The 282808-nt window shown below is 49.6% G+C and overlaps 3 protein-coding genes across 4 annotated transcripts; 1 reads left to right on the forward strand and 2 right to left on the reverse strand.

Annotated features, from left to right (window-relative positions):
* The first annotated feature begins 6073 nt into the window (after positions 1-6073).
* Positions 6074-149585, forward strand: SLC4A4 (solute carrier family 4 member 4). 2 transcript variants are annotated; one of them, XM_086611328.1, is made up of 25 exons: positions 6074-6251; positions 23826-24005; positions 74917-75052; positions 82181-82341; positions 84964-85143; positions 89687-89782; positions 94568-94644; positions 103500-103657; positions 111972-112059; positions 113433-113587; positions 114034-114147; positions 115811-115985; positions 119570-119703; positions 122356-122627; positions 125801-125871; positions 127715-127903; positions 130641-130754; positions 131099-131260; positions 133800-133978; positions 134830-134902; positions 138153-138221; positions 139131-139304; positions 141412-141573; positions 148263-148342; positions 149480-149585. In XM_086611328.1, the coding sequence occupies exons 1-25, from the start codon at positions 6074-6076 to the stop codon at positions 149583-149585; spliced, it is 3483 nt and encodes a 1160-aa protein (XP_086467454.1). The 2 variants fall into 2 exon arrangements, with proteins under 2 accessions (XP_086467454.1, XP_086467455.1); XM_086611329.1 differs by lacking the exon at positions 89687-89782 and having other exon boundaries at positions 6179-6251.
* A 6823-nt stretch (positions 149586-156408) lies between these two features.
* GC (GC vitamin D binding protein) lies at positions 156409-160576 on the reverse strand. The gene is made up of 12 exons (XM_086612187.1): positions 160519-160576; positions 159611-159680; positions 159020-159152; positions 158728-158939; positions 158239-158371; positions 158031-158125; positions 157801-157930; positions 157504-157706; positions 157154-157286; positions 156938-157035; positions 156546-156678; positions 156409-156462 (listed from the first exon to the last, which is right to left on the reverse strand). Exons 1-12 carry the CDS (start codon positions 160574-160576, stop codon positions 156409-156411), a joined length of 1452 nt encoding a protein of 483 aa, XP_086468313.1.
* A 70408-nt stretch (positions 160577-230984) lies between these two features.
* Positions 230985-233348, reverse strand: LOC147528668 (neuropeptide FF receptor 2-like). The gene is made up of 3 exons (XM_086612110.1): positions 233033-233348; positions 232391-232490; positions 230985-231825 (listed from the first exon to the last, which is right to left on the reverse strand). The coding sequence occupies exons 1-3, from the start codon at positions 233346-233348 to the stop codon at positions 230985-230987; spliced, it is 1257 nt and encodes a 418-aa protein (XP_086468236.1).
* Positions 233349-282808: the final 49460 nt, after the last annotated feature.

Here is a 282808-nt window from a genome sequence, read left to right on the forward strand (position 1 = left end):
AGGTTGCAGAGAAAAGAAGTAACATTGCTTTGTTATCTCAGCAGCCTGTTGACAGCAGCAGTGTGTCCAGCTTATTGACCCCCAATCTTTGGGATACTTGTACACTCAGCATCTGACTTGGGTGAGGTGGTCAAGATGCAGGTTGTCACTGCCAGGGAAGTCTTTGGTGGCTTTTCTCTCTCCGCAGGTCCAGGCCCTGTGCATCCCGTTTGCCAGAGCCTCCGTGTCCAGCAAACAGTCGCGTTGTTCCACTGTTGGTGATGGTTGAACGATGTTGCTAGTCACAAGTAGTTTTGGTGGTGGAGAAGGTGTCTCAGTCTGGTGAAGGACTTGGAATGCCAGCTCGGGTGTCAGGAATAGACCTCGTGGGGAGCAGCGTGGAGGGGAGCTGTGGTCGTACCCGCGGCTCTCCCTCACAAGGCACGTCATGTTTCTTCTTGCCAGCTCTGCTCGCCATGACCAGCGGCCAAAACACAACGTGGGTCACTCCGCGTTGTTCCTAGCAGCGCGGGGCGGAATCGCAGAGGTACAGGAGTCCTTTGCGTAGCGCGTTGGAGCATCCGTATGGATCAAGCTGTCAAAGGGAGTTGTCCGTTCGCTGGGAGCTGTTGAGCCTCCTCGGCTGAAAACCCCGATGATGCCAGGCTCCGAGAAGCAACCTTGAGATGGGACTTTCACACGGGCTGTGCGTTAACGCTGATTCAGTTACAGAGCTGGCTCGTGGGGAGTTGTGGGTTTGTTTTTTTTTTTCCCCTTTGTTCAGTCCAGAGTTTGCTGGAGTTGCTTCCTGATTGCAAAAGATGTTTGAAACGGGCAGAATCGTAAAAGCTTATCGGCGATTCCCAACTCTGCTTTCCCGCTCCCCAGTGACGTCGTGCGTCGGTTCGCCCGAGCGAGCCGTATCTCCGTGCGATGCCTCGTGAAGCCACAGCAGCTTCATCGGCGCCCAACGCCACCTTCCCCTCTTCTCCCATCATCAATGATGGAGTTGTAAGAAGTGCTGGGGAGGGGGCAAAGCTTGGGGGGACTCCGAGCTGCCGTCGAGACGTGTCGCTGGTGTTGGGTGCTGTGACAATGACCAACCTCAGGACTTTGTAACGTGAGGAGCAAAACAGGGACCACCACAGCAGCGTAGGCAAGGGCAAGGAGACAAAGTTTTTGAGTAATTGGTTGGGTTTTGTTGGTTTCTTTGTTGGAGTTTTTTGTTGTGTTGTTTGGTTTTGTTTTGGGGTTTGTGTGTGGTTTTTTTAGTTTTTTAATATTTTTTTTTTTAGGCTATCACAAATAATTTGATTTTGAGCCACAGCGCTTTCCTTTAGAACTCTGATGAGGTTTGCCATGAAGGCTCAGAAACACTCTTCCTTCCAAAGTCACCGGGAGCAGAGAGGCATTGCTCGTTTCTCAGTGCCCTGCTTGCTGGAGAACTTTTCTTCTTGATTCAATTTCCTTCACTTTTGCCTGTTGTATTCTGAATTTCCTCTCCGTTATGAAGTCCGAGTTAGTATGAAGTTGGTCTTGCTCTTTAGGAGTCATCTGGTAGGATATTTGTGTGAGCTGGGCCTGCGAGGGGTCTGCAAGTGTTGGTTGGAGTTGGGGACTGTGTTGGGTGGGCCATGTGTGACTCTTGTTAAAATCCTATCGACACGTAACGTTGCTTCTAAAAGCGTTTGGTACCGATCCAGTGATCCACCCAGAGAAGCCAATCACTCAAGCAGCTCGTATTTTTTCACTCGAGTATATCCTGTCAGAGTACACAACTTGCTCACATCTAGACCTTGAAAATAGAAAACTGAAGTTTTGATTAGATCTAAGGAAGAAATTTTTTACAATGAGGGTGGTGAGGCACTGGAACAGGTTGCCCAGAGAAGCTGTGGCTGCCCCATCCCTGGAAGTGTTCAAGGCCAGCTTGGATGAGGCTTTGAGCAACTTGGTGTAGTGGAGGGTGTCCCTGCCCATGGCAGGGGGGTTGGAACGAGATGATCTTTGAGGTCCCTTCTAACCCAAACCATTCTATGATTCTATTTTTTAAATGAATTTTTTAGGTTTGTTTCCAAAACCTTGCAGTAGCTGTAATGAGAATGGGGACCTAGACAAAAAATGTCTGAATGTCCCATGCTTTTTATGCTACTACATGGAGCTGGTAAACCAGGCTTAAACTAAGGCACGTTTCTGTTGAGAAGCCCTACCAAAATTTCTGCCCCTTCTCAACTTGGATCCAGTGTGTGTGGCTCATCCAGTGTGTGGGATGCTGAAAATACCTTTTCTTTCTGCAGTGCTTCACTGACAGGACTCTGCCATCCCCTGAAGACCCAAGTGAAGATTTTTCTTGTTGTTTCACATGATTATTTTTTTTTTTTCCCCAATTTTGGCAACTCTCGTTTCATGTTATTTGAAGAATTCCAGGGGCTGAAATATTTCCCCCCATGCAAATTGATAAAGGATGTTTTCTTGCTAAGATTTTTGGCCTGAAGAAATCCTGCAGTAATCTGAGAAGGGCAGAAAAGACCAAGTCAAGGGAGGTGGTGCTTGGGAGTCTAATCACTAAACTCCTGCGGATTAGAGCCGGGGCGCCGTGCCAAGGCGACCCAAGCTCTATTCCTGGCCCGTTAAACCCCCCCCAGCTCCTTCGGATCTGCTCTGCGCTCGTTTCAGGGAAAGCATCGATGTGTCGTAAGCAGTTTTCCAACCCTCTGCAGCTAGAAAGCGCAGCTGTTCAACGCGATAAAGCCATCCGAGGGAGGAAAGGTGCTGTTACTGGGAGCACAGGGGGAAGCTGGGGGGTCCGTTCCTGTTGCCTGCAGGGAGGGGCTGCCCTGGATGCTCAGCGGTGGTGCTGGAAGGACGTGGTGCTGTGGGTGGGGTGTGTTCAGCTCTGGGACCCCCAACATCACAAGGACATGGAGCTGTTGGAGCAGGTCCAGAGGAGGCCAAAGATGATGATGCAAGGATTGGAGCATCTCAGCTATGGAGACAGGCTGAGAGAGTTGGGATTGTTCATCCTGGAGAAGAGAAGGCTCCGGCGAGACCTTCTGGCAGCCTTCCAGTAACTAAAGGGGCTACAAGAAAGCTGGAGAGGAGCTTTGGACAAGGGTGTGTAGTGACAGGACAAGGGGCAATGGCTTTAAACTGAAAGAGGGGAGATTTCAATGGGATCTAAGGAAGAAATTCTTCCCTCTGAGGGTGGTGAGGCACTGGAACAGGTTGCCCAGAGAAGCCGTGGCTGCCCCATCCCTGGCAGTGTTCAAAGCCAGGTTGGATGAGGCTTTGAGCAACCTGGTGTAGTGGAGGGTGTCTCTGCCTATGGCAGGGGGGTTGGAACTGGATGATCTTTGAGGTCCCTTCCAACCCAAACCATTCTGTGGTGCTGTGATTCGTGGAATTTGGGCAGATGTTTTAATAGCTGGATGGCACCCAGTGAATTTTCAGCACTGTGTGCCTTGCGGGCAGTGGGAATTGCTCCTGTCCTTCCTTCTCTTTCCTCCCTCTCCCCTCCTTGCCATGAGACTGTTGCTTCTCACTTGCCGCACACCGGAACTGATGCCCCTTAAGATGATGCGGAGAAACCAGCCTTGGGAAAGAGTGTAGGAGCAGGGGCTGTGGGATGCAGAGGTGTGGGCGCACACGTACACACACACTTGGGAACGGAGGGAAATGCCGGGGCACGTTGGGTGTGGAACTGCAAGAACAGCCTTTACGGAGTCATAAAGCGCGTGCGGTTTGTCTTTGGTCTGGAAATCCAGTTCCATCTGCTCCAGATGTTTTCAGTTGTGTTTATAGCAAGTAGCTACTGTGCTGCTTTGAGCGCAAGTAAATTAAAATAAAAATAAAATAAAAATTGGGGTGTGCCTTCACAACTGTTACAAACTGGCAAGAGCAGCCATGAAATATGTTCCCTTTTGTTGCCTTAGAAAGGATGCATAATTAGTCTTTATAAATAATTTAACGAAGAACAGGAGCTTTCGGGCAAGGCTTCTGCGTGCGTGCCCGAGTGCCACCGTGGTGGGTTCTGCTGGTGAGAAGCACGTCGTCCCCCTTTGCAGGATGGGTCCTTTCTTAAGTCAGAGAAACTTGTTCTTCACCTCCCCTGGCTTCTGGGTCTCTGGCAGAAGCAGCTGGTGCAAAGTGGAGACGAGCCTTGCCCCAGATATCTGAGCTGGACCTAAACTCAGGAGCTGATGCCCGTGTTCGTTTCTGGGCATGGTGCTGTGTTATTCGCTGCCGTCCAATAATCCAGATGAAAAAATGTGTGTTTCCGTGTGCTTAGTTAGTGGGCTTCAATCTGACCTGGTTTGCTTTGCTGTCTTTTATCCGTGACGTATCTGAGACTCGGTCATGGGAGCTGAGCTGCAGACTGAGAGCCAAGGATGAGGCCGACGGTGTGTTAGTAGAGATGCTGGAGGTGGAGGAGAACTTGGCAAAGCTGGGAGAACGGCTGCTGTGCTGCTGCTTTCAGAAAAATGAGGGCTCTGGTACTTTAGTAGCTGAACTTCTTTATTTTTTTTTTCAGGTAGGTGTTGACATGCAAGGTAGACATCCCAAGATACTCTGATTTCTTGATATTCGTTAATAGGATTTTTATGCTCTCTTGAATTCCAACGTGTCCTTAGAAAGCTCTACAAAGTGTTTGCAGCGACTGCCCTTGGAGTATCTTGCAGGATCACAAGTGGAAGTGATGTCCAGGTGAAGTTTGGAAGGCTTTGTCTCCTCCTGTACCAAGTTTCTTCCTATTCCATCTAGGGAACACAAGGAAAAGGTGTTGGGTTTTGATTGTTACCCACACATGTCTGTTTCTTGACGTTGATAGGAGAACAGGTTGCCAGCTCGATCTCCACTTGTGTTATTGCAGCCTTCCAGTACTTAAAGGGGGCCTACAGGAAAGCTGGAGAGGGGCTTTTTACAAGGGCATGTAGTGACAGGACAAGGGGCAATGGCTTTAAACTGAAAGAGGGGAGATGTGGATTGGATATAAGGAAGAAATTTTTCACTCTGAGGGTGGTGAGTCACTGGACCGGGTTGCCCAGAGAAGCTGTGGCTGTCCCATCCCTGGAAGTGTTTCAGGCCAGGTTGGATGATGCTTTGGGCAACCTGGTGTAGTGGAGGGTGTCCCTGCCCATGGCAGGGGGGTTGGAACGAGATGATCTTTGAGGTCCCTTCCAACCCAAACCATTCCATGATTCTATAAGAAAGAAGCTTCCACAGCGAGCAGCAAATGTGTGCTTAGGCTCTAAGCGATATGAAAGGAGATTATTTAATACAGCTAGATTTTTTTTTCCTTTGTTATTTTAGCATTTTTGTATTTGCTTGTCAACAGTAAATTTGCAGATGAACCTTCGGAAAACGTGGAGGGTCTTACTTTGTGGGTGAAACCCAGCAGCGCCGCTTCTGGGCAGCGACAATTTTCCGGGAGAGGTGTAGAATTAGGTATGTCTTCTGTCCACAGAAGTGGCTAAGAGGAGGAGAAAGAAGGCGAGTGCTCCCACCCGTCCCCAGATGGATGAATGAAGGGGTGACACACATAAATGACTGCTGTGATGGTCTGACTTAGTGCAGGCTCTGGCTAATCCTCGGATGGCAGATTTCCGTAAGGCCAACATGTGACAGGCGGCTTGCCTCTCGCCAGACAAGTGTGCTTTACTGGTATTAAGGGGCTGGCTGCGGGCTGCTCTCCCGCTGGGCACTGGGAAGCGTGCGCCTGTCTGCGCCTAGCGTGCCCGCTTGCTCCGTGGCGGAGGTCTTCCCAAAGAGCTTACAGGGAAACGGGAATTCCACCAACTCTTGGCTGTTGCTTAGAGTCCCACCTTGCCTGTGCTTGTGTACTGCCTGTTTAGAACAAAGGAAAAAGGAGGGGAGGGGGCAAAAAAAAGGAAAACAAGATACAGGGGGAAAAAAAACAAACAAAGAAAAAACAAAGACTTGTAGCTGGGATTACTTTTCTCCCACCTGGCACCACTGATGTCATCTCAAGGTTAGAATTGGAGCTGTGCGAGGCCGGCTTTGCACCCAACGCCGTTGGAAAGGAGCTCTATGAAGGAACAGCAGGCACTGGAAGGAGAAGAGCGGTGCCCACGGGAACATGAACAGCAGCTTGCAAGTGAACCTGCCCAGGACCTGGGCCGGTTCAAATAGCTCGCTCCAGGAGAAGTCTGAGCATTCCTTTTTTCTTTTCTATTACTATAGGATGGAGGACGAGGCAGTGCTGGATAGAGGGGCTTCCTTCCTTAAGCATGTATGTGATGAAGAAGAAGTGGAAGGTAAGAGACCTCGGGCTGCCGGGGAGGAAGAGTGCCTTCGCAATCTGTGTTTGTGTTTAACGTCGGCGCGGTCGGATAGCGGAGGAAAAGGGCGCCTTTGTTTCGCCGAGTAATTAATCCTAAAATTGACTGAAAGGCCGGTAAGCTTGATGGGGGTGAAACTGGCTTTTTAAAGAAATCCTCTTTTTCAGTCTGGGAGGCAACGTGATGTTACATGCTGCCGGCAAAGGTTTCCGCTCCCCACCGAGTCGTGTTTGCTCTGTCTTGGAGAGTGGCTCTGAAATCTGTCGGAGCTATTAGTTCTTCTTCGCTCTGTGAATATAGTTTTGGCAACGCTGGCGTGTCGCCCCCGCGCTCGGAAGGGCCGGAATACGGTGGCAGGTGTCGCAGACGGAGAAGGGAACTGGAAAAAACAGCAGAATTGGTGCCCGAGTGTCATAAGGCAGCAGGTGGACGTTTTCCTGGGTTGTCGTTTCAGCTGAGACGGCGTAAGGAGAAGGTTTTGCCCTTGGAGAGGAACTTTTTAACAGAGCAAAGAGCTTCCTCGATCTTTAGGAAAGGAGTAGACTCCTTTGAAAGTGGTTTTATTTTCTAACTAGAAACGTTGTGAAATCCCAAAGGTAGGAGGAATTTAAAGGAGTTGAGTCGAAGGTTGTTTGGGGACATTGAAGCTGATAGGAATGAATTATTTGCAGCAAGTTCTCTTCTTTTTGGTTTATGAGGGTCTCTTGACCGTGGTGAGGGAGAAGGAAGAAGGGACGATAGGGTACGTATCCTACCTAGAAGGGGAAGGGGGCCAGCGTTTCACCTCACGGTGCTCTCCTTCCCCTCTCGACTTAGGTATGTTATTTTATTCAAATCCCTTTATTTGCAAACAAATGCCTGTGGCTTTTGGGTTTAAAACGTTTTGAAAGCTGTAGGGTCGCAGCTGTGTCGTTGTCACCGATAACGGGCGGTCAAGGATCAAGCAGTGTGAAAGAAAATAATCTCTGAAAAGATGAATTAGAACACTTCCAGCAAATCAAACCAGGAAAAAGCCTGTGGTTTCTTCCTCTGTCGGATCAAGTCATCTGTGCTCAGTAGCTATAAATCATCATGTTGGGTTTAATTAGGCCGTTTGCTGTCTGCCAGGCTGGCATGGCAGGGGTTTTGCCTTAGCCTTTTGCTTGTGGAATAACTGATGCATTGGCTTAACAGGAACGTTGGAGATGGGAGAGAGGAAGAGTATTTATTTTATTTTGCCGTCTTAAACGTTACGGGATGCCCTTGTGGTGTATTGCCCGCGTGTGACACTCCAGAAATATAATAAAAATTTTTGTTTGTGACGAGCAGTGTGGGACTGTCCTTTTAACTGTCTGCAGGTCAAAAAGGTTGTGCTTAACGCTTTAAATAGTGTGGGTAGATGTGGGGTAGTTATCTTCTCGTTTCAGTGTAGATCTCCTCATTTGATGTAGTCGGGCTAATGGACTGGTCACCGCTCATCTCGCCGGGGTAAGGAGAAGGGGAGATGAAACCAGTATTTCTAATTGCACGCGACAGGTCCCCGGGAACTGGAGCTGCTTGTCTGAGCCTCTGGAGAGACTCCGAGCCATGTAACCAGCTAATTCCCTCGTTCGTGCTAAAGGCAGCGCCTTGATTCCCACCAGGCTTCCACCACGGACCTAGCTAAGTGACAAAAGGAGCTGCCGTTGGTGGCGGGGCCACCGCGGGGGCTGTAGCATCCGTCGGTGTCACCGTGGCACGTGTGGTGCCGGTATGGTTTGGGTGGTGAGTTGCTGCACAGCCACTCCGCTCTTCTGGAGCGGGATGGTCTCGAATTCGTAGCCTTCTTGGTAAATTTGGGGCATTACCACGGTGTAAGTAATCATAGAATCACAGAATGGTTTGGGTTGGAAGGGACCTTCAAGACCATCTCGTTTCAACCCCCCTGCCATGGGCAGGGACACCCTCCGCTACACCAGGTTGCACAAAGCCTCATCCAGTGTGGCCTTGAACACTTCCAGGGATGGAGCATCCACAGCTGCTCTGGGCAACCTGATCCAGTGCCTCACCACCCTCAGAGTGGAGAATTTCTTTCTTAGATCCAATCCAAATCTCCCCTCTTTCAGTTTAAGATTCAGTGGACAGGCTAGAGTGTCAGATTGAGGACCTTTGGCTTACGCTCGGTGCAGATGCTTTTAAGTCCCTCTGCTGGGTTTCTGCACTGCCAGTGAAGTGGTTGCGAGGAGAAGAGCATTTGTCTCGAGACCTAAAGGTGTTACCTCTGAAGTGCTGTCCTTCACTTCTCTAGCTTTCATGGTATGGTTATAACTTGCTTTTCTGAAAGGCTTAGAGTCGCTGCATCCTCTGTAGAAGAAGGTAATAGTGAGTGGAATTGTTCCTTCCAGGTGTAGTTTATTTTTCAGATAGTTTTTAGATTTAGCCTACTTTCAAGAGGAAACAACATACGTATCATCACGTTGCTTGCCTCTCTTGCCTCTTCGTCCCGTTCCTCTCCCAATCCTTTTTTGCAGCCAGCAGTCAATATTGATCACATTTCTCACTTTATTTAAAACTGTTCTTAGTTTCACTAAACTTGTAGGATAAAAAAACCAACACACCACTGAGCAGAGAGCAGAGTCCGTTTTCTTTTCCCACTGCTAGGGAAAGGGGAATTGTAGCCTTCATCAGAAGAGAGGTGACAGTGTAGTGTTGGGGCAGTGGGACGTGGGGAGTCTCTGGCTGCAGGAGTTTGTAAGGAGAGAACAGGGAAAACCTTACTGTGAAACATAACGTGCTTAGAAAGCAGCCTGCTTGTGAATCATTTTGATTTCCAACAGAAAGTTTTCATTTTGAGCATCCCTCTTTTGATTTTCTGCAAGAAGAGAGGACCAGCTTGGTGACATCGTGTTGGTAACTGATGACCTCGTGTTACGTCTATGAGATGGAGATAACAACTCTGAATTAATTAACACTAATTTGATTTTGTAGTGGTGTAGGGGAGAGGGGAGGACTTGGCTTTTTAAGGAGGGGGGAAAAACGGGTGTTTCTGGTCAGTAGAACGTTGAGATACTTTCAGCTTGGGGCAACTGTCGGTCAAGCCCTTGCTGAGTAAATGTAATGTTGATAGCAACCATACCTACCTGATGAAAATACATCTCTTTGGCCTGGTTCTAGAGATTGATAAAGTCACAGAATGGTTTGGATTGGGAGAGACCGCAAAGATCATCTTGTTCCAATCCCCCTGCCATGGGCAGGGACACCCTCCACTACACCAGGTTGCTCAAAGCCTCATCCAACCTGGCCTTGAACACTGCCAGGGATGGGGCAGCCACAGCTTCTCTGGGCAACCTGTTCCAGTGCCTCACCACCCTTGGTGTAAAAAATTTCTTCCTTAGATCTAAGGAAGATTGTTCAGTCTGGTCCTACGCTGGAATGTGTTGCTGTTTTATTAGTGGTATCAGCTGTGGACGTTCAAAAATGATTCCATTCCAGCTCACCCCCTACTGCCCTTATCAGTGGGAGGGTTCCATTGATTCATTTGGTGCACGTTGGTTACGAAGAGCTGCTTTGCTGCCCATCGCTGACGTCGTGCCTAAGTGCCCCACGATGCGACTTAGCGAGATGAGGAGTCCGCCTGGGTCCGGTTCGGAGCATGGAAGGAGAGCAAGTGCCAAAATGTAGGCTTTCTTGGGGGAAATCAGGAAGAGCCACTGCCCTAAGCTCAACCTCCTGTGCGAGAAAAACGGTTCCCATTCATTTCAGGGCACTGCACGTTCCTTTCCTTGAAGGTAATGACATATTGCTGTAATGCCACTGTTAGGAGTGCTGGTATGTGTGACACAAACAGATTACTTAAGAGCCAATTTTGCAAGAGGGGAAAAGTCAAGCTCCACCTTATCCTTTGAGATAAGGTATTCTTGGCTCGTAGAGCGTAACTTCCCCCGGGCTCTCTGCCGCCCTGCCTGCGCGCCGGGGAGGAGGATGCTGGATTTCTCGTCCGATCGCTCTGTTGCTGGAAAGCCCAACGGGTGCTCCGGCTGCCAGTCTTAGGAGGGAGGGGACCAGCACTCCTGTCGGGTGTTTTGTCCTGTATTTCCAACGATTTGAGGAGTGAAGGTCTCGAGAGTATCTCTTAGATACCGCTATTGTAGGAGAGAATTCAGGAAAAAGTGGTGTTGCAGTGGCAACTTTTTCATGGATCCTGCTGTTGTTACGGGGTTTACTCTACAGAGAGCCTAAACCAGTGGTTTTGTAACAACTTTCCGTAACTACTTTTTCCGTTGTAGTTGACTGCTCCCCGCACTTTCCTCCTCCTCACTTTCTATTCTCGACCCTGTTGTGTCATTGCACCACGCTGGTAGAAAGCTGTGTGATGCCATAAGCCTAAGATCATTACTTGATGGCTGGATCAATGAGGAGAGAGGTTGTAAGGGTCAAGATAACTGTGAAAATCTTTACCTTTCTTAGCAGCGGGCAGAAGGTAGGAGAAATGAGCTGTATTTACTCATTTGCTGTGTTTTCTTCTTTCATCTTCACCTTCTCTGTAGGCAGACCTCCTCCGTTTTCAGAAATAACCAGAAGCCCTGTTTCATATCAGTTAGAGTTTTTAATTGCTTCTGGAATAAATGTGCTTAAAAAAAACGAATCGGATAAAAATCTCAGCACAGAATATACTTCATTAATATTCTTTGGTGTCTTTAATTTGTGTGCACAGAATAGAGCAGGCTGTATTTTGCTTCGGTAAAACTGACTCTGGCTTTGCTCGTGTGAAAGCAGAACAAAGAGGACTCAGGCATTGCCTTTTTGGTTCCCTTCTGTGCAGCAGCTGGCACGACTCGGGAGGGGCAGGCACAGACGGGCACTTTGGATCTGCTCAACTTTGAAGCGTCTGGATGGAAGATATCAGATGAGCTTCTGTCCAGCGTTAATTCTCTGTGACGCTTTGCAGGATACTGAATCATAGAATCATAGAATCATAGAATGGTTAGGGCTGGAAGGGACCTTCAAAGGTCATCTAGTCCAACCCCCCTGCAAGGAACAGGGATATCTCCAACTAGATCAGGTAGCTCAGGGCCTCATCTAACCTGGCCTTGAATGTCTCCAGGGATGGAGCATCCACCACCTCTCTGGGCAACCTGTTCCAGTGTTCCACAACTCTCATGGTAAAAAATTTTTTCCTAATATCCAATCTGAATCTACCTCCTTCTATTTTAAAACCATTACCCCTTGTCCTATCACAACAGGCCAATTTCAACATACTGAAATGTGCCGTTGACTGGTTTGTGGTGAATGAGAAGATCTAGTCTTCAGTGTAGATTTTGGATAGGATAGTAAATCCCTATGGAAAAGTTGGGAGCAGTTTGTGTGTGCGTGGATTAATTAAGTCAATAGTACGAAGATTGGGAGTTCTGTGAAAGATGAATCACTCCAAGTGGTTTGTTCACAAATGTTTGTCATGAAGGTAGTGTCACTTGTCAGTCATCTGTTACCTTGATACTAGTAAATCTATGAGTGTGTTTACTAGTGGTAGTTTCCAGCAAGTGTCTGTGTTAGCCGTCAGTGCGTGGGGTATCGTTCTGGTCGTCGCAGATGTCTTTCATCTCTTGTCAGGAATCAGCACGAGCTGTCGAGTCGCTGGGCTTGTTTGAGGAGGTGTTGGCGTCACCTACTCCGGGCTCAGTGAGGAAAACTCCGGTCCGGGTTCAGATGATGATAAACTGACTTTACATAAGGCGGTGATAAGTTGGCTGTGCGCTCAGGAGGGATCGACCAAGCGTTGTAACAACAGCTGAGTCAATACATGAGATGTGGTTTGCCTGTTGGGAAGGAAAGGTGGTGTTTTCTTTTAAGCCGTGATAAGTTATGCACTGACACATGCTTATGAACGTAAGGTACGTGGCTTATTTCCATACCATTCTGACAGTGACTGGCTTTTCTCCATCTCTGATAGGTTTAGAAACAGTCATAGAATCAAGAATGGTTTGGGTTGGAAGGGACCTTCCAGACCATAGAGTTCCATCCCCCCTGCCATGGGCAGGGACACCTTCCACTACACCAGGTTGCTCAGAGCCTCATCCAGCCTGGCCTTGAACACTTCCAGGGATGGGGCAGCCACAGCTTCTCTGACGATGGTCAGCTCTCTAACCTGGCAGTGAAACTAATTTTGCTGAAGGCCGTACTAATTAGGAAGGTGGCCCTCACATGGCACGTTACAGCCTTCGATGGGAGCAACTTCTCTGGGTGGATGTTTTCGGTTAGTGGGGCCATGCTGTGAAGCTCTCTTGGTCACTAGCAAGAGAGAGCAGGTGCTTGGACAGTGCACAATAGTCCAGTCCAGGGCCATGGGCCTCTCTTGTCTCAGTTGTGCTCATGATAACCACTCTGAAAAGGTCACTTTTTGAGCTTTTATGCTTCTGTCTCCGTAGATGGAGCCCAGCGTCAGTGTCCATGCAGGCTGGTGTTGTAGTTGTGCATCTGCTGGTTACATGATAGTTTGGTCTTCTCCTGGGTCGTTTCCGTTGGGATTCAAGTCTAGGCTTGTTTGATTGTCTTCTCCCCATTGCATATAGCTTCCTCTGCCCAACAGCTCTTTTTAGAGGTACAGGAGTTCTGGATATGACAGTTCAGGGTAGACACTGAAGGATCGATACAGCTTTTGCTCAGTCTTCAGATGTGAGCCCCGGATGTGCCGATTACCCTTCCTGAATTTTTCTGGGACGCGTCAAATCAATAGATAACACAAAACCTATTGGGGAGGCCCAGTCGCAGTCGTAAAATGTGTGACGTAATGCCGGTGTTTGCTCTGTTTGACTGTGTTTAGCAAACTCTGTCGTGGTTTTTGCTGAACTGACAGGTTTTCAAGAGGCGTGCTCCGTGCCGTAAGTCAAGGCACAGAGGAGTAGTGAAGGTAAATGACAGAACCCGCTTGGCAAACGGAAAGATATTGAGGCAGAAAGTGGAAGATACCAAACCCTGTGTCAGGGTTGGGTTCCTTCAAGCTTGGCCACATCAAACAGTCAGAGCCTTGGCCTTGCTCGGGACCATGGGAGTGTCCTTCCGTCTCTCATCTGCCCATCCAGAACTAGTGGAGCTGGGGTTGATCTGGAAACTGATGCTAGGGCCGTTTGTGTCGCTCGCTAGGGTAAGTGCAACCCGCACGCTATTTCGGTCATCGTCTCAGCCTTCGTGAAGGTCTGTCCCTTTGGGCAATGTTCCTAATCCGATTGCGTAACGCTGTGTGGGCTTTCCTTAGTGGTGAGAAGGGACGTAGGCAACTGCGGTGCTTCCTTCCCCGACTTTGGATGATGCTCTACTCCACACAGTCATTGGTGGCGATGAGGAGTTGAGGCTCTAAAAGGACCGCGGTGTTAGCTTCGGAGTTGGGAGCGCAGGTTTCGGTGGCGTGCCTTCCTCTTGCTCATGGGCAAGCGGTACAGCAGCGGCCAACCTCTGGTACCCAGAAAGGGGTTTTGAGGTTCTTTGTGAAAATGGGGGCAGCGCCTGGATGCCTTAGTGTACACCACAGCTCTTACTTCTGTCAGAGGCTGGTCTACAACCTGCCTCCGTCTATGAACTGGATGCTGCTACATACAACTTGGCAGTCATTTGGTCAACCTTGGTAATTAGGGAGATGGAAATACGGAAAACGAGGCCAAGACTTTCAGCCAAGATGGGCTATTTTCGGTGGTTGGTTGGGGCGTTTTGGAAGGGGCCATAATTTTAAAGGAACTGTGGTCAGTACTCGAGGCAGATGCCAGAAAATTCAAAGTTCCCGTGCTTCTGAACAGCTTGGCCTGAAACTTAAACCAAACAGTCCGACACGGCTCCCTCCTCTGCCCTGTTCCCCAGAGCTGTGCATTTTTCACGTTTTCCTTGTCTTTCCGTGGAATCCAAGCAGTATTGGCCAGATGAGATCAGATCACAGCAAGACAGGTTCGGTGGCTTCTGTAACCTCTCACGGCTCCAAAGAAGAGAGAAAGAAAAGCAGCTTACGGGGTTGTGGCTAAGAGTCTCGCAATGGCTTACGTAAAGCTCAGTGAGAATACCCCAAACGCATGTTTATTGTTCTGTCTAAACATTGTCCACCCGTTAATTCGTTGCCAACTTCCTTCTGTTTTCCTGTCACATAGCAGTACCTTATAGCTGTCATCAACCTGTGTCTTCTGGGCTTCATACTCTGATCCTTTCCTAGCGAGTCGTCGCGTAGTTTTCGGTGATGGTCTTGATCTGCTCCTTTTGAACAAACAAGGTTTGTAGGATCTTCAAGAAGTTAAATGAAGGCTTCACTTCAGTTTTTCATTTTCTTTCCCTGTTTAGATATTCTCAACTTGACTTTCTGTGAGCTCTGCCTTTTGGAGCCATCTGCTTCTCCAGGGCACAGTGTTAATTCATCTTTTAAACGTGCTTCGCTGGGTCAGCTTCTGAATCTCGTTAAGAATCCGGCAGTTCAAACCTGGGTCATCGATGGGGAGCGAGCGCGTGTACGTTTGAGAAGTGCAAGCTTTAGACACGAGACTAGGAAGACTTTCTGGCCAACTACAGTGTTGTTACGTGGGAACCTTTTAAAGACTGCGGAGGTCACTTTACATAAAGATTAAACTGACCTTTTGAAGGTATCAAAGTTCTAGAAGCCTGATATTACCAAAGAAGAAAAAAAAAATGGGCGATTTACGTGCTGTCTTCCCCTAAAGCGCTCACATCCCTGCCCCTCGTAGTGATTCCGATAAAGGGCTGGCTATGAAGATGTGAAGCGCAATAATACGACTACGTAAAATGATCTTTGGATGAGTTCCCTGCTCAATTAAGTAACTGCATCTTCGTTAGCGATGCTGGGTCCTCTCTTGAATACTTTCACCTTAGCCATGAATTCTTTTTGTCAGAGCTGGCAGAAGTGAAGATAGCCCTGTTGTTTCTAACCTTGTCCCTTCCTGTTTCATCTCTTGGTTGGATGGTAGCTTGGATTTTGTCTCCCTTGGAGCCTCTCTTTTCTTTTTTGCCCTTGACTGCATCTCTCTCATGGCAGGCTGTTCTCCTGAGGGCGTTTATTAGGTTGTGAACCCACCGCTCAACCTTAAGGTTGTCCTTTTGCAAGTATTTGGTCCCATCACCTGGTGGACTTGCACTGACTCTTTTCTTTGGCCAACTGCCACATACCATCGAAGAGTTAGTTTATTGCATATTACTGTTGTTTTCAAGGCCTGTATGCCTCAGGGCCTTCCTGATCTCGTGGTTTTTTCAGCTACCTGGTTACAGACTTGCGCTACTTTATTCCAGTCTTTTCCATACAGACATGGTTTCTTCTTCTCCCAGCCAGGCTCTTACCCAGCATCCTTTGTCCAACTCTAGGCATCCACCTGCTGTCACCAGTCCTGTGGCAGTCTGTACTGAGTCCCTCAAAAGACCTTGGCTTCCCTTCTTGGGAACGTCTTGCAGAGGGGTTGTTTTGTCCCCACGTGTCACCACTGTAAGACGTACGTGCGTGTTTCTGCGCTGATAAAATCATAATTGTGACACAAAGAGCTGAACCTTCTCCGTTTGGGTGGGCTGCCTTCGCTTTGGAGGGAGACGCGTCTTTTCTGGGATTCTGCTGCTTGATGGGACCATTTAGCTGTGGGGAACAGGAGGGATTAGCATCTGATTGATCTCCAACTGGTACGTTAGCTTGTTTAGATTTCACCCAGATTTCCCCAAACCAAATGCTCAGTGAATCCTTCCGCTCTTTACCTGATAGATAAGTTTTTACTCACCTGGAACATCAGTTTTTAGGTGAAATACGACGCCTGGATAGGAGGGATGGGGAGAATTCTTTCGGTTTGGCCAGTGAGAACGGTTCTCTGCAGCGAGGTGCCAATTGGGTCCTGCATCCCGTCCCCGTCCCCTGACTTGAGCAGCGGGGTGGGCAGAGCAGCGGCCGTGCCCCGGGTGGTGGAGGGACCCACGCCTGCTCCTCTGCCAGCACCAGCACCTCCAACTCCTTCCAAATCAGGTAGAGTTAAGGGCACTCGGCACGTGACGGCGTGGCCTTTTGTTCTTATTTCTTGAGCTGATTTGAAACTAAGCAGGGCTTAGTTTGGGACTTGCTTAGTGCTACTTTTAGTATCTCCCCTTTAAAATGGATCATCCCCATGATTTATTTGTCCTTCTGAGCCATCAGCTTTTTATGTCATTTGTTTGCTTTGATTTTCACCCAAAACGACAAGCGTACCCTTCTGCCGCCGCCTCCGGGTTGGAAAAGCGGCCGGTGAAAGCCACGCTAGCCCCCCTGTAATCCCAGCGGCGTGTCGGCTGGTGCCACGTCTCACCCTGTGCTTGGCTGGACGCCGACACCTTCTTCTTGGCCACCAAGGTGTGCCATGCCGTCTTCTGCTGACGAAGCCTGCGGCGGGCTGCGTCCCTCACCCGTCTCGTGTGATTTCGGAGCTGTGGTAGGTGCAGATCCCAAAACGTTAGACACGGCGGCGGAGCGAGTTTCCATCAAGTTAGCAACTCGTTAGTGGTGAGAGTGAAAGCCGTGCGCTTCTGGGATTTCTCAGAAGCCACATCAAGAAGGAAGGCTTCCCCACCCTGGGGGTATGCTGTGTTTTCATTCCACCCAGGGATGAGACGGATGGCTAGGCTATGGCAACGGGCACGTCTTTACCTGCCTCTCTCTTCTCATGGGTCAGCCGTGCCCCAGAGTTGAACGCCTTGGTTTGGGCAGTCCGAAATACCGGTCCCAGTCCTCTCTGAGAGCCTGGCTCCACAGGGCTGCCCGGCGCAGGAGGCACGAGCTTTTGGAGAAGAGGTCAGCTGTGTAGACATGTCGGTGGTAACCGCATGAGCCTGTCCGAGCCTGATGGGATTTAACGTGAGTCTCCACGTTCTTTGGAAAGGAGCCTTGAAAGTGAAAGCGAGGGCCAGGCGAAAACTGCTAATACTCAGCTCGTTTTCGTTGCTTTATGCGTTTCTAATGTTGGGTTTTGATCTTGTTTCCTTCTAAGGTTCCAGTTGAAGGTTCTTTGGGGGCTAGTCTGACCAGGCTCCAAGTCTCAACAACCCCAGTCATGTGGAAAGGATTCCTTCTTAGATATTGCTCACTAGGCAGACTTGATCCTTTGATTTTGATCCTTTCGGCTCCTTTCTCCAAACGGCCAAGTTTAGGTTTTGCTAAGCAAAAGCCATTGCACCATCACCATTTTCTTAAAAGAGTTAGTGCTCAAAAATGGCAAGGTTAATAAGCGAAGCCATCTCTTTCTGCTTGTTTGGCTGTAGGTATTTGGAATGAAAAAAAGAATTTCAGTCTCGCTCAGTGTCAGGCTTCAAGTCAGCCCTTGGTCATGCACTGAGATTGCAGAAAGCCATAGACTCAGCTCAGTGTCCAGATGAATGAGGAGACCTCAGGCACAGAAGGTATCACCACACTTAGATAATCGAATCATATCTGCTCACTTACCTTTTCTTTTTCCTTTTTCTTCTTTTTCCCCTCATGCTGAGGCGATGGTTTCAGTCTGCGTTTCTTGTAACACAGGTTTTCTGGTAGTAGCCCATATTTGGATTCCTACCATGGCCACTGCTGGTGTTTTACATGCACATGGTGAAATACGCAGTACAAAAGGCTTGGGGGACAGACTGTTTCTGCAGGACGAAGGTCTCCAGAACCACCTAAGTTTAGACTTCATAAGAAACTCGAGCTCCACAGCTCGCCATAGGTGCCTCACACTTCAGCTCTATGCTGTATGATTCTTCTGGGAGGAACTGGTTTCTTGCTGAGGATGTGATAGGAAGCGATAACAGGTTGCCCAGAGAAGCTGTGGCTGCCCCATCCCTGGAAGTGTTCAAGGCCAGGTTGGATGAGGCTTTGGGCAACCTGGTGTAGTGGAAGGTGTCCCTGCCCATGGCAGGGGGATTGGAACTGGATGATCTTTGAGGTCCCTTCCAACCCAAACCATTCTGTGATTCCATGATAATGCTCTTTTAAGGCAAATGTGTTTCCAGAGCCAGCTTGAGAAGTGCCTGAACTATGGATTTCTCTTGACATCTGTTTTTTGTCGTTTGCCGCCTGTATTGTAGCGTAAATAAATCCACTTGTTTCAAATAATATAGATGGCTTGTGCTTCACAGGCCTTGGGACGTCCAGTTTGGGACTGACGTGATTGCGTAGGGACTGAGTAATGTCCCTGCCCCAGCACTCGTCTGATGCAGGCAGCTCCCGAGGTCTCCTCGTCACGGACGTGTAGCCAGATGCTCAGCTGGAGATGCAGCGGACAGGGCAGCCGCTCGGCGCCTGCGTTGCGGGAACACCGCGCCGCTCAGTCCCGAAACAGCTGTTGTCCTGTGTCTTCCTTGGACAGAAGGGGATCCACGCTGACATTTCAGGTTGGATTCCAGCTTTGTGCCACAGTGACTGCAGAATTAGAATTAGAATTACGGGTATAGAGGTATAGGAACATGGTGGGTTCGATGCAGGTCTTGGCTTTTCCTACCGAGAAACCCTTGTGAAGGTTTCTGCACGCCTCAGCCAGCACCTGAAAAGAGACTGGGATTGGGCAGGGAGTAGACTTGTGACTTGAGATTGGGTCAGGTTTGTTCCCAGGATGTCAGCAGGAACAGGCTTGGCCAGGATGGAGGCAAGAGATGGACAGATATTCTCGCAGGCAAGGAGGGAGCGCTGCGTTGTGCAGAACTTCAAGTTGGTATCACACGAGTGGGTTTTCACCAGTAAAACTGACTCAGGGAGTGTCCCGTGCCCAAACTCTAAATCTGGGCTCTGAATCACGAGCTGGTATTCTTTAGTAGTTCTTAATAAAGCAAAAGATGTGGTTTCAACCAAAATTTTTCCGGGGGAAAAATACCTCTCTGATGATGACTACTTCTTGCTCTATTAGAAACATTTTTTCTCTGAATTTGGTGCACAGTAAAGTTGCTCCTCAGGCACCAGGCACTTCAAAAGTTTTAGCTAGAGCAGGTGTCAGTCGAAGGAAGCCACGACCCACTGCTGTCCTCCAGAACAGAGGAGGTGCTGCTTTGACCTGCCGGTCTTGCCAACGAGATCGTAGCGTTGAGAAACACCCACCTCTGGTCAACCAAAACTGCTCTAAAAATTAACGAGGTGCACACAGAGGCTAATCATTTTCCTGGGGGGACGATGGAGAACAGCCCCAGAAAAGGTTGTGAATGCAGTAGGGGCCACCAGAGGAGACCAGCCATGAGCCTCTGTTGGGTGTACAAGAGAACGTTACGGCTGAGCGGGACACGGATTACTGGGAGAACTTCCCATCCTCCACCGAGCCGCAGGGTAACGGCGTGGTGCGTGTGTGTCGGGTTCCAATTTATCGGGCACGACCGTTGGTGGTCAATGGTTCTCATGGGAAAGGCTCCGTTACCCCGGCGAGCGGGAAACGCCTCAGAAACCCGGTGCGTCGAGAGGACGTGTCAATTGTTTCCTTCCAGGCTCTTTGGGAAGGGAGCCCAGAAGTTTATCTCAGCCTTTGCGACCATATAAACAGATGCCAAGCCCTTGGAGTACGCAGCGAAGGAAAACGCCTCGCTCGGCCTCCCCGAGCAGACTGGGAGGCGGCGGGGGGAAGGCCGAAAGCGGCGTTGAGCAAGTCTCTCCCTTGCAGAGTAGGGAAAAGCAGCGAAGCCATGCAGATGTTTGCTTGCGTGTGTACAACTTAGTTTCATATTACCAAAATCTGTGCTGTGCACACATGGTCAAAAGATTAAAGAGATGGTCCAGTTCTGTTGGCAGCATATTCAAGTATTAAAGATGATGAAGGGAGTGGAGCATCTCCCTTAGGAGGAAAGGCTGAGGGAGCTGGGTCTCTTTAGCTTGGAGAAGAGGAGACTGAGGGGGGTCCTCATTAATGTTTATAAATATGGAAAGGGTGACTGGCATGAGGATGGAGCCAGGCTCTTCTCAGTGGCATCCAACGATAGGACAAGGGGAAATGGATATAAGCTGGAACAGAGGAGGTTCCGCTTAAGCGTGAGGAAGAACTTCTTCCCAGTAAGGGTACCAGAACACTGGAACAGGCTGCCCAGAGAGGCTGTGGAGTCTCCTTCTCTGGAGATGTTCCAAACCCGCCTGGACGCGTTCTTGTGTGATCTGATCTAGGTGGTCCTGCTCCGGCAGGGGGACTGGACTAGATGATCCTTTGAGGTCCCTTCCAACCCCTGACGTTCTGTGATTAAGACGACAGGCTTGCTATGATGTGGCTCTGTTATCGAGCTGAGCGCAGAATTAAAGTGATTCCAAGGAGCATGTTTTAATACAGGTACCGGGATCTGGGCCTTGGGATCGGCCACCACTGCCCTGTCTGTCCCGGGGCCACCCTTCCCCTGCCACTCCTGCCTGCGTTGAGGGGAGATTGCCCCTTCTCTCTCCCTACGCAGCATTCGTGCCATCTGCCCCAGTAAAGCTGATGTTTCCAGTTGCTGGAACAGCTTTCCCTCACCACGCTACACCTAAATCGTGTCTTCAGGTGTTGATCCATGCAAGGTCTCGCTGAAGACGTCTCCAGCTTTGGCGTCGTAGCTCTTCCTGCTCCCTCTGCGGTGGGAGCCGGTCTCTCGAGGGTCGCGGTGCTGGCATGTGGTGCTGGTGCACCAGGCTGGAGGCAGAAGACGCAGGTCCTTTTTCTTCTCTCGCTCTTGTGCTGCCTGGTTTTGGACTTTGCTCGACCCCAGATTGCTTTGGTTTTAATTGTCCTGCTCCCTGAGATGGCAAGTTATTAGTGTCTGGTACCAGACCGGGCAGCCTTTGGCACCCGGTGGCAGCAGGAGGCATCTGTGTAGAGGTGAACTTTTAATATCTCAGCCTAGAAAGTACCTGCGCCTTCACTCGGAGAGGCTTTCACTGCCCCTTTGGAGGTGTTAGTTTATATCTTGGTGTCACAGACACCATATATCTTGGTATCTGTGTTATCTGTTTTATTTATTTAGTAGGGTCTTGTGCGCAGTTACCACCGGTACGTAACCTGGAGCTCGCTGCAGCACCCTTGCCACCAGAACGACGACGTGATCCCTTACAGGTGCTGTGGCACCATGGTGTCTGTGAGCAAGGAGGACATTTCTTTATAAGCCTCTGCTCTTTTTTGCAATTTCCACGTAACAACCTACTTGAGAGCCAAAACGTATAACACGTAGTGCCAGTCTGGGGATGGGCGTATTTTTTCAAGTCGTCGTATCAGAGAACAATTGTGGTTTTTCTTTTCATTTTGTTGATCTTTGAGATCTTCGTTCTTGGAGAATGAAGAATGCAGTGTTTAAGAAGCCTTTTTCAGATGCTTTTTTAATACTTCAGTAGCTCCACAACAGCGTGCATTTACAATTCTTAGTTTGTCCTCTGTGTTTGCTTTTCAAAGGGGGTCTGTATGCCTCGACAGTCTCGCTGGGCTATAGAACGTGGATATAGATGGGTATGATGGATGTAGATGGTGTAACATGCACAGGGCATGACCTATTTTCGTCAGCATCTGGCCCCATCCTCATGTCCAGCTCGTCATTCCGTTATCTGCAAAGCCCTTGGGGCATTCAGTTAGCTATTTTAAAGTTGTTGTCAAGGAGGGCCACCTTGCTCAAGCAGCTTTTTAAGACACCTCGGATGCTTTCGGTATGAAAATTCACATGTGGGAAAAGTGAAGGACTCTCCAGGCTTCCCAGCTGGCCTCAAGAGCGTGTGGAATTTGAAATGGCGAATGCAGGGTTGTTTTTCATTGCAGAGTCAGTTTGATGTGGAAATTGGGTATTTTGCACCTAAATTTTCAGTTGCTCAGTCTCAAGGATGGGATTTATCACAGTGAGGAATTGGAGACGCATGTTGAGCCGTGAAGTCAACTGGTGGCTGCAGACTGACTTTACTCTTGGGCTGGTGTTTCCAGAGCAGCTGCCCGTGTTTTGCAAATAGGTGGTTTGTCCAGAATCTTGTAACGCTGCCGAAAAGCGAACAGTAATAGTAGGTGCAGCTTGCAGGTGAAAGGAAAATGCAATGCTTCCTCTGCAGTGAGGGAAGTCGGTGGAGGTGGGTCAGTGCACGGGCCAGTTCTCTCTCTAACTCTCTCCAGTGTGTGACTTTGGGCCGGTTTTCTCTCCACCCTCTGAAGTGAAGTCCGCAACACAAGAAGGACACGGAGCTGTTGGAGTGAGTCCAGAGGAGGCCACAAAGATGATGCGAGGGCTGGAGCACCTCTGCTGTGGAGACAGGCTGAGAGAGTTGGGGCTGTTCAGCCTGGAGAAGGCTCCAAGGAGACCTTTGAGCAGCCTTCCAGTACCTAAGGGGGCTACAAGAAAGCTGGAGAGGGACTTTTGACAAGGGCATGGAGTGACAGCACAAGGGGCAATGGCTTAAACTGAAAGAGGGCAGATTTCGATTAGATTTAAGGAAGAAATTTTTTACATTGAGGTTGATGAGGCACTGGAACAGGTGGCCCAGAGAAGCTGTGGCTGCCCCATCCCTGCAAGTGTTCAAGGCCAGGTTAGATGAGGCTTTGAGCAACCTGGTGTAGTGGAGGGTGTCCCTGCCCATGACAGGGGGGTTGGAACTAGATGGTCTTTGAGGTCCCTTCCAACCCAAACCATTCCATGATTCTATGGTTCATCCAGATAAACGTGTGTCCATCAGTAACAGGGCATGTGTGTTTTTCTGAACCTCCCTGCTTGACTGCCCTGAGACACGAGTGGGGAAACCAAATTTGTTCGAAAGCATAGAACACAACTGTCATTCCTCAGGAGTTCAGTCTGAAGGAGCTGGTTTTAAAGTTTGCAGCAAGAGGTCTGAATTGTCTGGGCGTAGGAAAAAAAAATGTAAATACTTTCTATAAGCACAAGAGAAGATATTTATCCCAAGCTGGTAGCAGTGCAGAAAGCCCTGAAAATCAAACATTTCTATCAAACTCATAAAAACCCAACATTTGCCAATTGTTATGTCTAAGTGCTTTAGTTTGGAATGAAAGGCTATAGGAAAGGGAAAAGACTTACTTTGTCTTTACAGTCAGCACGTGACATTTGGCACTTATTCTTTTCTTACTTAATTTTTATTTTGGCAAGTGTCAAGTCCTTAGAAGTTTACAGCAGCTTATGTTAGCAGTCCTTCCTCATCTGCTGCGTTATAATAATACCTTAATAGTACTTTGACACTCGTTATACAACGGACTACACGGTCGAGTGATGTAACTTTTGTTGCTCTAAGCTCTTCAATTAAGCTGGATCAGTTTGCACAAGGTAGGTGTTAAGTCCAGCCGACGTATTTGGGAAAATGAATGTAGGATGTTTTTGAGGAGCAGTGTATTCAGTATTGCAAAACGAGCGTGATGGCCTTCTGTGGTTTTTATTTTTATTTTTAAATGAGTCACAAGGACAGCCTAATTGTCAGAGAGTCTGCACTGGCCTGCACTCTCAGAAATGAGTGTACGAAAAACGCCGTTCCAAATGGGAGCGAAAGAGCTCGCAGCTCGTGTTTGGAGACCAGGAATGTGGTACTGGTGAATGTCAGGCCAGCAGAGAAAGGTGCTTCACTTCCCTCTTTGCATGGAGTGCAGCACGAGCTGTACTGGCCAGCGATGCACAAACTTACACTCGATCCCAGTTAATATTTGCTGTGCTTGTGTTCCCCAGGTCATCACACTATTTACATTGGGGTCCACGTGCCGAAGAGCTACAGGAGAAGGAGGCGTCATAGAAGAAGACCTGGGCACAAAGAAAAGAAAGAAAAGGAGAAAATCTCTGAGAACTACTCTGACAAATCAGACGTGGAAAACGCTGACGAGACAAGCAGCAGCATCCTTAAACCTCTCAGTAAGTCCTGGTTTCGTTTGTCGCTCGCTACAAAGGTCTGTTGTCCAGCAACCTGCTCCTGATCTGATCACGGAGGAGGAAACTGGATCCACGAAAACAGTCATCTCATGTTGCAGGGTCGGAGGAGTCTTAATCAGTTGCTGTCGAAGGGTTGCCGTGGCTTGGCAAAGGCAGAGGGTGGTGTAGACATTTCATCCCTGTGTGTCACCTGAGTTTGCTCCTGAGCTAAAAAGCAATTTTTAAAAGCCATTTGACACTGTATGTAAAGAGATAGCGAGGAAACACGAAGACCGAGTAGATGCCTGGAGGGATCTCTTGAAGCTTCTGCCCTGGCCCTCGGGATGTGCACCCTCTCTAGGGTTCAAGCACCCCGTGGTTTCAGCTGTAAAGAACCTCGTAGGAGCAGGCTAATGAGAAGCACCAAGACCACTGCCCCACTTGGGCTTTGGCTTCGTCGTGTCGGTAACTTGTGGTGCTGATAAGTTTTTTTCCTTTCAGTAATTAACCAGTTTTAAGTTTTCCAAACAAAAAGAAGAATTAAATGTAGCGTTACTGTGTGTTTGGGTATCTGTAGGACTTGAATATCTGCATCTTGATGGGCAGATGAGGTCTGTTTGGATGCCCTATAACTCTATCCGGTCTGAAATTGTGAACCAGAGCAGAAAGATCTTTATCTTGTGTCATTGCTGGGCAGCTCTTGGGTAACCCATTCCTCTTGCAGCCTTCCCTGTTGGCCACAAACTTTTACTGAAATCTGGGGCATGGCTGCTTAAATAGAAGTGGGAGAGACATGGTGACAGCCTGCTAAATTGGGACCGTGCTGACAAGGTTTGATCATAAGAGAACAGCCCAGGATAGGATAGAGCTCCATAATCTGAGGCTAATTCCAAATGGTTGGAGTTACAAACCAGTTCTTTAATGAAAGTGGAAAAATGCTTCTTGGGCAAGAGAAAAAGGAGCAGGCAAGGGTTGTACGACTCGATCTTCGATTGAAGGAATGTGTGAATTTTGAATTTTGAAGTTATATCGCTGGGTAGTTGCTGCATATATGGACAGTAACTTGGGATCGGAACGGTCGTGTCCTTAGCCCAAGGCTTGTTACTCTTGGTGGTGCAGATACTTCAGAGAGCAGCAACTGGAAAGGAGGGCGAGTCACAAAGTCCATTTGCTCTTTGTAGCTGTAGCTGTCTTGTTGTCCCAGGAAGTTTTCTTGTCAATGCTGAGAGACCAGGAGTTGGTTCTATACCAAAAGACATAATTTTACCTGTCTTCAAGAACACAAGATATTTTAATTTTTGTATTTACATCTGTTCTTCTTTGGTGTGCAGGTGAGCAGGTCTGTAGAAATTCCATTTTGGCTTCTGGATTTATCAATATCCATGGGGAATCGTTTCCACGGGCTAATTGTGCCCATGGTTAAAAACCTCTTTCTTCCATCAGATTTTGATTTTCTGCCTTTCATTTTGTTCATCATTTCCGTTTTGTGTCATTGGAGAGCGGGTTAATGGTATTTTTTCCTCTGTTGTTTCTACAGGTTAGTGTGTTCTTGTCTACTTTTTATCTGCATGGAAAAATGCATGGGGCTTTCATCTCTCCCTCTCTGAGAATTTTCCCATAGTCTTTTCCACCCTGACCTCTTTGCACTAGATATTTTTGGAGTGGGATCACTTCAATACCACGCAGTATTCCAGGTGTCCCGTGCAATAGCATTAATACTACATCATTTCTAACTTTTTCTCTATTGTTCACCATCTCCTGTATCCTGATACTTTACCAGGTTCTTGCAGGGACTTGCTGTTTGGCGCTGGTGGCCAGATCTTTTTACGAGCTGGCACGGTTAATTTAGAACACCGTAAAGGATAGGAGTAGTTCAGATGACTCTCTCGAATTTCCAAACTTTGAATTACATGTTGCCTCATATCCCCAGGTTTTTTTTCTCTTCTGAAACTCTTGTCTTCGTAGCCGACCTGAATTATTTATTTCCTACGCTTTTTTTGCTTGCTAAGGAGTTTTCTTCTCTAGTTCTGCGTCTGTGGTAACGCCAGCCTTCCTCCAGAAATTTCTGCTTTTCCATTTTTGACGTTCTCCATCATTTATAAATGTCTCTTTATTTCCATTTCGTTTTCTGTCTCTTAGGTGGTTGCCCATCTGAGACAGTTGTTGGATAGTGGGGCTGTTCCAGCTTTAGATGTCTCTTACTGGAACTTTGAAGGCTTTTTAAGGGTCGGGATGGCTTATGTGCACCATGTATCCAGCAGCTGTGTTCACTCTCGATCACGGCAAGCATGTCCAAGGGAAGACCAGTTCTCTTCGGACAGTGCTTACCAGCTTAGTGTGATAGTTGTTACTGGCAATCGTGGCAAGAAATCTCAGTTATAACCTTGTGGTTTTTTAATCTTCATCTGTTAATAGTAAATTAATTGATAGGTTATTTCATCTTCAGATACCAGGACAAGCGTATAAAGTTTGATTGGCCAAATCTTTAATGCTGTCGTTGTTAAAATAGTTCCTAGAAGTTTAGGAAACTACTTGGTTGCCTCCATACACCAAGAGCTTGTTTTTTACTGAGTAGAAAGCTTAAGCCAGCTTTGATTTGGTACTTCACTTCTATTTCTTGACCTATCCCAAAGGACTGTGAAGCCTAAACCTCAGGATCTTACCCCAATATGATTTCTCAGCTGCTTTGGTGAAAACTCTGCAATCAGATTTCGACCGAATCTGGATTTGACTCACCAGGTCAAGCTACTTGTCCCACAACAAACCAACCTGATGGAACACGTCTGTGGATACAGGCGAGAGAGTAAACAGGTCCAGAAATGCAAAACTTGCCTATAAATGTTTCGTTCCAGTTCAAAACCAGTCTGGATTTGGGAATCAGTTCCATCTGGAAATGTCAATTCTTCTTTTTTTTTTTTTTCTTATTTAAATCTGTGTCCAGTTCAGTCCAACAAGCCAAACTCTGGTAGTTTGTAAACAACCTTCAGCTGTCCCATCTGGAGAAAGTTAGAGAAGCTGAACATGTACGGATACGTTTTATCCGAAGTAAATTATTGCTCCTTCAAAAATCCAGACGGGGATGTTCTCTGAGAGCCTGAGGAGGAGGCTCAAAGGTGACGTTCCCTCTGTGGAGCCCTTTCAGTGTATTCCAGGCCTTCGGGGCTGTCTCTACGCTCGGGGAGAACATCACCTGTTCCCAGGCAGGACTGCTGACGTGGGAGCTGGCGAAAACGTGCCAGCCCTGAGCCGCGCATCCCTTTGCCAAGTCAAGAGTAACAGCACCTCATTTCTAAAAGCATCTCCTGTAGCCAGCCTGGCCCTGGTTTCCACTTAGAACCAGTAAGAAGGAAACACTTTTTAGCAGTGGTTGTCCAGGAAGCTGCCGTACAACAGTTTTTGAGGTTAAAAAAGAAAATTAAAATATATTACTGCATTACTAGTAAGTGGGCTTGAAATCAGCTCCTCTTCTCCACCTAAAACACACGGAAAAGTTGGAAAACAGATGAAGGTTGATGGTGTCACAACACTGCGGAAGGGGAACAATAGTAAATTGAGAGATGATGGGTGAAACGGGGTTTTCAGAGGGAAGGTTTAGTGATTTTTTGCAGCGCTAATTGCTGCAGTATCGACCCGCTGGTGTTTTGGGCGTATTCAGTTGGTCTTTGATGACCTGTGGTTAATGCATTTAGTGGGGTGAAGGAAAGACTCAGCTGGACAGAGGAGAGAGTTGGTGGTGGAAAGCCGCGGGAGGCTTGTCAGCTGACGTGGGCGGAGGTGTCAAGCCTGGGTCTGCCAGCTTTGGTCAAGATATTTTGGTAATTTTATATATATGAAATAGGAAGCAGATGGTATAGTTTGCTGTTACTTGCAAGGGAGGAAGGAGGAAGGCAGATCCAAGTTTCTTCTTCTGGACAGGCTGCGATCTGAATCCATTTCCCTCTTCCCTGTTCTTTACTACAGAGGTGCGGAGGTTGTCCCACGAGGAAACTCATCTCTGCTTGATCTAGGAAGGGATTTCTTCTCGTGGTCCGGTTGCCTTCCAGGTTAATTTGGCTCATCTCCCTGGCTCAGACCCAGCCAAATCATGCCTCTCCGTTGCAGCAGGTAGACACCGCGGTTACGTACGCAGCAATAAGAGTTGCTCCGCGGAGATGCCCGTGCTTGTACGGAACTTGCTTGGGTTGTCCTTGACTTGGCCCAGCTCCGTGCCCCTTAGACACGCAGCACGTGCAGAAGGTACATGTTAATAAAAAATACGGATCTCTCTATTTCTGAACTCTGGAACATTTAGAACAGAAACACTTGGAATATGAGGTGCAGACTTGGGCTGATGCGAGCGATTTCCACGTCAGAAAGAGCAGAATTAGAAAAACGTGGGGTTAGGGTTAGGTCACCTGGACACATATTTGTACTTTTAAAGACCAAGAGGGAGTCTTCAGGAGTTCCCTTTGCTGAAGGGCTGTAGGATTAGACTTTTCCTTTAATGGTATGTTATTCCTGTTGGTCAAGTCTAAAGGTTTTCTGTCCGGAGCCGTTGGGTGTAGAGCCTTGCTGCGATACTCTCTGGTTTACTGACTGGTTTTGTTAAAACCACTCGTGGGTCTGAAAATTCCTTGTTGCCGAAGGGAAAGATTTATCTAAACTCAGCGTAGTGCTTAAGAAAACGGAGTGGGAGGAAAGGAGACTGGGTGTTCCTGGTTTACTGGAAAAGAGCATTCAGGGCTCTCACGCGGTGCTGGGCTTCAGAAAGGATGTGATGTTGAGCTTTGGCAGTGGATTCGGCCAGGTGCTGGGACCCAAAAGCAACAAGCAATAACGAGACACCCATGAAACTAATAAACGGCACGTCATAGTAGAGTTTTCTCAGCGCTTGCATCCGTGAAGAGAGTAAAACCCGAGTTTTGGCAGCAGTCAAAATGTCACCAGGTGGATAAACGTCAATAAATTTTGGAAAACCTTAAAGGAGAGATGAGTGGTTGTGAGCTGAGGCCATCTTTCATTTTCCACTGTTAGTTGCAGCTCTTCTGCATGTGGTCACGCGTGGGCCATGCTTACCGAAGGTGGTCTTGACTGGTTGAAGGGTGTAACTATGGTCCTGTTTACGGGACGCAAAACCAGAAACGGGGAAAAGAGGTTGGAAATCTGGATCTGGCTGTTGGAGTGGTTTCTAGAGGACCCATATAGCGAGAGAGAGGGAAGGGATGGTATGTCATCACATCGAAGGTTTGTCAAGGTTTCCAGTTTGCTTAGAGAAATCCCTCGTCTGCCCACCAGCAGTAGTTCCTGAAGGTTTTAGTAAAAAAAGCACAAACAAACAAACTCTCTTGAGCCCTCAGATGTGGATTACGGGGAGCGTTTTGCTGAAAGAGAAAATGTTTGCAGCGGAGTCATTCCATTGAGGTACTGTTTGAGGCTTCTGCTGTCCTTCTGGATGGAGCGCGTCTCTCCCGGGGAGGATGAGGTTTGGCTTGGGTGGATCAGATGGATCCCAACCACCGAGTGTCATCCCTCAGTATGGGTTAATACGCACCTTTGAACAATTCTAATGTAAATTCTCCAAGTTGGGTGTAACCTGGGGCTAGGAAAGCTGCAACTCTAGACCCTCCTGCTTACTTGAAGCTTGCTGTCAATTCTGGGGGTGTGTGCTAAGACCTTGCTGCTCAATACCTGCCTTTGAGTAGTGCTCAGGAGGATGTCTGACACGGACAGAGAACTGCAATTATCTCTGATCGATTGTCTGAACCTGACAGATCCTGCAACACCAGTTGGCACTGTTTATTTTTTTTAAAAAAACCCTGATAATCAATGTTTGGTTTCTCGAGATGCCTAGCGATAGCAAAGACGATGCGGTGAGCAACCTTGGAGCGTGTGGATTCGCTGTGCTGACTTGTTTAAGTGGAGGCTTTTTCTTTTTTAGTCCAAATAGAACAGTTTCTCTGTTGCTTCTGGTTGAGGTGAGACGCCCTGAAGGTAGATGGCATCAGTATTCTTAGTTTCCTTCATGTTACGGTTTCCTTCCTGCAATAACCAATATGTTTTTGGCTCCTCCTGGGTTCTTCAGGTCTTCTAAGTGAGTCTAAGTGCCTAGATAAGAGAGTGGTGCTCTGTGTGTATATAAATAGTTTCCTAACATCTGCCTGTCAAGTGCAGTACCTCTGAATGGTGCTAGCTGGGTGTCCCTAGAGGCCCAGCTGCTTGGCTTCGTTGCTCTGTTCTCTCACTCATTGAGATGATCTCTATCAGAGAAGAAAGCCCTCCTATGGGGCTGAAATCACAGAATCATAGAGTGGTTTGGGTTGGAAGGGACCTTCAAGATGATGTCTTTCCCCCCGCCCCTTGCCATGGGCAGGGACACCCTCCACCACAACAGGTTGCTCAAAACCTCATCGAACCTGGCCTTGAACACTTCCAGGGATGGGGCAGCCACAGCTTCTCTGGGCAACCTGTTCCAGTGCCTCACCACCCTCAGCGTAAAAAATTTCTTCCTTATATCCAATCTAAATCTGCCCTCTTTCAGTTTAAATCCATTGCCCCTTGTCTTGTCACCCTTATAAGGTGAAGTCCCTCTCCAGCTTTCCTGTAGGTCCCCTTTAGGTACTGGAAGGCTGCTAGAACGCCTCCCCAGAGCCTTCTCTTCTCCAGGCTGAACAGCCCCAACTTTCTCAGCTTGTCTTCACAGGAGAGGTGCTCCATCCCTCGGATCATCTTCGTGGCCTCCTCTGGACCTGCTCCAACAGCTCCGTGTCCTTCTGGTGTTGGGGACCCCAGAGCTGAAGCCAGTACTGCAGGGAGGTCTCAGGAAAGCAGAGTAGAAGGGGAGAATCCCCTCTCTCGACCTGCTGCCCATACTGCTTTGGATGCAGCCCAGGACACGGTTGACTTTCTGGGCTGCCAGCGCACGGTGCTGGCTCACGTTGAGCTTCTCATCAACCAACACCCCCAAGTCCTCCTCCTCAGGGCTGCTCTCGTTCAGTTCTCTACTCAGCCTGTACTTGTCTCCATTGATTCCATTGTGCTCTTGATTCTCCAAGTGCTTCATGACATCCATAATTGGTGCTGAAATCTGTAAGACCTGAGGATGCATGCAGGTGTTCCTAACTGTCCCACCAGTGGCTGAGTTAAGATCTGTTCACCTCATGCTTCACGTTTCTTGAGAACCATCCTGTTTTGGTGAGGTCTGGCCCTTTGCTCAATATCCCATCTTGGGAAGGGTTTGCTTACCTAAAATACCCCGGTGCGGAGGGCCATGCTGCGAGACACACGTGGGGCTGGAGCGAGCCGTCCCAGCTCGGGGTGCCTCCTGGGTTACAGAGAAGATCCCAGTTGCTTTCCAGTGAGGAGTGGAAGTCGCCTGTCAAACTGTGGAACAGTCCATCCATAATAAGATCGAGTTAATTCAACGGGGATATTTAAACATCCATTTAGGAAGGCTCAGGCTTGGTGGCTACCCTGAAAGTTCATTAAGCTGCAGCTATAAATAGCGAGAGACAGTTACAGGACCGAAATAAATGTACCTACTTAGCAGAGCAGATGCAGCACAGGCAGGGCTGTGCCAAGAGTCCTCTTCCTATTAGTGTTGTTGGGTTTTTCAGCAATCCAATTTCTTTCCTGGCTTGTCAAGGCTCGGGGTGGGGTTTTCCAAAAGCTTTTAGCTTCAGCTCGCCGCGCTAAGAGCAATGGCAGACCAGTGTTGAGAGCCTTGGAAAAATACCAGGCAAGGATGGCCAAACAGCTTAATTTTTTCATCTTGATATTTTACGTAGGGAAGACGGTCAGAGAGACTTTCCTGTAACCATAAGGGAATCTTTGGTGTTTTGGTCTTCAAGAGCTGCTCAGCAGGCCCGTGGCTTGGTCCCGGGTGGTGGAGTCAGTCAAAACATGCTTGTTTCTGCACCTCTGGTCTCTAACGCTGCGAGTAACGTGTTGAGGTCCCACGTAGAGCAACTGCAGAGGTGAACGCAGAAACGATGACTGCTTCCATTGCAACTGTGCCCTCTGTGTAGCCCGGGGCCTGTCATGGAGGCTCTTGGGGTGCAGCTGGATGAGCCGACGGGGAGAGGGCATGGGAAGGTGCTCCGGGGCAGACAGGCTGTGGGAAGGGTGCAGATGAGGAGGTCAGCTGTGCCCGCTGAGCCAGCGGCTGGGCACGGCACTGCCTGCTGACGCAGCCCTCGCCTCTGCGCTCACCTTGCCAAGGAGAGCTTGCCTAATGCTGGGAGAGACCGCTGGTTACCTGGGCTGGACCTCTGACTGCCTTAGGGTAAAGGCGACTGTGTCCTGGCCCTGAACGTTTGGTTGGGGACCACCTTCTGGTGGGTCAAGTTCCTCTAAGGTGGGACCCTTTTCATCCTTGGCAGGTTGCCTCGTTTGGTGGGATCGGGAAGCTCTCTTGCTGTTCACTGCCAGGGATGCAAACTTGGAGATGAGTTAGGTTTCATGATGGATGTTTCTGGGTTTATGGGTGGGGTCAGGGACCTCAAAAAATCCAGAGGAGAGGAGGTGTAAGGAGAGGTTACTTGAAGACACAGTTGGCTGGCAGATAGGAGGACTTCTCGTAGGTGCGAGAGTGACAGAGCAGACACATGTAGGAGGGAGATACTTCAAGCAGTAGCTCAACCCAGTTCTCTTTAACCCATTAATTCCACCAGCTCTCGTCGGTGGGAGATGGCCTGGGTGGCATTTCTTTTCTTCCTGTGGCTGCGTTCCAGCTGCCTGCTGAGGCTCTTGGAGAGGGTGAAGGCCCATGGTGCTGTGACTTGGGCCTGGATGTGAATTGTCGCCTGAGGCAAAGGCTTTATTGTTCTTCTTGGCAAGGGTGCAGAGTTCTTCTCAGACAGCTAATTCTAACAAGTTGCTTTCTTCGCGACACCTCTTGACTGAAGTGTCGTGTTGTTTTCTAACTCGACTTGTGCATGTGCTGATGACACGAGAGCTTCTTAGGAACACTTGGGTTTGCTTAAAACACTTTACACTTCCCTTACAAGTAACATCCACACAATTTAGGGAACTGCAGGGCCAAAATTAGGCTTACAGCACCGAACGGTGCTGAGCTGCATGGTGTTCTTGGCTTGCCGGCACTGTGCAGCCCAAGGCTGGTGGTCTTGAGAGTTTGGCCACGCAAGTGCCCGGCAACTTGCTCTCAGGAGGCTGGGGTTTTTTGTTCCCTGGTTCTGGGTAAGCAAACAGTGCAGCACTTAATGGTGTTCCCCCCTGCGCTTGCCTAAATTATTTTCTAAAATAATTATCGAAGCGTGTTTTTAATATCTCGTTCTGACATGGAGCAAAACTCTCGTCTCTTTGCCAAGCTTTCATTCCTGGCTTATGAAAGCTGGGAAAGCAGCTTAGTTTGGTGGTGGATTTCTTTTATTTTTTTTTTTTTTCCATTCCTTTGCAAAGCCCAGATTTTGGATAGTTGTGATAAAAGGTAGGGCTGAACCGTTCCACCCTTGGTAGGTGTGTACGGAGACTCCCACGCGCAGCAACAGAATGGGATCTTTCCTGGCAGGGCTGGTCGTTAAGGCAAACGCCAAGTCCCTCTGGTGCAGAGGATAACTTCTTTTCCTGCCCAGATTTGTTTTTTTTTTCCCACTTTAGGTCATTTCCAAAGTTGTTTTTGAGATGAAGGTTTGAGGAAAAGCAGCAGTTGTACCTGAATAAGTAACGTGCAGGTTAGGCGTGATCAAGTGTAGGCATCGGTCGAGTACCCGTAGGTAGGACACGTGTGCGTACCTGTTGGGACGTGATACATGGCTTCCGAGCTTCGCCCGGGCATCAGCCATCCCGTCTGCCTTGGGCAAGTCCAGAAGGTCCAGTGTTGGAAGTCTTCAAAGGGACGGTCATGTTAGGGATCTCGCGTGAGTGAAAATAAATCTCATCCTGACGTAAGCGCGCTTCCCGCGTTATCCTCACCGGTTGGCACTCCTTCATGAGCATGGGTTTACATCTCGGGCAAGTCCATTGCTTTGAGAAATCCCCCCAGCCTAAGGAACACTCGAAACGCCGCTCCTTGGATTTTTCCTTCTCTCTTCCTCTGCTGTGACATCCGAAGCTGTCCCCACCAGGCTTCCGCTTGATGCCAGGGTCCAAGGACTAAGGGCTGAGAAGCGAGGGGATAAAAGTGGGCATCCTCTTGACTCGAATGCCTCAAGCAGTCGAGATGCTGACAGCACGAGTGTCTGTGCACCAGGTTCTTGCCCTGGCAGAACATCTGAGAAGCTGACAGCACTAGTGTCTGTGCACCAGGTTCTTGCCCTGGCAGAACATCTCAGCTTGCTTCCTACATCTTTATCTTTTTCCCCAATATCACTAATTTTTCTCCTTTCCAGCCACTTTTCTTGATGTTTTTTCCCATACGTTCCCCAGCCTCTGAAGTGCCACAAAAGTGTCCTTAGGAGATGGATGACCGTGGAGCCAACACCAACAAAACCAGCCCCATCTTTGCGATCGTGCGTGGTTCCTCAAAAAGAAATAATTGGCATAGACTGAAATTCCGTACTTGAGCTTTACTTATTTCTCACGTGCGTGTTGTTTTTGAGATAGTGGTCATGTCATTCGGGGTTGGTCGTAGTCACCCGTGCCTACGTCGAGGCTGGTAGGTTCTTCAGCAGAGCTGGCTGGTTTACAAAGGTTTGTCGAAGTGACTTTGGGGTTTGTTGTGTAGGGTTCAGAGAGCAGCTTGTATTTCTAGGATTTCAGGATTTTTTGGTTGCGTCGCAGTCAGGCTGGTGCTGAGAAGCGATTCTGGTTTGAGAAAGAGTTTTTAAAAACATGAGCATAGTAACGTGCCCGTGTGAAGCCGTGGCAAACGCCTGGGCCTGGAGTGTCGTCAATATACAGGAGAGAATTTTCCCACCCGTGCAGAGGTCAGGATAAAATTGCTTGGATCTGAATTCTGCTTTCAGAGATTTCTGGATGTGTGTCAAAGGAGGAGCTGCTGCAGTGGAGGAACAATGTGATGGTTTCCTTCTCAAGAGAAAGGGTCATGTGCATTTGATGACCATTATTTATTGGGACAGAGCATTGAAAGGCACAGGGTCTTTTAAAGGGTCTTCAGGTGTCTTTTAAAACCTTCCTCCACTGTTTTCATTGTTAAACCACAAAAATTGCCATGGTAATAACACCAATATAGATGGTTGAGCAGTTCCACTTAGGTTATTGTCCACTTGAAGCGATCCAGATCCAAGACTCTGAAATAACAAAATTAATTTGATGTGCAGATAGAAAAGCTGACCTTCTGGTTTCCACACTCTAAAGCCCTCGCACTCCTGCCACACCTGTAAGTTTTCTCTACAATTTGAAGAACTGCTACAAATATTTTCGGGTTAAGTGAAAGTTAAGATTCTTCTACAGCTTTGACTTCCCCTTGGAAGAGGCGTTAAAACGGTGAATGCCAGCTGGTTAATGTTGAATTAATTGTTGCAAAGTTTGAGATGAAATAATAAGAATTGAGCATTGTCTGTTTGATAAAGGGATTCTGGGCAAAAAGGAGAAAAGGACCTGCGAAGTATCGTGATGGATCATTCTCAAAATACCTTTGTTTTGTGGTAGGTGTGAGTGGTACGAAGCGTTTTCATTTACTGGTCACTTCTGCTTTGATTAGCTGCACGTTTGCTTGCAGCTTGACTAGTAAGCCATTCTTGATTAGGAATGGTCTTTGCTGCTTTTTTCTTCAACCAGGCAGTTTTTATTAGAAATCTCCCTCAGCCAAAGGTGACGCAATTAGTCAGGTCAGATTTAGAGGAAAATAATTCCGCACCGACTTTACGTTGGCTTTGAAGCCACAGGGTGCAAAGCTGCCGACGTTGTGGGTTTCAAGTGGTTCTTCAACCTCGTCTTGCAACTTCTTCGGTTTTTAAGTGCCAGAAAAAGTGCCCCTGGGAAGTTTTGACGCGGCACATGACTGTTCATGGTTTCGATGGACAAGGCAAAAAAGAGGCCGGTTCCTTTCGCCGTGCAGGGGAAGCCCTGCTTGGACTGGAAGCTCGCTGGGCTTATCTTCTGTCTTGAACTGATAGCATGTGCCGCTATAATTACCTAAGCCACCTTAATTCTTTGCCTAATTCTGTTCTCTGCGTTCACGTGAAACTGCTAAGGGACAGAAAAGTCTAAGGAATTTACCATGTAAGGGGGGAAAAAAAAAAATCTCATTTAGAAGCATTTTGATTTTAGGCCAAAGATATTTCTATAGCTGAGAGGGGCTCAGTAGGTGACGGTTGGTACCGTAAAGCTGCCCTTTTTGGATTAAACTCTGCAAATCCGCCGGACAGCGTGGGAACAAGCCATCCCAGAGCTCTGGGTGTCTCTCTGCGTGTGTGTAAATAAGAGTTGGACGTGCTTCCAAGCGTATACACCGGACCTGTCCGCTGAGCCTCGTAGCTATTTCGCCGTTCCCCTTATGCTTCGTACGCGATGTTTTGTACGGTGGGTTTTCTGGCTCGTGTTTTACCAGAAAGCACGGCTTTGTTCACATGAAGCTCCCTCTTTCTGGGGAACAGGCAAACTGGTCAGCAGCGGCGTCACATCGCTGCTGTGTATTGATTTTGTAGGTGTGTGTAGCGTGGGTGTATTGATTTTGTAGGTGTACGTAGCATGGGTGCTGTCTGGAGTTGCACGCTGTTGGGTGACGAGGACTGTGCTAACAATGATCTCTGTCGTTGAGATCCTTCCTAACTTGGTGCAAATGTTGTATATCAGATGTTCTCTGCTGTCACTGTTCAGTCGTTATCGCCCCAGACAGAGAAGTGACCGGCTGGAGTCCAAGTTGATCAGGCAGGTTACAAGTTCTCCACTTAGCTTGGTTTCCAGACGAAAGAAGAGGGTTCCGATGGCTGTAGGTACTGACGTCGAGATGGAAGGAGGCACAAGGCAGGCTCGGCATCTGTCGCTACGAGGCACGTGGGAAGTAGAGCTGTGAGCTGGAAAGATCTTGTTCCCTGTGACAACTGGAAACCATGGCTTCGTTCTTAAGAAGTCTTGATGTAGGCTCTGTGCAAAATCCTCTGATGTTCATGTAACCAACATTTGGATTTTCTTCTCTAAACCCTACTCCGTGTTTTCCGTTGGCTCTCGCGAATCTCATTGAACCGTTCCTGTTGGGACCATTCAAAATGTTGATCCTCAGTCTAGTTATTCTTTAAGCTGGTGCCCCTTCTGTTTGTTTATTTTCCTGTCCACGCTCTGAAATCTGCTTATCCATCAGCAGTGCCGTTGTAGGTTTGCCTGTCGCTTCTGGCTTCTGCCATAGGAAGAGGGCAGGTTACCCCCTTCTAGAGGGACCGAAATGCCAGGCGCAGCTGCGGCCAACTGGCGGGGCAAGCGTTAGAGGGTAGGGATGGGTCCAAGAGGGCTCTCCGAGGGCTTCCCGCGGCACGGAGCCGAGCCTCCTCTCATCTCGGGAAATGCAGAGAATTATGCCCGTGACCTACTAACCTCCTCCAGTTGGGATTGAGGGTTTGGGAAACGAGCGCGCAGATGGCGGCTCTCTGGTCGGCGGCAGATGCTGCTGATCTCAGGAGGAGGATCAGCAGACGTTTTAGCGCAACAGTGGCGAGTGGTGGAGGGACATGGGTAGAACCGCAGCGCTGCTCCCTTCTCCCTAATGCTGGTCCTTTCTGGGCCTTTTGCCTTCTTCTCTTGGCAACCCCTCCCCGTTTTATCTTCTCCTCCGGACAGGGCTGGCACAAAGATAACGCGGATAATTTTGATTGCACAGGGAAGCTGTTAGGGGATTAGATGATTAAGAAATGCGTGGAGGGCCAAGCTGAGATGTCGAGGCCAAAAGCCTCAGATGCCAGTAGGTTGGTATGACAAACTGGGAGTGTTAGTAAAAGAAAAAGTTAAATGGATGGTGTACAGAACACCCTGCTGATAGCAGAGCTCTTTCTGCCTCCCTACAGAACGTCGCTCCAGTGCGTGCTTTGCCGGAGCTCTGGCTTGCGTAAGCGTGAGCCCTGAAATAAATACCTTTCTGTCATCGTTTGTGAAAAACAAGCTTCATTCCGCTCTTACAAATGCTTTTGAGGAAAGACTTGTGCTCAGGCTGAGCCCTCTGCAGCTGTGGGTCTTGCCCAAGGACCCGCTCCGGGCTTTCTCCTTCTGCCAGGGTTATTTGAGGGATGGTGGACTTGCTTTGAAGTTTCTGTTGCGTTGGGAGCAGGTGGTGTGTTGTGAACACGTTCATGCCTCGGGGAAACAAAAACTTATCGGGAGGCGAGAACTGCCTTTCTTTTATCTCTTCTGACTCTTTTATCTCTTTGACTTTCGGGTAAGCCAAAATGAACTATTTCACCTGTGACCCGAAGGACTTGAAGCCAAAGAGCCACCACCAAAGGAAATGGAAATTGAACGACGCCAAAATTTCCGTGTCATGAACCTGAAGAATAAACAAGATAGGGTGGAGAAGGCCTCGGCCCTGGTACGTTAATCACTGCAAACATTTCCTTTCTTCTTTGTTAGCATCAGCCATTTCCCAGAAAAATGGTATAATCATTAAAATAAATCTGCGTGATATCTGCAGCGAAAGCCTTGAGAGCTGTGAGCTGTTCTGCTCAGCTTCGAATCCTGACCCAACATCTGTTCGAGCAGGAGGAGACTCTTTGTTCACATTTATTTGCTGATCTCTCCCTCACTGAGCAAACTTTAAAATAATGGTGTTAAGTAGGTGAAAATTACGCGTAGGGAAGAGCTTGGTCATCTGAAAGCTGAAGAGGAAAGCAGGTGTTGACTGAAACATCAGCGGTTCTTCGTAGATGTGTTTGTACTTGTGTTGCCAGATTGATGTCACTGGAAGAGTCGGGTAGACCTCAGCAGTGAAATGGAAATACAAGAATGCATAAATCAGCACAGCCTTTCCTTCTGTTTGTTAAGAAACCTATGAATGGACTAGTCTCAACCTGAACGTGGTGTTGGCCTGGGCTTCGAGTCTTGCTTCCAACCGGAGACCTTGATATTTAAATATAGTAGTGGGAGCCGAGTTCATCCCGCTGAGGAGGGGAGCTGGATTTAGCTCTGAGCTACGGCTATATAATACCCTGGGAATCGCACGGCTATGCATCAAAGGAGAGGTATTTTGAGCATCCTGATCTGTGGAGACCTCCAGCAGTTCCTCTCTGTTGCGCTGGTGCTCCGAGAGCCATTTCGTAACGACGTGACGGATGAGGTTTGGATTTCAGGCTCTGATTAATAACTTGGCTCCGCTGCGGTGAAGCTCCATGTGAGGTGTTTTTTTTGTTTTTTTTCTGGGTGAAGCCCGTGTCCTTATTTTGTACTCGCCCTTCTGCTCGGGGAGCCGGGGATCGGCAGCAGAGGGCTGTGGCTGTTCCAACTCTGCCTTTGCTTCCTTGGAACCCAGCAATTTCCTTGATTTCGAAGCAGTGGCGAGTGGAAGGGTGCTGGAAGGTCGAAACCAAGCGGGAAGCGTAGGTGTCGAAGCCTCTTCGTGCGTAGAAGGGGGAGAGCCAGGCTCCGCCGTGACTCAGCTGTACGTTCCACCTCGGAGAGCCTCCCGTCATGGTCCAAGTATGTCTCGGAGTGCCTGGCCCTGCGGGAGCTGGGCAAATATGGTCTGACAGGGGGGAGAGATGATACAGATGATGGATTGACTTTATGGACACGACGCAGGGAAGAATTACAAAAGTTTATGGTGCTGCGGCCACTGTTTGGTTCTTGGCGGTAGAGCACTGATAGCATTGTGGGTTTGGGGGGATGTTTTTGGTTTTGTTTTTAAAATGGATAAGTAGCTCTTACGGTGTGAATCATCAGGCAGAGAAAAAAAGAAGGACACGTATTAAATGACAGCACTGACAGGGAAGAGCTGTTGGGAAGAGCTCGCTGTAGGACGTGAAACTTGGCGTGCTTGGCTTTTTGTGCAGAGAGCTCGGAAAGGCCCTAGTGAAAACGGAAGATTTCCATCTCAAGACACTTAGCAAGTGTCCTGCACCACATCTGGGCAGAGACAGGTGTCACACAGACTGAGGGACGCTACATGAAGGTTTTGCTGCGGCCAGCAGTCCGGATGAGCGAGTCTGTCTCCATGGACCGTATGGGAGTGGAGGGTGATGAGCTTCTGTGAATTCCAAAGATGGGCTTGAAGAGCCCTGGATGGGCAGCACTGTAGCACGTGTCCTTGCAGTGACTTTGCACCTTAATTCACCCTAAAAGGGCTAAACGAGGTTTGCAAGGTGGCTGGTAGCCTCTCGGTAAGAGCGTGGTGACCATGTCCTGTGGGAACAGGGTCACACGCTTTGTGGTTGCTGTGGTCTGTGGGTGATGGTGGGACTGGCTGGTCACCACTGCGTGGAAAGAATAAACTTGGGAGATGGCAAAAGAGAGATCCACGAAGTTTTAGGAGCTGTTTAGGGGATAGTTAGGTGGATGGAGGTAGATCCACTCTCAATGAGGAGATGTGCTTATACAAGTTGAGCGAGTTTCAAGCCCATGAAGATGAAGGAGACTTGGAGGCTAGGAAGGAGTTCCGTGCATGTGGGAGGTTCTCAATGTGTCACTTAGGCCATTTGGTCCTCGAAAAGCTTTCTGGGACATCTTGCAAATCCATTGGGCTCCAGACACTGAAGAGAAGAGGACGTCTCCTTCTGTCTCCTTGCTTGCAGGCAGGGTGCTGACTTGAATATTCAGCTGGGCGCTGACTCTTCATTGCGCTTCGGGTATTCCTAGAGAACGTGTCTGACCCCGTTTTGGTTGGACTGGCTCTTATTTGGGTTTCCCTTTATCTGTCTGAGACTTGTTCCGCCTACTTTCTATCTCATGGTTTTCTTGTTCCAGCCTGTTTGGATGTAAATCACCCAGGATGGGAAACTTCAGAAGGATGAATCTACAGCAAAAAAAAAAAGAAATGGAGTCAAGTGACTTCATTCCGGCCTGCGTTTCATCGTGGGAATAAGAGCTCACTCTGCAGAAGGAAAATGCTCACCACCACCAAACAGTTGAAACTTATTTAATGGCAACAATGGTTCCTTTGGCCAAGTCTAGCTCAAGCTCTCTAGAGGGATTAGTCTAGGCTTTGCATTAAAGTCGGGCTGAAACATCCTCCGCGTTCCTAGTAGCAGCAAAGGAGTGTCATCCAGAGCGCTTGGTTCATGGCTGCTGCAAGAAACCAGGATTATTTGGGGATGGACCGATTCGGAGAAATGGCTGTTACGCCTTGCAGAATCACATTTGCTAATGGGAGGCGAAAGAAACAGGATGTAACCGCAGAACACGCCGATTTAAATTATTCACGTGGTTTTTTCAGAGCTAAGTTTTGTCAGCTGTCTAGTTCAGGTATCAAGCTCACCCTCCGAACTCCTAATTTTGAGGAATTATGGGACATTTCAGGGATTTTTCCTTTGGCCTGGCCACAAGGGTTTGGCAGCTCCCACAAGCGATGCGTGTCCTGCGCAGACTGTTCTATAGCGAGGGCGCTGCCAAAGACGGAGGGGATGAAGGGCACGCCTCGGGATGCCAACAAATACATGGTGCCACTGTCTTTTGGCTAATCTGAATCTGGTTTTCATCCCAGCTGTGGCAGTGTGACTTCTGCTCAGTGGTGACAAGGGCAGGTTTCTGATTCGTTTACCTGGTCTGCTTAAAGTATCTACGGGTATCTATGTAAAACAGGCAGCATTTTTTCCTTAATTTTTTGCCTTTGAAGTGAGATGGCTCTGTCTTGTGGGTTCTTTCAACGCTTCGGCAATAAATAAGAAGCTTTCAGCTGCAGACAAAGCCACGTTTGGTCTTAAATGAGCATTTTGCCACAGTCAGACCTTTGGCTCTGGAAGGAGGGTCAACATCCCAGCGTTGCCTTCTCCTGGGGCTTGGTCTTGCTTTGCCGTACCCATCAGAGGGGCCGCGGTGGGACAGGGACAGGCTGCTGGGACATCTCCTATCAGCACATAGAAGAAGGGTGCTGGCAGAAGAAGAGCCGTGGTTCAGGACAGCACCAAGGAACATATTTAACCTAAAGCATATATTTAGCCTGGCTGTTTTCAAGCAGATTTAAATGCATATTTAAAGCCGAGCATCTGTCGAAGCGCCGTGCCGATATAAATAGTTTGCCCAAGTGGAGCTGCTCTGTCTACGTGGGGAAACCGAGGAGCAGGCTGGATTTCGGGGAGCACCTTGGGCTGCCCTGCGGCGCCGGGATGGTGTAAGCAGGGCGGCTCTGCCAGCTGCTTATTCCTGGTCCGCATTCTCACCGTCCTTTCGCCGTTTTGGTTTGGTTTTTCAGCTCGCTTTCTGATGACTTCCCTTTGTCGCAAGCGGGGAGAAACGGAGCACGGATGGGAGCGGAGTTGGACGGTCCCTTCCCTGCCCACCCACCACCCTGGTGACCCTGGGTGTGTTGGGGGTTTCCAGAAGCGGAGCTCTGCTCAGGGCTTTTCCCCCCTCCTCGCCGCAGTTTACTGTAAACTGATCCGGGGAGGATGAGCTGGGCTCTCTCTTGCTGGAAAGTCGCCAGCGTGCTCTATATAGCTCGCCCTGATCTCCCTTTGTAAGTAGAGTAATGTATAAGGGCTGTCTTCTCCCAGCTTCGCTCCCGAGGAGCGTTCTGATTTTCCCTGTTCTTTTTTACTTGCCGTAATGCCGGGGAAGCTGTCACGAAATGGAACACTAGGTGTTTGCAGAGTTTCTCCCTGTCGTTGTGATAAAAGGGCCTGTAAAAAAGGGAGACCAAGTGGCCACGTCCCTGTGGGCTGGGATCTTGGTCGAGTCGGACGGAGTTAGGGCGATGAGCAGCTCGGAGCTCCCCTTGGCAGTGCTGATCATAGAATCATGGAATGGTTTGGGTTGGAAGGGACCTTAAAGATGATCTAGTTCCAGCCCCCCTGCCATGGGCAGGGACACCCTACACTACACCAGGTTGCTCACAGCCCCATCCAACCTGGCCTTGAGCACTTCCAGGGATGTGGCAGCCACAGCTTCTCTGGGTAACCTGTGCCAGTGCCTCACCACCCTTAATGTAAAAAATTTCTTCCTTAGATCTAATTGAAATCTGTCCTCTTTCAGTTTAAAGCCATTGCCCCTTGTCCTATCACTACACGCCCTTGTCCAAAGTCCCTCTCCAGCTTTCTTGTAGCCCCTTTAGGTACTGGAAGGCTGCTGGAAGGTCTCCCCAGAGCCTTCTCTTCTCCAGGCTGAACAGCCCCAACTCTCTCAGCCCGTCTTCATAGCAGAGGTGCTCCAGCCCTCGGATCATCTTCGTGGCCTCCTCTGGACCCGCTCCAACAGCTCCATGTCCTTCTTACATCAGAGGCCCCAGAGCTGAAGGCAGTACTGCAGAGGGGGAGGTCTCGGAAGAGCAGAGTAGAGGGGAGAATCCCCTCCCTGGTTCTGCTGGCTGCAGTGCTTTGGATGCAGCCCAGGATGCGGTTGGCAAGTTCCTCTTGCAAGTGCAGATGCCGTTGCTGACCTTCTCCCCGCGTCACACACCAGCCAGGCTTCTGCCCACCTGTTTTGGAAGATTGTGCACGGACTCCATCTTACGTAGAAAACGCCCGGCAAGAGCTGGTGGTGGTTGCTGTGCCCTGCTGGCCCCTTGGGCCAAAGCTTCCGCAGGCGCCTGCACTCACGCTGCTCCAGCAGACGTTTCCTTTGCCTTTCGTTTTCATTTCCAATCTCAAAATATGATCTTTTTTTTCCTACACGGAAGCGGTACCACATGCGGGTTTCCATCCGAAACCTGTGCCTGCAGAACATAAACCATTTTTCACGCTTCTGGAGTGAAAGATGCCTCTTAATGACTGGAGGGTGAGATATTAAGAAGCTGATCAAGACAGCAACTGGGTAAGATTTGCTAACGACGAAGGTCGTGTTACCCAAATTTTGCGTAACGTCGTTCTTCAGTCGCTACAGCAGATTAGATTTTAGTCAACTGTATCCTCGTTAATTCCTGTCCCAGAAGCCAAGTCCTGCCGCGAACTGGAGCCCAGTTAAGGGTCCGCAGCTGGTACCGTCGGTGCAAAGTGTTGACTTTCAGGACATCCCATATTTTGCAACAGCTGGGGCTGTAGCCTCTGAACTGGAACTTGGCAGTGCTTGGGAAGCTTTGGATGTGGTTTTTTTCCCTTCTTTTTCTGAAAGTGGCTCTAATAGCTGTTAACAAACTAAGGGGATTTTCTCTGCCCTTCGGGAGAAGAGAATATAGATTGTTTGCAGTAAAAAATAGTCTGGGGGATCCATTTCTTAGATTTTCCAAAACTGACATTCTGCACCAGGAGCAGACCTTCCCTTAGGTGACTTAATTCCCTCTCCATGGCTGGTTCTGAATGCTTTGGAAGACCGTAGATATCCCTGGAGTGCATTCGAATGTTATTTTGGGGTCGGGGAAATGATTAGTTGGACTTCTTTACATCGGCAGCTAATCCAAGGTTTGTGACTTGAGTCTTTTCAATACTGGCCTGTGACTAATCTCATAGTTTTGTTGTTTGTTAACGTAGTTGTGTAATTTTTCAGAAATGGAAAAATACTAGGGCATTTGCTTCATCGTTGCGCAGCGGTTATTGTATACTTTTCATGGCGAAACACCTATTGATCAAAGTTCCCATGTTTAGAGCTGTTTTTGCCAAGGAATTTGGCAGAGAAGTGAGCAGGGCAGTGGAATGGGAGGTGTAAGGCTTTGGGGAAGAACCGGTTCATTCCTGTTGTCAAAAGGGAATGCGGCTGCTTTAATCAAGTCGAAGGGTTTTCAAGATAGAACTATCAGAAGATGAAGTCATATCAGAATCCACGTGCATAGAATCACAGAATGGTTTGGGTTGGAAGGCACCTTAAAGATCATCCAGTTCCAACCCCCCTGCCATGGGCAGGGGCACTTTCCACTACACCAGGTTGCTCAAAGCCTCATCCAACCTGGCCTTGGACACTTCCAGGGATGGGGCAGCCACAGCTTCTCTGGGCAACCTGTTCCAGTGCCTCACTACCCGTGTAATGAGTTACGGACGAGGTCGCTTTCCAGGAGAGGAGAGGGATTGGGTGTTTATAGATTGTAGGAATGCTTTGTAGGTGTGTGAATGCTTTGTAGGTGTGTGAATGCTCCGTTGATACACGCTTGTATTGGATCTCTCTTTTTGAACCCTTGCTAACAATTATTTTACGACAACTTTTGGGTCGTGAGACTGAGACTGACCAGAAAAGGTGGTGTTTGTATTTCTTTTCACCCGTTTTCTCTAAATGGAGAAGTACACTGTTTACTCTTGGGTTACTTCGAAGTTTGGAGACTTGGGAAGTTGATTTCCTTTGCGGCTGAAGCCTGCAGGACCTCGGCACGTTTTGGAAAGAAGGATTTTGATGCCTGTCGTCATTGCTTTCTCTTTTGGTTGGACCGCCGCCACAAAAATCAGGACTTCTTTGCGCTAGTGACCAGATGTTGCGTTTTAATGCCCTAAGTTTTCCTACTTGTCAAATATTTATTAGCAAATGCAGCTTTATGGAGGTGTTGAAGCTCCTTCTGGTTTTCACGACAAGCAATATTTATTTTTTTAAGTCCTTTTCGGTGAGAATTTAAAACACACGTTTAAAAACTGCAGCTTTCGAAGCCTGAGATCACCGCGTGTGTCGCCACCGGCCTCGCCTCTGATTATCTTCTGTGATTTTTTTTACGTCTTTTGGGACTGTAGGTCTGTGTGGGTCAGGCTCGTGGTATTTATCGCTGCCTGTGCTTATCCGGAGTGTTGGGAAGCGGTGGCGATGCTGCGCTTTTTCGCAAGCGTTGTAACCCGGCACGTGTAAGAAATGGAAAGATGGAAGGTTTTCTTCAGTCAGCGTTGGCTTGGACGTGGCGTGCGTAGGAGCCACTGCTGTCAGCGACTCGTTTCTGGTGGGTTTTGATCATTTGGACACTGCTGCCACCATAACTTCAGATTGTTACGAGGAGAAGGCTGAGGTACAAGTTTGAAGAGAGCCTGAGACCTTTGTACGTGGATAGGACAACGTTAGATGGTATCTGGTGCACTGAAAATGCTCTCGATGTAAAGGTGGTGGTATCTGGGATAGAACATCCTCCAGAGAGGTTTGTGCAAGAAGGGGTACCGGCAGCTCCTGCCTTTATTTCCATCATAAGTGTGGATCCTGCAGGTGATCCTTGAAATATACTGGGACAGCTTGCCCAGAGAAGCTATGTCTGCCCCATCCCTGGAAGTTTTCAAGGCCAGGTTGGATGAGGAAGATGGGCAGGGTGGTTGGAACGAGATGATCTTGAAGATCCCTTCCAACCCAAACCATTCCATGATTCTATAATTCTATGATCCATCTGCTGTGGATGTCAGCACGTGCCTTCAGGGGAAAAAACGGAGAAGTAGCGCTCCTACTGAGGGTCTCCGGAGGGACTTGTGGTCTCCCTTGGGTTAGCCTGTAGGACGAACAAAAAAGACACAGCCATGCTGTGGGGGCGTCCAAAGCCCTGCCTGCTGGCAAGGGAGATGCAAGCAACACTTTGTTTGGCAAATTAATCTCTTGGAGACAAAATCCTAACGCTAGTATTGCAGAACTCGGGGAACATCCCAGCAGTAAGCCGACGCGCACCCGTATTCCTGTGCTTACCTGAGAGGGTTATCTGCCTGCATCAGGTTTTGCGCTGAGAAGCGTGTTATTTCTTAGAAAACATCTAAACCCAGGAGGTACCTACGCCATGAAAAGTGAGGAAACTGGAAGGACAAGTCCAGTTGGAGAGGGTCCAGAGGAGGGCCACGAAGATGATAAGAGGGCTGGAGCACCTTTCCTATGAGGACAGGCTGAAAGAGTTGGGGCTGTTCAGCCTGGAGAAGAGGAGGCTCCGGGGTGACCTTATAGCGGTCTTCCAGTACCTCAAGGGGGCCTACAAGAAAGATGGGGAGAGGCTGTTCAGGAGGGCCAGCTGTGATAGGACAAGGGGTAATGGTTTTAAAATAGAGGGAGGTAGATTCAGGTTGGATATTAGGAAAAAATTTTTTACCATGAGAGTTGTAGAACACTGGAACAGGTTGACCAGAGAGGTGGTGGATGCTCCATCCCTGGAGACGTTCAAGGCCCGGTTGGATGAGGCCCTGAGCAACCTGATCTAGTTGGAGATATCCCTGTTCCTTGCAGGGGGGTTGGACTAGATGACCTTTGAAGGTCCCTTCCAGCCCTAACCATTCTATGATTCTATGATTCTAAGTCCTCTTTAGTACCGTCTCTGCAGACCAGCGCACGTGCGTGATGACCTGTGCAGGACAGGGGAGCGGTGCCCCGTTTCACCTGGCACACGGAGTCGGAGCCATCCCAGCTTTTTCAAGACCTGCCTGTGGATTTAGCTGTGGGCCCCCAGGAATTAATCGGCGTTACGTAGCCAGGCAGCATGCTTCCCATTTGTTTCCACAAACTTTTTTCTTTTTTTTCTTTTTTCTTCCTTTTTTCCTTTGTTGTGGTGGTGGTGGTTTGTGGTTGTTTTTTTTTAATATCTCTCCAATCCCTTCTGGTGGGGAAAAGTATTCATTGCAGGAAAAAAAGGGAGAGGTATTTCCTAGAGCGTACCGACTGTTCTTATGCACGGACTGGAGGGGAGACCAGTTTACTGGCTCGTACTGGAGCAGCTTCATGCGAGTCTCTTGTGTTGGGCTATTGAAGCCTTTACCTCTAAGTTCATTTCGAGCCGAACTTGATGTTGCTGTTGGTGTCTTGCTCTTGCAGTCAATGACAGCTTCATTCTGAAGCTGGCCGAGATGAGCTAGGACAGTTCCAGGGGTATCTGGTGGCCTCCTCGAGGTCCTAGGGCCGTGGCTGACATGGTGAGCCAGAGGATCTCTTGCACATCTGGCTCGTGATTCGGGTCTGTCCTCTTCTGATATGTGTAGAGCTCGGTGGAGCGTGTCCAAGTCAAACTGCAGTGATGTCTCTCTTTGTCCTGAGACTGGAAACGGAATGCTTGTTAAAAGCCCCTATGGCCAAGACAGCACTTAGCATAGAATCACAGAATGGTTTGGGTTAAAAGGGACCTCAAAGATCATCTAGTTCCAACCCCCCTGCCATGGGCAGGGACACCTTCCACTATACCAGGTTGCTCAAAGCTTCGTCCAACCTGGCCTTGAACACTTCCGGTGATGGGGCAGCCACAGCTTCTCTGGGCAACCTGGTCCAGTGCCTCACCACCCTCAGATCACCACCTTCTTCCTTAGATCAATCTAAATTTCCCCTCTTCCAGTTTAAAGCCATTGCCCCTTGTCCTGACACTACACACCCTTGTCCAAAGCCCCTCTCCAGCTTTCCTGTAGCCCCTTTAGGTACTGGAAGGCTGCTGGAAGGTCTCCCTGGAGCCTTCTCTTCTCCAGGCTGAACATCTTATTTGGTGCAGAAGAGAAGATGCTCTCTTTTTGGAAGCCCGCAGCTTCAGAAACTTAAGGTCAGTGCTTAACTTGTTGTAAAAACGTTCTCCTCCGGTTAAATCCGGTGTGACATTTTTTCGAGTAACGCTGGTTTGGTGTCCTTCGTTTAGGAAGAACAGACCGATTTTCACGAAGCAAGAGGAAGAGTAAGTGTTTTGCCAGAAATGTTTTGCCTTCTATCAAGGTCACGTATTTTCTTTCAGTTATGCAAAGCATGTGCTTAAAATGGGAATCTCTAGTTGAGGACAGCTTTCAAATGCAGTAATCTTAGAAAAGAAATCCTTGAGGTTTATTGCTCACAATTTCCTGTCTCTTTGGGGGATAAAAAACAAACGTGTTTTGAAGAAAAGCTTTTTTTTATCTAGACCAGCTCCTCCTTTGTCTGTGAATCTGCGGTGAATTGAACCGTTCCCATCTTTGATGTGATGCTGTTGGCAGACGTTCGACTTCATCTCAAAATCGAGCAGAAGAAGCTGGGTTGTGGTTGAGGGAACAGGTATCTGAAAGAGCTGTCTGCTTCTCTGTGGCTTCTCGACTGCCACCAACTTGAGAAACACCTGGAAAACAGCTTCTGACTTTTTTATTTTTGCTGCATGTTCTTTTCTTTAATGCATTTGATGGATACTCTTGGCAAGTAGTCCCTGCCTGTTTCTGCTGAGGTCGCTTTTCCATGCGATGGCGTTGTCCGTATATTTGGTGAGGTTGGGATATGGAGAAGCACCTGGCATGCATACTGCACCCCATGGGTGAAGAGTGCTGCAGTAGTCCAAAAACAACAGTTAATGCACAGCAGATTGCTGGCACGTTTATTTAATTATCTTTTTTTTTTTCCCTTCCCCACCCCACCCCCTGCCCCGAGTTTGCTGCTGCATGAAATCCATTTGCTAAAAACTCCGGGGAAGAAACCAGATTGATGTTGATGTTTGAGCACATGTGCTGTCCTCAGCTTGACTTCCCAGACGCTACTGCATCGGTCAAGGTTTCAAGATTCTTGGAACTATTCTCCTAAAAACAGCAGGCAATAAAGACTTGGTGACATTTCTTCTGTCCAGATGAGCGCTGCCCTTGTCAGGAGATAATTTTTGAAGTTAATAGCCTGGGCTTCTTTTTCACTTATAGCTGTAGGAAGGGTCTGTGATATGGTAGTGCCACCAAACAGCTGTTCTTCCTCTTATGTCCTTTGGTTGCTCTGAAATACGTGAAGCCCCCAAACAATATCGTGTTCCTTCTTCGCAACGTCTTCAGCGTAAGTGCCGTAGGGAGAGGCGATGGCTCCTGGAAAAGGGATTTCAGTGGCACGTGTTGATGTTGCTCTTGGCTGTCTCCTCGGCAAGGTTCACCCAGCACTTTGTTGTAGGGGTTTGGGGAAACGTGGGAACTCCTCTGTCCAGCAGCAGCTTGGGTTTACATAGAGCTTTAAGCAGATACTCACAGCTGGGGGACAGGGAAAAGAGGGGAATTTTATTTCCCCCAAAAATCAACTGTGTTTCTTTAAGTAATTTTTCTGTCTCTTTTTAGAAGTTCAGTAGGCTTTAAGCTAAGCTTTTTTTTTAAAAAAAAAAAAAAAAACAAGTTAATTAATCTCATCTCTGTGTATCTGTCTGCAAACACAAGTAAAACTGTTACAGTTCTGCCATCCGACATGGCTGAGATAAATCCCTGTGGGTCTTGGCACGGGGATTACGCATTCTTGAGGAATTCCTTTCCAGTCCGCGGCCTCGCCGCTGCCTCTCGCTTCCCGACGGCTCCTGCCCTTGGTGACTGGGGCTTCGGTTCTTTTTTCCTGGAGCCGGGAAAACGTGCATCTCGCTCTGGAGAATTCAACTCAGTAGCCAAAGTAACATATGAGATAGTTGATCAGGGAGCCTGGTTTCCCTGGAAAAAAAAAAAAAAATTCAAAAAAAATCTTGGTGTCATCAGCCATTTGAATCGGTGAGTAGGAAACTTCCATTTAAATGATGGATTTTAATCCGGTTATGTGCTTTTTGTGACTTCCTAAAGGGAAATTGATTCTCAGTGATTGATTTGACGTTCGTATTTCTTTCATACTGGATCTATCATTCCAGTTGGGCAGCCAAGTCACACTTAGAAATGTTTGTTCAAATCCGATCACGTAATCTGCAGCTATTTGGCATCTTAATTTTTGTGCAGTACAAAGTAGTAGCTAATGAATTATTTGGGTTTTTTTTAATTTACTAGAGGCAGAACACAAGCACCTAAACGTAGGCACCTCTGGGTGGGTCTCAGCGAGCAGTACGGGCTGTCACGTCTCCGGAGGTGCAGTTAACCTGCACGGTCAAGTCCAAGGAGTGATTCAGCAGACCCTGGAGCAGATGCCTTCTGGCTGCTCAGCCAACTTGCTCCTCAGTTTTGTTTCTTAACCCAGCTTTGGCTTTCGCAGGAGCTCGCGCGCTCCACTTGCGTGCAAACGCTACCCGTAGATGTCCAAGTTGAGGTGTTTGTGCCGGTATCTGGTTGGAGATGGACAAGCTTTTTGTATAATCATCAAATTCAATGCGGATGGAAATGGAAATTCTGTTAAAAATATACAGGGGGAAGGCTGCTCTTATTGTATTGGTGTGACTACTTGAGGGTTTTGGCCTTTGTTTTCTTCTCCCAGTTGAATTCCCTTGAGGAATCAAGGGAAGTGTTATCTGAGCTAAGGAGCTAGTGGAGTTCCCTGTTCTTCTAAGATCTCATCTTCCTACTCCTTCTTTTTAGCTCAGAATTCAGAAGAAATAAGCAACCTCTCCTGTCTTGTCGTCTCCCATTTGATGTCTTTAATGGGTTGAACAATTTAATAAAGTAATCTGAGAGTAATATTCTTTGTGCACTGTAGATACTGCTGTCAAAAACTGGTTTAGCACATTTGCATAGTCTGGGCTGAGTTGATTAGTTAGTGGTTCTCGCTTGGATTAAGTGGTTTGACTTGCCCAGTCTTTGGAATCAAACATGTACTTTCTGCTCTTTATTCAGCGCTGTCTTACAAGTTTTCCTGTTCCTGGTAGATTATGGTACAGTTTGGATCTTAATTTCACTTGTTATTTTTTAAATCGGTTTATTAAGAACATATTTAAAAGCAAATGATTGGACAAAAATATGAAATAATTTTGTATCGCTGTCTTGAAGAAGTAATGATTTGGTGCTCTAGTCCGACGGTGTTGCAATTGACTTTCCGAGGTAGCGGAAGGATACGCAGTCATTGGGAAGTCAGTGGAGAAATGCCTGGCCTCTGAAGGGAAGGCAGGGATGGTCTGTGGCTGCAGAGGTCCTCCCCTTTATTTGGGTTTGACAGGAGACCCCAGAGCTGGGATGTGGATGTCCAATCACACAGCCTTGTCTTGTTAGGAATGGGACACCCATTGCTATCCTATGAAGTGAATCTTCACTTTGTGATGTCTCTTTGGCATCCACGTGAGACGGAGATAATGCTCTGACTTGCTGGAGTTGGATTCATGTCGTGTGAGGGTCCACTGCTTTCATCGCTTCTGAGGTGCAATTCTTGCCTGCCGTGTTGCCAAATGGATTGGGAAAAGGAATAACCTGACTTGCACGTCTTCGGAAGAGGAGCTCCTGTATGAAGGCTGTTGTCGTTCCCCAGGGGTTTCCTACAGTTCTTGGGAAAAAAAGGAAAGGGCAGGAGTCCAGAAGGTTTTCAGTGCTGCAAAACCCACTTCTGTTTGTCATACCTGTCTCTAAAATCTCATGCTCTGCTTAAAAATATAGTTAACTTCCAAGAAAAGGACACAAATAGATAAATAATGAGTTGCTTTCTTGCCAACGATCTCCAAGACATTGACAAACAAGCAAAAAAAGAGATTTTAAAAATTGCAGCTTCTTTGTAGAATCATAGAATGGTTTGGGTTGGAAGGGACCTCCAAGATCATCTAGTTCCAACCCCCCTGCCATGGGCAGGGACACTCTCCGCTACACCAGGTTGCTCAAAGCCTTGTCCAACCTGGTCTTGAACACTTCCAGGGATGGAGCAGCCACAGCTTCTCTGGGCAACCTGTTCCAGTGCCTCACCACCCTCTGAGTGAAGAATTTCTTCCTTAGATCTTTGTGTTCTTTGCCCTCCTCCCTGTAGTTTCCACTTTTACTCATCCTTTACTCAGCAGGAGATGGATTCATTCTGGCCCTTGTTGTAGACCGTCTTCCAAGCCAGAGCAGAGGATGGGCGTACCACGGCTCTGCCGTAGGTACTGTAATCTAATGGGGAGGACATGGCAGTGGAGTCCGGTGAGCCACAGCACGTCTTTGGCTCCCTGTCACTAAGGCCCTGGGTGATCTTGGCCATGGTCCACGTCTTTCCAAAATCATGTGTTAACCACAAATCTGTGAAAGAACACACTGGCCCTCTCCTGAGCTTTGCCAGCATCTCCCTGTTTTTCAGTTGATTTTACTAGATGCGTTGGGTGGCCGTGATGTAAAGACGCTTGGAAAAGCTACTTGTTTTTTGCATATTTATGTTTTAAAAAAAATACAGGGCTTATAAGCGTATCGTTTGAAGTTACAAGTGATGCGTGGAGTTGTCATCTGTAGGAAACCACGGGTGCTTTGATGGCTGCGACTGGGGTTTGAAGGCGCTGCCGGCGTCGTCGTGTTTTTGTACGAGGGATAGTCACCTGCCTTTGGAAACGGGAGCTGGTTTGGCTTCCTGTCTTCTGCAGCGTCATTACTGCCGAGAAGGGCCCAGTCTGTGCCGTTCCTGCAAGAGACAACCGACGGCTTAGGAATTCTCATTTGGCAAGCGATGGGTGCTGACGTCTTGCGCGGGCTCCTGGGATGCTGTGGGTGCTGGCTTGTGCTCCGGAGAGAGGGAACGCACCCAGCGTGACGTGCCCCGGGTGCTGCCCTGGCCAGAGGCACAGTTTGCTGGCAGAGTCTCTATTAATAGAGCTAAGAACCAGAGGATTCCTGGTGTTACACGAGGGCTGACTCCGGAGATGATGGGCTGAGGTGTTCTGGGGTATCAGGAGAGCGACTCTACGGAATGTGCGTGCTTCCAAGAGAAATGGGATTTCACGTATGATAGTCGTGGAACTGAGAGATGCGTTGGTGTGAAAACATCCATGAATATGATGGGGAGAGTTGGATTTTGATGTATAAGCTAATTAAACTCAAGCTAATAATTGAGCCAGTGATGTGCGCTGGCAACCCAGAAAGCCAACCGTATCCTGGGCTGCCTCCAAAGCAGCGTGGGCAGCAGGGCGAGGGAGGGGTTTCTGCCCCTGTGCTCTGCTCTCCTAAGACCCCCCCCTGCAGTGCTGTGTTCAGGTCTGGGGCCCCCAACATCAGAAGGACATGGAGCTGCTGGAGCGGGTCCAGAGGAGGCCACGAAGATGATCCGAGGGCTGGAGCACCTCTGCTATGGAGACAGGCTGAGAGAGTTGGGGTTTTTCAGCCTGGAGAAGAGAAGGCTCCGGTGAGACCTTCTAGCAGCCTTCCAGTACCTAAAGGGGGCCTACAGGAAAGCTGGAGAGGGACTTTTGACAAGGGTGTGTAGTGACAGGACAAGGGGCAATGGCTTTAAACTGAAAGAGGGGAGATTTCAATTAGATCTAAGGAAGAAAGTTTTAACGTTAAGGGTGGTGAGGCACTGGACCAAGTTGCCCAGAGAAGCTGTGGCTGCCCCATCCCTGGAGGTGTTCAAGGCCAGGTTGGATGAGGCTTTGAGCAACCTGGTGTGGTGGAGGATGTCCCTGCCCATGGCAGGGGCTTTGGAACGAGATGATCTTTGAGGTCCCTTCCACCCCAAACCGTTCTGTGATTCTATGAAACTCGTTCCTGGGTAGTGCAGAGCTCGTCTGTGCGCTCAGTGGGTAGTTGTTACGTTCCGGATTAGGAGACTTGGGGACTTGGTGGCATTAGTCAGGTGCACCAAGCGGTAACCCAGCACACGACAACTTGTTTCCTGTGGAGGCTGGTCGTGCCGGCTGTCAGTCCCGGTATGTTTGTGACTGTTGCGAGTCACGAGCTGAGCACCTCGGCTGGTCTGCGCTCTTAGGGATGCCGTAATGCCAAAAAAGTCCAACAGAAAGGTTGTCAGAGGGCTGGGTTGAAGCATTTCCTCCTGCTAAGTCTTTATTGGTGCTGTAGGGTAGGAAAACTGGACGCTGGCAGTATCATCTGTTGTTGACTTTTAAAGCCATTAGTGAGTACTTTTCCAAAAATTCTGTCCGAAGTTCACTGGGTGCTTCAATTTTCAGAGTATAAATTTCAGGGCACTATGAAAAAAAAAAAAAAAAAAAAGTAAAAGGCACAATTTGCTGTTTCCCCCACAATGAATTCCATGATGTATAATTTTAGAACTGTAAAGCAGCCTGTTGTTAGCTACTAGGGACTCAGGCATCCGTACGTACTACTGCTTTTTTTTTCTCTGCTGCCCAAATCATATTCTGATGGATCCAGGAAATTCTCCAAGTTCCTAGCATCCGATGAAATAGGAATTGCAGTTGCCATACTCTTCTGTGACCGGGGAAACCTTGGAGTCCCGTATTTGTAGGGCCAGTGAAGATAAAGTCCGCAAGACCGTCAAGTCATAGCAAAGGCCATCTGAATATGGAAGCACATGGGTGGTGGATGACTCACATCTTAACCACCTGTACGTGAAACGTAACAGTTTGTTAACTCTGTTCTTAGAGTTGCACGATAGCACATGGACAGTTAAACCGGAGACTTTAAGGTCCTCGCTCATGTCTTTGCCAAAATGTAATCATTAGAACTTGAGTTTTCCGTTTCAGTGTCTGCTTTAAGCTCACGTCTCTTCTGGGGAAGAGGAGGAGTGAGGAAAGCAGGGATAAATTTCTGTTGGAAATTCTAGGAAAGGTCTCAGAGAACCTGACCAAAAAAAAAAATCATCTAGTGATCCTCATCTCTGGAAACTAGGTCCCACTTGGGTTTTACTTCAGTTGCTTGAAGTGAAAAGAGCTGGCAGTGTCTGCTAGTCATTGCCCAGGTGAACATTTGCCCAAACTATCCAAAGGTCTAAGCTTTGTGGAAGCCTGCTTGTACACACTCAGTAGAAGGACCTTTGAATTTCATAGCTGAAGCTTCTTAAGTCTTTTGATCTTCCCTGGGAGCGATTCAGCCTCCATCCAAAGTCCTGATCCACGTTAGGGACTCGCCTCGATGTTTCCTGCCCCCAGCCTGAGTATGAGGAGCAGGGATTGAATAGAACTTGCACTTGGACATAGGGCAGCCACGTCATTGGCATCTTTGTGCATGCTGCTGGGATATGAAGAAGGAAGTAATGATCCAAGCAAGAAGGTGGAATTAGGTTTTGGCTGGACAGAAGGCGGCAGTCCTGAAACTTTACCTGCATTGGCTATGTCCGTGTGGTCTAAGTGTTCTTAGGAGAGCTGCGAGTGAAGCCCTTTGTCTCTCTGATACACAGAGATCCTCAGAAGGTTGCACAGTGATGGCACCAGAGGGAAATTCCGTTTGGATACGAGAAAAATCTTCTTCACTGTGAGAGCAAACATTGGAGAGAGAAGCAGAGCAATTTCCTTTGCTGGAAATGTACAAGATTTGGCTTGGTGGTACCCCGGGTACCCAATTGTTATCAACACCAGGTTGGAGGAGGTGAGGCGTGTAGTGATAGGACGAGGGCAAATGGCTTTAAACTGGAAGTGTGGAGATTTCAATTTAAGGAAGAAATTCTTCCTTCTGAGGATGGTGAAACACTGGAACAGGTTGCCCAGAGAAGCTGTGGCTGCCTCACCCCTGGAAGTGTTCAAGGCCAGGTTGGATGAGGCTTGGAGCAACCTGGTCTAGTGGAAGGTGTCCCTGCCCATGGCAGGGGGCTTGGGACGAGATGATCTTGGAGATCCCTTCCAACCCAAACCGTTCTGTGATTGTATGGTTCTGTGATTTCCAGAGGTTTCTTCCAGCCAAGGCTTTTCTGTAAATCTGTGGTCTGCAGGTGAAAATCTGGAACCAGACAAGGACTTGACTAGTGATTTATGACAGAGATGCCATTGTTGAGAGCAATGAAAGCTCTTTCCTTGTTACGGTATCTGTGCTGCATTGGATATATTTTTTTTTTTTCTTCACTAGGCTCTAAGCCTCTTAATTTTGTGCTGTAGGGAGGTTTCAGTGAAACGTGTGTTTTCCCTCAGTCTCACGTTGTGTTCCTGTAGTTGGGTTCGGAGGTGCAATGTGTAGTTTCTGGTTGTCCGCTTTGCCACAAAGGGTGAGTAGTTCCAGTTTAGAAACTTTTGTGTTTGGTGTGTCGCGATTGGAGTAAAAGACCAGTTTTGGGGCATGCAGCCTGTTCTGGGATCGTCATGCAACGTGATGGTTTTCCTAATGGAGAGGCTGATGTTCTTCTGAATGGCTCATCGGTGTTACTGGACCTCAGATACAGCCTTTGGGTCCTGTACTGGATGAGACTGAGCTGTGTTGTAGGGTACTTGGGTTTCGATGATGAGAACTCCTTCCTGAACACGCTGCGACTTGAGGGTTTTATCTGGAACTGAGCCTTGTGCGGGATGTCCCTCCTCTGCTCTCGCAGAAGTGTCTCCTTCACTTGGTGCTCTTCAGCAATGCTCACCAGATGGACCTTCCTGAGCTGAGAGAGCAGCGTGAGCAGTGTCAGCAGCAGCGTTTAGTCCAGCGTTACCGTAAATTTGTGTAGAAGAAGGTTGCGTGGGTGCTTTCATTTCCATGTCCTCACGAGGATATAGAAGGCTGGACGTTGGCTTTTAATGACGTCCCATCCACTCATATCTTCTGCTGTTACATTACCTGTCTGAGCAACGTGCTGTTTATCCTCATCATTCCAGCACCTTCAGCTTTACCCTCTGCCACCTTCAGATCTTGAATATAAACCTTCGACTCCTGCTGTTCCTCTAGACTCCCTTTGAAAAAGCCGGTGTAGCCTATTATGGAAGACTTAAAATTATTTTAGGGTTTTGTTTTACTGGGAATAACTCGGCAAGCACGGCTTAGACTCCTCTTATTACCACAGTTGAGAAGTTTGCCCCGTGCCTCGGTTTACCTCACAGCAGTTTCGTGCTCTGTTTGACTCCATGTGGGAAGGTAGCGAGCGGGGAGATGGCAGGTCCGGGCGTAGGTAGATGACCTGTTGGGTAACACATCTTTGGCCAATAATGTTGGGGTTTTTTTTCACTGTTGTCGCAGATGTAATCTGGTTTTAATCCCCCAAATCTAAACCTGTGACTCCCCAGAGGACCTGAAGCCTTTTGTTGATTTCAATTTGCAGCCTTATGATAGACAAATTAATGTACATGAGTGACAGCACGCCGATGAGAGACGAGAAGAAAATGAGTAATTAACATATATTGGGTATTACTGATCGCTTTTATGATTATCTGGATTTTAAGGTATTAGCTGGAAAAATAACTCCTAATCCCTCATTAAAGATAAAAGGCAAGTCATTAAAAGTAGAAGGTTGTTTTCAGTCCTGAGAAGCACTGGAAATGTCTTGGCTCCAGCACCAAACTAACCTTGAGAGCCTATAATTCCGAGTCACTCAACCTCGTTGTTCTCCTCGGCAAGGGAATTTCTGAAGTTTCCCATGTGCCGGGAGGCGGAGGGGGATGCGAGACAAAGCGACCCTTGTCACACGAACTGCGTTCTTGGCACCACGACAGAGTCCTTTGAGGATTGCTATTAGCCAAGCCCTGCCGGGCTCTGAACTTCTGACAGCACAGCCCAAGGTCGCCGCCGTGCTTCTGCTGCCTGCTTCGCGACTTGAACTTCACCTTCTGCTGGGACATGTCTTCTTTACGAAGCTCCTATCGCACCTCAACTCCTTCCTACATTCCCAACAGCAGCGCCTGCCCTCGCCATGGTGGCCATGGAAGGGGTTTGGTGGCCACCTAACTGGTTTGGTGGCCGTGGAAGTGGTTTGGTGGCCACCTAACTGGTTTGGTGGCCGTGGAAGTGGTTTGGTGGCCATCTAACTGGTTTGGTGGCTGTGCGAGAAGCTGAATCTGCAAAACAGACGGGTCCAAGCACAGCCCCTTGATCCCAGTGGGGAAGGAGGAACGGGCAGCTGAAGCACTGGGAGCAAAAAAAGCGTTAGAGCTCGGGAAGGGTGACGTTTCCGTGTTGCTGTTCCTGAAGCCTGCCGGAGCGTGCGCGTGTTCCTGGGGTCAGGAGAGCAGCAGCACCCCTTGCTGAGTTATAATAATTAATGATTTGCAGAAACTTGCCACATGCTAAGACTTTTCTTAATAATCAAGGTTTTCTTCAAGAGAAAAACAAGTACGTTGTTTATTGCTTGATAATGAAATTTGAGCAACAGTAAAACAACAGAATTTCTCTGTGTTTTAACAGTTTAGCGTTTTTTAACGTACAGAGTTTAGATACTTATACATTCAAAAAGCAATTTAAAATGCAGTGGAGCCAATTAAAAAAGAAATAACAACAGAATTTAGCGACTCTGAGGAGACGGGTACTTGTAAAGCAATTGACATTTGAGGAGATGCGGTTTTGATGGAGCACGTTTTGGAAAACACTGCTCGTTTCTGGTTTGCCTTTTCCATCCCAAGTTCTTTAAAAGATTATTACAAGTGTCTGGGTGATTTCTTCTCTTTTTCTTTTCCTACCTTTGTGGTTTTTTAAGTCCTGAACACTGTTTAAGGCCGACTGTGCTGCTAGGTGCTCAGTGCTTTTGCCCACGAGGCCGCTTTTTTGTGCTTGAGGAGGGATTTAAAAAGTATAGGTAGAGTTTGACTCAAAGTTGAGTTGGCCAAGGTCGATTCCTCAAATGCAGAGGAAGCAGTGTTGATTTGAAGTTGGTTTGCTGTTTTCCTTGAGCTGGTCTTGAGGCACAGCACGTAGAGTCATACCCATCGTGCGGGGGCAGCCCTTGGTGTTTCCAAAGAGTTAATTAGCATAGAAGGTCCTTAGAAAAATAGATCTCTTGTGGAGTTAAGTATGTGATAACTCCAGCCAAAGATGTATCTGATGACAGTCAGGGTTGGAACTAGGTGATCTTTAAGGTCCCTTCCAACTCAAACCATTCTATGGTTCCATGAAGGTCACTTCAATTCTGACTGAGAAGGTCCACGCAAGGAATGTGTGTGATTTCTTTAATGCATTTTGAACCCAAACCTCCTGTCAGTTTGGTTTAATTGCTCCTAGTGTCTCTCTTTACCCTTCTTGGATATGTCTGTGCCCCATCCAGAGTAGTTTGGATGCGGACTCCTGAACGAAACTTTTAGGCTTGTCGCATGGTTAATAATAGCTCCATCTTACTAAAAGCCAAAAAAGTTGGGGCACTTGGTTAGAATAACCCATGGGATCACTTGGCATGGAAAAGACAGTGCCTCAATTTTTTGTGCCAGATGCGTTTTTTTTTTTTTGCAAATGCTTCTAATACACGAGTCGGCTTTTTGTTACTTGAGTTTCTGATCTCGATTACCAGACCGTGATGCCAAGCAGATGGTTAAAACCAGCATGGGGTTTCCAGTCTCTTTTCATTGCTGAAAGTTGTTCTCTAAACCTGGCAGAAGCACTCGCGTTCGGGCAGCGGCTGTGATGGCTGGAGTGGAAATTAGCTGTGTGTGGAGTTGACTAATGGAATAGAATAAATTAGGTTGGAAGGTACCTATGGAGGTCAAGTGGTCCAAACCTCTACTCAAGATCTTTAAGGTTCCTTCCAACCCAAACCATTTTATGATTCAAAGCAGAGCCAGCTTGGTAATTAAGTTATTAATGTTAGTTTCTAAGTTATTGTATCATGTCCAAAGCACTCTTTGGTTAGGTGGAAGTGCAGGTGGAAGAGAGCCCCAAGGAGGCACACTGATTATTTTTTTTCTTCTCTCGAATCATTCTGATCTCTTCGGATACATCTGGGCTGACAGTGCTCAGAGCAGAGAATACTTAGATGTCCTGGGGCTCCCTTTTAGCACACGTGGTACCAAATTATTCTTGCCACAATCTGGTGTTGAGATGTGGCCTGGGTGTGTTCTAATCCAGAAACTGGGAAATGTGGGTGCTTGATTTCAGTCGTCTAGGGATGCGCCAGGGCAGCATCCCTCTGGATCCTGCTTGCGTTCCTCGTTCCACTCGTTTTCTCTGAAGTGTGTTTAAAATCCCTGGTTTGGTCTTCACGCCAAGCACAAGGAATTGCATCTTCTCTCTCTCTCTCCTCCTACGGCGTCACCTTTACCTCGCGTGCACGTGCTGAACGTAGTGAAGTCAGTAAATGCGTCCCGTTGTATCCTCCTCCTCGTAGGTAGAGCAAAGGAGATGACATGGTCCTCTGAAATAAACTGTTGGCTCATGGCTGGCCTGCTTTGAGGCCAAACATGGGGTTGACCATTAGGAAGGTCAATGCTTCTGCAAAAATTGCCTCCCCACCCACCCCCCGTGCATTTTGCTAATTATGAGCAGCCGTTCCGTTCAGTCCAAGCCATCCTCAAACCGACCTCCGACTTGTTTTTTCCTCCCAAGTGTCTAATAATTAACAAGCTACTTAATGCACGACAAAAGACCAATTAACCCTGAAGCATTTAGTGAACAACATGTAAATGAGTTGTAAAATGTTTCTGTAAACATTAAATGTTAGGCAATTACATAAACCCGTAATTGCTAAAGTTGCGTTCAGGAGCTTAAAAGAAAAAAAAAAAAGAAAAAAATCTGCTTAAGTAGCACTTTGGTTCCGAGAACTCTGCTAATGGTTTTGTTTTTAACTACAGCAGTCCTGGTCTCTGTAAGTCCAAACAGGCTGTAGCAGCTCAAATTCCCTGTGTTATTAGTAGTGGAAGAAAAATAAAGGCATGCTAACCTTGCGCGCTTTTCGAGACCGCCACGGCGTTGAACAGCGGTAGACAACCTCCAAAGGACGGCACTTGGAGTCTATAAAGAAAGGGAAATCAGATAAAATCATTGATTTCTTTCTGCTGCGGTGGGTGGTATCTCGTGGCGAAGCGTGTTCAATTAGTCGGGTACCAATTCGTGGTGATTTCATGGATGGATTATTGGTTTCGTCGGTGTCAGGCTGTGTGAGGCGTTTCAGACGTCGCCAAAAAACTCAGGGCTGGACGGGGTCTTGTGAGGTGTGAGCACAAGGGGTCTTGGCCACTTGGTCTTCTCTTGAGTTCATCTCTGTCTTTTCTTCTTCTTCTCTGTAGACACCTTCATGTCTGAGCTGCCTCACATATTAGCCTTCGAGAAAGCTTAAGTGTCTTTCCACCCACCTTTGTGGTGGAGTTTCACACGAAGAGGCTGGTTTGTGTTTCTGCAAAATCTTTAATCTTCTTAATTGGCTGTCCCGCTCCGAGGTGGCCCAGATCACTCACCGCTTCTCAAGCTCCTGCTGCTCATGTGCTTAAATAATTCATGCTCTTCCTATGTTTTGTGTACTTATTCTCTCCAGTTTTTGGTTGAATCTTCCTCATGTTTCACGTTTGCTGGTTTTGCTTTGACCCAGGCTTGTGTTGGACTAAGATGTTGCTCAAGGGTACGGTGAAGCGGGGCTTTGCCTCCTTATTCTGTGCATTTGTGCTTCCTTACTGCTTTGGAGCCTCTTTGTTGTTTCAGTAAAAGCATCTCTGTGTGACTCACTTTGCATTCCATTAGTAGTCTCCAAACGCGTCTCTGCATACCAAATTTCTCATTTTTCAGTGGAAAAAGAAAAAAGATCGGTTGGTTTGAACTGGCTTTCTTCCTTTTTCCATTTTGACCATATCCTTTTCCTGGGTAAATTGATCTTAATTAACGTACAGTCCCTTACTAAGAGCTGGCCTATGCTTAGTTTTACGGTATAAACAAATTGGATAACGGTCCGTTATTCTGCTTGCACACAATTTTACCAGTATAGATCCCAGTTGCGTTCCTTTCCCAAGAGTGGAAATATTTTATACTTCTATTTGGTTGATTGAATTACAGAAATTTGCTTAAATCAGTAAAACTATCTTCCAGTATATGTGGGTCCTTAGCAACTATCTACCGAAGCTATTGCCTTGCCCGAGTCGATTTTCCTTTGTGTACTTTGGAGTCTGATGAGAATGGTTCTTCCCTCTTCTGCGCAGTAGATACCAAGGTCAACCACAAATTGAGCCAGTTGACCTGCAGCCAAGGAAGGGTTTATACATGGCTACCCTGGCAGTGCTTTTCCTCAACGTTTCCTTGGCCTTCTCTTGATATTTTTTAATTTTCTCCTTCCAAACTTCTTGCATCTCAACTTGTTTTCCTCTCTCCAGCGTTCGTTTTTGCTGTTGACGTTTGCTAGAACGCCTGCGGTGCCATGCCCTGCCGGTTTGCCTCCCTTCTTCTCACTAAGGAGAGATCGTCTGCCACTTGGGAGCTTATAGAAACCAGCTTCAAACACGGACCTACGTGCACCTCTTGTCAGCAGTAGATCTAACTATGAACCTTCCAAGTTCGCTGTGTGAGGGATAGAATCGTAGAATGGTTTGGGTTGGAAGGGACCTCAAAAATCATCTAGTTCTGACCCCCCTGCCATGGGCAGGGACACCCTCCGCTACACCAGGTCGCCCAAGGCCTCATCCAACCTGGCCTTGAACACTGCCAAGGTTGGGAAGTGTTCCAACCAAGTTTTTCTTATATGGATGGATGTGTTTGCAGGTCTTGATCTTTCTGGATTCTACTTCAGAGTAGTGGGGCACACCTGAAGGCTCAGACCTTGTCTGTGAACTAACAAGAAGGGGTTTTTTTCCAGCATAGTCATGTTCCATGGAGGTTCGGTGCTCATGGGGGAGGTGGGGGGCGAGTCTGTGAAGCTAAGAGTATAAAGGAGGCAGAAGCTTGAACGCCGCTTGCCGTTGCAAGGGGTAACGGGTGAAGAGCAAGAGCTGCAGAAATGTCACCAGGCTTTTGAGAAGGAGTTGAATTAGAAGTTTCTTTCTGGGAAGGCAGTTGGAAGGAGCGTGCTGCTGGCAGCCCCGAGCCGCTCCGAGCCCCAAGTTAATGGTGGTTAATTTTTAAAGGCAGGAACGAGGCTGGTTATTGTGTCTGTATCTCAATAGGGTCTTTCTGCTACTGAAATAGCGTTGCGAGAGCCCTTTTCTGAATTGTTTCGACTCGGAGAGAAAAAGAAAATACCCTCAGAAAAGTGATTTACCCACCAAAAGCTTTGCTTTGCCACGCTGCTAACAGATGGTGACAGTTTCACCGGGGTGATCGTAACGTGTCTGGGGATACCAAGTGCGGGAAGTGCTGAGGATGGGCTGTTATCGGGATCTCAAATATGGAATAAATGCCATCACCCAAAACGGAGCTCTGAAGAGGTGGATCATCTTGATCCAACCTGCTTCGCTGCAGCAGGGAGGTCTGAGGAAAATCAAGCTCCAGACATGAAACTAACTGGTTGTGTAACCGCTCTGCGAGGCCAAATCCTGCTGCTCTCCAAGTCAATGGAAGCATTGTCTGAGATCTCGCGCTGGCTTTGCAGCTTTTTGGATAAGTGGTTGTTAACCTTTAAGAGCCAAAGGAGGAGGGGGTTGTCACTGAATGAAGCTTTTCAGGTGGTGATGGGAAAAAAAAAACCCAAAGCTGAGCATTTTCAGCGCACCTCAAAGGAGGATGGTGCCTTACTCCTGCTGATACTCAAGTTGAGGTGACCTCTTAAATTACGTCAGTAACAGCCACCTCTCTCATGTGTCTTTCCCTGCCCATGGCAGGGGGGTTGGAACTAGATGATCTTTGAGGTCCCTTCCAACCCAAACCATTCTGTGATTCTATGATTCTATGTCTATTTGTATCTTTTTTTTCCCTCTGTCAACCTCTGCCATGCCCCTTTGATGTGCTCCACTCCACCTGAGCAGGAGAGATGTGTTCGTTGCTGTTCAAAACGATGCCTGGTAACGAACACTGCCTTGGAAAACGTTACACTCAGCAGGGAAAAGAAGGTGACCTTAAGGATGCTGGAGAAGTATTTGTCAGCCTCGATAATGAGATTCACCTTGATAAGGCTTCTCTTAGTAGTTTTTGTGCCAGGTTTGTGATACCCAGCTTCAGTCTCCCAACCCTGGTGCTTCATCCCGCTGCTTACGCCCATGCCAAATGAAACCTCTTGGTGGGACCCAGCTGTCCATACCCATTTTGGAAATAATGGTCCCGTGTGCAAGGCAATAGGCAAGATCAGACTTAATTTATTTTGCTCTCCCTCCTTCATGAACCTCATGAAGTTCAACATGGCCAAGTGCAAGGTCCTGCACATGGGTCAAGATAATCCCAAGCACAAGTACAGGCTGGGCGGAGAATGGATTGAGAGCAGCCCTGAGGAGAAGGACTTGGGAGTGTTTGTAGATGAGAAGCTCACCATGAGCCAGCAAAATGCGCTGGCAACCCAGAAAGCCAACCGTATCCTGGGCTGCATCCAAAGCAGCGTGGGCAGCAGGGTGAGGGAGGGGATTCTGCTCTCATGAGACCCCACCTGCAATACTGATTTCAGCTCTGGGGTCCCCAAAACAAGGAGGACATGGACCTGTTGGAGTGGGTCCAGAGGAGGCCACGAAGATGATCCAAGGGCTGGAGCACCTTTGTTATGGAGACAGGCTGAGAGAGTTGGAGTTGTTCAGCCTGGAGAAGAGAAGGCTCCAGGGAGACCTTCTAGCAGCCTTCCAGTACCTAAAGGGGGCCTACAGGAAAGCTGGAGAGGGGCTTTGGACAAGGGTGTATAGTGACAGGACAAGGGGCGATGGCTTTAAATTGAAAGAGGGGAGATTTCAATTAGATCTAAGGAAGAAGCTTTTTACAGTGACGGTGGTGAGGCACTTGAACAGGTTGCCCAGCTGTGGCTGCCCCATCCCTGGAAGTGTTCCAGGCCAGGCTGGATGGGGCTTTGAGCAACCTGGTGTAGTGGAGGGTGTCCCTACCCATGGCAGGGGGGTTGGAACTGGATGATCTCTGAGGTCCCTTCCAACCCAAACTGTTCCATGATTCTGTAATTCAGTGATAATTTGTGCTTTCGAGCCTTGTGGCTGGTGGGAGCCTGTGGCATCTCTCTCCTACAAGGTGTTTGAAGCGGGGCAGGTGATGGTGAAGAAATACCAACCTACAGAACCTTCTCAGCACGTGTATTTTGCCCTCGTACAGCGGTTGGTCTCCTGCAACGACTGTAGGGAATAACAAAGCGCTTTTCTCTCCGCGTCTGAAGTGGATGAGGTATTTGGCAACGTTGAGAACAGAAGGGGCAGAATGAAAAGAGTTGAAAGCAAAAAAAGTGTCGGGTGCCAGAGACATTCAGTACTCCTGGAAATACTGCCTGGCAAGGGAGGTGGGCTTCCTTTCAGGCGGAGACGCCGGCTGAAAAGCACCCGGGCGAAGGGCTCGGCATGCGTCGGAGCCGCGCGAATCAAAGCCGAAAATCCTGGCGCGCTTGCGCTCGGCGTCCTTCGGATGTGGGTCGGCTCCCCGCTGTGGAGCCCTCGCTGGAGAAGGCTTCTAGAAGCGCTGAGATGCTCGGAGCTGATGTGGAGATTGATTGAACGGGACAAATAGACGGCGCCGAAACTCTTCTTGTGAGAAGAGCTTAATAGGCATAAAATGGTCTGTCGCAGCCGGAGGGCTGGTTTTGGAGCGCGGGGAGGGGAAGGAAGTTTCTTTCATGGAAGCTTAAATTCAGAAAAAGAGCCCAGAGTTGTTGTAGTTGCCTCCTTAAAAATGTGGCTGTGCTCTCACCGTTCCCTAAAAAAAGGGCGCAGGGAAACGGGCAGCGGGCAACCGAATCGATGGTTTGGCAGGAGCGCTTGTGGCCAAGGCGAGGGCATGGCGAGGCTTATCCAGGGGCTGCGTCGCAGCAGAACAGCTTCAAAATTCCTTTGACGGAGGCGTGGTACGGTGTCGGAAAAGGAAACGGGATTTTTGCTGACCAGAGGAGTGGGAATTTTCTCTTGCGCTAGCTTGTGTCGAGCGGTTGCTTTATGTCCAGGTCGTGCCGTTGATGCCGGTGGAAGTCCGGGGGGAATTGTGAGCCAAGCACGAATGTGATGAAGATGTTTAAGGCACTGGAATAGGACCCCAGCAGGATTCCAGGGAGGGAAACAGCTCTGCAAGGGGCTTTGAAAGCCATCCTGCTTTAAAAAAGAAAGCAGAAAAAAAGCCAAATGAAAAGAAAAACGCTGAGAATTAGGGAGCAATTTGGGAACTTGGTTATATACATCTTGGTTATATACATCCCAGGTCCCAGGGAGGTGTGATGCCAGGCAGCATCACATATCTGTGCCACAGTGGGAAGCGTTAACGAAGCTGAGAAAAAAAGCCAGCCTGGCTCTAGATGCTGCCTTTTCTTTATTAAAAGTCTTTTTGGCAACTGCTCGGTAATAACTCCTTAAAAACACGCTGCTGTAGCAGTTTCACCCAACTCCAAGTGGGATGGCTGATCTCCAGGACTAGTCAAAAAACACTGTTGTTATCCATATTTTGTAATGAATTGCTCGTTACTTAGTTTGTATCGTGCCAGGGCTTATAACACCGTGGTTTGTTGCAGGGCGCAGGCTACGGTACAGAAACACGGGCTACTTTTTTACTAAAAATAAGTGTCCGAGGCATCGCTGCCTTTGATGTAATTAAAAAGGGCGCTTGGCGAATCTAGAAAATATTTTTTAAAAGTGATAAAGAGAAATTTCCTGGTTTTCTAGCAGTTTGAAAGCTAGTCACTGCTCATTAGCATCCAGCTAGAGCGTGCCCACGGAAAATCGCGTGCTCCACGTACACCCGGTTCAACACCCTGGAGACGAGTGGAAGCTGGTGGTGATGTGAGGAGGCAGCGACTCGCGCTGTTAATATATTAAATATTCAGTCCAGCTCATCTTGCTAATCATGTGTCTGCAGGAGGCTATCAATAATGCATTTCATTTGGAATATGCAGCTGCCTCTGCTCCAGACGTGTTGTATAGATACTGTTGTTACTGTCTGCAGCTGGAAAAAACAGACCATTTTTGAAGGTAGTCATTGACAGTCTCTGTCGGGTAGAATGATGTTGGGAAAAGTTCGGAACTAGACTTGAGGTCCAGCACGCAGTGGTCTCGCTGTCGTATCTGCGTGGCTGGAATTGGTGGTCGTTCTTCTTTTATAGGCAATGCCTTTTATGTTAAGGCTGACAGACTTTGTCGTTACGTGATGCCGGTTTCGTTTAAAAGGTGGCCGGACCGATGGTCCGCATCGCGCACCGCGTGAGCTCTCTGCTGTAGGTGGGCTGATTCGAGACCGTTTTGGAAGAAGAGTCTTTTTTCGGTGCCTGTGTCTCCAAGGAACATTTCAATAAAACATCTGTAGACAAAACTTGGACATAATCTCAACAGCGCTGAAGACAAAGGGAGCTGAGAACGCTCAGTAAATCGTTACGTAAAAGCTGCCGTTCTTCTGGCACTCGAGAGAATACGTTATTAGTAAGCATTTGTCTAGTACTGAAGACTTTTTGGAGATCAAAGACTTAATATATGCCACATGCTGCAGAGGAGCTTGCAGTAGGACATGTACAATCATGCAGTACAACAGCCCAGCAAAAAATGGATTATTCAAGAGGCAGTTAAGGCTGTTCGTTACGTGCTGGAAAGGGTCACGGTCAAGGGATGGGGGATGTTTGCTTCAAGGTGGATCAAGCAGCTTGAATAGAGTTCTGTGCTTTCCTACGCTGTAGTTGTCAAAGGAAGGGCCAAGGTTGGGCTCTGGGTAGCACGGTGAGTGTTCCTCACCGGCTGCCAGGTTCAGGCTGTGGATACATCTCATCTGCTTTACTACCAGCCAGCGCCGAGCATCGGGTCAAAAAGGAATCGGTTTTCTCTATAAGAAAAGAAAAGAATTTCTTACGCTTGCTTAGAGCGATTAGCTGGAGAGTCGATCATCCAGAGGTGGGTTCTGGGAGGCCTTGGGAGAGACCTGACGAGCGGGCACCGAACGACGTTTTCAGGTGTAAGCGTTTGTGTGAAGCAGATGTGACATGTCAGTCGCAGTGCGGTTGTCTTCTTCAGTGGTGCTCAAGGATGATTTCACTTGATAGAGCGCTCAGGGGATCGGGAAATCGGTTCTCACTTGGGTCATTCTGCAGAAATCATCATTCCCTTGTTTGACTGGTATGTCTTCCGTAACGGGAATAACAGTCTTTCCCCAGAAAGGTGCAAGAATAGCACGGAGAGCCTCCGCGCTGTGCTCTGAGAGGAGCAGTGCTCCAGAAATGCTGAACACTATTGCTGGTGGACAGAGAGCCTGTCCTTTGCCTTACCGTGGCACCTTGGCTGGGTGTCAGATGCTAAGCCAGGAAGACGTCCAAGACGGTGATTTGTAGTGACTTCTGGTTTTAGGTGTGACTCCATTTGTGTTGGTCTTTTCAAAGAAGCTGGTAACACTGAGCCCTGAAAGCCTTCCCTGCTTGCTTTTAGGTGATGCTCTTAAGTCTCATCTCGTGCTCTCGCTGGTCTCGACTCAGCAGCTTTCCTCCACAGTTTTTTGCCAAACTGAGTAAGTGAACGAGCTCTTGCCTGTATGAACCAAGGCAGGTAGAGGCAGAGCAAGAATCTTACTGCGAAATCAAGATAGCATGAGCTCCGGTCTTATCAGCGGGGTGTAATCAGGTTACTGCTGCTTCTGATGACATCTCTGTTGTGAAAGGGGATCAATGGGAGATAGTCAGTGTCCACAGTCTGCCCCACAGCTGCAAGTTGTACGAAGGGAGAATCGGAATTCAAGTGAGTTGCCATTTATTGGGTTGGTCCTGATTTCCTGTCCGTAGGAGCGGTGTTCTACTGTATGTACCATGCAGAGCTCCGTGCTTCTGCTCTGCTGTTTGTCATCGGCAAGGCCTGAAGCCCAGGTAGAGAAGAGGTTGCGCTACCAGTGGGACTGGATTTCGCTGCTCTCGTTAGGAAGGCTGCCTGGGGCATGGGTTTTGTCATTGGTTAGCCTTGGTGGAAGCTTACCCCGGATAGTGCCTTCATTTGTGTCTAAAAATGCTCCACCACTGAGTCTTGCCTGTACAAGAAGGGTCAGGAGAACCAATGGCGACCGATCAAAGGTATAAAACATAGAGGAAGTGATGGAACTGCACAAGGTCTTGTATAGACATTAGCACACAATTAAACCAGTTTGTGGTGACGGATTGATTTTTGAAAGTCAAGTGAGCTAAACTAGAAAGAAAATGATTTGGAATCTGAGGGAAGTGTCTACACAGATGGTTCCTTTAACGAGCTCGCTCTGGCTTCAGAGAGGTTTGGACAGAGTTGTGTCTGACTGAGGGCAGCCCCAGACATGAACGGGAATGTAACCATGTCCTGGTCTAACCTTGTCCCTGCTCACGGCAGGGCGGTTGGAACTAGATGATCTTGAAGGTCCCTTCCCACCCAAATTGTTCCATGATTCTAATGAGCATATTTGGCAAGTGCGATTGACAAAGAGCCTTGTTCGATAACGTTACCGCGGGCTTTGAGGAAGGATTTATGCCAGGGCTCGTCGGGATTTTTGTAGCTGCTGATGCACTTTGAAGTAGCACAGAACTTTGTGTTAGGTGGTCTCTTTGGCCTTGAATGGAGGAAGCACTTGACCAAGGTGCAGGTCCTGAGAGTATTTAGAAGTCTCACTGGTAACATCAAGCTGGAAAAACAAGAGGAAAACTGTGTTGGTTGGTTAGAGAAGAGGCTGGTTTACTTGTACATTGGCACAAAAGAGTCCCCCCTGTCCCCCCATCCCAAGGCGGCATCATACACCTGGAGAGCGGGGCTCTCACCACCTTCCATCCATGACAAGCTTCTACCTTGGCACCGGAGCAGGAGGTGACTTGAGGAGGATACCCGTTGATACCACAAAGCTCCTCTGGCATTTCGACACGCAGCTGGGAGCACCGCAGGCGCTGGCCCGGCTTTCCCGTGGGCACGGGTGGCAAGGGAGGGCTCCCCTCCGGAGTTGGGAATGGGACTGCTGTCGGGCTGGGAAGTTCAGCCATGGCTGATGGGAGGTTGTCGTACTGGATAGAACGCGTCGTGCTCTATTTCTGAGTTCCCTGAGATTTCTTTCTCTTGATGGAGATGGATTTTGCCTTCGGGGACTCGAGGGTATAAATTGTACTTGTCATCGGCCTGAACTGAACTGGGAGAAACTGCTGATGTGTTCGTTGCCTTCTGCAAGTGCTGGATTTTAATAGACCTCCCCACGGACTGCTCATGGGCGCAGGCAAGAGCAGCAGAGGGAGAAGGGGGAGGTGAGAGGTGTCGCTCAGAGGCGGCAATACCTTTTCGAGATGTTGCCCTGGAGTATTTTACCATCTGTAATTAATACCTTAATTCTTCTCCTGTTCAGGGGGAAAAATATAATCCTAGCTGTCTAAATCTGCACCCCATCCCTGGAAGTGTTCCAGGCCAGGTTGGATGAGGCTTTGAGCAACCTGGTGTAGTGGAGGGTGTCCCTGTCCATGGCAGGGGGGTTGGAACTGGATGATCTTGGAGGTCCCTTCCAATCCACGCCATTCTGTGATTAGTGTTTCCTCTTCCACGTGCCTCCATGGATCGTCAGGATGTTTCTTGAACGAAATAGCAAGGAAAATAATATTAAAAAGACGTAGCAGCAGCGGCCGCTGATCCTGTCGGTCATAGTGCTGCTTCCAGCAGCTCCTAAACTGGCAGGATTAGGTAGAGGCGAAGGTGATGGTCAAGGCTAGGGCGGGCTGGCGGGGTCGGCGCTCAAAGGTCGGGCAGGGGGGAGGTCTGCAGAGTTCACCCCCCGGGTTAATTACTCTCTAGTTCTTAAGCCTGATACTCTGCTGTCCGCCCCACGCTGAGCACACGGTGTTCGCTCCGGAGATTAAGATGAAAATATGTTCCCCATGGTAAAGAGAGCTCATAAACAACCCATAAACGGCCCATTAACCTACAAAACCGCGCTGAAGAACGCGTGGTGAAGCAAGCCATAGGAGACCTGTGACCCAGCAAATTCCTTAATTGGATGTTGAAGCTTTTCAGCTGTGCTAAATGCAGCTAATGGGAAATTAGCAAAAACAAAAGAAAGAAGAAAAGCAAAAAGAAAGATGGGGTGAGGTGTGGTGCGCGTCCAGATTTGGTGGAAGCGCTCTGGTCGTTGCTCTCACAATGCAACTGAGCGAGCAAAACGCTGTGGGTGATCGTGGAATTATCGTGTTACGGGATCGAGTATGAGGATAACACTTCCATGTAATAAACCCTCTACAAAATGACTGAAAAGAGATAATTTTCACTGTTGGCTGCAACTGCTGCCTTCAGCAGCTCTAGAGGCTTTGCAGTCCCTTCGCTTGCGGGCTTTTCCATGCTCCAACCTCTTGCCGTGCTCCACGTCGCTTTTTGAAGCGATAGGATAGAATGTAAATTTATTTTATTACTTTTCTGGCTGTGATGTTTAAATTCTGTTCAGAATAGAGAAGTATATTGAGAGTCATGAGTTCAGATCGAGAGGGAAGATGATGGAACGTGCATGTTCCAGGTACTCTGCTAGCAGGTCTTGATGTTCATCTGGAGGATGATGGCAGAGTTCAGACACCATCCACCATGAGCTGTAGTCATCCAGTGTAAATTCCTCAGACCCTTTGCACTCCTGTGAAACCACCAAATGGCTGGAGACCGGCAACCGCTTGATGATTGGTGGTCCTCAGCTAAATTCAAACCCATTAGGGGAAGATGGGGCTCATGCAATAAGCTGTTTTGTGTTCTTTTGGCCAGTCACCATAGAATCATGGAATCATAGAATGGTTTGGGTTGGAGGGGACCTCCAAGATCATCTCGTTCCAACCCCTCTGCCATGGGCAGAATCACCTTCTACTACACCAGGGTACTCAAAGCCTCATCCAGCCTGGCCTTGAACACTTCCAGGAATGGGGCATTCATCTTTTAATGTTCCGTGTGGTGTGTTGTGTAGGGATCACGTGTCTCTAGGTGTTCACGGCCAAAGCATCACTGCAATAGAAATAAAAAAAAATAATTCTGTTGTGTTGGAAACAATCTGCTGGCGTAGAAGGGCCTTAGCTCAATGTTTGGCCTCTGTTTGAACGAGTGTGTTTTCCTACGTGAGATCCCTGCCCTGAAGCACAGGTGCCACCTCGAGCCCTGCTTCTCGATGCGTGGGTGCATAGGTTTCAGCACCAGCTTCTGGCACTAGTGGTCAACTGGGGCTACCTGTAGAGAGATGAGCTCCAGCGTTATGCCTGTTGGTGTCTTTAGAATAGGTTAATCTCAATTATTTATGCTCATGTTTGCTTTAAACATGTTTTGGATGTAGATTTTTAGTCCAAATTGCGTTTATAATGGCAAGGATAATTTTTGTGCCTAAGGCCACGTGTTTGGGATGTATTTTGGAACGGTTCTGCAAAGTGCGTCTGTTACACGCGAGTCAGATAATCAAGTACAACACTGGAACAGGTTGCCCAGAGAGGTGGTGGATGCTCCATCCCTGGAGACGTTCAAGGCCAGGTTGGACGAGGCCCTGAGCAACCCGATCTAGTTGGAGATATCCCTGTTCCTTGCAGGGGGGTTGGACTAGATGACCTTTGAAGGTCCCTTCCAGCCCTAACCATTCTATGATTCTATGAAGTGCTCATCATAAACCTCACAGATTGGGAGAAACACATCTGAGAAAAAAGCTAAATTCTGTAGGGACAAGCTGTTGTCTGAAAGTGCTAATTGCCAAGAAGGGTCAAGGTGTATTTTTCTCTTAACTAAATGTCTGTAAATTCAGCTTAGCGATATTTTTCTCTCGCAGGGAGGTGAAGATGGTGGCGGGTAGTGGATGGGGATTTCGGGGTGCAGATATAGACCACCATTAAAATGACTTTCCAGCCCATTTTGAAGGACACGTAGTTCTCCGAAGACCTCTTCAAAGCTTGTCTTCTCAGGTGCTGGGTTGGCATGGTAAAGAAGGGACACGTGGCTCCTCTGTAAGCACTTAAAAGCAGAAGAGTGGCAGGTGCTAGGGTGCCCAGCAACCTCCATTCTCCATACTGGCCTGGCCCGAGTGCTGCGGGGCTTTCCAGCTTTGGCCGGTGGTGTCCCTCCGGCCTGAGCTGCGGAGCCGGTGCAGGGCGGTGGACTTGGACACCCAGGGCGTCCCAAGGGCATTTATGACTGCAGATGTAGTTACAGTAGAAATCTGGTTTATATTATCAAAGTACCATCACCCAAACTGATGAAGAAATTAATTTGCATCAACCTTTCCTGAGTGGTTTAAGAAGAAAGTGAAGAAAGTTTCTTTAAATAAAAAAAAAAAAAGAGGGGAGGAAAGGGCATGTTTCTTACTGGTTCCTTTTTTCCCATTACAAATTGAGACTTTGCGTACCCTGGAGAAATCAATGGTGATTGGACACCTGGTGTAATTAATTATTTTGCAACAGGCAGCTGATCTTTTGAAAAGAAAGGAGTTTTTAGCAGAACTGTTCAAAGTTCATAGTCTGCTCTTCAGCTGTAACGCTCACAAACATTGAGCAGAAAGGATGTCTGTTGGAAAATTTCACATGATCCCTCCTTCGTTTTGAGGCAACGCAATCAGAAAAAACCTGTGACCCCAAGAAGTCCTCCGGCGAGGTGACCCTTGCAGCACAAGCTGCGGGTGCCAACGGGAGATGGTCTTGGGATGCAGAGAGTGATGGTCTTGGGTTGTAGTTTTGGATCACGCCCATTTCTTAACAACAAGGGGTTGCTGCTAATTTTTCTTGAGCTAACAATGCACACAAGCTTTGCTTGCGCCATCAAAAAATTTTTAGGAAAAAATTTTTTACCATGAGAGTTGTAGAACACTGGAACAGGTTGCCCAGAGAGGTGGTGGATGCTCCATCCCTGGAGATGTTCAAGGCCAGGTTGGATGAGGCCCTGAGCAACCTGATCTAGTTGGAGATATCCCTGTTCCTTGCAGGGGGGTTGGACTAGATGACCTTTGAAGGTCCCTTCCAGCCCTAACTATTCTATGATTCTATGATCAAAAGAGCGTGTGTTGAGCATCGTTTCTTTTGCCGAAACGGCGGTCTTTCTTCCAGTGGGAATGGTTGGGGTGGCATTTTTTTTTTTTTTTTTCCCAGTGCATTGGTGCCTGACTAAATGCATTGGGTCGCATTCTTCATGTACAGATGAGACAACCTTTCTGTTAAATATTCCCGTGTTTCCCAGTGGTGGGACTGGGGAGGGTGAGCACCTGCCTGGCAGCCCAATGGGAGCCCGCGTTGGGGAGGGGGGGGGAGCCAGCGGCGGGATGCTGTCGCAGCAAGCCCCAAAATGGTTTGGCTGAAACCGGTTTTACGTCATATAAAAAAGGGGACGGAGGATCTCGGGCCATCAGAGTGCGAAAGGTCCTCGGGCACGCACCGGAGAGCGTATTTTGAGCTTGAGAGCACTATTTTTTTTTTTTTTTTTTTTTAACAAGGGCTGCAAATTGCCGTAACATAGTTCAGGAGTGTAGGAAGAGGAGAGTTTGCCTGAACTTTACTCCCAGCTTGAACTTCTAAGAAGTCAAGTGAGAGGCAAGGAAGGGGAGAGAGGGAGAGAGACGTACCCTCGCTCACGCCCCACCGTCCGCAGAGACGAGGATGTCAAATGGAAGAGAGAAGCAGCTGAATGGCTTTGGGGAGAAGGGGAAGGAGAGGAGCCGCACGTCCCTGGTCATCTCCCAGGCCGTTAACCGTAGTATTTTCACCTCCGCAGTCTCTCCTGCTGCTGAACGCATCCGCTTCATCCTCGGGGAGGAAGATGACAGCCCGGCACCCCCGCAGCTCTTCACAGAGCTGGATGAACTTCTGGCCGTTGACGGACAAGAGATGGAATGGAAGGAGACTGCGAGGTGGGTTGGTTTTCCTTTACCCTGGAAGGGAACGGCGGCTGCACGGGACCCCCCTGGGAAATGCCGTTGTAACATGCTGTGATTCTGTGACCCAATTGGGGTAATAGCTGTGCTCCAGGATCACTTGGGGAATCCACACAAGGGACATATGGTTCAAATTACCTTTCTTTGATAAGTCATAGAATTGCAGACTGGTTTGGGTTGGAAGGGACCTTCCAGATCACCTACTGCCAACCCCCCTGCCACAGGCTGGGACACCCTCCACTACACCAGGTTGCTCAAAGCCCCATCCAACCTGGCCTTGAACACTTCCAGGGATGGGGCAGCCACAGCTTCTCTGGGCAACCTGGTCCAGTGCCTCTCCGCTGGAATGATGAGAGAATTCAGGAATTGGTTTAAATATTCTTTTAAAACAAAAACTAGAAAAAAATAGAGTGCTGGATTTATTGGAATGATTTGCCTCTGGAGAGCTAACAGACATATGGACTCGTTAGTGCTTTGCGGAGAACGACAAGGTCTTGGCCAGAGTTGTCAGGAATCGGGGCCCGAATCAAGTTTCTCCAGGCGGGTCAGAGCTGCTTCCGTTCTGTTGCCCAAAAGTAGACTTGAGCCTGACCCCACTGCACACCACAAGCTGGGAAGTTTTGACTGTGTCCCTCTCCTGGCGAGTTACTGAGGAAATTCACTTTAAATAGACAAAAAAACCCACCCTAAAGGTTTTTTTTCTTTTGAGGAAGTTACTCAAGGTGTGTGTGAACTGCTGGTTTGGGTTGCCTGCTCTGAGTTTCTTGGTTAGGTTCTCTGCCCGTTTCTTCAATGGTGCCGTTGGGTTGGTCAAAAAGCTGTGCCAAAAAACTGGCAGGGTGTTTTGAGCTGGTTAACACAAGTGACGTGTAGTTTATTCCTGAACGCGACTGGAAGAGCCGTTGGATTGGATTCATGACCTAAAGGCTGCAGCGTAGCCTCTAGCCTTAGAAAGTCTGGATATTTTTTTAGTACATGAAAAATATTTCTCTTGGGTTTGCCTTGAAAGGTAACCCCCTCATTGCAGTCTGGTTGCTGTGAAGGTTTGAAATGTCCCACCCGATAGAGGTGTTGGCCCAGCCGGAGGGCAGTCTGGGGCTCTGCCTTCCCCGTTCCACATCCCCTTCTCTTGACTCGGGGCTTTTCCTTTTACTTTATTGTGGCTGCGCTGAGCTCTTTCCCCACCTTCCAGTCTTAAGGGCTGTTCATGGTTGGCCCATGTTGTTTGGTTACCTTAATCTTCTTTTCCTGCCATTTAATGAACCACTCCACCACCTACCCCTTTACCCCCTTATCTATATTTTTACTTCTCGCTTACTGGGAGAGCCTATTTAAAGACTTTTCACCTTTTACTCTTCTTGCTTGTTGCTCGTCCTTTCTCCCTTTATTGCTTTTCTTCCATCTTATCATTAGTTCAGTACTGGCGTTTTGTCATCGTACTGCTCACCTCTGCTTTTTACAGCAATTTATACTTTGCTCTGTCCATGTGTAGGTCTTCAGGAAGGGGTTCTAATGACAACTCGTTAAAGCTTTTTCATGATTCAGACCTTAGGATGGTGTTTCTTATCGAGCAGTCTCTTCAGTCTCGCTTTTATAGTCTAAATATTGGGAAGTTCTGTTTTCCTGAAGTCCACAAATGTTTGCCATCAGAAGAACGGTGCCCGGTGTCCTGTATGGCAGATGGCAAAGCACCACTATTCCTTGAGGGACGTTTGTCAGGACCCCTCCGCTCTTACGTTCAAAGGAGAAGCTGTGGCTGCCCCATCCCTGGCAGTGTTCAAGGCCAGGCTGGATGAGGCTTTGAGCACCCTGGTGTAGTGGAAGGTGTCCCTGCCCATGGCAGGGGGGTTGGAACTGGATGATCTTTGAGGTCCCTTCCAACCCAAACCATTCCACCATTCTATGATTCTGTGACCCTCAGCGGGATGTGCCTGCACTCTCCGTGCTGTCAGGTGGCTGTAGGGAAAAAGGGATGTTTCCTTCTTCTCTAGCAAACAATTTCTGGATTTATGTGTTTTCATAGGTCGTTGGTAGATGTGCTCCAGGGAGCTGTGTATGTGATTCTCTGTCTTTGAAGACATCTATATACATGACATGCTTTAAGCACCCCGTTGAGGCACTGCGTAGTTCCTAAACTTGGCCCAACCTCCTGACTCACGTGCTGTGTTGGTGATAACGATCTCGCGTAGCGTATGGTTCAGGATTTTTCAGTATCTTCCTGAAATGACTTAATCTTGCCCAAAAAAACCTGCCATAAGCTGTCGAGCGGCTCCCACTGCAGGATGTACCAGCTAGGGTTGACTAGCTCCGTGCTTCAGCGGGCAGGGGAGCTGCCAGCCCTGCACCTCGCTCCAGACCTTAGGTCTAAGAGTTTGAAAGAGCGTGGAAGCTGTGAGGAAAGAGTGTTTGTATTAAAATGTTTCAGCAGATGATACTGTCCCTGCCAAAGCTGTTCTGGTGAATAGGAAAATAACTCGTATGTCTCACAGAAAACTAGCAGGAACCCTAAAGCTAGGGGTGAAAAGGTGTTTCCAGAAGAGGACTTTTAGTTGCCAGTCCTGGTTCTTGATTCATAGAATCATTAAGGCTGGAAAGGACCTCTAAGATCATCAAGTCCAACCATCAACCCAATACCACAATGCCCACTAAACAGTGTCCTGAAGCGCTACATCTCCACTTTTTTTGAACACTTCCAGGCATGGTGACTCCACCACTTCCCTGGGTAACCTGTTCCAATGTTTGACCTCTCTTTCAGTAAAGATTTTTTTTCCTAATATCTAATCTAAACCTTCCCTGGTGCAACTTGAGGCTATTACCTCTCCTATCGCTGGCTACCCGGGAGAAGAGACCAACACTAACGTCGCTACAACCTCCTTTCAGGTAGCTCTAGAGAGCAGTGAGGTCTCCCCTGAGTCTCCTTTTCTACAGGCATATGAGTTCTGCTGTCCATGTTGCAACCCCGGTGTAAAGGGGATATAGGTGTCCCCCTGCACACGGCGACATTCCTCACAGTAGGTAAGGTCAGCCCATGGCTAGGTCTTGAAGATGCCACGTTCCTTTGCGTGATCCTGTTGCCTATCAGCACGTCAGGGTGTTGGGCTGTGGTTCTCCATAAAGGACCGTTTTGGAAAAAGGTCCTGAGCGTAGCCGGGGTTTCACAACAAAGCCCTGTAAATGCATTAGAGATAGAGCAGTAAAAGGGAAGGTTAGTTGCTGTTAAAAGGTAACCTGAAGATTTGGGTCACTGGGTGCTCCTTGGTCATTTTGTTGGCGCTCGTCATCGATTTAACTGGTGCGGATGGACGAGTTCTTGCACTGACATGTGAACATTTGCATTTCAGTGGTGGTTACAGGATACAGAGCAAACTAGGAAAAGGAAAAGACTTGAAGCAGCTGCAGGCCACCAGCCCATTTTGAGGCTAAGCAGAGTACATTTGATGACCAAGACGTGTCCACCATAGTGTGGGGATTGTCGTTCTACAAGGCAGGGAGATGGTAGAAAATCATGGGATTACAGAGAAAGGGAATGTGAAAGGACTGTGGGATGGTAGATGGACTTTTTCTTTTTTTTTAACCTCTGAAAATAAAAAAGCAGAAGGCTCCTGCATCCTCATTAGCAGAGGTGCCAGCTGTCTTCACGGGATATGTACGCTGACCGTACCGTCGGCTCCCAGGCACACCTTGGAAGTGCAGGGTGTTATTCTGGAGGCAACCAGGCGTGCTGGTGGCAGATTTTGGTTTCAAGTCTTTCTACTCACAAAAACTTTTGACAAGGGTGTGAGTGACAGGACAAGGGGCAATGGCTTTAGAATGAAAGAGGGGAGATTTCAATTAGATCTGAGGAAGAAATTCTTCCCTCAGGGCGTGGTGAGGCACTGGGCCAGGTTGCCCGGAGAAGCTGTGACTGCCCCATCCCTGGAAGTGTTCCAGGCCAGGTTGGATGAGGCTTTGGGCAACCTGGTGTAGTGGAGGACGTCCCTGCCCATGGCAGGGGGGTTGGAACTGGATGATCTTTGAGGTCCCTTCCAACCCAAACCATTCCATGATTCCATGATTCTATGAGGTCTCAGCCCTTCGAAGCCAACAATGCTGATAGGTGCCTGAATTCCGAAGTCCCCAGTGCCAGGAGAGCCTTGCTGGAGCTGTCAGCGTAGTTCCCGGGGCCTGAGAGGCATAACGGAACGTGGGTGGTTTATGTCATACCTGGCCGCTTCACTAACGTGGTCACGGGAGCGTTTACTCGCTGTTTACGAGTGGAGTACAGCCGGCAGACGGGAGGAATGTGCAGTGTCAAGAGCAGAGCAGGATGGAGGTGAAGAAGGCAATTCAGTTGTTTGTTTTCTCAAGTAGCAGCAGAGATAATCTTTGGCCCTGAAGCGGCGCGTTGCTGCCCCGCTGCCGGCAGCGTGGCTTTCAGCGCTCGGAGAAGCTCGCGTTGAGAGCTGCACGATTCTGTATTCACACCAGCAGAAGCATGGACTCTGTGGCTAATTTTGCCCTCTCCACTCCCCTCCACCCTGGAAATCCAACTCTTTCTTCCTGTGCCGCTTTCTAGTTGACAGTGAGCTGTTCTGCAGAAGCAAATCGAAAAAAATTAAATAAGAATGAAGAACAAGGCGTTGGTTGAACCTACAGGAAGCCACGTGGAGGGCTTTGCTCAAGTGAATACTCATGTTGGTTTGTGGAGGAGATGGTGAGCACCTGAGAGGACTTGAGGTCTCCAAGACTTCAAGAACCAAGAGTCTAAAGTGATTTCAGGGTGTTTGCAGGCGCGTCGCCATCAGGGAGTGCCGGGGAGATGGACGGGAGAACGTTCCCCAGGAAAAGAGTTAGCGCAGGGATGCGCTGGGCAGGGCAGGGGGCGGTTCGGACAGGTCAGTGAGTCAATATGGGGTTTATTGTGTTTGTGTTGTGGATAGAGGGTGAGAAAAGTCAAGAGCAGGCGAAGAGTGAAAGTCATGAATCGTGGACTTTCACTGAAAAGGCAAATGCGTTGGGGTTCGCAGCGTTTGTGGCGTTGGAGGGTGAAGCGCACCTCGGTCACGCGGGATGTACGGCCTTCCAAACGCACGGGGGTCCTGGGAAATACCGAGGTGTTGTCAACTAAATAGAACCTGAGTCGTTTGAGATGAAATTCCGTTTTCTAGCTTGGGTTAAAAAGCAGCTTTTTAAAAAAAAAAAGGCTCACAAAGAGATTATCGCGATTGAAAAGCGTAATTGAGTAATCCTCAAATAATACATTTTTTCAAGATCAAATATAATTTCACTTGGTGTTAATAATAGATTTTTGAACCGTTTGATGAGCTTTTTTGCCTTTACATGTGTGTCTTAACCATCCCCTGTTATTATTCATTTTCATTTTCTTTGGAAGGAGCCTTTTGCTCCATCCCGGAGCCCTCCGCGCGGAGCCGGGCTGGGGCAGCGGAGCCAAGGGCACGGTCAAGGCCAGCAGTGGAGGGGGGCTGCAGCCCGGCACGCGGGGAGGTGAAACCTTGGGACATGGTTTTCGGGGTGTGAAGAGTATTTTGCACAGAACGGGATTTAACCTTTGCTCAAATCTTCAACTCGAGATGATCTCTCTGTTTTTTTCAGAGCTGCTTTGTTAAATCATTAAACAAAGGCTGGAGAGCTGGGGAAAACAGCGAGCCCCTTGATTTGTGTGTTTTCTTTCGGCGGCTCAACGTTCTGCTAAGAACATTCTCAGATTTGGTTGGGACGTGCTGCACTCCTCCACCCTTTGCTTCATGCCAGCCTGTGGGCTTTGAGTGGTATTATATAGAACTTACAGAATGATCATTTATAGAATTTATGGTTTGGGTTGGAAGGAACCTTCAAGATCATCTAGTTCCACCCCCCCTGCCATGGGCAGGGACACCTTCCACTACACCAGGTTGCTCAAAGCCTCATCCAACCTGGCCTTGAACACTTCCAGGGATGGGGCAGCCACAGCTTCTCTGGGCAACCTGTTCCAGTGTTTCACCACCCTCAGAGAGAAGAATTTCTTCCTTATCTCTAATGAAAATCTCCCGTCTTTCAGTTTAAAGCCATCACCCCTTGTCCTGTCACTACACACCCTTGTAAAAAGCCCCTCTCCAGCTTTCCTGTAGCCCCCTTTAGGTACTGGAAGGCTGCAATAAGATCACCCCGGAGCCTTCTCTTCTCCAGGCTGAACAACCCCAACTCCCTCAGCCTGCCTTTGTAGCAGAAGTGCTCCAGCCCTCGGGTCATCTCCGTGGTCCTCCTCCTTTTGGACGTACTGGAATTTCCAAACATATCCAACCATATTTCGGAAAAAAAAAGAGCTTGAATAGGGAAAGGGGGACTTGCAGTTCCAGGGATTGTTTTATAGACGGGTCTTTGACCAAAAGAGAGTTATATGGAATATGTATGTATAAAAAACATATATTTTGGGGGAAAAAAAAGAGCTTGAATAGGAAAAAAAGGACTTCCATTATTCAGTGCGGCTGAATTTTGGCAGTCGCTGAAGTGTTCAGATTTTATTGTCTGGATTTGAGTAGTTGAATACAAGTCACCTTATTTCCAGAAAGGCTGATCTGGGATTTTTTTTTTTCCCTTCATCCTTTTTGTGGAGCTGGGGGGACAGCCCTTCTCCCTCGAGATGAGTTAAGTATGAGTGCACGACCTGACTTTTCTCTCCGTTGGGGTCTGGCGAAGCGGCCGGTCGCGCCGTTGTGGTCGGTTGGACGCGGTGTCGGGTTAGGGACTGGGTGCGCAAACCTAGGTGGGGACAACCGCGTCTCTGCCGAGTCACTGAAGCTGCCTGTGTACTCTTGGCCCGGAGCAAACATCAGCACCGGGGTGTTAGTTCAAGTCTTGGTGAAAGCTGTGAAAGATAAGGTGTTTCACCACACCTTCACCATGGTTTAGCAACAGGCAGAGCGTTATCGCTGCCCGGCTGTCACATACCGATTCATTAAGCCTTTGCAACTTGATCATGGGTTTGTGGCCTCGGTGACAATCCACGTGCGGTTGAACTTGGCACCATACCGCGATGGTCCAGCTCTCTCCCTTCTTCCAGAGACGCGTGTGTCGGCGAGGAGCCAACGACTTTTAACGCAGTCTCGTCCTTCTGCTCTCTCGTAGGTGGATCAAGTTTGAGGAGAAGGTAGAACAAGGTGGGGAGCGATGGAGCAAACCTCACGTGGCCACCTTGTCCCTGCACAGCTTGTTTGAGTTGAGGACGTGTATAGAGAAAGGCTCGATAATGCTGGATATGGAGGCCTCTTCTCTCCCACAGGTGGTGGGTAAGTAAAGCCACCTTGGCTCTTCTCCTCATGCCTACAAATTTTTATTAACTCTGATGATGGTTTCGCTGACGGTTTGAACGAACAAGCGCTACTTTTTCAATAAAAGAGGAAAATAAAGAAATAGTCCTCCAAGAACAACAGGCTGCCCCGGGGTGAGGTCCTAGGTGGGCTCAGAAGGCAGGTGAGGCTCTGTTGAGGATGGGGGACTCCCCACCAGCCAAGGAGAGTGAGGAGCAGCCGTGGTTCCAGCTGACGCTGCGCTCTACTGAATGGGACAGCGATTTTTTTTTTTTTGGTGGTCAAAATAGCCGTGGCCTCGGATGACGCGGCGTGACATTGCTGAGAGCGATGTCGTGTTCCCGGGGACGTGCGAGAAGACATGCAAAAATAAATTTTAGAAGTGAGCTGTCCGGTGGAGGTGCATTTAGCCAAAACACTGAGTTTAGAAGCCGTTACGTGACAGGACGTAAAAGAGCAAAATGAAATAAACCCCCCACAAAAGTCAGGGCTTGGAATTCTAATCTCAGGAAGCTCCACATTCTCCAGGCATGAAATTATCAAATATCAGGTGTTGCACTAGTCTGGAAGACTCAGAATGACAAAAGCTGCCTCTGATGTTATCTGCAGTTTTGAGCTTAGTTTTGTAGGTGCTTACGGTGCCGTGTATCTTCCTTTATTTTTGTGTCTGTGGATCCAAACGCACAGTTTTACAAAGTTTTTTCAAAAAAAGCAGCTGTCAACCTCACAAGTTTTGTGCTGACGCTGAACGCGCTTCAGAAGATAGCAGCTGGTGTCAGGGGTCCCCAGCTCTAACCCTCAAACATTAGATTTCTTTTTGAAGTCGTTTCAAGGTGTCGCCTTCAATATCCTTCTTCAGCACTCAAATTAAATCTAATTCCTGGGAAATTAAATTACAGATCAGTGGCTGCCGTTGCTGTAACGCTGTCCCGAGTCGGGTATTTTTGCAGATCCAGGTCCTCAATCAGATAGATGGGGATGTCCAAGAGGCCTGCAGACTTGGTTTCCAGAATTATTTAATCACAGTCGCTTGGTGGGTGTCTAGTAGTGACACGCAGGAAAGAAAAAGACCCAAGAGCTCTTTCTCTTTGTTGGTTTGTGTTAAATCAGCAACACAGAAGGGAAGAAACACTCGCCGGGTGGAGAATTATGGAATCGTAGAATGGTTAGGTTTGGAAGGGACCTCAAAGATCATCTACTTCCAACCCCCCTGCCATGGGCAGGGACCCATGAGAAGGGCAAACTCAGTGAAGACAGATGTGTTGTTCTGAAGGGAGCATTCCAAAAATCACTAGCAAAAACCAGGAACAAGGAAAGCTTACAGAAAAATGGCCCGTTGTGAAAATAAGCCTTTTGCCAAGCGTTTCGCGTAGCCGTACCGACGCGTTCTTCCGAGCTTGGGTGGAAGAACGTGGCCGTTGGCCCTCGTGATTCGGAGAGGCACTCGTTGTCGGGCGGCGTGTAGAAGACTACTTTCTGACTCACTGAGTTGGCAAACGTGCCACGCGTTCTGCCTCCCTTTTCCCATAACTTTTATTATTAGCACAAATAAAAGTTACCGGTAGACAAATAAGAGCTGCCACTTTCCCTGGGGGGACAGCACGTTCACTGAAGTCATCAAGGGAACAGCTTAATGCAAGATTTAACGCACAATGGAGATTGTTCATAAATCTGGCTACTTTTTTTTCTTTCTTTCTCCTCTGGGACGGGGGAGCAGAAAGGAGAGGACTGATGGAGAGCGAGCGGGTCTTGGCAGTGAACTGGGAGCCTTTTTGCCTGGTTGTTGGGTTGAAGGCAAAGCCATGTCGTACGTCCTGTGACAATTGGAGCCAGTTCTGCCTTTTGTAGTTGCTGTCATTTTACTTGAGTTCTAAGAGCGAGTGATTTAATTAGTTACTCATCCCCAGGACCATTTCCCGTCATTAGATTAGGTTTTATTGGGGGCTTGCGAGGTGAACTCAAGCCTTGTTGAATCTGAGAGAAGTTTTGTCATGGTATTTTTGGAACCTACTGGAACTTGCAGTGTAGTTGTAGCTTCTTGGCAAAAATCAAGGGTCAGAGCAAATTCCCTTTCTGAACCAAGAGCCATTTTAAAGATTCATAGAATCATTAAGGTTGGAAAGGACCTCTAGGATCATCGAGTCCAACCGTCAACCCAGTACCACCATGCCCACTAAACCATGTCCTGAAGTGCTACATCTCCACGTTTTTTGAACACTTTGAGGCATGGTGACTCCACCAGTTCCCTGGGCAACCTGTTCCAATGTTTGACCAATTTTATCCTAGGTAGGGTTGATTTGAAATAGGCATAGTGACGTGTGTGAGAGTAACAGAAGGGAGTCTCGATGCAGTAGGTACGTATGGGCTTTGCTGGATGGAAATGCTTATGCTCTGTTTCCAAAGAAATACCTAAAAGACACTGGCATTAAAAATAAACTGGTGAAATCTGGTGGTGGTTTTGAGGTGGGAAGGAAAGCCTTCAAAAAGGTAGGGTGAAAAGGGTTCGTCTCTCTCCTCCTGCTCTCCCTTGATGCAGCTGCTTTTTGCGCGTTGCGATTGATGTCCTCTCCTGTCCCTCACCCCTGTCTTTGCTTGCCGCAGAAATGATCGTCGACAATCAGATCGAGACGGGGCTTTTGAAATCGGAACTGAAGGACAAAGTCACCTACACGCTGCTCAGGAAGCACCGGCACCAGACCAAGAAATCCAACCTGCGCTCCCTGGCTGACATTGGAAAGACCGTCTCCAGTGCAAGTAGGATGTTTACCAACCCCGATAATGGTAATGCAGAGGCTAACTGGCTATAGCCTCCCCTTTTACAGCAGCCCACCAAACCCGCCCGCCGAAAACTAACTGCGTTGCCTTGACAATGCTTCTCTAACCCACCGTTAGCGTAGCGAGACCCGTGCTGATGGTGACCCATCAGTGGTGGGCTCTGAAGGCTGCTTTGGCCGTGGCACGTCGCTCTAACCGTATCTTCACTGGACTGAGTGGGAGAGGAGAGGAGGTGGCAGCAGGACGTGGGGGCACAGGGGGAGGCAGAGAGATGCTCTCATCGCTGCCGCGTAGGAGACCATGTAGGAACAATGGTAGGAAAGAGAGATTTACAAAAAACTCCAACCGTGCCTGAACGTTTGGGCAGAGACGAAGCTTCCATGCGCGTTTGATTTCTGTAACAGATGGTGTTGATGGCACCCATAATCAAAAGTTACGTGGTAGGAACACCTAGCTTGCATTTTATTGCCCTGCAGTCATCGTCCAGTGTGGGTAAAGCTGTTTTCCACCTTGCTTCATTAATCCTGACGTTGTTTTGTGGTGGATGTGGTGAATATATCTGTCTTTTTGTCTGAAAATAGCGTAATAGGTAGTGCCATGTCTATAGTGGTGTCCGTACAGGTGCGTGTGTGCGGGGCTGCAGGCAGCTATAGAGGCCTTGGCAGTGACTCTGCCCGTAGCCGTACGTTGAGATGTGCAGCCTTCTTCCTAGTGGTAATCCCAAAAGAGGAGGTTGAAGCCTGTTGTCATGTCTTGGAGCTGCGTCACCTGCCTCCTGTTGCCATCTGGAAATTTGTCTAAAAGTGGCTATTTTAAAATACCCAGAAACAAAAACAAGCCAAGAAATTATATTCTTCTTGCTACGTTTAAGGCCTCTTAGCTTTCTGTGTGCTGCTTCTAAAACTCACCCTAACAGTTCTCCCTCACCTCTTACTTCATTAACATTTCCTACTTTTCATCACCCTTTGCTTTTGCAAAAGGTGCGTATGTGCACGTGAAGAACGCGTATCGCTCTTGCTGATGTGTCTTGTCACGTACGAGTGCCTGGATAACGCGGGGGATTATCCAGTACCGTGGTACCGAGGGCAAGTCCTGGGCGTGCAGCTTTTCAGTCAACATCCTTGCGGGGGTCCAGCAGAGCGAAGAGAGGGACTGTGCTTTGGAGAGCACCCTAAGGACATCCCAGTTGTGGGGAAGGAGCTCGGCGTGGCCAGATGAGGTGGTTGGTCCATGCTGAAGATAGAGGAGCCTCTTCCAGAGCACGCTGCAGGGAAGGGAAGGTTCTCTTGGGCATCACCAAGCTTTGCTTTTGGCTTGCGGATTCTCCCAAGCCTTGAGCAGGCAGCGGGCTGGGTGGGTAATATGCACGGGGTGGAGGACCAGAGCCAAGAGAGGTGGTGGTCAGGAGCTCCAGCTAAACTGTTGCACTCTGAGAACCCCCTGCTTGTTTCCCTTTAGCCTCAGGCATAAAATTTGTAGGTGCTTCAGGTTTTTTTGCCCTTAAATCAGCCGGATGCTTCAGATGTCTGGAGGATGCCCAGGTCATGGCAGGACCGGGCACCCAGCAAGCGACTTGTGTTTGTTTTCAGTTGGGATTAAGAAATTACGTTCTTTCCTGCATGTTCTCTGGGGCCTTCCATTGTGTCCTCCCCGCTGTTTGCTTGGGAGGCATCTGCTTTCTGTTAGAAGAAGGGAACGGCTGTTGGAGGTGAAACGTGTGAGAGTTACTTGGGTTGATGTCTATAGCTAGCACTTACCACCTCTGTGGCCACCACTCCTTCGGGACCTTTGAGAAGATCAACAGGTTTGCTTTGAGGAGAGGGATCCTGGACTGTAGCCGTCCTCCAGTATGGGAGGCAAAACACGAGGTGGACACGTCTTCAGCCCTTGTTGCTTGGGTGCTTCAGTCACCCTGTGCGTGGCAGGAGGGATGCTCTGGATTCCGGGCACCAGCCCTGAACCCGTTTGCTGCAGGTAGGCACCATGACGCTGAGGGTCATGGTAGCACGCAAATGTGTTTCCAGGCTGGCCCACGGTACGGTTGAGGTTCCACACTCTGACCTGACCGCTCTCACGTGGCGTGGGAGACGAGCGGGTCAACGCCGGACTGTTGGGAGTGCCTCTGCGGGTGGGCAACCGTACACTTTGTTCCTGTGTTCCAGTTGACCAAGTAACGAAGCGTAGTGTTTTATTCTGAGTACCTGTCTCCGTCGGTTCCGAAGGCGTAGAAATGCCAAGAAGCCAGTAGGATTGACGGGATGGCATTGCTGTGGTCGGTGCCTCCTTCAGCACGATGAGACTCAACTGAAGGGGTTAAATGGTCTCTGTTTAGAGCGTACATCCGCCTTCCACCTCTGCTTTGCATCTATTTTTACTGCACCACATGCTTCCAACAGCCGCCTCTTGTTTCAGCAGCTGGTCAATGTCAAATTCTTCCTTGACTTCGTTTCTCATTCATTCTTTTCTCTTGGCCAAAAGGGCTACGTGGGCCCTGTTTCAGCTGCACTGATTCTCAAGAAGTTCTTCTCTGCTCAGCCCACTGGCTGACCTTCACCCACTCCTGTCATGGTGTTTGGCTGCTGTTTCCCCACCCGAGACATTTATGTGTTGTGAGAATTCGTAACGTGTTGCGTTCCGTGACGGCTCGAGTGTTTTGAGACTTAAGGAGGGAGAGACTTGTGCACAAAGGGAAGTACTTCCCAAATAGTTGTCACCGTTATTTATTCTTTACACTTCAATGGAAAAGTAACTCCAGAATGTGTTTGATGGATATACCACGCTCCCTGGAGTTCAGTGAGTACCTCTCATGTGCTTCTAAAGGCAGAATTTGTCCTTTAGCCAGATAAAAAAATTAACATTTCTTTTGGAAACACTTCAGCATCATGTCATTAGCATGGATTCTGCCCCGGATTTTCCTTCTCTTTTTTTTTTTTTTCCCTCTTCAGGGCAGTTGGGCTTAAAACCCAAATTAAATAGTGAAAAATTTCTTCCAAGGGTCTTTTTTAGATCTGAAATCTGGAAATATCCCCTGGGCCATAGTTCCCAAAGATGTTGAGGTGCCTGTACCTCACTTATTTCAAAGCGCTTTAATAACTAAGTCGTAGGGGCTCTAAAATGTCCTGTCCCTTCCTGAGCTTCGTGATAATCTCATCCAGACTCCTGTTCTGAGCCTCTCCAGCTGCTCCCTCCGCGTCGGCAAACCTTACCGGGGATGCCCGTGGCTCTGTGGGCCCTGGTCACAGAGTAGACTTCCACCCCCTTCTTTGGTTTCACCACTCTTTTTGAAGATGGGACTCAGATTGACAAGAGGACAGAACTTTGGAGCAGCTGGGGTGTGCACTGGATCCCTTCTATCCATCGCCACGTCATAAAGATCGATTTTTAGGTCGTGCTCACGGAGAGATGTTTTCTCAGATATCCTTCTGCTCTTGGAAAAGAGGTTGGGCAAGAGCTGGTAGGTTCTTGTGCGGCTGTGGGATGGAGGAGGAGAAGTCAGAGCACTCCTTGGCTGTCCGTTCAGCAGGAAGAAGGTGGAGATCAGAAAGGGGAGCAGACAAAGCGGTACCCAGTAATTACTCAAAGTTACCTCACGAGGACACCGCCTTTGCTGTTTCTTTTATTGGTGGAAGGTTGAGCTATAGGAAGCCTTCAACAAGGACATTTCCATTTTTACATTTCAGTTGAACTCCTGCAGGGTTTTTCAGTGGTTTGGGTTGGTTGTTTTTTTTGGCGTGTCTTCTTTTGTTGACTGGCTTTCTAAGAGTTCTTTGTGTCTAGCAACAGTAGGAAACTTTTCTCCTATAAAGTTTTAATTCTACACTAGAGTTGAGCTTCATTAAGTGTTTCTCATACCAATTGCATCCACGGTCCCTCTAGAGAGTTGAGTGGTGGTGTCAGCTGAGTTAACAGCAGCACAGGAGAAGTTTTTGGTTAGGAATGAGAAGTTTTCTAGGGACGCTTGGAAAACCCCACCGATGTGTTCAGCTGTGGGCGTTCCTTGAAGCCTTGCAGGACCAGGTTTCCAAGCGTTTCCAAGCCTGAGCTGGTGCACCTGGGGACATAAGTGGTCAGGATGCTCCAAGTTGGCTCCTACAGGGACGAGACCTGATTTTTTTATTATTTTTTTTTAAACTCCCCTGTATTTGCCTTTCTTACTGACCGCGCCGCAGCTCGGGAGCGCTCAGCACCGCCGCTGCCTGACTCGGTTCCTTGGAACCCGCTTCTGAGCTGAAGCCACCAGGGATGGAAAGCTGACTCCGGAGCGGCCACCGGAACGCTGCGAGGTGGAGCTGTGGAGGAGATGAGCTCCAAAGGAGCAGGCGAACCGCTTCGGTCACCCAGCTGTGCGCAAAGGGGCACTCGTGTGTAACTCCCAGCGTCCAAACACTCCATCTCCTACCCGGCTTGCTTGTGCAATTGCTTGAACGTTTCTTTCTTGCTTTTTTTTTTTTTTTTTTAAATTTGGTTTTGCTTTTTTTTTTTTTCCCTTTAACTTTTCTCTCTTCCTCCTCTTTGCTGCTGCCGCTGTCTCCTGCTTGCATGGCACAAGCACGCAGCCCGCTCGAGAGCTCCGTGCCCTGCCTAGCGACCCGCACGTTGGATGACGAAATCCGGGTGCCGCGCAGCCCCAGCGTGGGATGGCTCAGTAAGTCGGGGTGGGGGGAGCGAGCGGGCGGGGGGGGAGATGAGAGGAAGAGGAAGGGGGAACTCACACCAGCCCGTCTACTAACGCTTGCCGCGGCAGTAACGGTGGCCCCGCTTCTCTCTGGTTGTCCTTTGTGAAACACGACTCATCCGGAGCCTCGGCGGTCACGGAAGAGCGTGTGGTGCCCCCAGCTCATTGCACTGATGGCACAGGGACGTGCTTCATAGACCGTGGCAATGTACAGGAACCTGAATTTTGGGATATTTCCCGTGAAAAATGACTGTCGAGTCTATTAGTAGAATGAGCTGATGACATGGAGGGGTTTGAACTCGGTTTTGTCACTCGGCTGGTTTGTTCAGGGCTTTGAGAGCCCGTAGGCTGAGAGGTTTGTTGGTTCCTTTTGCTCCCATATTTCCTCTTGATTTGGAGAAGCTGCTCACCTGAGCATCTCCAGGTTTTTAAGGTTGTTTTTTTCTCCCCTCTTTCAGGTCCTTCTCATGAGTGGTATTGCTGGGCTTACCCCAGAGACTGAGATGACCTTTTGTCTCTGTAACCTCCAAATGGTTGAGTCTGCTGCAGAGAGTTGCTCTTAGACATGAAAAAAATGAGTATTGGACATGTCCTTCCTGGCTTTGGGTCTTCAAAGTTGCACAACCGTGAGGAACCTGAGTCAGAAGGGGTTTAGGCTGTACAGATTTGGGCCACAGTGTCCACGAAGTCTTTTGAGCCAGCGTTGGACATGTTGCACCTTGCCTTTCTAGCACCCTTTGTCTGTTAGTGACTTCACTTGGCAGTCCAGATAAATTCAGGGATGTGGGGAAAACTTCTCAATGCAGGCTGGGATACCGTCAAGCTCCTTAGGTCAGCAAAGCTGGTAAAGGGTGTGAAGCTTGTGGTTTCCACAAGAGACAGTCAGAGTCCGTACGGAGTGGGACTAGTCAGAACTTGAGGACTTTGTAAGGCAACTTCAAAAGATGATCTGCACAGACACCAGAGTTGAGGGGAGAGCAGTTGTGTTACGTGCTCAAGAGGTTTTGGCTGTCAGCATCAAGTGTGAAATTTCTCTCAAGGAGATGGAGATAGGAATCATCTTAAATTGGGATGATGAGACGCTTTCTGCCTCTGAAGAACAAAGAGTATGTTGTCGAGTTCTGATGCTCAGATGTCTTAACGTGAGGTCATCCGATGACGGAAAAGGGAGCGGATAAGGTCCATGTGTCGTGCCGAGGGGTTGGAGCTCCGACTGACGTGCTCCCAGCTCCGGGTGGGGATGGCTCTCGGAAAGGCGTGCAGGTGCAAGCTTGCGTTCTTCTTGGGCTCGGGTTTTCTCTGATGTCCCTCGCTCTCAGGCTCCACACGGTTGTCCTCGTTGAGCCTTGCAGCAGTGGTGCTGCTGTCGCTGTCATGGTTTGAGGGTACGGTCAAGGTCATGTTTGTGGGGAAGCGTGGTGCTTGGTAAATCAGGACAGGTACAACTGGAGAAAAGGCGGACAAGTGTCTGGCACGTGGGTCTGTCCAGATCTGGAATAAATACGGGATGGCTTGACAAGAGCTGCTGTGAGGTGGATGTGGTCATGTCGATGGCACTAGAAGAAAGAGGCTGCTAGCAAGAGGGCGATAAAGTCGTTAGCCACTTCATCTAGGAAGAAGGGTAATTATCTCCTGAGAAACGTTCAGCCTTGGACATCCAATAAACAAAGCAAATAAATGTCATCTGGAAAAATACCAGCTCTGAAAGCTGTGGGCCCTTATTTTAGTCTGTTTACTCCAGAAGTGGACCTGGAAATTTGGAAAACCACTGAAACAGCCTGCAGGAAATGCAGGGACACCTTCAGCCCATGTTTTCTCTGCAGCCCCATGCTGTAGCTCTTCTCCATCAGATGCACTGAAACAGCATTAAACAACTCTATAAAATGAAATAATTAGAATGTTCTACCCTTGCTCAAAGCTTTTCGGAAGCCATACTTGGATCCTTCTCAGTTGGAGTCCTTAGCCACGCCAAGACTTAGAGGTCTCACGGTAAGGGTGAACAAGAGGAGACCAGTCCCTACCATGCCATCTCACTGTCCCCAGCACAACAGCCGCCCTCCCAAGCCCATGAAGTGGTCGTGGCAGGTCTTCGCACTTCTCCAGAGCTGTTTTAACTCTACCCAAGACGTGGTTGTTTCGTCCCTCTCCCTCGGTAACACGCAGGTGGTAGAAACCCATAGGAACTTGACTTGGACTCGCTGAGCTGCAGGACACCGATTATTAGTGTCAACAAGCTTCACATTTTTAAGAAAGCGCTTCACTGATTCTTTATTTGGTTTTATGGGCTCGGGTTGGCAAAGCAGCCCAGTGTGTCTCTGTGGCAAGCTTCCATCTTCCGTTCTAATTTATGGGTACGTTATACAGCGGTCCAAGATTTCCCAGAATCGGCCCTGTCTGCGCAACCTTGGAAAGATAATTAATTAATTGCACCGTACAAGAAAAAGGAGCCCCGCGTTTCAGTAACGGGCTTCAGGATTACAATAGCCTGGGTTTGTTTTGGTTTGATGGGGGGTTTTTTTGGGTTTTTTTTGTCCAGCTTTGCTTTTTACTGAATAGAAACATATATTAAAAATTCCTATCCCAGAAGGTGTTAGGAACAGTCACGCCGACGCCGTGTAACAGACACGACCATCAGCAAGTTGGATCCCTTCTTTCCTGTTTTGTTTCTGTGCTCACCTACAGATTGATATCAAACGTTCAGTCAAAATTTGTCGACGTTGCGAAGTCTCGCTTGCTAATAATTAATTAGCAGAGTGGTTACTAATACATGTAGCTTTAACCAGTCTGCCAAGTGGCGTAAGAGGGCTGGAGCACCTTTCCTATGAGGACAGGCTGAAAGAGTTGGGGCTGTTCAGCCTGGAGAAGAGGAGGCTCCGGGGTGACCTTATAGCGGTCTTCCAGTACCTCAAGGGGGCCTACAAGAAAGATGGGGAGAGGCTGTTCAGGAGGGCCTGTTGTGATAGGACAAGGGATAATGGTTTTAAAATAGAGGGAGGTAGATTCAGGTTGGACATTAGGAAAAAATTTTTTACCATGAGAGTTGTAGAACACTGGAACAGGTTGCCCAGAGAGGTGGTGGCTGCTCCATCCCTGGAGACGTTCAAGGCCCGGTTGGATGAGGCCCTGAGCAACCTGATCTAGTTGGAAATATCCCTGTTCCTTGCAGGGGGGTTGGACTAGATGACCTTTGAAGGTCCCTTCCAGCCCTAATCATTCTATGATTCTATGATTTCTCACTCTTTGAGTAAACGTGTTTGTAGAGAGAGGTGGGGTCTTAAATGTGGCTCGTGATAACGGCAGGAAGAGGAGAAGCTGGGCATCCCCCTTTTCTGATTCCTAATTGATCTGGTTTTGCTTGGCTCTTGCTGTGTGGACGTTCCTGGACATGGCAATACTGCACAGCAGGTGGACTGTGATTCCAAGTGGCTCAGAAGAAAGAATGCATGAAGTCTCCACGTACATTGAATAAGTTGTAAAGAAAACCCAGCTCTGAGTCCTCATCTTTTTCTTCCCCCTCTTTTTTTTAATTTCTTTTTAATTGCTCATTACGCTGATTTATTACAGAGCTTGTTTGCGCTGGGAGCTGATGAACGCTGGAAACTTGGGCTTTCGTTTTGGTATGGATATTAAAGGATAAATTTAGTCAGTATTGTCTCAAAGCATAGCCTAGGTTGAGAAATGCCTCAGTGCCATTGGGTTTTGGGTATTTTCTGTCTTTCCAGTTATGTTGCTGGTCAGCAGCTCTGTGATAACAGCTCCTGTTGCTATGCTTCTGGTTCCTGCAAGCGTGGGTGAGAAGGGATGGGAATATTTCAAAGTAATTTAAAAAATTGCATACTGACTGCTGTGGTTAATGCTACTGTATCCATCCCAGAAGGCTTTTTTTTTTTTTAATTAATATTTTTTTTCTTTTACAATTAAGGGTATTTCTGCGTTCCTTCAGTTTTGACTACAAATGCTTTTAGTGGATTGTAGGACTGAATTCTGAAATGATGGAGCTTTTTTCCAAGTTCTTTAGAACAATTCCCCTATGTCCTGCTAGTCTCTGAGAACACAAGAATAAGGAGGATGAGGAGTCCATAGGGGAGCAGGCAGCTCCTTCCTGGCTGTTTTGCAGTGCTTTGAATGCCGGCGTGTCGGGTTTACAGATGAGCAATTGGTCTTTGAAGAAGCAATGAAGGTGAACTGCTTCAGTTCTGTGTCTCTGGAGGTTTTTCTTCATCTCTCTGAGGTATCTGGTGTCAGGAGCTGGTGACTTTTGGCCTGTCCATGTGGTGCACGCGTTGCTTGAATCAGTAAAATGCTTCAGGTCCGTGAGCTTAGTTCAAGAGTTTACTTCAAGAAAGGTGGATTTTTATTATCAGCTGTTTCAAAGAATCAAGAGCTGCCAGCATCCCTTGCTGCATCAGCTGCATCCCAGCATCTGGGATGCTGAGGAACGTTGGGCAGATGCCGTCTACGTAGGAGAGCGAAGGCGAGGAGTTCGAAGGTCAAGGTGACCACTAGGGTCCCAGCCCCGTTGAGGAAAGTCCTTAGACTCTTTTACTGTCCTAAGAGCAATGGGAACGTGGGTCAGAGATGATGAAGCATTAGCATATCTCATGTGCCACGTCAAGTCACAGCCTGTCAGAGCCTTAAATTCCCAACATGGACCTCCCGTGTGCAAGGAAAGGTGTTGCTGTAGCCTGGAGCCTCTGTGTTCTTCTGCCTGGCTCCAAACAGGTGCTTTAATTGGTGTTGATGTTGTTCTTACAGGCAGCCCAGCCATGACTCACAGAAACCTGACTTCCACCAGCCTGAACGACATCTCTGACAAGCCCGAGAAAGACCAGGTAAGGGCTTAGACTTGGCTCAGTGATGTGTGTGGTTTTGAGCTGGACATGGGGGAAAGAGGCTCTGTGCCATGAAACTGAAGCAGAAGAAGAGGCTGAAGAAGGTGAGTAGAGTATTTCCGAGTCCCGTGACTCGATCCTACACTTTTTAAGCCAAAAACAGCAGGTTAAACTCTTAGAAGGCCTGAAGCAAGTGACACCACGTACGTGGCATCTTGCTGATACCCCTGAGAAAGGAGGGGAGATATCCAGATATCGATGTATTTCTCATTTTCTTCCTGCTGAGATGAGGGTCTGCACGGGAGCGGGGTCCTGCAGCACTCCAGGGCGGTGTGTTCCCAAGGGCCGTGGGGTCCATCAGGAGCATTCAGAGGGACGTGTCCCTCCTCCAGCAGCTGGTGAAGCAGAAGCTGCTGCCTAACCCTGTACAGATGAGTGTCGGAAAGGCGACGCCGCCGATGGGTAGCAGTGCTCCAGCACGGACAGTTAAAATTGGCCTTTAGTGCCACGTCCCCACGAGTTTGACCCATTTCTTAGATGAGGGTGGTGTTTGCGGTGCGTGATACGGGGTGTCTGTGCGTGTGTTCTCGTCCTTTCTGAGCGTGGAAGAGCCTGAGGGGGAAAAGTGAGTTTATTGCGACTCTTCGAAAACCAGTGTCCTAATAAGCTCTCTGGGCAAATTTCAAAAAAACCTTTGCTTTGATTCAAAAAGTGGGTTTTTCTCAAAGCACGACTGTTTCTTTCGAAGAGTCTTTCCCCCCCACCACCCCTGGGTCTTTGAGCATTCTCTAGTGCCGTGGTTATCCTGAATGCAAATGAGAATTACTCTGGAAGATGATTTGGGTATGGCAGTGAGTGTGGCACGCATCCTTCAGATGATGGCCGGTTGCGTTCTTCTCTAAGCTCTGCCTTACAGGGACACAGCAACATAAAAGATGTAGAGAAGTGAGTTCAGGGGTATTAAAAGTTGATAAATAAATCAATAAACGTATTTACATTTTTAATTGCAGTGTAATTAGGGTCTGGCAGATAGACTGGCAGAACACTGGGTGTGAATGTCGCAGCAGGCTTTGTCGACCTCCGTCGTGCAAGCCTGGGTCACCCCTCCTGCTGAAGTGTCTCTGGACACATACAGATAATAGACTTTTTGTCTGGAATTGGCTATAAAAATAGATGTTTCTGTAGCACTCATAGTGAAATCCGTTCATAATTCCAGTTGGGAAGCGCACTCCAAAGTTTTTGACTTTCAGCATAGATAAGACCTGACTGTAGTGAAAACAGTTACGTGAAAACTCACTGGTTCCAAAAAGGTGCTTAGTTAATTACCCCCGTGTCCTGCTGATGAACTTTGCACAATGGAACCCTTGTGCTGCAGGCCTTTTGAGGCTGGCCTCAGAAATCACCTTACGTCTCTGTTTTCATTGCTGATGGACTGAAACTCCCGTCTTGATAGAGTTTGTGAGATGGTGGTGATGCCGGGAACTTTCTGGAGCAGAGCTTGGCATGGCAGACAGGAGGCAAGGGAATAATCCGTCACGTTCCCACAACAGGAGCTGGAAAGAGAAAAGATTTTCTTGCCTTGACAGCAGAGCAACTGGCTGTTGTTGGTTTGGTATCCCAACTGGGAGCTTGACGGTTAACGAGGCAGTCTAGTGACATATGGGTCTGCTGGAGAAAGAGGCTGTTCCAATTTTGATGAATTTTTTGCATCTATGAGAACTGCAACAGGCTGAAGGCGGTTGGTAACGGTTGCTCGGAGCAGGACAAGGACCTAAGCTAGATCACTATTCTTGCAAAGATAAAGGAGAGCATTGTGTGCCCCTGTTTTAAAGGAATCAAGGCTTTGAGCCAACTTCTCCATACCTTCAGTAACTTTCCTGCCTACCCACCTCCTTAGTTTTCAGTTCTGCAACCTTCAGTGCTAATTGGAACGGTGCAATTAACAGGGCAGCGAGATTATAGCCAGAATACTCCTTTAATCCGTCTTTCAGTAGGTGCTTACTGAGCAGAAGGACACCTGGGTTCAGTTGAAGTAGAGGTTCTGAATGCTCTCTCTTCAAACTCTGAAACGTGCTCCTCAGAAGATTTTTATCCTTTTATTTCTTGTTGTTTTTGTCTCCATCTCTTTCCCGTTACGGAGCAGTGCCAGTGGCCAGTGCTTCATAGTTGCCATATGACCTCCAGCCCTCCCTTTTTTAGGGTGGCAGATGGGGTTTGGTGATTGTCACCGGCACGGCAAGGCGGAGAGGGACACAGGACAGTGCCTCAGGACAGCTCTTGCCCTGTACACTCATCCAGCTGGACGCAGCGGTAGCATTCTGAAGCAGCCATAACCTCCCTGTACCGTCACCCTACCTGGGAAAGTCTTCTTAACCCAACCACTGGCCTCCAACCCCAGTGATTTTTAACTTTCTCCATCCTGAGATGCTCTGTCTTCGCTTAGCAGCAGTTCCATCACATATTTTTGGAAAAGCAGGAAGGTCCTGGGTGTCCACCTGTGGCTTCCCTGCTCCTTTCCTCTGGCTGTTGTAAGGTCGCAGTTGAAAACCAGGTCTCCTGTTGTCTGGCCCTGATAATTCTTTGTTGGGGGCGGTTTTTCTGTGGAGCCAAACCAGGAGCAGATCTCTTGGTATACCACGGTTGTCTCACCACTAGTGACTACTGAATTTTTTTCTATTCAATTCCATGTTCGTAACAACTGGGGATTTCCAAGGATAGCCTTTGAGGTTAAAGGGAGCAACACAAGCCTGGAGAAGGTTGAAAGAGGACACTCTGGGAGAGGGGGGAAGCTCTCTGTTGAGGAGTGGCGTGTGCTGGTGCATTATCTAATACACTTGGCAGCTTCTGTCTCCTCTTTGAGGTGGCCTCTTATTGACAGCAGCACTTGAACATGGTCACCAGGGCCAGGCTGCTTTCAGGTGGCTTGGGTTGTGGTGGGATTTTTTTTTTTTAGATAGTCCAATTAAGGGGCAGGAAGCAGCCAGGACCTCAACAAAGACCAGATTGATCCCTTCCAACATAGGTGCTTCTTTGAGATGCCCCTTGTCCAGCCTGGACAACGAGGAGCCGTGATGAACCCAGATGCTGAACCTGGTGAGATGTCCCGTTCGGCTCAGCGGCTTCCTCGCAGGTGGCAGGGGTGAGTTAGAGGAGAGGTGGCCACGAGGATAAGGGACGGTGTTCGCAGCGGTCCCGCAACGCGCTGCCACGAGGACGGCCGGTGGCAATAACGAGAGACACGGTTTTATGAAAATGGTCGCGAACACTCAACTTTCCCCGTGTGAAGCGTTGCGAGGTTGGTTCCTCCACCCCTTATGGGAGCGCCGGGTTTGTGCTTGGCTTCGGGTTTCCTTTGATCTTGCTTTTGTTTTGTTTTTCTCATGCTCTTTGCCTTCTTAATGCACTTTTTAGATTTAATCTTCTTAGCGGGTAACCGTTAAGCTCTTTCACAAAGAAAATGGACTTAGGATCCCTCTTGGAAAAGGCTGGAGTCAGGAAAGGACAGAGGACTCTTGGGCTTTTTCCAAAGGACCGACCCAACAAGTGCTGGCCATTTGCTAGTTGCCGGGGCAAAGAGCCCTCTGCCAGAGAGGGGGAGGGTGTTGGAGTTGGCAGAAAATCTTTAGCTGCGGGTTACTCATCCCAAAAGTTGCATCGATAATATGGATTCGGATCCCTGGTGCCAGCAGCAGGCACAACCCTGTGCCCCACTGCCGCTCTCGGTGGGCTGGTTGTCCAGACTGGCGCTTCACGGACAGGGAAATGAATGGGACAGCGGTTTGGTGTTTATTTTGGAGTCGGTTATGGTCAGGGACACCCCAGCTTATGGACACCAAAGCTCTGCTGAAGCCGCTGTGCTATCGGGATGGTGCACGCCTGTGTAGAGCAGGTTGGAGAGAGCATCCGCCGGCAACATCGAGCCGGAATTTCTGGTTGAGCAAAAGTACGTGTGTTTTCTCCAAGAAATGTTCAGCCTTGAATTTCCATTGATATTTTGGGGCGTTGGGATCTGCGGACCATCACCCAAAGCTTTATGCTCATCAGATTCCCAGCTGAGCTCAGGGAATAAAACACCATAATGGGACGTTTAATGATGTCTACGAGAAGCGGAGATTTGGAGAGTAAGAAGCGAAGAGGAGAAGAAAGGTTTTGTTCCCGTTTTTGCTGCTAGGCTCCATAAAAGTGCTGTCTTGCAGGAGGTGTAACAACTAAAAAATAAAAAAAAAGGGAGCTCCAAAGGGAGTCTGCCCTGTCTGCCTCGAGCCTACCCTGGAGCTCAACAAAAAGCTTTGGATTCATTCCTCCTGCCACTCTCGTGTCCGTCAGCAGCGCCGAGCACCCGAACAGTTCAGAGTGTGTTATTTAGGAATATCCAAGTCAGGGAATGTGCATGACCTGACTCCTCTCTGCTGGAGAACCGTGGCTTGACTTGTCGTGCTGTGTCACGCTGAGACCACCTTGAGCCTGGTGCAGCATCCCGAGCATCCGGCAGCAGATGCCGGCGCCCTGGCTCCAACCCCTCTGATGGTCACTAGCTTCTAGAGAGGCCAACGAATTTTCCTTTCACTGGTTTATTATGGTTTTGCTTTGGGCTCGGTGGGCGTTTTGGCAGTTTCTAAGGACAATTAGGGAAGAGGAGGTGCATTCTCTATTGCTGTGTTTGTGTTGGCAGGACGCTGCTTCTGAGGTGGCAGTATGGAGAGGGGATTTGCCTTCATTTGTGTTATTTTATGAAGCGTTGGCTGCAGTTAATCATAGAATCGTGGAATGGTTTGGGTTGGAAGGGGCCTCTAAGATCATCCAGTTCCAACCCCCCTGCCATGGGCAGGGACACCTTCCACTACACCGGGTTACTCAAAGCCTCCAACCTGGCCTTGAACACTTCCAGGGATGGGGCAGCCACAGCTTCTCTAGGCAGCTAGAAAGACAAACAGAGGCAGCAGCACTTGTGGGCAATTTATTTTCCTATTCTGTTTTCCAATTAATAAATCAGTCTCTAGGCTTCCAGCTCTGGCCTGGGCTCCGAGCTCTCTATCACCAGTGGTCCCAGAGTGGTGTCTGAAAGACCAGGACTTCTCACGGCAGGAGAGTTCCTCCAGCTCTTGAAAATTGAGCTGTTTGGTCTTTTTTTTCCTCTGTCACATGGCGGGACCGGAGGAAGCTGGGGCAGACCCCGCTGCCGGCCCTCCTCCCGTGAGAAACCTTTCGGTCGTGCTCTGTTGGAACGTCCTTGGCAGCTCTGAATGGTTGAGTCACTCAGACTTCTTTAACCCTCAGCATGTAAAATAAAGGGGATGTTTAAAGAAAATCTGTTTTATCGGGGACCCGTCGTTGCTGAGCTGATGCAACAGCATATGGAAAGTGACTATATGGTGATGTAAAGGGTGTTTACCTGGCGTTATCTTCCCTTTGGAAGGGCTTGTAAATGGGACAAAAACCAGCTCTGGATGAATATGGTCAGTCAGAGAGAGGCACAAAACCCTTCTTATTTGTTGTGGTGTGCGCAGTGTTTATTCAAACCAGTGTTTCCATATCAACAGGGAACCCGTGCCAAAGCCAGCTCGAAAGTTAAAAAAGAAATTGGCCTCGTTGAGAGGAACCCTCCTGCCTTTCCTGGGGGAGCCGTGGCCGAGGAGGGCACGGCTGCCATCCTGCTGTTCAGAGTGAAGTCGGGTGATGGATGGTGGGGAGCCATCCACTGCTTTTCCTGTTGGAACGTCTCCGCAGTCACGCGCAGACGTCGCTGGTTTTTCGGTCCGTCAGCCTGGGTGACCTACTTACACTCCGTGGAGCTCAAAGGAGAATGACTGTCTTCCAGTACAGATCACTGCCGCCTTTCTGAAGGAAAGGAGAAGTTTCTAGGAAGTTGAGTTTGTTTATTTCTGCTCCAGCTCATTTATTTCATTTATTTGGGCCTCTTTTCTCGATGCAGAGGACAGTTTTGCTTGCATGGTTTGTCCCAGCAGCGTATCGGCAGCGTGTCCTTAAAGCGTTCCTGGGCCATGGAGTACTGTGTGTAGACAAAATGCAGAGAGTTGAAGGTGTCCCTTGTGGTAAGCAGTTATGGGACCATCTGTAGAGTCATAGAATGGTTTGGGTTGGAAGGGACCTCAAATATCATCTTGTTCCAACCCCCCTGCCATGGGCAGGGACACCCTCCACTACACCAGGTGTGCCGGGGTCACCGACAGCAGCCAGGCATGGGTGCTCCTCCTCACCTTCTCCTGCTCTTGGTTGTTGGGCACCTGCACTTTTGGGATTGCCAGGTGCTCCCAAAAGGGAGGATGGTGCTTTCCATCCTTTACAAAACATTTGATGCTGAGGGATTAAGGAAAATAGGTCTGACTCCTTTGGAGCGAAAGGCATGAGGACAATGACTCTTCGAAACCAGTCATGCTGTTCTGGCTTGAGACCCTGCTTGTTTGTGGTTGGACCGACCTGTTCAGTAAAGTCGAATGTTTGTTGAGGATTTGCCACCTTCCCAATGTATTTTTTTTGGATCTCCAGTTTACTCCAAAACAATATTTGTGGAAAATCTAATACCACTTTTCCAGGCTTCCTTCACAGAGCCCCGTAAACGTGCAGGAGTAGGACCGTTCCAGCAGTTTTCTTCCTGCTGAATCAATAATTAATGCCTTTTCATGCAACTTTTCCCTTTTTTTTTTTTTTTTTTTTAACTTCCTTGAGTCTCCTGGCAAAACTCATTGCATATTCATAGCCCAGCCGAGCGTTCCCCTCCCCTCTCCCCATCGGTGTTCCTGGCAGTACATCCCCCCCGAGCCAAGCAACCACCACGCGTCCCCAAGATGAGCTGGGGGGGGCAGGTAGGGAACCAGCAACCAGCAAGATTTTGGAAAAGCCTTCGGCACCCCGAGGCTGCCAGAGCTTTGCCCGTGCTGGGATGGTGGCTTTGCTCCAGCTAATTTAATAACCCGGTAGCAAGGCAACGCTGTGCCAGGCTAAAGAGGTTTCCCATGGCAGGAAGGCAGCAGACGAGCCAGGAGATGCTGGTTTCTCCAACTAGGCCCCTGCAGCATGTTCCCATTATCAAATCAGGAGTGACTGATGACACTTCTCCCTAGTTGGTGGTCCGTCAGCTGGAGGAGGGATGTGGCAGAGCCTGGGGAGCCCGCTCGCGGCCGTTGGGGGGCAGCTGTGGCACCGAGGTGCAGAGAGGAGGAGAAGAACCTTCAGGCTCTGGGGAACTAATCTGAGCACCAAGCTGTAGCTACGCTCCAGGAGAAGATGTATCGATGAGGGCAACCCTGGCGGTTGGCCGATGAGAACGGTGCTGCTTGGTAGATTTCTTCTGGCACTCTGGTTTGACGGTGATAAGTGCAGAATCAGACCTCAGATGCTGTTTGGGTGCCTCGGGAAGGATTACTGGAGATGAATAAATGCTGCTTTAGAGGTCATCTCCTTAGCTTTGAGCCCCACTGCCCAGTAACACAACAGATGCTTTGCCACATCTCTAGAAGCACCACTTGTATCACGACTGAAGTCCCAATGCCGCTCTCCTCGCTGGTGGAGTCACCTTCTGTTGGCTCCTCCAGCTCTCCCACCGCCGGCGCAGCGAGCAGGCAGTCCTCAGAAGGACCCGAGGTGTCAGGGACAGAGGGTCCTGCTCCGTGCGGGCTCCCTTTTCACATCAGCCCAGGGCTTCGTTCATGTCCCCATGCAGGAACCGGGTTAGCTGTCCCTACCACAGGGCTTGTTCGCCCTCCGCGGTGACAGGCTGCCTTGGGTGACACTACGGTGACTGCAACGCTTGGCAGTCTGGGTGTAAAGGTGTTGGGGGAGGCAAGAGAGGCCACACGTACGGCATGGGTTGTGTTGGTTTTCAGATGGACTAAATCCTAGGTCTTAAGTATGGGAAATCTTGAAGACAAGCAGGACAATTATGCTGGTGGATGCTCATGGTGGCTTCAGGTTGCCCAGAGAAGCTGTGGCTGCCCCATCCCTGGAAGTGTTCCAGGCCAGGTTGGATGAGGCTTTGAGCGACCTGGTGTAGTGGAAGGTGTCCCTGCCTGTGGCACGGGGTTTGGAATGAGATGATCTTTGAGGTCTCTTCCAACCATACCATTCTGTGATTCCATGACTTACCATACGCCTTCATTTTCTCTTGTGCTTTGAAGATATCCTCGTTCATCAATATTAAACCCATCAGTCAGGGTGTGCTTTGGGGCATCCGAGAGCTCATGGAGCCATCTGGATAAGAGACTGGCTCATTGCCGCTCTCAACCACCCTCTTCCTCATCTCCCCCAGCTCCCACCTTGGCTTCCCCGTCCAGGCCTGGTACTTTTGTTTCCTTCAGATACCCTCTGTGATTTCTCCCTCCTTCATGGATGCCCCTTGTCACTTGGCTTCTCCCCAAGGCTTTCTCTTCCTTCTGATCCCTGGGTGGTGAGGGATGCAGTAGCCATCTAGCATCGTTCTGTCAAAGGCTTGAGAAGGGATTTCTTCTGGATAGAAGGTCTCTAACGTTGTGCCGATGGCCCGGCAGCGAAGTGGTGCAGGGCTTCTTCTTGAAACCCTGCCCAGATCTGCTCGTCTTCTTGGGTGCTGCACCCCAAAATAATACTGGCTCACATCTGTCACGAGAAACAGCAGCTCCAAGAGGCGTAATCATCTCTGCATTGTCTTAGCTCCGAGCACTGACATCAGCATTGTTCTTCTGGGGCTGATCTTCTCTTTGTATCTCGGTGGGCTCTGGGGAGGTGATGCATATTTGCCAAAGATATGTTCTGACCGAGGAGGAAACGCGGGTGCAAACTCGGTCCGGTTGATTGCGCGTTCCTGCGAGCGTGCCTAACGAGCCTTAATTTGCTTTTTCCTTCCTCTTTCGCTGATGCAGCTGAAGAACAAATTCATGAAGAAGTTGCCCCGTGATGCTGAGGCCTCCAACGTGCTGGTGGGGGAGGTGGATTTCCTGGAGAGCCCTTTCATCGCCTTCGTCCGGCTGCAGCAGGCGGTCATGCTGGGGGCCCTCACCGAGGTCCCCGTGCCCACCCGGTAAGCGGTCGCAGCCACCGGGCAGGGGACGGGAATCGGGAACTGCGTTTCCACCTTTTCAAGTGAGACGTTCCGCGTTGCTGTCCGTCGTGCGGAACGGCCACGGTCGTTGGTTTCGAGGAACAAAACTCACTGCAGCCACTTCATAATTTTCGGGTCCTGAGTTTGGTTATAGGATAGAAGCTGTGAAACACACAAACGTTCCACAAACACACTAACAGAACAACTTAGCAGAGTTAAATTTAACTCCCGGGACTTTTTTCCTGCCCCTTATGATTCCCTCCCACCAACGCACACTGTACGTAGCCCAGATTCCCTCTGCACGTTTTTGCAGTCCGTATTTTTCCCCTTAAAAACTCCTATTAGATGAAAGATGCTCTTCTGGCCCCTGGGGTGGGGAGAAAAAAAAAAAAAGAGTCAGGTAAACTGAGGCATGCAGTTCTGTCAGGGCTGGTCACACCGTGTGTCGCTTTGTAACGCGTAACAGTTGGGAGAAAAATGACATAGAAATATTTTTTCTTGTGGCTTGTGCTGCAAATTAATCCGAGTCTCACAAATCCCTGGAGACGTTCAAGGCCAGGTTGGACGAGGCCCTGAGCAACCTGATCTAGTTGGAGATATCCCTGTTCCTTGCAGGGGGGTTGGACTAGATGACCTTTGAAGGTCCCTTCCAGCCCTAACCATTCTATGATTCTAAATAGGACTATATCTTCTGTTCTTAAATATTGGAAATCGCTGCTTGAATATGCGTAACTGTCGGTACAGCGGGGGGGTGTATATCTGCCAGAGGAGCAAAACTCAAGTCCCATTTGAATTCCTAGCAGGAATTAGCTAGGAATGGCTAATTGCAAAGTCATATTTTCCGTGAAGGGTTCTCAGGGCTTTCAGGACAGAGCGAGAGCTGCGGTTTGGGTAAGGACTGCAGGGTCTGAGGCTGTACCGAGTATTTTTTTGTGAGAAGAGATGTAGAACCAGAACAAAAACACGTGGCTGGGGCATTACCGGTACCGGAATGAACCGCAGCCCTTGTACAGAACAAAAGTTACGTGGTTGTTACAAGCTGTACCTTATTCCCGCGTACGAAACAAAGGGAGAAGGTGATCCAGTGTTGCTGTTTGTTTAATTGCCTTCTAGTAACGCGGCACCGTTGGTGTTTCTTAGAGCTTCGTTGAGTGGCTCCTGACAATGACCACGTCAACGACCTTTTGCACGCACCGAGTATTCTGGTAGGAGGCTGGGAAGGTTCAAGCAGCTCAGTTTTATAAAAGGTTATTCTTCGTTCCTCAGCGTTACCGAGCTCTGTATACTCCAGTATTTCAGCTTCCAAGTCTAATCCCACTTGTTCTTTTTTTTTTTTTTTTTAACAAGACATCTCGGAATGCTTTTCAGCAGCTGTAGAACAAGGTATTGTTTGTTTTGGTGTAGTGGGAGCCAGGAAGTCACATCTAGGATTGCTGAATGACCTCATTCCTCAATAGCATTAATCAAGACAATATGTCCATCCATGCCAACTTTTTTTTTTTTTCCCCAGGAAATAGTATTATCCATTTGCCATCCTTCAAACCAAACGCTAGCCCTAATCAGAGCAGGGAGGCTCATTAGATGGCTTCCGTGAGGAGCGAAGAGCCATTTGCAACGGCTGCATCCTGTGAAATTCAATCAAGGAGATCCCAGCGGGGCCCAGACGAGCCCTGATGGAGCATCTCCTCCGTCAGCGCCGAGCCCTGGCCATCGCGCCTAGCAGGACTTACGCTTAACAGCCCTCAGACTCCGCAAGATGCTGGAGCTGGAGCCTTTGGCATACGCCCTCCTCCTCCTCTCCCTTGGGGCTTCTGCTTTTGTTTTGTTAAATTACCAAGTTCCTGGGAAAACAGTCCAAACTGGGCAGCGCCAAAGCACCTGGGGTTTCTGGATAGCCAGGAGCTGACGTTCCAGCGCCGTGGGTTGCTGAGGAGCACGGTGACCCAGGTCTGTCAAGTAACGCAGCGTGACCCATGCCTGTCGAGCTTTTTAGGAAGCAGCAGGTTGTTTTCATGTGGGGCAGGCATCAGGGGGTTAAGAACCCAGGTTTCAGCACAAGGCTCCGGGCACACTGGTCTGTAACACAACAGCAGGGAGGTGGCCTGTTCCTGCAGTGATGTAGATTGATGGAATGGTTTGAGTTGAAAGGGACCTCAAAGATCATCCAGTTCCAACCCCCCTGCCATGGGCAGGGACGCCCTCCACTACACCAGATTGCTCAAAGCCTCATCCAACCTGGCCTTGAACACTGCCAGTACTGGGGCATCCACAGCTTCTCTGGGCAACCTGTTCCATTGCCTCACCACCCTCAGTGTAAAAGATTTCTTCCATAGATCTCATCACTATCTCCCCTCTTCCAGTTTAAAGCCATTGCCCCGTGTCCTGTCACTGGACACCCTTGTCAAAAGCGTGTGCTAAAACACACAAAGGCACGGCTGGAGGTGCCTTTGCACAAAAACCCAGTTGATGTTTCTGGTGTGCTGTGTTAGGTGAGAAATCTCGTCGTCTTCAGCAACTACAGACCCACCAAATACTTCCCGGGAGCTGGAGAAGTGCCTTGCCCTTAAGAGGTGGCGGTCATGGGGCTTGTTGGATCAGTTGCAGAGGAATGGGGAAGGTCTTCCCGAGGAGCTGGGAGAAGGGAGAAAACGTTCCCTACTACGGTGTCACAGGGCTTGCAGAAGTTCAGAAGAAGAAATTCATGAAGCCATCTTGATGTTTTGCTTTTCAAAGGGTTTGCAGGGAGAGGGCAGGACAGCTTTCATGAGACGAGCTGAGAATCAGCACGTCAACTGCATCCATTAGCTGGGCCCATAAAGCATCACCTCGACCTGGTGATGGAGAAGCAAATATGACACCGAGCCCTGCAGAAGTGAAAAACTCGTGGTATCTATAGTCCCTGCCTGGTTTTGGATTATTCGTGTTGCCTCAGTACTGTAGAGAGAACACAGAATTATTGCGTGCATGAGGTAGACAGCGTTCCACGTGTAGACTTACAGTTAAATAGGTTGCTTATTTCTGCTGATTTTTTTTATTCTGTTTTTTTCATCCACACATACTTCAGCTTGGATTTTTCTTCTAAGTTACAGAATTTTGGACACTTTGTACAAGTAAGATTTCCTGTGTCGAAACGACTCTTCCTTGGATACCTAAATTTTCCGTATTTTTTACCCTTCGTGCTTCCTTGCTAAGTATTTTAAATATTTCCTTTACTTGAAAGTAAATTTCTACTTAAAAGAAACCAGCACGTTCTGATGAACTCTCCAGGAAAAGTTTCTCAACAGGGTGTTTCCACACAGCCCTAGTAATAAAAATGGAGGATCTGAAATGGGTATAGGGAGATGCCAGCCTTTCCCTGCGTCGTGTCGTCTTTTCGTCGATGAGATTGGAAAAAAACCTTGAAGGACTTGGGTTTTCTCACGTTGAGTTTAATTCCACAGCGCCACGAACTCCTAATTTTGGCAAGCACCGAGTTACTGCTTCTCCTCTGGACGTGATGCAATAGAAGTAGCTTTTTATTTTCATAAAAGAAACGTGTAATTATGTGCTCAGGTCTGCTGCAGCCGCGTTAATGTAAGGTAGATGGGGGAAAAAAGATGAAGAATGTGCAAGAGAAAGATTTTTTGGGGAGATAAGCTGTACAGACTTGCACAGTAGTGCTGGGGAATTGCCTGCGTCTACAAGTCTCAAATGAAATGAAGTAACTTGCCCAAAGGTCACTTGGGAAGCGTGTGGCACAACCAGGAGTCAGGTTCTCCTCCCTCATCTCCTAACTTGAGCTTTTAACTGCAAAGGCATCGTCTCTTCTTCCTAGGTGAGGTGGAAACGTGTGTCTTGTTCATGAATCACAGCGTTGAAATGGTTTTCAGGGCTCTGTCCTTTAGCAGCCTTTCCATCAGAAAGACTTGCTCTGGGAAATGGGAGCTCTGGCAGCGAAGGACTACCTTTGTGTGTCTGCCTTCACGCGTGGGCCACCATGGGAGAAGCCTACAATGTTGGTACGTTGCCCACAAACTTGAAAGCTCACCTGTGTGAAATAGAAGACGGACCAAACGCGTCACCGTCTCCTTTCATGGCTGCAGTCTCAAGTTGTGCTCCTTTCTTCAGCACTCCAAGCCATGGATTCTGCTGGAAGAGTACTTGAAGTGGTTGTTCTTTCAGCCCTCGGGTCCACCAACATGTATCATTATGCTGGACACCTTGCAGGCATGTCATGTGGTGACCAACAACAGAGGGACTGCTTCCCCCACCCCTCTCAAAAAGAAAAATATTTTCTCCTGGACCTTGCTGAGTTTCCATTTTTTAACCCTTAGAGAGTTGCAGCTCTTGCTTGCTCCAGGTTTGAGAGAGACGTGGATGAGCAGGCTGAACTTGAAATCTTGTTTTAGTTTTTCTTTCTCTTTTTTTTTTTTTTTTTTTTTTTTTTTTAATTTCGAGGGTGGGGATGGAGACGAGAGATGGGACAGGGGACTACCTTGTCTCCTGCACTGATGGTCAGCTTGCAAAGAGACCGTGGTGAGACTTGGTCCTGGGACAGTTTTCACCCTGACCCTTACCCCATATGGGAAGTGGATCGTCATGAACGTTACGGATTTCTTGCAGGATGTCCCAGGTGGATGGCAAAATATTATTTGCTGCACTGACTTTGGAACCTGTCTGTGTTGTGGTCACTTCCCACCTCCTAAGTGTGCTCTTCGTGGTATTTCGTGGAGGTTTCTAGCCAAATTTCTCAGAAGCACAGCTCCTAAAGCCTTGTTGCCTCCTTGGGCAAACTAGATGGAAATTCTGCCCCACAGTCTCTGGTGTCTCCTCCTGCTGAGGTCCAGGAGGGTTACGTTGGCTTGTAGCAGGTTGTTGGGTCTGTAACACCTATGGCGCTGCGTTTAGATCTTCTAGGTGCATTGGCTGGGCTGACAGCGCTTTGGCCAGGGCATGTTTGTCCGTTTTGAATTGGACTTAACTCATCTGGAGAATGAATTTATTCTTGTTGGGTTTGTTGGCGTCGTCCATGTGATTAAAAGGTGAATCCTACGTAGTCGGTGGTCATCACCTGCTTCAGAAGGGTAAAGCCTGCAAAAACGACAGGAGGAATAGTGCTTTAGGTAAAAGAGAAGACTAAATTACTGAGTTTCTGGCTCATTATCAGCTTGGAAGCAAAGGACTTAGAGTCCTTTGACTTTCCTGTCACACATAGTTGAAGACCAGGTATTCTGGTTGCCCAGAGCGTTCGGGAGAAACACTGCATTTTGTTGCGACTTCGAGCTGAGCGATACGAGGTAAAACTTCACCTTCTCTGCACTGAAGCATCCTTTGCAGTGTGAAGGACGTTGGATAGCTCAGCGTGGGTCGTGAGGAGCAGAGAGGAATTCTGTGCCGACCTTGGTCTTGGCGGGTGAAGAGGAGGAGGATGTCACGACTAGAAGTGAGGGCTGTCTTAGGTGGAAGTGTTCATAACTCAATGATACGAGACGCGTGCCGACATCGTCTAGTCCAAACCTCTAAAATGCCTTAATGGGTTTGTGTTTATGATATTTTGCCCATGAAAAGGTCTTGTTCTCTGCACTGAAGGCAATTCTGAGCTGAATTTGGCAAAGAATTTGTAAAGTGTCACGAACTGCTTCTTTTCAAGAACGTTTCAGGTGCTTCTGTTGTGCCTTGGGAGAGAGCCAGCTGATGTCATTATTTCAGAAGATGGTTATGAAAACGTCTCGTTCCCCTGGAAAGTCAGGAGAATGCTGAGCAGTAACTTCTGAAGTTACGAACCTTTTTAATTAATGTATTTGGATAATTTGCATCCTAGGGTTTTTTTTTTTAAAAAAGAGTTGGCTGAGGAACACATTAATGTTGGTTTATAATAACTCATGAAACACAGAGAAAGTTCCAGGAGGTAGGAGGAGAGCAGAGGACATGACCTAGGTGTGTACAGCTTAGTCACCGCCGCGTGAACCTTAAGTGAAACACTTGAAAGCCTCATGAAGAGCTCTATTAGGAAGTGTTACTGTTAGTAATGGGTATTTATTAATTTATTAATAGGTATTTATGAATCCTGTCCTACTAACTTGATGCCTTTTTTTAATAGGACTTGAGGTTTTTTTGAAAAGAGAAAGTACTTGTTTGGATATAATATACCTTAATAAGACGTTTGACTTAGCACCTGATGATATTTTGATTTAGGAAGCTAAAATAATAATTAATACATTGCTTGTAGAAGGAGGAGTACTTAAGGGCGAGGTGTCACACCTCTCAACCCTGTTGTGTTTCACGTTTTGCCAGCAGCTTTTGAGAAAACATGTCGTTAACGTCGTGAAGGTTGTGAAATAACGACGAGGGGGTCTCCGTGGCGCAGAGCCATGCGGTCATCTGCGCTTGAACTTGGCCCCAAGACATCTTCTCCCTTGAGGGTCAGAGAGTGTGGGTGGAAGAGTTGTGCTCCAATTACCAGTTTTCTCTGGGTGATGTCGTAGGTGAAAGGCTGGGGCCATCCCTGGCTGTAGCAGATTATTCCATTGGCGCTGGAACGGCTGAAACGTCATTTCGTAGAAGTATGTGCCGTGTCCTTTCCCTCCACCATGGCAATAATCCCAGCTCTCCTACATTATTTCCTAAGACTTCCCGTGCTTGTCCATACCTGAAGTCCTGTCCCCTGACTGAGTGCTCTGAGCTTCGTTTTCTCAGAAAACCAAGGCTCACATAAAGATCCTGAGTAGCCATAAGTTACTTCATCTATAGATTTGCACAGACAAAATTCCAGCTCTTGGATGATTTCCCTGAGGAGGATGCTGATACGTTGGAGAAGGTTCATGGAAGAGCTGTTGAAGTGACTAAAGAGAGGAGAAAAGGCTCAAGTGGCTTTGCCTAACTGACAGACAGCGGGTGACTGGATCCATAGGGGAGGGTATTTAAAGGAATTGAATTATGGAGGGTTCTTCAGTCTAGCTACGAGAGACAATCAAAATTGATAACTGGAAGTTGAAGCTAACCCAGATTCACACTGCAGAAGGTTTTAGAGGAGACAACTTAGCAAAGGTCATAGTGTGGTTTTTTTCCATTACTGGTTGAAAAGGACAGCTGTAATTAGAAAAAGGATTCATTCAGGAAGCTTTAAAGTTGTTTTGAGCAGCTATTAGTGTTGCTGTTTGAAACACATGCTGATTTGGAGCTTGCTGAAAATTGCCCCTGTAATTCCCAGTCTTTGCTAAATTAGGTGAAATGGAGACGTTGGTCTCCTGCCACATGACTTCTTTTGTTGCTAATTGCAAGGACGAGTTGATGGGCGAGAGAGAAAGAGACTTTTATCTCAAGGTCACTAGTTAGAGCCCAGCTCGAGCCAAACACTTGAAACGACACCATCTGACCGGCGTGACGGCCACCACTGAAATCCCACAGGCCACCCAACGTTGGCCATGGTGCAAGATGGCCAGCAGAAGCAACAGGGCTTTCTTGACAAGCCGGTCACCGAGGGGAAGAGGTGAGCATGAAGACAGATGTATTTTCACGTCATAGCCATGAACCAAATCTTTTTTTCTGGAACAAATCTGGACAAGAAATGTATAGGAAGCTTGTATTTGTAACAGCTGAGGCCATAGATGCTGTGTTGGTCATTCCAGGCCAGGAGGATCTAGGTACCTTTGAAGATCCAACCTTGAGGCCGTACTTAAAATGTTTTCTAATGAGTGTCGGAAAACCCAGCTACCTCTCACCAGCATTCCCGTTCATCTGACGCAACTGCTGGACAGTTTTATTGGCAGAAGCATCCTTTTTCCATGTATAACCTTTTCCAGTCAGGAATCCCATTAGGACATGTTGTCTTGTAGGCGAGTGCTGAGTCATAGCGTGATTCATGACAAAAGCAAGGGCCGGGAAGATAAAGAGCAGTCATTTCCTATCTCCAAAGGTTTCGTATCAGGGTGTTTCTCAAACCCTTGAGCAGTGACTGCGACGTGGTTGCTGCCCAGAAAGATCATGTAGGAAATGAACTCCTAATACCTTGTAGATATCGTCGCCCTCGCTGATGGTGCCTACCATGGGAGTAGGTTTACACCTTAAGTTGCCTGCTTGGTCTCAAGGCTGCTTGTGGGGAGAAAAACTCTAGGAGTGTCTTGCTTGTCTGAGGAAGCGTGGTGGGCTGTGGGGTGTAACCTCTACTGCCAACTTAGCTGGAGGCCACTGGCAGCTTCTGGATCTCTAAGAAGGACCACAACTATTTAAAGTTGGATTTCTGTCCAGGTATTGTATAAGTACCAAGCAATGCATTTTGCTACCCTAAATGGGAACGCTCCGTTTGTTTTGTCAGGTTTCTCTTCATTCTGCTGGGACCCAAGGGCAAAGCCAAGTCCTACCATGAGATCGGCCGAGCCATCGCCACTCTGATGTCGGATGAGGTAGGTGTCTCGACATCTCCTCTGTGAAACACTTCTCCCAGCTTTCCCTTCGTTAGCTAATAACCATGTCCTGTCCTCCAGCGTGGTTGATGGGAACACACACAAAGCTGAAACACCCAAACGTCACCTCCTAATGCCATCGGTTTACATAATTATTTCATCTGTCTTCATGTTTTTTATAAAAGCATGACCATAGGCAGTTTTTGTCTGTCGTGTGTCTTCTCCTGCTAGCGATCGCTCTTCCAAACAGACTATAAATTAATCTTTGAATTAATCCTGTCGCGATGCGCGCGTTGTGTCACACTCCATGATCCCAGTAACCCACAGCTACGCTCCAGGTCATCACCGCAGAAATGGGTCCACCCAGGACATAGCGTCGCGTGTCACCCTGTATCCCAGAGCACTTCTTCATTCAGGCAGAGCTTATACATTATCCATGAGTAGCTAGTAATTACTTGCTAATCACACCCCTCAGCCAGATGACTGGGCTTTCAGGATTCATTTACGGCGTCTTCCACCGTCCCTCAGGCTCTGCGCGTCCAGGGCTGATGTACATTATGTTGCCTTCTACCTTCTCCTGATGTTGTTTTGTTCTCGTAGAGTTCTCTTCATTACCGCTCACCCCATCTCAGCTCTTCTGTTTTATGTCGTTCCACCACTTGGAGCAGGGTCTAGTTTCCATAGCCCCAAAGTCCTCCTTCCTACCACCAACTGTTCTTATTAAGTCTAGCACGTGTGCCAATCCACCTTCACCCCGGGCAGTCCCAAAGATTTCTGTGAAATTCAGCTTTAATGCTTTTTTTTCCTCTCTTATCTCTTTCAGTAATACTAGACCTTTCAGTAAAAGTAGTTTTGGGCTTCTCATTAGTGTTTTGGAGTAACTGTTGTCATCTGTGTCACGGGGTTGAAAACCAAGCTGGTTTTTTGATAGGCTGAAGGAGATAGGAAAAGAGGATCGACACCTTCGTGGCTTTGTAAAAGTCTCTTCTCCAAGTATAACTGGAACTCCTTATTTATGGGAAAACTCTTTCTTTGGATAAAAGAAATGAATAATTGTTTTAGTAGCATTTTTTAAAAGCTTAGAAACGTAGATTTTGCTAAAAATTAGAAATATACCTGGAAGAAAACAATCTCTATCGTTAAACAACCAACCAGAGGAAGGGGCTTTCCTGAGGTTCACACACCCTTGTGCCACGTGTCCTGATAGTTTTCAAGAGGTTTTTGACAATGAATCAGTTCTTTTTGAGAGTGAATAATTTGTTTTTGAGAATGAAAAAGTTGGTTTTGTGGAATGAAACTGGGCAGCTGCCTCTGGAGTCTGGGCTAGAAGAAATGCAAACCTTCTCTACGTGGAGTCTCTCTTTTCCTTGCAGGTGTTCCACGACATTGCCTACAAAGCCAAGGACCGGCAGGACCTGATCGCTGGCATCGATGAGTTTCTGGATGAAGTCATTGTGCTCCCCCCTGGGGAATGGGATCCAGCCATTAGGATAGAGCCCCCCAAGTCTCTTCCTTCATCAGATAAAAGGTAATAGCAGCAGATTCAGCTCTCTGATGAAGGACAGTGGGCATCAGTGCTGAAAAGGTGATGGGAAAAGCTGGAGCTTTGGGTACACCAGGGTTATTGAGCAACTACAGAGTCACCTGAGTCTGTGTTTACCAAGTACAAGAGATGTTTTCAAGTCTTTCTTAACAGCTGGAGGAAGGATGTTCTTACAATTCCGTACCCTTTAAGGTGATGTTGGGGCGTATAATACCATACATAATGGTTATCTAGACTCTTTGGGGTTCTGCTTGGTCCTTCTGACACGCTACGTCCCACTCCGGCTGCCAGCATGTCAGCCTTCTGGTCTCCTTGGTACCTCATGGCTTCAGGAAAGGCTGTGAAACACTGGTTTGGAGGAACTGCGCATGGATGATGTTTTGTGGAGTCATCGGGCAATGCAGTGAGCCTCTGCTTGCCTTCTTGCCTAGGAAAAACATGTACTCCGGGGGAGAAAACCTCCAGATGAACGGAGACACGCCGCACGATGGAGGCCACGGCGGCGGGGGCCACGGGGACTGCGAAGAACTGCAACGCACTGGCAGGTCAGTAACGCCCCGCTCAGCGGGGTGCTCCTCGTGTGATCCAAGCAAGGTGGCAACGTTTGCCTTGTAGAACCTCTTCGCCCCTTCCACCTTCCATCCTGACTTGTTATTTGTATGGGTTGAGTTGCGGCGCCAAAACTTGTCCTGGGGTTTTTAGTGCCCAGCTTGAGACCGTCTGAAGGGTTCTGAACATCCAGCCCCAGCAAATTGCCAAGTGTCTTAAACGAGGTGCTCCGAAAGGAACGGAGGCCGTGGTAGGTGTTGGCTATAGAAAGGCTGGCAAGTCGGATGAGCTGTACGGGATGTAAACGTGGTGGGTTCCCGTTGGGATGGCTCGAAGTGCTTTAGCCAAAAGCACTTTCCCTTTTTCCAGACGTTCCTGTTGTAGTTGATTTGCACAGATGAAGGCTTTTATGGGCTAAGAAATTAAGACAGTAACGGAGCCCGAGGCCTTACTCTCTGCTTTATTACTCTGCTTCTACGCCACGTAAATGTTTACTAGAGTGGGAATGTGATTCAGGCGACCATGAAACAGCGTGCTTAGCCGTTCAGGGTCAATACACAGGTTTTCACCCACTCTACATTTTTGGAAGTTGTAGTAGGATATCTAAATTCTAGGAGAAAAGTTGAAGGTCTCAAATGACACGTTGGTGCGTCCAAGGCAGTCGATACATCCCGACTCTGGGTCAGAAAGTAACGTGTGATAACTGTTGTGATAGGACAAGGGGTAATGGTTTTAAAATAGAGGGAGGTAGATTCAGATTGGACATTAGGAAAAAATTTTTTACCATGAGAGTTGTAGAACACTGGAACAGGTTGCCCAGAGAGGTGGTGGATGCTCCATCCCTGGAGACGTTCAAGGCCCGGTTGGACGAGGCCCTGAGCAACCTGATCTAGTTGGAGATATCCCTGTTGCTTGCAGGGGGGTTGGACTAGATGACCTTTGAAGGTCCCTTCCAGCCCTAACCATTCTATGATTCTATGTGTGTCTGTCTGCCGCTGCGTACGGAGCGTCCGAACAGTCCTGGCGTTGGTGGTCAACTGTGGCAAGAGAACAAGAGGCAAAACAGAAACGTTTTTTCCTGCTGGCTGTGTCCAGAGCCACATGGAGTTTATAAGAGTTAAATACTGCCTTGTCCATGGTTGTACCAAAAGTGGAACTCTCTTGTTCTCCAAGATGACTTCACTTACTTGCATTTTGACTTCTAATTCTTTTTCTGCTTAACGGTTGGAAGCATTTTTCCATTTGACAGACTGTTTGACTCAGCCAACTGTTGTGTCGGGCCACGTGGAGAAATTTAGGCAGGGATTTAGACTGGCGTTAATATATTTTATTACATCAACCAATATAGTTGGGAAAAAACCCAACAGACAAGCTTCCTGAACTGCAAACTTTTGTGGTCTGTTTCAGCAGCACTAGGGCTCGTGTTCCTGAGATTTGTCTTTTTCCCACTGCATCACGTGTCCAAGATATGATCTTTCTTTACAACATTGGCTCAGTGGTGCCCCTGGACCGTCACAGCTGCGCGGAGACTGTTCTGTAATGTGATGATCTCACTCCTTTCAGATAATACTTCACATCTGGCAATGTTTCCGATGACTTATCTCGCTGAGTTGCACCGTAAAACGTCTCGCACGAGTCTTCCCTTGCTTGTCTTTTCAGATTCTGTGGTGGCTTGATCAAAGACATAAAGAGGAAAGCACCGTTCTTCGCCAGCGACTTCTACGATGCTTTAAATATTCAAGCCCTGTCGGCCATTCTTTTCATCTACCTGGCCACGGTGACCAACGCCATCACTTTCGGAGGACTGCTTGGCGACGCTACGGAAAACATGCAGGTTAGCGAGAGCGTTCGGAAGCGATAAGTACGGAATTTGCCTTTTGCCATCTGCAGTCAAAGGAGTGTTTGGCCACCAACAAAGCTTGAATTCTGGGTACAATGCATAGTGGTATCCTGCGTTTCCACTGGAAGTGGGCTTGCTTGCTCTGCCGTTGGACGGCTGTCCTTTGAAAAGTTGTCCAAGCAGTTACCTTAAATGGTGCTGGAAAGATGGCCAGGCACAGAGAATGTCCTTTCTCCTTCTACGTGGAGAAGGTCCTTGGATCTCTTCTCTGTGTTTGTGTCTCGTTTGTAGTGTTTCAGTCCAATTAAGTTTACTCAGTGTGATTCAGACTTTCCGTGGCATCAGAGCTTAGCGCTGTGTCCTTTGCTTGACTCTTACGGTCCCTGGACTTCTGCCTCTCTGGTGAAAAGAAAATCCTAAGGTTCATAGGAAGGCAAGTAAGTCAAGAGACATGGCACAGTAGTGGAAGGTCAGATCTTGAGAACCACGTTGCATATCCAGAGACAGGCTGGATCAGTGATGAAGACAGTAGTAACGGCTTCAAAGAGCGGCTGTGGTGTTAGATGAAGTCTAAAGGAAAGGGATTCTGTATTAACCCTGCTGTAGGTCCTTCATATTTGCCTGGAGCAGAAGGCATGGAATGGAATGGTTTGGGTTGGAAAGGACCTTAAAGATCACCTGGTTCCAACCCCCCTGCCATGGGCAGAGACACCCTTCACTACACCAGGTTGCTCAAAGCGTCATCCAACCTGGCCTTGAACACTTCCAGGGAGGGGGCAGCCACAGCTTCTCTGGACAACCTGTTCCAATGCCTCACCACCCTCAGTGTAACAAATTTCTTCCTTAGATCTAATCAAAATCTCCCCTCTTTCAGTTTAAAGCCATTAGGGAGCCTGGAAAGGGCTTCGACTGCAGGTTTTCAACAGCAGAGCAAAACTGTGCGTTCTTGGTCCTCAGACGTCCCTGCATCATCAGAGCCAGACGTGAAGCATCCCTAAGCTCCAGGGAGCTGCTCAGTGGGATCAGAGTTTGGGTTCACATCAAGTGTTTCTCAAACCATTGCACAACCCCCACGTAGAGTTGCTGGAAGGCGTGTAAGAGCACGAGCTGCACTGGATGTTTGTACTCGGAAATGGGAGGCAAGGTCACACCAGCTTCTCCAGCTGAGGAACAGCACCTAGAAATTTTTCCCAGGCATTTTGTCCTCGTAGAAAACAGTCGTTTTGGGACTGCTGCATCACAGTTTCTACTTCTTGTTTCCTGTAAACAGTTAGGTGCTGGGTCAGGCGCTAACGATCACCCATCTCACGCCGCCTGCCCTGGCCGGCGTTTCTTTAAAAGCTCACTTCGAAGTGTTATGTTTTTGAGGAAAAAAACACTATTCTTAGCTACAGACACGTGGAAGAATTCAGGGAAAAGAGGTTCCAGATGCGCTGGCTGCGAGGGCCCTCTCTGTGAGTAATGCAGGAGGAGCGACGGGGCCCGGCTGTGCGAGCACCACTCCTTGCCCCAGGAGCCCTCGTCTCATCCACGCAAGTCCTCTGAAGGCAACAAGCAAAGGCTCGTAGGCTCGTGTCCGTGTCCCCTGTGAAAACCTGCATGATCCTTCTGTGGAGGCTGCCAGGCGTCGCTGCCAGTGTGTCTCCCTGGCATTGGCCCCTGGAAGGGCCATGGCTGTTAGTGACTGGCATTTCCAGTAGCACTTGGAAGTGGGAAGGACTGAGGATGTCCCCTCCTGCCCAGGGGAGGTTGTTGCTGTCCACTCTGCAGCCACTTGTCTAGATCTAAGGAAGAAATTCTTCCTTCTGAGAGTGGTGAGGCACTGGAACAGGTTGCCCAGAGAAGCTGTGGCTGCCCCATCCCTGGCAGTGTTCAAGGCCAGGTTGGATGAGGCTTTGAACAACCTGGTGTAGTGGAGGGTGTCCCTGCCCATGGCAGGGGGGTTGGAACTGGATGCTCTTTGAGGTCCCTTCCAACCCAAAGCCTTCTGTGATTGTGTGATCGACAAGTGTATGATGATGACTATGACTGACAGGTGACTGGACGTGCGTCAGGACAGGCAGCTTCTAAACCTTCTGTACCTTTTGCTGCTCCGCTCTGCGATTGTGCTGCTGCTTTAATTACCCATCAATAATGGTGCTCGAGCGCTGCTATTTTGAGATAATATTTGCGGCCAGAAAAATAATTTTATGATGGCTTTAGAGAAAGTTCTCCTAGTAATTTAGTGGATAATAAAAAATAATGTTCTGCTTTACGTAGTAACATTCCGATTTGACATCCAACAGCATGAACATAATGTCCTTAGTCTAAACAGTAACTTGGGTCTTTCCAAGGAAGCGAGCCACAAAAACTTTATTGCAATTCTTCCCGTTACCACTGACTAAGTCGTAAAAACTGCGGCCCCGACCCTGCGGTTTCTCATGGATGGAAAGCAGGATCCGCGTGTGCCGTTGGCCGCTGGTTGCTCGGCACGTGCGGTATTAACGAGGCTGCTGATGGAGACGCAGCTATGACAAAGCACATGAGCTTCAACCCGCCCCTAGATGTTGGGTAGGTATTCCTGGAGAGGGGAATGCTGGCGGCCACGTGTCTGACTCAGGAGGTGATGATGCTCTTGTTGATCCTTTAAAACTCAAGAGAGGTGCAAACAGATGGTTTTCCGTAAGAGCAAAGGAGGTGAGGTCCAGTGAATTCTGCTGGGTTTGCAGAAGGATGCCACTCAGTTGATAATCACATTTTATTGCCGTTTAAATTTCATCCATGTTTTGCATTTTAAAAGTAGATATTGTCCAGCTATAGTTGGACATGAACATCCAAGAACGCATCAAGCACAGTTGTTGTCCTTCGCCCGCAAAGCTGTTTTGCCACACGTGCCAAAGGTAGCTGTAGAGCCCGTCAAATACGGAATTTGCTTGCTAGTGACATCTGATGAACTTGGGTCTCGACACATGGCTGCTGGATGAAGTAGCCTTGTTTGGTTTGTGTGTCACTCACTACAACAGTTACTTGAGAGAGAGGCATGTCGTGTATCTAGAGTGTCTGCTCAGTTGGAGAAAGGAAGAAAACCCACCCTTGGTTGTCCTGGAGGATGTAATAGAATCACAGAATGGTTTGGGCTGGAAGGGACCTTAAAAGTCATCTAGTTACAACCCCCTACCGTGGGCAGGGCCACTTTCAATGCCGTCGTCCAGCCATGCTCTGCTGTGTCTCTTTGAAGAGCCCTGCAAACACGTATCTCTGCTGTCGAAGATATATGAGATGTTCTAGGAGTTCTCAAATCATTGAAGTCATCTTTGAAAAGGCTCTCCTCCCCTTGTCAAATATCAAATGCAATATAGTGTTATTAAACTCTGGACCTCGGAAATAACCAGGGGGGTTGGTGGTTACCCTGAGCAACCATGAGTTGCGTGGGACGAACACAGCTTTGTGTGCAGCCGCAGGAGAGCGCAGAAGATGGTCTTGGATGTATCGGCATAGAGCATGTGGCCGTCCCCTGATGGAACTGCTCATTTTCTCGTAATGGTGCCACAAGCAAGGGTTGTTCAGTAGGACTCTCATCTCTTCTATGTCTACCACAGGGCGTGTTGGAGAGCTTTCTGGGCACAGCAGTCACCGGCGCCATATTTTGCCTTTTTGCTGGTCAGCCACTCACAATTCTGAGCAGCACAGGACCCGTCCTTGTCTTCGAACGGCTCCTCTTTAATTTCAGCAGGTAAGTACAAGGGGGAGGAGGGAAGGAATCATGGAATCACAGAATGGTTTGGGTTGGAAGGGACTTGGAAGATCATCTAGTTCCAACCCCCCTGCCATGGGCAGGGACACCCTCCACTACACCAGGTTGTCCAAAGCCTCATCCAACCTGGCCTTGAACACTTCCAGGGATGGAATGTCCAGTGCTAATGAAACGCTAGCTGAGGAAAAAGAAGGATAGCAGTGGGGAAGGAGGGGATTTAGTCCATGAAATGAAACATCTCTTTGTTCCTTGTTGAGACGGCAGCGCAATGGCGTGGGGGATTTTCATAGGCACACACGGCCCGGAGCGCTGCCCAGCACCAGGGTGTCTGTCTCCTTGGGGCTTCTTGGATGGTGTTTTTCAAGGAGATGGCTTTAGGTTGTACGGAGAACACCCCGAATCGCTTCTAGCCCTCCTTTCCCCATGAGGGAGCGTTGACAACTGCAAGACTCGTGTTTCAGCACCCAAAACCCTGAACTTTGGGAGTTAAGGCGTTACTGAGCTTTCTTTCCAAAGCAGTCGCCCGCGATGTGGAACAGCTCTTTGGCCGTTGGTGGTTATTTTTAGCAAAGGTCTATTGAATTATTCAGCTGACACGGTTGCAGGTTGCCATGAGGCAGGAGACATGGTGTATGTTTGGCCGTTTAATTGGATCTCCTTCCTCGTTATATTTAATCTCCGCGGGTAGTTACTCAGAGATAATTGGGAGCACGTGATCATGTCTTTACTGTGAACACCCTACGCGTTGGAGAAGTCTTTCAAGGTGCGGGCAGGTCGAAGCCCAGGTACGGCACGTGGATGGAAAAACACTTTGCACCGTTTTGGGAGGCGACCGGTGGTTATTTTTAACCCAAGGAGGAGGGTGGTGGTTATCAAAGCCCTTGTCCTACCAGGGTGCTGGAGCCGAAGGGCAGGATTTTCCGAGGGAGTCTTTCTCACAAGGAAATTGGAATCAAGTGCTGTGATTTTTCAATAACGCCTTTGCGGCTCTTCAGATTCACAACACCCCGGTCCCTGCTGGGAGCAAAATTAGAAAGACTTCCCGTCTCCCGACTCGTTCCAAGTTTGACTCTGCATGTGTGTATGGAGTTACACCTAAAAACGCCTCTCGCACCCAGCCACGTGCCATGCTCCAGGTGCCCGCAGTTGCTCGACTCGTGTCCTGGCTGGCGAGCTCTGCTCCCATGCCGAGTCTCTCTGATGCCCGCTGGGAAACCAGCCTGGCTTTGCCAGCTGGAAAGAAGGCGCTGGGCACCCCGGGAAGGAAGGACCTCTGCCCTTCTGCCTTCCAGCCATGAAAGTTTCCCCTCCAGAGACTTTGGGAAGAAAACGGATCACGGCAGCAGTACCTAGGCTGTCACGTCGCGTACGCCAAGCGTCCCGGGATTTTGCGTTTGCTCTGTGAGCTCCAGAAGTGCTGCAGGACTCGGAGGGGTGGGGAGAAGAAAAAAAAAAAAAAATGGTTTAAAACCTTTTGAAGTTCTTGAGTGGCGCGCGGTCAGGATGCCAGCTGGGCTTCTGCCAGCTTGGATGGATGGCAGCTTCCCGAGCTCGTGGCCGTACGGAAGCGCACTGTGGTGCCCGGCAGCAAGCCCCTAGCCAGCACCCTGCCCGCTCTGCGGCCTCTTCTCCCCTTCTACCATCACAGGGTTGTAGTTCCCCTTGTCGAGGTGCTCCTTCATTCTCCACCCTGCCCTAGGGCACATTTTACACGGTGCCCTAGAGAATTGCCCTGGAGCCCCTCCATCGGCCAGGACCAGGGGTGGGTGCTCCGGGCGCGCCGTGCAGGATTGCTGCCGGGTTTGCAGATGGAGGGTGGAGGTAAGGCACAGCTCACCATGTCCTCTTGCTAATTGTGTGTAAAAACGGGCACACAGGAGATGCAAGGACGTTTTTTGCTATTACTACGCAACCTCAAAGATCATCTCATTCCAACCCCCCTGCCATGGGCAGGGACACCTTCCACTACACCAGGTTGCTCAAAGCCCCATCCAACCTGGCTTTGAACACTTCCAGGGATGGGGCAGCCACAGCTTCTCTGCTGTGTTCCAGTGCCTCACCACCCTCAATGTAAAAAATTTCTTCCTTAGATCTAATCAAAATCTACACCCTGGCACCATGTCGCCTTCTGCTCAGTGTTTCTTGATCTTCTCCTGCTGATGTTTGGTTTCTGCAGGTAGTGGAAGGGCCTGAGAGATGGACATGCAGGCTCCTGGGCATGAGGCTTGGCAGCAGGTTGCTTTTCTGAAGGAGGTTTACAAACTGCAATTATGTCTTCAGCTGGTGGAAGGCTGTTGGCGTTGAGGTGCCCTTGGCCTGGGCAGCTGGATGTTTGGGCCTTTACAGCTCTGCGTGCGTTTGCCAAGGGAGGGTTTTTACTGGGAAGCCTGGAAAGAGCTTAACTTCACTGGTGATGTTTGTTAGTGGAAGCATAAGCAAGACCAATCGGTTCTGCATGCTCTTCTGCCACCTCGGTGATTAAATCATACCGTGTATGTTGGTGGAGTTGGCAGGCTAAGGCACAGGTCCCAAAGGCTGTGCCTTCATCCCTTCTCGCTGAGAAGTCACAGTCCTGAATGGGTTTATCTAACCCCGATGTTCTCCCTTCCTCCCACCCCTGTCTTGTTGCAGAGACAATGATTTTGACTACCTGGAGTTCCGGCTCTGGATTGGCTTATGGTCAGCCTTCCAGTGTCTCATTCTCGTCGCTACCGATGCCAGCTTCCTTGTCAAGTACTTCACCCGCTTCACCGAAGAAGGTTTTTCCTCCCTCATTAGCTTCATCTTCATTTATGATGCTTTCAAGAAGATGATCAAGCTGGCCGATCATTACCCCATCAACTCCGAGTTCAAGGTGGACTATATCACGCATTACTCTTGTGCCTGCGAACCATTAGGTCCAGGTAAGAGAGTGTTTAATTAGCTCTCCTGATTGCGTTCACTTTCTTTTTCTGTTGTGCTGTGGTCCTAATAATAAGCAGATAGATTAATCCTTGATCAGTTGTCTTCAGATATCCTATCTCAGCCTTGTTTGGAAGCTGAGGGGTGAGTTTCACCCTGAGTACCAGCTGGAATGTCTTTATAGCCCAACTTTCTGGGACTCCCCGTGTGAGCGTCACTACCAGTGGAGAAGCTGTCTCTGTTCCCTTGTCTCCTTGCATCCCTGTTAATTCTGAACGACGTTCCTCTGAGAAGTCCATGACGGGGTAGAAGTGGTGGCCAAGTCACCGCCATGGTGCTCAGGTCACGCCTGATATCTGCTGTGCCATCTAGTCAAGTTCAGGAGCTGGATTTATTCAAGGCGTCACCCAAACATGGGTGGTTTTCCACCTCCTGGCTGTGCGCATGAGTGGAAAAGCACGACCAGTTCCTCGCTGGAGCGGAAGGGAAGGATATCCAACAGCTCAGCCTATGGCTAGAGCGTGGGCTGCGAGGCGGGTATAGGCAGCGTACGTATAGATCTGGCAAAGCAACCGGGATCAAAAGGTTACGAAACCCAGATATGGACGGAAACACGTCGGCTCCTACCTTTAGGGAAGCTGTGACCACTCCTAGGATCCTTCAAACAACGAGGAGTGAGTAAGAAACTTGGGTTGTGCTCAAAGTAAACTCCAGGTTCTCTGGAAATACAGGAAGAGCTTTCTTGTTGGGAGTTAAGGTGATGGGGAACAGTCAATGCTGAACTGAAAGTCTTCACAGACCCAGTGCCCAGGGTGAGCATGGTGGTACACCTGGAAGGTGGGGAGGAAATGAAGTGTGGAGCAGAAGCCCACACATCGTTTCATAAGGGGTTTGTGGCCAGAAATACAGTTGTAGAATCATAGGGTTGGAAGGGACCTCAAAGATGATCTAGTTCAGTGCTGGTCTTCACCTTGGTAAGCGAGCAAGGGGAGCATCAGCATGTGTGATTTGATAAAGTTCCCAAACCCTCACTGCAACGTTTCTCTTTATCTGATTTACTTCTCGGCCAGATGTTTGTTTCAGAGGATGAAGATGACCTTATCATCATCATCTCCAAATGCTGCTTCCTTAGTTTTTCAAGTAGCATTGAATAAACCTTGAATAGGAGGAGGGACCAGGTAGTACCAGAGGTGCTGGCAGCAATCTGTCCACAGACCTTGGCCACACCAAGCCCTCTTGCAGAGATCTACAGGAGTCAGTGGCACCTGGGACACACCGGCCAGCGCTTCAGAAGCTGCTGAAGTTGAGGGAGGAGGTTGGAAACAGCAGACTGGGAACGGAGCAGCTAGCAGAGCCATCCCATATTTAAACTCAGTCCAGGACAAGCTCAAAAAAATAATTTGAGGCTTCTGTGTGTGAAGCAGCAGGTGCTGGGGTGACAGTGCTGGTGGAGCAAGGGGAGCCAGCCGGGTCCTTTGGCTGTTCTCATCCCTTGCTTGGTGCTGTGTCCATCCAGGATGGATTTGATGGAGATCATCCTTGTGTTTCTGGGATATTTGCTAGCACCGTGACAGGGTCCTGGGGGAACTCGGGGACAGGGGGAGTTGTGCCCCGGCATCTGGGTGGGTCAGGAGGATACAGGGCAAAACCAGCAGCCAGAGCACTCGAGAGCCATGGGCTATCTCTTCTCAAACCTGGCCTCTCAAAACAAGGATTGCATTGGTTTACAGGCTCAGCTCTGTCCTCACAGTGTGGCTTCCAGCACGGCACGGTCTCTGTGCTCAGGGCCGCGGAGCAGGCTGCGCAGGTGTTCCCGTAGGGCCTTCCAAAGGGATCCCTGCCTTCCCAAGGAAGATACCGTTGGCAGAATCTGCAAAAAAGATGGGCAGAATCTGCAAACAGTTGGGCAAAATCTGCAAAAGATGGACAGAATCTGCAAAAGATGGACAGAATCTGCAAAAAAAGACTGGCAAAATCTGCAAAAAAGGACTGGCAAAATCTGCAGAAAAGATTGGCAGAATCTGCAAAAAGATTGGCAGAATCTGCAAAAAGAACGGCAAAATCTGCAAGAAAGATGGGCAGAATCTGCAAAATGATTGGCAAAATCTGCAATAAGAACGGCAAAATCTGCTAAGATTGGCAAAATCTGAAAGAAAGATGGGCAGAATCTGCGAAAGATTGACAAAATCTGAAAAAAAGATGGGAAAAAGTCTGCAAAAAGATGGGCAAAAATCTGCAAGAAAGATGGGCAGAATCTTCAAGAAAGATGGGCAGAATCTCCAACAAAATGGGCAGAATCTCCAACAAGATGGACAAAATCTGCAAAAAAATGGCAAAATGTGCAAATCTTGGAGGCACGGCAAAATCCACGTCTTGATGAGAGTCATGAGACGTTGTTTGCCAAGGGCCCGGCCAAGATGACCTCCATCTAAGGACGTCCTACTCCTTGTGTAGACCCTGGTGTGATTTCCGTAGGGTGAGCAAACGCACTTACTCGTTCTCCAGCCAAACAAACGCGAGCTACGCGTTGTTTTCAGCCGTAAATATTCTCAGCAGGCATCCAAGTACGGGCAAAACCTAAACGAGACTTGAGGATGTGGTCACCAAGCCTGTTGACAGGAAGGATTGCATTTCCAAATGAAATTTCCAAGAAATTATTCCTAATCCCATGAAAACAAAAGGAGAACTTGGATCATTGTCCTGGTGAATGCTGCTGTTTGAAAGCAATCACCTCCGTCCTGTTGATTTCTATCTTTTTAACCCAAAAAATGTGGTGGTGCTGGGTCCTGAGACGCCTTTTCTTTTCTGGAGATCTTTGGGCTTGCGCAGTAGTTTTAAATAATTATTAGGAGTGGTCTGTGGATATTTATTTCAATCTAGAAATTGTTAGAAATGTATTTCAAAACCCTGAAATATTCATATTGTCTATCCAGTCAAGTCCAAAAAAACTCCAGTTAGGTTTGAATTACGCTTCGCTTTTTTGAAGTGATGGATAAACGATGCTTTTGGATGAACGATGCTTTTGAATGACTCCAAAACAAGACTTCAGCCTCGCTTTGACTGAGCAAAGAGGTAGCAAACAGTTGGATGGAGTTAACAGAGGATTTAGTAGTTGAAGTTGGCTTTCCAGTTGGCCCTGTGCTCACCACATCCCTTTTTCTGTCCTCTCTTGCAGTCAATAGCTCGTTGTTCAACGGGACGCCGGCGCCATCGGCCGATGAGCTGGACTATTCCGCTGCCGAGACGGTGAGTGCCTTCCGTGAGGGCAGGGGTTACGTGGGCTTCCAAGCATGGAAGTGCCAATAATTCAGGAATCGATGGCAGGAGGAGAGCCCTCGTGGTGCTGTGTACAGGATACCGCGTGCGCGAGTTGACTTGCTCATGGCGAGCAAGTCTTGATACTTGCTCATGACTTGCTCGTAGCGGCCGCTTTCTCTCAGTCGGATCTGCGTGTGTTGGCAGGATGCTGGTGGTTCTCCTGGGAGATGAGTGGGATCTTTGTGTCCAGGGCTACAGTGGTAGCAGTGTTGTGGGCAGCCCTTCCCTTGGAAGATCCTCTTTCTATCCCATTCTTTGATTTTTTCCGTAGCAAACCCTGGCTTTTCCACATTTCACTCTGGTGGTGAGCTTTGGACAATGAGGAGAAAGAAACGGAGCTTGATGGGGTCAGATATGTTTGCGTTTGATGCAGGGGATGGAAGTTGAGCAACAGGATAACAACTTTCTGCTGAAGAACAGTGTTAGTTTTACGTGGTGGCCACTCTTGCATGGCATCAAGTGGCCCAGCAGGAAGGGAATGGTTCCTGAGCTGGGCACAGTCTCCAGGCGCTAGGAGAGCGAGACAGGAACCTGAAGGCAAGGGTGTTGCCCGAGGTCCCCGAGGGGATTGGTGTCGCAGGGTGAAGAAGGAGCGAGGTCTCCTGCTGGCCTTGGGTGCACCTCACCTTCTTCACTGGCCTCCTCCCCCAAAACCTTGCTTTGCAACACCCTTCCCACAGCCTGGAGGGGCTTAGAACCTTATAGCTGTACCGTAGAGTTTCAAAGCAGAAGAGATGTCCGAGGATGCACGGCGAGGGCGTTGGGAAGGGGAAGAGCAGCCCCGGCGCGCGTTCTGGGGGCAGTTGGCAGGGGAACGGAGCGAGATGGCTTTGGGGGGGATCTCCCAAAGAAGAGAGATGCCCTCTTCTCTCTGACACCCCGAGTGGTCATCTTACCCATCGAACGCTCGCCGGTGCTTATTTCTGTAGGCGTAAAATCACACATAGACGCAACATGAGGCCATGAACCTTTTGCTTCCAGGGGGTACCGTCAATATTTTCAAGATTTCTGATATAAGTTAGGGTTGGGTTTTTTTTCCTCCTTGAAAATGTCACTTGTGTGTTTTGTGTCTTGCACTTTCGCGTCAAGAATATCCTTTTTCTGGTCAGTTGCTTGTTGGTCTGCATTAATCTGTGGCCGTGTTTGTGCTAAGTTCTTTATGAGCTAACTATTTGGAGCAAAATACTCTTTTCTCTTTATGGATTTATTAGTTTTGAGGTTTTTTAAAGTATTCTTGCTCTGCTGTCGTGGTTCCCAAAGCTGTGCTTTCCTTCATGGGGGTTTTCATGCAGAAAGGGAGGGGCAGAGACGGGGGATTCTGAAACTCCCCAGACTGACAGAATTGTGTAGATACCTGAAAATACTTTGAGTTTCTCGTGATGCTAGCCCATGCTCTCCACATTCCCCATCTCCCATCAGATGGTGCTCCAAAATCCAGATTGTGCCTCCCTCTTTGGCTGCCGCAGTCACCGGTAGTAACCGGGTATTCCCATGAGAGCAGAAGCAATTAAAGGAAATCCAAATGCAGGTTCTTAGAGGCAAGATGGTGGGGCAGAGACCCTCAGCTCCTGCTGGAATGAAGGGAAATGTCTGTACCACCACCGTAGCACCCCGTTATTTAGCCCCGGGCGATTGGCACCACGCGGCGGAGGCGCTCGGGGTAACTCCACCTGTGCCTCCCTTTTCTTCCCCATGCTTTTCCCGGTGCCCTGTCCCCGTTCCTGTCCTAGCACGAGTATAGCTTGATGGAAATGCTCTTTTTTTCTTGCAGTCCAACACCACCATCGACTGGTCGTCTCTGACGGCGAAGGAGTGCTTGAAATACGGAGGACAACTTGTGGGCAACAACTGTGACTACGTCCCCGACATCACCCTCATGTCTTTCATCCTCTTTTTCGGCACTTACACCTGCTCCATGGCCCTGAAGAAATTCAAGACCAGTCGCTATTTTCCAACCACTGTGAGTGTCTCCTTTCCCCCTAACAGTCCGTTTCTTTGCTCTTTCGGAGCGCAAAGATCAGCCTTCCTTCTGGGATGGCTGTCTCACGCGCGGGGAGAAACGCTTTGCAGGGAAGGCAGGTTGAGTTGGTTGAGAAATACGGTTCTGGGTGACCAAGGTATGTCTGGGGTTGCAGTGATGTGGCTTATCAGCCTTGAGAAGTCAGAAGAGTCCTTCAGGCACATACAGTTCTCAGCTGGACGTTCTCAGTGTCCGACGCACTGCTCGATGTGATGTACGGACTCTGGGGTAGGATGCGGGGCCGTTCCATGGAGATCCAGCAACCAAAAGGAGCTGTTAATCCTGATGTCAGAAGTCTCTCTGCTTCTGGCTGGAGGGACTATTTGAGGAGGACAGAAGAAGCCCTTTGCTTTGTCGCTGTCACATAGAACAGGAGAACAGAGACACATCTTTGATGTTCTCACATAATATTTGAAATACTCAGAAATTGATGCAAAAATGTTGAACTTGACTGCAGTCCATTTCTGGTCTACCTACGGGAGGGACCTAAAGCAGAAATTGCCTTTCTTCTCTGAGGATCAGATGAAAAATAAAGGTGACCAGAAAAAAATGCATTGATTCAAACCAGATTTTTCTCAGACTTGGAGCCCGTTGATGTGCACCTTGAAGGTGCATCCACTTGTTTTGTCTCCCTGACTAAAGTCACCACGACACACGTGCGAGCTGGCGCTTTCCGTTGAGTACCAAAGCTGTGTTTCTCTCCAAGACTTGCCCACCCACCCTATTTTTGGCATTCTGACACACCAGGATTTATCTCGCATGGATGTTTACTGTTCTGCTGTGTTACAATTGAACCTCTATTATTTTTAATAAAAAGAAAACAAATTCCATCCGGGCTGGAATGCAGCTCAATTTATCTGTAACCACGTGGACTCGAGAAGCCTGGAGGGAATACCAGCTCTGAAAAGACCACACGGTTCCAGACAAGCACAGTGGGTCCTGCTCGGTTAAATTTTGGGGTCTGACCAGTAGCAGCTTTAAATTGTTTTATTCCAATGACTTCAGGAGAGCTGTGCTCTTAGGGCACGTTGAGGATTTAGCTGGGAAACCTGATTTGTTTTCCTGTTTAGGTTGATTTATTAAACAGAAAACAGTGTAATCCCTGCCAGTCAACATCTCATCTGTCCTGGAAGTTTGGGTCTTTTGTCTTCTAAAGGGAATTTTGTGACCGTTTCCATTGTGTGATGTAAAATATGGCTTCTTCCCTTTCCCTTTTTTTTTTTTTTTTTTTTAAATCTGCATTGCAAAATCACTCGTATTAGAAGAATGGAGTCTGGGGATAACACAGTGGGTTTTGTTAAAGCCACGTACTGTAGGAGTCCTGTGATAAGACAAGAAGCTCAACTCGTGTCAAAAAAAGCTGCCTCCACCCCTGCGTAAAAAAAAAATCAATATGTGGACCCTAAAGAATCAGAGATCAGAAGGCAAGTGGGAGGAGACAGTATTTTATATGTCTAAAAAATCCACTGTTTTTTTTAGGTTTATTTGTACATGTTCAATATCTGTTAATATTGGAAGCTGATCCCGAAAAGCCTCCCGAGACACTGCTGCAGAGGAGCTAGGTCTCCACACCAGTGGTTGTTGGCCGCCGTGGAACGTAGCGTCAGTGAGACTGCCTTGAAGAATTCATGTGGGAGTTTCTTAGAAAAGCAGTTTTCTTTTTTCTTAGGCTTGGTTTCATGCTTCCATTGAGGCTGAGTTCTTTGGCTTTCAGGCAACGCAGTCAAGAACCGAGGCTCGTTGAAGCAAAGGGCACCAGAGACGACAATAGAATCATAGAATGGCATAGGCTGGAAGGGACCTTAGAGACCATCTAATCCAACCTCCCTGTCGTGAGCAGGGACGCCTCTCAACTAGATCAGGCTACTCAAGGCTTCGTCCAACCTGGCCTTGAACACCTCCAGGGAGGGGGCATGCACAACTTCTCTGGGCAATTTATTCCGAAGTCTCACCACCCTCGTACTGAAGAATTTCTTCCTAAGATCTAATCTAAATCTGTTCTTCTTCAACTTAAACCCATTTCCCCTTGTCCCGTCAGTGGACACTCTTGTAAAAAGTCCCTCCCCAGCCTTCCTGTAGGTTCCCTTCAGGTATTGGAAGGCAGTTATTAGGTCCCCCCCAAGTCTTCTCTTTTCAAGGCTGAACAACCCCAGCTTCCGCAACCTGTCCTCGTAGCAGAGGTGCTCCAGCCCCTGGATCATCTTTGTGGCCCTCCTCTGAACACGCTCCAACAGATCTATGTCTCTCGTATGGTAGGGACACCAGAACTGGACGCAGTATTCGAGGTGGAGTCTCACAAGAGCAGAGTAAAGCAGGAGAATCACCTCTCTTGACCTGCTGACCACGCTTCTCTTGATACATCCCAGGATGCGGTTGGCCTTCTGGGCCGCATGAGCGCACTGCTGGCTCATGTTGAGCTTCTCCTCTATAAACACCCCCAAATCCTTCTCTTCAGGGCTACTCTCAACCCACTCTGTGCCCAGTTTGTATTTGTGCCTAGGATTGGCCCGACTCAGGTGAAGGACCTTTGTTAGGTGCCTTTGTTCCAAAAAAAGAAGGAACGAAGAGCTCGTGTTGCCACCAAACGCGAGCCTGGAGTATCACACAGAAACTAGAGCACTGGTGAGATGGTGGTTCATGGTGCTAACTACTCTTACTGTATCGACTTCTGTTTCAGGCCCGGAAGCTCATCAGTGACTTTGCCATTATCTTGTCCATTTTGATTTTCTGTGGAATAGATGCCCTGGTAGGCGTGGACACACCGAAACTGATTGTGCCAAGTGAATTCAAGGTATGTCATTGTCAGCTCGGTGGGTGGCCTTTGGAAGAGGTTCCCTTTTCTTCCCTGTATAAAATGACTTGCCCTCAAAGCAGGAGAGTAGTCACCTCTCTGGAAAGGACTCTTTTATTCGGATGAGATCCTTTTTAATAGCGTCGGTTTGGTTGTCTGATTTATCTCCTAAATCCTGCCTCCGTACGTTGAACCTTTCGTTGCTGTCCATGGGAAGGATGAAATTGTCACAAACCACAAGTGTCTCCCTGTAGCCCCGTTGCTGGAAGTACACGTACGTTTCGGGTGTCCTCACTCCTACGTCGCAGCTCTAACGCAAGCTTTCTTTTCCTTCCGCTTAAAAGCCAACCAGTCCCGAGAGGGGTTGGTTTATCCCACCTTTCGGAGGGAACCCATGGTGGGTGTACCTGGCAGCAGCCATCCCTGCACTGCTGGTGACTATCCTCATCTTCATGGACCAGCAAATCACAGCCGTCATCGTCAACAGGAAGGAGCACAAGCTCAAGGTGGGTGTGCTTTGGGTCTTGCACACGTGCAGAGAGCTGCTCGGTGCTTTTTCTATGCTAGAGGTAGAGGGAGGGCCTGTTTCTTAAAACCTTGACAATATTTTGATCTTTCCTTGCCAAAGCTTTGCTCCCCAACCGTAAACATTTGAGAAGGACAAAGAAAACTTGTAAGTATAGACTAGTCAAGGCTCGTCTCATGAAGAACACTGCTGTAAGCAACTGCTGTCTTAACCCTGCTGCCCCTGCAGCTCTACTCGTGGTAGTGCTACTGGTCTACCTTAGTCGGAGGCTGGATGAAGTTTGTTGCAGACTCTACCAGCCGTGACCCCAGAGGAGTTGTTTGCCTCGGTAATTCTGCAAGACTCTACCCTTTGAAGAATGCCCATCAGATATGGTTATACGTACTGCCAAAACTGTTGATTCATGTAAAACAAGTTCCCAGGTCTGCTATTCAGGAGCACCTAGGAAGGAGAGGATGCTTTCCAGCTTGGGGATGCTTGGCAGATGTTCTTTACGGCGTTTTTTTTTTTTCAACAAGGCAGTTGGGAAGATGATTTGGGCCAGCGGAAGGCTCTGATGGTTCGCTGCCTTACAGCTGGTGTGCAGAACTGCTGGGGCTGGGTAGTGCTGGTGCTTCCGGACGGCCGTTGGCTTCACAGACTCTAGTTCTCTAGAGAAACTAGTCCCAGACTCAAGCCCAGCTAACCCAAACCTCTCCTCTAGCATCGAATGACTCTTAACATCTCATTTTCCTCCTACCACTTTCTTCCTTAAAGACACGGGCCTGTTCCCCATCGTCTGCTACTGGTTTTAAGGAGAGAAAGTGGCTTTGTGATGGTGGGCGGCACATTTGGTGGGTATGGCCAGAGCTGACCCGAGTACAACAGCCGTATTGGCTGTCCAGTGCTGTAAAATACAGCAATAAGCTGAAGAGATTTGGGACATACCAAGGGCATCACCACAGTTGGATGTTATTTCAAGAAGAGCTTCATATCCGCTGGCGTGTAGCAGCCTAGGATGTAGTGATGTTTTTAAAATAAACTTTCCAGGCTGGTGCTATGCAGTTTTTCATGCCTGTAGGGTTTTTTCTTTCCCTGCGCGGTCAGTTCTATTGAAAAATATTAAATTCCTGTAAAAGAGGACTCTCCCTTCCTGCTAAAGGGATGCATTCCAAGTGGTCTAACCCGTGAGAGTAAAGACTCCCTCAAAACACGGATCACGCTGGGTCATTATTTAGAGATCTGCTTCATCAGCTCCACTGAGAGCTGTTGGAAATGCCAACGGAGCTTTTACTTGAAAAAGAGGAGAAGAAGAGGTCACTGTAGACATCAGACAACCAGCACGTGGTTTAACACCATCCTGAGCCCAGCCCGGAGGAGAAATTGAGAGTAAGAGGGAACGGGAAGGGTTTGCTGAGCGCTGGCTGCTGGTCCTACGAGGCTGGTTTGAAAAAAAACAACCCTCAGAACATGGTGTTTTGCCATATTCCATCCCGCGCCCACATCATCTTCAGCTGGAGGCTGATGGTTGACACGATCTCAGGTTTAGGTCTGTCTCCTGTGTGGAACTAAGCAAACGTAAGCTGCTGGCCAGCCAAGGTCAGCAGCGCCCGTAGGAGTAAAACAAGGCGTACTGTTGAGGACGAGCTGGGTTGCTTTCCCTCCTGGGTCACCCAGTAGGTTGGGATCGTTTGTTCTTTCCAACAAAATCAAATGGAACAGGATTAAAAAAAGGTTCATCTTCTTTAAAATAGCAAACATTAGAGTTTTCTTCGGTGTCTTTCTGAAGATCCTTTTCTTGAGCAGCTCTTTTGTTTCTTCAGTTCTTCTCTTGGCACTTGTGACTCGTGAATTTCCTGTGTTAGTTCAGGATTTAAAGAGTACAAGGTGGGAGATCTTTAAAAAGAAGCAAAGAATGAGGGCAGCTTTCTCCTTCCAATAGGGTATGAGCCCATCAGCTGCTCTTGTTGCTTTCCCCAGGAGAGCCTGGCATTGGGTGTTGATGGAGATGCCTCTAGGATGCATCTTTATCCATGACAGAGATGCCAGGCAGGATCAGCAGGGCTCAGACTGGCTGCCACGTCCCTACTGTGAGATCCCACAGCTGCTTCCTGTCCTAAATACAGGGGTTCAGACCTTGCCCCGAGACACCGACTGGCAGACGCTACCTTTAGGCAGCACCATGTTTCTGTAAGATTGCTTCCAGGTACACTTGGTCAAGTCGTTACGCTGAGAGTTGTTTTACTCTCTAGGATTAGGCTTTGGGCTGGTTTTAAGGGTTGGTGCCAAGATATATGTGTGTGTATATATATTATATATTAAGTTAATATATATATATATATTAAAAAAATATAGATGTTTTCCCTGTGGAGGCAGGTAATTCAGCCTTTAAAGGAGCAACGTGTCCTCCTCAGCTATTTCTCGTGACAATTTCTGTTAGTCAAAAGATGCACCAAACTGCTTGTTTGGTGGCCAGAGCCCTGGCCGTTCCCTCGGTGTTTAGAATAATTAAGCTGAAGGTTGTTTGTCTTCCTTGGCAGAAAGGTGCTGGATATCATCTGGATTTGTTCTGGGTGGCCATTCTGATGATCGTATGCTCCTTTATGGGTCTGCCCTGGTATGTTGCTGCTACCGTCATCTCCATTGCTCATATCGACAGCTTGAAGATGGAGACAGAAACTTCAGCCCCTGGAGAACAGCCCAAGTTTTTGGGAGTGAGGTAGGTCAAAGCAGAAAGGCCTTAATTGTCTTGTTTGCCTGCAGAGATCAGCTTTGACCGTTTCTCGGTGTGCTTTGGGCGTGCTGCATCCTACTGCTCTGCTACTTCCAGGGATGGGGCATCTACAACTTCTCTTGATTGCTCAGAGAAGTTGTAGATATCCCCATCCCTGGAAGTGTTCAAGGCCAGGTTGAATGGGGCTTTGAGCAAGCTGGTGTAGTGGAAGGTGTCCCTGCCCATGGCAGGGGGGTTGGAGCTGGATGATCTTTGCGGTTCCTTCTACCCCTCACCATTCCATGATTCTATGTTGAAGCCCCTCCCAAGTACACAAAGCTTTGCAGAGCGAGTGGGGGACGCTGCAAAGTTGCCATGAAGAGTTTCATGCTGCTTTCTTCATATTTGCAAACCCAGCTGTGAGATTTAGCAGCGCGGGTCTCTGCCAATTCCTTGGACAAATCCCCCGTCTAATTCCTCAAAAGTTTATTCGGCCGGATCAGACGTAGTTTTCCAGCGTTTGGGAAGAGAGATAAAATATACTGCACGTTTCTTTATCTGTGGAAGCGAGACAGGCATTCCTTAGCCAATATAATGGTAAAAAATACGAACTTGTCACGCCTAGAGCAATCAGCTCCACTTAATTAAGTGGTTTTCCCTGTACTTGGTTGCCTTAATTAAGCAGTCAGGAGTGCTTGCCATGGGAGCCCTTCTGGAGACGAGGCCGCGTGCTTAGGCGACTAAATAGAAACGTCATGACCTAACTTGGAGTCCTCGGAAACATGACGGGCGACCAGATTTTTGGATGGGGCGAGCGGCTGTGGGTGCCGCTGAATCACCCAGTGGTTTTGTTGCAGGGAGCAGAGAGTCACTGGAGTCATCGTCTTCATTCTGACCGGTGTGTCTGTCTTCATGGCTCCCATCCTAAAGGTAAGGACATGGCCTTCTTGGCCAAGTTCCTTTTTATTTTGCAGTCTTATGCCGTGCCTGTGTTTTATGGGAAATACGTTGCGGATAAAGCTTGAGGGCCTTGTGGTGGCACCATGGCAGGCTGGTTGGCCATGCAGTAGAGTTGCTGTGCAGGAGGCACAGGTGAACAGACGGGTACGTCGGTTCAACAGGTCATTTGCATTTATCTGAGCGTTCACACATCTTCACGCGGATACCTGAAGAAAATCTTGATTTGATGCTTACTGTGCATGGCCCGCGGAGGGGAGGGGTTCTTTGATGAGGCCATGGGTACAATTGTGGCTGAAAACCTCTGGGACCGTTGGCATCGCCATAGCAGAGCTTTGCCCGGCTGGTGCCGCTGCCAAGGCGCACACCTCTGCCGTGCCGGGCTCCTGCGGCTTGCCTGGCTGTTTTAAAAAAAGGTCAGCACAGCAATCGAATTTTTATTTTTTTTATTTTTTCTGGCACGTCCCTTACTGCTCAGAAGTGATGCCCGCCTCAGCAATATGGAAAACATGTTTCTGGAGGAAGCAGTGCAATTAAATATGATTTCAGCTGAAAGAGGGGAGATTGTGATGAGATCTAAGGTGGGAATTTTTCCCTCTGAGGGTGGGAAGGCACTGGACCAGGTTGCCCAGAGAAGCTGTGGCTGCCCCATCCCTGGAAGTGTTCAAGGCCAGGTTGGATGAGGCTTTGGGCAACCTGGTGTAGTGGAGGGTGTCCCTGCCTGTGGCAGGGGGGTTGGAACGAGGTGATCTTTGAGGTCCCTTCCAACCCAAACAATTCCATGATGCTACGATTCTTCATCTCCTGAGTTTTTTTTTACTTGGGGGTTTAGCCAAGGCTCTGGACAGAGACGGTCCTGATGTACTCTTTAATCTAGGTAGGCATCTAAGACTTGAAATTTCTTGACAAGTAGCCACAGAAGGACACCTCTTTAGTTGGATCACCAGATTGTAGAACGAAACTGGAAAACCAGCTTATCCATGTCTCGTGGAGCGTACTGCCTTCTCCAGGGTGACAATTTCCGTGGCACCAATCACAGCCATACTGTAGGACAGAAGATGACAGCTGCAGATTTCCATCTCCATGGATCCATAGACCGACAGTGCAAGCAGATTATGTCAAAGCAGTAACGTACCTGCTGAAACAGTGGCACCATGTGTCGCAGCTCCGTGCTGGAGCAGACAGGGACCTGGAGAGGTGTTTCTGGAGGAGGCAAATGAGTTTTTTGGTCACCAGGTGGTTGGAAGCTGCAGAGGCACAGTTAGATGTGAGCCCAAAGAGGAGGAGGTGGGCAGAGAGCCATGGTGCTGCCTGGCTTTGAAGTGGAGAAAGTGGCTTTACAAAGTTCAGGGTGTTCCTATTCTTGATTTCGAAGGTTGTTTTTTCCAACTAGCAGTTTTTTGTGTCTTGGTGACAGTTTCCTCTGCTGCACAAACAGGCATTTCCGTGCCCTTAATGTAATGCCTGATTGTAATAACTGTGTTTGTTTAGTTCATGTGACGTTTTCCCTGCAAGATCTCTCTTCCTCTGTTCCACTGGGATCTATTATGTCCCCTGTTATTGCTTTATTCATTAATTATTTGTCCGTGCCTCGCTTAAGACGACACGTGGGGAAGATGATGGTGGGAGGACCTCCGCAGATGACTCGGCACACTCCTCGCCCACGTGCCAGCGAGAAGGACCTGGCAGTGTTTCAGGACCTTTAACGAGCTCCAGGGGCCGGGTGGCAGATCTCCGCAGAAACATCCTTGCCCCTGCGAGGAGAACGGCAGGAACTTCCCTATAAATACATTTTTAATTCTGTTGACTAGCGGCAGGTTTGCTCGGACCACCTAAGCCAGCAACCCCAGAGTTAGGCAATACTTGGCCAAATTAAAGTCTTCCAAGCTGAAAGCACCACTTGCTACTCTGCCTGATAACATCCTGAAGTCTTACCTAGGGATGACGTACAGGATTAATTATCATGGAATGGTGAAATAACATTTGGACATGTATTTTTTTTTTTAGTTTAGAAAAATAGAAGTGGAAGGGGAGGGAAAGAGAGCGATGAACTAGAAAGCTAAACTCTGAAAGCCTCCCACCCTACTTGGCAGAGGAGATAGTATCTTGTCTTGTCCAATCCTTCAGATCTAGAGAGGGCTTTGAATCCCTTGGACACCCACAGCGATGTGACCCACGCGCTGGCTCCCCGTCCCTCCCCGCTGCGGCGCACGGTGGCGGCAGAGCGTTGAACCCAGGCTGTGGAACAAACAGTGGGCTCTTCACGCGGAATACCAACACAGCTCACCCAAGGAAGCAAAAAGTCCAAGAGAAGGATGAATTAGCAATCAAGAAGCTCATGGAAGGTGATAGGAAAGGAGACTCGGGAGGGATGAGAAAAATGTAGGCAGGGAAGCTTTGATCTGGGATGGCACATGGCTGGGTGACCTTGGTGCTCATGTGCTCCCTTGGCTGTTGTCGTTGAGGAAAGCTTTGTGCTTCAGGTTGGAGGGACAGATACTCATTCTGGGGAGCACATATGTCGTTACCGTGCTCCTTCCTTGCTTCCGAAGGAGCATGTCCCTGATGGCAGGACCAGTGATGGAGGAACAGGCAGCCCTTAGCACTCGAAGGAGCAGGAATTGGTGTTTGAAAGGACAGTTCCTGGCACTGAAGAATGTAACTCGTGGTCCTGTATTTGTGAATAGTTATGGATTAATGTGAGCGAAGGATGGAGCGATTAGAGGTTTGGTTGGCATGACTGTCATCAATGAGGTGGGACTCAAGAGAAGAGTCTTTCTGGATGGGTTTTCATGGCTGCCTTTTCTTCTTCTCTGCCTTCTGCTTCTGGTCTTACCAGAAACCAAGGAATGAAAAGCAGTTTGAAGCTTACTGGGACACCTGTGCCTCACCTCTTCTTTAATGTGCCAACCAGAACTGTCCGGCTTCGTTCCCGTTGGTTCTTGGAGACACGTCCAAGTGCCGGTGAGGTGGCAGAGCCCAGGGCTCCCTGGGCCCCTGCCCTGCTCCTCAGCCCTCCATTGACCGCACAAACATTCCCGCAGCTCTCAAAACACAGCGGAAGGGTCTCTGGCTTTGTTCCTCTCCATTATCCCCTCGCAGGTGCCGTTTGAGTCGATGACAGGCTCGGAATTACGTCCCCCCCCCACCACCGCCGCGGGTTAACGGTGCGCCGTGTACGGCAAGGCGGTTCGCTCAGTTTCTCCTGCTCTTCCCCCCGCAGTTCATTCCCATGCCGGTGCTCTACGGCGTCTTCCTCTACATGGGCGTCGCTTCCCTCAACGGCGTGCAGGTGAGTCCCTCGGAGCGCCGGCTCCTCGCGGGATCTTCTCCGGACCATGGCCATCATTCACCGGGCTGGGGGTTCTCTCACAACCCTCCGGCCTTTCCCTTCTCCTTCCCCTCCTCCTTCTCCTTCCCAAGAAACCCCGGGGAGGGGAGCGACTGTTGCCAGGCGTTGCGGCTAGGAAGCTGGAAGTGATTCTCTTGTTTTTCTGGCACCCTATTAATAGTGGCTTTTCTTTTTTAGCACTTTTCTTGTGTTCTAACAGGAAAAGACTGCCCGTTCTGTGAGCACCATGGGAATTTCCCTGGGTGTTCTTTGAAACGGCCCCAGCTTTCATGGATTGCTGTGCCATCAGTGTGGTCCAGGCGGTGGGCAGCGAGCCCACCCCGGGGCAGGGGACAACGAGGGCATTGTCACATTGGCCCTGGGGTCGGTTCTCCTGGAGGGGATCTCCCCGGCGCAGGTGGTCAGGGGACTGGGCAGCGTGTTTTTCCCGGCTCAAGGGTGTTTTTCACTCGATGAGAAATCCTGATTTTGGTTTGACTCCAAGTCCGTACGGTCCAAGACGGGGTGAGGGACGCTGCCAGATAAGCTGCCCGTCTTCCTCGCTCTTCAGTTTGGGCATTCATCTTTTCTTCCTCTCTTTTGTGGGTAGCGGAGCGCTGCCTTAAAGAGAAAATTCTGTGTAGACGTAGGACCTTTGCTTGGGACAGCTGAGTTGAGATGTTTATCCCACACTGCGTTAAGCACAAGTCGGTCGGGATGGAGAAGCTGGGCTGGGTTTTCCGCTGGGTTTCTTGTAGGGAAGGAAAGCAAGTCGATCCGAGGTCCCGCTTCGTTGTGGAATGATGCTTTTCTGACTCTGCTTTGGGTACCCCGGGTCTCATTTACATGTCCGTTTCTTTTCCTTCCCAGTTCATGGATCGTCTGAAGCTGCTCTTGATGCCTCTCAAACACCAGCCTGACTTCATCTACCTGCGCCACGTCCCACTGCGCCGGGTCCATCTGTTCACCTTCCTGCAGGTCGTGTGCCTGGCCCTGCTCTGGATCCTCAAGTCGACCGTGGCTGCTATCATATTCCCTGTCATGGTAAGGGACGTCCTCCTTCACATCTCTCCCTTCCACAGCCCAGTCAGAGCCTCTTGTGAGCAGACAGATCCAGCCTTTCCCTATGAAATCCCCAGCTCCGGGCTCTGCCTCCGTTGGTGGCACTGATGTAAGACCGCACGGGGTCAACGTTGCCGTCGCTGCCTTTACGTAAATCCTCTGGGGAAAAGGAGCTTGGAAAGTTCATTTTTTTTTTTTTCCCCAAGAAGGTGTAGTTAGTTTTGGCTGTTTCTGCCAAGGTTAGATTTGCCATGTTTTCTCCTGGAGCCGCATGGACGAATGAGAGATGCATCTACATCAAGGAAGGGGAATAGTGAAAGTTTTCTGTGCAGTTAGATTATTACTGGAGCTACAGACACAATTAGCCACTTAGACCAAAGGAAAACCCAACAAGTGTTAAGGGGTGTTGATATGTGCACTTAACCTCAGGCATCAAAAGCTTTGATCCCAGATCCTAAGTGAGGGACTATGGAGTAGATAAGCTGGAACAGTTGGGAGGAAGGCGGCCGTAGGGCCAAACGGATTGAGCGTGGATCCAATGGGACCATTGCCGGGTCTGGTCTCTGTCTCAGAGATGGATCAGGCTGCCACAAAGTCAAAGCTTTAGGAAACTCCCTTGAGAAACGTGGGCCCAATGTCACCTAGTTTCAGGTTTTACGGACAAGTAACATCTCCATTGTGGGTGTCGTTGCGAACTGCAGTGCTTATTTAAGGGAGAGGAGGAGGGAAAGCAGAAACCAGAACAAGGACAAGTGTTTGTTCTCTGATGCTGGTGAAAAGAGAAGAGGAAAGATAACACCAATAAAAAAAAAACCACCTCCAAATGTCCTTGCTGGGACACATGCTCATATATCAAGGCGTTAAAAATCAGCAGTTCCCCCTGACGCGCCGCTCCGATGCATTTTCATGGCTGTGTTGTACTGCTGAATCCGAGATCTGGACGTGCTTTCTCTTTGCCCATAATAGAGAGAACCTGAGTGAGCCCTAAGTCTGCTGAGGTTGGTTATGATGTAATAAATGTGATAAAACTCAGCGAAGGTACAGTCACAGCTTCGACGTAGCTGGATCTGATGACAAAACCGCTGTTACTTGCACTCGTGAACAAAAAGATTGGAAGCTTCCAATTTGTGAAGATCCAGCCAAGGGCCAAACCTCTGTTTATTTGAAGGAAAAGCACTTTTAATACAGAAGTAATTCATAATGGCGTAATCACGGGTGTCTACATGGCATCATTCCACCCCCTGAGCAATTCCTCCCTTCTCTAATCATGTCTGAAGTTACGCACGTCAACGCTTGACGTGCTTTCCTAGGAATTGTTTGTGCTGTTGATCATCGTTGCTCGCAACAAACTCTTCATCTCAAAGGCAATCTTCAGTGGTTGGGAATGGGTTGTATCTTCTAATAGCCAAGTCAGGTTTTCAGTCTGTTGGTGTACCCTTCGGTAAAGCGTTAAGTGTGATCTCGGTAGGCATCCAGTGGTGGTGGTGGTAAACCCAGCGTCGATGTAACCACCTGTTTTGGAAATGTCCCTTCTTTTTTTTCCCAGTGCCTTTGATTGCAGTCTTGCACCAGAAAAAGCTTTTCCTCCACTTCCATGCAGTCACAATCCCGGTAAACTTGCTTCTGCAAACTCTGAGGGCACAGTTTGGCCCTCGTCTAGTTTCTAACGAGTCCTTAAATCTGGGGAAGTGGTGAGAAAAAAATCAAGAGAATGACTCAGGCTGCCCCTGTGAACCTGCATACATAGGCTGAATCCAAAAATAAATGAAATACTCATGTTTTGTCTCTTGAGTTTCTTGTTTTGCCCAATGCCTGTCGGTTGGGTGTGAAAGATGACCTTTGTCTCTACAGGAGTATGAAGTGGTTACATACTCTTTTCTGTACCTTGCTCCTGTTTAATCTGACGTGAAGGAGTCACAGTTCAGACTTGGAAGTCGACGGAGATATCCCAGGTGTTCACCTTGTTCTGCGCGTGTTCGTTTACAACCACAATTAAAGCCTGTGGGATTAAGCGGCATCACGAGGAATGCGCAGAGTGTTACCAGCTCAAGGTAGAACATGACTGTGAAATCCTCCTCTGCCTTTTCAGATCCTGGCGCTTGTAGCAGTCAGAAAAGCCATGGACTACCTCTTCTCCCAGCATGACTTAAGCTTCCTTGATGACGTCATTCCAGAAAAGGACAAGAAAAAGAAAGAGGACGAGAAGAAGAAGAAGAAGAAGAAGGGCAGTGTGGACAGCGACAATGACGACGTAAGGAGCTTTCCACTTGTGTTGTATTACTCATTTCTAGCTCGTGAACCCCAGGGGATGCCCGTGCCCCTCCCCAGCTCTGGAGCTGGGGGTTTCCCAGCCTCTTGCCAAGCCAACCAGCTCAGTCTTTTTGCTGCTGCAGTAAATGGGCCCCGAACACAACTTCTTTTCTACGTTGCCTTCCCTTTTCCAGGCGTCACCAGCCTGTGATGGTTGGTGCTTGCATTGCCCAGAACGAAATCATACTTTCCACAAGAGCACTAGGTACCTGCTGAGATGGTGGGCCCTTTACTAGAACACCTTTCATCACCCTGCCTTGTTCAGCTTTTCCTTCCCCTGCCATTGTCTTTTATATTTTAGGAGGAGAATGGTTTTCGCCAGCAGCTCTGTTACTTCTGAATATATTCCCGTTTTCTTTCTTGATGTTTTTTTCAATTGCTCTTTTTAAAAGCAGAAAAAGATGCGACTTGTCCTATTGCAGGAAGGACTGTTTTCTATTGATAAGACTCATGACCTAAACATCTTAAAAGCCTACATGCCCTTCAGCAGCACACTTTTTGGTCCTACCTCAGCTTGCAGCATGCCCTAAAATCGCCAAACATAGCTGCTGGTGTCATTACTAAGCACGATGACCCAACTAGACCAGATCTACGTGCCTTAGACTGCTCTATTTTTTACTGTATGTATAAGAAGAAGAAATGTAGTCCTCGTGCCTTCAAACGTTCTCCTACCCAGGTCTAGCATGAACTCAAATCCCATAAAGGTGCGTCGAAGCGCTAAGCGCAGTGATTATACAGCACTTGGTATAGCAAGTGGGAGCTGGCCGCGTCCGTCAGCGGGACCTTTTGCAACGGGAAAAGGGAGCTAGGCTTCAAGAATTTTAGGCTACGCAGAGAATGTTGAGCATGACGTCCCTCGTTCTGCCAGTATAACCATCCAGGGTGCGTGAAGAAAGGCTTTTCCTATCATGGAACCGTAGAACGGTTTGGGTTGGAAGGGACCCTAAAGGTCATCTAGTTCCAGCCTCCCTGCCATGGCAGAGACACCTTCCACTACACCAGGTTGCCCAAAGCCCCTTTCATCTTGGCCATGAACACTTCCAGGGATGGGGCAGCCACAGCTTCTCTGGGCAACCTGTTCCAGTGCCTCACCACCCTCAGAGTGAAAAATTTCTTCCTTAGATCTCATTGAAATCTCCCCTCTTTGAGTTTAAAGCCATTGCCCTGTGTCCTGTCACTCCATGTCCTTGCAGAAAGTCCCTCTCCAGCTTCCTTGTAGGCCCCCTTTAGGTACTGGAAGATCTGGAAGACTTTCCTATGATGCAGGCAGAGGTAAGGTCACCTAAAGCTGGGGGAAAAAAAAAAAAATCCCATTTTAACACAGCAGGAGGTACAACTGAGAGGGGATCACACTCTGGGAGAAGGCAGTCAACAGGAAAAGTCAAGTGGCCTTTTCTCGAGCACTCCTGCCCAGACCACTGACCTGCAGCCCCCAAGTTTTGAACCTCAGCCTGGCATGGTATGGCAGAGCTGCGGCAGCACCAGGCGTTGGTCCTCTCACTCCCTGGCATCCTGACTTGATACAAAGCGGGTGACAGCAGCCTCCCCAAGAAGCAGCTGGTGGCTCACTGTGCTTGCCAGAAGAGCTGCTTGCAGCAAAGCCTGAGGGTGACACTGCTGCCACCAAACCGGAGGGTCACGGGTGCTGTGGGGTGGTTGTGCCTCACTGCGTGATGGAAGGCTATCGTCTGCACCCCATGTATGCTGGGCAGATCTACCAAATCAGCCCTTCTTGCAGGTCAGGTAATACATGTGGTGTCTTCAAGGGGAAAACGGCAGCTCCGGGAGTTGCCCCAGAGTGACCCAGTGCCTGATCTCACCTAAGGTTGGGAGGACAAAAGAGGCAAGCTCAGTTCTGGTGGAGACCAAGCTAGAACCTCAGTCCTTCACGTGAGAGCTGGATAGCACCTCTGCACAGCTGTGTTAGAGCAACAAAGTCAGGCTGTTCCACTGAGGAACACGTGCAGAGGTCTAAAGTAGAGCATGTACCAAACTAGGAATTCCCTGGGTGAGGGTGCAGCCTTGTAGGAGGTAGCCTGGTTCCACACCTTGATCAAGCAGGCTGAATCCCAGCTGGGAAGGCTGACTTGTTACTCAGACAGCGAGTTCCCCTTCCCCATCTTCCCTCTGGTTCCTGGGAAGCCAAGGGCAAGGGTCATCTTGGGCAGATAACTTTGGCCAACCTGAAATGAGAGAGAAGGCCCTACTCCACGTAGTGAGTAGCCAGCAAAGGTTTGGCTCCATCCCCTCCTCTTGACTGGTTTGAATCCAGCACTGTTGCGTCCTGAGCCGTGGCTACCATGGCTCTGCTGTGTTTCAAGCTCTCTCCTCTCTTCTCAGGCATTCCCTGAATTTCAGGTACAGTACGTAATCGAACGGGTAAGAGAATTTCTCCAAAATGTTGGTTCCTAACTCTTCTTGGAGTTTTTTTTTCAGCGCTTGCTTTTACCAGCTTCCTGAACGTAAAGCACTTGACCTTGTTGGTTTGATTGTTTTGACCCTTTCCCTTCCAGAAACGTGCCCCCACCCAGTTAGTCGCGTGGGATTTGGTGAGCCATACGCCGAGCGGAGTTGGGCGAAGAGAGTTGCCAGGCGGTGCCGATGCGGGTGCCGTTAGACAAACCAGTACGGCAAACCCCGGCGGTAGCGGAGACGGCTTCCAGCACCAGTTAGGACTCACCTAAAGTTCTCAGGGGGGTTGCTGGCAACCAGGGGCAGCCGAAAAGCAGCTGCAAAGAAAGATTTTCAGCCATCTCACCATTTTTCCCTCCAGCTTGTCTTGACACAGTAGGAATCGGTGCAACCGGTCGCTCCGTTTGCCTAAGGAAAACTCAAGCGTCTTGGTTTTTTTCTCGTTTTATGTCAGAAAATGTGTGATCCAAGAAAGGCCAGGCAGTTCTTTTTAAAAACTCTCGGGCCAGTATATTTAGCATCAGGGTCCGAAGTGCTGTGTTACGGTCTTTCCGCCCCTTTGGAGCGTTTTTGCCAACTGCAGATAGTTTTTCTGTCCGTTTCAGATGGTGGAGTTGAAAGGAGACCCTGAGCGTCGGCATTGCCGTTGCGCAGACTTCTTCTGTTAATTTATTAGCACTAAGAGAGTGCTCTGCTGGAGAGGTTACCCACCTCTTGTGCTCTGCTTACAGCCTGGCCCCAAACTGATGGAGATTTTGGGGTGGCTTTATTGCTTGAGGGCTTTTCTGCAGAATCATCTTGATTTGAGCGATGCTTATCCCTCAGCCTCGTCCAAGTACTCCCGAGGAAACATTTTGCTATTGGAGTAGGAAGTACTGCACTGGATGTCAGTTCTGTTAAAAGAATAATATATGTTTTTTAAAAAATAATGCAGGGAGAGCGATTCTCTGGCCTCTGTAATGTTTTCCTGCCCTGACTCGAAGGTCTGCGTCCCTCCACCCCAGCGTTGTGCTCAGTGCCGTGTCTAGTTCTCTCCAGGAACAAGGACGTGTTAACATTTCTGGGATATGCCACCTTCCTTCCTCTGCCTGATTCTGCCATCTCAGCCTTTCCTTGCTTAGGAGAAGTTACTTTTATTTTTAAAAAGCAAAATAATTCCAGGTCCCTCCTACAAAGCATCAGCAGGTGGAGTATTGAAGCCAGTGGGGTATAAATCATGCTGGTACCCAAAGCCCGGGGACCCCATGTACGGCTTTTCTCCACACTTGTGCCTCTTCTTGGAATCATACAGTCATAGAATGGGTTGGGTTGGAAGGGACCTTCAAGATCACCTCGTTCCAACCCCCCTGCCATGGGCAGGGACACCCTCCACTACACCAGGTTGCTCAAAGCCTCATCCAACCTGGCCTTGAGCACTTCCAGGGATGGGTTTGCTGTTCCTCCTGCCTGGCTGGAAGTGCTGGATTCTTACAAGGACCCTGGATTTGATGGACTGTTTAACTGTAAATAGAGGTGCAACTGGGACTGGGTTTGACTTCACTTAAAATAAAAGGGGGAGTTGAGACAGTCCAGCTTAAGGAACCTGTGCCATATCGTGTCTGGCCCTCGTCCTCCTAGAGCAGTTGGGAAGAAGAAGGAAAGCAGTTTTATGGAAATCACGGCAGGATGAACCGTTCCGAAGAGCTCTCCCAGAAACCAGTGCTCTCCCATTTCTGCCTACGAATGCGTTTTCCAGTTGTATTTCCTGCAGCCCACTCCAAGCTGAACTGGATGGTGTCTTATAAGCTGGTGGCAAAGGAGCTGGTGGGGTGGGGAGAGGGGAAAATAACACTTGGGCAAGATTATTCTTTCCATCTGTTTTCCTTTCGTAGTGTGAAGGAAGAGGGAGAGTGGGGTGCAGTGGGGAGCCAAGCCGGACGATGCTTTTTGAGTTTTTTTTTCTTCTTTTCTTTTCCTCCTTCCTACAGAAACTATACGAAGGATAATTTTAATTTATGGGAGACGATAAGAGAGCGAGCAGTGAAAATATTCTAAGACCTTTTACACGTTTCTTTCACAGTCTGACTGCCCCTACTCAGAAAAAGTCCCAAGTATTAAAATACCAATGGACATCATGGAGCAGGAACCTTTCCTAAGTGATAGCAAACCTGCCGACAGTGAGTAGAACCAACCTCTTGCATGCCTGCTTGACTCTGACTTGCACTACAAATATATATATATATTTTTAGAGTGATTTTTTTAAAAAATAAAAAACCATAACTTTCCTATTACTTGAAAACTCCTTTTTCTTGTTCTTTTTTTTTTTTCCCCCCCCTCTTTTTTGATTTCCAGGCCTTTGATTTCTGACAGCTTTTGGTTTACGTGAGCTTTTTTTTTCTTTGCTCGTTACAAAATCGATGTTGTTCCTTCTGGTGCCTCCAGCTTAAGCGCTTCTATCCAGCTACTAGCCGGTCTCTTGGCCACTCACTCTCTCCTCCGCTCTTTCCCAACCTTCCCCATTTTGTGTTAACTCTGCTGATGGTTTGATTATTTTTTTTTTTTTTTTTTTTTCCCCTCTGAGCCTGCTGTTCTGGATTTGCAGCGTGTCTAAACCGCATCGCTGTCCCGTTGCTGTTTGTTTCCTTAGGTGCCAAGCAGTTGTCCTTAGGTGCCAAGCAGTTGTCCTTAGGTGCCAAGCAGTTGCAAAAATCAGCGCTTAAAAGAGTAATTAAGCGTGGCATTGATCCGGGTCGCGCGTTAAACTGACAAGTGATCAGTCGAGCATTAACCTGTTTCCCTTCTTAGGTGATCTGCTTTTGTGCTCTTGCGTTTCTTTGTAATTCCTGACGTTAATTGATGATTAGCATCTTCGTTTTCAGTCGTTTCCACTTTGAATGTCATAGTCTTTTAAGTGAGGAATCGGGAATGACAACGGACTTGAGGTTTTTTTTGCCTTTGCGCTGACTTTGTAAAATAACGACGAGCGATGGGTGCCGTCTGGAGAGAAATATGCTGTTTCATCCTGTGATGAGAGGGGAGAAATAAATAGCAATAGGGAGAGTAATAAATGAGTACTGCTTGTAAGGCTGATGATTTCTAGGAGCAGGACCTAAAACCACAGATCTTGAGCTCCTTAAACCATCATTGGAGTGTAAGAGCTGCTCCCCAAGTCCCTTGCCTTTCGGTGGCTTAGGCGATCTAAGTGGCTCTGGTTTGTAGCTACACGTAGAGATTGGCACTCCAAAAGAAAGTCCAAGAGAAAGAAGTGCTTCTTTGACCATTTAGATATTCTCAATGTGTTGCTGATAAGGAAAAGAATCATGGAATCATGGAATGGTTTGGGTTGGAAGGGACCTCCAAGATCACCTCGTTCCAACCCCCCTGCCATGGGCAGGGACACCCTCCACTACACCAGGTTGCTCAAAGCCTCATCCAACCTGGCCTTGAACACTTCCAGGGATGGGGCAGCCACAGCTTCTCTGGGCAACCTCTTCCAGTGCCTCAGCACCCTCAGGGTAAAATATTTCTTCCTTATATCTAATCTAAATCTCCCCTTTTTCAGTTTAAAGCCATTGTACGTTTTTATAATCCAGTGATTAATTCGCTGTTTTTTAATTAGAAACCACACAAAAAAAAAAATAAAAAGAAAATAAAAAATCAGGCCCTTGGAATAGAAGAAGTAGCTGTAATCCAGCAACACCGTGGTATTGTCCTTGAATAATGCTGTGTTCCATGATTCAAGGTTTATTACTAATAGTATTACTGATATTAGCTTTCCTTCAGCAATAGCAAGAATAGGATTATTATTAAGAAAGAACAGTTCCCCACACCGGATCGGGGAAGGAAAGCCCTTGGTGGCCACATGCCACCTATCTCCTCGCAAGGAGTTTGGGTGCGACTGTGAGGAGTGCAGGATAACTTAAAAAGTGTAGATGAAAGGTAAGTGTCAAGACCTAAAGGTGGTGAAAGTCTTGGGAAATGAGTCCTCAGGTCGCGTTGGCGCTTGGAGGAGTTTTATCTTGGAGGAGAGAGAGAGAAAAATTGAGTATTTTTTATTGACGAGCCGTGAAATTCGTCCGGCAAGTGGCCAGCAGTAAAAAAAACATTGCCAAGTAGATGAGAGGATACTGGAGAAACTGAGGCTGGAGGGTACTGGAGAAACTGAGAACTGGGCTGGAGAAACTGAAGCCGTCAGCGCTGCGGGCAGTGACAAACGAGGCTTTCTTCCCTCCCCGACAGGAGAAAAATCACCGACATTCCTCGAACGCCATACGTCGTGCTGATACGATTCCTTTCCTTCGGTCCCACACCATGCCAAGGTAAGCACCCAAAAAATGTGCTTTAGAAGGATTCCTCACAAGCAGCTCAGCTTGCCTGTCCGTGTACCAAAAGTCATCGAGAGAAGGTTCCTGTTCCCCTGTAGGAAACTCTTAAAAAGCACTTGGAGAAAATTCCCTACGTAGGGTTGCAGCAGCCCAAGTTGATGACCAACGCAGTCTTATTGGGATGGGGCACAGAGACCCTCCACCAGTACCAATGGCTGGTTTGAGGTCTAAACCAGAAGAAAGATGCGAAGCAACTGGGAAGGGTCTAGAAAACACACCTACCGGGGAAAATGAAATTCATTAGGATTGTTTAGCCTTTTTAAGAAAAAAAAGAGTGAGAGAAAATTGGTGTTAAATTGCTGTTGCACTTTGCTTCAGTCATGTACCAGGACATTGCCAAGAGGAAGCAATCCCTTTTCCCATGTCTGTGGTGGAAAACAGAGTAAATAATAACACTGTATGGTATAGAATCATAGAGTGGTTAGGGTTGGAAGGGAGCTCAAAGATCATCCAGTTCCAACCCCCCGTGGCCAGGGACACCCTCCACTACACCAGGTTGCCCAAAGCCTCATCCAACCTGGCCTTGAACACTTCCAGGGATGGGGCAGCCACAGCTTCTCTGGGCAACCCGTTCCAGTTCCTCACCACCCTCAATGCAAAAAACTTCTTTTTTGAAGTATGAGCCGATGCAAGGAACCCGTACTGGGAGCCGAGCATTTGTTCCATTTCCAGATGTGACGCTGTCTGTGCAGTGTCCCAGCAAGTCCCGGGATCTGCGTTTTTTCCCATTTTACGCCACTTGCCTCTCTTTATTTCTAAAATGCCCATTTTACAAATAAAATGGCCAACCAAGGCCAGGTTGGATGAGGCCCTGGGCAACCTGATCTAGTTGGAGATATCCCTGTTCCTTGCAGGGGGGTTGGACTAGATGACCTTTGAAGGTCCCTTCCAGCCCTAACCATTCTATGATTCAATGATTCTGCTGTGCACTGGAGGTTATTGTACTTTTTTCAGGATTTGAGAAGGAAGCTGTGCTCGCAGAGGTCCCAAGCACGGCTGACGACGTTAGGAGTGGCCGAGGAGCCCGGAGGTAGTCCCCACGCTGACCTGCCCTGTCTTTTCTCTTCGCAGCCCTCCACGAACTCCGGTAAAAGTCGTGCCTCAAATTAGAATAGAACTCGAGCCTGAAGACAGTGGTTATTTCTGGAGGAGCAAGGGAACAGAAACTACTTTGTAATTTGTCTGTCTGGTCAATCTTTTACGGAATTTGTCACTAGCCAAATATTAAAACGCTCTCTGCTCCCCACCCGCATAAGTAAATAAGACCCCCCCCCCCAGCGCTGCCCCTCCAAATCTCCTCCGATCCCCGCTCTCCCGCGCCGACCCGGGCTGGATTTTGCCTTCTCCGTCGCGTCTCTCCCGTTGGCGAGCGGAGGGCAGAAGCGTTGAGGATACGGTGTCGTAGCCGCGGGAAGACGTCGGAGGACCCGGCGTGGCTTTGGTCGGCGAATCGGTGAGCGTTGGGTTGGCTGTCTCGCCTGGCAGGACAACACCGACCGCCGGGCTCAGCCCACGTCCCGCTTCCGGAAGATGCTGGAAAGTGCTGCTACTACTAACTTGCTCTTAAAGCCCGTACTCGGAGTTAACTCGGGAAGGAAAAGGAAAGGTACTTCACTCCCAGCGCAGACAAACCGTTGCCATCGCTGTAGCCTGTGTTTTGAAACGTCCCTTTCCTATGCAATTATTATTTTTTTTTTTTTTTTAAAAAAGGAACACTTTAATGGACTTAATCCGTCAGGTACATTGAAGAGTGTTATTTTCCTAGATTATTTTGTTTAAATTATGGGGGCCTAACCTACGACTTTTTTTGTTTTGTCAATTTTTTTAACCTTTTTTTAATTACTGTAAAGAAAAAATGAATTTTTTCCTGCAGCAGGAAACATATAGTTATGAGTAGTTCTACCTCTTATTTCTAGATGCCAGGCTTTCTGTAAAAAAAATGTATTGTACCATATATAATGTGATTTTTACAAGGGAGAAAAAAAAAAAAAAAAAGAAAAAACACCACCACACCACAATCTCCAGGACATGGCATAGGGCTGGATCAGTCTGATTAACACCCTCAACTCTGAAGCATCTGTTTTACTTAGGGTTATGTTATTTTCTTTTTTTCTTTTAATAATTAATCTAACTTGATGATGAAGGAGACGAGATGTCAGTTCAATCTCTTGTGATCTAGGAAGAGTCTTAAATGTAACAGTGGTAGGTGAAATACTGACCGGCGACCGTCGGCAGCGGACAGGTGCCGACTGTCTTGGTGGTGTTGATTTCCGACGCGGTATCGCTCCAGTTATTTCTTTTCTTCGCGTACGCGCGAAGACCCCGGCTGCGGTTCAGGCACGATGACGGCGCAACAGAGGAGGAAGACGGCTGGAGACAGCCTGCTGGGACGTTCACCCCAGTGCTCATCAACATCTGCATCCTTGAGCATCCCACGCCTGTTGGCCATCATCTACAGAATTTACCCTAAACCTTGACTGCTCGGTCCTAGACCCGTCCGTCCGTACAGGGTGATGCATCGATACCAAGCAGACTGGGTATGGGCACACCTGGACTTTTGGTTTTAAATCAAGTGAGCAAATACCACCCTGGGAGAGATGATCTCTCCGTAGCACGGATGTGTGTACTTGTGCGTGCATGTAAACATGCATCTGGGAGATTGGGCTTCACCAAGATAGTTCTTTGATGAAACCTGAGGACTACGTGTAACACAGGGAAGCCTTCATGAAAAAAAAAAAAAGTAAAAAAGAAGAAAGTATAGCCCTGCTGTGAGGGCTGATTCCCCATTGGAAAAAAATCCCACCCCAGAGGACAGGCACGTTGCTGCTGCTTCTGTCCTTCGGAAACCAAAGTCCATGTTGGTTAAGTAAACAGAACTTTCTGATGGTGCTGAGATCTTAGTATGCCAAATTTGAGCATCTCCTCATTCGCAGTAGCCGTATAGGCAACAGGAGGTGCAGAATGGGGCAACTCTTCTTTCCCAGATGGTCCGTAGGAGCGGTTGGCCTCCTTACTTCCCCTACAGCCCCTTGGTTAAGGGATGAGTTGATGGAGACCACCATGGTTGGAGCTTGATCTGCTGCCAGCGGTGGTTGCTGCAGGCAGTCGATGGAGCCGCAGAGGCACCCAGCTGTGCACGCACCTCCTTGTGTCCCCACCTCCGTCTCAAGGGTTCTTGGCTTCGCCTCCGATGAAACGTGCGTTGACTCTGATGGGCATCCCGGGAATCCAGTGCGAACCCGCTTTGGAAAAGAAAGGCTGGGGAGACGTCAGAAATGGCTAGAAAAGGAGTGGGTGTAACCATCCTTTCCACTGCTATGTCCCGTGAGCTGGAGGACAGATAACACGGGGAGCACGATGCCGGCTTCGACCAATGGTTTCCATCCCTTGGTGAACACGAGTCTCTGGCTCCCGGGGGTTGAACGGACCCGAGCGTCACTTACGGAGTACACGGGAGCTGCTTGCGTGTTGCCCAGACCTTGGACTTGTAGGAATCCCAGTAAGTGACGGAGGGAAAACGAAAGCAGATGAACGGAGCGAAGCGGCTGTCCCACTCCGGGTAGGCTCCCCCTTCCCGTCGCCGGCACCTGGCGATGCGTCTCCACAAAAAAAAACAAGGTCTTCCACTTGCGAACCGTGTTAAATGGACTTGAAATGGTATCGACTGCTGATCTAGATCTTTCTCTCTCTTTTTTTTTTTAACTTTTTATTTTGCCCTGAGGGAGCCGTCGTACAGAGGGCGGCGTTGCGGAAGGAACGGAACAAAGGTTTCTGTAGCTTTCCATGAAAAACGCACGCAACTGGGAATGGTTCCTTTCCATTGCCCTTTCTTGTCTGGCTGTCTCCTCTCTTGGTTTTTATCGAAACCCAACACGGAGGGAGCATCCAAGAGCCGTGGTGGCACCGGGGCTCGGTGGACAGGGAAAAGAGCTGCAGGTGGCACAAGGAACCTTTCACTGGGCTTCTTAGACCTTTGCAAATAACTAATTTTCAACCAGAATTAGGTATTTTGTGGGAAAAGCCTGGATGAGCACTTGTTGGGAGTAGATGTGGAGACCCAAAACCCTCTGGAATCAGAGGAGACCGTGAAGGAACAAACTGCCCAGAGCAAAGCAAAGCCAGGTTCCACCTCGCTGTGGGTGGTGACCCAGCTGCAGCCAGCGTCGTCCCGGCCCCTTGTAGCCCCCACTTGTCATCATGGCAGATCCATCTTTGTTGGGTTTTATTTTATTTTTCATTTTTTTGGAATCAACGCGCACTTTCAGATACTTTTATTATTGTTTTTAATTCTCGTTGAGTCTCTGTCTGCTTTGGAGGAAAGAATTAAAATTTAGTATGAAATGAAGTGGATCAAGATGATGGAACAAAAAGGAAAAAAAAAAGCAGAACACATTTCAATATATTAAAGTGATTATTTTTTTTTCCAGTAGTATAAAACATGAAATTCCTTATAACATTATAGTATTTTACAGTTTTATGAAGCTTTCTATTGTGACTTTTATGGAATCAAAAGATGAAGATGATGAGATATTTTAGCATTTATATTTTTCAAAATTAAATGTATACTGAAAATAAAGTAACTTTATGCATTTATTGGAGAGTTGGTGGGTTTTTTTTTTCCTCATTACATACTCAGTCTTGTTCCGTTGACCCAGCTCACCATTCCCACGATTGCTGTTTCCAAGGGAAGATGCTCGCTGGCAGCTCACCCGGAGACTTTGGAAAGGTCCCACAGATAGGCGTGGAAAGTGTAGGGAAAGTCTGGGAACAAACCCTACAGGGGTTTATGGCTGTAAAAACGAGGTTTAATGATAGAAATCGAGTCTTTTCAGATAATATCATATCATATCAGCCTTTAGGAAATGATCCGTAGGGCTCCTGCAGCGTGGCCGGAGCCATGGCGGTGGCGTGCAGCTGCCCCGCATGGCCCGAGGAGGTGGGATTGCCTGGCATGATCCTCCTGCGGCGGCCGCTTTGGCGCTCCGGCAAAACACTCGGCGGCGGAAGGAGGGTCCCCAGGGCAAGGGGTGGCTGGGGTGACCCGGCAGCGCCGTACCCACCTCCTGGGGACAGGTAAGGGTGAGCCCTGCACAGCCTGGGCTTCTCCGAGACACCTCTGGGCTGAAATGGCTCATGGCCAAACTTCCCTTTTTGCAGGAATTGTTTTTTTAGCCAGGAATAACCGGCAGGGAGGACGTGGGGCTGGAAGAACCACAACTGTCACAGCCTTTCCGGCTCCACTGGCATCACCAGCAGCCATCCCAACTTCACAGAACTGTACCGGGGCACCAGCTCCTCCAGAAACCTCATCCCTTCCAACCGTGGGAGGAGATGGGGCCATTAAAGCGCTTGTGTGGCTCTTTGGAGCAAACTTTTGAGTAGGAGTCTTGTCTTGCTGGTGCCGTGGTGGTGCTGGACCAAGCTGCAGGTCCCCAGAGCCTCCCTGTGCCCAACCAGGCGCCTTGCTTCCGACACCACTCATCTCTGCACTCCTAAACTGGGACCAAAAGCCACGTGTTGCCCAACATCTCGTCCCTTTTGTCAGCGTGGACAGTGTGTTGTGGCATTTGGGGACTCGATTACGTTTTGGGCAGCTACTTCTGCACCTGGGTACCTGGGCATGTAGTGATAGGACAAGGGGAGATTTAGATTGGATCTAAGGAAGAAATTTTTCACTCTGAGGGTGGTGACGCACTGGAACAGGTTGCCCAGAGATGCTGTGGCTGCCCCATCCCTGGAAGTGTTCAAGGCCAGGTTGGATGAGGCTTTGGGCAACCTGGTGTAGTGGAAGGTGTCCCTGCCCATGGCAGGGGGGTTGGAACAAGATGACCTTTAAGGTCCCTTCCAACCCAAACCATTCTATAATTCCATGATTACTCTTTGGGGTAATAAATTACTTAATCCTTGCAGCTGCTGGGAGCCCTGGGTGTGAGCTGGACAGCACGAGCATCACCTGCGAGCCGCTCCCTCCCTTATAAATCACTGTTTCTCAGTTGCCAGCTGCTCAGAAGCTTTTGTTGAACCTGTTTTTTTGGTTGTCTGGGGCGTCAAGCCAAGAGGAAAATACTTGCTCCTCCTTTTGCGAAAGTGCTCCATGCAGTACGAAAGAAAAATAAAATGAAAAGGAGGTAGGAGCCCACTTATTTGTTGGTTTTTTGTGTGGTCGAAGTGGCTGGTGGGGGTGCTGCTGGCTCAAAAGAGCAAACTCTGGCCTGAATGGCTGGGGAGAGGAGGTACTGGGGAAGCAAACAGTGCTGGGGGTCTTGGAGGCAGATAAAACTAATGCTTTTAACTGGTTTTTAACACTTTTATGGATCTAGGAACTGATTTTTTTTTAAAAAAAAAAAAAAAGAGACAGATGGAGGTCACGTTATTTCCTTCTGTACCGAGTGAGTCTGCCCTGCAGGAACAAATTACTTGACACTCACATCAAGCAGAAAACCCACTACGTCCCCTCAAAAGGCCGGCGATGCCATGATGATGTTGGAGGTTTTTTTCCAATTATTTGGAAAAAAGCTCCTGCTGCGTGTCAATCAATAAACGCTTCCGTGCTTTCCTCTCCGCGGGAGCCCGGGCATCGCTGGGATGGGCTGCGAGCAGCAGACAGGTAAACCCTGGGAGCTGGTTTATTGAGTGTTGCTGTTTTTTCAGTGCCTCGAGCAACTCACATCCCACTTTCCCTGCTCCAAAGCTCTCAGTCACGTTATTCCCATCCTGCTGCCGTGCCTGCAACGCCTTGCTGCTTAATTAGTGCTGTCCCAGCCGTGCAATTAGGGTGACCAACAGCTCGAGATGACTGTGGCTGGGCATGGTCTCTGCCTGGCAGCAATATTTGGTTTGGGATTTGGTTTTTAATCTATCCTCATTGCATCACCTGTCCTGACGTCCTGGCACGCTCTTCCTCCAGCTTTGGAAGTTGTCTGGCAGAAAAGTGCTGGACGTGGCCTGAGGTTTACCAGGCACCCCAATATTTGGGCAGATGGGCCGGGAAGGGGTGCTCTGACCCTCAAGGATGCTTTTTTTTAAAAAAAAAAAAAAAGCAAGCCACAAAAAACAGAGACTTTACTGCTGTTTCCAAGCCTTTGGAAATGGATTAGAGAGCTGTCTCCGTAAAAAGGCAGGAAGCAAAGCTGCCTCGTGCCCGTTGCGGCGCTGAGGGCAGGAGGAAGGAGATCTGATAGACAAAATGAAAAGAAAAACCAAACCAACAGCTGCACTGCAATGGAGAGGGGAGAAGGACAGTGGTGGGGGACTGGATGGGAATCCCTCGGGATATTTTTGCGGCTGAGCCTATGCTCCCGGCTGGCATCAGCTGAAAGCGGGCGCGCTGCTGTGCCAGCCAGCCCGGGCTTGCTCAGAAGTCGATTGATTTTAATAAAAAATTGGTTTGTTTTGGTTTTGGTTTTCCTTTACACAGCAATCCACCATGGGTTGGGTTGGGTTGGGTATTTTTTCACTGGTTTCCACGTACGGAGTGACAGCAGCAGAGGCTTTGCCGTCGCGGAGCCGCGTCTGCCTCGTGCGACGCTGGCACGTCCTGGAGCACGAGCACGTTTCCCAGAAGCAGGCGCACGGCCGAGGAGGTGTTCTTGGTTGGCTGCTGGGACCTCCTCCACCACCACCTCCTCCTCCTGCAGAGCCGGGACTGCGCCCCTCCCCAGCCCACCCCAGGGGGCAGAAAGCCTTTCGAGCAGCAGCAAAGGTGCTTTTTTAAGTCTTTATTGGGGCTGCAGGAATCCACGGGCGGTGTTGGCGGCAAGCGGCCGGGAGCCGAGGTCTCGGTGGCACCTTCCACTCCCGGCACAAGGCAACGCGGGCATCTTCCATGACTCCTCGGGCCCCGTTCCCTCCTGCTCCCTTTCCCTCCACTTCTCTGCATGCCCCACAGAGCTCAGCCCCCCAACCCTCTTTCCCAGCCCCATAACTCCCCCCTCCATCCACGCACGTCCGGAGAAGCGGTCCCCCGATGTCAGCGTGCCGGACCACCACCCTCCGGGCACTCAGCCCAGCAGGCAGGAGCCCCCCTCGCACACCTCTCCCAGCTCCGAGCTCACCTGGAAAAGGGGGAAAAAGAGGTGAGGGGCAGCCCCGGGTGCGAGGGCCGCCGGTGCGAGGTGGTGGGGGGCCATGGCTTTACCTTGGAGGCGCAGTAGAGCGGGGGCGAGTTGGGGGGGCAGCAGGTGGAGGCGAAGTCGGCTCGCTGCTCCACCAGTCTCCCCAGCAGCTCGGCGCTGGCCGCCGGCATCGTCCCCGTCAAGCTCTCACGCAGCCTGCGGCGTGAGGGCCGGCGGGGTTTAGCGGGGACCCAGGGGGGTGAAATACCCACACTGGGTTTTCCCGAGGGGGAGGCAGGTGCGGGTGGCAGCAGGAGTGGGGTCGAACACCCCGCAAAAGGTGCGTCGTGTGCTTCCCCATATTTTGCCGCTGGTTAGGCTCAAAACCACCGGCTCCGTTGGTGCAGCCTCCAAATTTTGGCCAAGTTTTGATCACCGATGCTGATCCGGTTTTGGGGCGGGGGCAAAGCCTTACCTCTTCTTGAAGTCAAGGAAATTTAACTTGTTGTACTGCCCGCAGAGCTGCTTGGCCTTTTCCAGGATGGAGGGCAGCTCCTTTTCCATCCGCTGGCGCTGGGTGGCAGAGGGTGGCTGTAACCGGGCTGGGAAAAGCCTCCGGAGGGATTTGGGAGGCTCAGGGCTGGGGTAGGGGGGAGCAGGGGGAGCCAACGGAGCCATCCGTGCCGCTCACCTTGCCGTCGAGGCAGGCGGAGGGGTCCTTGGCCGAGCAGCACTCCCCCCTGACTTTTCCGGAGGCGTCGTAGATCTTGGCGAGGAAGGCTTCGGGGACGCTGGTGTGCCGCCGTGCCAGCTCGAAGAGGTACCTGGGAAGGGGAACAAGTCACCGTGCCGGATTTTATAATGGGTGCTGCTCAGCATGGGGTGGGGGGCTGCTTTCCGCATCTTCGTGCCGCCCCGGGGTGCGATACCCCAAGGGAAGAGAGGCTGCTCCCCCGGTTATCCCAAGAATAATCAAAGCAGGTGAGGAAGACAAGGGGAGAAGGAAGGGTCAGTGGCTCGGCCGTGGCGGGTACCGCTCACCTCTTGGCGTGGCGAGCCCCCTCCTTGCCGCAGAGCTGCTCGTCCGTCGGCTTCGGCGGCTCCGGCAGCGCGGGGGCGGGCGCCGGCGGCAAGGCCGAGATGCAGAAATAGTTTTGCAGGAGGTTTTTGCCCTTGCAGCAGTCGGCAAACCGTTCATCTCGGGCCGCCAGCGTGCCGCAGGCTTTGGCCGTGTGCTCCGATAACTGCCAGGAGGTGAGCAGAGGGCGCAGCGGGCTCTACGTGAGGCCGCGGACACCCGCTCTGACGTGGGGTCCACTCCCCGAGCCGTTCCCCTACCTTCTTCTCCATGCAGTCCTCGGCCACCGAGTCGCAGCAGCGGGATAAGCCCTCGGCAGCGTCTTCTGCCAGGGGGAAAAGGTCCTCGAAGGCAGCGCCGGGCGTCTTCTGGGCGAGGGCAGTGAGGTAGCTGGGCAGGCACGGGGCACGTGAGCAGCTCAGCTCCCCCTTCCCCTGGAGCAGCCCCCGGCAGGGGTTGGGGCATGGTGGGGGAAGGTGACATGGTGTACCTGAGGGCCACCTTGTCCTTCCCGTACGTCGCCAAGCGGGAGCAAAGCCGGTTCGACATCAGGGTGAGGAGGGAGAGGGTTTTCCTTGCCAGTTTCTGCCACAAGAAGAGGGATGGAGGTGTCCCACGAGGGAATGGACGGCGTTTCCCACAGCAGGGCCCGGCAGGGAGCAAGGGTGAGGAGGATTCCGTGGTCCGAAGGGACTCACCTCCTTCAGGAAGCAGGCAGTGGGTGCGGAGGAGATGCAGCAGGTGGAGACCATGGAGAGGAAGGAGCGGGCAGAGGCCAGGAGCACGGGCAGGGGCGTTTGGCTGTAGCTACTGGCGTACTCATGCAGGAACCTGCAGCAGAGGAGAGCTGGGAAGACTCCAGTGCCCAGTCCCATCAGGAGACGTGAGGTTTTCTGGGGTCTCGTGGCTGCCCAGAGACAGGAGCCCTCTCTCCGGTGAGCACTCCGCATTGCCAGCTTACTGCAGGCTGGTGGCCCCTCTCCAGGAACCCCTCAGCCTGTCGGTAAAACCCCGTTCTTGGGGCTCGTGCCAATGCAGGACACCCCAACCTTTGGCTCCGGGGCACTGGGAGCCTACGGACACCGAGCGGGGCAAGACCCGGAGAGGTTTGCTCGGCAGCACCCAGATGTCAGCCTGCACTGGCACATGCCCAGGCTCGACCCAGTGCCATCCTCAGCCTGGCTAACCTGTCTGCAAAGTCCTTGGGGTCCTTCTGGAAGTCCTGGCAGAGCTCCTCGTTGGAGGGCTGGAGGTAGCGGGGCAGTGGCTGGGGTGGGTGCCGCAGGGCGGCCAGGCACAGCTTCCGCTCCAGCCCCTCGTTGGCACAGCAGCCAGCCGTGCCAGGATGCGCCGGGAAGGGCGAGTCCTCGCCGCAGGATTTGGCTGACAGAGCTGAGGACTGCGGGAGGGAGAAGGGGGGGTTACGCGGCAGTGGGGGGGCCCGTGACCAAACCCACCCCCTGGTTTGAGGATCCTCACCCCGGCATCGTAGCAGGAGGGGTCGGCACCGTTGGCGCAGCAGGTTTCAGCCAGGGAGACGATTTCGCGGGTGAGGTGGCTGATCTCCTGGAAGGTGGCGTTGGAGAATTTCCTGCTGTTGGCCATAAGGGTCCTGGGAGAGGGGAGTAAGGAGAGGGTGAGCTGGCGGCACGGTTCTCTCGCTTCCCAAAAAAATAAAAATAAAAAGAGAATCACATCGCAGCGGTGTTCTGCCCAAATGGGCTTTAACGCCGACAGCCGGCACGGAGCAGCCGCCGCACTGCCAGAAATAGCGGAGTATTCCTTGGAAAACAGCTGGGAAAGATCTGCAGAGGGTGTCAGGCTGGGGCTGCCTTTTCCAGGGGATGATGTGCCAGCTCTGTTAGAATTCCTAATTATTTAGGAACCTAATTATTCAGAGGAGTTCAAAAATGGAGCAAAGTTTTCTCCTATTAGGAGCGATCGGAGTCCTCGTTTGCAGGGAATGACTAAATCTTCCCCTTTCTAAGATTGTTTTTACTGAATTTTTTTCTAGTCTTGGCTTAGGTGCTGAGTGTCCCAGGAGGGCAAATAACGGCAGGAGATACCTACAGAGTTCGGAAGTCCTCCTTCCCAAGGGTCTGGAACTCCTGGCAGACCTTGTCCCGGACATAATCTTTGCCTGTAAGTGCAGAAAAAGGAGGATTTGTGAGCAGGATTTGTGCCTTGGCTCGCTCGGCCGGTGGATTTTATGCACTGGAGGATGGTTTTGGGGGGTTTTTAACACAGTTTTCTCCAGCCAGGCTTGGTGGAGGTCCCTGGGGAGGTGCTGCAGACCAGCAACGGCTGCTGCTGCGCTGCCGGTCTCGGAGAAGCATCTCCAGTAGCTGGGCTGCTGCTCCAGCACCGCAGGTAAGGAGCGGGACTGGGGGAAAACCAGGAAGAACCGTCATTAAAGCAGCAGGTGTGTTCGCTCTGCGTCCTGGGTTGTTTTTTCTGCCAGGGTTTGGGGACTGTGGGGACAGGACCATGGAGGACAGGAGCCACCCAGCAGTGAAAACATGCCCGGCCACCTTCCCATCCCTGGAAAAACTCGATCGATTTTTGCTACGAAGCGCATCGGTTAGACTTTGGGACTGGCGGGATAAACGCTGATACCAGTATTTACTGGTGTTGCAGCGTGGAGCAAGGTCATCTCCCCCAAAGCGAGAGGTTAAGCGCGGTGACGCCGAAGGTCACATTGCTTCGGTGGGAAAGAAAGGGCGAGGGGGCTTCGGCAAGACCGGAGGCACCGGGAAAAATGGGGATGCCGTGGTAAAAGGCAATTCTCTGGAACCAAAGGGGTGTCCCAGGTACCCAAACCTCATCCCACACCTTCTCTTTCCTCTCTCAGGTTCCTGCCCAACCGTTGGGCAGTGGGCTGGGGAGAAGAGAGGTCACCGAAAACCACCGGAGCTGACGGACGCCCACCTCGTGCCAGGGGGAGGGCGAAGCCCCGGGCGCGCGCGGAACGCCCTTACCTCGGTGCTCGGCGCGCGCGGTGGCCAAAAGCAGCAGCAGGGCGAGAGCTGCCCTCATCTCCAGGCCCGTTTCCCTTCTCCTGCCGAAAAGCGGTGCCGGGAAAGCCACCCCTGGCATTTATACGGAGGCAGCGCTGATTGCCGGGCGAATGATTAACGGCGGGACCGAGGGCGAGCATCCTTCACCCGCCTGCCATCGCCCGCGTGCCGGCGCCTCCGGAATCAGCCCGGTTTTAATCATTAACCAGGCAAAAGGGGGATGCGGTGCCATGGGAGACCCTTCCCGCGACGGGCACAGCAGGAGGAGGTGTGCGCGGGAATGCGAACGGTCCTGCCCTCCCCATGCCAGGACGGAGCCCGCGCTTTTATGGGCACGAGCGCACCAAACCCTCCTGGGGTGGTGATGAGATGGGGACAGCTGGGGCTCCGGGCCACGGTGGCCCCGTGCCGTGCCCTGCTCCGCTGTGACCGTGCCATGCTGGCGCTGGGTCAGGGTGACTCCCACCCGAAATGACCAACAGTGGATGCCCGAAGGTTCGCCACGGTGCTTTTCCACCTCCTTGGGCAGGCAGTGGAGCCCCTTGGGAGCGGTGGGTGGCATCCACGGCACTGGCAAGGTGCCACTCTGGCACTCAGGGAAAGAGGGAGTGTGGAGTCACCGGGGTCAGCAGCTTATGGATTCAGCTTGTGGGAAGGCGGACGGTGGGCACCGTGGCCCCAGCCTGTGGAAAAATAAATATTTAGCAAATATTTATTTCCTATAAATAAAATATTTATGACCACCCTGAGTCAGCGGTGTTTGCTCAAGCAACCAGCTCCCCTGGTGTGGCTTCTGGGGGGTTGAACAGAGTGGTTCCACCATGGGGCAAGCTGGGTGGCAACTGGAGCCACCGCATCTTAAATATCCCTTTTTCCCGGGGAGAGTACAGAGCGTTGGTAGTTGTTGGGGGCGAGTGGCATTGGGACTGGTTGCTGCTAGTTTTGGGCAACCATCGCCCCAACCTCACCATGGTGGGCTTGTTTCTCGGGATAGTTCGGGGATAGCTGTGGGCTAGAGGTGGCTCTGGGATCTAACAGAGGTGAGCAGGACTGTGTGCATGTCCAGCGATATGGGGAGGTGGGTTTTCGTGCTTTTCTGGGCACTCAAGGGGCTTTTCCCTGCAAGCAGCTCCACCTGGATCAACGTGCCAGCTGAGATGCTCTTCAGTACAGGGCCAGTGTTTTTACACCTGGGGAGTAACCCCCCCCAAGCAGCAGCATATTGTCAGTGCTGGGGAGGATTCAGGGCCATCGGAGATCGGGGGGACTGGGTTACACTGGGCAATTTGGGTGAAAACACAGATATTTGGTTTCTTCTGTGCCTACCCTGTATAAGCCACGCTCTCCTTTCCCAGCAGCTTGCTCTTGGATGGCCACCTTTTCAGCCTGTTTTGAACAAAAAAAAAGAAAACAGGTACAGATTTAACCAGATGGAAGATAATTGCTCGTCAAAGCACCGCAGACCAGGGGGATGATTAATGGCTCCTCCGCAGGCAAAGTGGGATGCCAACAATTATAAAGGCTGGAGGTGTGCCAGGCTGAAAGAGCCTGGGCGAGGAAGGCTGAGCCTCCCCACTCAGTGCCAGGGGCAGGATTTTGGAGGTCGCTTTGGGCTGCCCTCAAGTCCCTTTGAACCGCTTGCACAATCACCCTCGTTAGCCGTAATAATTAACAAGAGGCCAAGCTCGGTCCCCCGGCACACCCCACCCTGCAGCTGCCTCATCACCACTGCTGGTCCGTGCCTCCCGGTGTCCTCCGAGAACCCATCCCATGCATGTGGGCAGCCTGGATGAACCCCCACGCCGGGGTGTCAAACCCCGGGGAACGCTCGGCTGTCATCCCGGGAAGCTCCGCTCCAGCGGAGGTGCACATCTTCCGATCGAACTCCAGCCCCGCACCCGCTGGGTTGGGGTCTCCAGCTTCAGCGGGTTGCAGCGGCCCCTACGATCATGTTGAGTGGGGGTCTCCCAGCTGCCCCGTGCTCCCGGTGGGGTCAATCCTGGCAGCCAGGCTTCAGCAGCCAAACTGTGCCCGGGTATGTCTGTCCCAGTCCCATCCCAAATTTCTGCTGGGAGCTTGGTAGAGCTCTGCGGGGTCCCTTGAGAAGAGCTGTTTTCCATTTATGTGGACCTTGATGGGCTTTTGCTGCCGAACAGGACCCCCAGGCGGGCATGCGGGTCATATAGACAGCAGCTCTATATAGAGTCCTCAGCACGCGGTGCCCGCGGCTCTGTGCCCGTGCTGGGTGACCCTCTTCCTTTTCTGCAGTATTGGACTCATGGGCACCTCTGTTCCCCCTAAATGACCCGTCTCCGACACAAAGGATGAGGAGGAGAAGGATGGCACCATAATTAAACTGCCAGCAACCTCCCATGCAGGATGTGACACGCCATCCCCTGGAAGCTAGTCACCTGCTCGAGGACCCCCCCCCCTCCACGCTTTGGCAGCCCACTCTGCCCATCAGCTCCTGACACCCTGGTCCTGTCTCCCCCAGCCGTCAGCTGGTGACCAGCAGCCGTGGGCTGCGGGGCGAGGGGCTAGGGGGCTGCACCCGAGCCAGGGGCAAGGGGCCTGGGCTGCTCTGAGCCCCCCAACCCATCTCCATGGAGAAAAGCAGCCCCAAAGTCCCCCCCCTCGGCTGGCCAGTATCCCAAATGCCCTTTGGTCCCGGACAGGCTCCCATGTGTTCTGCAGCGTTGGGGGAATGACCGTATTTTTGGCAAGCACCAAAAGTGCCTTTCAGCACGGCGTGCCCTGGGGTTGGGGGGACAAATTTGAGCCCAGAGGGCCGGAGAGGGAGGGAAAAAAAACCCCTAACCCTGCAAACACCATGAATGGGGCTTGTAACCCCCTCCCCGGCCCGAGCAGGGCAGCCTGCTGCAAGAACAGGGCGTTTATTTGATTTTCTTACATTTTTCTTTAATTTCCTTGTATTTATTGCCATCTACCCCGCCTGCCTTCCCTGAGCAGCCCCACGCGCTGAACCCACGGCTCTGCCAGGGGGCTGCCCCTGCTCGGGGGTCTCGAGCAGAGCTGCCGGGCAGGGGGTACCCGAACTGGGTGCGGTGCCAGCGCAGCACGGCGTGACCCCAGAACGTACAGAGAGAGACAGAGATAAATCCGTGTGTCTGTGCCCGAAACGCCGCCGGCTTCATCCGCATCGAGTCCCCAGCAGCGCTTGGCCTTTCTCCTGCCATGGCCACTGCGGCCGGACCTTCCTGGGAACGTGTGGCCCTGGCACCCGCCATGGCCCCAGCCCAGCGATGCCCCCCAGTGCAGTGATACCCCCTAGTGCAGTGATACCCCTCAGTGCAGTGATACCCCTCAGTGCAGTGATACTCCCCATTTCACTGCTCCCCCCCCCCCGCCAGTGCAGTGATGCCCCCCAGTGCAGTGATAACCTCCATGCAGTGATTCCCCCCCCCAAGTGCAGTGATTTCCCCCTCCAATACAGCAATGCCCCCCCTCTTGCTCGGGGAGGGGGGGAGAGGGGCAGGGGCAGTTGGACTAGGCTCTTCTTGCTGTCGCTTTTCATTGTGGTTTTTTGCCTTTTTTTTCTTTTTTTGAGGTTTTTTTTTTTTTTGGGGGGTGGGTAGTGTTTGGTTTTTTTTTTTACTAGAAATGGGCTTTACCAGCTTCTCCACACCCCCCCCCCAGCTTCCCATGGGTTGGGGAGGGTGGATCAGCTCTGCAATGCGTTTATTTTGCACTTCTTATTGTCATGCTTTTTAGTTTTATTTTCTCGTTTTTCTCTTTTTCTTTTTTCTGTTTTTTCCTCTTTTTTTTTTTTTCCTTTTTTTTCCCTGGGTGTTTCTTTTTTTTTCTTTTTTTTTTTTTTCCTTTTTTAAACTGTTTTCCTGGGTATTTTCTTTTTTTCGTTTTTTCCGCCTGTTTTTTTAACTTTTTTAGCATTTTTTTTTCTTTTTAAACCTGTTTCTCCTGGGCTTTTTGTTGTTGTTTTTTTTCCCCTTTTTCACCTGTTTATCCGTTTTTTATTTTTTTTTTCATTTTTCCTGTTTTTTTCTTTGTTCTCTTTTTTCTTTTTTAATCTGGTTTTCCTATTTTTTTTCCCTTTTTTAATCTATTTTTCTTCGGTTTTTTTCGATTTTTTTTTTTTTTTTTTTTTTCCATTTTTTTCCTTTTTTAATCTCGTTTTTTCCTCTGTTTCGTTTTTTTTTTTTCTTTTCCCATCTGTTTCAGCAGTGGGTGGGGCAGCCCCCCAGCTGTGGGCAATTCCCGGCTGATGAGGACGGCCCCGCCCCTGCGATGGGCTCCGGCGGGGGCGGGGGCGGAGGTTTTTGGGCAGGAGGGTGGCAGGGGGGCACCCGGTGCTGCTGGGCTCCCCGAGTGCGACTCCGGCGCTGCCCTCCCTCGGCCCGGGGTGCCCGGACCCCCGGCAGCTCCGCTCGGTCGGTGGCGGGGGCGGCCGGGGGCTGCGGCCATCCCCGGGGCCGCGGCCATCCCCGGGGCCGCGGGTCGGTGGCGAGGGGCTGCGCGGAGCCCGGCCGTGCCGGGGAGCCCAGCCCCGCTCCGCGGCTGCGGGGCTGCCGGGGGCTGCGCTGCGGGGAGCGGAGGGGCCGGGGGGGCTGTTCCGGGAGAAATGGCTGGATGTGTCTGTGTCTGTGTGGGGGTGCGGGACCCCCGCCCTGTGCCGGGGTGGGCGCTGTGGGGGGCAGGGGGCTGGGCAGGGGGCTCCCCCCTCCCCGGTTCCTGTGCTCGCTGGGTCGCGTTTCGGTTACTGAGTAAAGGGAAACGTCACAGTCGCTGCATTTTCTGTTTTATTTCTGTGCCGGACCCGAGTTCATCGCGTTTAGTCAATCGCCTCAAACGTCCGTAACGGCAGAGACAGCGGGCGGGCGGTAGGACCCGGGGCGGCCCGCAGGACGCGGGGCGGCCCGGTGGGCGGGGCGATGCCCGTAAAAGGAGTGGGCGTGCCGCGGGGCGCGCCCGGCGGGCGGGGGCGCGGCCCCGGAGCGGTGAGTGCGCGCGGCGCGGGGGGCGCGGCCCGGGGGCGGCTCTGCCGGGGCGGGCGGCGGGCGCGGCGCGGGGGCGGCACCGGCACCGGCCGGGGGGACGGAGCGCGGCGGCCTCGTCCGCGCCGCTCCGCCGGTTCCCGGCCCGTTCCGAGCACCGCCGGGGCTCCGGGGTGCAGCCCCAGCCGCGGGGCTCGGGAACCGGGATCGGGGCTCCAGCTCCGGCTCGGAGCGGAGAACGAGTCCCGGGCTGCCGGGGCCGGTTCGGGGCCCGGGGCAGACACCCGGTCCCGGGGCGGTTCGGGGCTCCGGCGGGGGTTGGAGTTCGGGGCTCGGGGCGCACAGCCGGGCCCGGGCAGGGGCTGAGGCTCGGCAGAGCCGGAGCGGAGCCCCCGCCCCGCGGTTTGGGGAGCCCGGCCCCGGTCGGGGGCTGCGGAGCGGAGAGCGAGTCCCGCCTGCCCCGGTCGGGACAGCGGCTGCCGGGGGGCTCCGGCCCAGAGCCCAAGTCCCGCGCTGTGCAGACCCGGCTGCAGCTGCTGGTTTGGGGCGTGTGAACAGAGAGGGATCTCGCGGGCGTCGGGGCTCGGGCACACGGGGTGGAGGCCGGTACACACCGTGACCGAGTCCCTCGTGTGCGGGGCTGGAAACCGGGCTGGGAAACAGAGACCGAGCGCGGCGTGTTGGGGGCTCGAAACAAGGCTCGTGTGGGCAGAATGAGGGCCCCGAAACTGGGACCCAGAGCTGGGTATTGGGCCAGAAACGAGAAGCCAAGTCCTGCATTTTCCCATCTGGAACACGGGGTCACTTGGTCATCAGAAACAGAGACCCAGTGCTGTGTTCTTGGGGCGGGCAAGTGGGCTCCCTGGGTCAGTGTTGGGGCTCACAGAGAGAGACCAAGTGCTGCGGTCTGCAGCCGGGACACCCGGCTCCTTGGCCCAGACTAAGTCCTGCATTCCTGAACCCAGGCTCATGGAGAGAGACTAAGTCCTGCGTTTTGGGGTCCCGAACCCAGGCGCTGTGTTCTCCAATCCTGACACCAGGCTCATTGGCCCAGTGACACAGACTAAGTCCTGCGTTTTGGGGTCCCAAAACCAGGCTCATGGAGAGAAACTAAGTCCTGCGTTTTGGGGTCCCAAAACCAGGCTCATGGAGCAAGACGAAGTCCTGCATTTTGGGGGTCCCAAAACCAGGCTCATGGAGTGAGACTAAGTCCTGCGTTTTGGGATCCTGAATGCAGGCTCATGGAGAGACTAAGTGCTGCGTTACAGGGGCTTGAGGCTGGGCTCATGGGCCAGTCTAGGCCTCTGAAGCAGCCCAAGTCCTGTGTTTGGCACACTCAGAACTGGGCACAGGGGCTGGATCCAGGGGTGTTTAGGGCTCAGGGAGTGTTGGCTGTTACACGTGTTCAGGTCTTGGCCCCAGAGACTGAGTCCCTTGTGTCTGGGGCTTGGAACAGGGCTCAGTGGGCCAGCTGGGTGCTCAGAACCAGGGACCAAGTGCTGTGTGTTGGGGCCAGAGACCGGGCTGGGAATGAGAAGCCAAGTGCTGCGTTTCTCCATCCTGAGCCCGGGCTGTTTCAAGTTGTTGTAAACACAAGAAATAGAGACCGTGTCGTGTGTTGCGGGGATGTGGAGCAGAGACCAAGTCCTTTATTTCAGCTGAGAAACCGGGCTCGTTCGGCCCATCCCACAGCCCCCCCCCCCCCCCCCCCCGCCCGCGTGTCGGAGCTCCGGGGCCGGCAGCAGCTGCAGCCCCTCTCCGGTCCCCGCGGAGCAGAGCCCGCGACAGGCGGGAGAGCGCTGCGCACGGTCCGGGGGAGCCGCCCCCTCCGGTTCCAGCCTTTATTGAACGCCAACACGGAGCCGTCGCCGTTATTCCGTGACCGCGGCACCGACCGAGCCCCGGCTACTCCGCACCCACCGCGGCAGAAGCGGCACCGCGCCCGGCGCCCCGGCGAAGCAGCTCCAGCCCCGCGCCGGCAACAAGAGCGGACAGCGCGGGGCTGCGACACCGAGACCCGGCCGCCGGTCCCCGCTTCCCAAACCAGGCCGGGTCCCGGAGCGCGACTCCCACTGCCCGCGAGGCCGGGACCGAAGCGGCGAGGCCGGGCCCAACTAGGACCCTGCCCCGGCCCACCGGCTCAGGGGCCCGCAATCCGGCTGCTCGGAAACAGCTCCGTGCCGGCACCGGGCGCCCGCGAGACCCAACGCCGACAGAAACCCAAGCACCGGCCCCGCACCGACCTCACCGCCCCGGGCCGAGCCGGCGCTGCAGCCCCGCGTCCCGAGCGAAGGGTCCCGTCCGCGCTCCGGTACCGACGTCCGCCGCGATCGCTGCCGGCGGCTTCTGGCGGCGGAGAAATGGGCGCGTGCGCGGGGCGGGGCGCGGGGGCGGGGCCTCAGGGCGCGTGCGCGGGGCGGGGCGCGGGGGCGGGGCCTCAGGGCGCGTGCGCGGGGCGGGGCGCGGGGGTGGGGCCTCAGGGCGAGGGGCGGGGCGCGGAGGGGCGGGGCCGCGGGGGGCGTGCGCGGGGCGGGGCGCGGAGGGGCGGAGCCTCAGGGCGCGTGCGCGGGGCGGGGCCGCAGGGCGCGTGCGCGGGGCGGAATCGGTGCCAGCTGCGCGGGGCGGGGCGCGGGGGCGGGGCCGCAGGGCGCGTGCGCGGGGCGGGGCCGAGCAGATTTGAGCCGCGGCGGCCGCGCGCGCGCTCGCTCGTCTCGTTCCGCTCCGGTGGCGCCGCGCGCGGCAGCGGCCGGGCCGGGCTCCGCCGGCGGGGCCAGGTGAGGCGCGGGGGGTCGGTCCGCGGCAGCCGCGGGGCCCGGCCGGGGCAGGGGGGGCCGAGGCCGGGAGCGGCAGCCGCGGGGGGCGCCGCGGGGCCGGGGCTGAGGCTGAGCAGCGGCCGAGGGCGGCGGCGGCGAAGGGGCCGCGGCCGCGGGGGGATATCGGGGCTGGGGCGGAGGCGGGTGGGTCGGTACGTGCCGGTGCCCGGGCGGCCGCGCTGCCGCTGGCTCCGCGGAGCAGCGGGCAGAGCCGCGGGGCTCGGGGCGCCGGGGCACAATAAAGCCCGGAGGGCCGGAGCCCGGCGCCCCCCGTCCTCGCCCGAGCCGCCCGCGGCCACACGGGGCCGGGCCCGCCCCGCGGGTCCCCCCGGTCAGTTCCAAGCACCGCCCGACACTGCTGGGGCTCCCGGGCCCGTCCCGACATCACACGTGGGGCTGGGGGGTTCGGGGCTCAGCAGCAGCGGGGGAGCCGGGTGTTTCCCGGGCCCGAGAACGGAGCCTGGAGCTGCGTTCCCGGGGCTGGGAAAGGGGCTTTGGGGGCTGGAGCAGAGACTCAGTGCTGGGAGTTTGGGCTCGGAAACAGAGACCCAGTCGGCTGTTTCTGGGGCCAAACCCAGGGGCCGAGTTGGCCACGGCAGTGGGGAGGTGGGAGGGTGTTGGGGTCTGGGCTGGGGGGAGGTGGGAGGGTGTTGGCGCCTGGGTGGCTGGGAGGGGGGTGGGCAGGGTGCGTGGACCCCTGCCGGAGGTGGGGGTCCGGTCGCGTTGTTCCCCGAAGCTTGGGACGCTGGCATGCACCAGGCCGAATTAAACGCATGAGATAGTCTCTGGGCGAAAAAGCACTTTCCACACATTTTTCGAGGATCCAACTGTTTATTCAAGGCGCGTACAACCACCGGAATAGGCATTGCCATATTTAGACACTGTGCAATTATGACAGGTCATATTCATATACAAGTCATGACAGTGATTGATTTACGACCTGGCCAAAAGCCAAGCTCATTGGTTCCAACAAGCACAAGCTGTAATCAGCTGGAGATGGAGCAGGCCAGGAACTGGAAGTGAAAACGAACTGGAGCCACAGACCAACTGGAGCTGAAGAGAAGCTGAAGCAGCAAAGGGAACTGGAGACCAATCTGCACTGGAGATGAAAACGAGCTGCAGCCAAAATGGAACTGGAGCCATCCAAGAGCAGGACCTGAAAAAAAACAGAGGCAGAAACAATGAGCTGAAGCTGCAAATGAGCTGGAGCAGAAACCAAATGGGAGCAGAACCATGGAACATGGAGGTGCAAATCAGCTGGAGCCACAATCAACAGCAGCTGAAACTGGCCAGAGCTGTCCAGGAGCTGGACCTGAATCCAGAGCAGAAACAAACGAGCTCCAAACTCGGTGGAACCAAAACTGAACAGGAACCATCCAAGAGCTGGACCTGAAACAAATGGAGCCCAAACGGAGCTGGACCTGAAATAAACAGGGGCCCAAACAACTCACCTGGAGCCACACAGTCCCTGCAGTGTCTCCGGGCGGGTGCAGGCGGACACGTCCCCAGCCAGGAGTGGGGCCAAGGGCAGGGCAGGCGGCAGCATCGGCCTCGGTGCGGGCAGCCCGGCTTCTTCCTGAGGCTCCACATCCCATATCGGTCCCTCCGGCGCAGGCGGCTCCCGGTGTGGCTGTGTCTTCCCTGTCCGTCCATCCCTGCACAGGGAGAGATGTGGAACAATCAGCTCCTGGCACTGCGGCACGGCCCAGAGAGCCTCCGGAGCTTCCAGGCACGGGCAGCTCTGCTCGGCCCCCTCGGCAGCAGCAGCTCAGCACCGCACCCCTGTGATGAGGGGCGGGAGGGAGAAATGGGGACAGGACCCCAGAAACATCCCATTTCCCCCCAGAAGGGTGGACGAGAGCCAAATTCTGGCTGGAATCCCGCCCTGCGCAGCACCAGCCGCAGAGCCAGCCAGCAGCCCAGAGTGGGGCCGGGGCCGGCACCGCACCAGTGCCAGCAAGGTCTGGGCTGGATCCCAAGAGCGCCCATTCCCACCTCCCCAAATGCCCCTCGCAGCCACGGCCCCCCAAAACACACAGCCCAGACCCGCCCAGCCCTGGCTCAGGGTGGGCTGCAGGGACCAGAACCACGGGGCCCCCAGGGCCCCCCCTGCACCCACAAACAGCCTCTGGCCACGGGGGGACCCTGCCCGGGCAGGTGCAGGCCCTGGCCCTGCGGTGCTGAGCCCCGAGGGACACACAGCGGCACCCGCAGCAGCACCGCCCCGCCGGGACCCCTCCTTCCCCCAAAGGGCCCTGCAGGGAGCCCTTACGGGGCACAGTCCTGCCCCTCGCCGCCCCACCAGCGGGACGACGGGCAAAGCCAAAGTGTCACAAGCACAAAACCGCTCCTGGAGCTGCCGACTGCCCGACCCTCTGGAGCACGGCAGCCCCCAGCACCTACCCGCGAGCCAGCAGCCCCCTCCCATTGTCCTGGGGGGAGCTTGGCCCCCACCCACCCCTCTGACCCTGGGGGCCCCGGTGCCTCCTGTGGCACCCGGAGATCCCCGCCAGCACAGCCGGCCCTGGAGCCACGAGCCCCGCTCCCCCCGCACAGCTCCGCTCCGCCAACGCGTCCGGGCACTCACCTCACCGGCCACATCCTCCCCACCGGCGTCCCCCGGCGCTCGCCACCTTGGGGCCGTGCTCCTCACCAGGTGCTGGGATGAGCCTTCCTCACGCGTGGGCACTGCCACGCGGCATCGCCCGGGTCACCGACACCTCCTGAGGGACCAGCAGCACTGGCACGGCCGCTGGTCCTGGGCCTGGCCAGGCTGGTTTCACTGTGTCACCGATGGGGCTGCGGGAGCTGGCACGGGCCCCTGAAGCAGCTGCTCCCACCGCAGCACGTTCTGAGCTGAAAAATAAGTTTTTAAGTTAAACAATGGCTCCCTGTGTGGCTCAGAGCCACCCCCAAACACCCGCTGTGGGATGCCGGGGGAGCTCCCCGTGCCCAGGGACCCCCGGTGCAAACACATCTCCCCGTGGGGCTGTGCCATCGGAGGAGCCCGGCGTCCCCGACCTCGTCTGTGCGGCCACGGTGCCTCTTCCCGTGCCGGCTGCCCAGAGGCACCAAAACCCGTCACCGTGGGCAAACCCCAGTGGCACAGGGACTGCTCGTACGCACCCCGGGCTGCCAGCCGGCGCGTGCCAGGGCTGCTGGCCGGCATGCCAGGGCTGCAGGGTGTGCCAAGGGCCCTCCACAGCTTCTCCATGGCTGCAGGAGGCAGCGAGGGCCAGTAGCCCGGGCTGCTCCCACAGCCCCTCTGCAGCGGGCTGGGAGGTGGGACAGGAGCCCCTCTTGCTGGGGACAGGACCGGGGGGCAGACGCGGCGTGCGGAGCCCGTACGGCCGTTGCTGGTTGATGGTTTGAGCAGGGGCTGACCCCGCGGCTGGAATCGGGAGCTGCCGGGGACCCCCGGCCCCACAGGCCGAGCTGCAGCTGCTGCCCCCCGAGAGGGGACCCAGAGGGTCAGTGCAGAAACCCACTGGGAGTCACCAGCCCTGGGCTGGGATGCCGGCGGTACCTCGGCTGTCGGGGTGTCCTTTATCCTTCGGGAACAGCGCGCAGCTCCCACGGAGCAGAGTCCTCACGCCCGGGGCCGGGCCGCCCTTCAGTCTGTCGCACTCCAGCACGAACGCTGCCCACGGCTCCGGCGAAACTCCATCGCCCCATCGCGCTGCGGTGTAGAGCGGGCACTGGCACAGAGGGGCACAGTCAATGCGCCGTCACACGGTACAGACCGACCGATGGCACCGCCAGGGCCGGGCTTTTCTTAACACACCCGGGCAGGGGCACGGGCAGCACCCACCCCCGCGGCTCCCCGAGCCCCTCGCAGCGTGTCCTGCAGGGGGGCATCAGCCCCCGGCACTGCGGTAGCCCCACTCCTCTCTCCCATTCCCCAAAGTCCCCGCAGCCACCATCAAAGTCCTCACTCACCAGCTGCGGGAGCAGCCGCAGCGCCAGCTGGTTCCCGGAGCCGTGGCTGCCCCAGTGACGCTGGCGGCCCTGCGAGCGAGCGGCCATCGTGCCCGGCACGTGGCAGAGCCCCGCGGAGCTGCCGGAGCGCGGGCAGCACGGGCAGCACCGCGACAGCATCTCTCACAGCCAGGAAACATGGTGGCCGGCAGCTGGCACCGCATGTGCCCGCCGTCACTCGTGGGCTCCTGGTGACAACCCAGCGGCTGAGAGACTGCGGAGTCCGGGACACGGACGGGAAGGGCCCGGGAGAGACAGGGGACACTAAAACACTCTGTTTTCTGGAAAGGAAAGAAAAGGGGGGTAAAAACCAAAGCACAAACACAACAACTCCTGTGCCAAGTCAAAACTTTAACCTTGAGTTTGAACTTTACACCTTACCCATAGCCCGTGGCTGGCAAGCACACCCAGGGGACTGGCAAACAGCTGCTGAAACACTTCAGCCAATAAACTGCATTAACCAAAACCACACAAAAAAGCATTTAATTACAGCCTGGGGCTTACCAGAAACTCCTGCACAAAGGCTGTTCTTGTCCGGGTGACCTGCAGAACCGCTGCGGCCGTTCTGGTCCCAGCCCTGCAGCCCCCAGCAGCGCAGGGGACGCCATCCTTCCTCCCAGTCCAGGCCCTGCTGGGAACCAGCTGCAGCTCTGGGGTTTCTGAAGGAAGAAACAAAAAACATTCTTCAAAGTAACTCCTGACACCTGAAGCTGAGAACCAGCAGGAACTGGGGACCCACCCAGGCACCAGAATGCAGGTGGAGCCAATTCCAGTGCCTGCGGCTCTCAGTGGTCTCCACCTGCCCCTGGTACTCACTGAGATGAGGGTGGGAACCAGCATCTCTGCTCCCCCTCTTTGCAGAACCCCAAGAAATGCTGACAGTCACTCAATCACCCATTCGGGGGGGTTGGATGCCAAGCCATGCCCTGGTGCCCAGGGAATGCCCCACCTGTGCCCCGTCCTGGCCTGTCCGGGGCTGGAAACCAGTGCGGCCCAGAGCCATCCAGAGCAAAAGTCTCCTTTGGGCGTCCTGTTGAATCCAGCAGTTCCTACATGACACGGGGAGCACAAAACCTGCCCCAAAGCCATGTGACCCCCCCAGGGACACCCCGGGCACCGCTCCCAGCATCGCTGCACACCCTGCACCCCCCGCATCTGCCAGCCCCCGAGAGCCCTCCCGGCGCGGCAGCACCCGCAGCCCCCACCCCAAAGCCCCCCGTGCCCGGAGCCCGCTCGGGGGGTCGCCGTGCCCCGGCCCCGGACGTGCGGGACCCCGAAAGCAGCAGCCGCGGTGCCGGCGGGACCGTCCCCGCGAGGCGGCACCTGCGCACGGGGCCCCGCAGCCCCCGGCCGAGCCCCCGGGGCTGCTCCGGGACAGCGCTGCCCCCCCACCGCCGCACACTGGGGGGGACCCACCGACCCCCATCCCAGCCGAGCCCCGCACCCTCTGTGCGCCACCCGGGGGAAAAGGGGCAGCACCCCCCCGCCCCGGGCACCCTCCGACCCCCCCGGCTCCGGACGCCCCCTCCCCGCGGCGGGGTCTGACACTCACCAGGAGCCATTGTGGAGCACCCGGGCCGCCCGGTGCCGACCCCCGAGAGCCCGGGCATGGCGAGGACCCCCTTCCCTTCCCTTCCCGCCCCCCGGCCCCGCCAGGGCCCCCCCGGCCCCGCCGCTCCCTGCGCTGCCGCCCGGTGCCGCGCGCCGCCCCCGCGCTGGGGCGCCCCCTGGCGGCGACGCCCGGTACTGCGCCCCGGGCCGCCTTAAAGCTTCGGGCGGCCGGCGCGTCACCCGCGCGGACCAATCCGACGGCTCCGCCTGCGGCTGCGTCACTGCCTCCCGGTGACGCAACACAGGTGTGGCAGCGATGCGGGCACGCACCGGGCCGAGCCCCTCCGTAAGCTGCTTCCAAGGGGTGAACTTCTGGTGTCCTGCAGCCCCTACATGACGTCTTGGCTCCCTGACGTCACAAATTCCCAAACTATCCCCGTCCCTTCGGATCGCTGTGAAACATCCCTGTGCGGCATCATTCTCGCCATCACGGGCCGTACCAAAAACGTCACAGGTGATATCAAAACGATCGCTCGCACCCCGCAGCACGACACCGACAGACCCGCCTGCCGTGCTTCCCGGGAAAACGCGTCCGTGGGAAACGCGCCGAAACACCCGCTCCGACAGCGGCACGTTCCTTGGATTTCCTGGCACAGAATTCTTCTCCCTCCACCCTCACCCACACCGCCCGCACCCGCAGGCTGAAGTGACCCGTCTCTCTCTCCCTGCAAAATACAGTAGTTGCCCAGCTCTGTGCCAGCCGTGCCCCGTTGGCACCGTGCCCATAATGACATGGCAATTCGTGCAAACGCGCCCCGTAGAGCCCTTCTCGCAGACATCCGCGAGCAAACAGCCGACATCTGCATTAAGAGGAGTTTTTGCAGAGGGAAGAGGAGCTTCCCTGCTCCAAAGATTCCAAGCAGCTTTTCTTGCTTCCCGCCAGCAAAAAGAATTTGGCGAACGGGGTTAACGCAAATCCCACGGAAAGCTCCCGCGGTTCATTTCCAAAGACACGGAACGCGCTGCGTCTGCAGCCAATCCCACCTTCTCACTTGGTTTATAATTATTTCCCGCGGGCATCATGACCATTATAACCAACACTCACACCACGTGGCTTTCCACTTTTCCCATAATTTAATAAATTACCGCCCTCTGCAGGCCTTAATTACTTTGATGTTCCATATACAGACAATTATTTCGCCTTTGATGTAATTTTCAGAATAATGAAGTGAAATCAAGTCCCAACTTCTTTCACAACCACATTCCCCGCTTCCCACGCCTGCTTCTGTTCCACGGTAGCACTCCCAGCCCCGGGCACCCCCCCGACTCCCCCCGGCTCCGGACACCCCCTCCCCGCGCCGCGGCCGGACCTGACACCCCCCGCCCCAGCGCCCCCCCCGCACCTGCTCCCGCCGCGCCGTCCCGCCATGGCGCCCCCTGGCCGCCGCACGCGGTACTGCAGCGGCGCGCGCCGCGCCCGGGGCTTCGTGTGGCCTCGGGGGCGGCCGCGCACCTGCGGGCGGGGCGGGGCGAGGGGCGGGGCCTGAGTGCCGCTGCCCAATCAGCGCTGGGATCGTCACGCCGCCCGCGCCAATCATGAGCCGGGCGGGAGGCCATAAGGGCCGCTGGCGGGAGGCGGCGGCTCGTGCGGGGGTTGGTTTAAGTGTTTGTGCGGGTGTTTTTATGTTTTTTATGTTGAATAAGTTTTTTTTTTTTTTTTTTTTTTTTTTAAATTAGCGCGGTTAGTGATGTGTCAGGTAATGGGTGTTTGCAAGTGCGGCTGTGACTGCGCTGCTTTGGGGCACTTTTTGTTTTCTGGGTTTCTTAAATGAGGAACCATTAGTTCAAAATGGAGTTTTTAAAACCAAAACTCTTTCAATTTCCTCTTATTGAGCTTTTTGTGGTGTTTAAGGTTTGGGGGGTGTTGAAGGCTTTTCCCTCTTAAGTTTCTTTTTCCAGTTGCAGGTGGGTGCAGGTTCTAGCTCTGGTGCTGGGGCGGGGGGGGGGGGGGGGGGTGTCCAGCACACCTGGGTTTGTGGGAAGTTTTTCTGCAGACCATGATCTTGCAGAATTTTCATGTTTTTGTGGTGAAGACCAGGATTCTTGTATGGCAGACAGTGGGAGGCAGAAGGGTTATGTTGCCCTCATTAACTTTTTCCTTCTTTTTTATCAGTTACTTCTTAATTTGGAGGTGTTCAAGTGTTCACAAAAATGGTAACACCCGAGCTGTTCCTCAGATTTGGTAGCACAAAAGGTAAGATAAATTGGATGTTTTCTTAAAGCTGGTTTAGATAACAGCTGTTACAAAATTTTATCCAGATTTCATGGTTTGAAAGCATAATGCATTAAACTTTCTTGGAAGCATGTGTATTAACATGCTCTTAGTCAAATGGAGCATTTATCATGGTACTAATGAAGATATTTTCTAACTTCTGTGGCAGAGTTTTCTCAAAACACTCTGTTAAGTTACCTTTTTCCCCTAAATAGATGGGACATGTTCAATTGCCTGGTGCAGACTCTTTTGTCTCCAAACAAAATAAGAAAACTTCTCTTTTCAAGGAGTTCTTTAAGAGGGCATTTGGTAGCCTTCTGTGGAATGAGTTGGTGTAGCAGGCTTGGTGCTCTTGCTGGTTCATGCACTGGTGTCATCCCAGCAGGCAGAAGAACTTGTGAGTTTGCAGACATTTGAGGTACTGATGATAGGTTCCCTGACCAGTCTCACCTGTTACTTTGTGGAAAAATAACCAAAAATGGAGGTGAATGGAAGAACACTGTTGCCCACAGTTCATCTTACAAGCTGTAATTTTCAAGCAGCTCGGAGATGGGACAGAGTTGCTGCTCCCAGATCTCTTTCTGTCCCCCTCTCTATCCTTTGTAGGTCTGACAGTGTGTCCCAGTGTGACATACCTTCACCCCCCTGTGCTGCCTGCTGACCCAGCAGTTCCAGCTCACCTTTAGCTGAAGTGGCTGCCCAAACCCTGTCTGAGTCAGCTGGGAATGAAGGTCAGGTGCAGTTGTGCTGGTGCAGTGCTCTAAGCTGGCAGTCTGTGCAGCAGGTGCTTGTGAGCACAGGTTCACAGTAACATGCAGCACACCAAAGGTGTCAGGTGTGGCATTTGCAGCTGGTTTTCCCTTGTCTGAGTTGTTTTTTATCTCAAGGCATCCCATGCTCTGCAGAGCTTGTTCCTTGCTTCCTGAGCTGAACTGTTGCACTCCTCATTTGACTTCAATAGTGTGGGATCAGATGCTGATGCAGGAGACAGTTGGGTTAGAGTGATTGGCCTCATCCTTGTGCTCTACAAAGCTCCCAGGAGAGCTTCTGATGCCCAGGTCTGTCTCAGGTGACTCCCTGAAGGTCAAGTTTTCTTCTGAAGGCTTATCTACTGCCTGGATAATTCCAGAAACTCTATTTAGAGTAAGTTATGGGATGCAATACAATTTTCTCACACCAAGACTGACTGACCTCACTGAGATCACGCACAGATGATGCAATAGAACTTTTGGGTTAGCATTGAGTCTTGCCAGGTTTTTCCTTATAGGTTGAACTTAAATGAAGTTGTACCTTAAAGTTGGAACTTCCTGAAACAATAAGTTTTGCTGCAAAAAGTGGCAGGCCTAGGTCTGACCCTGGGTGTAAATGTTCAGGGTGTTGAGCTGTGTGGAGTTAGTGCTGCTGGTCAGAGAAGTGCAGGTGGGCAGATGGAAAAAGCTCCAGTTGAAGCTCTGGAAGGGGTTTCAGAGCAGCTGCAGAGCACCAGGGCAGAGCTTCAGGTCTGTCTGCCAGAGAAATACCTGAACACTTCCCAAACTGGTCTGTAGGATATTTGGCTTGTGTGGTGCTCTTCAGGTGGGTTGGTAGCTGCTTGCTGAGCTGGGTAGCTGAAAATGAACCAAGAAGGATAAGAGCTGCTTGTGCTTTTTTGTCAGACAAGATGGATGCTGTGAGCAGCCATCAGTCACTGATTTGGCTTTTGGGTCTGAGCCACCTGGGGGGATATTTGCTCTTCTTCAACCTGACACTTTGCTGTTGTGCTGGACTGTGTGGCTGGGTTTTGAGTGCTGTGCCACACAGAGAACAAGTTTTTGAGGAAAGGTGATGATCCCTGTGTTGTGGGGAGGTTCTCTTAAATTAGGAATATGGTTCTTGATTGATTTTGTTTGGAACAAAACAAGGAGCTGTCAGTGCCAAGGGGCTCATGGAGGACACTTGTTTGTTTTTGATGGTTTAGACTCCTTCCTATGGATAGAAGTTGAAAACATGGAACACTTGGAGAGTAAGGTGCCTGATCATCATAATGCTATTGATGTTTTTTTCTGTAAATCAAATATCTTTCGTAAGTCTTCCATCTTTGCTGGTGGGAATTATTACCTTGGTGATTTGCCTCTGGTAGCAGCAGTCAAAGGAACAGCCATTTTTGATGAAAACTTTGGTAGGTAAGTCAGTGTTTTAAGTCAATATTTTAAAAAAAGAGGATGCTAAAGATGGGAGTGATGGGAATGGATGGTCTATGGGGCATGTTCTCTGGAGAGTCTCTGGGTGTTTCTGATGTAATAATGCTGTTCTGTCCCCAAGTGATCTCATTCTGATATGAAAGTTTTCAAATGTGTTCTGAGTCCAGACTGGGGACGAGCAGACCAGAGCATGTTCAGTGTCATCCTCCTCAGTGGCTGCTTTACATGTCTGTGGTTTCTGAAGTGCACAAATATTCAAGGTTACATGGAAAACCTCCTGGGGAGTAGTTCTGTGACAGGAGAGTACCCTAAGTGATGGCTTGATTGATGGGTAGCTTGATAGTTTTTCCCTTGATGTTCTCAAGATTACAACCAAATAGTGTTACTGTACCACCTTGAAAGCACTTAGTGAGATAAATGGTGCAATTTTGTCTTTTTTGCTGCTCTCTGGGTTCTCTTGATGATGTCGTTAAGTACCAAGGCTAATGCCCATCTCGTGTCTGTGTGTTAGAGCTTTCCATGCTCTCCTGTGTGCAGCTGGGCTGCTCACCGGGTGTCTCATGACACAGTCTGCTCAGTGACATGAATTCAGGGGATGGCTGCAGGCAGTGAAAGTGTGGTGAGTCAGTGAAAGTGGCACTAGTGGTTCCCAGATGGGGTCTGAAACCTTTTCCTTCCTCCTGACCCAGCCAGAAATGATGGTTGCTGTGGAAAGCACAGAGTACGGAGGGGGCAGGAGTCACAAGCCAGATGGTAGACCATTGCCAGTAATTCAGGTAACTTGTGCTTGAAGTACTTGAAACTCCAGTGTGCTCAGCCCCTTTTCCTTGAGGTTTTTATGCACTTGGAAAGCTTTTTCAAGACCTGCCAGTTCAGTCAGTCAATTGTACCAGCTAGAGAGGTTTTTGCTGACCTCAGTGCAGTGCTAAGCAGTAGCACAGGCCTTGGAGAAGCTCACAGTGAGAGTAAGGCTTGATGTATGATCCCTTGGAGGGACTGCAGCTGCCCAGGAGGGGTGGGTCAGCTGGAAACAGTAGGTACCACTGTGAGGGGACAAGACTCTGCACCCTGCTGAGATGAGCAGACAAAAGGCACCAGCTGTTCTTCAAGTGGGCAGTGAACACAGGTTTACTGGTCACTTCATGTCTGCTGACAGCTCTGCTGCTGTTGGGTTTCCATCACTGCGTTGGCCACCAGATGTCCGTACTGGACAGAAGTGAATGCACCTTGAAATCCATCCTTCCAAAAAGGCTATTAGAGCCAGGTGGCAGGGAGAGCTAAAGCAAAGAGTGTGCTGGGAAAGGCTTTCATGCCGTGAGGCAGGGATGGTTTTTAGGTGTTTCTTTTCCATCTCTTAACTCACAGTCCAGGACTAAGTTCCCATGACCCGAACTGTGTGCTGAACCGAGGAGGTCTGTGTTTGGAGAGGGGGAGAGATGTTTTTCTAGCTCAGCATGTCCTTGGTGGAGGACTTGGTGGGCAGACAAATTTGCTCGTGGTGTTATGGGTTTATGGCTATTGAGTCTGTGGGTGGGAACAAATCTCTGGTTTACAATGGCTCAGGGCAGAGGGCTGTAGTGGGTTCAAGACCTTTCTAAATTGGATGTTGGGTCATGATTGGATATGAGCTGCTGGACAGAAACAAAGGCTTGCTGGGATGTATGCAGGTTGTGGTCCTCTCTGGCCACAGGTCTGTGCAGTAGCTGGAGACTCTGCAGCTTTCGGTGCTGTTGTGTCCCAGCCTGCATTTGGGTGACTTGGGTACTGTTGAGTTGTGCTCCTCAGTTTTGGTTTGGGACTGAGCCTCCATCTCTGGGTCTTGGTTCCCTGGCCAGGGCATCAGAGCAGGTTGTGCTGAATCCAGGAGTTTGCTGGTGGGATCAGGGAATGCAGTCAGGCCCTGGGATGTTGCATCAGGTCTCCAGCTCCTTCCTGGCCTACACTTCATAGTGCTGTATAGGATCAAGAGTCCTTCATACTTCTGAGAATTCTTCCTAATTCCTGATGTTTTTGTTACATTTTGTTTCCTTTTAGGGTAGACGTGTGCCTGCTGGAATGTATCTTGCACTGCCAAGGGAAGAGCATTGGCCAAAGATGTTGCAGCATGGGCATGTGTGGAGGAATTCCTTTCCGAGACTGGCCATAATATTCTCTCGGGTATGGACAATCCCTGTTTGGGCCCCAGAGCACAAGGTTACCAACTAGATTACTTTTGTCCTTCAAGTTATCTCAATGGCCTTAAAAGGAAACGTAGACTGATAGCCTGCCAAGATGCACGCCTCCTGGATGCCTCTCCGATGACCGCAATGAGGAGACTGAAGGGATGAGCTTATTACCTGTGTTCTGCTAGCGCTGCCCTATCACTATAGCCCACGAGAGTGTGTTTATGCTAAGCAAGCCAATTGTAGTATGTAGTCGTGTCACGCCACATTCCGCTATATAACCTGTGTGTTGTTTGTAATAAACGGAGCATGATCTTTTAACCATATTGGTGTATGTTCATGACTCTGGGCCGTCCACAGTAGGGCACTGCAACAGGCATGAGCCCCACTGTTCTATCAGCATCACCTGCTGTTGGACTAGACACCACTCCTCCATTTGCTGTCCCCTTGCTGAAGTATGGGAGCTGCACAGAACCAGGAGGGTCTAGGTGAAACTTGATTTCTTTTTCTTGTAGATTGAGGTGGAGGCAGCTGCAAGGAGTATTTCCCAAGCAGGAATACAGAAGTAGCAGGGAGAATGTCAGTGCTCTAGATCCCAACAGATGGATAGAGCTCTTGTTGATTTAGCGCTAAGAAAGCAAGCACTAAATCCATCTCTCTGGCACTACATCAATCTTACAGACATGGCCAGTGAGAGGCCCCTGACCTGGGAGGGACTTGGTAAGGTTTCAGGTCTGACATGTATCCCATTGCTGTTCTAAATTGTGTTCCCCTGTGGGGCTGGTGTCAGTTCAGCTGTAACCAGGAGAATAACTGCAGTGTTTTCCCATGTCTGGGTGCTGTTGCCTGAGCTGGTGATGGTTGGGTTTACCCTTCTGTAGCCCAAGTGTAACACGTTCATGTGGGTGGCAGTCAAGTGTTTTGCCACTGTGTGGAGGGAGAGAGTTTTGGTTCTTGTTGAAGCTGTGGTGTACAAAACAGGCTGGTGTGGTAGCAGGGCCTTGAGACAAGATAAATGAAGCAGTTTGGAGCACAGGGCTGACAAGGAAGGGGCACAGGGTGACACTAGAAACCCTGAGGCTATGAAAAAACTCAAATAGTCCAAGCACTGAACATTTCAGAGCTGGGACTCGGGAGTCCAAGAGAACCAGGAGGAAGGATGTGATATATGCCTTGTTATGGTGTGTCTTTGCATGTTGTGGCCTGGAAAATAACGGAGGAGCAAGACATGACTTAAATGTGCACAGATAGCCCAGTATGCAGGGTCTTAGTGTCCCCTTTGCCCATGTCACAGTTTTCTGGGTAAGGATTGCAGGCTGACAGCTTGGGATAACCTATTTCCCAATGGAAGTCTCTGACATCAAAACCCAGAGGGGTGGCTGCAGGGTGAGCCCAACAGCAGAGGAAGAGGTGGAAGGTGAGTAACTCCTGTGTAGCTCTTGAGTTGGTGCTCCCAGGAATTGTCTGGATTGGAGGGTGCCCTGCCCTGCCGGTAGCTCCTGTGTGGGCTCCCTGGCTTTGGCAGGGTGATCCTGGTGACACTCTGGTGACTGGGACAACAGCAGCCCTGAAGCAGCAGGTAATGGCTGTGTGCTGTCCTCCTAGTGCCAGACATGCTGTGAGTTGCTGGTATGAGCATCTTCACTCAGCGGTGTTAATCTTTACCCAGGGTGGGCTTAATATTTACATGATGGTTTCATTTTCTGTTTGGATAAGCATAAAAGCTTCTTGATTATCCATTAGGTGATTGGGATACAGTGTCATGTAGCATATTAGCTCTAGTCCTGTGTTGGAGTGTAGCTTGTGATATTTCTTGGTCTTGTTTTTGGTCTGTAGGTGTTAAATTTTAACTCCAAGATGTGTATGTTGATTTGTATGTTATACCAGTTTTCACAAGAGCTGACAAATGACAAGTTGTGGGTGACCTGCTCCTAATGGTTGTTTGTAGAAGTAGCTCTGATGTGAGCAGCTATGTGCAAGTTGAGAACGAACATCAAGATGCGAGGAACAAGTCCTAGATTTTTGTTAAAATAAAATGGGACCAACTTTTTCAATGTGTTTGAAAAGCTTTTTTGTTAGTGCTTAAAAAAATGATGAAAAGATGAAGTGCTTTTAGAGGTGTTGGCATTGGTTATAATGTAGTTCTGGTGAGATGTTCACTCGGTACCTCTGAGCTGCTGTTGTGTGAACAGGTGCCCTTAACTGAACTACAAGGTACTGGTTTTGGTAACTGCCTCTCACAACTTGGGCTGTAGATTCAGTTCCAGTGGTACCTTATGGAAGATTTCAGGTGTCTGAAAAGCAGCTTTTCTTCCTGCAGTGCCAGTTCACTGGTGGCTGCAGCGTTTAAAATGTTTATTGGGACAGAAGGAGTTTCTCAGCTCTGTGACCTCCACAGGGCTCAGCTTTCAACTGGGCCATGTGTGGCTGTGCTGATGTTGATGCTGGTGAGCCTGGCATGGCCCTTCAGAATGGGTGTTGGGGGTTGGGCCTGTTCTCAGCAGCCGAGTGTTGGCAGGGACAGCCTTGGAATCCTTCTCCTGTTGCTCTGGCAGCCCTTGCTGGCAGGGTGGTTATTTTTGATCCCCTGGTTGATGCTTGCCAAGCACCTCAAGGGCTTTGGCTGCAAAGGGAAGAAAATGTTTAATGGAGAAGAGAGGCCAGGGGTGTTCTGGCTTCAGAAAGACAGTTAAGCCATCCTTTTTATTATTATTATGGTATGCTGAGCTGGCACGACAGGCCGTAGTCCCCAAATTAACATATTGCTCGTCCTGGGAGGTTGGTCAAATAGTGCAACTTGCACAGAAGAGAGAAAATGGGATGCCAAGGCTGGGGGCAGTTGGTGAGCTTCTACTGGCCAAAAGCAGCATGGCAAGGGTAGCACCAGAAAGCTCCCAGTATAACAAGGAGGAGGAACTGGTTCTCGTGACAAAGTTCACTTAGTTGAGTGGAGCAAAGGCTCTCTGGGGAGGGTGGTGTTTGTTTCAGCTGTTGTAGATGCCTTAAGTGATCCTTGGTGAGGCACCAGGGCAGTGAAGGGTTCAGCAGCAGCACATGCTGAAAGACGGTGTCTCTTACGGGTGGCACAACAGATGCAACTACAGATGTGTTTGGCTGAGATGCAAGAATGAAGCTTCTGCCCTGACAGAGGCAGGGGAAGAAGTGAAGCAAAGATGACAAAAAGGACAATAGTACCAACAATTTGATGAGTCAACTTGTGAACTTGCTGGCCAACCCAGGAGGCAGAGTTGTGGCTGTAGCAGAAGCCTGGCAGGAGTTGTGCAGCGGTGCCAGCGGGATGGGCACAGGCTGACTGAGGCTCACTGCCTGTGCTTGTTGGCTGAAGGCCTGGAGCTACAGGAGTCTTCTGCTGCAGGGCTGTGCCTGCTGTTGCAGCTCTTGGTCTCAGCAATGACTGGGACTCCTGGGCTGGGTCAGCTTGTGCCAGTCAGTGCCAGTTCCTCTGTGCTTATACTGTGTGTCTGGAGGAGGAAGGGATGGGGTCAAAAATGGGGCGCTGGGAGACAACTTCCCAGGAGAGTTTGAACTTTGGGTTGTTGAGATGCTTGGTGCTGGTTCAGGCACTGCAGGGAGCAGAGAAGCAGGAGGGTCTGTAACTCCGAAAGCTCTGGGAGCACACTGGCTGCCTGTTCCTGCTGGTACAAACTGCTGCTGAAAGGTTTCCTTCCCTCTCTGCTGGTTAAATTCTGGTTAAATTTCGTGTCCAGCACAAGCATGTTGACTCAGTGTATCTCCTGTCTTCCACATGTGTAAAGCAAGGATGGTTCCAGGTTGGTAACAGCTGGCTCCCAGGGAATACTGCCTGGTTGTGTGTTTTAGCACTGGGCTCAGCTGCAGGGTGTAAATGTGAGATGGTGGCCTGTGTTCAGGAACTGTCCTCAGAAGGCTTTACTGGAGCAGTTGTGCTTTAGTTCAACAACTGCACTTGCCTGCCCTTTTCAGAGGAACATAAATAGACTTTGACTTCAGAGAAAACATTTGTTACTCACCAATGACTTCAAAAACATGAGAAAAGCATAAATTGTTGGTCTTGAAAAGGATGGTTGTAACAAAAGGTCGGCATCCCCACAAGAAGACGTGGGACTACTGCCTTTTTGCTCTACTTGTATCTGGGTAGAATTATTCTGAATTGCTTCCATGACAGCACTTCTATCCTGGATCAGAGTCCAGCTGCATTTGGAGTTAACACCAGTAACCACTTGGAGTGAACAACCTGGTGAGGTGCACGGGCTGCTGCAGGGTGATTTTGAAGATCAGATCTGTGCTCTTCCCATCTGCCCCTCAGTGGGGATGGGACTGCTGTGTTGCTGTCACCCTGTGGGTGACTGAGAAGTTACCATTGTGGTGGAGAGGGTTGGTTCATTCCTTCCTGGCTAAGTCTTCTTCACTGGGGACTCTTTCAGTGGTGAGGCTCCTTCAGAGGGTTTCTGGGAGTCTGGAGTGGCTGATTCTGCCAGCATCTCACAGGTCTGTGAGAGCACCCTGGTTTCTATTTCCAGTTGGTAACACCTGGATTCAAGAAAGCTTTGTTCTTGGTGTTTACCAGGATGATGTGACTGCTGGTCACTGCTACCTCCACCTTGTCCATGAATACTATTCCTTAGGGAGGGGAGAAAATAATTTAGACTAAATTCAGTTAGTTGGTGCAGTGTGATTCCCAGTGGATTTCATGATGGATTTCTGAGAACTGAGTGGTGAGCTCTGTAGCCTAAAATGAAACAATAGGAGGACACTGACCTTTTGGTGGCTGCAGTGTGTTCTGTTTGTTTTGCAGCAGTTATCCTTCATGTTCTTCTGCACAACCTGTGTGGATGTCAAGTGAACTGAAGTCAGCAATGGGGTGGTTGTGCTCTTGCTGCATAAATTAGAGGACCCAACATCTTTCCCTTAAGCTTTTGCTTACTGGTGATAGATTTCAAAATATTAGCAGATGCACTTTGAAAAAAACACTGAAATATGGAAAGCCTGTTGCAAATTCCAGGTCTTAGGGAAGTAACCCTTGTTTGTGCTGTAGGTTTTGTTTAAGTAGGTCAGTCCTCACTTGTGTTAAACACCCAGTGGTTTAGGGTGGCTTCTGTTACTCCCGATGGTGCTCACAGTTAACACAAACTCAACTTTGCCAAAAAGACTTGACAAGATGAAAATCAAGGAGCTTGGTGGAAAAGAACCTGTGAAGTGAAGCACAAAGACAACACCTGTAAGCAGAAAGTCCTAGAAATTGCTGCTGGCCCCTGACATCCTTGTCTTTACAGACAGGTTTTGTGAGGAACTGCAAGACAGTTTTCCTGTCTCTGGTGAGTGGCACAGCTCTACTACCTGAAGAAGAAATTGTGTGGAGAGCACCTGGCAGGGAGACGTTTCCTCAGATCTTCCCTTTCATTCCAGATCTTCCCTTTCATTCCAGACCTTCCCTTTCATTCCAGACCTTCCCTTTCATTCCAGACCTTCCCTTTCATTCCAGACCTTCCCTTTCATTCCAGACCTCCCTTTCATTCCAGACCTTCCCTTTCATTCCAGACCTTCCCTTTCATTCCAGACCTTCCCTTTCATTCCAGACCTTCCCTTTCATTCCAGACCTTCCCTTTCATTCCAGACCTTCCCTTTCATTCCAGACCTTCCCTTTCATTCCAGACCTTCCCTTTCATTCCAGACCTTCCCTTTCATTCCAGACCTTCCCTTTCATTCCAGACCTTCCCTTTCATTCCAGACCTTCCCTTTCATTCCAGACCTTCCCTTTCATTCCAGACCTTCCCTTTCATTCCAGACCTTCCCTTTCATTCCAGACCTTCCCTTTCATTCCAGACCTTCCCTTCATTCCAGACCTTCCCTTTCATTCCAGACCTTCCCTTTCATTCCAGACCTTCCCTTTCATTCCAGACCTTCCCTTTCATTCCAGACCTTCCCTTTCATTCCAGACCTTCCCTTTCATTCCAGACCTTCCCTTTCATTCCAGACCTTCCCTTTCATTCCAGACCTTCCCTTTCATTCCAGACCTTCCCTTTCATTCCAGACCTTCCCTTTCATTCCAGACCTTCCCTTTCATTCCAGACCTTCCCTTTCATTCCAGACCTTCCCTTTCATTCCAGACCTTCCCTTTCATTCCAGACCTTCCCTTTCATTCCAGACCTTCCCTTTCATTCCAGACCTTCCCTTTCATTCCAGACCTTCCCTTTCATTCCAGACCTTCCCTTTCATTCCAGACCTTCCCTTTCATTCCAGACCTTCCCTTTCATTCCAGACCTTCCCTTTCATTCCAGACCTTCCCTTTCATTCCAGACCTTCCCTTTCATTCCAGACCTTCCCTTTCATTCCAGACCTTCCCTTTCATTCCAGACCTTCCCTTTCATTCCAGACCTTCCCTTTCATTCCAGACCTTCCCTTTCATTCCAGACCTTCCCTTTCATTCCAGACCTTCCCTTTCATTCCAGACCTTCCCTTTCATTCCAGACCTTCCCTTTCATTCCAGACCTTCCCTTTCATTCCAGACCTTCCCTTTCATTCCAGACCTTCCCTTTCATTCCAGACCTTCCCTTTCATTCCAGACCTTCCCTTTCATTCCAGACCTTCCCTTTCATTCCAGACCTTCCCTTTCATTCCAGACCTTCCCTTTCATTCCAGACCTTCCCTTTCATTCCAGACCTTCCCTTTCATTCCAGACCTTCCCTTTCATTCCAGACCTTCCCTTTCATTCCAGACCTTCCCTTTCATTCCAGACCTTCCCTTTCATTCCAGACCTTCCCTTTCATTCCAGACCTTCCCTTTCATTCCAGACCTTCCCTTTCATTCCAGACCTTCCCTTTCATTCCAGACCTTCCCTTTCATTCCAGACCTTCCCTTTCATTCCAGACCTTCCCTTTCATTCCAGACCTTCCCTTTCATTCCAGACCTTCCCTTTCATTCCAGACCTTCCCTTTCATTCCAGACCTTCCCTTTCATTCCAGACCTTCCCTTTCATTCCAGACCTTCCCTTTCATTCCAGACCTTCCCTTTCATTCCAGACCTTCCCTTTCATTCCAGACCTTCCCTTTCATTCCAGACCTTCCCTTTCATTCCAGACCTTCCCTTTCATTCCAGACCTTCCCTTTCATTCCAGACCTTCCCTTTCATTCCAGACCTTCCCTTTCATTCCAGACCTTCCTTTCATTCCAGACCTTCCCTTTCATTCAGACCTTCCCTTTCATTCCAGACCTTCCCTTTCATTCCAGACCTTCCCTTTCATTCCAGACCTTCCCTTTCATTCCAGACCTTCCCTTTCATTCCAGACCTTCCCTTTCATTCCAGACCTTCCCTTTCATTCCAGACCTTCCCTTTCATTCCAGACCTTCCCTTTCATTCCAGACCTTCCCTTTCATTCCAGACCTTCCCTTTCATTCCAGACCTTCCCTTTCATTCCAGACCTTCCCTTTCATTCCAGACCTTCCCTTTCATTCCAGACCTTCCCTTTCATTCCAGACCTTCCCTTTCATTCCAGACCTTCCCTTTCATTCCAGACCTTCCCTTTCATTCCAGACCTTCCCTTTCATTCCAGACCTTCCCTTTCATTCCAGACCTTCCCTTTCATTCCAGACCTTCCCTTTCATTCCAGACCTTCCCTTTCATTCCAGACCTTCCCTTTCATTCCAGACCTTCCCTTTCATTCCAGACCTTCCTGCTGGGTCTGTGTTACTAGAAGTACAAAGAAAATCAGCCTTGGACTAGGTGTTGGTTGGTTCACCTGTTGAGCTTCCAAGAGACACACTTGACATGAAATTCTGGGAAAACTCCCCTTGCTGTAGTGACCAGAGTCACAAGCAGCTGAAGCTGTTCACTGCTGTTGTGTTTACGACCTTGAGCTCTGCTGCTTGTGACTCCAAATAAATTCTCATAATTCACACTTGAATTCTCGAGGTCCTTGCTGAAGGCTTTCTAAATGTGGAAACAAGGTTTTCTGTAACTGAAATTTATTGGAAGGATCTGCTCCAGTAACTATTTCATTGTTTTTAGGAAAAAAAAAACCCTAATATACAAGTTGGCTTGATAGAATAATTGTGGTGAAAGGATGAAATAGCCTTGACTAGAGTGCAAGTGTGCCTGTGTCAAGCACAGGGGTTGGTTTTTGGTGTTGGCTTTCCAGAGGACTGGCCCAGCACTGTCTGCTCTTCATGGCTGCTGCTGGTGTGTTCCTTGGTGCTCCAAGAACGGTATGAATATGCATGATGGCAGTGTAGAACTGATGTTCTGTCCGGAAGCTGGGTGTGCAGCCAGGAGGAGAAATCCCCTGTGCACCCAGTGCTGCCATGTAGAATGTGCCTTTTCTAAACTGCAGAAGGAGTCTTGAAAAGTTCAGTTTCTTTTTCAGGTACTGGATTTGGTGACCCAGGTGGGACCCTCTGTGCTGGGCTGCAGGACCCGTGAGAACAGGGCTCCTTTGGGTGCCCCCGGGGATTTCTCTGGAGGGATCCTCGCCTCAACCAGATTGCTGTGGGAGCAGACAAGGACCATCTTGGAAAAGGTTGTCTTTTGCGGGGAGCGGGCTGTTAGGGCAGCTTTCCCTAAGGTGAGACTGGTGCAGGACAGCGTGTACTGGGCAGTCAGCACTTTAATGGTGTACTTGAGTTATTGGAGTGACTACAGTTGTGGGTCCCAGTCCCACCAGAGCTGGTAAGAGTGATGACAGTTGTGGGTCCCAGTCTCACCAGAGCTGGTACAAGCCATTCCAGTTGTGGGTTCCAGTCCCACCAGAGCTGGTACAAGCCATTGCAGTTGTGGGTTCCAGTCCCACCAGAGCTGGTACAAGCCATTACAGTTGTGGGTTCCAGTCCCACCAGAGCTGGTAAAAGCCATTATAGTTGTGGGTCCCAGTACCACTGGAAACCATCTGGAAGCTGAAATATTAACAATCGAATCCTGTGTCATGGTTTGTGTGATTTTAAGAGCTGCATTAATTGTTCGCAGAGTTGGATATTTTTGTGGTTGTAAAACTTGTTTTCATCCTGTTTGTGTGTGAGTGACTGGGATGTACTTAGAGCACGGAGCGAGTGCGGAGTCGTGATCTGCGGTTCTGTCCTCCCGTGAGGGAAACAGCTGGAGATGGATGGAGCGATTGAAAAGTGAGAGTGAAGGAGTTAGTTTAATGATAATTATTTATCCCCAGGAAGTGTGATTTTAATTTTAGTCATTTGTTTGGCAACAACAGGATTGGGATAATAATAATTCAGTAAATAATGGGTGGTCAGCAGAGTGGGGAATTTTCAAAAAGAGTCGGTTAAGATGTATCCTGGCACGTTTTTCATGGAGGAAATGAAAATAGAAAACTTTAGTTAAATACTGTAACCAGTGGTGGCTGTTATATAACTTGGAAGATCTGGAAAAATGGCTGCATAATAATGCTTAGGGTAGAATAATACTTAAAGTACTTAGAATATATAATCATAATGCTTATAATAGTTAGAATGGAATTATTATACTCTATTGCTGTTGATGCTGTTGCTCAGAAGAAATTCTAAATGGGATGAGGTGGTCTATGCTGATGTGTTTTCCATTTTAAGAGATCATCCTGAGTGGCAAAAGCAATGTGCTATAAATTTGCCCCCCCTTGTTTTGGCATTGGTTTGAATTAACACTTAAAAATTACGACCAGGGCTAGAGAGATGTAGACATGATGTTTAATGCAGTGACTGAAACTGAGAAACAGTTAAAAACTTCCCTAGATCCCACACAGGCTGAAGTCACAGCTGGAACACTGTCAGGTGGAGTTGATCCGTGTGTTCCCCTGACTGCCCTGCACTGGGATCGGGATGGTAACACTGACTGTCATATATTCAAGTGATATCAAAATTGGATGAAATGTGGATTAGAGAACATGATCCTGAACGCTGTAAATTGGTCAGCACTCCATGCTGTAAAGCAAGGGCAACCAGAACCCCCAGGGATTTCTTAGTTTCTGATTGGCCATGCGTAAATACACCACCTTAGACCCCTCGTCTGATGCAGGGTGGCAACAATTGGTATCGTTGGTTGTGGGCCAGTCATCAGAAGATAGTAATACTAAGAAAACTCCACAAACCAAAAGAGCCTGAAGTGTGGGTTTTAGAGAAATGAATTGAAGCAGCACGGAGGGTGTACAGGAACAGAGAAAGCAAAGAAAGGAGAAAATGGGGTAGAACAAGAGCCACAGCAACAGTCTCGGCATTAGAAGAAGGAAGTGCAGGACCCCCTGGAGGCAGAGGCAGAGGATGGCCTCCTTGGGCATCTCAAGGGAGTTTCTGAACAACATGGCCATGAGATGAGTGTGCCTACTGTGGAAAACGAGGGCACTGGTACTTTGTCCGTGCTCCTGCGTAAGGCGGAATGGGCTCACCTCTGTGACCTGACCCTGATCTGAAGTGAACCTGCTCTTTACTGGGAAAGCTGGTGCAGAGGTTTTGGTCCTCTGGAGTGGTCACAGCTTCTTCCTGTTACCAGGCTTGTGGTGCCCCACCACCCTGCTCCCTGGAGTCCAGCCTTCCTAACCTGCATCCCTTCTGATGGGAAATGGATGTTTTCAACAGGCAGTAGTTGGGAGTTCTTGAATACTGTTGGCTTAATTTGCTGCTTTATTAAATACAACAACTTTTTTGTTACCCAAGAGAAATTCCCTGGGCATACGGGTAGAGGTAGTAAGCTGAGATGACTCTGGAGTCTAGCAGATCAACCTTGAGAACTCCTGATCCCTGGTCCTCTGGACCAGTGAAGTTCTATCAGCTTTTGTCCGCTGCTGTCTCCCAAGTGCCTGCTCTGGCACTTGGGGGGATTTTCCACATGCAGAAACCTGCTGGGAGGGCACCACAGCAGTGTGCAAGCGATCCGGGGTTTTCTAGACTGACTTCAGTCCAAGTCAAAGCCGAGGTCAGCAGTTGGTCTTGAGACTTAATTACATCTCTGATGTTGGTGTTAGCTGTGAGCTGACTTCTTGCAGCTTCTCTTGAACCTTGTTCATGCAGTATCTTCTCGTTTTCTCCTCTAGAACCTTCTAAGTCTGACCTTAGCCTAAACCTTCTGTGCCCTTGGTGGTGCTGCTGAAATGGCCTGATGTGAAGCTGATGAACCTCTGCTGTGGGGCAGGTCCAGGAACAGGTTCCGTTTTCCCCAGCAGGCCATGGCACCTGCCCCTGGGCACAGCCTGTTTCAGATGACGGGGTGGCTTGTTCTGCAGAAACTCGTGTCGTGCAGCTGAGGTTGAAAAGGGTGCAGCTTAAATTAATACCCATCTTCTGTAATTTTGGAATGATATAATCCAATATTCTTCTAGGTGATCCAAATAGTCCTCTTTAGGGGATGAGGGGGTGAAATTATATTAAAGTTTTATTTTGTACTGCAGAAGTGGAGGCTTCTAAAACAAAGACAGTGACTATGTCTCCTGCCAGAAACTCTTAAGAAAAGCTCAAGTGGAATTTATTTTAAAGTGGCCGGATTTCTACATAGAATTTTTGATCAGTTACTGTATGAAACATTTGGGATTTTGAAAACTTGTTGTAGGTTTGACAAGCCCTTGACTGACATGGTGTTGATGAGATTTCATTTCCTCTGACAGCCCCTTGAGATCTTCTGCTCCCAGCAAACTGAGCTCATGGAATCCCTTTTGCAACTGTTTTTGCATTTCAGACTGTATGAGTGACCCCAGACCCCCTGCTCCCACCCAGGTCAGGTGTTGCTTTTCTAATGGCTCTTTCTGGTGCCACTTGGGAACATCCATGCTTCTGGTGAACACATTGGGATATTCCTGCTGTGTTTGGAATGAGGCATATGGGAATAGGGGTGGAGGGTTTGGTTTGGGCTTTCCTTTCTGTTTGGTGGGGCAACTCTGAGTTCAAGCACAGAGCCATGGATTTACAGATTTCTGGGTGATCAAAAACCTGGGGTAGCTCAGTTTTATAAAGAGAGAATATGACAAGATTAGGTTGATGTAGCAGTCATTTTTAGTCCTCACTTGAGTGAAATCAAGTAAGATTAGAGTTGCTTGGGGGGAATAAGGCTGTCCATGGGCTTCCATTGAATACAAACTTGATATGAAGATGGTGATTTTTTTTGAGCTAGGAAATGTTTTTATATCAAAGCATGATAGGAACAAGTCTTTAATTCATCTGAAAGTATGGTTATTTCCATCCCTAAATATGGATATGCATCCAGCTGGTATGAATTTGTAATTACATGATGAATTAAGGTTTAGGCCCTTCCTACAAAAGGTGTGGGCCATTTCCTCCTGGCTGTGGGAGATGCAACAACCTGCTGTGGAGCTGCAGCCTATGTTGGTGAGCAACATGTGGTGAAGAATAAGGAGACCCTGAAGAGATTGTAGTGTAAAGAGACTGTGACTCCTTTGCCAGAGCTGGAGTGAGAATTCCTTCGCCAGAGAAGGTGAAGCCGCTACCCTGACAGAAAGAGGGAGGTGAGAATTTCTGGGGTCAGAATGTTATGGACAGAATGAATAAAATGTTTGAAACTATTGAACTGGGTCTCTGCTCACCATGAAGTTCTAAAAACTAGTAGACAAAAAAGGGGGAATTATGGATATGCATCCAGCTGGTATGAATTTGTAATTCTGTAATTAATTAAGTTTTAGGCCCTTCCTACAAAAGGTGGGCCATTTCCTCCTGGCTGTGGGAGATGCAACAACCTGCTGTGGAGCTGCAGCCTATGTTGGTCAGCAACACCTAAGTAGACTACCTTCTACTTAAAAGAAACCAGTATGTTGTTTGTTTGAGTCTGTTACTGGTGCATCCCAGAATATTTGGCTGAAGGGATCTGGCTGCATCTTTGGGGTGTTGATGAAAGCAGCAAGAAAGATCAGGTTGAGGGAGGTGTTCCCTTTGGGTACTTCAACCAACAACATGCGTGTGTCATAATTTCTACTTTCTGGTTTTATTTTCTGCTTCTTCAAATGTACTGTTTGAAGCATCTCACACTTTGAAGGCATCTGTCTTAGTCAGAAGCTCCTTCGGTGTCATTGCAGGTGCCTTCTGGGAGTCTCTAAATAGCTGAGATCAGGTAGAACTAAATGTTATTTCTGCTGCTAAATCTCTTTTATCCCGTATGGCTGTAGCTGGAGTAGAACCAAATGTTTTACTGTGGGCTATATTGACACACTCTAGTTCAAATCCAATAGATGCTTTAATTAATGATGTGATAATTTATTGTTTTCAGTTGGCTGTTCCACTGTTAATTTCCCTGACTCCCATGCGTCCTGTTTTGCTGGTTGTAGGTGGAGGTGTCGGGTGCAGCGAGTGCCGGGCAGGCAGCGTGGTGAAGGGTCACAGGTCAGTTCTGATGGTCTGTTCTGCTCTTGAGCAGCTCTCTAAAAACTGCCAAACAGAAGTCATGGAGCTGCTGGTGTTTTGAGAGTGTTAAGTGGCGGTGACGGCTTGTAAATACATCCTCCTCGGTTAAGTTTGGGCAGAAAATGTTCAGTGTTGTCATGTAAATGTAGCTCTGCATTTTGGAGAAAAAGCACATCAAAGGGGTTTTGACTGTTTCTTCTTTTTCTGTTGTGAAGTTGAAGTATTACCATGGAATAATGTCAATATTTTGGAAACTACTATTTCTGCAGTAGAACATGTCTTTTTCTTCAGTTCTGCAGCTTGTACATGTCTCTTGGTATTCTTTGAAAAATTTACTTGGGTTTTGCCCCTGTATTTTGCCTCGTTGATGTTGCTTATTACTGTATGTAACTTGAAATTCCCAGTTCGCAGTAATTGCTGTGATCTTTCCTTTTCATTTGTTCTGTGTGTCCATGTGGCTCCCTCTGGAAACAGGGATGAACATCTCCAATTTGCATTACCCTCTTCCCAATGTGCCTGCACCCCCCAAATCAGCAAAATGAGGTTTCTGTGTTACATTTGTGTTTTGCCTCACTGTTTGAACTCTATTTCAGCTTTTTAAATAACATTACAAATGAGATGTTCTGGTTGTAACATGTTTCATGACAGTCTGTTTTAAATTACTACTTGAAATGTTTGAGTAGATATGATCTGTAGTTTAGATGTCATTATCTATCTTGCACACATGATCTTATTTGTGAAAAAAACTGTTAAAAATACAAGAAATTTGAGAGAATAGGTGTAACGAAGATGCATATATTGTTTTATGATGGTGACTGAGCTTTTTTACTTTCTTTACTTGCAGGGAAATATTTGTAAAAACAGGATGCGTTTGCCATTTGGTCATGCTACGTAAAAGTAAGTTCTTAGAATAAGAAACCCAGACAAACCTCAAATGCATCACTCCCTCCCCCAAGTAATGTGTTTTGGAGTAGAATATTTTTTCTAGACAGCTAATACATTACTGTTTGCTTTCAGAAGGATATTCCCAGCTGCATACCTCTTGAAAATAGGCCAAAATATAAGGCAAGCACTAATAAAAAATGATCAAGTAAATGGAACTACTGAATCCAGCCAGTTAAGGTTGATAGTCTGTATTCCATTTGTCTGGATGTTTTAAATTTTTTGCAGATGTTGGTTAACTGTTAGGTGTGTTTATGTGGTGGGAAAGAGTTAGTGTTATTGAATACGAAGCAGTACAGAGTCGGTTTTGGGTGTGATAAATCAGGCTGACTTGCCTTCCCCATCCCCTTTTTCCTGGGGATGTAACCAAGGAGCATGTTGTACATGCCGAAAGCAGGCACGTGGCTCGATTGAGTGGGAGGGCATAACAAGTCCTGTGTTTGATGGGGGTCATGGTTTGCTGCTTGTGTTTTTGGTGATACGGGTGGTTGGAGGACCGCTCAATGGGGTGGGTCGCAAATGTGCGTAGGGAACTTGGTGCTAGTGTGAGTTGTAATTCATGGTGGGGGAAAAAACGAGTGATGGGAAACATGAGCAATTGAGTCAGTGGAGTTGAGTGGTGTAGGGTTATAAGCAACGTTCTAGTGTTGGCTTTGAGTAACCAGTAACAAGTGGTGTGCATTGGAGTTCTTGTGCAGCGCTGATTTTTAAATGAAAGGTAGTGAAGGATTGGGAAAGAAAATATTCTGATGGTGATCAAAACAATAAATTGAGAAGGTCGATTTTACAGAAGAGTTTTAAATGTGAAAGCAAAGTCAGACTGTTTTTTCTAGGCCACGTTGAGTGTATGACAGCAGTATAAATGTAGTGTGGTGAGAGAAGTGGCTGGGAAAAACTGTCCTGTGGGTCGATAGGGAAGCCCAGCCTGAAAGACAGCAATAAAAATAACCCAGGTTTAACTGGCTGTAGGATGGGAGGGAAAGAGTTGGTAGTGACATGCAGGTGATGAGCTTGAGTGGCAGGGAGCAGAGTACGGCCTCGTGTGACTCAGGAAGAGTTAGCTCAAGTGGGAAGGTCGGGATTTCCATTTTTGCCTTGTTGAGCCGTACCTGGAACATCAACAGCTCTAAGCAGGTGTCAGAACAGAAAGGTGGGAGCTGAATCGTTTGCTCGGGAATGATGGTTGTGTCTGTACTTCCAGAGAAGACCAGCCAGAGGAACAATACTGAAGGAGAAGGAGAAGAACAACAGGTGGATGGTCCCATAGCATTCCTGGAGTCCTGAAATCCCCCTTCAGAGAGGAAATCTGGAAGGCTGTCTGGTACTGTATAGGGAGGTTTACAACCCTAAACAATTAAATTGATTGTGCTAATTTATCTGGCTCCTTTATAGAGTTCTTCTCAGCTGGGAGCGCAATGTCCTGTAGGACTGTAAATCCTGCCCAACAGAGCACGCTTGTACGGTGAATAAGTGGGAGATTTATTTAATTTCCTGATGTATTGCCTGGGGTCGTGGCCTGCGGTGAATTATTTGTGTAGCAGTGCTGGTTTTCCCCTGCGGCTGCACAAAGGGAAACAGGCTCTGCTGAGACTGACATGGTGATGGACTTGGTGAGATGTGGAAGTTGTGCTGGATTTTGATTGCTGTTCAATTGAGTTGGAGTCGTAATTAATTATCATTTATTATGTCTGAGTAAAATTCAGTGTTTTTATTATGCTTTCAAGGAACTCAGTGATTTACTCTGAGTTTTAAGTGGGCTGGCTTGCAACAGCATTTAAAATAAGGTTTATTACAGTAAGTTTGTCCTTTTGACACTCTTGTGAATTTACTCTAAAATATCTTCCAAGACATTGATCTACTATAAGTACCTTCAGCTTTAAAGAGCAGAAGTTTCCATTTGGGGAAAGTGACAGTAATTTTTTAACTCTGTCTGTCTGCTTAATCTCTTCAGTCTAGATATCTTCATCAGCAGCCTCTTCAATGTATAAAATATTTATGTACTGCAGAGAGCTCCAGTCAGGCTCACATGTTTTCTCCAGGGAAACAATATTAAACCAGTCTGTTTATGGTAAAAGCCTTTTCCTGGGGTCTGTTTGAAATAGCTCAACTGACGACTCATTGCCATTAGGTGAGATGTCAAAATATGAGCTCAAGACTATTTTGCTAATAGCTACTCGAGAAAGTGTTGGTTTTTACTATGGAATGGACAGATCCAAGTAGAAATTAATAGACTACTGTTCATCTTATTATCAAAACCCATGTATACCTCTGCCTTTAAACTTCTAAACCCATTAACTAATGAAGAAACAAGAAGTCTGTACAGCATAACAGCAGCCAGTGACACCTCGTTACCCTTTAGAAGGTCAACGGGGCGATTGCATAAATGTAACTGATAAATTAATGTAAATATTTAAGCAACTGGAGTTCAACAGATAATGGAAGACTAGATGCTACTGCTCACCATGGTTCTAATGAATCATGTGAGGAATTATAAATGACAGTAAAAAAGCAAAACTTAATTTGAGAAAAATACGTGCTGCCTCCCCCAGTTGGGTTGCATGTCTTGCTGTTTTGTTGGCCAGTGTTGATTAATTATAAATGCTTGACTTATGTTGATGACTAAGTAGTTGATAAAAATAAACTGCAACGAGGACGTTGGCGTGCTGGTGGGCTTCCGAAGCTGTGTTCAGATCTACATGTGTTCACACACCGTTGTTCTGAGGACGCTTTATTAGAAGCGTAGCGCAGGGCAGCGTGGTACCTCAGCACCTTGCTTAACTGAGACCTCTGCCCTGTGCAGTGTCGATCTGCAGTGAAGATCACTCTTGGAAAGAGCAGTGGGATCCTTTTTCCACATGTGCATGTATATATATGTATAAAAAAAATAGCAGCTGTGTCACGTATAGTTTCAATGACATACCTGCCATCTCTTTCCATCAAGAAACTTTTGGTGCAAACCTTCTTGTTTGTCTCTTCCTTTATGTCTAGGAGCTACGAGCATGATAAAGGGTCAGATACCAGTTGTAACTGGAGAGATGATACAGTGCAGGTTTGTCCTTGTGTAGCAGGGAGATCCTTTCGTTGTGCTGGATTATGTTCAGAAGGAGAGAAGCGTTAGAAACATTGAGTGCGTGGTAGAAGCTGAACCACTTGCGTCATCCAGACAGCCTATTTATTACATGAACCAATCCCTGCAGAACAAGATCTCTTTATAGCTCAGAAGCCCCGGCACCTGGTGTACAAAGTTCTTGGGTTTTGCACGCTCTGATTCTGTTCCAGGTTTCTGCATGTTGAACTTGAGCATCCTGAGATGCCAGTTAGTGACCGAGTTGGTCAACACCACGCAGGTTTAGTTCTGGAGATCTGACCTAGATGGTGTAATTACTAGTGAGTTAAGGATGGGCTTCCAGGGAGTAAAACAACAGTGGAAATAGCTCTGGTCTGTACTTAAACCAAGTTGATCAGTACTTATTTACTGATGCCAGTCGAATACTGTTGACTCAAATTCAAAGAATAAGTCAAGAAAACTGTGGAAGCAGTGAGACAGCATTAACGTATCGCTCCTGAGAAAGTTTTGGTGGAACATGTGCAAGGAGTTGGGATGTGACTGGGTTACTTGATGTCGTATTCTTGTGTTCTACTTCGTGCTCATGCCTATAGGTCAGCAGAATGAAAATGAAATGTGCCAATTGTGGGTGAAATTGTATTACTCTCACTGAAGAAAAAGTGTCTGTACCTTCTTCCCCTAAGCAGCAAACCATCATACTGTTACAAACTTTGATGAAAGAATGAAGATTTAATCAAGTGGAAAAGTTAGAAGACTGGAAAGAAAAATGTGTAAGTTAGGATTGTTAAGTTTAATGAGTAACTGTAGAGCTCTCACGAGGAAATTACTGGATCTTTCCATGAATTGTTTTAAACCAAGGGACCATGGATACCTCATCCCCCTGCTACTGCATTTTTCTGTTTTCTTTTAAGAAGATAAGGAGACCGTAAGGGGCATGAGTTATGCTGCTTGGAAACCCCCTTGCCCCTTCTCATCTTGATTTGAAGATCAAGGATTCTAATAAGTGAAATTAAGTAGAAAAACCAGTGGTTGCTATAGAATAAGTACACTGATAAGGTAACATAGCCAGTAAAACCAGTCACTTGAAAGGTCAACATTAAGAGCAAGAATATTATGTGGTTTTATGTGAAAGAACTGAAGTAATGATGACTCAACAAAATAAGTGTATAAAAACCTGTGGATTTTGATGCTGGGGGGACACACTTCGATGGAGCTATCCCCTGTGTCCAGCGCAGGAATTAACAAGTGTCTGTTGATCTACGTTGTGTAGGTGAATTTTCTTCCCGGCTGCCAGCAGTTTTGCTGGTACCAGTTTTGGCGACCCAGATGGGACCTTGCGAGTGAGAAGGGAAGGGACCAAGGGCTGGTTGAACACCAGCTGGCACTGAGGACTTCTCAGGGAGGACCATCACCCTCCACCCATAAAGCTCCTCACAAGGTTCCTCGGAAAAGGGTAAGGCACTTATTGATAGTTGCTTATAGAGTTTTTTGCTTGGTGTTGGTCTTTTGGGTGTTGTGCTTGGTATTTCTTTCCAGTGTTTTGTTTGATAATTGTCTTATAATTATTTTGTTGTGGGACGGCATCCGGCTTTGTGAAATTGTTCAAGAGCAAAAGTTCTAGGAATGGTTTGTAGGTAATGTTGGAGAACTTATTAGACAGTACTGAAAAGCAGATGGTTTTAAAAACTGGAAAAGCACAGAGGCAGTACTTGTGATGAATATGCTTTCTGGAACCTTGGAACAGAATTTTCCTTTGGGAGACCCTCAGTGGGACCCGAATGAAGCAGAACACAGGAGAAGATTGTCGATACCAAAAATGGATTTAGCATGAAATAAAACATGCAATGCCAAAAGCTTTGAATTGGTCTAAACTACGTGAAGTAAAACAACATAAGAATAAATCTTCCTGTATGTTCTTAAAGACACTGCAAAAAAAAATATACACTGACTTGAAATTGGAGATGGAGGCATAACAGCAATGGGCTCCAATTTTTATGGGAGAGTCAGCTCCTGATATATGGAGAATGCTCCAAAAATTAAAAGGATTGCCCTGAATTGAAAACAAATCAGAGAGAAGCTGCAAGAATGATGACTTCAGATGAACCAAGGGGACCAGAGGGGAACCCAGCTGGGCCTCTGGTTAGAGTTAAGCTGGGAGGTAATGAATTTGAATTTTTAGTAAATACTGGAACAACATATTCTGTTTTAAACAATTGGAAAATAAAATGGTAAATATCATTGAAGCGACTGGGAACCAGAAAAATAGGTCAACCTTCAAGCCCTAGATGTAAAATTCTGAAATGACGAGATTACACATGCTTTTTTGTACATATGAGAATGTCCAGTATTTTTGCTGAGATGAGACTTACTGTCCAAATTAAATGCACAAATATTTTTGAAGGAGAAACCCTTTGAAAAAACTCCAGAATCTAAAACATGGGAAATATTGGTAACAAAAGAAAAAAAAAATCCCAGGACAAATATCACAAGAAATAAATGAAGCTGTTATACCTACAGTCTGGAACACGGACATAGCTGGTAAATCAAAGTCAACCCAGCCCATACGAACAAAATGGAAACAAAAAAAGAAACTGAGGCAAAGCCAGTAAGAATCAAACAGTACCCAGTTAAATCTGAGATCAGACTAGGAGTTCAGAAATTAATTAATAAATTTGTGGGATATGGGGATCTTCAAAGTGAATCAGAATATATTACTCCAGTTTTACAAGTAAGGAAACTCTCAGGAGACTATAGATAGGTTTGGGACTTAAGGGCCATCAATCAGAGAGTTCAAGACACACATCCTGGAGTTGCAAATCTGTGTATTGAGGGAAAATGATCAGTGGTTTACAGTGCTTGATGTAAAAGATAATTTGTTTTGTACACCCTTGGAAAAGGGAATTTGCAAACTGTTTGCTTTTGAAGGGGAAAATCCACAGACTGGACAGAAAATCCAGCTAATGTGGACAAGACTACCACAAGGATTCAAGAACAGTCCAACAATTTTCGGAAACCAACTGGCAAAGGAACTTGAACAATGAAAACAAAATCACACAGACCTGAAACCTGGACATCTGCTTCTGCACTATGTGGACGACATCCTGATTGCTGCTGAAGGAAGATCAACCTGTATAAAGGTAACAACAGACATTTTAAATTTTCTTGGATTAAATGGGTATCAAGTGTCTAAAAATGAAGCTCAAAAAAAATGGGGCCATTGGCCATCCCATAGTAGGATGATGAAATACCAAGTAGTTCTGACAGAACAGGGTGCTTTAATTTTCAAAACAACTAACCTGATGGACCCTGCAGCCTTTTCAAGTTCTGCACAGGAAGAAGGACCAAGAGAACATGACTGTCTGGCCACTATCAACCACATGTATTCCAGTTGAGAGGACTTAAGGGGCACACTGCTGGAAAATCCTGATTGGGAGCTGTCCACAGATGGCAGAAGCTTCGTGGAAAACGGGATTCGTTATGCAGGATATGTGGTGACAACTGTAAATTTTGTTATAGAAGCAAGTTCTTGACCTTGCCCAACTTCAGCTCAAAAAGCAGAGCTGACAGCCTTGACCAGAGCCTTAGAACTAAGGGAGAGAAAGTAAGGAAGTATTTGGACTGATTTGAAATACAGCTTTGGTGTAGTACATGTCCATGGAATCTTATGGAAAGAAAGAGGGTTCCTATCCTCTCAAGGAACAAACATCAACTATAATGAAGAAATTTTGCAATGAATACAAGCAGTCCAGAAGCCAGCTAAGGCAGCGATCATGCACTGTAAAGCACCAGTCAGGAAATATCAAACAATTACAGGAAATAATTTGGCAGACAGAACTGCAAGGGAAATGGCAAAAAGAAACACTTCACAAATGGCATTAATTCAGACTAAAACCATTACATTACCAAGAGATAAACCTCAGTACTCAGAAGATGAAAAATTAGGAAAGGTAACAAATGCAAAAAAAATTTGGTAGGATGGTGGATGACAGTAATGGGTCAAGTAGTAATCCCACCGCTTTCAATGAGGGAAATAATACAAAGAAAACATAAGGAATGGCACTGGGGAGCAGAAGCACTGGTAGCCCTCCTAAGGAGACACATAGTCTCAGAAAAACTACTAGAAATGGCTAAAATGACAACAACAAAATGTGAGATGTTTGAAAAACAATCCAGTTATAAAAAGAAAAGTTGAAATGGGAATACTGAAATCAGTAATGGAAGCAGAAGATGACTGGCAAGGAGATTGTTCAGAATTAACCCAGCAACATGGGTATTGATATGTTCTGGCAGGGCTGACACCTTTACAGGATGGCTGGAAGCCTTTCCCTGTCAAACCAGTCAAGCAAAGGAAGTCATGAAAAGGTTGCTGCAAGAAATTATCCCGAGATTTAGGGTACCTGTTGGTGTTTTCTCGGCTAGAGGTTCACATTTTATTGTGGAAGTAGTACAAGGTGTTAGTAAAATTTTAGGAGTCACTTGGATTTTACACACATGGACACCAGTTATGCTGCTTGGAAACCCCCTTGCCCCTTCCTGTACTGATTTGAATATCAAGGATTCTAATTAGTAAAATTAAGTAGAAAAACCAATGGTTGCTATAAATAAGAACACGGATAAGGTGATATAGTCAGTAAAACCAGTCACTTTAAAGGTCAACATTAAGAGCAAGAGTAATATGCAGTTTTATGTAAAAAGTGATGTAACAATGACTCCACAAAATAAGTGTATAAAAATCTGTGGATTGTGATGCCAGGGGAACATGCTTGGATGGAGCTATCCCCTGTGTCCCCAGTGCTGGAATTAACAAGTGCCCATTTATCTACCTAGTGTACTTAAATTTTCTTCCCAGCTGCCAGCAGTTTTGCTGGTACCAGTGCTGCCCAGGATCAGTATCCATGTGGTTGTACCCTATTTACACTGGAGGAAGTTGGGCATTTGCCATATCTGGGCAGGTCTGATGTGTTTGGCAAAACAGAAGGGGTGTGGGCTGGCGAGAGATGAACCTGTTGGTGTATTCCGAAATGTCTTGAAATTTTCTGGGTCTTTTTTTTTTGGACCTGTTGATCTTGATAATTTCTATTATCTATGTTGGTGGATTGTATCACAGGGGTTGGTTTTCTGCTTTTTTTGTCAGCTTTGTGGTCTTGCATGGATATGCATCCAACTGGTATGAATTTGTAATTATGTAATTAAGGAAGGTTTAGGCCCTTCCTACAAAAGATGTGGGCCATTTTCTCCTGGCTGTGGGAGATGCAACAGCCTGCAGTGGAGCCATAGCCTGTGTTGGTGAGCAACACCTGGTGACCCTGAAGAGTTTGTAGAAAAAAGAGACCTCGACTTCCTTGCTGGAGCCAGAGGGAGAATTCCTTGGACAAATAAGGTAAAGCCACTACCTTGACAGAAAGAGGGAAGAAAGAATTTATGGAGTCAATGTTCAGCATGTTAAAGTCTTTGGAGAATCTTTGAAGCTATTTATTTGACTGGGTCTCTGCTCACCTTAAAGCCTTAAAAAAAGTGGTAAACAACAAGGGGGAATTATGGATATGCATCCAGCTGGTATGAATTTGTAATTATGTACTTAATTAAGGTTTAGGCCCTTCCTACAAAAGGTGGGCCATTTCCTCCTGGCTGTGGGAGATGCAACAACCTACTTGTGAGCTGCAGCCTGAAGCCTTCTTCTGGTGAGTGACATCTGGTGACCCCGAGGTGATTGTAGAATCAAGAGACCCTAATGTGAATGTTAACAAAGAGATGGTGACTCCTTAGCCTGAGCCAGAAGAGCCAGAGCCAGAGTGAGAATTCCTTTGACAAAAAAGCTAAAGCTACCCCCATAGAAAGAGGGAAACGAGAATTTATGGGCTCAGAATATTCAGAATGTTAAAATCTTTGAAGCTCCTTAACTGGGTCTCTGCTCACCTTAAAGCCTTAAAAAAAGCAAACAAAAAGGGGAATTATGGATATGCATCCAGCTGGTATGAATTTGTAATTATGTAATCAATTAAGGTTTAACTTCATGAATTATTTAATTAATTACAATCTATTTGTTATTATGTAATCAATCACTTGTTCCTGGCTGTGGGAGATAAAACAACCTGCTGTGGAGCCACAGCCTATGTTGGTGAGCAACAGTCTTGAATGGTTTGCACAGAAAAGGTTCTAAAACAAAAGCGTGGGATGTTTATTTGAGTTGGTTGTGAAGAGATAAATCATCATCAGCAGCTTAGCTGTGAAAGGGCTTTTGTTTGCTTTACCGTGTGATGTGGGAACTCCCTGATGGTACAGTCTCTGCAGAAGGAGGGGGAAGGAAATGGTTGGAATGTGATTTTGCTGGGCTGTGTAATGAAAATAGTTCTGTGAATATTAGGCTAAAAATAGAACAATAAAATTTAGCATACTTATTGTGCCTGAGAGAGGTGGGAACAAAAATGTTGAAATAGGGCACCTAAATGTTTTATTTGCCTGTCACTTCTGTTTTTTTAAGAAACCCTATAGTGAGAACTTAGAACCAAAGTGTGAAAACTAGAATGCTTTGTTTTCCACTATGTACTTAATTTTAGTCTTAATCCCCCTCTCTTGTAGGACAGGAAAAATCATTTAAGGCAGCCCAGCGATGCCAAATACTTTGGTGTTTGATCAGCAAACCAAAGCTCCTCCTGTCCCACCCTTCTGTGCTGAACTGGCATCTGCTTCTGACAGCCGTATGAGTTAACTTAGAGGGAAGCTTTTTACTGGGTACGTTTCCTTTTTCCTTTCTGCTTGGGATTAACTCAATCTGCAGATGACTTTTTTAAATGGTAGAAATGGTCCTACACGTGTCTTTTGAAAAATGGTACAAATGAAGAGGCATATGACCATGTTAATTTGGGGATTGACACTATTGGACTAGTTCTACAGACAAATATGCTTCATTCATTAAGTCAATAAAAATATTACAAGTTATAAAATCTTGTACTCGTTTGCAGTTAAGAAACAGAGGGATAGTCAGACCCTCTGGGCATGTAAAATTGCGTAGTCTCGTTATTTTATCGGGTTTGAGATCATCTACATGAACTGATCAACCTCAAAAAAGTTCAAGGGGACTTTATGACCCCCTGAGTGAGCGTTTGTCTCCTTCCCTCTTCCGTTCGCATCCCGCTGGCGTCGCAGCTTGTGTTTTCAGTTTCTCTGCCTTTTTCCTTTCGCTGCCTGCAGCTGAGAATTGAAGAAAGCTTCCGAAATGGATAAAGCTGGTGAGACAGTAGGGCTGTTCCAAACCACTGCCCGGAGGCAGATTGAAGGCATCAAAAAGGGCAGCGGTGAAAGAGACGTCCTGGAGATGCTGCAGAGTAATGAGCTCAGAGCTGCCTTGTTCTTGTCATTTCGATGGAGGCTTTATGGGTTTATGGGTGAGGGGTTTGGGGTTTATGGGTGAGGGGTTTGGGGTTTATGGGTGAGGGGTTTGGGGTTTATGGGTGAGGGGTTTGGGGGCATCAGGATTTGTGTTGTTGCTCCCTGACTGTATTGCCTCTGTCCAGAGGATGGCTCTGGCTGGAAAGCTTGCAGGAGCAAAATGACTTTAGAACTTCTGTGTTTTACATGACATAAAACTTTAGGAGTTCAGTTCAAGTAACAGTTACACGGACTTATCTGTCAGACACATGACTTAGCAGTCTTTGTTCTTGCTGTCAGTGGTACTGGTTTCCATGAGAGCAGGAACGCGCTTGCTCTGTGTGTACGCTCAGCCTGTGTCTGCTTTAACAGCCCCATGGATCTGTGCCCATCTCTAACGGAGCTTTATCTCCTGTAGGAATTTTAGCTCATTCCCTTTCTGCCTCTCCAGTTCTGCAGACCCCTTGGGGCCTGAGGCACGGTCTGCTCTGCACCAATTTCACAGGATAATCCATCCTTTTTGGTTTCTCGGTGAGTGTTTAAGTCAAACTCAGCAACACAGATCATAAGATGATGGAGGGTCTTACTGAAATGAGCAGTGGCATCACACTTCTCTCCCCCCCCCCCCAGTGGTGATAATTATATTCTGTGATACCTTCTTGAATAAGGTCAAGAGTCTGTGTCTCATGTATGACCTTGCTGGCTCAGAAGATCCTCTCTTCCTGCTTTGTTAGACTCGGACTTGGAGCATCTCCCTGACTTGTCCATCAGTGACAGGTACACCCACGGGTTGCCCCCTGAACCTACCCTGTCTGTCCTCCAGCCAAACCTTCCCAAGGGGCAGACCCTGCCAGCTGAACCTTTGGATATCCCCTGCTGCTGGCAACGGGGGGCATTAGTTTTGAGGCAAGTACTAGTCACTGAACAGCAGGGAGGGTGAGGGCTGAGATTAGGGTTACAGTCTGCTGGGGATAAGTCTTGCAAAGCTTCCAGGAGTAGAGGATAGTCCTGGTCAGACAGGGGTAACTCAGACAGCCTTCTCATTAGCTGTGCTGAGGGATGTAGATTTTCTAGATTTCTAGGTTGGAAAAGACCTTAGAGATCATCGAGTCCAACCATCCCTAATCCCCATTAAACCATATCCTCAAGTAGCTCATCCACCCTATTCTTAAACACATCCAGGGATGGGGACTCAACCACCTCCCTGGGCAGCTTATTCCAGTGGCTGACAACCCTTTCAGAGAAGAAATACTTCCTAACATCCAACCTGAATCTCCCCTGACTAAGTTGGTTGCTAATTATTTGCGAAAGAAAGTCTATGAATTGATTTGAGGGTTTAGAACAGGAATTGATTTGAGGGTTTAGTTTTTTGAAGACCAGTCAGGATAATAAGGAACTTGTAATTCCAGGTGCCGATAGGAACAATTTCCTTAGGTTAGTTTAGTTTGCGTCTGTGAGAAATTGGATTTGGGCTGGAGAGGGCTTGTTTGGGAACGAAGAAGGGACTAAATGTGCTCCGTTGTTTTGTAATGTCTCTGGGAGAATAATCGGTGCTGGTTGTGTAAAGTAACCAGCTTGTAACCCAGTAGCTTTCCGTTCACTGGGTAATGGCTGGTGTTACATTTCAGACTGGTGTTGTGGTTTCATTCTTGCCTGGTGGGTACTTGGGATGTCTGCAGCTGCCTCAGTTTGTGAAGTTGGTACAGTGAAGATGAGTTATTTGAAGGACAGTCTGGCAGCAGTTAGTTTTGTTGCATGCATGGATCTGAGGGCATTAGAGCCAGGGCTATTTTAGGATTAATGTTTTCATGTTAACTAGGCACTTCTGTTCTATCAGGTCTGCTTCGATCAATTCCTTTGATCACTCAGAGTGAGTCTGTAGGTATGTGAAGATGTTCGATATGCAGCAGTGTTGCAGGGACTCACAAGAGGGACTGACACTCCAAGTGTTTGAGCAGCTTTACAGCTTAATTTTCTCTTAATTAATAATTTCTCTGGTGAAGCTTCTGTCCTGACAGGGTCACAGCCACAGGAGCTTGACAAGAACCACCATCACCCAACGTGTTCAGCCGTAGGGAAGCAGGCTGCCTCTGGAGAAGTGGTAAGCACTGCTGTGGTCCAGCTGTCTGGTGTAGGTGCTTCCCTGATGAAGGACTTATTGGGGGTTCTACTGACAATGTGGTCAGCCAGGCAAGGCTGGTCCTGCCGGTGAACCTGTTGTTCTGCATTTCTTGCTGGCTTTGGAGCACGGGTCCTGTGTGCTGCTCCTGCCGAGAGCTCCTGCATGAGAAGGTGTGCTGGAGCTGAACCATTCCCTTGAGCAGCAGCTGCTGGAGCTAAAGCACTTCTGCAAAGGACTCAGGTGGGGGTCTCCTGCCGTGAAGGACGGGAGCCCTGAGAAAAGGGGGCTGGGAATGCTAACCAAGGCCTGAACAGCCAACTGTGGGTTATCCACGTGCTCAATCGTACGTGTAAGCGTCAGCTGCAATCGCCAAAAATGAAGCTTGTAAAGGCGTGGAAATCAACTTCAGGCATAAAGCCAAGAGGAGAAGGAAAAATGAACTTGTGCAGTAAGGACTGAGTAGCATGAAAGGGGAGTATTTGTAAAACTAAATAAATAGTTTGCTTAATTTGCTGAGGGACAGTGACGTGGGTGGTTGCGTTTGGTTTGGGCCTGTCAGTATTAGGCAAAAAAAAAACCACTGAACCCCCAAAACTAAGTGGATGTGTCAAACAGTTCAACAGAAAACCAAGCTATTAATGTTTTAAAAAGAGCAAATTATTAGTAATTGCTTAGGATGCATAGTTAATTGCTTTTGTTATTATCAACATGGGAGTGTTCCAGCACAGAACCTTTGAGTCAACTTGTAAAAGGAGCCATTAAGAATAGTGTCTGTGGCAAAATAACTCGTGTCTCTTGTTTTCTTGGGGTGTTCCATTTGTCTTCTTTCCTCTCACTTATTTTTGCTTCTGTTCTGGTTTGTAATTTCTTCTCTGGCTTATATTAGTTTTGTATGCTCAGGTTAACTAAGAAGCATGTTTTTAGTGTCAATTGTGGGGTGGGGTTGGTTGGTTTTTTCCCTACTGAATCAGGACTTTGGGTGCTATAGGAGTCTGACTTAGTTAGAAGGTGTCAAAAATCCCCTGTTCCTACGAATGTCTGGGTTTATCATCCACAATACCCTGCTGAACACGATTGCTTGCACAGGTCATTGCTCATATTTTATTTTTTCTCAATGGCAAGTGATAACGTACTCCCAGATTTTCACAGTAGCCCTCGCTCTTCAGAGGTGATATAGCTGGGTTGTTATCAGTGGATTTGTGCTGGTTCATGCAGGTCGGTGTTCTACCCTTTGCTGTCTAAACATGACCACCCATCCTTAACATAGCCTTCCATGAACATTCCGTGTTGTTCTGCACGACTGCTTGGGTTATGGGTTAGAGAGAAGCGACATGACTTTCGTTATCTCGAATCCTTCCAAAGAGAAGCGGGCTATTGTCTTAATCCTTCTGCCAATCACTCAGGGCACGTGTGGGTAGCTCAGTGCTGGCACAGTTCGTTGAGTAGTAACAATGTTGGAGAGACTTAAGGATTAATAATAATAACTCTGTTGTCACTTGATTGCAAAGATTCAGTCCTACGGTTTGAGACTTGGGAGGAAAGGAAGGAACAGGAGCTGACGGAGGAGGAAAGAACATGAGTGCACTGCAACTGTGAGAGGAGGTGTGTGGTTAGGGCTCTAGTAAGCCACCAAAGAACTCAGCTAGCCACCTCATTAAAATCCTCAGTTACCTCCCACTGGTCTCTTGGCACTGCTGCTCTATTTGTAATTTTGCCACCTGCTTCCTTTCAGCAGGAAAAACAATTGTCTCTATGAACCTTTTGGAGATTGTGAAGGGTAGGAAGGATTTTGCACTGGTTGGCCGCTTCACTTTCCCCAATTTTGTGACCCTCATGTTCCCGCACCAAAGCTTTTGGAGACGACTCAGGGAGCTTTAGTGGTGTCTCGTTTCACGGCAGTGGTCCTGTTGCCCGGCTAATTCAGTGCTGTCAGTGGTGCTCTGGAGCCCCTGAGTGTTTGTTAATTCTTCCAAAACGGTTAAATCTGAAGCAGAAAGCTGGTGAAATGTCTTGTGGGTTATTTGAACAAAGCTTCTTTATTCCTTTTTTCCCACTTGAGTCTGAGAGGAGTGTTTGCTTGCAGGGGCCAGTGCAATTTCTGCTCCCCTGGCACTGGGAAGACCAGCACAAGGACATTGACGGTGTGGGAAAGAGAGCTGGCTTGGTGCCTTTCACAGATGTGTTCACAAACACAGTGATAGCTCCAAAGCTCAGAGGGCTGTAAAATTAAGAATTTATTGTCAAAAACTTAATCAGTTAAATCTGTATGTTTTCTGGGGTGACAAGATCTTTGTTTCTCCAACTGGCCTGGCTCTCTTAAGTGACATGGTATCACTACGTATATACTACTATTATTCTCATATTCTCATCCTGCTATTCTCATATTCAAAATTTGTTTTTTTTCTGCTTTCAGGCAGCCCACTGATTGCTGTTGAAGAATTGCCATTAGTTGTTATGCAGTCTTTTAATTACATTGTACAATTTACTGTCAGGATTCTTCTGTTAATGTTCCCTTATTTTCTTTTTAAGCTGTCTTGGGCGTATCTCTGCGGTGGCCTGGTAAGAAATCTGGCCCAAAATACTCAGGATAGCTGCTGCTTCTTGGTTTGTTGCACTTAATTGGTTGAAATAACATTAAAATAATGGGAGGAAAAAAATAATTCAATTAACCTGAATGTTGAGGTGAAAGCCTTTCTCTTCATTAATTGTTTTGACTTCTTTTGAAGTCTTACAAGAGAACAGTTGAATTGCTGTTGCAAAGATGATGTGTTTAACCACATGAAAAACACTAAGAATCCAAAGTTTTAGGACTAGAAAGGGAGCAGTGTTGCTTGCAAGGACGTGGGACTTGCAGAAGCAAGACGAGGGCATGTTGTGACGCCGATGAGTAACGTGTTTCGGGGTGTTGATCAATCCCTGCCCTGTGGTTCCTGTTGAAGCTGGACTGAGAGGTCAGGAGCAAGTCACCTAGAGGAGGTGTGGGCATTGAGATGTAGATGAAGGACAGATTGCACTTTAGCTGCTGACATATTGCAGGATTAAGAATTAGTGGCTGTGTGGCAAGCTAAAAAACTAGAGTTGAGGGTTGGTTTGTGGGGGTGGTGGATGATGATTGCTCATCCCTGAAAATCTCCTGCCTTAGGTGGGTGGGATGAGATGTGATGCTGTGCATAGCAGATGTGGTCAGAGTGCAGAGAAGGAGGCCTAAAGAGCACAGTTAATTCTTAATATGTCAATTAGAGCCGCGAAACAAAGAGACTCCTCTGGCAGTGCTAGATTTATTGCACGCTTTGCAGAAGGCAAGGATTCCAGCGAGGCTATGGTAGGGAAAGTGAAGATGAGCTCTACCAGCATTTTAAGGGTCTGGCAGATGCTGATGGAGTGAGTATTAGAACAAGGAAATGATTATTGCTGTGGATGTAGGTTTGGGAATGACAGTCTCTTCTGTGTCTTGGGAAGCTTCAGGACTCTGATGAACTCGTTCTCAGCAATGACACTCGTTAACGATGGGAAAAATATTCACATTAGGATTTGGGGTATTTGTGCTCACCGAGACGGCTGAGGGGGCCCATGGACAGCGGTGTGTTAGGAAGGACTCTAACCCTTTTGTAAAGGCTGGTCTGCACAGACCTCTGGGTCTGACCTCACCCCGTATCTCCACACTCTGCAATAGACTTGACCTAAGGGCAGATGTTGTAAAACCATCAAGTAAAGATCTCTTTTTACTGGTGCATCTTGTAATGCCTGCAGCGCTAGGAGGGACCCTGGACTGTGCCAAAGTCCAGTCTACTCTGCCATCGTTGGATCTTGTTCCACATGTGGGGTTAGTGGCTGCAAGTCCTAGAACTTCGGGAGCACTTTGTGCCGGTACCTCGTGCCAAGTCTGCATCACTCAAACGAGTGCCTGTTTTTGTGGTGCTGTGTCATTTATGACAAGTTATTGGGGTACATGTGTGTTGCTAAACTTGATAGAAATTTAGATTTAGGATTAGAATTTGGGGCTGTTGGCTACGAAATCTTGTAAAGCCTGAAGGGCTGGAGCGATGACTGCTCTCAGCAAGGGTTATTTATCAGTATTATGTCAGATTTTCTTCCATCTATGGCCAGGAAGGGCAGGCTTTAGGGTAGGAATTCTGAAAGTAAGGCCTGTATGATCATTTCTTAATTTATGAGTGTGTAATGTAATTCTTCCAGGACTGGGACAAGGACTCTTGCTGTTACCAAGTGGTACTTGGAGTTGTTGCCCTTTTGAGCCACCTTGTTATGTTAAAAGAATGATTATGGAAAACTTTTTAGGATGTTTCAAGAGCCCCATTGGTAGCTCGACCTCACTCAAATTGCAGCCCTCAGGTGGAAGATATTAATAGTAAAGCCTGATGCTCCTGGTCAGTGTGGCTGTGGCTGTAACTGTCACTTGTTGTGGCTGGGGTAGGTTTTCCAGGAAACTGGGGATAACTAATGGGTGGTGTTCTGGAAAGCAGGGACCGTGCAGCTCTTGCCTTTCGCTAACCTGAGGTGAAGGTTTGTGAAAGTAGCACAAAATTATTATTTTTGTGTTTTCTGCTGAGTACATGTTTTTGATCGTGATGGAGGTTGTTGGTAGGGTCTGCTGTTCCTAAAGATCATTTTTTCTGTATTAAAAGAGCTTTCCAAGTGATGACCTCCTTTTCCTGTAGCTTTACTGTGGGTATTTTGGCACTGGTCTCATTTGAATTAAATGCTAGAATCACACTTGGGGTCAGGACTAGTTTTCACAGTATAAGGGACTGAGGAGCTGGATTCCTAAATGGTTTTGCGTTATCTGTGGGATTCAAATGAAGTAGTAGCCACAGAGGCTGATGCTTTCTGATAAATGTTTTCCCATTTATAACTGGCATATTGCTCATACAGGGTTTCAGTTTAGGATTTATTCTGGCTTCAGATGGTAACTGCTGAAGTGCTGTGGTTGGTGCACTCAGTAAAGCCTACAGAGAAAGGGACAGCCCTTGTCCAAGTGGCCTTTACCACCTTGTGATGAATTCAATGTAACCCTTTGGAGCATCTTCAAGATCAGAGTTAGGGTGGCAGTTATGGTGATGGATGAGTGTGTTGGGTTTTTCTTTCTGGCTTGGGATGGCAATGAGTGGTTTCTGGTGTCCTGTGTGCAGACTGGCCAGGTTTTAAGCCCAGGATTAGTTGAAGGGACAGGGTCCGAGTTTCGACTCAAGCAGGAACTGAGGTACCGTGTTTAGACACATGAGGACTTTGTGATGCTGGTGTTAGAAGAAATAGAGGTGTTTATCCGTAGGCAGAGGTTCGTGTTGATAGGAGTGACTGTTCTGTAGTTAAGATTGATTCAGGTAAGGATCAGTATTTAAGATTTGAGTCCACACATTGATTTGAAACAGTGTTAGGATGAATGGTATTAACCAAATAATGGCCTTGTAAACTAGAAAATTCCAAACAAGACAATTAGGAAATAAAAAAGTTTTCATCATCCGGAGCCATCCGTTTCTCGTGTGACTTGGCATGTAGTAAATGTGTTGTCCATAGACCAGACTCCAGCTAAGGTGTGGCAGCGCGTTGGCATGGAGGGGTTGGCTCCTTCCTCTGCAAGGTACCCCCGAGGTTCCCCTGGTGTGGGTTGCAGTGTTGCCACGGCGTTGCGTGCTATCCCTTAGCAGTCAGGCTTCTCTCTGCACTCTTTCCAAAATGTGGGTTTCATAAAGATACGTTTCCTCTCCCTCCTTTTTTTCCTCCTCACCTTATGCCTTTGAGGATAAGAATGGGCGTTTGTTTCATCTGCTGAATGAGTTTGGGTTGGTTTCTTTTAATGGAGAAGCTGAGTCCAAGACAGATGGCTGCATTTTGTTGCATCCTGAGATGTTTTATCTCACCTTGAGATTTCCCCCCAGAATATGGCCATTGTGGTGGATGATGTTTGCATCTCAGTGAACAGAAGGTAGACCTGGACATTGAGTGGGTGCTGCAGATGTTTTTCTCTCTTGTTTTGTCACCTGTGGGCAATTTGCTCTGGAGAAAATAAAGCACTGCTGAAAATAAAAAAGTTCAAAACAGGTATCAGAAGAAATAACACTAGTTTTCAGAGGGAAATCAAACCAGTCTGAAACAAAGAAAACTACTTCCCCTGTACAGAAATCTTTAACATGGTGCATCCACACGTGAGGCCGATTTCAGGTCAGTCTGTATTAAAATGGATTGGGAAGAAGGATTGGCTGCCATGAAGAAACGTCTCTGCTGCAGAACAGGGTATTGGGGCAAGTTCCTCAATGTTCAAATCCTCCTTCTAATGCAGTTTCTACCCCCAGCACCCAAACCCACAAGTTTTTGGGGCTTTCTGGAAGACACAAGAGTCAGACATTGCAACTCAATTCTGGGTTCTGGCAAAGGAAAACGTAGCAGCGAAAGTGTTTAACTGCTTTGTTGTGAGCTGGGATCGCTGACGGGCTCTTAAGTGGAGCAAAATGCCCTAGAAAGAGTCAGTGTCTTTACCTATCTGTGTTTGCTCCAAAGGAAAAGCTACTAGTATAATTCTACAGGGAATGAAGAGAACAAATCTCTTCTTTAAATATTTCCTAGCATGGGAAAAGAGGAGGAATTGTCAAGTTTCCTCTGCCAATAAATTGGATACTGTGGGGTTTACTATTGTTGCACTTGGCATCCACGTGAGGCAGTTTGCCTTCTAAAAAAGATGTGGAAATAGCAATGCTTTATTGTGGAAAAGGCAAGTGAGCATATTGCCTGAGTATGGGGAGATGGGAGTCTAAATCTCACCAGCTTAACGGGGTTTAAACATTATAGGGGAAAGATGGCAGAGGAAATCTTATGTCCAGTTACATGGGTGAAGGAAGCACATCCCAGCTGTCTGATGCCTGATAAACAGGGAAAGGGAAATATCGGTCCTGTCATGCTTAGGATAATACATATTTTTGCTGTCCCAGAAGAGGCACCGTTTGAGGCTGTAATGTGGATTACCTGGGTCAGTCATGACCTGCACTGGCCTGAAACAACCCTTAATTTTCCCTGTTGTAGGTTCCATCAGGCATCTGGGCAGTCTTGGATGTAACCTGGGCAGCGTGGCAAGGTCCGATCCAGCCCTGCCGCAGGCGTGTGCTTCTCATCCCCGGCTCAGACTGACAAACGGTCCCTCTCCTGTTGAACTCCGGAGTCCCAGGCTTGCCTTGATCCTTCTGGTTTCAGAAATGGAGAGCTTTGACCAGGACAAAGGGGTCGGAGCAGAGCTGTCTGACACGCTGTGCCTCTGCCGCTGAGCCAGAGCATCTGTGGCTTCGCTCTGCATCTGGAGATCCAGGTGTCTTGGGCACGGATTTAAGGGATGCTCTTCGGTGCATTTTACTGACACAGTAAAATTAAGTCCAACATGCTGAGAAATCCAGAAGCTGACTTGTGTTTGTGTTCCGTTAGAGAAACCTCTGTAGATGAGACGAGTGAGGAAGTGGCGAGTGTGGGGAGGTGCCTACTGCCGTGGCAGGGCAAAAGGGGCGAGCTGGTGTTGGTAAATGGGACAGACTTGTACGTATCGCAGAGCTTTGGTCAACGCGAGGCAGCAACGTGTCTTTCTAATCTCACAAGAAAAACAGTACCTGACAGTTGATGCTGCTGGTAGCGACGCTTGGAATCGCTGTGGTTTTCCTTTTTCATACAGCTTTTCAGCTGTAATGTGTGAGCAGAGGAGAGGAAAATACGTCTAGTCCGAAAGCTGCCAGGTTCCTCTTGGCTGTCGTGTTGCAAGTCAAACATCTGCTCTGTGGTAATGAGTGCAGTACATGGTGTGGCAGTTTCTGTGTCAGCTGAGGTTCCTGAAACCAGCTGGTGATCTGCTGTGCCAGAGCTAACGCCTTTTCAGGGCATCTTTCAAGATATCCCTTTGAAGACTTAGTACAGTTACTTTCATCAAACCATGTATATGCTTCTTAGTGTGTGTGTGGATGCCAGTAAGAACCTGATAATGCTTGTGTTAAAAATCAACACCAGCAGAGAGAGTCTTGACACAGAAAAGATGCTAAAATCTGAGTAAGCGAGCAAGCTATGGAGAGAAAAAGCCCAGATGATGTAGAGGCAGCCATGTGAAACTTGGCTTCTGCTCCCTTTGGGTAAAAGGACGTTCTGAAGCTGTCCCCAAAACAGCAAGGGATGCATGCAGTGTCGTGTCTTCCTATGGGAAGCAGAAGCTGATGGGGATGAAAAAATAATCCTGTTCTTGCTGTGGCCTTTATCTTACGTAGTGCAAATCTTGCTGATTTTGCAGATGTTCAGTGGCAACACACTTGTCCCTTGCTGGGTGCCAGAGCAAATGTTCCATGGTCTGACGGACAGCTGTGAAGAGCAGTCGCAGCTACAAGTCCATGGATACACTCTAAGCTGCTGAAAGAATCAGAGTCCTCTAAAGGAAAAGACCATGGATGCTTCAACTAGTGTGCATGCGTGATACTGCGGCCGCTGTGTTTTGCCTCCTGAGCTATAAAATAATTCTGTGAGGGTAGAGTGATCAGCACCCATGGACCAGCTGGGTGGTGCAGCGCTCATGCTGTTGGAACGCTGGCAGAAGGATGGATGGCTCTGTATTCAAAACAGGATTTTCACGGTGGGTACAAGAGTTGATCTGACCACGTGTCCTGCAAAAAGGGCAATTGGGAAAAATTAATAATAAGGTATTAATGGGGAGTTGTTTGGTGCACCAAACACGACCAAGAAGATAAGCCAGATGTTGTCAGGAGGCAGGGTTATGCCCTGTATAGCTGAAGGGAAACCATGTGGGGTTATTAGGGATTGACTGTGCAGTTGTCATCTGCTCAGATTTTTTGGACTCCATGTGCTTCCAGCAGAAAAGGGAAGAGCAGTCGGTGCAGCGAGTGCCAGTTTGGTGGGAGCTAAGGGAAGCTTTGGCCTGAAGTGCAGGATCATACATGTGGTGAGGTGCAGCTTGTAACAGTCTTGGCTACAAATGGTGATGCCTCTTCTTTTTACTCCCAGACCTGCTCGTAAACTGGAGGTGTTGCTCCTTTCCCTTGGCCTGTCGCTCTGGTTTTGGCCATTTTGCTGCAGAGACTTTGTGTGCAGGAGTCTGTGTGTCAGGAGGGAGAAGGCTTTGCCATAGCCAGGTGTGTGGGCCTCTTTTCTTCCAATTTTCTTCTAAGATCCAGGAAATGTTCCTTTCCTTATGGGAAAATGGTTTTATGGGAACTGCTCCATCTGTTCATTGACAGAATAAACCCAAGTCTGTCCCTGATAGCTAAATAAGCCTGAGGCATAAGCAGCTAACCCTTCCCACTGTTATTTGGGAGGAGAGAGGAGCCCAGCTTCCATGACCTCAGATGAGGTGGAACAGCAGGAATAGTGTGTGGGTCAGCACTCTAAAGCACCGTGGCACTGTACACCAAACCCTGCAACTCGTGGTTTGTTTGGAGGGTGGTAGAATGTTTCCTTTCTCGTTTGAAGGAAAATAGATGGCTTAAACATTGAGATCTCGAAGGCAGTCTTTAGGTGAGTTCAAGATGAACTCTTCCTAGAAGGTTTGTCAGGAGTTGAACAGATGCTGCAGTAACTCCAGTTCTGGAGGCTGTTGCTATGGTGAAAGTCAGGGAAAATCCCTTCTGCTGCCTCCCTTCTTAGCGTGCTCTCAGCCACCGCTTCCCAGAGCGAGACGAACCTTTGGGCTGTTGAGCACAAAGGAGTGCAGAAGCATTCGTACACCTCGGAAGCCGATGAGAATGTCATTATTCCAAGTACAGTCTTTCTTTAAGGTCTCTTCCTGATGAGATGTGTTGGCATCATTGGTAAGGAAGGTAGGGAGAAAACGTACAGAACACATGTTTAGTTTGCAGGGTGAAGGAAGAGGCAGATGAAAACCACGCTGGTTTTTGTGCTTGCTTATTCTGTGCACGTCTACTTGTGTGCAGCGTTTGGGAATACACTATGGAAGAGATGGGTCTTGCTGCTCAGCCCTGGCCGTTGTTACAGGAACACCGTCGGCTCAGCTGCTCTGCCTGGCCCTGGCCGAGCTGCAGATAGCCCTTCCTGGGTGGTGGGAGGGTCACCACGTTTCCAGACGAGGCAGAAACTCCACCTGACATCAGCGATGTCTCTGCATGTTGGTACGTTTGAGGAACATTGTGTAGACACTGCGTGTTCATCAGCTTGAAAACGGTCCCTGTTCCCAGGATCCTGCAGTTCAAACAAACGGAACGGGACGAGCGTGCGACACGCTGTCCCAGGCTGAGGTGGGCAATCCTGGAAGGCGGTGAGTCGGAGCAGCTGTCCTGGCTCGCTTGCCCATCACTGTCTGCCTCGTGATGATCAGGGCAGTGTCACCTCCAAGCCTGTCTCATGCTGTGAATCTCAGTGGAAAGAGGACTGGGACAAGTCAAACTTAGCATAGCTGTCAGGAGAAATGTTTAGCTTTGTGCAGACTGTACGGGCTTGAAAGCCGTTGCTGGGATGAGAAAGCCCCTGAACTCCAAAAAGGCATTGCTGCTGTTGGGGCACGTCAGCTCGGGCCAAAAGTCTGGCATGTGCCAGGTTTTCTGTCCGAAGCCAGCGGTGTCAGAGCCAGACGGAGGTGCCTTTGTGCACAGAAGTGCAGTCTGAGTTGCATCTCACGTTCTGAGATGCCACGAGACCCCTCTGTCCCACTGTCAGGCTACGACCCAACAGCCTGGATCAGGCGAAGACGTTTCAAATGAGCAACCGTAGAGTTTGGCAGGCACGTGCAGAGATGAATAATACTGATTTGGAGATTTTTACCCTTATATTAGTCTTTCTGCTCTCCTGTCCCTTCTCCTTTGTACTGTCCTTCTGCAAAAGGTTTATCATGGAAGTTGGGTGTTGTGTAACTTTGGTTCTTTTTCTGGAGTGGATGTTGGTGTGTCCTCACTGGTATTCAGTGCTTGAGTTCTCCATCAGTAAAAGGGAGATGGTGATTACTTCTGCCTTTTCACAGTGTGATTCTAAACAACTTGTGGGATTTCGAATGCACCTTGAAGTACAAGTAATTATTTCAGGTGCATGGCATCAATTTACAGCCTGTGGTCTGTGGATACCTGGAGGTTTCTGAGATCCTTGTGCTGTGTGCTTCGTGTAAGGTAACTAAGCAAAGGCAGTGCCTTGTCAGAAGGTCTAGTTCATTGTTAGGAGAGAAGCACCTTCACTGATGGGTCCATAAACCAACAAATTATCAAGTGTTTGAACTTTGTTGTGGATGCACCACCTTTGAATTTGATCATGACTTATCTTGTGTGCGTTTCTGCGTATGAGGTTTAATCTCTTATTCGTATTTCTGTCTTTAGTAACATCTGCTACAGAACCATTGTTGTATTACTAAGGTTTTGGTGATTGCTTACCTGTTAGAGTGGAAATTTTGGCCGATAAGAGGCCCAAGGATGGCCGAGAGGATCGGACCCAGGCACAAAGCCAGGAACAGATGGAGTCAGATAGAATCCAAACCCTCAGGTTGTGCACATGGGACGGGGTGTTTGGGCTCCCCTTTGATTGCCAAGGCCAAGGCACTTGGCAGAGTGTGTGTGTGTGTCTGCCTGCCTTTGGGAAGGCGATACAGGAGCTGCCTGCAGCCCGGTCCCGGGCTGAGCACGGTGCGACCCTTCCAGCCCCACGCTCGGGGTCTGGCAGCGGCTGGTTCCCCTCTCGCTGTTAATTCTCGTTGACTCCCGTCAAGAGCCGAGCAGAGCTCTTGGGGTGAGGAACGTGACCCTTAGCTGCGAAAGGACCTTTGTGGAAAATGATATACCGTGTGTTCCGTATTTTGGAAGGAGCATTAACTTCTCAGGAGCTGTGGAATTCACACTGGCATTGTAGCGTGCAGTTCTGAACACCAGGATGTGTTTGGATTTCTACTTTGAACCGTTAACGTGCTCGTTAATGGATTTTCTTCTGCTTTTCCTGTCTGTATTTATGTCCTTATTTGCCCATCATCATAGAATCATAGAATCATAGAATAGTTAGGGCTGGAAGGGACCTTCAAAGCTTCTCTAGTCCAACCCCCCTGCAAGGAACAGGGATATCTCCAACTAGATCAGGTTGCTCAGGGCCTCGTCCAACCTGGCCTTGAACGTCTCCAGGGATGGAGCATCCTCCACCTCTCTGGGCAACCTGTTCCACTGTTGTACAACTCTGATGCTAAAAAATTTTTTCCTAATATCAAACCTGAATCTACCTCCCTCTATTTTAAAACCATTACCCCTTGTCCTCTCACAACAGGCCCTCCTGAACAGCCTCTCCCCATCTTTCTTGTAGGCCCCCTTGAGGTACTGGAAGACCGCTATAAGGTCACCTCGGAGCCTCCTATGAAACCATCCTCATGACAAGTTTGTTAACCGCCCCAGGGTCCTGATAGCAGTTGTCTCCTTGATTCGTGTCCCTTCAGAGGGCTCGGTGGGCTCGTGGGTCTCCTGAGGTGATGGGTTTTTCTCTCTGCGAGGACATGGTCACTGACACCTTTTGCCACGTGCAGCGAGCTGTGTTGGCTGCTCAAGTCAGTGTGAAGAGGAGATGTGCCATGGGACTGCACCCTGCTGCGGGGCGTGCCAAACAGTGGGAAAAGGCACAGAGGAAAAACTGAGGGTGATGGGGAGAGGAGGGCTGAACTTCCCATGCCGTTGTGTAGCTCCAGCGATGGCGGGATGGGACGGGTGAGCCTCAGGGCTGTGGTGGCACAGGCGTCAGCGCGGTGGCTCCGGCAGAGACACAAGACTTCGTGCATCCGAGATGACACAGGCCTGGTTTCCATGAGGAGTTGATGTGGTGTAGTGAAGCATGGAAGCACCTCCAGAAGTGATGTTTTTGGTGCTCTCTGCTGTCCCGGCAGCACGCTGCTGATGCTGTCGCACTTCCCGGCGCTGCCGTGGATGCAGCACCAACTCCTGCCTGCGCAGCCCGTTGCCCACGGCTCGGATTGGCGAAGAGTGCACTGAGCCGAGAGCTGGTTTTGGAGCTTGATGGCATCTTCTCTCACCTGAGAACAACAATCCTGTGCTCTGTCTGTTGGCATCTCTCTGTGTCCCCGTCTTTCTCCTTTTTCCCCGATGGTTTGCCTGGCCACACAGGGTGACGCGTCAGCTGCCGTTGGAACCAACATACAGTTTATCCAACCTACTGGTGTGTGAGAGCAGGGAAAAGGGAAGAAGCACGATTGTCTCCATGTCTTAAGCCTGCAAGGGCAGTATCTTTTTTCTGTGTTGTTCACTTAAAAAAATACGTGCTGTGTCATATAGTCCTGTCTGCCTGACTTGGCCTTGTAGCAGTAGCAACTATAGGTGCAGAGGAAATGAGTGAGTGCTGCAGCTTCCATCAGAGAAATCCTTTTGGATTTGTTATGTTCTAGAAGGAAGAAGTTATCTGTGAGGCAGATAAATAAAGTCCTGTTCCAAAGCCCCAGGTGAGGCGCTGGGAAGGCTCAGCTGTTTCCTAGAGGCTGAGCATCTGCTGCCAAGCCTGCAGAGCAGCTGCATGTTTTGCGTTTTGTGGTTTATCAGTAATTATTGTGTTCAAGACACTTGGACTTCAATGCCTGATTATCTGTGTGTTTGGAAAGAGCCAAAAATACCCTGGTGGTTCTTTGGTACGTGACCAGCTCGGGTTCAAGAGTTGCTTAAGTCTGCGTTTCACCAAAGTTAGAGAGGGCTGGTAACTTCTTGCAAAGTAAGGCTGGAAATGCTGGGGTGGTTTTCTGTTGCTAAATTCTGTTGCAGCTGCTGAAGTATATATATAAAAAAAAAAGAAAATTAGGGAAAGCAATTTCCCTTCCTCCTGTAAAGCAGTTACATTGTTAGTGTGAGTGGGTAATAAACATGACAAATAAAAAGAGCGTCATGATATAATTTTTGTTGCAGTCCTCGTGGAACCGTACTCTCAGCTGTGGGGAACAGTGCACGTGCTGGTTCTTCCTGCAGTGGTCCTGTGGCCTTCGGGAAGGGACTGCTGGTACCAGGTGCCGTAGGGCATCGGTCGGCCGGAGCCGTGTCCGCCGTTGGGATGGCATCTGGGCAGCGGCCGCCGTTGGAGCTCGTGCTGGGATTTCTCCGGAGCAGAACCTTCTCTCTGCTCTGACCCAAGGCATTTGAGGGCCAGAACCACGGAAACATCTGGCCTGGCACGAATGGTAGGAAGTGCTTGTTCTTCAGACATTTGGTGACTGTGAATATTTAGGTCCCTCCCCACCCTGAAATTAGACAGGTTTTTCAGTTGAGGAGGAAGAATTAAGCCTTTGGGTGCAAAAGCTCAGAGCCACAGACTTTTTTGTAGACAGCTTTCGCAAATTGTGTGAGGCTTCCAAACAAAAGCTCCTTGTGCCATCTCCGTTCTTTGTCCTGTGGGACAAAGGGAAAGGCAGAATGGGCCATATTGATAAATCTATCTACTTCATGACTACAGATAGAAACACATGATTGATTTCAATTGTGCATTCCTAAAGAGGTTTCCTGTATAAAAATAATAAGCTCACTGCATCCACAAGACAACTGTCCTGCTGTGCAATTATTCTCTTTCTCCAGATAAACTGCAGCTTTGTCAGAAACGAGGTGTGTTTGATTTCAGGCTCCAGGATAACCTTAGCAACGAGGTGTTCTGCTCTGCAGAAGCCCGTGTGGAACCTACTTGGTCTCTGGCAGGACTTCACTGATTTCTGTAGGTTTGAAGTAGGAATTAGTTGGTCTCCCAGTGTTTTAAACCAGGCAGGAGGTCAGCAGTCCAACGGTAAATTGGATTATGTGGTGAAGCACATGAAAATATACACGCAGTTCCAGCACCTTTGGTTTTCTTCCCTGACAAACTTCCATCTGTGCCACTCCATTTTGTGGGATCATTGCCTCTGAGGATGTGAACGGTGCGGTGCAATATAGGCAGAGAGATCCCTGTGTGTGATTTCTGTGGAAGAACCCGGTCTGTATTTTATAACTGCAATGAAAGAAATTCAATTTCTTAACTCTTCTTGGAGAAGGCCAGACTCTGCAGCAGTTGGAAAAGGAGACGGTAATTCTGTTCTGAGAAGACAGCGCTGACAGATCAGGCTGCCCGTTCGAGCCTAAATTTTGCAATATCCACACAGCCTACGGGAAGACCAGTCGAGTGTTATTAGATGAAGCAAAATGAATCCATTGGAGAGGTTTTCTGGTTTGCAGATCAATCACCAAATACCATAGTTGTGCTTCCAATCTTTTCACAGTTTCCTGATGATGGTTTGCATTATTTGGAAGGTATAAACAGCTGGCTTTTGCTAACTGGTGTTTTAAATTTGTACAGAGTGACAAGGAGGGGGGAAAAAAACCCACAATTGTTGTTTGCACCCACTTTTATAGTTAGCAAATGAGTAACACACCCATGGACCAGGCCGGCTGGAGGCTTTATTTTCCACTTGATAACAACCTCTCAATTTTTGGAATCTGCTTTGGAATTGTATCTGAATAAAAGAGTTATTTTCCATACTTAATGAAATGAAATAAGGTCAAAATATTTACCTTTCAGAAACAGGCCAAGCAGACCACTTCAAAAATCAGTTAGTCTTCCCCTTGAAAGCATTGTTCAGATCAGCATTTTTTAAATTAAATACCTCAGCCTTAACCAGACACATACAGTGAATTTAAGCAATTTGATGTTTTTTTTAACTGCAGCCCATCTGAGACCCAAAGTGACTCTTCCCATCCTAGAGCAGATTTAAGAACAGATTGACAGCCCATTGCAGCGAGAACTCATCCTGCTTCCAGAGAGGCAATTTCATTATCTTTAAAAAAAAAAAGCAAAAAGTGATTTTTTTTTAAATTTTGAAGTTCTTTCAAGTCATTCAATGCAAAACAACATTTGATTTGGACTTTTGTTATGGGAATAGTTATTTTAAGCCAGTCTGAATTTCCTGAAAAGGAGATTGTGCTGTTGAGTGTCTAGTCCAATGTTTGTGAGGGAGTCTCATCTATCTACTGCTTCCTTGTTTGCAGTTGGAAACAGGTGTGATGAAGCCATGAGCATCTCCAGGATGTGTCTGGACTTCAGGACAGCACTTGTCCAGCCGAAACACCCCCCAGCTTATGATCAACCTTCCTCCAGGGCCTTGCTGGGAGAGGTTCTTAGCCAGGTACAGAGCAGCTGCTTGTTTTCCCCCTTCTGCCCCAGATCAAGGCTCAGTGTGGAAATTTGACTGTTGGAGATCGCTCCGGCGTTAGAGGAACTGCGGAACGACGCAGATGTCCTCTCTGCCGGCTGTTTCTGGAGGTGGGATGGTGGATGGTAACCTGTCCTTCAGAGGAGATGTTGGTGCAGCGTGGAGCTGAATCTTGACAGAGGCGCTCAGAGAAAGAAGCAGCATAATTTCTCGGGGGTTTGAAACATTTATTGCTGCCGAATTCGCTTTACTCCCTTGATATTCTGCTGCCTTGGGATGATTTCATTTTAATAGGCTGTTGTTTTCACTGTCTAGAAACAATGTTTATTTTCCTTGTGAGTGTAATTCTGCCAGTTAGCATGCTTTTTTATATCAGCTTAATTTTTTATAAGGTTGTCTGTATCTTATGGCAGAAACAGGAGCTGTTTGCTTGTTGCTCTCAGCAGAACGGAAGAGCACTAAGTGTCTAAATGAAGGACTGTGATTTTTCTTGTTAGGGTTTCCAGATTTGCAGGGTGTTGGCTAAGTGGTTTTTGAATCATTTTGGTATCAATGCCTATGACAGATTCTGTTTATTTTTCAAATGAGACAGGCAATGAAATACTCAGTTTTTGGAAGGTGGCGAGGTAGTCCCTTAATTCTTAACAGTGCAGTGATGAGTCAGTTGTTCATATTACAGTACCCCTGCAAATGCCATGCGTGGAAGAGGACTTCTTTGACCAGGCAACATACAGGTGCCCACTGAGAAGCAGTTCCAGCACCCCGAAACTCGCAGTGGAGAGGCTACAGGTGAGGAATGAAGAGAGGACCGGAGAAAGAAGGCCCAGAACAGCACGTTGGTGTTGTCAGCTCAGAGTGAGCAGAGGGAAGGAGAAATGTGAAATCCTCAGTTGGTTTCTCTCTGAAAACCAAAGCAGCATTGAGTTCTTTTTGTTTGCCTTTTGGTTTCTGAGCTCTTAAAAGTTCACTTGCTTTGGAACTACTTGTAGCACTGGGACAAGTGTAAAGCAGGACATTTAAATGGGGCTCCCCGAGAGGTGACGTGTTGAGGAACTCGGAGGCGATATGACACTGGGACTTGAGTAATTTTTGGTGGTCAGCAATCCTGGTCCTGTTACCCCTGGAGCTGCAGGTTTGTCCGCACACATCTTGGAGTTTGAATGCCCTCAACATCCCCCGCGAGCGCCGGTCGTGTCGTACTTTGCAGACATCATGTTTGCACTGGGAAGCACTTTCTGTGCTTCAAGAGCTTCAATAAGGAGAATCCAAGTGTACCTCGGAGCCCAGGCCAGAGTCCTGATAGGATTTTTTCACTGAAAGAGGGTAGGTTTCATGCTTTGTTATCTTGAGTTTCAATATTCTCCCTCTGTCCAGAAGCAGTAGGGCACAGAGTGGTTTCTAGAGCTTGCTGATGATCTGCTGTCCTTAAAACACCTATAAATGGTATGAGACTCTCTCCAGATGGTTCTTCCACTTTTCTGCCAGCAAGAGTGCTGCTCCCCCCCTGTCTGGAGAGAGCATAGCTGTAGGAAATGTTTCATCCGCTTTCTTCCTTATTTTATTCTTTCTTTTTGTAGAAAACATGTCTGGTCATCTTTGAGATAGAAGACTCTAAGAAAGCTCCTTGCCCCTCGTAGGGCAAATGGTTTTTAGACTTTTCAGGCAGTTCTTTGCGGTTGTCAGCTGCTGCTGCAAATCCAGAGCAGAAGGCTACTCAGTGTGCAATGCCAGAATGGATATAGTGTTTAGTTCTGTTCAGTGCACGCTGATATAAGCAACACATTGATTCATCCCTGGAAACTGAAGCTTGCCCCATGCCAGGTCTAAAAGATACTGTGGTGAGAAAACAGGAGGTTAGAGAAATGCTGATCCAGCTGTCAGTTCCATGCCCTGCTCGTCAGGGAGGTTACGTGTTGACAGGTGGGTATCTTTTCCCAGTCATTTGGGATGTTTTCTTCCTGTTGAGACAGAGTAATTTCTATAATTAGCATTCAAAACAAGGAAGATGCTGCACAGCATTTTTATTCTATGGAAGCTGTCGGCTTGGATCTCCTCACTTTGAGCAAATACCGTACGACTGCTCGTCTGAGGCATCAGCACCCACAGGTCAGTGGGACTGAGCACCTCCCAGCCGTGCCGTGACCCTAGGGCAGCGTGTGGGGGATGCTCAGAACCTTCTCAGTGCGGTTCCTTGGCTGAGGAGCAGTTCAGAGATAGTTTAAGATCTCAAACTGGCGGCTGTATGTAGGGACAGTAGCAAAGCCACAGTAAAAAAAGTAAGAGGGGAGCTGGGGGGCGAGAGCGGAACTGGGGGGCGAGAGGGGAGCTGGGGGGCGGCCAGCAGGGTTCTGCCGCAGACTTGCAGTCGATCGCTTATTACCGCGCTGTGGTTCGAGGCACTGATGAACTGGGAGCTCATTCCATGGGTTCTCTGCTAAAGGAATGCTGAAATCAAGAAACCTGCATCAGAGGAACCTTCCGAAGATGTGTCTGCCTGGGATTTTGGGAAGAGGTTCTGTGCTGCCTTGCTTACCACCACAAACTGCGGATACTGTGGGAAATAATGACACAGAGTCAGTTTGGCATCAGTGAAGAGGGCAGGAGGAGGAGGAGGGACACTGCACTGGGTTATACATTTCCAGTCTGCAAATCCTGCCACTGCAGAAGGGACACAGCACAACTCTCCTGGCTTCAGTGACGGTGACGCTGGACTTCTGCTCCCAGGAAGGGCAGCGGGTGTGAATTCATGCCAAGATGTTCAAAACTGACCCGTGGCTCGGCTGCCTCCACGCTTCGGGAGCCTGCCGAGAGTCTCAAACCGATGCCCCAGGAGCAGAGCACCTGAACGTTTGTGTCGCTTGGAAAACCCGTGTGAGTGCGTTGTCATGGACGTGGCTTCTCCAGCGTGAGTCACGTTGGTGAAGTCGGGAAGAAATCATGTTTGCAGGACCCAGCACTTGGCCGTTCCAGGACAGTCTCTTCAGTGGGTGCACGGAGATTTCTTCCCGTTCTGTTCCATAAGTCAGTGGGTTCTGAAGAGGCTGCCAGGCAATCGGGGTGTGGGTATCTGGCTGTGGGAGACAGCAAACTGCAGGTGGTAATGGCTGCGTGATGTTCCTTATCTCCTCGTGCCCATTGTGTCCTGCCTGAGGAGGTACTTGATCTTTTTCTTGAAAACAGAAACTGAGACAACGTAGTACATTAAGGATCTTAACCATATCTCTGCCATCTTTGTACTTCCCTTCCCTATTTATATATATTTATAATGTGCCTCAGTTTCCAGTTCCATCTCTATTTTAATGTGATCTTTGTCCTGTTCTGGACAGTTTCTTCAGATGTCAATAAGCAGCTCTTGCCACAACCAGTTTTTGGTTTCACATTATTCTTTGTCTTAGGGAAAGTTTTCTGTGGAGACTATTATCTCTTCCAGTGTCTACCAGCTCCCCGGTACTTATTTATCCTTGTGTTTTTCCAAAGGGCCGTTGATGCAGTTCCATGAATTTGCAGTTTATTTTTCTCCCTAAAAGGTGGCGCCTGCAGAGGGAGGGAGGAGCAGAAAGAAACTTAACTTCAGCTTCTACAGATGGCACTGCCAACTTGGGTGGCAACGGTGCTGTACAGCTGGCTTGCTCTGCTGTCCTATGTCTGAAGGTAGCAAATAAATGTCCAGTAAAACACAAAAAAAGGAAATGTATTCACATTAATTTAAAAATGCTACTCGTTTGCACAATTGAGCCTCTTTATGTTCAGAGCCTGTTTTTAAAATGTTCTCAGGATGTAGATGAGTGTAGATTAAGAAATGCAGATAAAGCAATAGATACAGAGATATGTAGATCAAGAAATACGTTCACAGATTTCAGTTAGGGATTTGTTGACTTGAGTTTCCAAGTTGTTTAACAATAATTTTGAGGTGTTTGGCTAAAAGCAGAGCGGTACAGAAGCTGAATGAACGGTGTTCAGGCTCACAAGGATGTGTGGGAATTAGAAGCGTTGAGGAATAATGTGACTGGGCGGGTTATAAAACACGAGACTCTGGAAACTTCGTACCTTTCCTGTGGCAAAGGCTGTTTGATTCTAATTCCGTTGGAGAGAGGAAGGCATATATGTGTTATTTGGGGTTTTGCTGATAAGTGATAACTGGAGCTGTCGTGCTTTGAGGTCTGTGGTCCTCTGAGCCGTGGGTCCCGAGGACAAGCAAGTGCTGCTGAGTTCCCTGTACAGATGCTGTATTAAGAACAAGTGTCTAATGAAGTACCAGATACTCTAGTTTTTGAGTCAAGCATTAGTGGTGCTGAAAAAGTCAGTTAAATATGTCTTAAAAGCCTATTTGTGGGTGTCCTGGGCACGAATGGTAGAGACCTGGGCCTGCTCCTGCTTTTGTGAAAGACAGCAGTTGTTGGAGAACGTTGTGACTTGAACAGAGGTGAAGCAGGCACTTGGAGAGGGTTAAGGCTGGTGAGATGTTAGAGCAATCCCAAACTGCTCCTGGCTGGAGATGTCCTGTGCTCGTGAAATGAGAGGAAATAAGGGCATCTCTTGAAAACAACTCAGTTTGGTCAACCTTGGGTTTTTAGCATTAAACTCTTGGCCACCTATGGAAAGTGCAGTGATGTCTAAATGGTTGCGTGGTTGCGAATCGCGTAAGGAAACACGCTGAGTTTTCCTTAGTGCTGCTGGTATCACAAGGAAAGAAAAAGCAGGATGTGAAATAATTACCTGGTTGTGGCAAGGGTTGTCAGGAATCCAGGGGACAGGCTGTGTTCACTGCTGTTTGGTTACGAAGGTGCCTTTTGTGTAGGACACATGGGAAAGTGTCAGTAGCTGTGTGTCCAGCTGGAAAGTGCACTCTTGAGAAAACTGGAATTCTTCATGATATCCTCTCAGCCTATAGATTTGGCTTTTCCTTTTATCAGTGCCCCTTCGGTTCCTTCCGTAAAGGCTAATTACTTCATCAGGCAGTGTTTCCAGAAGGAAACATTGCTTTGGAAAATCATTATTTAGAATTTTTTCCATTTTGTGTTATAGTTACAGATAAATCATGGTGGGGTTTGTTGTTTCGGGGCTGCATTCAGAGAACGTTCTGAAAATCAGTTTTTTAAAAGCAGAACTTGTTAATTTTGTAATTATCTGACAAGCATAACGTGAGCCAGTATCTAGTGAAGGGAAACCATTCGATGGCTTTTACTTCAGCATCCTTGTTCTGCAGTGAAACATTAAGGCTGTCTTGATAACCACCAGCTTGAGCCAAACACTTCGGGGCATTTTTGTCTTCCACTCATTTTGAGTGTGTTTTTGGGGAGTGTTTTGCTGAGCTGAGATGCAGATGAGCATACACTTACGCTTCCAAATGACCTCGCAACCCCGCTGAATAATTGGGAAGCACAAAATAACGCAGGTTGGACAGGACCTCTGGAGTTCATCTAGTCCTTAGTTTTAACCAGGAAAACATGTTTTTAGTAAAATATGACTCTAAAATCAATCCATGGCATGCTGTGCAAGACGTGTAGCAGCCATGCCTCTCTTTATGCAGCCCAGGATGTGATTGGCTTTCTGGCCTACCAGCACACGTTGCCAGCTCACATCCAATCTGACATCCACCACTGTCCCCGAGTCCTCCGTTCCGCTGTCCATGTCACTGATGAAGACATGAAATAGTATCGGTCCCACTATGGACACAGCAATAAGATTTTGGAATCCAGGCAAGGCAAACTTGGGTAGGCAAAACCGGTCTTGTTTGCTCAAAGTACGAGTGAAGGACAAAGGACTGGATGGAAGAGGTGCAGGAAGTGCAGAATGCCTGGAGCTCCGAGAACCTTTGTGATGGGATTTCCAACAGAGCACAGCAGGATCAGGCATCTGTATTTGATTAGATCCTTTGAAAATCTCAGCCTAGATAAAAACCATCTGCAAAATCAGAGCTGTTCCAGCAGCTTTTCTTCCCATTACTCCCCAAATGTTTTCCTGATTTTCTAGTATTCAGGAAAGAACACAGTCTGGGATGACAAAGCTTGGAAAGTTGACAGTTTTCCTTATTTTCCTTAATTGTGCAAATATGTCATGATCTGAAAGGTACTCCAGTTTTTCTGAAAAAGGACTGCCTTGAGGAATGACCTAACTGGTATTTGGCCCCTGTAGACCCTCATAGGATAAGACTTGGTGTTGCTCTAATCCCGTAGCAGACATGTGGAGGCTGGTCCTTGCCCTCACCTGCCTTCCTCCCTGATTTCAGAAGCCTCTGTGAGATGCTTCCAAGGTTGCTCTCTGTACGTGCTGAGCTCTGTCAGACTGAAAGGGTCCTCAAGGTGTTTTATCTCCTGCTAGTATGTAAATTGCAGTTGTCTTAGGTTAGTTATAACCCACCAAAAACCAGAGTTTATTTCCCCCAAAAAAAGAACCATAAAAGCCATTTTTATCCTTTAATTCTCAAAGTTTCAATCCTATATATTTCTCGAGATGCAACAATAATTCATATCACAGAATTAACGAGGGACAAACAGAACGGGGAACAAATGGAACGTGACTGAAGATGTTTGCTTTTTGTCATTTGGGTAGGAACCTGCTGGTGTTCAAAACGTCCAGGCAGAAGCAATGTGAGCACCACCACAAGAAGACCTGGGAACTGGTGAGTGCAGTTCAAATATTCAGACTGTATCTGCCATATTTCAGTTAATGAGAGTTACAGAATGACAGATTGGCAATTTGAGAAGCAGCTTTATGCTTCACAGGAAAATCTAAGAGAGCGGTACCAAGGATCCGTTGCTGAACAAAGAGAAATTTATGTTAAATCAAGAAGTGAGTTGATTGGATTAGTCTTGCTTTTAGCAGAGGGCTTTTTTATAAATCTCCTTAGCAGGTGTTTTGGTCTACAGATGAAATTATTTCTTAGTGCAACAAGGGGGACACCCTGAGCCACACTGGCTCGGATCTGCCCCGAGCTCCAAGAACTGAACCCCCAGGAAGGGGCACACGCTCAGAGCGCCGGCAAGTCTCGTGGTTCCCTGCTTTTTCCAGCTGCACAGCCTAGCTGGATGCTACAGACAGCAGTGATGTTTTCACTGCCTGATATAAGAAGGAAACTGTGAGTGTTAACAACAAGCAGCCTTACACACTGAAACATGACCATAAATATTGTCCAAGCAACCCTGTTTCAGCTGCTCGGAGAGATTGACGGAAAAAAATGAATGAACGTTCTCTTCTTCATCAGTGAGTATGTGGGGTAATCGTACCCGAGTCGACAGTCACAGCTGTCTCTTTCTCTTAGGTCCCAATAAACGGAACGTAATCCCGTTTTCATCACGTCTTTGCCCCAGCCCAGTTCAGGAGCAGTGAGTCATCACTGTCTGCAGGGGAGCTGCCACTGGTTTAAGCTGGTAACACCAAGGGCTGGATTTGGTTTCCTGCTTATATCAAACGTTTAGATATCGTGCAAGCTGGCTGTCTCCTTTGAAACAGAAACATCTTGATGTTTTGTCAGAAAGGGCTCACCAAGCGTGACTTTCACAACACAATAAACCAACTCCACTAGGCATAAATCATTTAGGCAGTTCGTAGTACGTTTCACTTAATCCCATCGTTGCAGGGCTCTTCCAGATACTCCATTCTCAAATCCTGCTGGTTATTCACCCAGTTTCCTTTCTTAACTGTCTTCCTTTCCTCCTTAACACTTTGATGAGCTTGATGCAGGGGCGTCTGGTCGTTGGCAGCTGGCAGCATGGCATTGCTTTGGCCTCGCTGAGAACAGACCTCCCTGTGAACGACCTCCCTGGAGCAGAGCTGAAGTTTGAAGGCCGCCTGAAAGCCTCGGCGAAAGTTTTCGTTAAAGAAACCGTAGATGACGGGGTTGATGCTGCTGTTGAAAAAGGCCAGCCAGTGAGCAAAGGGATAGATGTAAATGTTGATGATCTGCAGCTGCGTATCCGAAAGGTTGGCGTAGTCCGAGAGCATCATCAGAGTCCACAGGGGGAGCCAGGACAGGGTGAAAAGCAAAGTCACAATAATGAGCATTTTGATGACTTTTTGTTTCTTCTTAGACGCGCTGTGCCGCTGCTCCCGGCCGTGTTTTCCCACCACGGGCGTTGCTGTGTTGAAGAGGGCAATGCTTATCCTGGAATACATGATCACAATGAGCGAGAGGGGAGCCAGGTAGATGTTGGCAAACAGAACCGTCGTGTAGATCTTTCTCATTCCCGGGTTAGGCCAGTCCTCCCGGCACCAGTGTACGGGGCGGGTTTCGTTGCCGTAGCCAAGGATCACCCTGAAACGCTTCTCTTCTTGCACCTGCAGCATGACTGCGGAAGGACACGTGATGGCGACGGCCAGAATCCAGATGACCGCCACAACGGCGACTGCGGTGGAAACGGTCAGCTTCTGCTTGAACGGACAAACAACGCGTCGGAACCTGCGGCAAAGACACCAGGGGACACGTGTGGAGAAGCTGGTTCAGGAATGCTTCATCTAACAGGCAAGCAGAGCGTACACAGGCTTGTTTTTTCAAAAGTAGAGATGGAATCATCTCCTCATCCTGCATAAACCCTTGGAGTTGCGTTTAGTTGTTCTGTTTAAGAGCTCTATTGGTAAAAACGATCTCAAAAAAAAAATAATTAAGCTTGCTGTTAAAATGTCCTCATTTTGATCTGTCTCTGTATCAGCCTGCTGCTTCTGCTACGTCATTCAACCAAAGGAGGTACTGGTGCCTCTGCTCTCTAGATTAATAGCTGAGGAACAAACCAATTGTAGGCAGCAGGTGCAGCCCAGCTTGTACTGCCTTTGGGAGATACCTGTGGAGAAGCAAACTGCTGTGGCTGCTCTTCAGACTCGGCCACATTTTGTTTTGCTTAACAGACTCCGTAGCAAAATACATCTCATGCGTTGCAGCGCGGTGGGGATCAGTGAATCGGCCACGGCGTGGGCAGGTGGCCAGAGGGAGAGGGAAGCGACGGTTTGGGGTCTCTGCAGCATCTTACCTGTCTACAGCAATAGCAACCAGAGTGAAGACAGAGGCAGAGACAGAGATGCCTTGGACCATCCCACTCATCTTGCAAACCAGGCTCCCAAAGGGCCATCCTGGAAGGAAACAGGCAGTTGAAATTGCCGCCGTCTCGCCGCACCACTGTGCTTATACGCGTAAGATGAAATTTCCAGCCTGGAACTAATACATTTCTTTAGCTCTGTCAGGCTGTACCAGGGGATAGGGAGGCAGAGGTTATGGAAAAAAATGCTTTGCCAATTGCCTCAGCTGAGTTTCTGATGTTCCACAAAAACAGCAAGGCAAACATTGGTGGTTTAACATCCCGCTAAAAGGAGACCTCGAGACAAGAAAGGGAATGGCCGCTACTGTACATCTTTCTCTGCATCTGCCAAGTCTTCCTCAACGTAAAGTCTCCCTTCCTAAAGACAAGGGCTGCAGAAGTCAGCAAGGAAAACTGCAATCAGAAGGTGAGTTAGAGGCTTGGCTTCCTCACCCCTGACTTCCCGTGACTCGAAACGCCTCTAGAGCCCACTCGGAAATACGCCGCCGGCTCTCCGGCCCCGAGGGAGGCCAGCACTCGGAGACGCCGGCGAGTCCCCCTCTAGCTCTTCCTGCCGCGTGCTGCTTACCAGCCTACCTGCAACGATGTTGTCCAGGAGGGTGGTGGGCATGCAGAAGATTCCCACCAGTAAATCGCTGACAGCCAGGTTTAAGATGAAAAGGTTGGTGACTGTGCGCATGTGTTTGCTCCTCAGGACGATAAAGCAAACGGCTCCGTTGCCAACCATGCAGAGCAGGAAGATCAGGAGGTAAGAGACGATGAAGACGGCTGCCACCGAAGGCTGGTGAAGGTAGAAGTCCACGTAGGAGACGTTGCCTTCTAAGTAGAGGTACTTGTGTGTCCCGTTGTCGTTCAGCGCGTGAGGCCACTCGAATGAAGAGTTTGAGTCCATTTTCTTACTCGCGTTGCCATGTGCCTTACAAGATATTTTGGAAAAGGTCATTTTATGATGCTTGAGATGGATCTGAAGAAACGTGACTAGTTTGGAGACACTGTGTGCTGAAATGCACGCAAAGCTGATGTATACTCACCTCTCTATGGCTTATTTTGACAACTCATGTTCTGAGCCAGAACAGGGAGCTGGCTGAGCCACGACAATCAGTGGTTCAATTAAAGCTTTCCGAAGGGGCACAAACCGTCTGCCTGAACGTATCCAAATCCATCCCATTTCACTGAATATGAAATATCTTAGTGCATAGTTGCTGTTAGACCACGGTTGATTTTACTTCCCCACTTACTGGCTACACAGATCCGGAGACGAGCCTGCAAACTGGACGGACTACACTGGGTTTAAAACAAGCTGAAGCACAAAACAGCTGGATTCATTTCCCAGCTCTGCTACTCAATTCCCATGCGATCTTGGGGAACTCAGAACCTCTCCATGTTGTGGTTTTCCTCCTGTAAAATATAATCATTTTCCTACGCTTTTTTCACACTGTACAGTAAACTCTTCTGTTTTATATTTTATTAGATTCCTGTTGGCAAAAGCTACAAGCTTTTTCTAAGAGATTTGTTTCAAGTCTGAGCTTTCGTGATATTGCATCCTTTCAGCTCCAAGCTCCAAGTATCTGTGCCTGCTGGTTGTAGTAGCAATGCTCTCGCTGGTGTGATGGTTTGATGGAGCCAAAAGAGTCAATTTAAGGCAGGTACAAAGTTTGCATGCCCCAAACTTGCTTCCTTCCAAATTTAACTGAGTGAGATGAACTTCCTAGGCCAGAATCTCTTTTCTTGCTGTGTAGAGCCTGTAGTTGTACAAGACCCTGCACTGAAATTCTAAGTCAAATCTCAACTGTGACAAACTTCTGACATGTAAATCGTACAGCTTAAACAGAAATGGTGTCAGTCTGCGTAACAGGCCAACGCTGGCATCTTGACATCTAGAGCTGACGCTGGATAACTTCATTTGGAAGCTGCATTTATATTTTTTTTCCACGTTTCTGCTATCCACCAGATGGAGATGCCTGAAGAGGCAGAGGGATGGAGGTGCTACTGAATTAAAAGAACAACAAAATTAATTGGTGGCAGGAGGCATAAAATTAATGCATGGGTAGAGGTGCCTTTAGGACACTTACAAATCCCTTAGTATAAATGGATTTTAAATGGAGGGACGAGTACCCAAATCCTGATTAGCTTGTATGTGAGGGAAGGAACGTGCCGGCTACCCCTCTTTCCTTGGGAAAGGAAACTGGGAGCGGGCCCTTTTTGTGCAGCTCAGGTTCCAGCTGCCTCCCCAGATACCCCATGATGAGGCGTGTGCTGGTTTTCCCCTATCTGTGGAATAACGACGGAATCTGACGTTCTGTTGTCACTCTGCTCAGGGCAGCCTCTCCCAGGAACAGAAAATGAGTGTCAGGTACCAACGTGTAAAGGGCAGGTGGTTTTTCTCAGATTTCTTGCTGGGTTTGACTTAACAGAGTTTCTAATTTACCTTCTGTCTCTGCCCGTTGTTCCCTGATACGTTCACTCACACCTAATTCTCAGGAAAGCATGGCAGCTTTTCTGTATTTGGCTTCTCAAGGAAATTCAGGAACATCAAAGCCTCTGCAGGTGTTTTACTTGCAGGTAGCAAGTGCAGTAAAAAAATAATTATTCTGACCCCCTTCAAGTTTGGAACAAGCAAAGCAGTGGGAAAAACCGTCGTGTTCTGGTGTCTTCTGCCTTTTTAAAAGTCAGCAGCAGTGCAGCGTTCGTAATGGGTCTGTATTTTTACATCTTCATTAAAACATCTGCACGTGAAGGTAGGCAGACAAGAATCTGAGTTCTCTGACAAAAAACTGGCCACTTACGTGTTTTACCAAAGCAGCGAGTAGAAGCTGGCTGTAGTGGCTGGATATTCTCTTTGGCTGTCCCTGTGGAGACAGAATGTTTATTTACCTTTCTCGGTTTTATTCAATATCTTTTCAAAACAACTGGAAATATTTTTATTCAAATGTATTAAATGCCAGATGCTTTAACTAGCCAGAGACCGGAGTGAACCACTGCCGACCAAGGGTGCTGATCAAGCTGGAAAGGCCAGGGCTGCTGCACTCAAGCCTTCCCGTGCTGGTGGCGAGTGATGAGAGGAAGCAAGGAGCTTGGTTTGACACAGGGCAAGTGAAACAGCAACAAACGGAGCCCTCGTTGGGTGTTGGGGGCAAACCAAGCACGGGATGGAGCTACCCATGGTGTAGTCGCTGCGTTTCAGACAGTGAGTGCAGCTGTGGGAGCAAATGGGAGCTCTGCTCGCTGCAGAGTAAGTGCCAGACTTGGGCTCCAGGTAGGTCTCCCATGCAGTTCTGAAAATTTTGGCAAAGAGCAGCAATACATCCAGTCCCTAGAGTTTGGAAAAAGTCAGGCCCTCTGCCCCTTCTCATCCTCTAACAAAAATAAACATGGGTTTGGCACTGTTGTTTTGGCTTCTCTGAAGTTCCACCTAAGTTGATGTTCTCCAGTGTTGGTCTGCAATTGTGACAGCCACAAACATTTTTATTATTATTATTGCAAATTAACACTATTTTTCTTCTGTAATGCTTTGCTTCCCAGAGGTGGTGCTTCAAGAAAGACACTCCAGCTTGGCCAAGATGGCTTTTGCCTCACTCTGCGTTCCCAGTCCCCATGACCAAGAGGACCTGTGCTGGCCCAAGGCAGCCCTGCAGAGACAGAGGTGGCTTTCCTTCCTCGCCTTCCGTAGTTCGGCTTTCTCAGGGGTCTCTGATGGTATGAGGGAGTTTGTCTTTGTCATTCCATGATAGAGGAGCGTTGTTCCTTTGCCAACAACAGAGGAGGAATACCTGTGGTTCAGGTTTGCTTGCTGATTTGCACCTTATGTACACAACTCTTTACAGGCTTTTTACAGGTAGAAGCTGCTGACACAGGTAGTACCAACATGAGGCTTTGGTCCCAGGAGTACAAACCCTTGTGGGTCGTTCCTGTGCAATGGCAGTATTCTCCTGAATTAGTTACTTGGAAATCTGTTCATTAAGGCAAGTGAAATGGTACCTTTTCTCAACAAAACCAGGAGGAATAATTTTATGGTTGTTTTTTGGATACATACCTTGGATTTTCTCTCTTTTTCTGACAATGTATTGTAAAGCAGCAGCTTTCAATCTTGTCAGTAACAAACTGGGGAATAGCTTTTTCGTTTGTAACTCATAAACAAGAAGTTGCCAACAGCCTCAAGGCAAAACCGGAGCTGTGTCTGTCTCACACAGTCTGATCACAGTTGCAGTAATGAAATGATGAATCACTGTGGCTGTAGCAAACACAGTGAATTTGCCTTACAAATACTGTAGCTTACAGGAACTGGGAAAGGTACGTGGATTTTTATTATATTGAAGCTGAAGTGAAAAAGGTTTTTCTGGAAGGAGAAATGAAGGCAGTGCCTTGTGTTGCTACGAGGTACTCACCAGCTAAACCAGACAGTGACAAATAATGGGGAGAGGCACAGAAGACAGAAACCTAAGTCATCTAAGAAAAGGGAAAACATAAGGCAATGCATAAATATGACAAGGTGACAAATAAAAGTAATTTGTTAAGGGCATGGCCTACCCTAGAGGAAAATCTGCAAAGAAGTCAAGCAAAAGCTTCCACTAGTAACCAACTGCCTGGTCCCACACACTGGGATTTAAACCCACAAGGCTCATAAACTGTGGAAATCCCAGTAACAGCACCTATATACAAACATGCAGTATAAAGTCTCCTGGCATAACCAGATAGATCTTATCCCACTGCCTGCAGAAAAAGAAATTTATTTCTTTAATAACAGTTGCAGGTAATTATGATGTGAATGCAGTTATTCAGTTCACCTTTGTGCACACCCATCTGTTTTTATCATCATTTTTGTGCCTGTGAAATCTCATCACAGAGTCCTTTGAGGCTTTCGAAGCTGCAAAAAAGATAAGGGACCTCTAGAGACATGAAGAACAGAAGCATGTTGTCATGGAAAAAGAAAATGTAATGTGGTAAGTGCTAAAAAACTTCTTCTTCCCTTGTTCTGAGCTCTATACTCAAGTAATAGGTCAACTATAGAAATTTCCTGCAGACCTTGGAAGATGATAGCCTCTCTGGACCGCTGAAGACTTAGAAAATCCTGCTTGGAAAGTGCAGCCACTGAGGGATGGCAAAAATAGCAGCACCTTCTTCTCTAAGTGTCTTGGGAATAGTAAGAGACAAACACATGGATTATCCTGTGACTCAGTGGATCCGAAAAAGCTATTGACCAAGACATTTAAATTGTTCTTGCCCCAAAAAATGTTGACAGAGGAACTGTGAACATTCTCAACTCAGACTAGTGCTGTTAGCAGCTGTTTGTAAGAATTAATTGGGGCATGTAAAGTAGTGTGAGAACAGGAAGTGACCTCTGCCTTAGGGAAAGTGCAAGTTTTTGGAGGAAGCAATAGCAGGTAAAGTGCTACCACTGCCAGCCAGGCACTTGAGCTGCAAAAGACCATTTCCTATGGGAAGCAGCTTAAAACCAAAATGCTGTTTATTCAATAGGGATGCGCTGCATCAGCCATATGCAGTTGGGCACGAAAAAATCCGGCGAAGTACTGACTATACTGGAGTATTATGGACGAGGATCTGGCGTTTGTTCCGAGTTACCAGCTGAACAGGAGACCACAGCAGAGTGACATCAAAAAATGGCAGGCACCCTAAAGCCTGAGCAGGAGAGCAGCTTGCAGAACACATGGAATACCTCTCTGCTGTTCAGTACTCGGGGCTCGTTTCGTTTGTTGCATTTAATTCTGGTCAATTCAGTTGGACACAGACTTGGATCAAGTGCAGGAAGTCCATAGGAAGTCACAGGACACATCAGAGGGCTCCAAAGTATGACCTGTAGGGAAATATTGCAAGATAAGGGATTGCTTAATCTAAAAAGGTCAAAAGTGGCAAGATGTTCTCCCCTTTTGCTGTAAACTTCAGAAGCACTTTCTCCTAGCATCCTACGTCTCAGTAGGTGAGACAGGAAGGGATGTGTGGCTGCAGTTCTCTGCAAGCAGGGCTCATCTTTGCTTTCTCTTCCAGGGAAAGAGTGAGGCTTCAGCAGCAGCCCAACACCAAATTCCGGACTGAGGCTGGAGTTCGTGCCAGGCACAAGTGCAGGAGCTGTCACTAACCAGCTGGAGCACCGGGGTTCACCAAGATAAATGCCACATTCAAGACAGCTTTTTTCCCAAGTCAAGATTTCATTACCTTGTCATGAACTTCTTGGAAATGGCTTTAAGGTGAGTTTTAACTTCATTTCACACTTTTTGTCAGTTTGCCTTGGAAGCAGAAGTGTTCAGTCTGTGCAATACAAGACTTGAACTGCAGAGTACAAACTCTGAGATGATTTCTGAATTAAGGCAGTAGAACTTGCTCTTCAAGTGTTTTATTTACTTTTTCATCCATCAGAATTTCCATGATATTTTCTATGAAATAACCTCAGAGTGTCTTATCTGAAAATAGGCACTGAACAGCACATGGGAATGGAAGGGCTTCAGCTAGCAGAAAGGAGCTGTGAAAGAAAAGCCATGCTAAAAAGAGCAAGATGCAATAAAACTGTTTTTCTTACTCATGTTTGCTTCCATGGAGAAAAAACAAGTATGCAATGAGAATCCAATTTTTCGTTTTTAAAAAGGCCATCCCAGGGAAACATACCAATCTTGGAGTTGCCTGCAGAGCTCTTAGAAATGGGCTTAAACTGTTGATCCTGCCCTGCCAGTCTTTTACCTGGGTGGTCTGAGCTGGGACCAAATAAAGTATCTTGTCCAAGTGTTGGGGTTTTTTTAAAAGATTTTAAACTTTTCCTATCCTGTCTAATTATAAAGAAAAACCCTGTCAGTGGGATTGATAAAAGAAACAAAACATGACTTAGTTGCAGATGACTCATCCACTTGAGCTAGGAATATGAGAAACATTTCATCCAAAAGGCAGATCTGCAATGTAAATCAGCAGATGTTAACATCAGGTGAGGCATTGACAGAAAAGTCTGTTTTGTGTCTCTGAAACACATCATCTTTCCCACCCTGCTACATTCTCCTGTCATGCAAATAGGATTACACAGTTTGTGTCCAACGTGGATTTTATTGCCACAGTAAAGGAAGAAGAGTGGAGTTGAACATGTTCCATAGCAAAACCTTGCTACAGCTAAGGATTTTCTGCCATTTGCTGTCAGTTGACCTGGAGATGCCAATGTGTGATTTTTATCCTTACAAGCACATAAATGACTTGTGCCAAATTGCCCAGAAACATTCCAAATCCAAATGCTCCATTTTGTCTAATAGCTGAATACGGGGCAGAAGTTTGTTAGTCACTTCTTTTGCCTTTTTATCTGTCATGGAGCTGCTCCATGTGCTGCATAAGGAGTAGGGGAAATAACAGCATCAACACTTATGGTGACAGTGGTTTTCATGTGAGCTGAGCGAGTCCTTTGTTACACATTAAAATGAAAGCTAATTAACACTGTGGTAGCAAGCAACACAGAGAATGTTTTTGCTGCATGCATGTTATATTATGGTAGCTGAAACATAAGACACATGTATACTTGAAGAATTAGAGCTTAGGCTACTTAACTACTGCTTGTCATTATACTCTCTTTTACTCTTTTTTTTTTTGCTTAATGCTTAGGCAACCTTTAAGCTTCCAAATTTCAAGTTTTTCTATTTGATGTGTCACAGGCTGTTTTAAATTTGAACTTTTATCTCAGCCAACTGTTTCCTGAAATCAGATTAAATTAAGATTTACAGGCAGAGGCACACTTACCCAGCCGCTTTTTTAGGAAGCCTAGCAAGCAGTAAGGTTTTACCTCCCTTAAACTTGGAAATGGCTTTTGGTCATCTTCACAAGTCCCCTCAGACCACTCACAACCCAAGTCTCCACATTTCAGATTTATCCGTGCCTTTTTGCAACTGGAATCTAAGGAGCCTTTTCAGCCTTAGTGCCCTCTGCCAGCAGCAGAGTGAGAAACACAAGGGTGGTACTACCACTCCTGTCAGCAGCACAGGGGAAAACAATCCCAAGAGCAGAGGGTGAGGAAATGATACAACACATTCATCTCAGAGCTTGGCCTGGTCACCGTAACAGAAACTCACAGCCAAGCCTTCAACTGATGGCTGCTGAGTCAGAAACCTAGCATATACATGAGAAAACATCTGTCTATGATGGAAAAACATTTGTCTAATGAAAGCTACTGTAATTCTTTTAAGGAATTAGCAACAGGCTTCCTGTGTTTTCTGTTAAGCCACCTAAGAGTGTTCTTGTCCTCTTGCTGTAGGGTTGTACTGAAAACACAAGAAGTCTGAGGAATAGTCTTTTGTTAATTTAGTGCAATTGACCTGGTGCTTAGGATGCATTCCAAGATGTTAATACCCTGGGTGTTTCCCATTTAGAGGGTTCATCTCCCCAAGCACCTCACTCCATAATCTAGCACTATCAGTAAGATACTGGGCTTGCTGCAATACAGGAATGAGTGCTGTACCAGCTATACTGTGCAGAAAGCCAAGTGCACTCACTCAGTTTTGCCTTTGCTTTTCAGACATGGGTTCAGAAGAGCAGTGATGAGTTCCTCATGAAGCAAGCCTTTGAGGCTGAGCAGTACAACTTCCAATAAAGCACTGTAGAAAAAAGCTCACACAGGTAGAGCAGCGTTCTCCCCGCTCACCAGTACGTGCTGAGCCACCAAGCACAGCAGCATTAGCAGTGGTTTGGAAGTAGGGTAGCAAACCTGTCAGATCTTTCTTCTCCTTTGCCAACGTTGGCTGGTCAAACATGTCCACTACTCCTGTGAGCCAGACACGGAGTGTGACATCTTTTGTGCCCCCTGCTTCCCGCTCGTGCCTTGCTTGTGTCTGTCCTTTTTAATATTTTACTTGAATTCAGAAGGGTAGACAGCTTCCTAGTGGAGAAACTTTCAGTATTTCAGTTAAGTTCTCCTGAGATCCAATTTGTCAGCAGCAGCTTCCCATGCATCATCGGAAACTGGCCAGGGACCCCACTAAGCATCATCTGCACTGGTCTGAGCTTTTTTTACTGGAAGGATACTCTAATGAGCACTTAGCAGTAAGTGTTGTGGATTAAGCTGTGGGAACAGTTCAGCTATCACTGCCAGGCTTTTTGCAGCACTCCATTCCTCACTAATGGGAGATGAGCCTCCTAAATTGCCACCTTCCAGTACAGCAGCTGATTTTTACCTCCCCCAGTCTTTCAGTACTGGCTGGATGGCAGGCAGAGCTGAATCATCTCATCTTAGGTGGAGGTTAAGGGCTCTGTAAGTGAGTCACTCCTTGTCAGAACACTCAGGTGGAGATGACAGCCATGTCATCTGGAGTACTGAAAGTGAACAGAGCAACTGGGGGAGTGAGTAGATAGAGGAAGCAGGTGTAATCATAGTTGGGGTAGAAGCTGAAAGGTGGGACAAGCCTGATGTAGTCCCAGTGGAGAACACAACTGGCAAACTAAATGAGCAGTTTAGGAGCTCGTCTGTCACACTGCAAGCTAACTCAGTGGTACAGAGAAGCAGGCACTGCCATGATGTCCTGGGTGCCCGCCCTCACCAGCAATGGAGAGCCACAGCAGCTCCTGTGATCACTGCGGAGTGAATGAGCAGATCTCAGCCCACCGTTAGCTGACACCAAGTGTTTAGTCCCTGCAGACAAGTGGCACGGGCACGTCAGCTTGTAGTCTGCTGCAGAGCTGCAGCCTGCCCAGAGACATGGCAAACAAATCCATCTGCTCTGTTGTGTCCTCAGCACTGAGCCTCCAAGGAAGCAATTAAGTGCTTCCTTGTGAAGCACTGAAGCATCCCTCTATTTAGTCCTCTTCTGTGACATGGGTGATGCTGGTGGGAAGACACAGTCCTAACAAAGTAATTCAGCAGGTTGGCCCACTTACCCATCCATCCTTCCCCTGCTGAGCTGCTCCAGGGAGCTGCAGAGCCTCGGCCTTCCAGGCAAGCCCCCAGACAGAGCTGGGAACAGTGCAGGGAGTTCCAGTCCCCAAACAGAACAGCTTGTTCAGGCTGCCAGAGTGTTGCTTGGGTCCAAGTCAGCCACCACTGAAACATGGCTTGTCTCTTGATATTAACACTAAAAAAGTCAGTCTGATTTTAAGGCTTAATTCATGTTGGGTCACATCCAAGTTAAAATTGTGTTTTAAGGTAAGTACAGAAGGTGCTGTCACACAGACCCTGCTGTGTGGGCAACCAGAGATGCCAAGATCCATGCCAGCTGAATAGTGACTGGAAAGGCAAAGGCAGGTAGAGATGATTGCCACCTCTGCCATTCAAGTTCAAAACTCAGGAGATGTGACTGGCTCTCCCTCTCACTGAGGCAATAGAATCTGGCAGTGTTTATGACATGACCTCCTGAGTGGCTTTTTAAACATCAGAAAAGAAAAACTTGGCAATTTGAATGGATTTTTTTGTTTTATTTATTATGTTACTTTGCCCAGAAAATTGGCCTCTATCTAGAATTACTGAATTGGAATGAAGAATCTCTCTTGTCCTTCCCAGCCTCCTTTCTCCTACCTAAGAACATGTGAGCTGCCAGCAGCCTGACCAAAAATAACACCACTGCAAATAGCACATCACAAGGCTTCTTTGCACTAGATAATACTTATGCTTATTGTCAAATAGGAGTGAGAGCCATACAATTATTTGATTAAAATATATTTCAGCATGGAAGTGTTAGTGCCCAATATGAGACAGATGTTAAAGCAGAGCTTGTGGTCCGGAGTATGTCCAGTTCTTGTCCTTTGCTGGAACACCCACTTCAACATCGTACTCATGTTGAGAATTTATATTTGGTGTGCATGCAAGAGAACACAAGTATTTTATTTACAAACCAAAGCAGAAGATGAATATCTATCAACACCTGATGAAGCTATTCAATAAGCAGCCGTTTTCCCACAGAAATCACAGTAACAAGTCTGGAGTTATCAGACCAACACCCTCCTTAGATATGTGCTGTCATTACACACAACTAAAGGAGCATGGAAACTACCTGTGGAAAAGAAAAAGCTGTTTCCCCCACACCCAAAAAACCCAACCCAGCCTAGTCCTAGTAGAAGGAAGTCTTCACATACCAGCTACAAGCCCTTCTTCTTGTCAGCCAGGCATGAGCTAATGCTGCTTTTGGGTTGATTTACTGTTTCATGCAATTAATACCTCAAGTGTATCAATTCTGTCATTGTTTTGAGCCATGTAGCTCAAATATACATCCTTCTGCCTGCTCTATACCACTCCCTATGTACTAGTTCAGACCCAGCCAGCTGCACACTGAACATGAAGCTAATTAAGGTTTCCATAGTGTGCATTTTCCATCAGGGATCTCTACTTAGAGCTCTCTACCAGAAATAGCCTTCTGCCTCCTCACTGAAGTTCCCAGGTAGTGGAATACCTGATTATGCTTCACTGGAAATTAATTAGAACAGTCTGCCTTGACGAAGGGCAGAACAGGGGCACTACCTGTGCAGCAAGTCAGTGTTCAATCCTGGACACTTAGCCACAACCAGAGGTCAGATTTGTCCACCTTTAGTCTTATACCAGAAGAATCAACCATCTGTTAAGGTTCTAGCAAGGGTTTAACCCTCATAGCATCATCTCACCAGTAAGAACTAATAGTTTCTGAAGGGCTGTAGAACAATGAAGTGGAGTGAACTCTTCCTGTACCTCCTTCCTTGCTAACTGTCCCCTTGTACTGACTTAGCACACCAGCACTTACATCTACAGGTACTTTAAATACTCACTTGAAAATTAATCCACTGATTCTTCCAGTGAGTCGAATTATTTGAATCCATTTCGGACTCTTGGATTCCTCTCTACTGCCTCAGTGAGTTCTTCATTATGTGTTCAGCAATTAACGCTACTCAAATTTTAAGCCTCCCTAGATGCCATTGATAGGTGCCTCTAACAAACATCAGAAACTTTACATGTTCCAATCATACTGAGACAATACCTCTCAGTAACCCGTGGGTTCAAGTTGCAGTGGTTTTCTGTCCAAATGCAGGCTGCTCCCTGCAGTCATCCATGTCCCCTTTCCTGTGTTTTTCCAGGTACGCTGTATCCTGTCTGGGATGAAAGGGAGAGCAGCGTGCAGCAGTAGCCACATGAATGAACCCAGCAGTTTCAGTGGAATGGTAAGCTGTCCTGCTTTGTCACCTTCTCTTTCCTGATGACCCTTTGGTCACTGATTAGCATTGAGAATTATTTTACCAGCTTATCAGCACTCCAAGACCTCAATGAAGATAGCAACTGGAAGCGACCATTGCATGCACCGGTCGCAAGTTACCCATGTAGGTGCACTTTGGCTCTCAAAATGTTTGTTCTGTTTGGCACCTGCACTCTGAGGTCTCCATCACTATGAGCCTCAGTTCACATGTTGATCTAAGCTCTCTCCGCTCCCCTGAAGCCAATCCTGTTCCACAAGTGGTAGCTGGAACTCCTATGTGCCACCATCATTACCTACAGCGTTTGCTTCTGCACTTCAAGCAGCTTCTGCTGAACAGGGTAGTGGGTTTGATGGGCCATTAAGGTGTCTTCATCTATTAGATAATGTGCCTGAATTAGTGTAACCTGAAACAGCCCTATCATTGCACTGCTGCCAGTGGTGTGTTCTAACAACTGAGGTTTATCCACTGGAATCATACAATGGTTTGGCTTGGAAGGGACCTCGAAGACCATCAGGTTCCAACCCCCCTGCCATGGGCAAGGACACCCTCAACTACACCAGGTTGCCCAAAGCCTCATCCAACCTGGCCTTGAACACTTCCAGTGATGGGCTATCCCACAGCTTCTCTGGGCAACCTGGTCCAGTGCCTCACCACCCTCTGAGTGACGAATTTCTTCCTTATATTTAATAGTAATCTCCCCTCTTTCAGTTTAAAGCCGTCGCCCCTTGTCCAAAGCCCCTGTCCAGCTTTCCTGTAGCCCCTTTAGGTACTGAAAGGCTGCTAGAAGGCCTTCGCTCCTCCAGACTGAACTACCCCAACTCTCTCAGCCTGTCTCCATGGCAGAGGTGCTCCAGCCCTCGGATAATCTTCGTGGCCTCCTCTGCACCCGCTCCAACCGCTCCATGTCCTTCTTGTGTTGGGGACTCCAGAGCTGAACGCAGCACTGCAGGGGGGTCTCATTAAAGAAGAGGGGCGGAATCCCCTCCCTCGACCTGCTGCCCACACTGCTTTGGATGCAGCCCAGGATACAATTTGCTTTGTGGGCTGCCAGCGCACATTGCTGGGTCATGCTGAGCTTCTCATCCACCAGCACTCTCACATCCGTCTCCTCAGAGGTGCTGGAAGGCAGCAGCAAAACAAGCACCATCTCACCATGTTGTCTAGAGTCACCTGGTGACTAGCAGCATTTTAAGGAAACCCTCAGCCTCAGGATTTTGAGCTTCAATTTTAGTGATAGTTGAAAACTCTTCCCTTATCAAGGCAGAGTTAATTATTTCCTTTTCAGAGAGACAGTTGCTTTTCCATCAATGATACCCTGTCAGAAAGCTACAATTAGCCAACAGGTTCCAGCTGAATTATCCTTCTAGAAGGAGAGGTCAGGCCAAGATGTTCAAAAACCTTATCCTTTCATTTTAATGCCATTTGGGAAGCAATTTAGTCCATCAAGTCATCTATCATTATAGAACTAAATAATCACTCCCTCTTGCTTTAAAAGCATTAATACATCCAACACTGGCATCAACTACCAGACGACTGACTGTTCAACCTCCATCTAAATATTGCAGTCCTCACCCAGTACACATGAAGTCCTGCCTTCAGTTTGCAGGAGTTCCTGGTGTTCAGCAAGTCAGTGGCTCAAGGCACCGGTGTCCTGTTGGCCATGACCCTGTTCAAATCATCCTACTTTCAGTTTGCCCTTGAGGTACCTCGGTCATAGCCAGTGCAGACAGTCCTGTTCTGTTAGCTCAGGGGCAATGGCTGTGCCATACAGACATCTAACAAGGAACTGCAAGTTCAGGGTCAGGTTTCTCATGAAACCGTGACCACTCGGTGGAAAAGGAATTGACTGGATGGTCGCACTCAAAGAGTTGTGGTCAATGGTTCAATGTCCAAGCGGAGGCCAGTGACGAGTGGTGTTCCTCAGGGGTCAGTACTGGGGCCAGTGCTATTTAACATCTTTGTTGGTGGCATGGACAGAGGGATCGAGTGCACCCTCAGCAAGATTGCAGATGACACCAAGTTGTGTGGTGTTGTGGACACGCTGGAGGGAAGGGATGCCATTCAGAGGGACCTTGACAGGCTTCAGAGGTGGCCTGTGAGAACCTCATGAAGTTCAACAAGGCCAAAGTGCAAGGTCCTGCATGTGGTTCGGGGCAATCCCAAGCACAAGCACAGGCTGGGTGGAGAATGGATTGGGAGCAGCCCTGAGGAAAAGGGCTTGGGAGTGCTGCTGGGTGAGAAGCTCAACCTGAGCCGGCAATGTGTGCTGGCAGCCCAGAAAGCCAACTGCATCCTGGGCTGCACCCAAAGCAGCATGGCCAGCAGGTTGAGGGAGGTGACTCTGCCCCTCTACTCTGCTCTCGTGAGACCCCACCTGGAATACTGCGTTCAGGTCTGGGGTCCCCAACACAAGAAGAACATGGAGCTGCTGGAGCGAGTCCAGAGGAGGCCACGAAGATGATCTGAGGGCTGGAGCACCTCTGCTATGAAGACAGGCCGAGAGAGTTACGATTGTTCAGCCTGGAGAAGAGAAGGCTCCGTGGTGATCTTATAGCAGCCTTCCAGTACCTAAAGGGGGCTTACAGGAAAGCTGGAGAGGGACTTTTTACAAGGGCATGTAGTGATAGGACAAGGGGCAATGGCTTTAAACTGTAAGAGGGGAGATTTGGAATGGATATAAGGAAGAAATTTTTCACTCAGAGGGTGGTGAGGCACTGGACTGGGTTGCCCAGAGAAGCTGTGGCTGCCCCATCCCTGGAAATGTTCAAGGCCAGGTTGGATGAGGCTTTGGGCAACCTGGTGTAGTGGAGGGTTTCTCTGTCCATGGCAGGGGGGTTAGAACTAGGTGATCTTTGAGGTCCCTTCCAACTCTAACCATTCTATGATTCTTTAAAACTGTCCCTTTTTAAAACCATGAGCGTTGGAGAGATTTAAGGGCCACTGGTCTGTTTTCAAGAGTCTAAATAATTGCTTAGGCACGTGCTCTCTCTCACCCTTTCTGCTCCAGGCACCGTTACGGGCTCATCATATAAATTGTTCCCCAGCTTTTACCACAGATTTATTCTGAGCGACATGTTAAGTACCAAGAAGGGGGTGAGAGACAAAAATTCATGTACCTGAGCTGTAGAGGTTGTGATAATCTTTGTCCCACAGCGTGCTTCTGTTCTGGATGGTCAAGTCTGAACTACAATTACAGGCACGTGTCATGTTTTTCTTCGAGTGCTGAGTATGCTAGAGGATATTATTGCATTTATTGTTGTGTACACAGATGGAAGGACGAGCACAGGAACGTCTTTCTTTGTGTCTTCCCTACTTGTCCAGCAGCAACCTTGCTGGGAGTTCCAGTCTGAATTTACAGTGGGAGGTTTTGGGTTTTGAAAATCTTTGTCGCTACCTGGGTTTTGTTGTTGTTGTTGTTAAGTCAGCCAGGAAAGCAAGTCAGTTCTGGCGTATTTCAAGGTGAAATGGGTGTGCGTCACGTTTTTCTGCACGCTGTCCAGACCATCAGATGTGCTGATAATGGAGATAGTGACTGGACAGATGTAATCCCTAAGTCAAACAGGAATAAGAAAAAATGCACTGCTGGTGGAGTTGCTGTTTTTCAGGTGTGATACCAACCTGTCTCAAGGTCGTATCCCCAGTCACCCCGATATTTCCTTCCAGCACCTGTTCCCTTTCCTTCTAATCACTGAAATCCTTCCCTTGGAGGATGCTTAGACTGACCATTTGGGAAGACAGCATTTCTGCGTCTGCCAGAGCCTTGAGACCTGTTCTGCTGCTCTACCTGCTGCAGCCTTCCACTGACACCACCCTTCAAAGCAAATACTGTTGTTGAACTGACTGTTGGATTGAAATTCCCCCTTTCTTGCCAGACACACCGATTGCGTTCAAGCATCTGTGCCCATCACTTCTGCAAATGAACTTTTAGGAGCTGAGCAGTCGGATGTAATCGATTGGTGTTTGTGTTCTTTACATACAGTATCTTGCTATTGTGAAACCAGTTATTACCATATTTTGGTTGATCCAGGGTGAGTTCCTCAAGATGGTCCCTCCCTCTGTGGGGCAGAGAGGAGGAAAAGCCTCTTTGTGTTACCTGATTAACACACGGGGAGGAGGGATGCTAAACACTGCTTGACAGAAAGGTTGGTCTGAAATAGAGAGGAAATAAAGCAACAAAATTAATGGCATGAAGCATTTTTAAAGAGAAGTGTCTTTTATTACATCTTATCTATCAAAAAAGGTCACAGAGACCTCTTTCCTTAAAAGAAGCACATAAATATGTATATCATCTTTTCCCTTTTCAGGATATTTTAAGCCTGTTTTTGGTTTTGAGCCTGTAGTTCCGATGTGCCCAAGTCAATTAATTGAATCATTTGTAACAGAAGGCAACACAGAGCCTGTATATCTGAGGAAAATACCAAGCTGTTACGTACCTTTTGCTGCCATTAATTTCAATTTCTTTAGTCATAAAACTACCACCTTGTTTAATCTTGACAGCTACCGGTGAACCAGAGGCTCGTGAGACAGTACTAGAGGACACGAAGACAGCTTCCAAAATCCCTTTTTTCTACGGGCCTTTCCTAATCGTTTTGGTTCAGTAACGAAGTCTTTGTTTGCAAAGATTAATGACTTGGGCAGGAGCCCCCTTCGCCCTTTGAAGGAAAGAGAGAACCAGTTGATTAATGTGCTGCGCGGGGAGCTGAGATGGAAGAGAAGGACCTCAAGGGTTGTATTTCCTGCGAGCCGAGTGAGAGATTGCCGTGCTGGGATCCCCAGTAACAATAGCAGGATTCGAGGTGCATCGTTCCTTGCTTTGCACTTGGAAAGGATACCTCCTAAATATCCAGCTTGGAATTGAAGATACCTCTATATTTGCTCAAGCGGCTCGCAGAATTGCTCTAGAGTGTATGGTTGCCTTCAAGAAGCAGAAATAGAGTTGTGTTTCACCTGGGGCAGTTCTTCCGAGGGCCTGTTGCGAATGACACTTCCTGAAGGATGCTTCCTTTCTTTGCTGAATCAGCTGGCTGAGCTGCAATGGTTTTCATGCCCTGATGTGGGTTTTTTGATGTTAGAAATGGAATAAAAGGCTTAGCTCGTCTTACTCTTTCTGCCCTGGCTAGATGCAGTTAACATGGAAACGTTTGGCCCACCGTAGCCTGCATTTCAGCAGCACTGAAGTCCTGGCAGCTTTGGCAGATTCAGTTGTCAAACCAGCAGTGTTATTTCGAGCAGGTAGAACAGAACGTCCTTGGTGCTCTTGGACAGGTACAGCTGCACTTTGCCTTAGGTAGACCTGCGTCCTTGGCATGTACAGTGGAGGCTGTGCCTCCTGCTCCAGAGATAGTCATTATCTTGTAATAAATGCTGTAATTAAAGCCGTGATTGAGTTCAGGTTAAATTAATCCCTGACCTCCCTTCTTTTCAACAGCTGTTCAGTCCGACACCTTGGGTTTGATAACCATTCAGAAGTCATTTTTGGGGAGGACGTTTGAAATGTGCCAGTTGACAGGTTAGGAACTAGTTGAGTAAAGGGGGGAAAAAAAACAGTGGGAGGACTCCAAATGTTCTTCTGGGTGCTAAGGAGAACTGCTGGTGTGTGCGGGTCCTCAAACTTCACGCACAATTTGACATGGAAAAAATTCATAGAATCATAGAACCATAGAATGGTTTGGGTTGGAAGGGACCTCAAAGATCATCTCGTTCCAACTCCCCTGCCACGGGCAGGGACACCCTCCATTACACCAGGTTGCCCAAAGCCTAATCCAACCTGGCCTGGAACACTTCCAGGGATGGGGCATCTACAACTTCTCTGGGCAACCTGTTCCAGTACCTCACCACCCTCAGAGTGAAAAATTTCTTCCTTATATCTAATCTAAATCTGCCCTCTGTCAATTTAAAGCCATTTTCCCTTGTCTTACCTCCATGCGCCCTTGTAAAAAGTCCCTCTCCAGCTTTCCTGTAGGCCCCCAAAAAATTCATAGTGTAAGAAAATGAAAGAAAAAACGCTCTTTTCTCAAATATTTAACCATCATCTCCCCCGTGTGCCCTTTCTGAGCTTATTGCAGCAAAGGCCTGTGCGCCAGGGCCGGTGGCATCAGCGGGGTCAGGCATGGATCAGTGGCACTGCCATCCCGTGGCGGGCTCAAGCCACCGTGGCATCGGCCACTTTTCAGGCCTTAAGATCAGAGCACACGATGCCAAAGCTGGAGAAGGGTGTAAGAAAGGCTGCTCCCGATGCCAGGGAATCTGCAGTGTGGACAAACCGGGGCCAGGAAGGGCAGTGCAAGCAGGGAGGAGAGAAACATCTTGCCTCGGATGTCAGTAGTCATCTCCAGGAGCAGGAATTGCGTGTAGGTCTTCTAGATTTTTCTTTCTTCTCCTCTTCTCCCCTAAACTGCTGAGCGGGGAGAATCCCTCTTCTCTGCAAGGATCTACTGTGTGTTTCTCTGCCGTTTATTTGCCTGACCCCAGTTTTTGTCCTTTTTTCGTAACAGCTTTAGTTCTGCACAAGGGAGATGCTTTTTTTCTCTCCGCGTGCGACAAAGCGCTAAAAGCTTGCTGGAAGACGTCGATGCTTCGATTTACGTGAGTTCAAGGGCAGACTGGACAAATTCACAGAGGAGGAAGCCGTGAGAACGATTAAAGGCAGAAACATGACTTCTGACTCAAGAAGTCACTGAACTGTGAACTGCTCGGAGGGTGTTTTTGGAAGCAGGAGCCTTTTCTGTGTTGGTAGTTTGATTTTGGCTGGTGTCGGAAGCAAGCTCCGGGGCTGGACGGATCTTTGCTCTTGCTGCCTGCAGCACTATTCAAATTGCAACCTGCTCCCTTCTAGTAATTGTTTTTAGCATTAATTGTTCACCGTGTCCTTTGGTAGAGGGACTCAACGCGTGGGGAAAGCCTGCGAAGGAGCTGCAGGCTGTTCTGCGCGAGGTTTTCCTGCTCCTGCCGCGCTGGTGGTGGTCAGGAAAAGGTTTTTAAAAACAAGTCGAGTCGAGGAAAAACGGAGCCGTGCAAAAATAATAACTCACTGTAAGCATTCCTGCTTTTTATTTCTGCTTTCAGAGCAGGCTGTGTTGTCCGTGGGGAGGTGGTCAGAGCCCCTGGGTGCTTTCCTCCAGCGGTGCCGTATGGATTTGGGTGTGGGTTTTCCTACCTCAGGCTTCACGGTACCAAAATGGGAAACAACTGCGTGTTGCCAGATGCCACTGTTTTCTGGGTGGTCTCTTGTGTTTGATTAGATAAGAGGTGCCTTATTATTCAAGTCCTGAAAAGGAAATAATTTATGATTTCAGTTCGAAGGAAAAGGAAATCAAGTTCCTGCTTGTGTTGACTGTGGGTAAAACCTTAAAAGTAGCAAAGTTTCTTCCAGTTGGGGCAAAACCAAAGTGCAGAGTTTAGTGTAAAGGATATATCTGACCAGAGATGAATCTCCTTGAACAGTGCCCGACCTCAAGGCATTAACCTTTATAGAGAAACACTGCTGCAGGAAAAAAATTGGGCTGTTGGTCTAAATAAACATGTTCTGTATGCTGATTTAAATCACGATTAGAACTGCTGGTTTTAAAACATTGTTTTAATTCTTCTACCCAGTTTGCTCTGTGCATTCGATTGGTTTGAGCCCTTTCCTGTGCCTCTGCGAAAGACAGCATCAAGTTTACAACAGCATCTAAGTAATTTAAGAACATCTTAGACTATCGTAGTCTTCCCATCCTTGAAACAGCCTCGGACTCCTGGGAAATGTTGTTTGTGGACTCTTGATTTTTACAACTGTTGAAAGACCCAACAGTTAGAAAATGTAGGAAAGCAGCAGACTAATGAACGATGAAAACTAGTAGCTTGTTTAAATTCGTGTCACTTTTTAATTCCCTAGTTGGAAGGAGGGGAAAAATAGTTCCCGATGCCTGCAACAGCGTGTTCGTGTTCACGTGCTGGTGATGGAGCTGTGTGCTCCGCCTGAACCGCTCCGTTCCCTCCTGGAAGTGAAGGGCCAAAAAACTCTTTCCGCTGAGACGAGCTGAATTTCCACTGGTTTTCAGAGATGGAGCCGTTCCGGTGTTGTTCTGCTTGTGGGCATGCCGGAGTCAGCCCATTAAAAGCCCATTTTCATAGAATCATAGAATGGTTAGGGCTGGAAGGGACCTTCAAAGGTCATCTAGTCCAACCCCCCTGCAAGGGATGACTTTCAAGGGGTTTTTATTAGCCACGAGCACATATCAGATCTGAAAACATCCTCGGTGGTGGCAACTGCTCCCTGTTGCAGAAGATGAAACATCAAGTCGAAACCCAAGCGGCCACTCGGAATCCTTTATGCGTCTCGGAATGACCTTCAGCTCTTCGTCGCTCCGTTAGCTGTCCCCACGGACCACGGAGCGCTCTCCGCTTCCCTTAGTTTGGGGTTCTCCTGCCAATTGCCTGGTGTTGTCAACTAACTGGAGTGGAAATGATGAACGAAAGCGGTGTTCCTGAGCTGCCAAGCCTCCTCGCTGGGCAGCTGGCGGGCGATACTGGTGGTTGTTACCCAAAGTGGAATTGCTCTGGGCTCTGCCTGCCGTTTCAGCCAAGCAGCCTGGCGTTCCTCCTCCGAGACGTCCGATCCCTGCCTGTCCTCCGCTGTCTCTGGCCGAGGAGGACGACTTGTGAAGTCAGCCCAACCCCTTTGCAAGTCGGTCGCGTGAGTTTTACTGGTTTCTCGTGAAAGTGGCAGAGGCGATGGGGAAGGTACGTAATAAGCAATAATGACCACCCCGTGCTCAGCGTGACGGTGAAAATTTCCAGCTCGATTCCTGGCTGGTATTAAGGCTTTTCCCTCCAGACTGCTGTTTTCCCCCTGCTTAGTAACTGCAGCAATGCCACCCATCAGATGGTTGGCTTTGCCAGTCTGGCGTGCTGCAGAGGACAATCCAGCATCCAGTGACATTTTATGGATTGACTGAATATTTTCTTGACGCTGTAAGAAATGGAAAAGGGGCTGGGGGGAGGACACAAACCAACTGTTGGGTCCTTCTTAATGCCACAGCCACGGCGCTAGAATAGATCGTGGATTGTTATCTGGTGTGACGATGGCCCGTGTTGAGCAGCATCTGCTCAAATTACTGAGACTTTTGATGTATTAATAGCAGACTCTGATTATTTTTGATTTGTCAGGCCTTTTTTTTTTTTGCTGAGGAAGAGGAGGAACAGGTGCAGCTGTATGAAGTATGATAGCTAGTTGAAAAAGCCACGGTCCAAGAGCTTCAGGTCTTTCTGTGCTCCAGTTGACGTGACAGTGTGACAACAGCAAACCACGAGCGCTCACTGCTGCTCTGAGCTCCTGCTTCCACACTCTCTCTTTGTCCCTGTAGCTTCTTCTTTGCTTCAACCCTCCTTTGCTTTTACTGCTGGTTGCTTTCTTGCCTCCTCCTCTTCTTAGCCCTTTCTTCACGTGCAGCTCTTTTGCTCTCTCAGGAGAGCCTTTTCCCAAATCCTCATCAGTATTCTCCAAACCCAGGACGTGCTTGCACTGTCTGGGCTTTTATTTTATTTCGTCTTGTGGCTGAGTGCCTGCTTTCCTTTGTGCTGTGGAATCATTTCCCTTCCATATTTAATAGATGTACCCGTAGGTTTCTGCACATCTCATGGAGTTAAAGATTCCTGATTTTAATCCTATAAATTCCAGGCTACGTAGCTGGGGCGGTGCGTAGCTTTCTCCCTGTGTTTCTCACTGATTGTAATTCTTACTGCAACCAGAGCCCATTATTTTATGAATATTTTCACAGAACTTTCCTTCTACGGTGAAATAAAAAGGAAACATTAAGTATCTCGGTTTAAATATACCAGAAATGGACTTTTCATTGCTCTGACAAATAGGGCTGGAGCTCATAGCTGCTGTTTGCCAACGGGTGTGAGAAATGAGAAGTTTAATACTGTTTGGGTTTTTTTTGTTCAAAATGCTGGTACTTCCCTTTCTCTCCTCAGATCTCTTTCTCTGACCCAAGTGAGGTAAAACGTATTAAGGTGTCAGGTTTATTCCAGGTGGTGCTTTGTCTCTTTGAAGAGAGGAGCTGGCCCAACAGCTTCACGTCCCTTTTCTGCCTTGGGAATTCCTCACGCGGTGCCGGCAGAACCTCAGCCATGGAGGGCAGCTTTGGTGCCCTTCTGAGCAGACCTGAGGCTGCAGATGGCACATCTCTCCCTCCATCGACTGGCCAAAGTAGACAGGTGTCGGGTGCGACGGGTGGTTTTGAAGAAAGCCGGCGATACCTCTTCGTCACTGGTGTTTTGGCCAGTCCTTGGAGATGGAAAGCAAGGCAGTGGAAGAGAGGAAGTAAAATGCTGTCAAGCTTAGAAAGAGACTTCAAGTGTGATAAAAAGGTCGTTATGCAAAGACATGGATTGAGACAGAGGTCAGGTTGCTGTTATCTCTCTGTTGAGATGTAGAGCAGATTGAAGCACTTGTCACGGGGCGCGAAAAAGAAGTGGACAAGTGAGGCAGCAAAATTTGGAGTCAGGAGAAAACGCTTGGAGTCAGAGAAAAAGAAGGAAGGTGAAGAAGTGGAAAGGACTTAGTGCTCACTGAAAAACACCCTGCTTTGGGGAGGGAGTGCTGGGAGGGAAGGTGCTCAGGTGTCTTCTCAGTAGGCACTTCGCAGGCTGCCGTGTTCTGGAAAGGCCAGGAGAGCAGGAGGCTTCCCGGTACGGAGGCACGCCGTCCCGTGCCGGCAGACCCCGGTGCTGAAACACTGCCAATTCTCTGACATGCTTTGCAGGATTTAGGTGGAGCATTGTTTCCATTGATTAATGAATTCGGAAAAGGCCTGACATAATGACTTTGTGTTAGACACCCAGATGTGAGTGCCGGGCAGGATGATGGCTTTGCGCCTCTGAAAGCAGAACTTCTGCTTTCCTTCTAGTTCTGCACTCTGACAATTCTGGACGACGCGCAGTACCCGGTGATAGAAGGGCTGGAGACGTTTGTTGTTCATCTCAGCTCACCCCATGGAGCTGAGCTGACAAAGCTGTTCCAAGCGATCGTGGCCATTAATGACCAAGACGGTAAGTTCATAGAATCATTGAATGGTTAGAGTTGGAAGGGACCTCAAAGATCATCTAGTTCCAACCCCCCTGCCATGGGCAGGGAAACCCTCCATTACACCAGGTTGCCGAAAGCCTCATCCAACCTGGCCTGGAACACTTCCGGGGATGGGGCATCCACAACTTCTGTGGGCAACCTGTTCCAGTGCCTCACCACCCTCTGAGTGAAAAATTTCTTCCTTAGGTCTAATCTAAATCTCCCCTCTTTCAGTTTAAATCCATTGCCTCTTGTCCTATCACTACATGCCCTTGTAACAAGTCCCTCTCCAGCTTTCCTGTAGGCCCCCTTTAAGTACAGGAAGGCTGCAATAAGATCACCCCGGAGCCTTCTGTTCTCCAGGCTGAACAGCCCCAACTCTCTCAGCCTGTCTTCATAGCAGAGGTGTTCCAGCCCTCAGATCATCTTCATGGCCCTCCTCTGGACCCGCTCCAATAGCTCCATGTTCTTCTTGTGCTGGGGACTCCAGAGCTGAAGTCAATCGATGGAGATCATCTAGTGGTCATCCCATGTTCTCTCTGACTCTCTCTCATTGCCCAACATGCTGCACATTCATATTTTCATACCAATTCCTTCCAAAAAGGTGAAGTTTTAGGTGTGTCTGCCTAGGGACAGTCGGTGTTCTTTGGCCTATCTGAAGGTGACTGAAGCCTCCCATGGTCTTTCCTTTGAGCAGCATAGATGGCAAGAGAGCTCATCTTGTTCCCATCAGGGGTTTTAGTGCGCTCAGTTACCAGCCGGGACCTGCAATCTCAAATCTTCTGGGTTTAATAGGGGAATAGCAGAACATCAATGCCCCACACAAGACCAAAAAATCCTGCTAAGCTTAGAAAATACCTAGTAACAGCTTATGCAAGTCTATTCATTTAACAGGTCATAACACACTGTTTAAGAACATCAAAAAATGAATACAGAAGAAAAGCATCACTACCTTCTTGCTGAACATCTGAGAGAAGAAAACATTTGCCTCTTAGCTTTGGGCAAAGCCCCATCCATATCATACCCACCCCTAATAAATTGTTAAGGTCACATCTAGAAGGAAGAAGATACACTGGAAGATACACTGTGATTTCCACCCCCACACACCCCCAAATTCTCACTCATTTTTTACTGTCTCAAGCTGTGTTACAACTATTCCACATCTGCATGTCCAGCGGATGATAATGGAACCACAAATGTTTATCTCGATCCAAAACAGCCCTTTTTTTTTTTTTTTTTTTTCCCCTCTCCTTAAACTCAAGATTTAACCAGGGGTTTAATTCCTGTTTACCAGGGATGTAAAATCGACAGGAGGGGACATCAAAGGATAAGCACACTCATCTACTAACTTGGTTTTCTTTTTCCTTAAGGTGTTTTTATCCAGGTATGATGTTTCATCCCAGTTTCTGGCTTCCTTGCTTAGGATTTACCTGCCTCTGCCACTATATCCACTAGTGTCTTGGAGTAGGAGAAATTTCAGAAAGGAAGAGCCTTGCTTTGGAAATAGATACCCGCTGCGATCGTGCAAAGGGAGGGCAGCTTTGTGCCCAGCACTCCAGAGGGACACTTTGGTTCCCAGACGAGACAGCTGCGGAAGCGCAACGTGCCAAATCTGCCCTGCAAGGCCTTGTTGTCCCCTAGAAATTAATACAGAGAGAACTGCCACGGAATTCCGGCATGCCGAGGGAAACACGTAGGCATTGCCCAAAAGCAAGCTGAAGATGAGCTTTGCTAAACAATTTGCACCGTGATGGGAAATCACAGGTTATCCATGGCAGCTCTATCCCTTCCATCCTAGCCTCTTCCTTCACGCTTCCATGCAGCAGGAAGCTAGTCCAAGTTATGCTATTTCTAGGCTGGATTTCGCCTGTTTTGCTGAGATCCTCCCATTGCATTTGGCTGCCCCTCTTCTTTCCATGCTTCACTGTCCATGAGAGCTTGGAGCCTTTGGAAGTGCAGAATGAATTTTCCTGTCGTGTTCCTTCGTTTTCAGCCATGCTTTGACTCCTCTGCTCAGAACTCAGTCCTTGTTTCACGCTTTCTGTGAACCGAAGTCTCCTTCACTGCGTGAGAACATTTCACTACGTTTCCTTTCTTTCCTGTTTTAACATCTCCTCCGTTTGCTTCCCTGAGGAAAGGGATGATCTAACTTTGTAGTAGTCTACAGTCATTCCTGCCTTTGTGTCTTTTGCTGAGGTCTGCCCTCTTTGCTGCAAGCTCTTCGTTCCGTGGCTGTCCAGACAGCAGGATAACGTTGAGACATAGCATCCATTTCTTGACTGAGTCCTCATCAAATCCCTTCCTGACGTGCCTGACGAGCGCTCCGTCGCTCTACCTCAGCCCTGTCTTGTTCTCCAGCCCATTGCAGCAGCACCAAAACAGTAGGGAAGGAACAAGTTTCATCAGCTGCTGGAGTTAGGTGGCTGAGAGGTGAGGAGGAGAGACGCCTTCTTTCCGAAGCACTGCAGGATCTGCCGGTGCTCGGTGGAGGGTCGATGGCGGTAATGGTCACTGGTTTGTTGGAAACCAAATCCTGCGGGTTTATACTCTGCTGTCAGGCTCCGTGCAGCAGTTCTCCCAGGGTCTGTGTGTGCTTAGCTCCTGTCTCCTCGTTCCCTGCAGGTGCTGGACAGCATTTATTTCAGCCGGCGCTTCCACGTGCGCTGCGTGGCCAAGGCGGTGGCCAAGGCTGGGCACGCGGGGACCCCCCTGAGGAGCAGCGCGGTTACCATCGGCACAGACAGTGCCATTTGTCGCACTCCCGTGGTCGCAGGGACAGCCCGAGGTTTCCAGGCGCAGTCCTTCGTCGCCACTCTCAAGTACTTGGATGTCAAGCACAAGGAGCATCCCAACAGGTGGGAGGCTGGAGAAGGGAAGAGGGCAGTCCTTGGCCAGGTCCCTCGGGGTTACAGAGCTGGCTCGGGTCGAGAGGAGAACGTGTGTCTGAAACCACATCCCTGCACGTAGCGTGCCCTTTCGAACAGCCCAGGGAAGTGCTGCCGCTCTCTTCCTCGCGCCCTACTCCCCCGCAGGATTGCCTTTCCCCTCGGGAAATGGGAGTTGGTGGGACAGCTTAAGGAGGAGATGTGTAGATGGGGAAATCCAGCTGAAACTAAATATCAGGCCGCCGCTAGCAGGCTCTGCTGTGGGGTGTGGGGTAATGCGTGAGGTTTCCGTGCCTTCCAGGGCTGCTTTTTTCTGCTGTCTCATCCCCTGTTTGTTCCAGAATCCACATCTCCGCGCAGATCCCCCACCAGGATGGTATGCTGCCCCTCATCTCCACCCTGCCGCTGCACAACCTGCATTTCCTTCTCTCCGAGTCCACCTACAGGCACCAGCACGTCTGCTCAAACCTGGTCACCATCAGAGACCTCAGAGGCATCTCAGGTAGTTTCTCAAGCCCACTTTTGCTTTCTGAACTTGAGGGAAGGGAGAAACCAGTAAAGAACTGCAGAGAAAGCTCTGTCTTCCTCTGGGCAATCTTGACATTACGTAAATAATGATTAATCCTCCTGTACTAACAGCAGTGGACAGAGTCGCCCCGTTGGAGATGAGATGCCACCATGCGTGGGCATGTTGAAAAGATAACGGGGTTAAGCAGCGTCGCTCTGTTAGAGGAGGTTGTAGGCTCACACCGTGCTGGTGATGTTCTGCTTTCGGATCTGTCCTGTGATACGTGGTTAGAGAGGGATCCGCAGGAAGTGGATCACCGTGGCGGCATCACTGAGGTCGCCCCCGTGGCAACGAGAAGCAGCAGAAGCCAGTTGGCTGCTGGGGGAGATGCCAGGGCCAAAGAAAAAAGGCAGTTTGTGTCTCAGACACTTAAGGTCGTGTGGTCCACGCTTGTTCTGTGGTGGGCAAGGGCTTGCTGTGCTTCGCTCTCTTCGTTTCGTGCTCAAGCTGTTCTGCATTTCTTTAAGTTGAACTTACACTGGAACAGGTTGCCCAGAGAGGTGGTGGCTGCTCCATCCCTGGAGACGTTCAAGGCCAGATTGGACGAGGCCCTGAGCAACCTGATCTAGTTGGAGATATCCCTGTTCCTTGCAGGGGGGTTGGACTAGATGACCTTTGAAGGTCCCTTTCAGCCCTAACCATTCTATGATTCTATGATTCAACCACTAATTAATAGATTCCCAAGTTGGTTTTTACGATTCTTATCTCATCACTATAACATTTTCCTCTGTGGAGACCTGTGTATGGTCAGTTTGACCTCCAGGATAATGAAGGGAGAGGAGCCCAGTAAGTCCCTCAGATAATAAAAGCCACTGACATGGTTTGAGAGTGAAAACGAGACCTCAGTACTTGGCCTCAAGCTGTTGAAAATCCGAAGTGATCAGTGTCCTGACGTCTCTCGATCCCAGAGGCAGGGTTTCTGGACCAAGTGACCTACGACGACATCGTTCTCGGCCCTGGCTATGACCGCCCGTACCAGTTCGACCCCACAGTGAGGGAGCCGAAGACCATCCAGCTCTACAAGCACCTCAACCTGAAGAGCTGCATTTGGACTTTTGACGCTTACTACGACATGACCGAATTCATCGACGTCTGCGGAGGCTCGGTCACCGCCGACTTCCAGGTGAGATGCCAGATCCAAAACTCTTCCGTGTAATCCAGGTCCTTCTCAATTCCCAGGCAAAGCTTCACTTTGTGTTCGTGGATAGTTGCTGGGTCTGTTTGCTGCTCTGCTCTGTGCAACTGGAGAATGGTTTTTTTTCCCCTTTTACCTAGAGAAGAACGGTGCTTTGTGAAATGCGTTTGATTTGTTTATTTTGGTCGGGGTAACGTAGCTTTTATTTTCTTAATCTTCAGAGCGCCAGTAAAATATTTTTTCTGAATCTAAGGATGTACTGGAAATACAAAACATTCTCACCTGTGCTCTCTTCTTTTGCAGTTTTGGCTGTATTCTTAGCCAAAATAAGTGAGCAAAGAACAGAGCCGAGGCACATCAGTTCGTACTCCTCAGTGGCGCGAGGTCATGGGAGTTTTTAATTAATTTCTTAATTAACCAACTGGCAGACCCAAACCCGGAAATGTTCTTCTATAAAATAGCAGATTTGCTACCAGACGTGTCTCACTGCCCTCTCATCGACGGGTACATCTCACTGGAGTGAGTAGCTCCTCTGCATTAGACTCTTGTGTTAAATTCCCAGAATCTTACGGCCAACATCATCTCTTTTAATTCCTGCCAGTCCAGAATACTTCATTAACTTTCTTTTTATAGCTCCAATTATTTGCACAACTCCAGAGAAGCTACTTGAACTGAACAACTGCGTAATTAATCCGTGGAGACTGGCACCGACCAGTCTGGAATGTCTCTCGGAGCTCTCTCAGGGGCTGGCAGAGTACAGCTGCGCTCCGCGGATAATAAATGGTATATAGCTGGAGAGCTGTGGCGTTGCAGATATTCTCAGGGCTAGCCCTGAGCAAGCAGAATTGCTTATTTTTAACTCAGGGAATTGGAAACTGAGGGGGTTTTGAGGTGAAGTTGGGACCACAGCTCCTTGTGTACCATGAGACCAGTGTGCTTTAGGACTTACCCTTATTTAAAATGCGGGTTTGTCTAAAGTACCTCCACGTAAAGGTAAAGAAAGTCCAGACAGTCGTCTCTGACGTAATCGTAGGGGATTTGTAATATGTGAGGAGCACTCTGTGCTTCCATACTTTTTCCCAGCAGTTCATTATTGTGTTTCAAACAGCAGTCCGGCGATCACTTTTTTGCAGATCCACTCATTGTTTGCCAATAACACTCAGTCTTGATGGAGCAATGACATTATATTGTTCTAGAAATGCTTCATCCCCATGTTGTCCTCCCTGTGTTTCACACATCCATGGTCCAGAACTAAAAAGGAGTCTTCTGCTGCAGGTCCTCTGTCTTTTTTCCCCCCCGTTTGCAGGGCAGAACGTGGATGCAGTGGGTGCTGTGAGCCTGGGCCAGTGTCTCTCCTTTGGAAGGTGCATAACCACCTTTTTGGGGTTTTGTTGATAGGTGCGGGACTCTGCTCAGTCCTTCTTAACAGTCCACGTCCCGCTCTACGTCTCCTACATTTATGTGACAGCGCCGAGAGGTTGGGCTTCTCTGGAGCATCACACAGAGATGGAGTTCTCCTTTTTCTACGATACCGTTCTCTGGAGGACGGGTAGGTCCCAGGCGTTGGAAGGGGTACAGGAGAATTCGGTTTGTTCTCGTTTTTTTTTTCCTTTTTCTGAGCTTCCGCACTGCCACCGCAGTCCTGAGCACACGTAGCTCTTGGCAAAGTCACAGAATCATGGAATGTTGGGGATTGGAAGGGACCTCAAAGGATCATCTAGTCCAATCCTGCTGCCGGAGCAGGACCACCTAGATTAGATCACACGAGAACGTGTCCAGGCGGGTTTTGAACATCTCCAGAGAAGGAGACTCCACAGCCTCTCTGGGAAGCCTGTTCCAGTGTTCTGTTACGCTTACTGGGAACAAGTTCTTCCTCATGTTTAAGCGGAACCTCCTCTGTTCCAGCTTATATCCATTCCCCCTTGTCCTATCATTGGATGCCACTGAGAAGAGCCTGGCTCCATCCTCATGCCAGTCACCCTTTCCATATTTATAAACATTAATGAGGTCCCCCCTCAGTCTCCTCTTCTCCAAGCTGAACAGACCCAGCTCCCTCAGCCTTTCTTCAGAAGGGAGATGCTCCACTCCCTTCATCATCTTTGTGGGCACGCAGGCTGCGGCCAGGCGTGCCGGCGCGTGCGTACGCTCAGCGAGGGGGCTGTCCTTTCCCCCCAGCCTCCCTCTGCTAAGGGGAACAGTTCCCACTGAGCCCGAGAAAGTGCTGTGGGAAAAGAGCCATCTCTTCATCTGGCTCCCCACAGCCAGGCAGAGAATGCTCCCTGGGAGATATTTGGAGTCATTTCTCCCGACGCTTTATCCTGTGCCTGCAAATCTTCTATTTCCAGCTTCTTAATTTTGCTTTCCTGCGATATTTGGAGCCTGTGTGTGCTGGGAACCCGTGGGAATTCTGTACATTTACCTCCTTTGTGCTTGAGTGAGGCTCACATAGAACGTGTGGGTAATGGAGGAAGTGCACGAACTTACACTGCCGTCCAAGAGAACCCCTGTCGCTCCAGCCAGCGAGTCGGCTTTGTCGGAGGCCCAGCTGAAGTGTATGTACACCAACGCACGCAGCATGGGAAATAAACAGGATGAGCTGGAGATGCGTGCACATGAGCAGGGCTACGACCTTATTGGCATCACGGAGACGTGGTGGGACGACTCCTATGACTGGAGTGTCAACATGGAGGGGTATAAGCTTTTTAGAAAGGACAGGAAGGGGAGACGAGGAGGGGGTGTCGCTCTCTATGTCATCAACCGGCTGGAATGCGTGGAGCTTCGCCTGGGGTCGGAGGAGGAGCTGACAGAGAGCTTATGGGTCAAGATTAGAGGACGGAGACGGATAGGGGATGTTACGGTAGGGGTCTGTTACAGGCCACCTGGCCAGGAGGACAGAGCAGATGAGGCGCTTTATAGCCAGATAGGAGCAGCCTCGCGGTCACAAGCCCTGGTCCTCATGGGGGACTTCAACCACCCTGACATCTGTTGGAGAGACAATACAGCAGGGCACAGGCAGTCCAGGAGGTTCCTGGAATGCGTGGATGACAACTTCCTCCTGCAGATGATAGAGGAGCCGACAAGGAGGGGTGCCATGCTCGACCTTGTGCTCACCAACAGGGAGGGACTGGTGGGTGAGGTGAAACTTAAGGACAGCCTTGGCTGCAGTGACCACGACACAGTGGAGTTCAAGATCCATGGGGCAGCAAGGAAACCATTCAGCAAGCTCTGTACCCTAGACTTCAAGAAGGCGGACTTCGGCCTCTTGAAGCACCTGATGGGCAAAGTGCCGTGGGAGGTGGCCCTGGAGGGACAAGGGGCCCAGGAAAGTTGGTCCACATTCAAGGAGCACCTTCTCCAAGCTCAGCAGAGGTGCATCCCGACGAAGAACAAGTCGGGCAAAAAGACCAGGAGGCCAGCGTGGATGAGCAAGGAGCTCCTGGACCAACTGAAAATGAAGAGGTTAGCCTACAGAGGGTGGAAGAGGAGACAGATAGCCTGGGAGGAATACAGAGAAGCTGTAAGAGTGACCAGGGATCAAGTGAGGAAGGCTAAAGCCCTGAAGGAATTGAATTTGGCAAGGGATATAAAAAGCAACAAGAAATGCTTCTATAGGTATGTAGGGGACAAAAGGAAGTCCAAAGAGAATGTAGGCCCCCTCCGGAAGGATACTGGTACTCTGGTTACCCGGGACATAGAGAAGGCTGAGGTACTTAATGAATTTTTTGCCTCAGTCTTCAATGGTAAAGCCTCTTGTCTTACCACCCAAGCTGTGGAAAGAACTAGCAGGGACTGTGAGGATGAACCACCGCCCACTGTACTTGAAGACCAGGTTCGAGAACATCTGAGGAACTTGAAGGTGCACAAGTCCATGGGACCTGATGAGATCCATCCGCGGGTCCTGAAGGAACTGGCGGATGAAGTTGCCAAGCCACTGGCTATTGTATTCGAGAAGTCATGGCGGTCTGGCGAGGTCCCCGATGACTGGAAGAGAGGGAACATAACCCCCATTTTTAAAAAGGGGAACAAGGAGGACCCGGGCAACTACAGACCGGTCAGCCTCACCTCTGTGCCTGGCAAGGTCATGGAGCAGATTCTCCTGGGAACCATGCTAAGGCACATGGAGAGCAAGGAGGTGGTGGGTGACAGCCAACATGGCTTCACCAAAGGCAGATCGTGCCTGACCAACTTGGTGGCCTTTTACGATGGGGTGACAGCATCGGTGGACAAGGGTCGACCAATGGATGTCATCTACCTGGACTTGTGCAAAGCTTTTGACACTGTCCCGCACGACATTCTTCTCTCTAAATTAGAGAGTCATGGGTTTGATGGATGGACCACTCGGTGGATAAGGAATTGGCTCAATGGCCGCACTCAGAGAGTAGTGGTCAACGGCTCAATGTCCAAGTGGAGACCGGTCACGAGTGGCGTCCCTCAGGGGTCCGTGTTGGGCCCGACCCTCTTCAACATCTTTGTCGGTGACGTGGACAGTGGCATGGAGTGCACCCTCAGCAAGTTCGCCGATGACACCAAGCTGTGTGGTGCCGTTGACACGCTGGAAGGGAGGGATGCCATCCAGAGGGACCTTGACAGGCTGGAGAGGTGGGCCCGTACCAACCTCATGAAGTTTAACCAGGCCAAATGCAAGGTCCTACATCTGGGTCGTGGCAATCCCAGGCATAAATACAGACTGGGTGGTGATTGGATCGAGAGCAGCCCTGAGGAGAAGGACTTGGGAGTACTGGTGGACGAGAAGCTCAATATGAGCCGGCAATGTGCTCTTGCGGCCCAGAAGGCCAACCGCCTCCTGGGCTGCATCAAGAGGAGTGTGGCCAGCAGGTCGAGGGAGGTGATTCTCCCCCTCTACTCTGCCCTTGTGAGACCTCACTTGGAGTACTGCGTCCAGTTCTGGAGCCCCCAACATAAGAAGGACATGGACCAGTTGGAGAGGGTCCAGAGGAGGGCCACGAAGATGATAAGAGGGCTGGAGCACCTTTCCTATGAGGACAGGCTGAAAGAGTTGGGGCTGTTCAGCCTGGAGAAGAGGAGGCTCCGGGGTGACCTTATAGCGGTCTTCCAGTACCTCAAGGGGGCCTACAGGAAAGATGGGGAGAGGCTGTTCAGGAGGGCCAGTTATGATAGGACAAGGGGTAATGGTTTTAAAATAGAGGGAGGTAGGTTCAGGTTGGATATTAGGAAAAAATTTTTTACTATGAGAGTGGTAGAACACTGGAACAGGTTGCCCAGAGAGGTGGTGGATGCTCCATCCCTGGAGACGTTCAAGGCCAGGTTGGACAAGGCCCTGAGCAACCTGATCTAGTTGGAGATATCCCTGTTCCTTGCAGGGGGGTTGGACTAGATGACCTTTGAAGGTCCCTTCCAGCCCTAACCATTCTATGATTCTATGATTCTATGACTCGCTGGAGGACGATCCCGATGAAACCGGGCCTTTTCCGAGCTCTCCCAAATGCCTCTGGTGCTCCGTGGGGCTGAGGGAGCCCACCCGAGGACGGACTGTGTTGTGTGGCTTCCCCAATGGCTTTGTTCTTGCTGCACCACGCAGGAATTCAGACGGACAGCGTTCTCTCAGCCCAGCTGCAGATCATCAGGATCTACATCCGCGAGGACGGCCGGCTGGTTATCGAGTTCAAGACCCAGGCCAAGTTCAGAGGTGAGAGCGTTCCTCCTGATAGAGGAGGACATGCGTGTGCAAACACAGATCTGTTCTGAAAAGTCAGGGAGCAGAACAAGTCTCTCCTCCCACGGGGAGTCCCTCTCCGCTGAGATGTGCAGCGTGGGGTCTCTCTGCTTTATCTGTCACCTCCTTGTCCTCACCCCAGGGCTTTTTGTCATGGAGCACCACAGCCTGCCAGATGTCAAGTCTTTTTTAATGACTCCAGACCACCTGGGAGGGATCGAATTTGACCTGCAGCTCCTGTGGAGCGCTCGGACTTTCGACTCTCCCTACCAGCTCTGGAGAGCAACCAGCTCCTACAACAGGTGAGGACCACGAGTTCAGCCACCTTCAGCAGCACCATGTTCTTAAGCAGTGAAAGTCCACGTCATCAACAGCAGCAAGGCAGCAGTTTCACATCCAGCCCCGAGACAGCGATCCCCATTGCCCTTTCCGCAGCCACCATGATGGTGCGGAGCGGCCGGGAGGCAGCCCGGTTCGAGGGCTTGGAGCCGGAGCATGCGGGGAGCCGCAGTCAGGGCTGAAAACGCTCCTCTGCCACTCGTGTGAGCAGAGGGGAGAACCAGTTCCTCTCCTTGTAAGTGCATTTTTCTGGCAGTTGAGCCAGCAGGTAGGTAGATACCATACCAGGGGTAACAACGTCTTCAAGGTTGTTTTGCGGTCGGCAAGTTAAAAGCAGGATTCCGTGTCCTCAGCCAACTCCATCAGTAGTGCCGTGCGTGGTGGAGGTACATAAATTAAGATCTAGAAATATTTGGTTTGCTTTTTAAAAAGTGAAACATTATTAGTCCTGACTGTGATGATTTCTATGACTGTTTATTCTTACAGTCCGTGCTCCTTGCGCAGAGGGTCACATGAAACACCGCGGGTCAAACTAGTCCCTCCTGGGACTGCTGGAGTAGATGGACGTTTCTGGGGCGAGGGAGAGGTCCTGCTAGGAAATTTGTCTTGCCTGCTCACAGCAATTAGAAAAGGGTGGATGTTAGGCAAACACAACAGCTGGTTGAGCAGCTTGGAGTCTCCTTTGGTGACCGCAGCGTCTCCTGTCTCTTCCCAGGAAGGACTACTCTGGAGAGTACACCATCTTCTTGATCCCCTGTACTGTGCAGCCCACGCAGCCGTGGATGGAGCCTGGAGACAAGCCCCTGCCCTGTACGGCTCACGCTCCCGAGCGGTAAGGAGTCCCCATCGTCACGGCCCCACGTAGCCTTCGGTTGTCCCCAGATGGAAAGAAAATCAAAGTTGTTGGGAGGAGGATTCAGCTGGTCGTGCAGAGCCCTGCACCGTTAGCAGAACACCAGGCAGGGTGAGGGGCTACAAGTCACCTTGGGTTGGACACCACCGTAGTACGGGCTGATGGACTATGAATAGTAAAGCAGGAGGGAAGAAAGGGGAAGCAGGCTGGGTAGGTCACCAGCCCGTAACTTCAGACATGTCCAGACTAAACCTCTCCTTTTTCCTTTCCTGTCCCAACTTTAGATTCCTGATCCCGATTGCCTTCCAGCAAACCAACCGCCCAGTTCCTGTCGTCTACTCCCTAAACACGGAGTTCCAGCTCTGCAACAACGAGAAGGTGTTTCTGATGGACCCCACCAAATCCGAAATGTCTCTGGCAGAAATGGATTACAAAGGGGCTTTTTCCAAGGGTAGGATTTATCTTCTTTTTCTTTCCTGTTCTGCTTGGCCCTGATGTTTCTGGCTTCACATCTTCCGTTCCTCTGAAAGAGAAAGGTAAACCCCAGGTTTGGCTTTCCCTCTTTTACAGCAACAAACGGTGTTTTGACCATGTTACAGCCCCATGACAGCACAACCAGACAACACTGTGCTCTGGCACGGTGTTTTGTCACCTGCACACACCAGTCAAAACCCTTCCAAACCCAGAGCCCTGTGTGCTTTGGTGCATTTGACCCTAAATAATGGTTCTGTTGTCAAATTGCAGAATTTAACCTGACCGTTCTTCTCTCCATCTCCTCAGGGCAAATCCTGTACGGCCGCGTGCTCTGGAACCCCAAACAAAACCTCAACGCCGCATACAAGCTGCGGTTGGAAAAGGTCTATCTGTGCACGGGCAGGGACGGCCACGTGCCCTTCTTCGATCCAACGGGCACCGTCTATAACGAGGGGCCCCAGTATGGCTGTATTCAACCCAACAAGCACCTGAAGCACCGATTTCTCATCTTGGTAAGTTTTCTGCTGGGGACAAAACCGCCGCGTCCAACATCGTGCGTGATCGGATCCGGAGAGGTCTGGTCTCTCGGCTTCTTGCTGAGCTAACGTACCCGGGAACTCAGTGGCCATCCTACCTGGGAGAAGGGGCTGCACACACTGATATTTAGCTCGTGTTGGCTATTTCTGTGGCTGCCCCATCGCTGGAAGTGTTCAAGGCCAGGTTGGATGAGGCTTTGGGCAACCTGGTGTAGTGGAGGATTTCCCTGCCCACGGCAGGGGGGTTGGAACTAGATGATCTTTGAGGTCCCTTCCAACCCAAACCATTCTATGATTCTATGATTTCAGTCCCCCTGTTCTTCCTAGCCTGACTGTCCCAGAAAACGTAGCACTGTTGTTTCGCTGTTTGACTTCCCCAGGCACCCCCAAACCCCACGACATCCTGCAGAGTCTGCAGGCAGACCCTGCCACCATCCCAGCCACCTGCACCTTTGCGCAGCTGCAGCAAACCAGAGCAGAATAAAGCGTAGGGCACGTGCCAAACGCTTCCCTCATCTGCGAGAGACGGAATCGTGTAGGTGGGAAAAGACCTTGAAGATCATCGAGTCCAACCATTAACCTAGCACTGCCAAGTCCACCACTAAACCATGTCCCTGAGCATCACATCTACATGATTTAGATTAGATCTAGGGAAGAAATTTTTCACTCAGAGGGTGGTGAGGCACTGGCACAGGTTGCCCAGAGAAGCTGTGGCTGCCCCATCCCTGGAAGTGTTCCAGGCCAGGCTGGATGAGGCTTTGGGCAACCTGGTGTAGTGAAGGGTGTCCCTGCCCATGGCAGGGGGGTTGCAACGAGATGGTCTTTGAGGTCCCTTCCAACCCAAACCGTTCTATGATTCTATGTCTCTTAGATACCTCCAGGGATGGTGACTCAACCACTTCCCTGGGGGATCTCAAGCACTGGCTTGCAAAACTGTCCTCTGCTGCTGCTTTCTGTCTGCTTTTTTTTCCCTGACTAGAAACAGATTCTGACTAGAAAGGGATGAGAGGTGAAAGGTGGTGGATTTTTTGCAGTACTAGGCAGACAGGTACAAACCACGAAGACAAGATCAGTTTTTCCTCAGTCTTTATCCATGAGTATTTCTTAGTCTTAAAAAAACAAACAAACAAAAAAAACCCATCCAAACAAAAGAAACCAACACAAAATTGAACCACAAATTAGGAAGAGAAAGAATTGATATACCAAGCTCTTAAAATTTCCTTTGATCTCTGCTTATACCATGGCCTGGAATTGACAAGACTGGCATCGTATAAAGGGAGATTTACTTACCAGTTACACAGAAGTTCTTCTTCATTGTCTAAATCTACAATTAGCTCCCAAAATCTGTTCAGCTTTTATTACTTGCTTTGTAATTAGCATTTACCAGCGTCCTTGCTGGTTGGGTTAGTCCAGAATGGTTTGGGTTGGAAGGGACCTTGGAGATCAGCTCGTTCCAACCCCCCTGCCATGGGCAGGGACACCCTCCACTACACCAGGTTGCTCAAAGCCTCATCCAACCTGGCCTGGAACACTGCCAGGGATGGGGCAGCCACAGCTTTTCTGGGCAACCTGTGCCAGTGCCTCACCACCCTCTGAGTGAAAAATTTCTTCCTTAGATCTAATCAAAATCTCCCCTCTTTCAGTTTAAAGCTATTGCCCCATGTCCTGTCGCTACACACCTTGTCCAAAGCCCCTCTCCAGCTTTCTTGTAGCTCCTTGAGGTACTGGAAGGTACTGGAAGGTCTCCCTGGAGCCTTCTCTTCTCCAGACTGATCAACCCCAACTCTCTCAGCCTGTCTTCACAGATGTTATGATGTGATGTTCATGGTATTAGTGAGTTTGGCAGCATATTTGAGCCGGCTGGTTAAACTTTTCTCCTGATTTCCAGCTCTACAAACCCAACAGTGACACAGTCAGTGCTAAAACAGTATGAGCTGTCTACAAGTCATACAGGTCATAAATATTTTCTGTGCAGCCAGCTATGCCTTCAAAGAAATGTCCTTGCCCACATGTAGCTGTGGAGATGGGGCATTTGGATTCTATTTCTGCAGCAGTAGAATTTTATGTTATTTAGTGACCTGGCTCTGGCTTCCCTTTGGAAAGACGACAGCGTGCACTCCTCTCCATAACACCTCTCTGCTTTCCAGGACCGAAACCAACCAGAAGTGATGGATAAGTACTTCCACGATGTGCCTTTTGATGCCCACTTTGCTTCCGAACTGTCCGAGTTTCATTCGGTCAGCAGCATGCCCGGAGTCGATGGATTTACTCTCAAGGTGGATGCTCTCTACAAGGTACGGACCGAGTGATGTCGGTAGCCCAAAACTCACACCTCTGTCCAGAATGTCCCAAATACTTTTGGGAATTGTAGGCTTTGAGCCCAACGCTGCCTAGAGAAACCGAAGTCATGCTAGGGTAGGTCTTGTGGCCTTCTGCAGTTTAATGGCAACACTCAACCAACTTTGCTGGTGGCGCGGTGGGATGTCTTGTCTCCACAGCCGCCCGCAACACGGTCTCCGTGACACGAGGTGGCCTCACGTGCACGTCATCATCTGCATTTGCAGATGGTAGCAGGCATCTCCTTGAGTTGCCTGGGTAGAAACACGAGGTGAGAGGCTCCGTTCAGCAGCAGAGCGCGTGAACGGTGCCGTCCCTTGCTCCGAAGGTAGCCATGGCTCCGAACCCTCCGCACCCCTTCCCAGTTACAGGGGCAGGTGACATCTGGTTGTGGTTCCTCTCTGTGCGCAGAGGCTGGCGAGCATGAGACTCGGAGGAGCTGAGCAGATCGTGGCAGAAACAGGAGGGACGCAGGGCAAGCTCTCGATCGAGGGCGGAATTTTATATCCTCGTTTTGGGCTTTTTTATCCCTCCCCAGAGAGGCCCTTTTATAAGCCAGTGACCTCTGTCTGCTTACGGGGCTTCTCGGCATTACTGGGATTGTCCTAGAAATTACCAGTGGAGCCATGTAAGAAGCAAACTCCAGCACAGAAAATGGAGATGAGGAATTTATTCGGGTGATTTTATTTTTTTTTCCCAAAGCACTCAGCAAAGCAGCTCTGGAAAAACATATTATCCCCGGCAGTGTTCAAGGCCAGGTTGGATGAGGCTTTGGGCAACCTGGTGTAGTGGAGGATTTCCCTGCCCGTGGCAGGGGGGTTGGAACTAGATGATCTTTGAGGTCCCTTCCAACCCAAACCATTCTATGATTCTATTGGTGTTCCTGAATTAATTATTGCAGTTGCCCAAGAGGGACAACCAGACCCAACACCTCACTTGGTGATAAATGTTACTGCAGGTGCTCCTGGAGCTTTTTCATTGATATTTGCTTGAGTCAAGAAACGGGACAAAAAGTCCCACCAGCTCTACCTTTACGTGACATCACTTGATTTAAAAGCCATAGTTAAAATTTCCCGTCTTCCCCTTCTTTAAGGTGGAAGCTGGACACCAGTGGTACCTTCAAGTCATCTACGTCATCGGCCCTGAGAGCGTGGCGGGGCCGCGCGTCCAGCGGTCCCTGGCTCGCCGCTGGAAACGCGGCCGCAGGGACTTGGTGGCCAGCGAGGGGAGGCCGACGCTGGACGACTCCTTGGTCTACGACAACGAAGGCGACCAGATGAAGAACGGCACCAACATGAAGTCGCTGCTCTTGGAGAGGGAGGAAGGCGCCGTCGCAGCCGCCTCCCTATCTCCAACGGGCGCTTCCCTGGGGAGCGCCTTCGCTGCCGTCACCCTGCTGCTGCTGGTGCTTTCGGGAATTTGCCTCCTCGCTAGGAAGTGCCGAAAGCTGCGGAGGAAGCGGGAGGCTGCCGGAGCCGCCCCGGAGGAGCATCCGCTCAACACCAAGGTGGAGCTGCCCAGGGGTGCGGAGAAGGCCCCGGACAGGCGGTACTGCACGGTGAGGAACGTTAATAATTTGAGGGAAACCGGGGGCATCTGCGAGGGGAACGGCAGGAAGGTGAAGCAGGTGAACTTGGAAGTCAAAGTCCACAGCAATTTGCACGACGGAACAGAAGTTTAATGGAGCAGCCGCTTCGGTTTGGTAAAGGCTTTTTATAAATCGTAAAAAAAGGAAAAAAAAAAAAAAAAAGAATCTGTAAAAGAAAAGCTAAGAGAAGTTATGCTGGTATTTTTATACTCTTTTGAGGAGGAGAAGTGGCTCGAGCTCACCTTGGCTCCCAGCTGAGCTGCCTCGTGGCTTCACGAGTTCTCCATCCGCACCTCCACCCCACTCCTCCGGCTCCACCACTGCCGTGAGGGCGGCCGGTGCAGAGCGGAGGCTCCGGCCCCGACCGGGCATCGTGGGGACACCGTCTCCCCCGGTGTGGCTCTGCATCAGTGGAGGGAGAGCGGCAGGGCCCCCTCTGCTCCCCGTGGGGCACGGGGTCCGTTCCCCACCCCGCTGGGGAATAGAGCGAGGAAAACGACATTTTTAATTCCCAAGGCCGTGGTTCGCTTCTTGGAACGGGGCCGAACCTAACGGCAAATATGGTGCTGAGGATTTGGGGGTTGGGAGGTTGGTGTGGGCGGGGGGTGGCAGGGACCTGGATTGTCACCCCGAGCAATAATTGTCCCCTCTCACCTCGGAGTAAAGTTGGAATATAAACCTGACCCAGAGCGTGCCAGGGTGTCCTTTCCCTGCGCCTCCCTCCTTCCGCCCCCGCGTTGTACCCCGGTGTGGCGGGGAGTCCGCCCGGGGCGGCGTCCCGGTGCCGGGGGTGCCCAATGTGCCCCCCCGGGCGCTCTCTGCCTCCCGGGATGCCGGCGGGGCCGTTGCCGTTACCGGGAGCGGCAGTACCGGCGCACGGCCACCGGGTGGCGCTGCGCTCGGCAGTGCGGCGCCGCCTCCGCCAGGCGGCGCTGCGGCGGGAACCGGGATTCATTCCCGGTCCTTAGAATGGAACGCTGAATACACTGGGAATGTTTTCGCTTACAAATAGGGAATATGATGTGTAAACGCTGCGAAAAGGTGGGAAAGCGAACATGTCGCCAGTCCAGCACGAGCCCGACTGTATTTTCTGCTCCTTAATGTGCGCGACAGGTTATAAATCAATCACTGACATCACCCGTTTATTAATATTTTACTTTAATAATGAATAATTAGCAGTTAATTAGATAATAACTGCTCTGGGCATCGTACAAACATTGGCCAGGGAAGAACTTGAAGATGATGTTGGGAGTCAGAAAAGTGCTTTTTCGCCCAGAGACTATCTCATGCGTTTAATTCGGCCTGGTGCATGCCAGCATCCCAAGCTTCGGGGAACAACGCGACCAGACCCCCACCTCTGGCAGGGGTCCACGCACCATGCCCACCCCCCTCCCAGCCACCCAGGCCCCAACACCCTCCCACCTCCCCCCAGCCCAGACCCCAACACCCTCCCACCTCCCCACTGCTGTGGCCAACTCGGCCCCTGGGTTTGGCCCCAGAAACAGCCGACCGGGTCTCTGTTTCCGAGCCCAAACTCCCAGCACTGAGTCTCTGCTCCAGCCCCCGGAGCCCCTTTCCCAGCCCCGGGAACGCAGCTCCAAGCTCCGTTCTCGGGCCCGGGAAACACCCGGTTCCCCCGCTGCTGCTGAGCCCCGAACCCCCCAGCCCCACGTGTGATGTCGGGACGGGCCCGGGAGCCCCGGCGGTGTCGGGCGGTGCTTGGAACTGACCGGGGGGACCCGCGGGGCGGGCCCGGCCCCGTGTGGCCGCGGGCGGCTCGGGCGAGGACGGGGGGCGCCGGGCTCCGGCCCTCCGGGCTTTATTGTGCCCCGGCGCCCCGAGCCCCGCGGCTCTGCCCGCTGCTCCGCGGAGCCAGCGGCAGCGCGGCCGCCCGGGCACCGGCACGTACCGACCCACCCGCCTCGGCCCCGGCCCTGACACCCCCCCGGGGCCGCGGCCCCTTCGCCGCCGCCGCCGCCCCCGGCCGCTGCTCGGCCTCAGCCCCGGCCCCGCGGCTGCCCCCCCTGCCCCGGCCGGGCCCCGCGGCTGCCGCGGACCGACCCCCCGCGCCTCACCTGGCCCCGCCGGCGGAGCCCGGCCCGGCCGCTGCCGCGCGCGGCGCCACCGGAGCGGAACGAGAGGAGCGAGCGCGCGCGCGGCCGCCGCGGCTCAAATCTGCTCGGCCCCGCCCCGCGCACGCGCCCTGCGGCCCCGCCCCCGCGCCCCGCCCGCCCGCAGCTGCTCCCGGGGCCGGGAACGGGGCGTGCTCGGGGCGGGAACCGGGGAGGGGGAACCGGGCAGAGCGTGAGCGAACGGGGGGAAACGGAACGCGGGTCCCGGGCCCCCGGACCGAGACTTGTGCGCGGTGATCGCCCTCCGAAGGGTGCGGGACGGTCCCGTACATCCCGGTACCGATCCCGAATCGCTTCCGCCGGCTCTACGGAACGGCCGGCGGGTCCTACACAGCCCGTCCCGCGCTCACCTCGTCCCGGGGCATCGCCCCGTCCCTGGAAGTGTTCCAGGCCAGGCTGGACGGGGCTTTGGGCAAACTGGTGTAGTGGAGGGTGTCCCTGCCCATGGCAGGGGGGCTGGAACTGGGTGATCTCTGAGATCCCTTCCCACCCAAACCAGTCCGTGATTCCATCACTCTGCGACTCGCTGCCTCTGCCCTGGGATGTCCCCGTCCTCGACTGGGAGGTGTCGGTGCCTGGTGAACGTTCAACCAAGGACGCAGATTCCTTCAGCCTTTGGAGACGGGGGCTCTGGGGCTCACCTGGGGAAAAAATAAACAATTTAAAGATTATTTATTCCTCGTCCCCCCTCCCTGGGCCGAGCAGGGCAGCCTGGGGCGGGCTGCGTCCCAGCAGCGGGGCGCCGGGCACCAACCCCTCGCCCCGTGTTTCACCCCATGGTCACAGCCCGAGCCCTGCTGCCGCTGGATTTCCTGGGGTTGGGTTTTTTGTTTGTTTTCATTTGATTTGGTGGTTTTGTTTTAATGGGAATGAGAAGGGTGATGAAGGAAATTCACATTTATGAGGGATTTCAGGGGGTCCTGCACAGATCGCGCCCCTCACCTGTGCTCCCCTGGACGAAGGTACCAGTCTGGATAAACAGAGCCGGTTGTTTAAGCTGGGAACCCCAGTGCGGCCGGGGATGGAACATGCAAAAAATGAGACAAACCCCAGCACACAGGGAAGGGGCACCTTGGAAAGGTGCCCACATGGCACACGGAGCATCGCCTCTGGGAAAAGGGGTGGAGAGGATGGCCTGCTGCAGGAACGGGGCGTTTTATTCGATTTTCTTACGTTTTCTTTAATTTCCTTGTATTTATTGGCACCCCTCGCCTGCCTTCCCTGAGCAGCCCCACGCACTGAACCCATGGCTCTGCCCAGGGGCTGCCCCTGCTCGGGGGTCTCGAGCGGAGCTGCTGGGCAGGGGGTACCCGAACTGGGTGCGGTGTCAGCGCAGCACGGCGTGACCCCGGAACGTACAGAGAGAGACAGAAATAAATCCGTGTGTCTGTGCCCGAAACGCCACTGGCTTGATCCGCATCGAGTCTCCGGCATGGCAGCACTTGGCCTTTCTCCTGCCATGGCCACCGCAGCCGGACCCTTCCTGGGAATGTGTGGCCCTGGCATCTGCCACAGGCCAGGGCTCCAGCAGTGATGGCCCCAGCCCAGTGATGCCCCCCAGTGCAGCAATGCCCCCCAGTGCAGCGATACCCCCCAGTGCAGTGATACGCCCCAATGAAGTGATACCCTCCCCCCCAATACAGCGATGCCCCTCTTCTCGCTCTGGGGGGGGCGGGTCCCCCAGCATCCCCCTGCTCCAGGGCACGAGACCCTGCCCAGGGCTGCTCGAGGTGGGGTGGGGGCTCGGGGGCGACTGAGTTGGGCCGGGCTGTTCTTGCTGCTGCTTTTCAATTTATTTTTTTGGCATGTTTTCTGAGGGGAGTGTATTTTTGTGTGGTTTTGTGTTTTTTTTTTTTTATAAGGAGGAGCTTTACCAGCTGCCCATGGGGTAGGAAGGGTGAATCAGCTCTTCAATGCATTTATTTTGCACTTCTACTTCTTATTGTCATGCTTTTTAGTTTTATTTTTCTTTTTTTTTCTTTTTTTTTCTTGGTCTTTTCTTCCCATTCTTTTTTTAAAAAAAAAAAATCTGTATGTTTCACTTTTTTGTCTTTTTGTCTCCTTTTTTCATTTTAAAATCTATTTATCTGGGTATTTTTTTTTTCTTTTCTCTTTCTTTAAAAAAAAAAAAACTTTTTCCTGGGCTTTTTCTTTTTTTTTTTCACTTTTTAACTTGTTTATCCATTTTTTTCTCTTTTCTCTGTTCTTTTTTCTTTTTTCTCTTTTTTCCTTTGTTAATGTGGTTTTCCTGATTTTTTTCTATTTTTTAATATATTTTTCTTTTTTTTTCACTTGTTTATTTTTTCTTTTTTTTTTTCCTTTTTTAATATCTTTTTTTCTGTGGTTTTTTTTTTTTTTCCTTTTCCCATCTGTTTCAGCAGTGGGTGGGGCAGCCCCCCAGCTGTGGGCAATTCCCGGCTGATGAGGACGGCTCCGCCCCTGCGGTGGGCTCAGGCGGGGGCGGGGGCGGGGTTTTTTGGGCAGGAGGGTGGCAGGGGGGCATCCGGTGCTGTTGGGCCCCCCGAGTGCGGCTCCGGCGCTGCCCTCCCTCGGCCCGGGGTGCCCGGCGCCCCGGCAGCTCCGCTCGGTCGGTGGCGGGGGCGGCCGGGGGCTGCGGCCATCCCCGGGGCCGCGGGTCAGTGGCGAGGGGCTGCGCGGAGCCCGGCCGTGCCGGGGAGCCCAGCCCCGCTCCGCGGCTGCGGGGCTGCCGGGGGCTGCGCTGCCGGGGGCGGAGGGGCCGGGGGGGCCGTTCCGGGAGAAATGGCTGGATGTGTCTGTGTCTGTGTGGGGGTGCGGGACCCCCCGCCCTGTGCCGGGGTGGGCGCTGTGGGGGGCAGGGGGCTGGGCAGGGGGCTCCCCCCTCCCCGGTTCCTGTGCTCGCTGGGTCGCGTTTCGGTTACTGAGTAAAGGGAAACGTCACAGTCGCTGCATTTTCTGTTTTATTTCTGTGCCGGACCCGAGTTCATCGCGTTTAGTCAATCGCCTCAAACGTCCGTAACGGCAGAGACAGCGGGCGGGCGGTAGGACCCGGGGCGGCCCGCAGGAGGCGGGGCGGCTCGGTGGGCGGGGCGATGTCCGTAAAAGGAGCGGGCGCGCGGCGGGGCGGGGCCGGCGGGCGGGGGCGCGGCCCCGGAGCGGTGAGTGCGCGCGGCGCGGGGGGCGCGGCCCGGGGGCGGCTCTGCCGGGGCGGGCGGCGGGAGCGGGGCGGGGGCGGCACCGGCACCGGCCGGGGGGACGGAGCGCGGCGGCCTCGTCCGCGCCGGTTCCCGGCCCGTTCCCAGCCCCGCCGGGCTCCCGGGCGCGGCCCCAGCCGCGGGGCTCGGGAAGCGGGTTCGGGGCTCCAGCCCCGGCTCGGAGCGGAGAGCGAGTCCCGGGCTGCCGGGGCTGGTGCGGGGCCCGGGGACAGACACCCGGTCCCGGGGCGGTCCGGGGCTCCGGCGGGGGCTGGAGTTCGGGGCTGGGGGCGCACAGCCGGGCCCGGGCAGGGGCTGAGGCTCAGCAGAGCCCGAGCGGAGCCCCCGCCCCGCGGTTTGGGGAGCCCGGCCCCGGTCGGGGGCTGCGGAGCGGAGCGCGAGTCCCGCCTGCCCCGGCCGGGACAGCGGCTGCCGGGGGGCTCCGGGCCCGGCTCCGGCCCAGAGCCCGAGTCCCGCGCTGTGCAGACCCGGAACCGGCTGCAGCTGCTGGTTTGGGGCGTGTGAACAGAGAGGGACCCCGCGGGGTTCGGGGCTCGGGCACACGGGGCGGAGGCCGGTACACACCGTGACCGAGTCCCTCGTGTGCGGGGCTGGAAACCGGGCTGGGAAACAGAGACCGAGCGCGGCGTGTGTGGCTCAGAACCAGAGACCAAGTGCTGCGTGTTGGGGGCTCGAAACAAGGCTCGTGTGGGCAGAGTGAGGGCCCCGAAACTGGGGCCCAGAGCTGGGTGTTGGGCCAGAAACGAGAAGCCAAGTCCTGCATTTTCCCATCTGGAACCCGGGGTCACTTGGCCATCAGAAACAGAGACCCAGTGCTGTGTTCTTGGGGCGGGCAAGTGGGCTCCCTGGGTCAGTGTTGGGGCTCACAGAGAGAGACCAAGTGCTGCGTTCTGCAGCCGTGACAGCCGGCTCCTTGGCCCAGACTAAGTCCTGCATTCCTGAACCCACGCTCATGGAGAGAGACTAAGTCCTGCGTTTTGGGGTCCCGAACCCAGGTGCTGTGTTCTCCAATCATGACACCAGGCTCATTGGCCCAGTGACACAGACTAAGTCCTGCGTTTTGGGGTCCTGAACCCAGGTGCTGTGTTCTCCAATCATGACACCAGGCTCATTGGCCCAGTGACACAGACTAAGTCCTGCGTTTTGGGGTCTCGAACCCAGGCGCTGTGTTCTCCAATCATGACACCAGGCTCATTGGCCCAGACTACGTCCTGTGTTTTGGGGTCCCAAAACCAGGCTCATGGAGAGAGACTAAGTGCTGTGTTACAGGGGCTTGAGGCCGGGCTCATGGGCCAGTCTGGGGCCCTAAAGCAGCCCAAGTCCGGCATGCTGCAGTCTCAGAACTGGGCACAAAGGCTGGATCCCGGGGTGTTTGGGGCTCAGGGAGTGTTGGCTGTTACACATGTTCAGGTCTTGGCCCCAGAGACTGAGTCCCTTGTGTCTGGGGCTTGGAACAGGGCTCAGTGGGCCAGTTGGGTGCTCAGAACCAGGGACCGAGTGCTGTGTGTTGGGGCCAGAGACCGGGCTGAGAACGACAAGCCAAGTGCTGCATTTTTCCATCTTGAGCCCCGGCTGTTTTGGGTTGTTGTAGACACAAGAAATAGAGACCGTGTCGTGTGTTGCAGGGATGTGGAGCAGAGACCAAGTCCTTTATTTCAGCTGAGAAACCGGGCTCGTGGGGTCCGTCCCAGGGCTCACAGCCCCCCCCCTCGTGTCGGAGCTCCGGGGCCAGCAGCGGCTGCAGCCCCTCTCCGGTCCCCGCGGACCAGAGCCCGGGACAGGCGGGAGAGCGCTGCGCACGGTCCCGCGTAGCCGCCCCCGCCAGTTCCAGCCTTTATTGAACGCCAGCGCGGAGCCGCCGCCGTTATTCCGTGACCGCGGCACCGGCAGAGCCCCGGCTCCTCCGCACCCACCGCGGCAGAAGCGGCACCGCGCCCGACGCAGCAGCTCCAGCCCCGCGCCGGCAGCAGGGGCGGACAGCGCGGGGCTGCGGCGCTGAGGCCCTGCGGCCGGTCCCCGCTTCCCGAACCAAGCCAGGTCCCGGAGCGCGGCTCCCGCTGCCCGCGAAGCCGGGCCCGAAGCAGCGAGACCAGGCCCAGCCGGGACCCTGCCCCGGCCAGCCGGCTCCAGGGCCCATAGTCCGGCTGCTTAGGAAGAGACAGGCACCGGCCGAGAACCCCTCACCGGCACCGACAGACCGAGCACCCGCGAGACCCGACACCGACAGAAACCCGAGCGTCGACTGGACCGCGAGCACCGGCCCCGCACCGACCTCACCGCCCCGGGTCGAGCCGGCGCTGCAGCCTCACGTCCCGAGCGAAGGGTCCCGTCCGCGCTCCGCTACCGACGTCCGCCGCGATCGCTTCCGGCGGCTTCTGGCGGCGGAGAAATGGGCGCGTGCGCGGGGCGGGGCGCGGAGGGGCGGAGCCTCAGGGCGCGTGCGCGGGGCGGGGCCGCAGGGCGCGTGCGCGGGGCGGGATCGGTGACAGCTGCGCGGGGCGGGGCGCGGGGGCGGGGCCGCAGGGCGCGTGCGCGGGGCGGGGCCGAGCAGATTTGAGCCGCGGCGGCCGCGCGCGCGCTCGCTCCTCTCGTTCCGCTCCGGTGGCGCCGCGCGCGGCAGCGGCCGGGCCGGGCTCCGCCGGCGGGGCCAGGTGAGGCGCGGGGGGTCGGTCCGCGGCAGCCGCGGGGCCCGGCCGGGGCAGGGGGGGCCGGGGCCGGGAGCGGCAGCTGCGGGGGGCGCCGCGGGGCCGGGGCTGAGGCTGAGGCTGAGCAGCGGCCGGGGGCGGCGGCGGCGAAGGGGCCGCGGCCCCGGGGGGGTGTCGGGGCGGAGGCGGGTGGGTCGGTACGTGCCGGTGCCCGGGCGGCCGCGCTGCCGCTGGCTCCGCGGAGCAGCGGGCAGAGCCGCGGGGCTCGGGGCGCCGGGGCACAATAAAGCCCGGAGGGCCGGAGCCCGGCGTCCCCCGTCCTCGCCCGAGCCGCCCGCGGCCACACGGGGCCGGGCCCGCCCCGCGGGTCCCCCCGGTCAGTTCCAAGCACCGCCCGACACTGCTGGGGCTCCCGGGCCCGTCCCGACATCACACGCGGGGCTGGGGGGGTTCGGGGCTCAGCAGCAGCGGGGGAGCCGGGTGTTTCCCGGGCCCGAGAACGGAGCCTGGAGCTGCGTTCCTGGGGCTGGGAAAGGGGCTGGAGCAGAGACTCAGTGCTGGGAGTTTGGGCTCGGAAACAGAGACCCGGTCGGCTGTTTCTGGGGCCAAACCCAGGGGCCGAGTTGGCCTCAGCAGTGGGGAGGTGGGAGGGTGTTGGGGTCTGGGCTGGGGGGAGGTGGGAGGGTGTTGGGGCCTGGGTGGCTGGGAGGGGGTGGGCATGGTGCGTGGACCCCTGCCGGAGGTGGGGGTCCGGTCGCGTTGTTCCCCGAAGCTTGGGACGCCGGCATGCACCAGGCCGAATTAAACGCATGAGATAGTCTCTGGGCGAAAAAGCACTTTTCACACATTTTTCGAGGATCCAACTGTTTATTCAAGGCACGTACAACCACCGGAATAGGCATTACCATATTTAGACACTGTGCAATTATGACAGGTCATATTCATATACAAGTCATGACAGTGATTGATTTACGACCTGGCCAAAAGCCAAGCTCGTTCCAACAAGCACAAGCTGTAATCAGCTGGAGATGGAGCAGGCCAGGAACTGGAAGCGAATACGAACTGCAGCCACAGACCAACTGGAGCTGAAGAGGAGCTGAAGCAGCAAATGGAACTGGAGACCAGTCTGCACTGGAGATGGAAACGAGCTGCAGCCAAAATGGAACTGGAGCCATCCAAGAGCAGGACCTGAAAAAAAACAGAGGCAGAAACAATGAGCTGAAGCTGCAAACGAGCTGGAACAGAAACCAAATGGGAGCAGAACCATGGAACATGGAGGTGCAGATCAGCTGGAGCCACAACCAACAGCAGCTGAAACTGGCCAGAGCTGTCCAGGAGCTGGACCTGAATCCAGAGCAGAAACAAACGAGCTGCAAACGCGCTGGAACCAAAACTGAACAGGAACCATCCAAGAGCTGGACCTGAAACAAATGGAGCCCAAACGGAGCTGGACCTGAAATAAACAGGGGCCCAAACAGCTCACCTGGAGCCACACAGTCCCCGCAGTGTCTCCGGGCGGGCGCAGGCGGACACGTCCCCAGCCAGGAGTGGGGCCACGGGCAGGGCAGGCGGCAGCATCGGCCTCGGTGCGGGCAGCCCGGCTTCTTCCTGAGGCTCCACATCCCACATTGGTCCCTCCGGCGCAGGCGGCTCCCGGTGTGGCTGTGTCTTCCCTGTCCGTCCATCCCTGCACAGGGAGAGATGTGGAACAATCAGCTCCTGGCACTGCGGCACAGCCCAAAGAGCCCCCGGAGCTTCCAGGCACGGGCAGCTCTGCTCGGCCCCCTCGGCAGCAGCAGCTCAGCACCGCACCCCTGTGATGAGGGGAGGGAGGGAGAAATGGGGGCAGGACCCCAGAAACATCCCATTTCCCCCAGAAGGGTGGACGAGAGCCAAATTCTGGCTGAAATCCCGCCCTGCGCAGCACCAGCCGCAGAGCCAGCCAGCAGCCCAGAGTGGGGCCAGGGCCGGCACCGCACCAGTGCCAGCAAGGTCTGGGCTGGATCCCAACAGCGCCCATTCCCACCTCCCCAAATGCCCCTCGCAGCCACAGCCCCCCAAAACACACAGCCCAGACCCGCCCAGCCCTGGCTCAGGGTGGGCTGCAGGGACAAGAACCACGGGGCCCCCAGGGCCCCCCCTGCACCCACAAACAGCCCCTGGCCACGGGGGGACCCTGCCCGGGCAGGTGCAGGCCCTGGCCCTGTGGTGCTGAGCCCCGAGGGACACACAGCGGCACCCACAGCAGCACCGCCCCGCTGGGACCCCTCCTTCCCCCAAAGGGCCCTGCAGGGAGCCCTGACGGGGCACAGTCCTGCCCCTCGCCGCCCCACCAGCGGGACGACGGGCAAAGCCCAAGTGTCACAAGCACAAAACCGCTCCCGGAGCTCCCGACTGCCCGACCCTCTGGATCACGGCAGCCCCCAGCACCTACCCACGAGCCAGCAGCCCCCTCCCATTGTCCTGGGGGGAGCTTGGCCCCCACCCACCCCTCTGACCCTGGGGGCCCCGGTGCCTCCTGTGGCACCCGGAGATCCCCGCCAGCACAGCCGGCCCTGGAGCCACGAGCCCCGCTCCCCCCGCACAGCTCCGCTCCGCCAACGCGTCCGGGCACTCACCTCACCGGCCACGTCCTCCCCGCTGGCATCCCTCGGCGCTCGCCGCCTCCATGCCGTGCTCCTCACCAGGTGCCGGGATGAGCCTTCCCCACGCATCAGCACAGCCACACGGCATTCCCTGGGCCACTGACACCTCCTGAGGGACTGGTGGCATGGGGATGGCCGCTGGTCCTGGGC

Source organism: Tauraco erythrolophus, chromosome 5, assembly GCF_009769465.1.
Source record: "Tauraco erythrolophus isolate bTauEry1 chromosome 5, bTauEry1.pri, whole genome shotgun sequence".
In the NCBI taxonomy this organism is placed as follows: domain Eukaryota; kingdom Metazoa; phylum Chordata; class Aves; order Musophagiformes; family Musophagidae; genus Tauraco; species Tauraco erythrolophus.

Coding starts and splice junctions, on each gene's coding strand:
- SLC4A4 (XM_086611328.1), top strand. CDS start 6,074: ATGAACAGCAGCTTGCAAGTGAACCTGCCCAGGACCTGGGCCGGTTCA. Junction 24,006..74,916: donor CAGCATCCTTAAACCTCTCA/GTAAGTCCTGGT, acceptor TCACCTCCGCAG/TCTCTCCTGCTGCTGAACGC. Junction 75,053..82,180: donor GAATGGAAGGAGACTGCGAG/GTGGGTTGGTTT, acceptor GCTCTCTCGTAG/GTGGATCAAGTTTGAGGAGA.
- GC (XM_086612187.1), bottom strand. CDS start 160,576: ATGAGGGCAGCTCTCGCCCTGCTGCTGCTTTTGGCCACCGCGCGCGCC. Junction 157,707..157,800: donor AGGACTGCATGGAGAAGAAG/GTAGGGGAACGG, acceptor ACCTCCTGGCAG/TTATCGGAGCACACGGCCAA. Junction 157,287..157,503: donor GGGGCTCGCCACGCCAAGAG/GTGAGCGGTACC, acceptor TCCCCTTCCCAG/GTACCTCTTCGAGCTGGCAC.
- LOC147528668 (XM_086612110.1), bottom strand. CDS start 233,348: ATGGACTCAAACTCTTCATTCGAGTGGCCTCACGCGCTGAACGACAAC. Junction 232,491..233,032: donor CCTGGACAACATCGTTGCAG/GTAGGCTGGTAA, acceptor GTTTCCTTCCAG/GATGGCCCTTTGGGAGCCTG. Junction 231,826..232,390: donor GTTGCTATTGCTGTAGACAG/GTAAGATGCTGC, acceptor TCTTTGCCGCAG/GTTCCGACGCGTTGTTTGTC.